The sequence below is a fragment of the Mesoplodon bidens genome (assembly GCF_964165515.1).
Source record: "Mesoplodon bidens genome assembly, chromosome: 11".
Lineage (NCBI taxonomy): Eukaryota > Metazoa > Chordata > Mammalia > Artiodactyla > Ziphiidae > Mesoplodon > Mesoplodon bidens.
Window position 1 is genome coordinate 68,508,741 of NC_138167.1, and position 248,495 is coordinate 68,757,235.

General features: G+C 49.3%; 4 protein-coding genes and 1 pseudogene across 13 annotated transcripts; 3 read left to right on the top strand and 2 right to left on the bottom strand.

Moving 5' to 3' along the window:
• The first annotated feature begins 4,972 nt into the window (after positions 1–4,972).
• LOC308625759 (cytokine receptor common subunit beta-like) lies at positions 4,973–15,415 on the top strand (annotated as a pseudogene). Its single transcript has 11 exons — positions 4,973–5,179; positions 5,262–5,430; positions 5,984–6,119; positions 6,281–6,438; positions 7,818–7,957; positions 8,926–9,088; positions 10,124–10,214; positions 10,435–10,492; positions 11,372–11,475; positions 12,138–13,025; positions 15,326–15,415. The product of its transcript is annotated as a cytokine receptor common subunit beta-like (transcript).
• Positions 15,416–16,396: 981 nt separating this feature from the next.
• LOC308625820 (cytokine receptor common subunit beta-like) lies at positions 16,397–40,957 on the bottom strand. 2 transcript variants are annotated; one of them, XM_081250344.1, is made up of 14 exons: positions 40,904–40,957; positions 33,750–33,999; positions 32,653–32,776; positions 30,645–30,835; positions 27,062–27,213; positions 26,811–26,979; positions 26,122–26,257; positions 25,803–25,960; positions 24,284–24,423; positions 23,153–23,315; positions 22,027–22,117; positions 21,749–21,806; positions 20,766–20,869; positions 16,397–20,105 (listed from the first exon to the last, which is right to left on the bottom strand). In XM_081250344.1, the coding sequence occupies exons 2-14, from the start codon at positions 33,823–33,825 to the stop codon at positions 18,977–18,979; spliced, it is 2,691 nt and encodes an 896-aa protein (XP_081106470.1). In that variant the 5' UTR covers positions 33,826–33,999; positions 40,904–40,957; the 3' UTR covers positions 16,397–18,976. The 2 variants fall into 2 exon arrangements, with proteins under 2 accessions (XP_081106470.1, XP_081106471.1); XM_081250345.1 differs by lacking the exons at positions 32,653–32,776; positions 33,750–33,999; positions 40,904–40,957 and having other exon boundaries at positions 27,062–27,208; positions 30,645–30,762.
• Positions 40,958–74,179: 33,222 nt separating this feature from the next.
• On the bottom strand, positions 74,180–93,328 carry NCF4 (neutrophil cytosolic factor 4). Of its 6 annotated transcripts, XM_081250376.1 has the most exons (11): positions 90,314–90,625; positions 89,757–89,846; positions 87,561–87,645; positions 86,984–87,137; positions 84,827–84,897; positions 81,713–81,840; positions 80,053–80,110; positions 79,282–79,380; positions 76,898–77,028; positions 76,553–76,618; positions 74,180–75,373 (listed from the first exon to the last, which is right to left on the bottom strand). In XM_081250376.1, the coding sequence occupies exons 2-11, from the start codon at positions 89,828–89,830 to the stop codon at positions 75,178–75,180; spliced, it is 1,062 nt and encodes a 353-aa protein (XP_081106502.1). In that variant the 5' UTR covers positions 89,831–89,846; positions 90,314–90,625; the 3' UTR covers positions 74,180–75,177. The 6 variants fall into 6 exon arrangements, with proteins under 6 accessions (XP_081106502.1, XP_081106505.1, XP_081106504.1 ...); XM_081250379.1 differs by lacking the exons at positions 89,757–89,846; positions 90,314–90,625 and adding an exon at positions 93,034–93,328; XM_081250378.1 differs by lacking the exon at positions 89,757–89,846.
• PVALB (parvalbumin) lies at positions 90,748–165,346 on the top strand. 2 transcript variants are annotated; one of them, XM_081250387.1, is made up of 6 exons: positions 90,748–92,275; positions 92,694–92,843; positions 148,299–148,375; positions 150,089–150,221; positions 151,511–151,620; positions 165,196–165,346. In XM_081250387.1, the coding sequence occupies exons 3-6, from the start codon at positions 148,315–148,317 to the stop codon at positions 165,222–165,224; spliced, it is 333 nt and encodes a 110-aa protein (XP_081106513.1). In that variant the 5' UTR covers positions 90,748–92,275; positions 92,694–92,843; positions 148,299–148,314; the 3' UTR covers positions 165,225–165,346. The 2 variants fall into 2 exon arrangements, with proteins under 2 accessions (XP_081106513.1, XP_081106514.1); XM_081250388.1 differs by lacking the exons at positions 90,748–92,275; positions 92,694–92,843 and adding an exon at positions 147,908–147,998.
• Positions 165,347–183,853: 18,507 nt separating this feature from the next.
• On the top strand, positions 183,854–203,071 carry IFT27 (intraflagellar transport 27). Of its 2 annotated transcripts, none has more exons than XM_081250384.1 (7): positions 183,854–184,269; positions 191,387–191,466; positions 191,794–191,853; positions 193,469–193,528; positions 195,514–195,631; positions 196,547–196,656; positions 202,849–203,071. In XM_081250384.1, the coding sequence occupies exons 1-7, from the start codon at positions 184,236–184,238 to the stop codon at positions 202,945–202,947; spliced, it is 561 nt and encodes a 186-aa protein (XP_081106510.1). In that variant the 5' UTR covers positions 183,854–184,235; the 3' UTR covers positions 202,948–203,071. The 2 variants fall into 2 exon arrangements, with proteins under 2 accessions (XP_081106510.1, XP_081106511.1); XM_081250385.1 differs by lacking the exon at positions 202,849–203,071 and adding an exon at positions 199,611–202,661.
• The last annotated feature ends 45,424 nt before the right edge of the window (positions 203,072–248,495 follow it).

Genomic DNA, 248,495 nt, shown 5'->3' on the forward strand with positions numbered 1-248,495 from the left:
ATAGCGGTTGAAGTTATGTCTGACGCTGACCTCCAGGTGGCAGCACTAAGCCGAGCCAAGCCTCAGCTCAGGCCGGGAAGGAAGAAGGGCGGGGCAGGAGGAGGACGTGGGTGACCTGAGAGCCACCAGGCATCTACCCTATTCCAGAAAGTTTGGAGATTTCCCAAAGCAACAGATCTTCCAAGGGTTTATCCATTCCATTCTTCTGTGCCTATATTTTCATCCAATTCATTTTTTCCTGTTTACTTTTTTTTTAATAAAGATATATTTTTAAATTAATTTATTTATTTAGGTTACGTTGGGTTTTCGTTGCTGCACACGGGCTTTCTTTAGTTGCCTCGAGCGGGGGCTACTCTTCATTGGGTGCGCGGGCTTTTCATTGCAGTGGCTTCTCTTGGTGCGGAACATGAGCTCTAGGCGCGTGGGCTTCAGTAGTTGTGGCGCACGGGCTTAGTTGCTCCGCGGCATGTGGGATCTTCCTGGACCAGGGCTCGAACCCGTGTCTCATGCATTGGCAGACAGATTCTTAACCACTGCACCACCAGGGAAGCCCTCCCATTCACTTTTAATATTTTTCTTTTTTGTTTCTTAAAATTTTCTGATTACAAATTCAACACATTTTATTATAGAAAATCACACGCAAAAGAAACTAAAAAGCATCCATAACTTGACACTTTTTTTTTTTTTGGCTGCGTTGCGAGGCATGCGAGATCTTACTTCCCCGACCAGGGATGGAACCTGTGCCCCTGCAATGGGAGCACGGAGTCTTAAACACTGGACCGCCAGGGAAGTCCTTGGCATATTTTTTTAAGTCTGTAAAAGAAAGTGACAGTATCTCCCCTCCCCCAATGACATACTCTGCCAGACATTTTTCTCTACTTAAACACAATTTCTTCTGTATACATGTAAACACACATACAAGTGTTTTATTCCACACCCCCCCCAAATACACTCATATTCTACACATATTCTCCAACTTACTTTTTCACTTAATATGACTTCGTCCTGTTTTCAAGTCATCATGTATAGATAGATCTGCCTCAGCTTTTAAACATTCAGAATCTAATATTCCTAAGTCTGGTTTTTGCATAAGTTAGGTGTGAAAAGGCCACCTACAAATCGGAGAAAATATTTGCAAACCATATATCTGATGAGGGGTTAGTATCTGAAATATATAAGGAAATCTTACAACTCAACAGCAAAAAAACAAATAGCCTGATTAAAAAGTGGACAAAGGAACTGAACAGACATTTTTCCAAAGAAGACATACAAATGGCCAACAAGTGCTCAACATCACTAATCATCAGAGAAATGCAAATCAAAACCACAGTGAGATATTACTTCACACCTGTCAGGATAACTTTTCTCAAAAGGACAAGAGCTAACAAGGGTTAATGAGGGTATGGGTTAAAGGAACCCCTTGTGCACTGTTGGTGAGAGTGTAAATTGCTGCAGCCACTGTGGAAAATAGTATGGAGTTTCCTCATATTAAAAGTAGAGGTACCGGGCTTCCCTGGTGGCGCAGTGGTTGAGAGTCTGCCTGCCGATGCAGGGGACACGGGCTCGTGCCCCGGTCCGGGAAGATCCCACATGCCGCGGAGCGGCTGGGCCTGTGAGCCATGGCCGCTGAGCCTGCGCGTCCGGAGCCTGTGTTCCGCAACAGGAGAGGCCACAACAGTGAGAGGCCCGCGTACCGCAAAAAAAAAAAAAAAAAAAAAAAAAATAGAGGTACCATATGATCTAGCAAGCCCACTTCTGGGTATATATCCAAAGGAAATGAAATCAGTATTTTGAAGAGATAATTGCCCTTCCACGTTCATTGTAGCATTATTCACAATAGCATAGATATGGAAACAACCCAAGCATCCATCAGTGGATTAATGGATAAAGAAAATGTAGTATATATACATAGTGAAATATTATTCAGCTATAAAAAGAAAGAAATCCTGCTATTTGTGGCAACATGGATGAATCTGGAGGATGTTATGCTAAGTGAAATAAACCAGACACAGAAAGACAAATAATGCATGATCTCACTTATATGTGGGACCTAAAAAGTAGGACTCATAGAAATGAAGAGTAGAGTAGTGGTTGCCAGGAACTGGGGGTGGGGGAAACGGGGAGAGGCTGGTCAAAGGGTACAAATTTTCAGTTTTAAGATGAATAGGTTCTGAGGTGTAATGTACAGCATGGTGACTGTAGTGACTAATACTTTATTGTATGCTTGAAACTTGCTAAGAGAGTAGATCTCAGAAAATGGTTACCATGTGAGCTGATGGATGGATTAATTCACTTGACTGTGGTGATCATTTCACAATGTATATGTATATTAAATCATCACATTGTGTGAGAAAAGCACACTGTACCACCTAAATATGTACAATGTTTATTTGTCAATCATACTTCAATAAAGCTGGGGGAAAATACTTTGGGGTGGTAAGATGTGGCAAAGCCTATTGAGGATGGGGAAGCCTCATTCCCATCAGTCATCCGGGGACACGGAGCTGCACCGCAGTGCAGATGTTCAGCTGCACGAGACAAAAATATCCAATGAGCATGTAGAGCGTCTGCTCAGAATGCTTCGTTGTTAGGACAAGTTCATAGCAGGACATAATTCGTGATGTGCAAGCTCTTGGCAACTGATCAAACGAGCTGGATCTTTCAGGTGTGATCTCCCCACTCCCTGCCACCTCTGTAGTGACACTAAGGGAAGGTGTAATTTACTGTTGGAGGATAGGAGAAACCAGATGCTTGACTGAGGGACTGTTAGCATCACCATAACACCTTCTTCTCTTTAGTCTCTTTGCTTCACTTTCTATCAAACAAACCACATGTTCCTAGAGACCTTTGGAAGTGTGATAATCCCTGCTTCAGTGGCGAGAGGAACACAAGCCTTCTTAAAAGACTCTGCAGTGGTTTTTCTTTGCAGACCAGGGACAATGGTGGGAGATGCCATCTTTGCAATGGATTCCCTGAATTCAGTGGGGCTTGATGGGATCCAGGTGTAGTGGAGCCTAGGAGGAGGTATTTGAAAGGTGGGTGTGCTTGGCATCATGGGAAGCAAAGCTGAAAGAGTCAAAGGATAGTATGACCTGAGAGGGCTTTAGCAGAAGTTAATTGGTCACGGGGTACTTAGGACTGATGTAGTGGGGCAGCCTATGAAAGTTTTAATCTGTACAAGTGAAAACACTCTTAATGGACAGAGATGTGATTTGAATCACCACACTAGGGAGCTTTACCCCCTCGTCCAGTTCCTAGAACTGGGCCGATTAAAAAAAAAAAAACTGTAAAAAAAATGTAAAAATCCATTTTCAGCTTCCAACAAGCCGTGGGCCAGATTTGTCCCTCGGGCCAAAATTTAACAATCCTTGCTCCAGACAATACTGGGGAGAGAGCATCACAGGTCAGATGAGTGAGGAAGCCAGGAGAGGTGAGTGTAAGTGTACCATGGAGGTGAGGTTTAAGGTGGGAGGTTGGAGTGAGCAGACCATGAAAAGAAGATGGAAGTGCAAATCAGAGGGAGTAGAAGGGATTCATTCATTAATTTGCTCCTTCACTGAGCACCTACATAGGCCAGGAGAGCATTGAAGTGCTCAGACAGTATCCCTGCCCCCACTGGGCTTACAATCTGATAACCAGAGAAGGCTTCCTGGTGGAGGAGACCAGACAACTTAGGGATGGGGCACCATAGTGCTTGGCCTTCTAGAGCATGCCCTAAGTCAGGATGTCAGTTCTAGGCCCCCAAAGCTTGGCAGTGAGTCAGGGAGGGGACAGATGTGTGTCTGATCTGCTCTGAAGCTACACGTGTGGAGATCTGGATATTTCACTTCCTCTGTCAGGTTCTCCATCTGTGAAATGAGCTTGTGGACTACATCTCTCAGGTTGGATGGAAAGGTTTTTTCATTGGTTTCCCAGTTGTTCAGTTAGGAGCAGCTTCCTAGGGCTCCAGGCTGACAAGGAGTCCCAATGCATGACAGGCTCAGGGGCTTGGAGTGCATGATTGATTAGTGATGCCTGCTGTGGCTGGGGCTGGGGCAGCGGTGCTCTGGATCTGCCATTCTGGGAGGAAAATTTTATGAGGCTCCAGTTCTGACACGTTCTATCATGCCCTGTCCCCTGTCTGGCATAGAATATTGACATCTCGTTTGTCCCTTACGGAATTTTTTGTGTTGGAAAGTCATCTCTCAGCATTCAGATATAGAAGCTTCAGGAAGTCTGCAGCCATGCCATTCATGGATGAATCTGCTCACGCAACCCTGTAGGTCCCAGCAGGTGTCTGCTTGCTGTTGGTGATGGAATGACTTCATGAAAAGTCTCTGAAGGTGGGCCTACATGTACTCATTCATTTATTCCGTCATTGATTCATTCACTTTGTCCCCATATGCAATGAACCACTTACCTCAGGCCCTCGGGAGAGGCAAGGGGGTCAAACCCCACCCCTGACATCCACAAGCTCCCAGACTACTTGAGGGGGCAGATGTGGAAGCATCTATATCTTCCAGGGTTGTAAGGATCATACAAAGGGCTATGGTGGGGCAGGAAAAGGAGCAAGAGATTCTGCCTGGGGGAGGGGTCCAAGAAGGTCCTATGGGAGGAGACATGTCTGCTGGGCACTGAGAAGTGCAGGATGACACTGGACACTGGAAATAAGAAAGTGTGGACCGGAGAGGGAGTAACATGAGGCACAGCGTCCTCTGCTGGGGAGGAGGCCACACAGACCTCCTCATGGGCAGTGTGGACAGAAGGAAGCTCCACTTGGAGTGTAACTGCCAGCACTTTGCATGGAGCTTATGTTCTGTGCGCCCAGCAATCTGCACATCTTCATTCACATACACATTGAATCCTCACAATTCAGCAGATGAAGGCCTGAGGCCCACAGAGGTGAGGGGTCTCTCCAAGGTCGCTCAGTCCGTGGTGGCAGTGCTTGGCCTGGAACCCAGGTCTGTCTACACATGGGCCATGCAGGCCCTGAACCTCCCACACAGTCGTCCAGCCCCTTAGGGACCCTTTCCTTCCTCTCCTTCCAGTACAGCCCCCCGCACCCAGGGACCTCAACATCAGTGCTGCCGGGGACGGTTTCCTGCTGTCCTGGAGCGTGGCCCATGGGGGTCCCCAGAGCCACTGGCTGTCCAGCCTGGAGTTTGAGGTGGTCTACAGGCGGCTTCAGGACTCCTGGGAGGTAGGGACCCCACCAGCTGTGCCCTGCGCCCACGGGGACCTGGCCCATCCGACCCTGCTCCAGCAGCCCCTCTCTCCCCCAGGACGCCCCCACCATCTACTCCAGCACCTCCCGGGCCATCCTGGGGCCAGAGCACCTCATGCCCAGCAGCACCTATGTGGCCCGAGTGCGCACCAGGCTGGCCCCGGGCTCGGGGCTCTCAGGACGGCCCAGCCAATGGAGCACAGAGGTTCGCTGGGCCTCCCCGCCAGGTAACAGAGGCGGAATTGGTACACTGCCCCTCTGTGGGAAGGGCAGCTCATTACAGCTCCTGGACAGAAGGCGTCCAGGGGTCCACACCATGGGATCCACGGAGGCTCTGAGCCATGTGTTCACAGTGACTTCCCTGGCCCACCCCGTCCCTACTGTGACTCTGCAGAGGCAGCGGCTGCATCTTACTCACTTCTGGGCCCCAGTTTGTTGCCCACTTGCTGTGGAGGAACAATTACAGTTTAATCACAACGGCATATGAGCATCTGTGTTTTCGTGAGCGCTGCGCCATACGCAGACATACCAACGTGATTGTGCTAAATTCCCAAACCCTGAGGCTGACATGCCCTCCCAGCTTTGCACAGGGGGGTGTGAAGGCTCACAGAATTCACTCTCTGACCTGTGTTTACACAGCTGGCCCTTCGGGCTGAGTTTAACCCCTGGCCTTTTTGGCCCCAATGCCCATAATCTCTCTGTGATGAGCCTCATGGTGGGCCCACTGAGGGCTAGGGAATGAATGAATGAGGACTGAATGAGGGGCTGTCTCCCTCCCAGGGAATGAGTCGCAGCCCCAGAACCTCCAGTGCTTCTTCGACGGGGCTGCCCTGCTCCGCTGCTCCTGGGAAGTGAGGTCCGAGGTGACCAGCTCGGTCTCCTTCACCCTCTTCTACAAGTCCGGCCCCAGTGCAAGGTGAGTGTCCCCTGCCTCTGTCCCCTCTGCTCCTCTAGGCCTAGCCCTCTCCTGGCCTCCTCCTGCCCCTGGGGGCCCAGCAGAAGCCACAGTTCATCTGGAGGTCTCGTCCCTTATGTGGCCCTGCCTCCCCCTGCCCTCGCCTGTGCCGTGATCCTCAGGGAGGAAGAATGTTCCCCAGTGCAGACGGAGGAGACCAGCAGCCCTTACGTCCGGCACTGCTGCCAGATTCCCGTGCCTGACCCCAGGAACCACGGCCAGTACATCGTCTCTGTTCGACCAAAGGAGGAGGAGAAACTTATAAAGAGCTCAGATAACAGTGAGTTTACCCCCAGCCTTCTGCAGGGAGAGTCTTGTGACAGCACTGCTTCCTTTGTGACCCGTATAAACTCAGGGTTCCTCGTGGCCCAGTTCATGTTTGTCACTTTCAGTGCAAAGTCCAGGGAGCAAATTGAACAAACGTGATTCCCATCGGTCCTGGAAGTTCTCAAGTAGCAATAATGCAACAATGACAATGGTAAATAACATGAAGGAAGATGCAATTGTTATTCTCAAGAATATCAATATTAAAACCTTTGACCTCATTCCTTTAACTCCATTTTCCCTTCCATCTTTGCAGCTGCTCTGAAGTTCCTACTGTTGCCCATGGCCTCTTGGTCCTCCCACCAAATTTTCCCTTTCTTTCCCTGATTTGATTTTTCTCTTTTAGGTTTCCAAAGTCCTCCCCTGACTGATGTTTTCAGTCTTCAAATAATTGATCTATGATTTACTTCTTCAGCTGGGGACTAGAGCATATGCAAATGGACTGTAATTCCTTACAGGTTAATTTTCCTGATTCCTGGTACATAGCAAGGACCTTCTGCAAAGGAATCTCCTGCATTGCTTCATCATGATCAAGTTCTTCTACCCAGTCTTTAGTGTGTGTCAGAGACAGCAGCCAATTTGTCCTAGTCACCTGGGTTTGAATCCACTACTTACTCTTTGGGATGCTCCAGGTTGCCATCTTTGTCTCTACCACTTGTTAGCTGCTGGTCCTTGGCAAGTTACCTGGTCATTCTGGGGCTCAGTTCTCTGTCTGACAAGTGGACAAACAGTGTATTTACTACATAGGGTTGTTGTTAGAATTGAGAGAAATAATTCATGTAGATTTAGCATTAATAATAATGCTTAGGGCTTCCCTGGTGGCGCAGTGGTTGAGAGTCTGCCTGCCGATGCAGGGGACACGGGTTCGTGCCCCGGTCCGGGAAGATCCCACATGCCGCGGAGCGGCTGGGCCCGTGAGCCATGGCCGCTGAGCCTGCATGTCCGGAGCCTGTGCTCCGCAACGGGAGAGGTCACAGCAGTGAGAGGCCTGCGTACCACCAAATAATAATAATAATAATAATAATGCTTAGAACACCGTTAGTACTCTAGATTAGAAAAAATTAATAGTAATTTTATTTCTACTTAAATACTAGGGATAACCCATACTTTTGGTCACTTCACTACAAAACAAGTGTATCTCAGCATCTCCCAAGAGAAGGGTGGCTCAGGTCAAAATAGATGACATGGTGAAGTGGGGCTGCAAAGACCCTGAGATGGTGAAACCTGGGGTCCTGGGGCAGTGGACAGAGCACCTGTGACCAGCATGGACCACAAGGGATGTTCCACTGGAGGAATGTCAGAAATGATGTTCTCTAAAACTTCCCCTCCCTCCAGTCCAGATGGCTCCTCCAACCCTCAACGTGACCAAGGGCAAAGACGGCTACATCCTGCACTGGAAAGAAGAAAAAATGAACTATGAACACATAGCTTGCATCTTCCAGGTCCAGTACAAGAAAGAAGCAGCCTCATGGGAGGTGAGGGCCTGTGCCCGAGGAGTGGCCTGGATGGGGGAAGGAGGAAGCAAGAAAGACCAGGGAGAGGGCCACCTGCCAGGTTCCTGGCTCCCAGCAGGTGCCCAGTCAGAGGGAGCCACTGGGACTTGGTGGTCATGCCCCTGTGCAGTCAGCAGGTCACTGTTCCTTCCCTTGGAGAAGGAACTGAGACTCACAGAGGTGATGTGAACTTGGCCAAAATGAACACGTGACCCGGAATCGCAAAGGATATGTAGACTTCAGGACGAGAGACAGCTGGAGGAAGGGTTTTCAAAAGTCATAAAGGGGGCATTTCTTCGCAAGAATCTCATCCAGAATGCAAATGTGCAGCTGCTAAGAGGAGAGCTGCTCCCTGCGAGGTGGGCAGGGCTCCAGCCTGGGACTCAGTATCGGGGCCCCACCCCCAGGTATCCATCAGGGCCTGTGGGCAGAGCCTGGGGCTCCACAGAGGCCAGTTCAGAAATCTCAGAACCAGCCCCAGACCTTCAGGCTGGAAATGGGGAAACTGAGGCCAGAAGGGGGTGTGTCAGTGGTGGAGGTGGAAGTGGTCCGTGGGCTCCTGAACATCTGTCTAAGGGTCCAGAGTCCAGTCATCCTGCACTACATCCTGGGAAGGCCATAATTAGGGTCCAGGCTGTCCCAAGAGGAGCTGGGAGGCTGAGGAGGGACATGGTGACTGACTCCTCAGGGTTTCTGGGCCTCGGTGTTCTCATATGTCACGGGGTGCATTGAAAGAGGTGCTGTCCCTGATCCTGTCTGGGTGCTGTCCCCCTGTGGGCACTGGAGTATGGTCCTCCGTGGTGGGAGTGATGCTGCCTGAGATCTGATGTGACTACAAGCTGGGGACTGGTGGGTAGCAGAAAATCTGGGGTGCTGGGGCGGGAGGGCTTCATAGCTGTGCCCACGTGCACCAGACCTCAGCACACCTGCTCACACACCTGCACCCACAGGAGACCAAGACAGAGGACTTCCAGAATGCCCACAGCATGTGCCTGCCACCTCTGGAGCCTGCCACCAGGTACCAGGCCAGAGTGAGAGTCAAACCTGACCCCCAAGGCTACAACGGGATCTGGAGCGAGTGGAGTGAGGGGAGCTCCTGGGACACCGAGTGGGGTATGTCCTCCCGGCCCCCACTCACCCCTCCCGGCACAGCCCCACTGGGCAGAGGACGGGGACGATATGGACATGAGATGTAACCCCACCCCAGGCTAGCATCCTTCCCTGCCAGGTGTCATTAGAGATGAGAAAGTGATACCTGGTGTTCAGCACGGACTGCAGGTGAGGTGTCGAGAGGGCAGAGGAGAGCGTGTCTCACCAACACGTCTCCCGAAGCCTGGACCTTAGCCCTCTATTAATATGGCCCATGCTTTCATTAGCTTTTGTGGCAGCTACTATCCAGGGACCACCCAGCCCGAGTTTTCTGTTACCATGAGGAACTACAGACTGGGGCCTGGGATTGGAAAGCTTTGGTCTGATTTCTCAACCTTCCCTCAATCTGCACTTGTTAATTTCATTTATCTGTCACCATCGCCATAGCGGCCACCAGGAGACAAGTATAGAACAAGGTCCGGGAGGTGGTGGCAGAGAGAGGAAAAAGTGTTGGCAGCCAGGTCCCCAGTCCCAGCCAGCTGTAGCAGGGAAAGAGCACGAGGAAGAGGACCCCAACCAAGCAGAAAGAAGGGCTGGGCCCCTGGACCTAAGGGAAGGAGACCAGGGGAGTCCTGGAGGTGCCCAGCCTCTGATGGGCTTGAGGCCAAGTGGAGAGTTGTGAGGGCCCCTGATGGGCCTTTGCACCTTCTGGTTCCTCCACCATCACCCCCTTCCCCATCTCGGCCTCTCCAGGCCACCCTGTTCTTGATGACCACCTTCTGTGCTGCCTCCTTCAGGAAGTGCCCTATGATTGCCTCTGGCTGCAGTCACTGCCCACCTACAGCAACACCTGCTACTGGACAGGATCTAACCCTCTGTGTCCTGCCAGCAATCCAGCACTGTGGGTGGCTCAGACAAATGCCCTCTTCTTCTTAGTCTGTTTCTGGCCTCTTCTTCCCCTCTACATGCCAAGGCAGCAACTTCACCTCATCTCCTGAGCCCCCAGCCCTTTCCCTCCCTAAAAGCTAATACTCCTGTTTCCTCCTGGCTGCCTGGAAGTGCTCCCCACGTGGGTCCTGGCGCTCACCCTGGTCATCAGCACCTTGATCCTGCTCGTGTCCCTGCGCTTCTGTGGCGTCTACGGGTATAGGTAAGGTGACTCCAAGATCGGGGAGGGAGATACCCAGGGCCCCAGATGATGCCAGGGACCCCACAGCTGACTTTCTCCAGTCTCTGCTCTGTAACTCACACCCTGTGGGGCCTTGGTCAAAGCTGCCCTCTCCCTGGGCTTTGCTTTCACCTTGGTACATGAGCACAAGGCAGCTGCCCTGAGGTCTTGGGCAGAGGTCACCTCCCTACTGTCTTTCCAGGCTGAACCAGAAGTGGGAAGAGAAAATCCCCAACCCCAGCAAGAGCCACCTGTTCCAGGTAGGGGCTGGCTGTGAGGGCGGTGAGGGCGGTGGGGCCGCTGGGCCCCTGAGCTCCTGCGCCCATGTCCCCACGCCCATGTCCTCCTCCCCTTCCGGTGGGCCTTGAGTAGGGGTGGTATGTGGCCAGGGCAGAGGCTGGAAAGCTCTAAGAGCTGGGACGGCCCCTGCAAGCCCAGCACTGTGATCCCCTGGGCCCCCCCGATGCACAAGGTACCCCGCCCGTGGGAACTCACGTGGAACAGCAGAGACGGTTGGCGTGGGGGTGCCAGGACCCAGGGGGCACAAGGAGAGCCTTAGTCACATCGGGGGCACCAGGGGGTGGTGGGAAGCAGCATGGCTTCCCCAGGACAGGGCAGCAGCGCTGAGCTCTGGAGGATGGAGGGTGGTGGCAGGTGGGAGAGGCCACTGCTGGCAGAAGGCGAGTGGAGGGTGGAGACAAGACTCCTTGGAGAAGGGACCTGAGGGGCGTGGGCGGTGAGTCTGGGGCGCAGCACGGGAGGCTGAGAGGACCCCGGCGAGGGCGCCGGCACGTGGGGGGCGGGAGCCCTTTGGTCAGGCAGGCAGGGCCAGACGGCCTTGGGAGGGTCTCACGGCCAGTGCGGAGGGGACTAGGGGCGAGCGTGGAGACAGGGACAGTGCAGGTGGGCGTCCTCGTGGGAACAGGCTGCCTGTCCTGGCTGCCCCAGGGCCCCGTCCAAGTCCCAGCCCCTCTCTGGCCTTGTGTTCCTGGGGGCAGGAGGGCGTGGTCGCTGCGGCCCATGCTGAGATGCCGCCAAGTCTGGGGGCTCCTGAGCCCTCGCCACCCTCAAGGCCCTCCCCGACCTCACCTCCTGGGGGGCCCCCACCCCACAGGCACAAACGCCCTCTCTCCCCGCAGAACGGGCGCACCGGGCTCCGGCTCCCACACGGCCCGCGCGACGTCGGCAGTGGGAGCCCCGCACACAGGGGGCTCTGGGGCGGCAGCTCCGCTCAGCTGGAGGGGTGAGTGTCGGAGAGGGATCCCAGGAGGTGGGCCCGTGGCTCCCGCCTGCACGTCGGGGGTCAGGGGAGGTGGCCTCGCCTGGGGCTCAACGGGAACAGGGCCTCGGAGGCTGGCTGCAGTAAAAAGCAAGAGGCGTCCCGGCTGGATGGCGGGAGGAGCTTTCCGATTCCCAGCCTAGGGAGGGTCGTGGCCAGAAGCCGGTGACTGGAGCAGACGACCTCCCCCGGCTCTGCTGCCCAGGGAGACGCCACGCTGCCTTGGTCCCACTGGGTGGCAGAGGATCTGAGAAACCTCATGGCCTCAGCACCTGAGCGGCCGGCTCACCACTAAGCCTCAGGTGGGGCAGGTGAAGGCCGAGGGCATGGCCGAGCCCAGGCTGGGCGCTGACGCTGCGTGCTGGCAAGGAGAGGGGGTGGGAGGGGCCTCAGCTGGCAGAGCGTGACCTTGAAGGAGAGCGCGGGGGCTGGAGGGGGATCCACAGGGACGCTGGAGGGGCGCCCGCTCTCCTGTTTCCGGCCGCCTCCCTCACCTCTCCCTGCTCTGCGTTTCCTGTGAGCTCTGGGTGGAGGCCGGCCTCCGTCCCCCACGCTGGCTCCCTGTGCGTGACCTGAGGCGCCTGTCCAGGGTGGTGCCAGTGTCCCTGCCCTTGTTCTCCGCACAGGGTGTCCCCTATAGACTTCGGGCACAGCGAGGTGTCACCTCTCACCACAGAGGACCCGAAAGATGCCTGTGACTCATCATCTGAGCCTGACATGACTCTGGTCACCTCGGACCTCCGCACGGAGCAGCCGCCCAAGCCCCCGCCAGAGCTGGCCACCCCCGCAGGCAGGACTGAGAGCCAGGCTTCTGGCTTTGATTTCAATGGCCCCTACCTGGGGCCGCCCGACAGCCGCTCCCTGCCTGACATCGTGGGCCAGAAGGGGCCCCTACAGACAGGCATGAGCAGGAAGCCGCAGCCCCCAGGGTCCCTGGAGTACCTGTGTCTGCCCACAGCGGGGCAGGTGCAGCTGGTCCCACTGGCCCAGGTGATGGGGCTGGGCAAAGCCAGGGATGCGGACCTGAGGTCCAGCCCAGGCACCGAGGGGAGCCCTTCCCTGGAGCCAGGGGCAGGCCCTGCCCCTCCTGAGCCTGGGGTGATGGTGGGTGGTCAAGGCCCGAAGGACAGGGCCCCCCCCAGGTCTGCCCACTGGCTCTCAGGGTCCTGAGGAAGGCACTGTGGCCACTGGTTACGTCACCACCGCAGCACTGACATTCACCCCACCCACAGGGGCCCCATCTCCTTCCCAGGCTCCCCCTCTGAACCTCCCCTCAGACCAGAACCCCTACTTCCGTCCTGGACTGGGTGATGGGCTCCCTGCATCCTCGGCCCTCTAAAGCCAGAGTTTGAGGGCTATGTGGATCTCCCTCCAAGTATGGACCAGTTTCCCTAGTCTCCTCTGGCCAGTCCTTGCCTCCTGTAGTCAACAGCCCTATCCTGATCCCTGGGGACCCCAGAGAGATGAGTGCCCAGCCTTCCCACCCGCCCAAGGGGCTCCTCATCCTGAAGCGTGTAGGTGACTCTTCTCTCCCCTCCAGCTTTGGAGTATGCCAGGTAACTCTCCAGGGCAAACTCCTGGAACTAAGTTACCATGGTCAAGATGCCCATGCCAGGCTGAGTGTGAGGGACAAAGTATAACTCAGATCTTCAAAGGGTGAAGCCACTGCAGCATCTAGCACCACTGAGGAGTGACAACATGCCTGGAGAGGTCTAGCTGCTTCCTCTGACTCAGCTGAGGCTCTGCATCTGCCTTTCATCCCCTGGCTTCTTCCCCAGAATTTTCCGTGTGTCCAGAAGAGACACTGTAGTAAAGAGCGGTGGTTCCCAAACTTTATCACACACTAGAATCAACTGCAGAGCTTGTTACAACAAAAGAGTTGTTCATTCAGTAGGTTTTGGGTGAGACCCCTAGGTTGTATTTCTCAGGAGTTCCCAGGTGATACTAATGCTGCTGGTCTGGGGATGGTACTTTGAGGACCTTGGTGTAGAAGCAAGGGCTCAAACAAGAGCTATACCTCTGCCCATTAGTGGGCAGAAATTGCTCACAATTAAGATTAATTATGAGCAATTAATCAAGGTTCTTCTTTGTTCCACTCTGTTACTGATTTTGAGTTTTATTGTATTGTGGCAGAAAATGTAGCCATGATACAATAAAGAATTCCTCCTCTCTGGAATTTCTTTAAACTTTCCTTGTGGCTAAGTAGATTGATTCTTCTATATCTATCTATCTATCTATCTATATATCTATCTATCTATCTACCTATCCATCATTCATCTATTTATCTATTCCCTAGGAATAAAAGAAAAAAGCAAGAAAAGATAATCTTTATTTATATATTATATACATATTGTATATTTTACAGTTACAAATATACTTATTCACCTATATAATCTCACTTATTAATTATTGTTTTATCTAAGTTATATCCAGAGGCAGTAGAGGGAAATAGCTCCGATTCTATAGTTAGATTGCCTGGGTTCAAACCCCAGCTCAGCAACTTACTACCTTTAGGCAAGTTCCCAACCCTCTCTGTGCCTCCGCTCCCTCATCTGTAAAATGGGATGATAATCATGCCCATCTCGCAAGGTGCCCAGGAGGATTAAGAGAGTAAAGTGCCTGGTATAAAATCAAATATTATCTAAGTGTCAGCTCTTAAATAACTTCTCTCATTCACTCACCCATATTTGTTGAGTGTCTACTCTGTGCCTTGTACCGGGCTAGTTCCTTGTATCCTTGTAAGTATATTTTATCTATGTGATCTGCCAAATACGAAGCAAGTATATCACATTTGCCAACTGAGATTTTAGTTTTATCAGATTCTCTTAAATTTATAAGGATGGTCTCTTAGGTTTTTCAATTGTGAGCAATGCTGTAAGGAACATCTTTGTGCAAACGTGAGCTGAGAACAGAGTTGCCAGATAAAGTACAGGGCACCCAGTTAAGTTTGAATTTCAGATCAACAACTTACACTATTTGTTGATGATCTGGAATTCAAATTTAACTGGATATCTGTATTTTTTATTTACTAAGTCTGGCAACCATTTAGGGGAAGTGGATGCTACACCATAGGCATAATCCCTCCCAGGCCACTAGAGTATCCTGGTGTCTCTCCCAAGGCTGTAAACAATGTTGAAAGGACCCAACCACCTCCCCTCTTGCTGGCTGTTGCATGGTCTTTATGGAAACCCAGGCTGTAGGTGTATGTATTTGCTTTGGCACCCATCAATTAGTCAACTTTCTTCATCCTCCACAGCCCTTAGTGGAATAGTTGAGTCACCCCAGTGGGGAGGAGGAGAAAGAGGGGCACGTTTCCAAAGTGTGCACAGCAACACACACTATGTCAGATCCTGAGCCCCGCGTGAAGCCTGTCATGAGTCAGATGGTGGCTGGGCCTCAGGGAGCTCTCAGTCTCAGTGAGACACAAAGATATAAGCAAGAAATTAACAGTATGGGCGATGAGGTCACCACGGCACAGGGCCCATGACGTTGCCCAAATCACCTGCATTTCAGCCCTTTGGCCACACCACCTCCCCTGGCTGCCCAACCTTGATTGAGTGAGTGAGTGGCGTGCAGGCCACTTTTGTCCAGCTGAGAAATGAATGTTTCAAAGCAATGGAAAGGTTTCCTTTGGGAGCAAATAATCTGTTGGGGCAATGACTCTGTGTAATAAATAATCGTTGAAAGATTCAGACACCGTTCAGCCTCCCAATCAGGAAAGGACCAGCAGCCCAGCTGCTGACAGCCTCCAGCATCGGCTCCTTGCTTTTTCTCAGGGCACCCCAGCTGATGACTGACACTGTGAGGGCCCTAGGACCTGGCCACTTCTGTCCATCGTGGGGCCCTTTTTGCTCCGGGGCTCCCCGTGGGCTGGCGGATGTTTATCCGGGTCTGGAAGCGCTGACAGTTCCTCCTGTTCAGCTCTGCTTCCTCCTTGTACTGTCATCCTCAGTATGTCCTTTGAATGTCTCCCTCCATCTCGGGAAGAGCTTCCTGGGGCCCTCAAGCCGTGACAACCCCTCAATGGTCCCTTGCCACATGCGTGCCTCTGGGCTGGGTTCTCCGGGGCATACAGGTGAGAGAGACGGGGTCCTACCTGCAAGGTCTCTCAGGACATCAGTGAGTGCGAACCCACACCCTTAATATTTAGCTCCCAAAGAAATAAAAACATTTTTTTCTGCTCACCTCTGGCTCCATCTGCCTCCACCACCAAACCTGCTCCGTTTATAATCTTTTCTGTCTTGCCAAGCAACATAGATCATCTTGCATTCAAGTGTGGATCTTCTGGTGAGAGACCTTGCTTTCGAGGGCAGGCTTTGAACCACAGGGCCAAGGTTCGAATCCGCCTCCGCCACCCACCAATTTGTTGACCTGGGGCAAGTTATATAACCTCTCTGTGCTGTAGTTTCCCCACTTACAAAAAGAGTGTCATAAAGGTAACGTTTGTCTCAGAGGGTTGTGATCCCCTAAATCAATGGAGCAGGGTCTGACAGGCATAACCTCTTACTAATTCTCATCTATTTTTACAGGGAATTCGTTCTCTTTCTTATTTCTCCACTCTCATTAGAGACCAAACACAGGATGCCCAGTTAGATTCAAATTTCAGATTACAACGAATACATTTTTTTAGAGTGAGTGTGTCTTTTATGCTTCTCTCCCCCAGCCTGTATTTCTCCTTTCCTCGCTCCCTCCTGGCTTGTCTTGGGAGCACCACCTGCTTCTCACTCTGTTACCCCTAGCATTTCTGTTCTGATCGAAACTGCTCGTAACTCACTGTAGTAGACCAAAGGCCCTTCTGTTGAACAGAATCCATCCTCCTTAGGGCAACTGTGCTTTCAAACAGCATCCCTGCCCATCTACCCAAGCACATATACACACCTTAATGTTTTATAATAAAAATATTTTATTGCAATTTTTTCCATAAACAATGCCCAAACATTTTGGAATTCATATCTTGGACTTCTTTCTAATGCATGTAGATCCACCTCATTCATTTTTTAAAAATTTATTTATTTTATTTTTATTTTTGGCTGTGTTGGGTCTTTGTTGCTGTGCACGGGCTTTCTCTATGCAGCGAGCGGGGGCTACTCTTAGTTGTGGTGCACTGGCTTCTTATTCAGTGACTTCTCTTGTTGCAGAGCACGGGCTCTAGGCGTGCAGTCTTCAGTAGTTGTGGCACATGGGCTCAGTAGTCGTGGCTCGCGGGCTCTAGAGCGCAGGCTCAGTAGTTGTGGCGCGCGGGCTTAGTTGCTCTGCGGCATGTGGGATCTTCCCGGACCAGGGCTCGAACCCGTGTCCCCTGCATTGGCAGGTGGATTCTTAACCACTGCACCACCAGGGAAGTCCCCCACCTCATTCATTCTGAACACAGGATTCCACCTTAGAATGGACTCAAATGTTGTGATTAATTTCACTATCAGTGAGGATTTAGATTGTTTATCATTTTCTTCAACCACAGACAATGCTGTAATGAACAGGGATTTGTGGACAAAAGGAACAAGAACATTTGCTCTGCCACCTATTAAAACATATTATAAAGCTAGAACAGTTAAAATGGTGGGGTGCCATGGAGAGGACAACTTAATAAAAAGGAAAGCCTAGAAACTGACTAAGTATACACATGGATTTTCTATATCATACATGTGAACTTTCAGATACATGGACGAAGAATGGGCAATTCAATCAATGATGCCAGAACACCCAGGCGACTCGTTTAGGGGAAACATAAAACTGGCTCTCCGTTTCACATGCATGTATTCCCAAATCACTATAACTTCACATGAAAAGCTTGAAACACAAAAATAACCAGAAAAAAATATAACTTTGGACAAATGCAATTTTGAAGTGGGGAAGGGCTTCATCAATTTGACACCCAAAGTGGAAGCGTGAAGAAGTTCACCCGTAGATCTATCTGATCACCCAGACGAGTCTACATTGAATACACCCAAAAGCGTCATGTACAAAATTAAGAGACAAACCACAAACGAGGAAGACAAATTTACACCATCTATGAAAGGCAGGAGCTAAATAGTTTTTAAAGCTTAATCAGAAAAAAAGTGGACCTCCAACACAACGAAGACCTTAACAGGCTTAGATCAGTAAAAAAAATTCAGACGCCCAAGAACTATGAAAATATGTGCAAACATGATAGTTCTCAAATAATGCAAATTAAAACAAGTTAATGCCATTTTTTTGCATATCAGAAAGGCAAAGATTTAAAAGAACCGTGATCCCCAGCGTAAGCCAAGCCATAGACCAAAAGCCCCTTGTACACGGCTGGTGGGCATGGGATTCATAAGGTCTTTCTGGAGGGAGGGCAACTGGGAGATTTGGACTATAAGCCCAAGTGTACATGCCCTTGGGTCATTTTCCTTTTTCCCTTGTTGAGCAGTTCTTTCCAACTTTTCTGCAGTCGATGTGGGTTCTGGACTCCCCTCCCCTCCTGAATTTCTCCATGCCCCACCAGCCTGGGGGTAGGAAGGAGGTCACTTCAACCAGGAGCTGGCGCTGTCCACTGCTCAGGTCAGTGGCCTCTACAAGATGCAGGGCCTGGGGTCCCCGAGGCTCCCCAGTCACCTCCGTGAGGCTAGCAGGGCTTCCTATGAGCTCAGAACAGTGCTTCTCACGCCATGCTCATTTCTTGGAGTGACAATGGAGGCTGGTGCTTTGCTACCATGTCTGGGGCTGCAGTGCCCAACAGAAGCATGCTGAGTCCAGGGCTGCTCTTCCAAGCCTGAAACCCCCAAGCCCTCACCCCATGCCTTCTGCCTCCTGCCTCAGGGCTGGAATCTCTTCCCCTCCCTGCACTGGGCCACACCACAGGGTATGGCATGTGGGATCTTTGTTCCCTGAGCAGAGATCGATCGAACCAGCGCCCCCTGCATTTGGAAGGGCGGAGTCTTAATCTCTGGACCGCCAGGGAAGTCCCCAGGCTGGAATCTTGTCGTGTGCATTCATGCCTGCCAGGGACAAACAGAAGTACTCCACGAAACCAGACACGTCAGCATCTGAATAGGCTCTGACTGAGACTTGGCATCTCAGAATAGGCTTAGCCCAGACCTCAAACTCACTCTAATGATAAATCAGTGGAAAGAGAAGACAATAGGAAAAGCAGGGAAACTGGGAAAAAAGGAAAATGGGGGCAAATGAAACGAGTATGTGTATAAAGCTCTAATAATTAAGAACCTAAAAGAAGTGAATTTGAAAGAACAGTGTGTGTGTGCACGCGTGCGCCTGTGTGGCAGAGAGGGAGGGAGAGAAAGAGGAGCTTGACCTTGCTGAAGGTCAAGGGAGGAGGTAGATTACTGACTTGTTTCTCTGGTCTCCACGTTACAACATGGAAACTTCTCCTTGGCTCTGCGGAAAGGACCATGGAAGGGACCAGGGGCTGGCAGGAGGGAAAGGCAGGGCAGGAGGAAAGGCAGACCCTCTCCTTCTATTCCCCTCCCTCAACATCTACAGGCTCTCAGCGCACCTCCCCAGGCCTGCTGACATCCCAAGGGGGCAGTGGCAAGTAATCCTGCTGCTTCAGGGCTTTGAAGAGCTGAATGGCCGGCACCTGGGGAATGGCCTGAGATGGGGGCTTCTTGGCCTGGAACACCTGGTTGAGGTCTCTGATCTCAGGACAGGGTCCTGGGGAGGTGGGCTTACTCTGGGGTGAGAGAGGGCCAGACCCTGGGCCAGGGAGGAAACAGTAGTCACCCACCTGCTGCAGGACAAGGAGCCCCTCAGGGGTTGGGGAGACTGAGAACACATCTGCCCGGGGCGGCCCTGGGCTCAGGTCAGGACTGTTGGCTGCAGGAGGGGCAGGGATGGCCAGAGGGGACTGGGGAAACTGGCCTGGGGTTGGAGGGAGCTCCACATAGCCCTCGAACTCTGGCTTCCGTGGGTCTAGGGATCCAGGGGGACCATCACCCAGTCCAGGACGGAAGTAGGGGTGCTGGTCTGAGGGGAGGCTCAGAGGGGGAGCCTGGGAAGGAGATGGGGACCGTGTGGGTGGGGTGAATGTCAGATCTGCAGTGGTGACGTAACCAGTGGCCACAGTGCCTTCCTCAGGACCCTGAGAGCCAGTGGGCAGACCTGGGGGGGCCCTGTCCTTCGGGCCTTGACCACCCACCATCACCCCAGGCTCAGGAGGGGCAGGGCCTGCCCCTGGCTCCAGGGAAGGGCTCCCCTCGGTGCCTGGGCTGGACCTCAGGTCCGCATCCCTGGCTTTGCCCAGCCCCATCACCTGGGCCAGTGGGACCAGCTGCACCTGCCCCGCTGTGGGCAGACACAGGTACTCCAGGGACCCTGGGGGCTGCGGCTTCCTGCTCATGCCTGTCTGTAGGGGCCCCTTCTGGCCCACGATGTCAGGCAGGGAGCGGCTGTCGGGCGGCCCCAGGTAGGGGCCATTGAAATCAAAGCCAGAAGCCTGGCTCTCAGTCCTGCCTGCGGGGGTGGCCAGCTCTGGCGGGGGCTTGGGCGGCTGCTCCGTGCGGAGGTCCGAGGTGACCAGAGTCATGTCAGGCTCAGATGATGAGTCACAGGCATCTTTCGGGTCCTCTGTGGTGAGAGGTGACACCTCGCTGTGCCCGAAGTCTATAGGGGACACCCTGTGTGGAGAACAAGGGCAGGGACACTGGCACCACCCTGGACAGGCGCCTCAGGTCACGCACAGGGAGCCAGCGTGGGGGACGGAGGCCGGCCTCCACCCAGAGCTCACAGGAAACGCAGAGCAGGGAGAGGTGAGAGAGGAGGCCGGAAACAGGAGAGCGGGCGCCCGTCCAGCGTCCCTGTGGATCCCCCTCCAGCCCCCGCGCTCTCCTTCAAGGTCACGCTCTGCCAGCTGAGGCCCCTCCCACCCCCTCTCCTTGCCAGCACGCAGCGTCAGCGCCCAGCCTGGGCTCGGCCATGCCCTCGGCCTTCACCTGCCCCACCTGAGGCTTAGTGGTGAGCCGGCCGCTCAGGTGCTGAGGCCATGAGGTTTCTCAGATCCTCTGCCACCCAGTGGGACCAAGGCAGCGTGGCGTCTCCCTGGGCAGCAGAGCCGGGGGAGGTCGTCTGCTCCAGTCACCGGCTTCTGGCCACGACCCTCCCTAGGCTGGGAATCGGAAAGCTCCTCCCGCCATCCAGCCGGGACGCCTCTTGCTTTAGTGCAGCCAGCCTCCGAGGCCCTGTTCCCGTTGAGCCCCAGGCGAGGCCACCTCCCCTGACCCCCGACGTGCAGGCGGGAGCCACGGGCCCACCTCCTGGGATCCCTCTCCGACACTCACCCCTCCAGCTGAGCGGAGCTGCCGCCCCAGAGCCCCCTGTGTGCGGGGCTCCCACTGCCGACGTCGCGCGGGCCGTGTGGGAGCCGGAGCCCGGTGCGCCCGTTCTGCGGGGAGAGAGGGCGTTTGTGCCTGTGGGGTGGGGGCCCCCCAGGAGGTGAGGTCGGGGAGGGCCTTGAGGGTGGCGAGGGCTCAGGAGCCCCCAGACTTGGCGGCATCTCAGCATGGGCCGCAGCGACCACGCCCTCCTGCCCCCAGGAACACAAGGCCAGAGAGGGGCTGGGACTTGGACGGGGCCCTGGGGCAGCCAGGACAGGCAGCCTGTTCCCACGAGGACGCCCACCTGCGCTGTCCCTGTCTCCACGCTCGCCCCTAGTCCCCTCCGCACTGGCCGTGAGACCCTCCCAAGGCCGTCTGGCCCTGCCTGCCTGACCAAAGGGCTCCCGCCCCCCACGTGCCGGCGCCCTCGCCGGGGTCCTCTCAGCCTCCCGTGCTGCGCCCCAGACTCACCGCCCACGCCCCTCAGGTCCCTTCTCCAAGGAGTCTTGTCTCCACCCTCCACTCGCCTTCTGCCAGCAGTGGCCTCTCCCACCTGCCACCACCCTCCATCCTCCAGAGCTCAGCGCTGCTGCCCTGTCCTGGGGAAGCCATGCTGCTTCCCACCACCCCCTGGTGCCCCCGATGTGACTAAGGCTCTCCTTGTGCCCCCTGGGTCCTGGCATCCCCACGCCAACCGTCTCTGCTGTTCCACGTGAGTTCCCACGGGCGGGGTACCTTGTGCATCGGGGGGGCCCAGGGGATCACAGTGCTGGGCTTGCAGGGGCCGTCCCAGCTCTTAGAGCTTTCCAGCCTCTGCCCTGGCCACATACCACCCCTACTCAAGGCCCACCGGAAGGGGAGGAGGACATGGGCGTGGGGACATGGGCGCAGGAGCTCAGGGGCCCAGCGGCCCCACCGCCCTCACCGCCCTCACAGCCAGCCCCTACCTGGAACAGGTGGCTCTTGCTGGGGTTGGGGATTTTCTCTTCCCACTTCTGGTTCAGCCTGGAAAGACAGTAGGGAGGTGACCTCTGCCCAAGACCTCAGGGCAGCTGCCTTGTGCTCATGTACCAAGGTGAAAGCAAAGCCCAGGGAGAGGGCAGCTTTGACCAAGGCCCCACAGGGTGTGAGTTACAGAGCAGAGACTGGAGAAAGTCAGCTGTGGGGTCCCTGGCATCATCTGGGGCCCTGGGTATCTCCCTCCCCGATCTTGGAGTCACCTTACCTATACCCGTAGACGCCACAGAAGCGCAGGGACACGAGCAGGATCAAGGTGCTGATGACCAGGGTGAGCGCCAGGACCCACGTGGGGAGCACTTCCAGGCAGCCAGGAGGAAACAGGAGTATTAGCTTTTAGGGAGGGAAAGGGCTGGGGGCTCAGGAGATGAGGTGAAGTTGCTGCCTTGGCATGTAGAGGGGAAGAAGAGGCCAGAAACAGACTAAGAAGAAGAGGGCATTTGTCTGAGCCACCCACAGTGCTGGATTGCTGGCAGGACACAGAGGGTTAGATCCTGTCCAGTAGCAGGTGTTGCTGTAGGTGGGCAGTGACTGCAGCCAGAGGCAATCATAGGGCACTTCCTGAAGGAGGCAGCACAGAAGGTGGTCATCAAGAACAGGGTGGCCTGGAGAGGCCGAGATGGGGAAGGGGGTGATGGTGGAGGAACCAGAAGGTGCAAAGGCCCATCAGGGGCCCTCACAACTCTCCACTTGGCCTCAAGCCCATCAGAGGCTGGGCACCTCCAGGACTCCCCTGGTCTCCTTCCCTTAGGTCCAGGGGCCCAGCCCTTCTTTCTGCTTGGTTGGGGTCCTCTTCCTCGTGCTCTTTCCCTGCTACAGCTGGCTGGGACTGGGGACCTGGCTGCCAACACTTTTTCCTCTCTCTGCCACCACCTCCCGGACCTTGTTCTATACTTGTCTCCTGGTGGCCGCTATGGCGATGGTGACAGATAAATGAAATTAACAAGTGCAGATTGAGGGAAGGTTGAGAAATCAGACCAAAGCTTTCCAATCCCAGGCCCCAGTCTGTAGTTCCTCATGGTAACAGAAAACTCGGGCTGGGTGGTCCCTGGATAGTAGCTGCCACAAAAGCTAATGAAAGCATGGGCCATATTAATAGAGGGCTAAGGTCCAGGCTTCGGGAGACGTGTTGGTGAGACACGCTCTCCTCTGCCCTCTCGACACCTCACCTGCAGTCCGTGCTGAACACCAGGTATCACTTTCTCATCTCTAATGACACCTGGCAGGGAAGGATGCTAGCCTGGGGTGGGGTTACATCTCATGTCCATATCGTCCCCGTCCTCTGCCCAGTGGGGCTGTGCCGGGAGGGGTGAGTGGGGGCCGGGAGGACATACCCCACTCGGTGTCCCAGGAGCTCCCCTCACTCCACTCGCTCCAGATCCCGTTGTAGCCTTGGGGGTCAGGTTTGACTCTCACTCTGGCCTGGTACCTGGTGGCAGGCTCCAGAGGTGGCAGGCACATGCTGTGGGCATTCTGGAAGTCCTCTGTCTTGGTCTCCTGTGGGTGCAGGTGTGTGAGCAGGTGTGCTGAGGTCTGGTGCACGTGGGCACAGCTATGAAGCCCTCCCGCCCCAGCACCCCAGATTTTCTGCTACCCACCAGTCCCCAGCTTGTAGTCACATCAGATCTCAGGCAGCATCACTCCCACCACGGAGGACCATACTCCAGTGCCCACAGGGGGACAGCACCCAGACAGGATCAGGGACAGCACCTCTTTCAATGCACCCCGTGACATATGAGAACACCGAGGCCCAGAAACCCTGAGGAGTCAGTCACCATGTCCCTCCTCAGCCTCCCAGCTCCTCTTGGGACAGCCTGGACCCTAATTATGGCCTTCCCAGGATGTAGTGCAGGATGACTGGACTCTGGACCCTTAGACAGATGTTCAGGAGCCCACGGACCACTTCCACCTCCACCACTGACACACCCCCTTCTGGCCTCAGTTTCCCCATTTCCAGCCTGAAGGTCTGGGGCTGGTTCTGAGATTTCTGAACTGGCCTCTGTGGAGCCCCAGGCTCTGCCCACAGGCCCTGATGGATACCTGGGGGTGGGGCCCCGATACTGAGTCCCAGGCTGGAGCCCTGCCCACCTCGCAGGGAGCAGCTCTCCTCTTAGCAGCTGCACATTTGCATTCTGGATGAGATTCTTGCGAAGAAATGCCCCCTTTATGACTTTTGAAAACCCTTCCTCCAGCTGTCTCTCGTCCTGAAGTCTACATATCCTTTGCGATTCCGGGTCACGTGTTCATTTTGGCCAAGTTCACATCACCTCTGTGAGTCTCAGTTCCTTCTCCAAGGGAAGGAACAGTGACCTGCTGACTGCACAGGGGCATGACCACCAAGTCCCAGTGGCTCCCTCTGACTGGGCACCTGCTGGGAGCCAGGAACCTGGCAGGTGGCCCTCTCCCTGGTCTTTCTTGCTTCCTCCTTCCCCCATCCAGGCCACTCCTCGGGCACAGGCCCTCACCTCCCATGAGGCTGCTTCTTTCTTGTACTGGACCTGGAAGATGCAAGCTATGTGTTCATAGTTCATTTTTTCTTCTTTCCAGTGCAGGATGTAGCCGTCTTTGCCCTTGGTCACGTTGAGGGTTGGAGGAGCCATCTGGACTGGAGGGAGGGGAAGTTTTAGAGAACATCATTTCTGACATTCCTCCAGTGGAACATCCCTTGTGGTCCATGCTGGTCACAGGTGCTCTGTCCACTGCCCCAGGACCCCAGGTTTCACCATCTCAGGGTCTTTGCAGCCCCACTTCACCATGTCATCTATTTTGACCTGAGCCGCCCTTCTCTTGGGAGATGCTGAGATACACTTGTTTTGTAGTGAAGTGACCAAAAGTATGGGTTATCCCTAGTATTTAAGTAGAAATACAATTACTATTAATTTTTTCTAATCTAGAGTACTAACGGTGTTCTAAGCATTATTATTATTATTATTATTATTTGGTGGTACGCAGGCCTCTCACTGCTGTGACCTCTCCCGTTGCGGAGCACAGGCTCCGGACATGCAGGCTCAGCGGCCATGGCTCACGGGCCCAGCCGCTCCGCGGCATGTGGGATCTTCCCGGACCGGGGCACGAACCCGTGTCCCCTGCATCGGCAGGCAGACTCTCAACCACTGCGCCACCAGGGAAGCCCTAAGCATTATTATTAATGCTAAATCTACATGAATTATTTCTCTCAATTCTAACAACAACCCTATGTAGTAAATACACTGTTTGTCCACTTGTCAGACAGAGAACTGAGCCCCAGAATGACCAGGTAACTTGCCAAGGACCAGCAGCTAACAAGTGGTAGAGACAAAGATGGCAACCTGGAGCATCCCAAAGAGTAAGTAGTGGATTCAAACCCAGGTGACTAGGACAAATTGGCTGCTGTCTCTGACACACACTAAAGACTGGGTAGAAGAACTTGATCATGATGAAGCAATGCAGGAGATTCCTTTGCAGAAGGTCCTTGCTATGTACCAGGAATCAGGAAAATTAACCTGTAAGGAATTACAGTCCATTTGCATATGCTCTAGTCCCCAGCTGAAGAAGTAAATCATAGATCAATTATTTGAAGACTGAAAACATCAGTCAGGGGAGGACTTTGGAAACCTAAAAGAGAAAAATCAAATCAGGGAAAGAAAGGGAAAATTTGGTGGGAGGACCAAGAGGCCATGGGCAACAGTAGGAACTTCAGAGCAGCTGCAAAGATGGAAGGGAAAATGGAGTTAAAGGAATGAGGTCAAAGGTTTTAATATTGATATTCTTGAGAATAACAATTGCATCTTCCTTCATGTTATTTACCATTGTCATTGTTGCATTATTGCTACTTGAGAACTTCCAGGACCGATGGGAATCACGTTTGTTCAATTTGCTCCCTGGACTTTGCACTGAAAGTGACAAACATGAACTGGGCCACGAGGAACCCTGAGTTTATACGGGTCACAAAGGAAGCAGTGCTGTCACAAGACTCTCCCTGCAGAAGGCTGGGGGTAAACTCACTGTTATCTGAGCTCTTTATAAGTTTCTCCTCCTCCTTTGGTCGAACAGAGACGATGTACTGGCCGTGGTTCCTGGGGTCAGGCACGGGAATCTGGCAGCAGTGCCGGACGTAAGGGCTGCTGGTCTCCTCCGTCTGCACTGGGGAACATTCTTCCTCCCTGAGGATCACGGCACAGGCGAGGGCAGGGGGAGGCAGGGCCACATAAGGGACGAGACCTCCAGATGAACTGTGGCTTCTGCTGGGCCCCCAGGGGCAGGAGGAGGCCAGGAGAGGGCTAGGCCTAGAGGAGCAGAGGGGACAGAGGCAGGGGACACTCACCTTGCACTGGGGCCGGACTTGTAGAAGAGGGTGAAGGAGACCGAGCTGGTCACCTCGGACCTCACTTCCCAGGAGCAGCGGAGCAGGGCAGCCCCGTCGAAGAAGCACTGGAGGTTCTGGGGCTGCGACTCATTCCCTGGGAGGGAGACAGCCCCTCATTCAGTCCTCATTCATTCATTCCCTAGCCCTCAGTGGGCCCACCATGAGGCTCATCACAGAGAGATTATGGGCATTGGGGCCAAAAAGGCCAGGGGTTAAACTCAGCCCGAAGGGCCAGCTGTGTAAACACAGGTCAGAGAGTGAATTCTGTGAGCCTTCACACCCCCCTGTGCAAAGCTGGGAGGGCATGTCAGCCTCAGGGTTTGGGAATTTAGCACAATCACGTTGGTATGTCTGCGTATGGCGCAGCGCTCACGAAAACACAGATGCTCATATGCCGTTGTGATTAAACTGTAATTGTTCCTCCACAGCAAGTGGGCAACAAACTGGGGCCCAGAAGTGAGTAAGATGCAGCCGCTGCCTCTGCAGAGTCACAGTAGGGACGGGGTGGGCCAGGGAAGTCACTGTGAACACATGGCTCAGAGCCTCCGTGGATCCCATGGTGTGGACCCCTGGACGCCTTCTGTCCGGGAGCTGTAATGAGCTGCCCTTCCCACAGAGGGGCAGTGTACCAATTCCGCCTCTGTTACCTGGCGGGGAGGCCCAGCGAACCTCTGTGCTCCATTGGCTGGGCCGTCCTGAGAGCCCCGAGCCCGGGGCCAGCCTGGTGCGCACTCGGGCCACATAGGTGCTGCTGGGCATGAGGTGCTCTGGCCCCAGGATGGCCCGGGAGGTGCTGGAGTAGATGGTGGGGGCGTCCTGGGGGAGAGAGGGGCTGCTGGAGCAGGGTCGGATGGGCCAGGTCCCCGTGGGCGCAGGGCACAGCTGGTGGGGTCCCTACCTCCCAGGAGTCCTGAAGCCGCCTGTAGACCACCTCAAACTCCAGGCTGGACAGCCAGTGGCTCTGGGGACCCCCATGGGCCACGCTCCAGGACAGCAGGAAACCGTCCCCGGCAGCACTGATGTTGAGGTCCCTGGGTGCGGGGGGCTGTACTGGAAGGAGAGGAAGGAAAGGGTCCCTAAGGGGCTGGACGACTGTGTGGGAGGTTCAGGGCCTGCATGGCCCATGTGTAGACAGACCTGGGTTCCAGGCCAAGCACTGCCACCACGGACTGAGCGACCTTGGAGAGACCCCTCACCTCTGTGGGCCTCAGGCCTTCATCTGCTGAATTGTGAGGATTCAATGTGTATGTGAATGAAGATGTGCAGATTGCTGGGCGCACAGAACATAAGCTCCATGCAAAGTGCTGGCAGTTACACTCCAAGTGGAGCTTCCTTCTGTCCACACTGCCCATGAGGAGGTCTGTGTGGCCTCCTCCCCAGCAGAGGACGCTGTGCCTCATGTTACTCCCTCTCCGGTCCACACTTTCTTATTTCCAGTGTCCAGTGTCATCCTGCACTTCTCAGTGCCCAGCAGACATGTCTCCTCCCATAGGACCTTCTTGGACCCCTCCCCCAGGCAGAATCTCTTGCTCTTTTTCCTGCCCCCCATAGACCTTTGTATGATCCTTATAGCCCTGGAGGATATAGATGCTTCCACATCTGTCCCCTCAAGTAGTCCGGGAGCTTGTGGATGTCAGGGGTGGGGTTCTGACCCCCTTGCCTCTCCCCTGGGCCTGAGATGAGTGGTTCATTCAATATGGGGACAAAGTGAATGGATCAATGAAGGAATAAATGAATGAGTACATGTAGGTCCACCTTCAGAGACTTTTCATGAAGTCATTGCATCACCAACAGCAAGCAGACACCTGCTGGGACCTACAGGATTGGGTGAGCAGATTCATCCATGAATGGCATGGCTGCAGACTTCCTGAAGCTTCTATATCTGAATGCTGAGAGATGACTTTCCAACACAAAAAATTCCGTAAGGGACAAACGAGATGTCAATATTCTATGCCAGACAGGGGACAGGGCATGATAGAGCGTGTCAGAGCTGGAGACTCAGAAAATCTTCAGCCCAGAATGGAAGATCCAGAGCACTGCTGCCCCAGCCCCAGCCACAGCAGGCATCACTAATCAATCATGTACTCCCAGCCCCTGAGCCTGTCATGCAGTGGGACTCCCTGTCAGCCTGGAGCCCTAGGAAGCTGCTCCTAACTGAACAGACTGGGAAACCAATGGAAAACCTATTCATCCAACCTGAGAGATGTAGTCCATGATCTCATTTCACAGATGGAGGTGACAGAGGAAGTGAAATATTCAGATCCCCACATGTGTAACCTCAGAGCAGATCAGATGCACATCTCTCCGTTTCCCAGCACCTCAAGGCCTCCCTGATTCATTGCCTAAATGGTTTGGGCTAAAACTGAACTTCCCACTCAACATATGCTCCAGCAGGCAAATGCCACACTGCCCTCGCCATTTCTAAGTGGTCCACATCTCAACCATGACACCTGTCATGACCCCATAAGCTTCACAGGGCCAGAGACACTGATGGCTTGTTCACTGCTTTCCTGTATGTGCAAGAGTTCTTTTGAAGAGCAGATTAATGAATGAGTTGCTTGTATAACCTAACTTTGATTTGTATCCCTCCAATTTCCCATCCCTTGGCCATACGGCAGTTGAATCCCTATCATTTCTCTCTGGGATGAGTACCTTAGGTCACATTCTGTTCTCCATCCTCCCACCACCTCTGGTCGCCTGCCATCTACACTGTACATCACCCACCTCTGACATCCTCACGCCCACATCTGATCATGACGTGCCCTTTCAGTGGCTCTCCATTGTCTAGATGTTGACCCCTAAACAACTCCTTTGCAGGACACAGTAGCCTCTCCAGGTCAGGCCCCTGCCTTCCCTGCCCTCCTTCTTACCACTGCCCAGTCCTCTTGAAGTTGATGCTTCTGAGACACAATTACTTGCGGTTTTCCCAACCTGCCTCGTCCTCCCGAGTCGCCCAGCCTTTGCACACACTCCTTGCTCTGCCAAGGATTCTCTTCCCACTCTCCTCCCTCCCGCCCTTCAGATCTCCCTGCAAAGCTCCCTGCTTGGGGAAGCCTGTCCTGACCTCCCAGGGACCCCTTGTCCACTGCCCCTAGGCACGTGGCACACACCCGCCTTCAGTAAGTGATCACACCCAACATCTGGTGTGTCCTGCCCTGTACGCTCTGAGCTCCACCGGGACGGGACTCCTTCTCATTCATCAGACACATGTTTTAAGACATTGTTTGGAGTTTTTCCCATCACAGCCTAACCCATCCCCTCCTCCAGGCAACAGCTCTGTGCTGCTGTGATGAACAGAGGCAGGAAGCAAAGGCTGGAGCCCCTTCCCCATCCGACACTTGCAAGGAGCAGCAGGTGGTCCAGGGTTTGGGATCCGGGACAATAAATTCAGACACTAGAATCTGAGTACCTAACCTCGGGCAAGTTCCTGCTCTCTCAGCCTGTTTCATCATCTGTGAAATGGGGTAAAAAGTAGTGCATGGGGCTTCCCTGGTGGCGCAGTGGTTGAGAGTCCGCCTGCCGATGCAGGGGACACGGGTTCGTGCCCCAGTCCGGGATGATCCCGCATGCTGCGGAGCGGCTGGGCCTGTGAGCCATGGCCGCTGAGCCTGCGCTTCCGGAGCCTGTGCTCCGCAGCGGGAGAGGCCACAACAGTGAGAGGCCCGCGTACTGCAAAAAAATAAAAAATAAAAAAGCAGTGCATGACACCACACATTATTGTAATGATTAAATAAGATCAAGTAGTGTTTCCTGTAGATTTCTTGCCATGTCAATACTAATTTTTAAAAATGACCCCATGTTTATTTCAGGATCATTCTAAGCACAAATGTAATTAAATTAATGTGATGAAAGTGCTGGTTATATTTCTGTCTGAGGTACAGTTCAATGAAGCCCGACTATTTATATAAAATGATCATCGACTCCCACCCAAGACCACTGACTTTCTTAGGCTCTGTGGACACGCAGCGCACACACTGGGGGCCGCGCAGCGGGGGCAGTGAGGGGATGACCTCCATCACCAACGTGCAGGGGGCACTTGGCAAGTCCAGCCCATCACTGTCATGATGGTTCATGGTGGCACTTTGGAAAAGTTACGTAATTGCTCTGGGTCTCAAATGCCTCATCTATTAAATGGGTTGTCTCAGATGTTCCATGAGACCAAATTGATGAAAGAATAAAGTTTGTATCTGACTAGGAAGGACTGTTCTTCTAGAGGGGAAGCCTCAGGTCTGGAAGGCAATAGCTTGGCAGGTGCTGGAGCATCTGGGAGGGGGTGGGTACCTTTGGCTGGGGCTCCTCACCTTGAACCTGCCCCAATGCCTCCATCTAAGGAGACCTTATCCTCTTCCCCCCAAAACCAAACCCAGCTCAAGCCGGTGTCTACACCCCTTGAAGGATCTCCCTCCCTGGCCCATCTCTTGCAGCCTGGACACCCCTGTCCACACAGGGGACCACCCTTGGCCAGGGCCCCCAGGCCTCACCATGCTGACTCAGAGTCACGGTGAGCTGGGCGCCCAGAGGCTGGTCCGGTCGGAATGAGAAGTAGTCATGGTCAGCAATGACAAAAACTTCATAGGGAATGACACATATTCTGGGCACACAGCTGGGACAATGGCCATCGAACCAGGGCATGCCATCACTGAGATCGCAGGACACTGGCTGTGGAAGGCCCCTGTTAGGAGAGGATGCAGGTTAGCCCAGAGAGAAGAAGAATCACTCATTCACAAACATTATTGAGTGGTTCCCATGTGTAAGGCTTTGTTTAGGATCAGGGGGCCTGGCAGGGAAACAAAACACACACAAATCCCTGTCAACAGAGCTGACATCCTAATGGAGACACACATGAAACAACTGAAGAAACTAGGTTGTGTGTCAAATGGAGAACACTGTGCATAGATAAGTCAAGAAGGAAAAAGGTATGAAGAGGCCAGAAGGGCTGGGTTGGGGATACAATTTGAAATAAGGGAGGCAGGAAAGGTCTCTTAGAAAAGGTGACATCTGAGCAGAAACTTGAAGGAGATGAGAGAGGACTCCATGCGGATTCTGAAAGGGGATTTCGGGGAAAGGGGATTTCATTTAAAGGGAACAGCAAGTGCAAAGGTCCTGGGGTAGGCACAGGTTTGGAGTGTTGTATAACTAGGCAGTTAACCAGTGTGCACAGAGTAGAGATGTAAGGGTGGGAGGTCTAGAAGCCTAGTTGTGGGGGGTGATGGGAGGCCAGTGCTCAAAAGGAATTTAAGGAAATTTGATTATTTTGATTTCACTGGAACTGGGGAAAATTCAGAGTTATGAGCAAAGGAGTGACATTTTGGCATGCTTTGAAAGGATTCCTCTGGCTCCTGGGCTGTGGATAGATTGGGTTGCAAGGGGTGGCAATATTGGAAGGGGAGGGACCAGTTAGGAGGCTTTTGGACTATCTCAGTGATAGGAAGTGTTTTGAACCATGGTGTTAGCCAGATTCACATTCTATTTGAAGATAACGTTGACAGCATTTGCTGATGGATTGAATGCTGTGGTGGAGAAGGAAAGGAGGGAAAGGCGACTGAAAAACAAAACAGTGGGGACTGTGGTGGCAGCGATGTCCTTGAGCAGCAAGCCCAGGTGGGACCCCGGCTGCAGCCTCAGACAGCCCTGGGACAGGGCAGATCCTGCAGGGCTGGGCCAGGAAGGCAGCAGACGTGTGAGGTGGGGGGCTAGGGGTCGGGGTGGGAGGATCTGTTGTCCCCGAACAGAAGGAAGTGGGTCACAGCTAAGGGTGGGAGGTGGGGTGGGGGCTGAGGACAGCGGACAAGGAAGACTGAGGCTCCCGGGAGGGCAGGAGAGAGAGCGGAAGGGCAGTGACGCGGTGGGGTGAGAGCGGCTCCTTCCCAGGGGTAGCCTCTAGGGGACACCCCAGACCCTGTGATGCCAGCTGTTTCATTATTTCTATTATGGTGAGTCAGACTCTCACCAAATCCCAGAATGGTGGAAGCACCTTCCCAAGTGGGGTAGGCCCCTGAGACCCTGTGAGGAGAGAGGAGAAACCGCCACTCTGGAGGTGGCAGGGCCCGGGGGGCACGTGGAGCCCAGCCATGCAGGCTGGACGCAGGACACTGGTCCCACTCAGGCCACTTCCCCACCATGTGGCCTGGGGGAGGGACCTCACCTCCACGGCCTCGGTTTCCTCATCTGTGAATTGGGCATCACATCCCTGCCCGCCTCACAGGGAGGATAAACCGAGATCCATTTCTGCCTGGTGATCTTGTTCAGTTGTGACAAAACAAGAGAAGATTATCACCATCACCATCATAACAACGATATTAACACAGGAGGCTCTTCCCCCAAACCTGATGTCAGACACCAACCCGCGGGCGTGGCAGGCCGCCTGATGGGGCGGCAGCTCCTGGGCAGGGGCCTCCCTGCCCCACCTCCCGTCCAGCCCCGACCCCGGCACAGTCCCCACAGCAGAGGCCCTTCCTGCCCTCCGGCCCCAGGCCCGGCCTCACTCACCTGTTCAGCCTGCGGTGGAGGGTCACGTTGACCAGCCGCTGGGCATCCTTGGTGTCCGCCCACCTGCAGACGATGCGGCTGGTGTAGTCGTTATGGCAGCGCAGGGTCTGCAGGGGGAAGGTCCCTGACAGGGGGAGGCAGAAAGGGGTCACACCTCTCCCCTCCAGGTGTCCCTTGTCACCGCCCCTCCCAGCCCTTCCTGGTGTGTGGCACTGGGGAGGCGTCTCCTAGAGTCCCGTAGAGGCTCCTGGAGGCCAGACAGAGGTCCCCAGGAGCCCTGGGCAGGGCTGGGGGCTCTGCAGCTGTGAGGGTGCCAGCCACGGACCCTCCTGTCCGCACAGAAACACATAGTCTAGTTGATTCACAGTATATGTCCTGAGCCCCCGCCTTGCCCTGCTCCTGGAACAGGGTCCCTTCCACCCCAGGGTGGGGACATGCATCAGGCGTATACCCTGCCCCTGGGTCCCTGGGTGCAAGCAGCCTGGGAGCAGAGGCACAAACCCACCCCTAAGGGGCAGTGTGGCAGGGCCTTACTCTGGGACGTCCCCACCCTGCTCTCGTGGTCAGCTGCTGGGAAAGGGAGCGTGGTCTCCAGGGTTATCAGGGGAGCCAAGTTCTCAGCGAGCCCTTGGGGAGGGGGCTTCACAGGCCTGAAGAGCCCGGGGAGCATCTCAGCAGGGCCTCCAGGCAGGAGAAGAGACCCCCAGGCTGAGGGGCCCCAGGAGCAAAGGTGCTGTGGTGGGAACTGGTTAAGGCCGTCTAGGTGCTGATGTCTGGGGGCGAGGGGGCGTCAGAGAAAGGACTGGAATGGCCAGCCAGGAGGTCAGAGGCCTCAAATGCCACAGTGAGAAATGTGGGCAGAGAAGCCACACAACCGGAGAGGGCCTTTACAGGAGGCCAGAGAAGAATGAGTGGGAATGTGGGAGGAGGGAAGAGGGGACACCAGGGATGACCAGGAGAGAAGAGAAATAGCAGGGGTTGTGGGGGGCAAGGAAGGAAGGGAGGGAAGCCTGGAGCATAGGGTCTGGAGCTTCCTCAGGGATGGGGCACAGCAGTGAGGAGGCGGAGGGAGAGGGGGAGGCAGCGATCGGGCTCACCTTGGGCCCCTGCCACACAGGGCCCCCAGCAGAGCAGCAGCAGGGCGAGGGGGTGCAGCCCCCGGGTCAGCGCCATCTCTGGAGTCAGCTCTGGAAGAGCAGGTGGTTTGCTCAGGTGGGTCCAGGTCTGGGTAGAGTCTGGACTCCTCACTGTTCTAGAATCTTGTTTTCCTCCACAGCTGGGGGCCAGGCCAGACCCATGTCCTCGCCTCTTGGGGATCCTCTCTCCAGGACCCTGCCTCTTCTAGGCCTGCGGAAGGAAGCGTCAGCCCTTGGGACTCGGCCCACGTGGTGGGGCGGACCCAGGAGTGGCTCCGATGCCGGGGCTCCAGCTCCCACTGCTGCCTCAGCCTAGCACCTGGGACAGTCCCTTCTCCTCAGCCTCAGCGCCTGGGACGTGACCGTGAGGGAGATGCAATTAGTAGCCTCTGAAGATGTGGGTTCCCGCTGGATCGCACATTGGGTACCCCGTGCACCGGTGTTAAGAAAAATCTAAGAGGGAGGCCTGGTATTTGATTTGTCCCCAGGTCCCCCTGGTACTGACACACATCTGCCTGGGGGAGTCACTGGGTGTTGGGAGTGCGATCCTCCTCTGGATGTGAGCACATGCACGCTCACACACACACGCTCACACACACACGCTCACACACACACTCACACACACACAGGGGCCTGGGACTCTCCCTGCCCTTTTCCATTTACCTCATTCCTCCCACACCACCCCCTGAAATGCCAGTTCCCTTTTCTCCGCAGAAGATTGGGGATTTCCATTTTTCATTTCATCCAGCCCTGGGAAGTACCAGGAGAGTAGAACAGAGAGGACTGTGACTCCTTTTCTGCCCATAAGGTTGCCTAAAACTTCACTCAAGCTGTACACATGCACACCAGAAGTTGTCTTCCTGGGAAAACACGGCCCTGGGCTCAGACAAACTGACTTTCAACACAGGCTGTGCCCCTTCTGTGCACTGGCTGACTCACCAATGCTCCCTGAACCTTGCTCCCTGCATCTGTAAAATAAGCACAACCCAACGTATCTCACATGGTGGTCATGAGGGGAACCAAATTCGATGATGTTTACAGGGTGGTTAGTCCAGGAAATGCTCAGGAAGGAAGAGTGGGTTTGTCTGGAGTTGGGGGACAGTACTGTCCACTTTAGATCCTTCAGGGGGCAATGCCATGGCAGGCTTGGGAGAGTCTGTGTGAGCTGGGGCAGCTTGCTCTGCCTACCTGTAACTTGCCTAAAAACTCAGAGCTTCTCTTTGTGTCTTAGCACAAATGTAAATACTGCACGTGTAAAGAGGTCAATTCATCTGAAAGTCATTTATAGGTTTAACACAATTCTAATAAAAAATTAACAAGATTTTTTTTTGTGGGAACTCAGAAGAAAAAAAATATATATGTGAGGACAGTTAATGAGATTTTTTAAAATAAGGAGTCTCATAGAAAACAAACTTATGGTTACCAAAGGGCAAGTGGGGGAGGGATAAATTGGGAGTATGGGATTAACAGATATACACTACCATATATAAAATAGATAAACAACAAGGATTTACTGTATAGCACAGGGAACTATATTCAATATCTTGTAATAAACTATAATGGAAAAGAATCAAAAGTAAAAAAATATAGATATATACATACATATGTGTCCCAAATCACTTTGCTCTATACCTGAAACCTACAAAATATTGTAAATCAACTGTACTTCAATAAAAATAATGAGTCTCCACCTAATGGTAAAATCTATTGCAAAGGTCTAAGTAAAGAAATGGGTTTTCACATACACACACACACACACACACACACGATAAATCAATGGACATACTGACCAGACAAAATCTGTTTCACCAGAGAATGTACTCTGTGATGAAGGAGGAACCACACATCAGTGTGAAGTGATGGAATAATAAAAAGTGTTGAGACAATTGAATAACAACATAAAACATATCAGCCTAAATCCCTACCTCACACCATTCTCCACATATCAGGTCAATGAAATGTATGTAGTTAAATCATATGAAACTTGCAAACCATAGAAGTGAATCTTTGAACTATTTAAGCTTCAAAGCGCTAGAAGAAATCAGAGAGACAAAGGCTGACAGAAGTGCATAAAAGTGAACTCTTCTGTATTTTATAAAAATAACTGAATCATAAAGCAGAGGACAAATTGCAAAATAAATGTGTTAGAAGTATGGAGAACAGGTGACTACCTTTACACTGTAAATAGTTCAAACAAATTAATGACATCAAAGAACACAAGTCTAAAAGACACATACATGCAGAGAATTCATATTAGTGGCTAACAATTATAAAATGCTTACCATCAGCCAGGCACTGTACTAAGGGCTTTACAGATGTTAATACATCAATGTGTAGGTTAAAATCTCCACTTTGTAACTGAGGAAACTGGTATAGGGTCCATGATCATACAGCTAGTAAGGAACAGGCTGACTTTGAAGCCCACAGCAGGTTGGCTTTAAAGTTTATGTTCTTAACCACTATGCCAATAGTGGTTGTATTTCCCAATCATTGGTATCATATGTGTCTATTCTGACATATACTGACCCAGTAGACACGTCTATAGACATGCACAGATACAGCAAAGACAACACAAAACTTTAAAACATCTTAATTATCATCCTCAGGGAAATTTGAGAAATCATAGGCATTTAAGAACAGACTGCTATGCAAAGAACAAATAAACAGAGTTCTTGGAATCTGAAGGTATGAGATCCATAAAAAACAAATGAACAAACAAAGAAACAAACACCACAACTCAATAATGGGCTAAATCACAGAATTAACACTATAAACTGTCATGTTACAAAGGTAGTTATTGAAGACAGCAAATAAGCAAGGAGATGGAAAGTCTTAGAGAAAAGTTGAGACCTAGAAAAGAAATCCAGGAGTTCCAACGTCTAGAAGCAGAAGACAGAGAGAATTGAGGGCAGGTATGGCAGACAGTGGCAGCTACCTAGCTGTCCCTTTCCTCCTTGGTAACAGAAGCTCAGGTTTTAGCTAGGTTTATTGCTGCACAAAATAAAAGATTATATTTCCTACACTCTGCTATTGCTAAGTGTGGTCATGTGACAAAATGTTGTCCAAGAAGATGTGAGTGGAATCTTTGGGTGTGTCTTCCAAGAAAGGCTGCTTAAAGGAAGTTGGCTCAGGTAAGAGGAATCCATTTTTGCCCTCCTGCTTTTTTTCTTTCCTCCAGTCTGCAATTTGGAAGTGATGGCTGGAGCTCCAGCAGCCATTTTGGATTATAAGGTTATCTTGAGAGTGGAAGTCATATGCAATAGAAAAAGAGGAACCTCAATCCCTCTTCTCGCTGTGGAACAACCATACAAGTCTGAGACTGCCTACCTCTGAACATCTTCTATGTGAGGGAAAAAATAAACTTATGCATTAGTATGCCACCGTTATTTGGGGATTTCCACGTGCAACCAAAGAGATACACTTGGAAACAGAAGAAAAATTCACAGGGCTTTAATGGAGACGATAATCAACTAAGTGAAAAGCAAGATCCATTTTTTTTAATAGCACCAAACTCAGTCACATGCTAATGAGCTTTCTGTCATCAAAGAGTAAAAGGGTAATCCTAGAAGCTTCCAGAAGGAAAAAGACAAGCAAACAAGTTATTTTCAATGAAAAAAGATCAGGTTGGCAAGATTCTGTCACAAGTGACCTGGAACTCTAAATAGATAGTAATGTCTTGAAAATACTAAGAGGAAAATATGTTTGAACATAGAATCTTAAAAAGTCAAGCTTATTTTGAAGTTCAAGGGCAAAACCCCACAACATTTTGGAAATGTAAGGACAATGAAAGCTTTTCAGATGTTTTCTAAGAAAATTAGTCTAGTGTGGATTTCAGAAAATATAAAAAGTCCAGGAAAGAAAGATAGCATGTGATACTGGAACCAGTGTTGAGAGAAGAAACCAATAAGTTATAGTTAAGTAAAGAAGAATAGTTACTGTATAAAGTGAAAATAAATAAATATGGCAACAATATTGAAGTAAAACTAAGATGATTTTAACATGGGAATTGGCTGTGAGGTTAGGGGTGAAAAGCAAAGGAGAACTGAAAGCTTGCTAAGGATCTTGTCTGGTTTTGGAGGAACGTATATATTCTAAGTAAGCCCAAATGCTGACGGAAAATATAAGTTAAATATGTGTGTTTAAAATGTAAGGGTTAAAAATCACTAAGAGTGAGGGGTAAACATGGGAGCAAGAGGATGACAGGGAGGGGCAAAGGAGAAGGAGGGAGAGGGAGAAAGAGGTGAGAAAAGCCAAAAGCTTTCTCACTCAAAATAAAATAAACATGTACACAAAAATTCCCAAACCTATGAAGAAATTTAATGATAAAAGTAAAAACTGGAAAAGGAAAAAAAAAATCAAAGCACAAATTCACTCCAGACAAAAACAATTTCATAGGACAATCTGACAAAGACTTTAAGAATGCATCAACTTTATTCATGATTAAAAGAAATAGATCAACAGATTAAAAGGAAAAAAAGGATAAGTTTATCTTGACAGCTGCTCCTAAATTTTTGGTAATACAAAAGCCATTTCTGATTAAACAAAGAAATAAACCTTGGCAAATGAGGAATTGAAGGGAACATTGGCATTTCTGGGTATGTACTAGAAACCTGCGGCAATATCAGCGTCAAAGGGAAATGTTAGTGCCCTCCCAGTTAAAGGGACAAAAAGGAGAAGGCTGCCTGCTGTTGTCATGACCACTATTTGGGGGTCAAGGGGTCAATCCTTCCCAAAATAATCCTTCCCTTAGTTTAGATTAAGACTAAATTAAGAGTAAATTAAGACTCCAAAAGGTTTTCAACTGGCTTAACAAACTGATTCTAGATTACAACAAATCAAAGATGAGAGACTTGCTCTATTAGCTAGAAAAATAATGAGTATAATAGTAGCCAGATGGAACAGAAAACAGTAAGGAAAATAACCAAGTAGGAAGTTGGGAAGTAATAATGGAATTTCAAATCACAGAGGAAAGCATGGGTTGCATACTCATAGTTAGTGATATTGAGACAATCAGCTGATCTTTTTTTAAAAGTTAGATTACTACTTTACATATTACCCACATCTCCAAATTCTAGATGGATTAAAGATTTAAAAGTCAAAACTAAAATGATAAAAGCATTAAAAATATTTCTTTAATCTTAGGGGTTGAATAAGACGCTGAATCCAGAAAGCATGAAATAAAAAATAAAGACAGATTTGACTTAAGATCCATGAACACATTTGCATACAATGCAAGATATCTTAAACATGTCAGATAAAAAAGACAAATGATAATCTGGAAGAATATATTTTCAATGTATATAAATAAATGGTTCATATACGTAATAAATGAAGCACTCCTAAAATTAATACATAAATACAATGAACCCATCAAGAAATGGAAAAAGGACATTTCCATGCACGTCATAAATGGAATCCAAATGGCCATTAAACATATGGAAGATACACAACTTCACCCATCATCAGGGAAAGGACATATCCAAGCAAGAACCATATAGTTTTCATCCATTACGTTGGACACAATTAAAAGATTGTTTCCCTAAAGAGAAATCAGCTTTTTTATGCACGACTGTGAGGTGTATGTTAGTTCAGCTACTTTGAGGATGGTTTGACAATATCTGTTACTATTTTAAACATGCAATCTCTTGCCCAGCAATTCTGCTTCTAGGAATCTGGGCTGCAGAAATACTTTCACAGGTGTGGAAAAATTGGAAATCATGTAAGGGTCTAGCAACATGGGATTGGGTAAATTGTGGGGTGTCTATACTAATAAATGCTATGTATCTCTTGGGGCTAATTTATGAGTTAAATCTCCATGTATTACTCTGGAACGTTGTCCAAAATGTAATATTAAGTGGAAAACTAAGTCATAGGACAATATGTATGTTATTATCTCATTTATGTACCCCCAATTTTTAACAAAGAAGATATCCATATATTTACTTGGTTAGTATTAAATACGTTCATTAAAGAACTCATGAAGTATCCTGTAGTATTAGTGGATATAGCACAACATAAGTAAAACTAATGAATGAAAAAAAGAGTGACCAAAAATTAATAGGAAAGATTTTACTCATTATAAAACAAGTAGAAAACAGGGAGGATGATAAGTAGAGAAAATTAGAATCTGTTAATACAAAAGTATAACAGCAGGGCCTTTGAAGACTTAACATCACACATTTGCAACTTGTCACTGGAGCCTGTCTGGCGAGTGTCCACAGGCTTGTACCCCCGTGGGGACCCACAGAAACACCTGCCCTCCCATCCACAGGGCAAGTGCATGCACCTGCACACTCCCGGATGCAGACACCCCCAGACGTCCCCCACTCAGCCAACACACTTCAGTACAGGGCATCCACATCTGGGCCCAAACCCAACTAAGCAACAGTGCGTCAGGGAGGAGTGCGACCGTAAAGAAAACATTCTTGGAGTGGGGAAGACAAGTCTCTAAGTAAGTAAGGGGCTGGGCGTCTTCTTATCTTCCAGGGTGAGCTTCTCAACCCGCACCAAGCTCTGGGCCTGGCCACAGCAAGGCTCCCGGCTTCATCTTCTGTCTCCCGGTATCTCTCCATCTTTGTGGATATCCACATATGCGTGTGCATATGCTCGCGCGCATGCGCGCACACACACACACACACACACTCTCTCTCTCTCTCTGAACCAGAATGTCAGGAGCTATCAGTGCTCCACCCATTCCAGACGTGAGACAGAGCCCAGGGAAGGATATTCTCACTGCCACCAACACCTTTGTGACAGCTTAGTGACAAAGCAAAGACAACGGCACACAGGGGTCTGACTCCCAGGACTGAGCTCTCCACTGCCCCAGGTATCTTCTCTGCTGCCAGGACAGTAGGATCCTCCAGTGAGGCCTGGACCCCCCAAAGCCCTTCATACAACACACAGGCAGGTCTGCCCTCACTGTCTCCTCGTCCACTGGCTGCCTAGGAGTCTGGGTTCAGGACTTCCCAAGAGACCAAGCCCTGACTTCCCAAGTCCTCAGAGCACACCTGTCCACTCAGCGCCCCCAGGTTCTCCCTGTCCTTTCCATCCCAGACTCCTATACTACCCCTGCTCCCCACTCTGCCCTTTAGCCTACCCCCAAAGCCGGGTCGTACCTCTTTGTGCTGGGACAGACGGACCTTCTGCTGGAGTCTCCAGGCGGCAGCCAGCCAGCTTCTCAGTCTTCCTACTTATGCTGACGTCATTAGGAAACAGAGAAGCTGAAAGAGGAAGCGGTGCTGGCCCTGGCCTCTTTCTGTACAAGTGACTCTTCAGGAGATTGCCCAGCTTCTTAGAATTGTGGACACCAAGATATCAATTTTTTTTTTTTGAGCCTTACTGACTTTGCAAACGTTGTTCCTTCTTCCAGAAGTACTTCTACCTTCTATCCTTGGTCTTCCTGTAAACTTCCACGCATCCTCTCTCAGCTCAATGCAAAGTTCCTCCATGCAGCCTTCCTTGACACCCCCAGGGGGATACAGGGGGAAGTGGCTGCAATACCCAGAGCAGGTGAGAGCCCAGAGCCACAGGGACCTGGACTGCCACCGCCACCTGCCCAGAGTGTGACCTTGTGCAAATTACCTGCATGTAACTTCACCAGGGCTCCGGACCCACCTCTGTGACTTACAGGCATCTGCAAACATTGAAGGGCCATTGAAATGTCACAGAGCAAGACCTTAGCTCAGAGCCTGGGGCACGATAACCCTAAGTGTTAGCTGCTATGATTTTGATTCCCCTGGGTTCCCTTTGCCTTGCACCTCCCTCCCCCACTGTCCCACAATCCTCGGGGCTCACAGTTCTCTTTCCCCAACACTGTCTTGTGGGGCTCCCTTTCTCTCCCCAGTACCCAGTTTGTGCCCTGGCACTGATGGGGCCCCTAGCGACTGTGTGTGGAACGGATGAATGAATGAATGAATGAACGAATGACTCCCTGAGCACAGCAGGGCCGGGGTTAAGGCCAAGTGAGTGTGGCATCCCCTTGGGCGCAAAATTTCAGGAGACACCCAAATACTCAGTAATCAAGATAATATTTTAATACAATATTTTAAAGCAATTTTTAAAATCCATGATGAACAAAATATAAAATTTTAAATGAAGACAGGCTTGGTGACAGTTCACGCTGAGCCATACTGGAGTCTGGCAGTAGGAAGAAGCAGTATCTTTTCTGCTGAGCAGAGACAGAGTGACAGGAGAGAAGAGAAATGAAGGAAGACGGTACAGGGCAGGGGTGGGGACCAGGGGCGGGGAGTGCCCAGAGCCTGTGGCCACTGGATTCCTGGCCTGATTGTTCTTTGCTTTTCTTCTGCCAGGAAAGGCCTGGCCAGGAAGTGCCTGGAATGCCCCACGGGGCAGAGGAAGCGTGGGCTGTGCTCCTCCGTTGTGGTCTGGGGGGTGGGAACCCCACCCAGAAGGGGCCACTCCAGGCCTGGTCACTAGTGGGAGGAGATAGGCCCTTCCAGAAATCGAGGTGGTGTGGGCTCACTGGACCGAGCTCTGTGACCCGGGATCAACACGCTCTGGGCTCTCCAGGTCTCCAGGGAGCATGAGGGGCTCCATCTTGTCACCTCGGGGAGGGCTTAACACCTCCCCACTCTGTTTCCCCCACCTAGAGAGGGCAACACACCCACACTGCTGAGAAGTCTGGCTCCCGGTTAAAAATCTGTGTGTGCTTTTCAGCCCTGACCACAGGCAAGCACCAAGATTTCCCTGGCTGCCCTCCGCCTCAGACTGGGTACACACAGTGCAGGGCCGGATCTGGGGGAGCTGAGGTCAAGGACTCAGGCGCCCTGGACGGTCATGCTCTTTTGCATCTTTGCATTCCTAGGCCTCTTAGATGAAGCCTTGGGTGGAGGCCTCCTTATGGGGAGAGGGGAGGAGACTTCCCCCTCTGACTCAGAACCCTGTGCTTTTCCACTCCAAGCCCTAGCCCTGCTCCTCCCCCAAACCCAAGGTCCATAACAGGGCTGGAGCCTTGTGTTCTGCCTCCGTCAACAATGAGAGCATCCATCTGACCCTATGGGGGACGGGGAGTCGGCTCTTTCTCCAGTTTTACAATCTTGCTTATACCATCTTATAGCATCTTACACCATCGCAGTAAGTGATGAAGGTTAACTCTCTCAGTCGGCTTGTCGTAATCAGCTCTCCGATACCCGGCAGCCCAGTTCCCTCTCCCCGCTCAGCTGAGTTCCCAACAAAGGTCGCACTCCTTCCTCAGTGGGCAAACGTGCCCCTCAGCCTTGGGGCTCCCTGTGTGATGAGGACTCACTGATGGGAATGTGGGACCAGGACCCAGCAGGGAGGTGGCCTGAGCATGGAACATCAGAGGTTAACAATGGTCCACTTCTAAAAATAAAGTTGCCAATAATATAAAAACCAACAAGCAACAACAACAAGAAGTTACGCAAAAATAAACCAAGAGAAGCTTAATTAGGTTGCTGAAACGTGGCTATGATGTGCGTGTGAGTTCCCAGAGGGCAGGATGGGGCATGTGGTTACTCAGCACTGTTCTGATGGGAGTGTGGAGGATGCCCGCCTCCCACCCAGTTCAAGGCAGGCTGGCTTTTCTCAACTCTGTGATTCTTTAATCAACTGCCATGAATGTCGTGGAGCCCAGCTCCTCTCTGGCTGGGACTTAAGAAGTTTTGCTTGTAGAATTAAAAAAAAAAATTCTCTACCGTATTTGCATTTTTGTTTGTTTTCATTTATTTATTTGTTTGTTTGTTTGTTTATGGCTGTGTTGGGTCTTTGTTGCTGAGCTGGGCTTTCTCTAGTTGCGGCGAGCGGGGCTACTCTTCGTTGTGGTGCGCCAGCTTCTCGTTGTGGTGGCTTCTTCTGTTGCAGAGCACGGACTCTAGATGCAACGGCTTCAGTAGTTGTGGCACTTGGGCTCAGTAGTGGCTCACGGGCCCTAGAGCGCAGGCTCTGTAGTTGTGGTGCACGGGCTTAGTTGCTCCACAACATGTAGGATCTTCCCAGACCAGGGCTTGAACCCACGTCCCCTGCACTGGCAGGCCGATTCTTAACCACTGCACCACCAGGGAAGTCCCTGAATTTAAAATATTTTAAAGTTCCATACTCTAAAATGCAGAAATCCTGAACGTACAGTTTTGGGATTATTAATAAATCTATACACTCTTATAACCATCAGTAGATCAAATGCAGGACATTCCCAGACCCCAGAAGGCTCCTTTGTGCCTCCACCCCGTCACTCTCTCTGAAAGATAACCATTGCTCTGATTTCTCTCACTGTAAATTAGTTGTATTTTTTTTCTTAATTGGAGTGAAATATACATAGCATAAAATTTGCCATTTTTACCATTTTGCACAGTTCAGTGGTATTAAGTGCATTCACATGGCTGGGCAACCATCACCACCATCCCTCTCCAGACCTTTTTCATCGTCCCGAATTGAAAGTCTGTCCCCATTAATCAATAACTCCCCATTCCTGCCTCCCCCTAGCCCCTGGCAACGCTCATTCTACTTTCTGTCTCTATGAAATTGACCATTCTTGGTACCTCATATAAGTGGAATCATACAATATTTATCCTTTTGTGACTGGCTTATTTCACTTACCATAATGTCTTCATGGTTCATCCACATTGTAGCATGTGTCAGAATTCCTTTTTTTTTAAGGCTGAATAATATTCCATAGTATGGATAGACTATGTTTTGTTTATCCAATCATCTGTCAATGGACATCTGGGTTGTTTCTACCTTTCAGATTATTGTGAATAATGTTGCTATGAACACTGATGCACGCATATTTTTTCAAGCCCCTGCTTTCACGTCTTTTGAGAATATTCCCAGAAGTGGAATTGATGAGCATATAGTACTTTTGTTTAAATGATTGAGGAGCTACCATTCTGAATTGTGCCTGTTTTTGAACTTCACTTGTGTGGGATCACTTTATACTTAGTTGCATCTTACTTGCTTCAATTAAACAAAGTGATAGGCAAAAGCTTTCTGACTCCAGACTCGTCCACAGCCTGCTCTGTTCTGCTTATTCATTCTAACTCGCTCATGCCATGGGTAACCCCTGACTCTCAAATTCTGGTCTTAAGACCACCTGCAACTTCTGAGGTGCTGTGAAGAATGTAGATATCAGACCTCCAGATAAAATGAGAGTGAAGCAAAATCACGGATTATATCTCCCAGATACTAATCAAAATGAACATGAAAATCAGACAGAAATGTACCAGTAGCAACCAGTCGAGGATGTGGAAGTGAACTTCTGCTCTCGATTTTATGACACAGAAGCAAGGAAATCTCGAGGAGGCCAGCAACCCAGCACAGGAAGCTCCTCTGACCCTTCAGTCCGAAGCAATACTGAGAAAGAGGGTGAATCAGCAAATCTGAACAGAAATGCCCTTCAAAGGGGAGAGGAGCTGGTCAAGGGGCAAAGTAGACACCCTGCAAAAATCTGGGGAATGGCCCCCAAGGCTCCTGCACACCACCTGCACAGGATCAAAAAAAATCAGGCCAGCCTCTGCTGCTCCACTGTGGCATTCCACAGTGAGTCAAGCAGCCATAGACAGCACAAGATCTATGAGTTCAGTTGGTGTGATGCTCTAGATACGATGAGGGTCCCTTTCACAACAAAACCCCTAGATCCTGGGTCCACTCAGTCTTTAAGTGCACTGCTGGACTCCTGAGGGGAGAAGGAATTCTCTAAGGCACCCCTTCTTTACAAACAAAAACCAAAACAATAACAAAAATCAACAAAAATAGTGAGCTGAAACCCGAGTATTAAGCAAACTGGAAATGTGGTGTCGAATTTGCGATCGGTGCAAATGCTGATTAACTGCTCTGACCATTTGGAATGGATGCCTTGGGCTCCCAACAACAGGGGAGACTGAACTCAAGATTCTCACCTTGGGGCTTCCCTGGTGGCGCAGTGGTTGAGAATCTGCCTGCTAATGCAGGGGACACAGGTTCGAGCCCTGGTCTGGGAGGATCCCACATGCCGCGGAGCAACTAGGCCTGTGAGCCACAACTACTGAGCCTGCGCGTCTGGAGCCTGTGCTCCGCAACAAGAGAGGCTGCAATAGTGAGAGGCCCGCGCACCGCGATGAAGAGTGGCCCCCGCTTGCCACACTAGAGAAAGCCCTCGCACAGAAACGAAGACCCAACACAGCAAAGATAAATATAATAAATTAATTAAAAAAAAAAAAAGATTCTCACCTTGAACTCAGAGCCCTGGAGGAGACCACAATCGATTCTAGGGTAGGATAGCCTCTGCCTCCTGGCGGGAACAAATGCAAATCTCTCTGGAGGAAAGCATTCTCAGTTTCCCATCTGTAAGCTCAGTACAATCAACAATCACCAAACTCACCAAAAGAAGCTGCAGAAACTAAGCAGAAACAACAACAATAGATATAGACCCCCCTAAGAAACAAAGACTTTGGAATAATCAGATACTGGACATAAAATACACGTGTAAGAAAGACAGAGATAAAATCTGTAGTCACACACTCTCTCTCCTAACTTCCCTCCCTCTCTCTTTTCTTCCTTTTTTCATTATCCTTATTTGCTCACCACTCACAGGTGGGCCCACCTCTGTGCTGGGCTGTTACCCTGCTCTGACATCCACTGTTACAGGGTAGAATTGGGCCCTTCAAAAAAGATATGTTGCTGTCTTAACCCCTAGTACTTCAGAATGTGACCTTCCTTGGAAATAGGGTCTTTACAGAAGTAATCAAGTGAAAATGAGGTCAATAGGGTGGACTCTCATCCAATATGACTGGCTTGCTTATAAAAGGGAAATGTGGACACAGAGATACGCACAGAGGGAAGATGTATAGACACACGGGGAGCAGAAGGCCATGTGACTGTAGTGATGCATCTCCAAACAAAGGAACATCAAGGATTGTCTGTCAGCCAACGCTGGAAATTTGGACGAGGCAAGGAAGCATTCTCCCCTAGAGACGTCTGAGTAAGTCTGCCCCACTGACACCTTGATTTTGGACTTCAAGTCTCCAGAACTGTGAGACAATAAATGTCTGTTGTTTTGAGCTACCCAGTTTTGGTACTCCGTTACTGCAGCCCTAAGAAAGGAATTCACCCTCCTTGCATGAGTCCTGGCTGCCTTCCCGCACTCATCAGGCCACCTAGTAACTCTGACTGAAAAGGAAGGAAGGGAGGGAGGGAGTCTGGAATCAGAATTTGAATACAGGCCCATCTGTTTCCAGAGGCCATGTTCTTAATTATTCCACTCTTTTTGTGCTCCAGTAGGAAAGCTAAGTAGTTGGAACAGAGATTGTGTGGCCTGTAAAGCCATATTTACTATCTGGTCCTTTATAAAAAAAAAACTTTGCCAGCCCCTGTTCTGTAGTAGATAGACAAAGTGCATCTGATGAGAGTATGAGGAATGGAGTGGTGACTACTGCCCAGAGAGGCAAGGGAAGGCTTCCAGGGGCAGTGACAACAGAGTGAAGGAGGATGTAAAATTTTGGCATTCATTCACATATCCATCCATTCAAATAGCACTGAGCACCTGCCATGTGCTAGGTATTGAAGATGAGTAAAAGCTGTTGCCTAGCCCCTTGGAGTTCATAGTCCAGGGAGAGTCATGGGCAAACCTCTCCCTCCTATGCACTGTGAGGACCTCCCACTCACAGTGGAAGCACGTGGAAACCGGAGATGCATCTCCTAAGAGATCAGAAAAGGCTCCACAGAGGAGGTGTCCGCAGAGCTAGATCTTGGAGTTTATGGAGGCTCTTGCCAGGCAGACTTCTTGGAGGTGAAGGCTTTTACTGATCATCTCTGGGGTCTGTCTACTCATTGACCTGGCTCACTTAGGAGGGCACCAAGCAGTCAAAAGGGCTTCCACATAGGACTGGGTCCACACCCGCACTTCCAGGCTCCCCGGCAATGAGTGGCACCCCAAGGTCAGAGCTAGTTAGAGGTTGAGTTGAGGCCAACACTATCTCTGATGACTTTGAGGAGAGTCAGGGATCCCAGGAGCAAATGTGAAATCCTGAATCTTCTATACCCTTTCCTCCCGCTGCACATGCCAGCTCCTGGGGCCTCGGGAAGAAAGATGACCAAGGAAAACTCAACATCGCCCCATCTCTTCACTAGGAAACTCAGTGAGAGGAGGAACCATAATGCTCCCGACCTTCTCCTGCCTCTGCCCTCCCCAATCCCTGCAGAATTTTCATTTTAGCATTGTCCACGGTCTACAGCAGTTGCTTGCATTTCTTTCTTCTTTGGAAGCCTGATAGCCAGTCAGGAGCAGGGACCATACCATTTATTTCTTACCATTTATTATTTATTCTGAAGCCAAGGATTGGTAGATACCCAACTAACGTCTATTGAATGGACTAGAATGTAGTTAAATCAAACAGAGGGGAGAGGATGGGATTGAATAAAATAAGAATGGTAAAGGCACCAAAAGAGGATCTCAGTAGGACATAGGTGGCCTCCCTACATCAATCTCAAAGGTCACAGGCTCTTCCAATCGTCCTTTTTTGGGTAAGTTCTAAATTCCCTTTGTGGGTTTTGACTGGGAATTTATCTACCATCATACTTTTAACAAAACATTTTATGGTATCTAAGTGACTTCCTTCTTCTTTCTTGAGCAACTGCAACCACCAAAACCTCAGTTCATTATCTCCTCAGTCCAGCCAGCCCCTGTCCTGAAGGTCTTTCCATAAACAATTTACATTCAGTACTTCTGACCCTCTTGCCTTCCCACCTGCTAATAGATCTGAATTTGTGTTGATTCTGCTCTGGCAAAAACTCAGCCCTCTGGAACTTTCTACCTGCCTCTCTGCCACACCCTAGTCAGGCCTTATTATGTCCCCAAGAGTTTCCCATCAGACAGTCCTGCCTTGCACCACTCTCAGTGCCAGCCCTTCCTCACAGGGCTGCCATGTTGTACAACTCCAGAAGGCACCATTCACTTGTGCTGTATGGGATTTGGAATGGTATGTCCTGAGACATTGCAACACTGTGACCCCAAGTGGTCACCAGAGTGATCTGTCCCCTCCTTGCTCAAAAAAAAGCATCAACCTCGGGATTTCCATTACCCAGGGCATTAACTTTGAGTCCATCGGAGTAATTTAAAACACTCCATGGATCTACCCTTCCAGACTTACATGTCACCACTTGCAACTTCCCCCCAACCAGACCGTCCTCTCTAAGTGTACTCTGAAACTCATCATTTCTGAGACCTTGAGTCATTATTTCCCACTTCTCTCTTCTGTGTTTTCAAACTGGTCCTCTAAGCCACAAACATAAACAGGCTGCTGCCAGCTTTAAAAACAACCCCCTCCTTTGCCCCAGCATTCCTCTCAATCACCATCCTTCTCCTCTTCATTCATTTAACCAATATTTTTGAACACCCACTGGGTGCCAACCCTTTATTCTAGGCGCTTAGGATATATCAGTGAACACAGCTGACAAGGGTCTCTGTCTTCGGGACCGTTTTGGCCTCACAAGGGAGAGACACACTCACCAAAGATCATAAGTTAGTGAAGGATAAAGGCACGTAATATTTTTGAAGGGAATAAATGCTACCATGGGAAAAATAGGTGGAGCAGGGTAAGGGGATTAGGTGGGTGAGGGAAGAGCAGTTTGCAGCATTAAATGGGATGGTCGGGTCCACCTCCTTGGGCAGAAGAGACACTTGCCACTTCTAAAAATCTTGTCTACAATCACCACCATCACTTCTCACCTCCCACTTACTCCTCAGCCCAGGGAAATCTGCTCCATAAACACTGTTTCTGACAAGGCCAGCAAGGCCCTCCACATTGCCAAGTCCATGGTCACCTCACTGTGGAAATAGAGCTTAGACACTGTTGAACACTCAGTACCCGATGCATGTTTGTGCCTTGGCCTTGGAACACTATGCTTTTCTATTTTCTTCTATTTCTCCTTCATCATCTCTTCTTTCTCTGCCCACCCTTTAAGTGATAGCGTTTCCAAGGCCCATCCATGCCCTCAGCTCTGCTCAAGCTGCTTTCCCAAGAAAGTTTCATCCATATAACATGCTGAGAAACCCAAATCTGTTTTATCCCTGAACCCTGGAGCAGTCTACAGGATCCTTTCTCCTTAGGAAAGGTGAAGCCCTTGCTCTCTTGCCAGAAACTTGCTCAGCATAACTAAGTTGCAGGAATCTGAAGGGTCCCTGGCAGATCAGGAAGAAGGCACTGGAGGATTTAGGTTAGAGCCCATGGTCTAAGGTAAGAGGAGTAATAGGAGAAGGATTGTGGTGGCTGCAGAGACCCTGTAAATATGGTCACAAGTGAAGCCCAAGTAGAGAGACCACCGGTGAGAACTCCTTGGGGTCTGAATGGCCATTTCCAGTGGTGTGTTCTGTTCCAACCCTGGAGTCATGGTAAAGGCAGTTTGCCTAGATTGCTGTGAACCCCAGCACAGGGTGTTAGAAGAGAGAACATCCTTCTCTGTCTTCCCTGAGTTTTTGCTTTCTGTGGTTTCCCTCCAGGCAGCCATAATGAAAGAGGGAGCAGGTGTGGCAGTGTGGATACGGAACCATGTGACTTATTACGATACCAACTTGACCAGAAAGAGCAATGGGACTGCTGAACCCCAAATGCCTCTCAGGCAGTAAGCTCTAGTTGACTGCTTGTAGAAGACACCATTTTTTTTGCCAAACCATGTTGACTTTCCACCTAGCTCCATAAGCCTCTGATTAGCAATCACCATGTTCGCAAGGAAATGAGCCAGAGACAACAAACAATAGATACCGACCCTCAAGAACCAAAGATATTGGAATAATCACATCTTGGATATGATATATTCTTGTCCCAAGTCCCAAGGAGGCAGAACTTGATTAGTCTGAGCTATGTATAGTAATTCTCCTCTTGCCAGAGATTGGCTTAAGGAAGAGGCCTGTGCACTCAATCCGGCCAAAGGGGCATGAAGGGTAACCTTGCCTTCCAAGGAAAGACATCGTTCCTACTTCCTGACATTGTCCTCTGCCTGTGACGTCTGGAGCCACGCCAGCCATCATCACCCACATTCTGAGCTGTTAGAGCAGAAGGAGGGAAAGCACATGGGTTCCTGATGAGGTCGAGACCCTGCACTGACTCACACGGTACTGTCCCCACTCCAGGCACCATGTCTTACTGCTCAGCTACTTTCAGTGGTTTTTTGGTTGCTTGCAGCTGAGGGGGCTCTCTTTGCTGCACCCTTTTCTATACTATATATTCTTCCCCCGCTCACGGCATCCTTCTCTGCTCCACAAACCCTCCCAGATCTTCCCCCAAAGTGATGCCAACCGAGTCCTTGTGACTCAAAGTGTGGTCCCTCGATCACCGGCAGCAGCATCACCTGGCATCTTATCAGAAAAGGAGAATCTCAAGCCTCACTGCAGATCCAGTGAACCAGAATCCATATTTTAACGATTCTCCAGGTGACGGGTAAGCACATCAAAGCTTGAGGAGTAAATAACGATTCCAGATGGTGCCTCACCTTGACTACTTGTCTCTTTCGTGCATATTTAACTTTTCTCGTTGTAATGCCGTTGTTACCAATGGCAGGGCAGACAGAGTGGAGCATGTGCAGGGTGGCCCTGAGTTCCTTGACTCTGCCAGGCTAGGCTGGAGCCCCTCAGGGCTCCAGGGCCCCTCACTCCTGAGGATAGAAGAACGTAAGCTGATCCTCAGTGATTGCTTGGTTTCTGGCCTGATTTTGGGTTTTTTTTCCACACAAGATCTGACTGCAGAGCAAAGGCATGACTTAAACTCCTTAACTTAAACCTGCCTAACTTACACCACTGAATTTACCTATTTAACTTGATGCTCTTCCTTGCTTTCTATCATAGGCAGCTCCATTTGATCAGGACCCCATGCATCCCCCTAACATTTTGGTATTTCGTGTCTGGTGCTCGGATGCAACCCCATCTGTGAGCCTCAGACCTCCAGCAACTCAGCCTCCCACACAGCCTTGTGCAAAGGTGCCGTGGGGCATGACTACAGGCCAGTGTCTACCCAAGGGACACCATTTTTTAAAACTCCCTTGTTTTGAAAATGTTTCCCTGAAATTCTGTGTGTATTACTTTGATATTCCTGAAGAGATTCTGGTATCTGAAGCTTTTCACGCATTCAGCTCTTTTGCATGAAGCCTGAGCTGATCAGTAATAAACATTGCCATGAAGTAGCAGCTATGATCATAATTTCCTTACAGTCTGAAAACAGCCAGAGGGAACTCCCAGGCGATCCAGTGGTCAGGACTCCGTGCTTCCACTGCAGGGGGCATGGGTTCAATTCCTGGTCGGGGAACTAAGATCCTGCATGCCTCAAGGTGTGGCCAGAAAATATAATAAACAAAATAAAACAAAACAAAATAACAGGAATTTTTGCTTCTGTACAGGCAGCCAAGAAGTTATGAGGAAGTAACTGTGTGTCTGCAAGGAATTGGGGGTATCTTTTCCTTGATCACTTAGTATGTCCAGCCGAGAAACTTTGACAGGACTGCACAAGATGGGCAGCATCATAGGCCCGCCATTCACTTTGATATGATCCCAGATATCCACTCTTTTCCATGCTTTCTTCCCCTGAAGGACAAAGCACTACGTTGCAAATTGGCTTTCCAAACCTTAGGACCCAGCATGGCCTCGTGACCGTGGCAGTGCTGTGTGGAGGCATGGACAGTGGTCCTGGGTTCCCACGTCTCCAGAGAAGAAACAAACTCTCTCTTCCCTCCAAGGAGAAATTGAATGAGGAGGTACGTAGACAGGTAGAAAGATATAAACTAGATGGACTTTTCCAAATTTTTCTGTGGGGATATACTACTTTTATAATCATCTAAAAATTACAGTAAAACTCAATTTTTAAACATCACCTCGGGTGGGAAGGAGATTGTTATGAGATCAAGTGAGAACCTTCACTGAATATAATTTTATAATTTTAATTTTTGATTGTATTACCTATTCAAAATATTTACCAAAAATATAAATTCTATTCATCCTTAAAGCTCATTTCAAACCCATTTCAAACTCATTCCATTTCTCCATGAAACTTTCCTTAATTCCCCACCCAGACAGATTTCCCCATCTTTAACTCTCACAGAAACATGGATTCTTTGTTTGTTTGGGTTTTTTTATTGAAGTATAGTTGATTCACAATGTTGTGTTAATTTCTGCTGTACAGCAAAGTGATTCAGTTATACCTATATATACATTCTTTTAAAAATTATTTTCCATTATGGTGTTTTACAGGATATTGAATATAGTTCCCTGTGCTATACAGTAGGACCTTGTTGTTTATCCATTCTATGTATAATGGTTTGCATCTGCTAACCCCAAACTCCCAATCCATCCCTCCCTCTTGGCAATCACAAGTCTGTTCTCTAAGGACATGGATTCCTTGAATAAGGTGTTGTCGGACCCTTGACATCTGCCCTACATTGTGCTCTACCTCAGACGTCTCAGACTTTGCAAAGTTACACACCGGTAAAGCCTCCCATCCCAGTTTTCCCCAAATTATTTTAGTGACCACCGTAGGGTTGCCAGTATTTGGGTGGAAGGGCGGTGCTAGGTACGGACATTTTCAAAAGCAACCACGGGTCAGTCAGTTCCCTTTTTGTTCAAGGCTGCTCGTGTAGCTTGCCATCAATTCCTGATTCTTACACTGGGGATGTTCATCTTTTTTCTAGTTCCCTTCCTGGAATGTTAGGTAAATAAAAGAAACTATGGAATTAAAAAAGTCAAAACCAGTCACCACACCACCTACCACTGTTGATTTTACTAGAGAAAGAATGTTTTTTGTTTGGGTTTTTTTTTTTTTCTTTTTTTTAAGGAAAGGATATAATCTCAGAATAAATAGTCATAAATTTTAAACACAATTGTTTTAATTTTCCCCATTACACTGCAGACAGGTGAAAGCTTGATCTGGGCCACAAATTTGGGAACAGTTTGTTTATTGCTCTTCCTGTGAGGGTATCTCTGCAGGTAAGTTTTGTTCTATCCCTGGATTCTAAGTTTCTCAAAGCTGCCTCATCTGGTAGAAACAGAGCTTGGGAGAGGCACACATTGCTTCTGCTTATTCCCACAGATGGGGCTTTGTCTCATGGCCACACTCAGCTGCAAGGGAAACTGGGAAACTCAGTCTTTATTCATGGCAACTATGTATGTTAGTTTCCTAGGGTTGTAGCTACAAATGAGCACAAACTTTGTGGCTTACAGTAACAGAAATCTTTTCTCTTTCAATTTCAGAGGCCAAAAGTCCAAAATTGTTGTGTAATAGGGCTGTGCTCCATCTGGAGGCTCTAGGGAGGATCCATCCTTGCCTCTTCCAGCTCCAGGCGTTCCATGGCTTGTGGCTGCAAAACTCCAATCTCGGCCTCTGTCTTCATATGGTCTTCCCTTCTCTCTGTGTCTATCCTCTGCCTTCTTCCTATAAAGACACTTGTCATTGGATTTAGTGGCCACTTGGATATTCCAGGATGGTCTCATCTCAAGATCTTTAACTTGATTACATTTGCAAAGACTCCTTTTCCAAATAAGGTCACAATCACATGTTTAGGGGGTTGGGATGCAGACATATCTTTTGGGGAACCCACTACACTCTGTATCCAGCACAAATGATTTTATTAGGAAAAGGGAAATACAGACACTGGGGAACAATGAGCAGTCTCTGCCCTCTGCAGGAGGATGGACATCCTCGGGAACCCATAGAGCCAAGCTTTGCAGAACTGGGAAAGTAGATGGGGACTTGCGTGGGGCCGAGAATTTGAGACAGCTCTAGGGACTGGTTACATTGTCAGCTGTTCAGCAGTAGCACCTGCCACCACTGTGACCACTCTCCTCTATTTCTGCCCCCTCCCTCCTGTCCCTGCTTGTTTGCACCCTCAGCCCGACTTCCTGTATTACTCTTGGCTCCCACGGGCTCTTCCATCTCAGGGTCTCTCTCACCTGCTTTCTCTCTCTATGTCCTAGGCTGGGATCCTGTTAGGCAGACTCTGAGATGGTGTTTAGCATTTATTAAGATGTGTCCTTGGGATCAAAACCTGTAAGAGGGAAGGAGAGGAACCAAGACTAGCAGCAGAAGTTGAGCTCTGCTGCTGGCCCAACCACAGCCTACACATGAGTCTATATTTATTCTAACCCTGGGCCACTTCTCTTTCCATACTAAGTAAATAGCCAAATGCTCTGCTCAGAAATGCCCATTGGGAGGATTTTTCATTTTTTCCAAGACCACTCCTCAATGGGACTGCAGTGCAACTGCCATGCCCTTTCTGCTGGTACCCTCCTGCGTCAGAGTGGGACTTTAGTCACTAGTGATGAACCTACACTGACACATCATTATCACCCTAAGTCCATGGTGTTGTACATTCTGGGTTTGGACAAATGTCTAAAGATGTGTATCCATCATTACAGTATCACACAGAGCGGCTGCACTGCCCGAAAAATCGTCTGTGCTCCTGATTCTTACATTGGGGATGTTCATCTTTTTTCTAGTTCCCTTCCTGGAATGTTAGGTAAATAAAAGGAACTATGGAATTAAAAAAGTCAAAACCAGTCACCACACCACCTACCACTGTTGATTTCACTAGAGAAAGAATTTTTTTTTTTAAGGAAAGGATATAATCTCAGAATAAATAGTCGTAAAATTTAAATACAATTGTTTTAATTTTCCCCATTACACTTCAGTACACTATTCATCCCTCTCCTAACCCCTGGCCATCACTGATCTTTTGACTGTCTCCATAGTTTTTCCTTTTCCAGTATGTCATATAGTTGGAATCACACAGTATGTAGCCTTTTCAGATCGGCTTCTTTCATTTAGTAATATGCATTTAAGTTTGTTCCGTGACTTTTCACATCTTGATAGCTCATTTTTTCTTTTAGTACTGAATGATACTCCATTGTCTGGATGTATCCCAGTTTACTTATTCATTCACTTACTGAAGAGCATCTTGATTGCTTTCAAGTTGTGGCAGCTCTAAATGAAGCTGCTATAAACATCTATATGCAGGTTTCTGTGTAAACGTAAGGTTTCAACTCCTTTGGAAGAAACGGCCAAACTGTCTCCCTAAGTGACTGTACCATTTTGCATTCCCATTAGCAATGAATAAACATTCTTACTGCTCCACACCTTCACCAGCATATGGTGTTGTCAGTGTTCTGGATTTTGGCCATTCTAATAAGTGTGTAATAACGTCTCACTGTTGTTGTTTTTTTTTTTTTTGCGGTACGCGGGGCCTCTCACTGTTGTGGCCTCTCCCTTTGCGGAGCACAGGCTCCGGACGCGCAGGCTCAGCGGCCATGGCTCACGGGCCCAGCCGCTCCACGGCGTGTGGGATCTTCCTGGACTGGGGCATGAACCCGTGTCCCCTGCATCGGCAGGCAGACTCTCAACCACTGCGCCACCAGGGAAGCCCGTCTCATTGTTTTTTTTAATTTGCATTTCCCCGATGACGTATTATTTGATGTCCGTATATCTTCTTTGATGAGGTGCCTGTTAAGGTCTGTGACCTATTTTTTAATCAGGTTGTTCATTTTCTTATTGTTGAGTTTGAAGGGTTCTTTGCGTATTTTGTATAATAGTCCTTTATCAGGTGTGTCTTTTGCAAATATTTTCTCCCACTCTGTGGCTTGTCTTTTCATCCTCTTGACATTGCCTTTCCCAGAGCAGGTGTTTTTTAATTTTCCAGCTTATCAATTTTTTCATTTATGGATTGTGCCTTTGGTGGCATCACCAAACCCAAGGTCATCTAGAATTTCTCCTGTGCTACCTTCCAGGAATTTTATAGTTTTGCATTTTATATTTAGGTCTATGATCTACTTTGAGTCAATTTTTGTGAAGGATGTAAGGTCTGTGTTTAGATTCAATTTGTGCAGCACCATTTGTGAAAAGACTATCTTTGCTCCATTGTATTGCATTTACTCCTTTGTCAGAGATCAATTGACTATATATCCGTGGATCTATTTCTACGCTCTCTATTCTGTTGCATTAATCTATTTGTCTGTTCTTTCAGCCATGCTGTGCTGTCTTGACTACTGTAGTTTTTACAGTGAGTTGAAGTTGGGTAGTGTTGATCCTCCAATTTGTTCTTCTCCTTCAATATTGTGCTGACTATTCTGGGTCTTTTGCTTCTCCATATTAGCTTTAGAATCCGTTTTTTGATATCCACAAAACAACTTCCTGGGATTTTGATTGGGATTGCATTGACTCTATAGATCAAGTTGGGAAGAATTGACATCTTGACAATATTGAGTCTTTCTATCCATGAACATCTCTCTGTTTACTTTGTTCTTTGATTTTATTAATCAGAGTTTTCCTCATATAGATCTTGTACATATTTTGTTAGATTTGTATCTAAGTATTTCATTTTGGGGGTGCTAATGTAAACAATATTGTGTTTTTAATTTCAAAGTCCACATTTTCATTGCTGATATACAGGAGAGTGATTGACTTTTGACTTTTGTATATTAACCTTGTATCTTGCAACCTTGTTGTAATTGCTTATTATTTTCAGGAGATTTTTTTTGGTCAGTTCTTTTGATTTTCTACATAGACGATAATGCCATTTGCGAACAAAGACAGTTTTATTTCTTCCTTCCCAAGCTGTATACCTTTTTATTTCCTTTTCTTGTCTTATTGCATAACTTAGAACTTCCAGTGCAATGTTGGAAAGAAGTAGTGAGAGGGTATATCCTTTCCTTGTACCTGATCTTAGTGGGAAAGCTTTGAATTTGTCACCATTAGTGTGATGTTAGTGGTAGGCTTTTGGTAGATATTCTTTATCAAGTTGAGGATCATCTTGAGCTTTTTAGGTTAGAGACTCTGTCATGGGGAGGAACATAGGAAATCAGCTGTCAGGCATAAGAGAGCCCTGGCTTTCAGAAACAAGGCTGGACCCAGAGGTGAGAACAGAGCCTCAAGGAGGGTTGGGGAACAGCTGTGACCCTGTTCATTCCTCCTTTTGTGGGTTAGGAATGGTTCTAGGGCTGAGGATGGATCTGAGCCTCCAGCTGGGGAGTGAGGAGGTTCAGCCTTGGGGAAAGGAGGAACTGGGACTATCTCTGAGACCACTGACCTGTGAGGTTAAAGACCATGCTCCAGGTGAGAATGCAGGGACCCCTGGGAGGCATCTTGGGGCGAGGCCTAGACAAACAGATCCTGTGAGTGTGACACAAGGCATGAAGCTGCCTCTGATCAAGGATATTCTGAAGGCAGAAGTCTGATGGAACAGTCAGGAGAGGTGGGTGTGGACTGCTGGGCTCAGAGATGGCAGCCTAGGCTGGGATCCTGCACAGCCTTGGGGAACATGGGGCACTGGCACTGGTTGAGGGAGCCAACAGAGAGATGGGAGGGAGTTCAAGGCTCACAGGGCCTCCTTTTCCCATCCTGGGGACCGCCATCCAACCCCACCATTGGCAGAGACCTGCCCAAGACTCAGGGAGTGCTTAGACTCTGTTCCTAGATTCAGACACATCTTCCCCAGGGCCCTGCATGAGATTCTGCTTCTCTCTAGACTGTGGTTTTAGTTTTATCTTTAGACTGCTCTCTCTGTTGCATAATTTGATTCTGTTGAATTGATGGTTTCTTGAGTATGACAGAGGAAATGGTAAGCATGTGTTTTGGGGTGATTAGCATGGGAATGGGGGAGCTGATGGGACACATGGGTTCTCTCACACCAGGCGGTCTCAGGCAAGGGGGGAGCTTTGGAGTTTGGTGGGAAGGCAGATGAGCAGAGCTGAGTAGATTCAGACCGCATGGGCTCATCAGCCCTGGGGTACAAGGCCATTAGGGCCTCTCCCATCTGCGTGCTGCCCCAAGGCCTGGCCCCCAGCTCTGATCCTTCCTTCCAGCCTGGCCGATGGGGTGGCTTTCCATGCAGTTGGTTCTCCTGTAGGCTTCAGAGATTCTCTGCATCACTGTCTTTCTTCAAGGGGCCACTCCCTCTGCAGCCTCCTTCTCCCTCAACACCCACTAGGGAAGGAGGCCTCAAAACTGCCATAAGGGCATTCCACATTCTTAGGATTTTGTTTCCCTACTGATTACAAGATAAAACTTGACAGGGGTAATAAATCTGGCTCATTGAGGGAAGTCACAAAGGTTCTGGAAATTCCATGGACATTCCTCTGCACAGAATTGTCAGTGGTGCTCAGTGATGTTATCTCGACTTTGATGGCCTTGCGGAAGGTCCCTTGTCCTTTTGTTTTTAGGAGGAGAAACCCCACCCAGCCTCAACGCTGCCTGAGAGAGGGCCCTGAGGAGGCCTTCATTCCCAACTTGGCCCTGAACTATCAAGAATGGAAGAGAGGTCAGCTGTCTGGTGGCCCCAAGCCAGCTGGAACTGGTTACCATCTTCCCCAAGAGACCATCAGGGCCAGGCCCAGCACATTGACTTTCTGATTCATCCCAGTCACTGCCAGAATTCCAGGCTCCCAAGGCTTCCCCTGTGACCCAGAAATTCATTCCCAAGTTCTCTGTATGCTTCCTAATTGGACCCCTTGTCTGATACCTCAGCCTTTCCAAACCCTACCTTGCACTCCTGGGAACTCCTGGTCTAGCAACAGCTCAGGCTCCTTTCTCTGACTGTTCCCTTAACTCCTGTTAAGTGTTGAATTGCAACACCCCCCCCCCATCCATATGCTGAAGTCCTAACCACCAGGACCTCAGAATGTGCCCTTATTTGGAGATAGAGTCTTTACAGAGGTAATCAAGTTCAAATGAGGCCATTAGGGGCCAAATGAGGTCAAAATGGATCCCTAAGGCAATAGAACTGGTATCCTCATAAAAAGAGGAAATTTGGAAACAGGCATGCATACAGAAAGAACAGTCTGTGAATATAAACGCTGCCATCTATAAGCCAAGGAGAGAGGCCAGGGACAGATCCTTCCTTCCAGTCCTTAGAAGGAAACAGCCCTACCAATAACTTGACTTTAGGCTTCTGGCCTCCAGAGCTAAGACAGATTTTGTTGGTTGAGCCACTCAGTCTATGCTACTGTGTTAAGGCAGTCCCAGAAAACTATGATACCCATCTAGCTCTGACTCAAGCCTGCCCTCCCCTGAGGACATTTGCTTCCTCTACAGCTCTCTCCAGCAGAGGATTTTTTCTCCCATTCCCGTCTTCTAAAATCCCCAGCTCATTTGAAGTTCACGGCATCAGACTCTACCCAGCTTCCTTCCATGTTGCTGGCATCTGCTGACGCTACAGTCGACCCCTCTCAATCACTGAGGGCTTGAGGACCTGGTTTGCTGTCTCCTTCCCTCCACTCCTTAGAGCATCATTTCCAAGATCCATTCCATCCAGTACCTCAGCCTCTTGGTCACTCATCACATGAGTGGCAGAGCTGTGGTTCAGAGCCTGTTTCTTTCTACAGTCCCACAGCCAACAGGTGAAGTACCTGGATTCTGGAGTCCATCTACCTGGGGTTGATTTCCGTCCCTGCCACCTAGAGCTGTGAGTCCTTGGGCACTGCCATCTTCTAAACTCTCTGTGTATCAATGTCTTTGTTTATAAAGTAAAGATAAGACTTGTGTCTTCTTTATGAAGCTGTTTTGAGGACTAAATTAGAACATTCAACTAAGAAACTATGTGGCACATAAAAAACTCATAATAAATGAGTAGTATTAGTATTAATATAGCCTGGAAATAAGAGCAGTCTAGTAGGTAGAACTTTGTATCCCAAGAGGATGACAGCAGTGAGAGGACAAGCTGAGGAATTGTTTACTTAATTACTTTATATGCTATATACTTTATATACTAGCTACTTTATATACTAATGGTAGAATCAGGTCTGGAATACAGACTTTCTAAGTCCCAGAAAACGACAATGCAATAAATAAAATTAATTTATATTTATTGTATAAGTCAAGGTCCGATCCAGAGACAGAAATTAGTCATATTTAACTTTGCTGTGTAGCAGAAACGAACACAACATCGTAAATCAAGTATACGTCGATAAAATAAACTCTATTTTTATTTATTTTTCTTACTTTTTAATTAATTAATTTTTTTTTTTTTTTTTTTTTTTGCGGTAGGCGGGCCTCTCACTGTTGTGGCCTCTCCCCTTGCAGAGCACAGGCTCCGGACGCGCAGGCTCAGCAGCCATGGCTCACGGGCCTAGCCGCTCTGCGGCATGTGGGATCTTCCCAGACCGGGGCACGAACCCGTGTCCCCTGCATCGGCAGGCGGACTCTCAACCACTACGCCACCAGGGAAGCCCTTTAATTAATTTTTATTGGAGTATAGTTGCTTTACAATGTTTAAAATAAATTAAAAAAAAGAAATTACACGATTTATTTGACCAGAGAGAATCTGACATACATAATTGTTAAGTATAAAGTTGTTAACTTGGTAACTAAAAAGTTAAAAAGAGAGAGTGAGCACTTTAACGTATCATGGAGGTAGCAACTGCAGACTGTAGCTACCAGCCCAAGTGCTGGGGGAAAAAAGGGAAGAGCTTGGAATTATAAAAACATAGAAATTGAGAGAAGGGACCCCATTCAGGTGACGCTCAGACCTCTGAAGAGGGGACGTTGTTCAGCTGGTGCCAGTGTCTTGGGAGGTGGGGGGCAGAGTTGCCCAATGAAGCCAGTCCTGCCAGTGCTGGAAAAACCACAAAATGGAGAGGAAAGAATTGCCACTGCTGGGGTGAGGTAGAGTTCCCTGAGTGAGGCTCATGAGACCAGCTAGGAGGCAGGAAGGGGCAAGTCCTTTCTTCCTCCTCCAGCCTCAAAGCATCTCTCTTGGGTCCCCGTTAACGGACACTAAGAGGGTACCAGCTGAAAAAGCAGAAATGTGGCTGGGGATTCCCAGGCTCAAAATGGCAACAAAGCAGAGAACGGAAGGACCGATTTGGAGCTGAGAGACAATAGCTTAATAACCAGCACAGGCAGGTTATCGATATGGGAGGAAAATAAGGAAATGTGTGTGGCAGGGTGGGTTGGGAAGGGGCTGGGTTGTCCAATCAAAAGATGAATTTCAGGGCTTCCCTGGTGACGCAGTGGTTGGGAGTCCACCTGCCGATGCAGGTGTCATGGGTTCACGCCCCGGTTTGGGAAGATCCCACATGCCACGGAGCGGCTGGGCCTGTGAACCATGGCCGCTGAGCCTGCGCGTCCGGAGCCTGTGCTCCGCAACGGGAGAGGCCACAACAGTGAGAGGCCCACGTACCGCAAAAAACAAACAAACAAAAAAAAACCAACACTGAATTCCTATGGCTAAGTTGATCAGGGAATCCCTTGTGTTTTTAATTTTTTAAAATTAAAAAAATTTTTATTTTATATTGGAGTAGAGTTGATGAACAATGTTGTGTTAGTTTCAGGTGTACAGCAAAGTGATTCAGTTATACATATACATGTATTTATTCTTTTTCAAATTCTTTTCCCATTTAGGTTATTACAGAGTATTGGGCAGAGTTCCCTGTGCTATATAGTAAGTCCTTGTTGGTTATCTATGCCCTTGTTTTTTTCTCAGAGCTGCTGAGTGACATTGGTCCAGAATTTAAAAAGCAAACATGCTAGACACAGAGCTGATCTCCATAGGAACAGAGATATTACAAATACCTAAGAAAAATATGAGCATACCAATTAACAATAATTCATAAAGGAAGAAATGCAAATACCCCCATAAATGTGAAAAAATGTTTAACCAAGAAGATGCAACTCCATACCATTTTCTCAATAAGAATGACAAAGATTGAATGGAATAGTAACATACAGTGTTTGCAAAAGTCGGTAAAAGAAGAGGAACTCAAATTCTCACGCACTATTGGTGAGAGTGTAAATTGTTTTAAACTTTCAATGGGGCTACTTGTTAATAAGTATCAATAGCTTTAAATCAAAATACTTATATCCCTTCACCCAGCTATTTCACTTCTGAGAATTTATTTGAAGGAGCTACTTAGAGAGAAGTGCATGGATCTGTACCAAGAAGTTCTTTGAAGTGCTTTTTATAGTAAAAAAAAAAGGAAAACACCTAAATATTAAATGAGAATATTAGGTCAATCAATTATGGTGCATACTCATCCATAAAAATATGTTCTCAATGTACTGTTAAGTGAAAATGCTGGTTGAAAAATAATACTTTTTGTCCTCAACTTATAAATCATGTATTTTTGCAAATATAAAACGAAATATAAATATAACAATATAAAAGGAAAAGACTGGAAGGGCATACATCAAAAAATGTCAAAAGTTTTTTTCTCTGGCTAGAACTATGGGTGATTTTTGTTTACTTCTTTTGCTTAGCTGTAGTTTCTAATTTTTCAACATGTTTTTTGTTTGTTTGTTTGTTTGTTTTAATTATTTATTTTTGGCTGCGCTGGGTCTTCGTTGCTGCACATGGGCTTTCTCTAGTTGCGGCGAGCGGAGGCTACCCTTCCTTGCAGTGCATGGGCTTCTCATTGCAGTGGATTCTCTTGTTGCAGAGCATGGGCTCTAGGCAGGTGGGCTACAGTGGCTGTGGCTCGAGGGCTCTAGAGCACAGGCTCAGTAGTTGTGGCGCACGGGCTCAGTTGCCCCGCGGCATGTGGGATCTTCCCGGACCAGGGCTCGAACCCATGTCCCCTGCATTGGCAGGCGGATTCTTAACCACTGTGCCACCAGGGAAGCCCTCAACATGTATTATTTATGAACAGGGCAGGAAAAGAGAAGCAAAAGCTTACTGGTCACTGAAACTGCTAATGTATCTAAAGACAGCTGGGCCCATCAGGAAGGAGGTGTAGAGCCCTTGGCAGGCAGACAGACAAGGGCAGCTGTGGAGTCCAAAGCCATTCAAGTCCTATTCAGAGGATGGGACCCTGGGGAAACTAAGGCACAGATCTCTCCTGTGAGATGAACACCATCAGCCATCACGCTAAATAATTAAACATGCTAATCATCCACTGATCTCCCCATTCCAGGCCTTGAGGATTAGAATTCATCCCCCCAGCATGGCTCGGAGAGAATATTGGATAGAGATTGCAAGTGTTTCATGTCTCTGCAATTATATTTCTTGCTGTAAATTGATAAGCCAAGGTGACGAGGAGGGGGAAGGGAGCATGGTCTGGCCTGGAGCTTCTGGCTCTCAGGGCCACTGCTCTCTGCCCTGACCCGTGAGGCTACCACTTGGGCTAGTTAATGGAAGACCTCGGGCCCCTAGGAAGCAGCGAGTTCCAGCCACTGCCTGGAGTTGTCATCAAAGACAAGTTTATTCCCCAAGGTAATGTAACCTCATCCTCTAAGCAAAAGAACAAATTCTCAGAACTCTAAGACAGAAAGAAACACTGGATCACAAAGGAGAAATGTTCTTCCCCTGGAGCCATTTGTTCCCCAGCTTGAGACTTGGGGCAAAACTCCTAACAGCCCCCTATATCTCCAATTCTTGAACTTCATGGGGTGTCACAAAGAGGGAAGGTGCTGATGGATGGTAAGCACTTAGATCAGTGTCAGGCACATAGTAAAAGTTCAATAAATGTTCATTGTGATCATTATTTCCCCAGTTTATTCCTGCTCCTACAACAGACCCATGTGCCACCAGAAGGGCCACCCGGCTTCTGGGTGTCTGCATGCAGAGATCAGGAAAAGTATTTGGAGGTAAGTTTATTCTCTGACACGCTACTGAAAGCCCAAGGGTCGAGATATTCTTTAAATTTCATGATCTTCAAATGCAACAACTCCAAGGACCAGTTGGAGGAAGCCCTTTTGCGATGTCATTCCCCACGAGAGCACATTTGGTGTGGATTTGAAGCCAGTAGCCTCATCTGCCTAACCAAGGAGATTCTGACACTAGACCAGAGGTAAAAATAAAATCTCGAACTTGTTCCCAACATGGCACAACTCAACGTTAGAGGAATTACAGTGAACCTCTCTCTAACCCCATCACGACGTCAAGAAACCCAGGAATGGTGCAGTCCTTGAGTTTGACGGGAGAAAATATGATGTTTCAAAAATTAAGGGAAAATATTGGAAGGAACTGAAGCATTCAAAGAATTGGATTCCAAAAATAAAGGCAGATGCTCTCGTGGTACGATCAGGAGTGTTTAAAAGAATGAGACAGACTGCCTGGGTCCAAATCCTACTGTCAGTCGGACTTCAAACAAGTTACTCAGTCTCTCCATACCTCTGCTTCCTCATTTCCAAACTGGGGATGCTATTTTCCTTTTTACACAGGACCACTTTGAAAGTTCAGTGGGATGATCCATGGAATGTGCTTAGAGCTGGCCCTGGACAGAAGTACGTGCTCAATATATGATCCTGGATGTTTGCTTTTGTTTTATTTTATTTTTTGTTTCTCTGTCTTTTTTCTTCCTTCCTGTTCTGTAGGTCACATTCTAGAATTTTCTCTAATTTAATTTTGATTTCTCTATACTGTTTTTGAGTGTATATCTTAGTACAGCCTTTTTAAAATTGAAGTATAGTTGATTTATAATGTTGTTTTAGTTTCTGGTGTATAGCAAAGTAATTCAGTTACATATATATATATATATATATATATATATATATATATATATATACACACACACATGTATATATATTCTTTTTCATATTCTTTTCCATTGTGGTTTATTACAGGATATTGAATATAGTTTCCTGTGCTATACAGTAGGACCTTGTTGTTTATCTATTTTATATACAGTAGTTTGTATCTGCTAGTCCGAAACTCCTAATTTATCTCTCCCCCACTCCCTTTCCCCTTTGGTAACCGTAAATTTATTTTCTATGTCTGTGAGTCTGTTTCTGTTTTATAAATAAGTTCATTTGCGTCATATTTTAGATTCCACATATAAGTGATATCAAATGGTATTTGTCTTTCTCTGTCTGATTTACTTCACTTAGTATGATAATCTCTAGGTCCATATCCTGGATGTTTTTGACTGGGAGCAAGTTTACCTTTTCCATACGGTCAGATTAATTAAGTCAAGCAAATCATTTGCTATTCCTCAAGTTTATTTTAATCTTTGAACCATTCACCTGATAGAAGTGGATGCTTTCAGTGCATAGAAAAAAATATTTTACTTATTTTTATTTACTTATTACCAAAAAAATTATATTTTTCCAAAAGAACTTTACTTCTCCCCTTTGGCAAGAGATCTCAACACTTTCCAGCTGTTGATATTTTCTGACTTGCAGACTTTCATTGACTTCCTTTACATCTTTCCTTAACTCTGCAGGACAGGTGCCAACAGCCTTGATGAGATATTCAGAGGAAAGTCTGGCTTCATCTGGCTTCATCCTCTGGCCACCCATTCACAGAAGGCTGGCAGCAGTGGACCCTACCAGATGACCTCTGCTTTCCCTGGGACAAGGGGGCAGGTAGCACCACTGATGGGCCATCACCAGGTATCTTTTGGCTTCAGGTTGCAGAAATGTTTTGTCCTCTTTCTACGACTTTGATCTCATCTGTCCCACGTTGGTTTGTTGTTTGGGAAGCCTCTGCCCCACCCGCCTCTTCCAAACACCACCCTGATCTTCAGAGGTTCTGTGACTCAGTCATGGGGATTCCAGGATTCCAACTGCCCAGGTTTCTGAGGTTATAAGACTTCAGCATCCACAGAGCTCATGTTCCTTCTCAAAGGCCCCAATTTCCAAACAGGAAGGACATAAGCCCCGACCAACATCACCAAACATCCCAATGGGTGTTATTTGGGTCCAAGTGTACACTGTTTAGTGTCAAATGGGTGAAAAGGTCAAACCAGCCTTACTGGAAACCTCCTGATGTATTCTGGACAGACATGAGAGGAAAAGGACATGGCTCATAAAAGTCCACTTAACAGTAATAACCACGTCTCCAGCACAGTGCTTGGATGTTTTTGTGTTTATAAGGGCATCTTTCTTCCTTGAGGGAATTGTCATAGGATGGGGTGGGTGGAGTGGGGTGGGGAAATATGATCAAAGTGTCTGCAATTCCCTCCAGACTCCAGCCAGCCTGCACCACACTCCATTCCCCGCTGGACCATGGGCCCCAGCTCAAATGCTCAGAGTTTGTGTTAAAGCTTAGTGACCTCTTTTTAGGTGGTCTTCTTTTTATTAAGTCTGCATTTTTTGGGTGGGTGCTGTATGCCAGGGAATGTACAAGATATATTTCTTTATTTTCACAAGCCCTATGACAAAGGGAGGTACTATTATCGTGAGCCCATTTTATACAGGAGGAAACTGAGTCTCTTACCCAAGTTACCCAGCTAGGAAGTGATGGAGACAGGACCCAAGTTTTCACTCACTGAGCCAGGCCCCTCCCCTGCTTTCACTCTCTTCACAGCCTCCCCCCCAGTTGGCAGCTGCTTCACTTTCCTCCCCCTCCCCCTCTGCCCTTCCCGGTTGGCCCCCCTTCCTTTCTTTTGTCCATTCCTTGTTGCTCCTAAGGACAAACTTCCAAACCAAGGCTATTGTGAGGGTTTACTGAACCAGCTTCTGGGGAAATGGAACATGAGCCAGAATTTCAAAGGAGGAAAGTCCCAAAGTTTACAGGTTGGGAAGAGGGTTCCGAGTCTCTTGCCACAACAGTGCTTACTTGGATTCCTGCCTTGGTCTTTCTTCTCCAAGGCCAGGCTCACCAATCCACAACCTCATCCCGGAAAACCCCATTCCTGTCACGTCCGTCAGCCAGAAGAGTCGAGAAAACATATTAAGGTCACATTCACGGACTGCAGCCTTGGGCACTGCAAAGAATAGAAGTCATTCCCTCTCAGAAAATCAGCATCCTCCAATTATTATAGAGACAGGAAATGTCAGCCCTCAGTCCTGCCATGCCCATTCTGGAGCCGGGAGAGAAAGAACTGATCAGTGCTACTTCATGTCCAAAAATGTACAAAATGACCCAAGGGAGGGATCCAATGCTCTCTTAGCATAAGAGATCAAATAATTAATTAACACAAAATGAACCCAAAGTTCTGAAGACTGGAGAATATGAATCTCCCATGGAAACTGACTTTTAAACTTTTTTTTTAATTGAAGTATAGTTGATTTACAATGTTGTGTGAGTTTCAGGTGTACAGCAAAGTTTCAGGTGAATATATATATTCTTTTTCAGATTTGTTTCCCTTAGAGGTTATTACAAAATATTGAGTATTGTTCCCTGTGCTATACAGTAGGTCCTTGTTGGTTCCCTATTTTATATATAGTAGTGTGTATTTGTTAATCCCAACCTCCCAATTTATCCCTCCCCCTCTTAAATTTTTAAGCTCTAGTATACCCTTAATGTCTTAGTGATACATAGAAAACAACATGTGTAACATGTATGTAAGCTACAAAGTATAACAAACAGCTGTCAACCTACCACTCACACCCTGAGTACTACAACACATTACCCATCATCTGTATCCAACTGCCTTCCTCCCCTATGTATTCCCTGCCTCCCTCCCGGAAGCAACTGCTATCCTGAATTTTGTGTTTGCTATTTTTTCTTCATAGTTTTTGAGCTTTATAAAAATAGAATCCTATTTTCTGAGACTTTTTTCATTCAGTTATGTTTCTAAGAATCATTTGTGTTGTTGTGTGTTTCACCATTGTGCTCTAATCAATGAATAAACCTACTATTCTCTGGACAAGAGTTTGGATGGATAACCTTTGTTGGGGGTTGTTGCAAAGAGAGCTGCCATCTCCTGGTCCCATGCAAGAGTTCATTCTTGGGTCATAAAATACACAAATGTTCAACTCTCCAAAATAATGGAAAACGGTTTTCCAAAGAAACTGAATTAATTTACATTCCTCTTATTATTTATGAGCATCTTTTCATATATTCATTCGCCCTTTATTTTCTCCTCCCTGGTGGAATACATATTCATGTTTGTTGCTCATTTTAAATATTATAGAATTGTTTGTATTTTTCTTTTCTAGATGTGGGAATTCTTTAATACTTTAGATACTAATCTTTTGTCATTTATATATCTTGCAAATATCTTTTAGTTTTTGGCTTATGTTTTCCCATGCATCTTTTGGTTTTTTTGTTTTTTTTGGGGGGGTTCGCGGGCCTCTCACTGTTGTGGCCTCTCCCGTTGCAGAGCACAGACTCCGGACGCACAGGCTCAGCAGCCATGGCTCACGGGCCTAGCTGCTCCGCGGCATGTGGGATCTTCCCGGACCGGGGCACGAACCCGTGTCCCCTGCATCAGCAGGCAGACTCTCAACCACTGTGCCACCAGGGAAGCCCCCCATGCATCTTTTGATGAACAGAACTTTGTATGTTTAACGTAGTCAAATCTATTAATATTTATTTTTGTTTTATTTAAGAATTTCTTCCCTACTCCAAGATTAGGTAGGTAGTATTCTATATATCTTCTCAAAGCATTGCTTTTCTTTCCTACAACCTAATATATCTAAAACTGCCTTTGGGAATTGTTTGACTTAGGGATTCAGTCTCACTTGTTTGGGGTTCCATACGGTTGAGCAATTTGCCCAAGTACCATTCTTTGATTTTCTTCCTCCTTTCCCCTACAGATCTGCAAAGCTACTTCTATCATATATCAAATACCATGTATGCATGGTATTCCTGGACTGTCTGTTTTGCTCCATTGCTAGATTGTCAATCCCTGTCCCAATATCACACCATTTTCTTTTCCATTGCTTTACACTAAGTCTTGCTCTCCAGAGGGCATGCCTCGTCACTTTATTTTCTTCAGGAGTACATTGACTATTCCAAGTCCTTTATTCTTCTCATATCAATTCTAGAATAAGTTTATGAAACTCTAAACAAAAAAACAAAACCAAAAAAATTATTGGAGTGTATTTTCTCATTGGATTAAACTCACGGATCCCTGTGGGTGAGTGGAGAGAACTGACATCACTGCAGACAGAGCCTGCTTCAGCATTTGTGAATGTTGATTTACCAGCAATATTCTAAACCTTGGCAATTATGTAAATGACATTCTTAAGACTGAACACTTTCAAGAGTGAAGGAGTCAGGCTCTGTGATTGTAGCAAGCACAGAGTCGGAGGAAAATATGTTTAACCTTGCTCAAAAATTCTTTGTACATAGGCTGTAATACACAAATCCCACTAGGGAGAAATAAAAACTGAAACACTGCTTTTCTTCTCTTTCTTTCTTTTTTTTTTTTTTAACATCTTTATTGGAGTATAATTGCTTTACAATGGTGTGGTACTTTCTGCTTTATAACAAAGTGAATCAGTTATACATATACATATGTTCCCATATCTCTTCCCTCTTGCGTTTCCCTCCCTCCCACCCTCCCTATCCCACCCCTCTAGCTGGTCACAAAGCACCGAGCTGATCTCCCTGTGCTATGCGGCTGCTTCCCACTAGCTATCTATTTTACGTTTGGTAGTGTATATATGTCCATGCCACTCTCACTTTGTCACAGCTTACCCTTCCCCCTCTCCATATCCTCAAGTCCATTCTCTAGTAGGTCTGTGTCTTTGTTCCCGTCTTACCCCTAGGTTCTTCATGACATATTTTTTTCTTAGATTCCACATATATGTGTTAATACGGTATTTGTCTTTCTCTTTCTGACTTACTTCACTCTGTATGACAGACTCTAGGTCTATCCACCTCACTACAAATAACTCAATTTCGTTTCTTTTTATGGCTGAGTAATATTCCATTGTATATATGTGCCACATCTTCTTTATCCATTCATCCGATGATGGACACTTAGGTTGCTTCCATCTCTTGGCTATTGTAAATAGAGCTGCAATGAACATTTTGGTACATGACTCTTTTTGAATTATGGTTTTCTCAGGGTATATGGCCAGTAGTGGGATTACTGGGTCATATGGTAGTTCTATTTGTAGTTTTTTAAGGAAACTCCATACTGTTCTCCATAGTGTCTGTACCAATTCACATTCCCACCAGCAGTGCAAGAGTGTTCCCTTTTCTCCACACCCTCTCCAGCATTTATTGTTTCTAGATTTTTTGATGATGGCCATTCTGACTGGTGTGAGATGATATCTCATTGTAGTTTTGATTTGCATTTCTCTAATGATTAATGATGTTGAGCATTCTTTCTTTTTTCTTTTTTTTTTTGCGGTACGCAGGCCTCTCACTGTTGTGGCCTCTCCCCTTGCGGAGCACAGGCTCCAGACACACAGGCCCAGTGGCCATGGCTCACAGGCCCAGCCGCTCTGCGGCATGTGGGATCTTCCTGGACCGGGGCACGAACCCGTGTCCCTTGCATCGGCAGGCAGACTCTCAAACACTGCGCCACCAGGGAAGCCCTGTTGAGCAGTCTTTCATGTGAAACACTGCTTTCCATTAGAAGGTCAGGAAGGGGGTGTGTATAGCATTTTTCCAGGAAGGATGATAACATCTCACCAGTGTTTTTGTTTGTTTGTTTGTTTGTTTTCCACCCATCCCTGCACTGAATATGCACCACTGGCACAAAGCAGTTGCTAATCGGTCAGAAGATATTTCTCTGGTTATCCATGCTGTCTGGTTTGTCTGGACAGCACTTTTTATTTGAACTGAAAAGAGGTTGGCTGCTGCTTCACATTTGCTTTCTAAAAGTCTCTTGCAAAATGTCTCTTCTGGCCCATGCTAACCTGGATCCATGCAGGGAAGGAAATTCTTGGAAATATAGTTCCAGCTTTGCTAAGTCAACACAAGTCCAAAAATTATGTTCACCTTTTTTTTTTATCATTTGTTCTTGCATCTCAGACTATCCCTCTAGGGCCATTTTCCTTCTTCTTGAAGCATGTACTTTAAAGATACTTTTAGTTCAGGTATCTTTCTTTTTTATTGAAGTATAGTTGATTTACAATGTTGTGTTAACTTCTGATATACAGGATCGTTCAGGTATCTCAATGGCAGAGTCTCAGTTTGTATCCATACTTGACTTCATTTCACCTTCATTACTGAAAGAGAGTTTTACTGAGCATAGAATTCTAGTTTGAAAGTTATTTTATCTCAAAAATCTGAAGGTACAATTATATTGGCTTTGGCTTCCATTGATGCTGTTGAAAAGTCTGCTTCTTATTCTAACTGTTATTATTTTGTAGTGATCGCCACTTTCTCTGACTGCTTTTAAGATCTTCCCTTGCACTTCCATGTTCTGTAGTTTTGAAATATTGTAGCCAGTTGTGACCGCTTTTAATTTATCCTGCTTATCCAGACATGCTTCTTGTATCCATAGGTTTAAGTTTTTCATCAGTTTTGAAATAGTGCATCTGCCATCTATTTAAATGTTGCCTCTTTGCCATTCTCTGTATTTTCCCTTTCTGAGATTCTGATTTTTTAAAAAATCTCATTCTATTGTTTCTATCTCTTAACTCCATTTTCATACTCTCCAACTACTTGTCTCTCTGTGTTATATTCTGGGTAATTTCTGATTTTATCTTTCAATTCACTAATTTTCTCATCACGTGTGTAATATATAATACTATCCAACTCATCCACTGGGTTTTCTGTTTCAACAGATGTACCCACACACATACTCCTATACATAGGTATATGTACAAGTTCAATATATATGCCATCTTTCTTTTGCAAATCTGCCTGGTCATTCGCTTTAGCTCATTCATTTTTATGATTTAATCCTTCATTTCTTTAAACATTTTAGTCACGCAGTTCAATAATCTGTAGACCCTGAGGGTCTAAAGCTATTATTTATTGTCACTGCCTATTGTCACTCACAGAGAGTCAGTGATCTTTGACTAGGAGCTTATTGCTTCATCTTTTCTTTTTTTAAATTTATTTATTTATTTGGCTGTGTTGGGCCTTCATTGCTGCACACGGGTTTTCCCTAGTTGTGGCGAGCAGAGGGTACTCTTTGTATGTGGTGCGTGGGCTTCTCATTGCGGTAGCTTCTCTTGTTGCGGAGCACAGGCTCTAGGCACTCGGGCTTCAGTAGTTGTGGCACATGGACTCAGTAGTTGTGGCTCGTGGGGTCTAGAGCACAGGCTCAGTAGTTGTGGCGCACGGGCTTAGTTGCTCTGCGGCATGTGGGATCTTCCCCGACCAGAGCTTGAACCCATATCCCCTGCATTGGCAGGCGGATTCTTAACCACTGCGCCACCAGGGAAGTCCCCATCTTTTTTTTTTAATTATTATTTACTTATATATTTATTTATTTTAGCTGTGCCAGGTCTTAATTGCAACACGCAGGATCTTTAGTCATGGTGCGCTGGATCCTCTGTAGTTGTGGTGTGGGGAATTCTTAGTTGCGGTATGCAGACTCTTAGTTGCGGCATGCATGCAGGATCTAGTTCCCTGACCAGGGATCGAACCCGGGCCCCCTGCATTGGGAGCGTGGAGTCTTACCCACTGGACCACCAGGGAAGTCCCCTTTTTGCTTCATGTTAACCTGAGTGAGTCTTGTTAGCCTCAACTGGGGACACTACTCCAGAGCGGGCTTTCTTCTGCTTCTGCTTGGAGAGGGGGACACCACTCTCTCAGGGTCACTTCAGCCCTTATCCCCAGACCTTGACCTAGTACAAGAGCCCCTGGTCCAGGTTCCCCATCTCACGGCCTCCCCTGGGACTCAGCATTCGAACAGCAGCACTGCCTTTGCATTCCAGAACAACCTCCCAGATGCTGTGGGCTCTGGCCCCAGCTCTCATCATGGGATTTTTTTTCAGTGGGGGTGGGTGGTGGGGTGGGAGGGTCATTGGAGAACCCCGCTACTTCTTATTGGGCTCATGATTCTTTGAAGAGTGTGTGCTATCTAGGGTCCCGATGCTTTGCAGCAGCAGGGTCCCTCAGTGAGTCTGGTCAGGCAACATGTTAGAAGTCAAACAATTGAATTTGCCAGTACATACTTTGCATGGTCTGTTTAATGATTCTTAAACAGATGTTTTCTAGTGCATTCTTACGGTTGAATTGTACTCCCCCAAAAGATATGAACCCCCAGTGACTCAGAATGTGACCTTACATGGAGATAGGGTCTGGACAGAGGTTATTAAGTCAAAATAAAATGATCAGGGTAGGCTGTAATCCAATATGACTGGTTTCCTTATAAAAAGGGGAAATTTGGACACAGAGACAGACACTCACAGAGGGAAGAAAAATGCAAAGACACACATGAAGATGGAGGATTAGAGTGAGGTGTCTACATGCTAAGGGATGGCAAAGAACACCAGAAAAGTACCAGCAGCTAAGAAGAGGCAAAGAAGGATTTCCCAACAGGCTTCATTGGAAGCATGGCCCTGCAGACACCTTGATTTCAGTCTTCTAGCCTCTAGAACTGTGAGACAATAAATTTCTGTTGTGAAAGCCATCAGTCTGTGGTTATTTATTTATTTATTTATTTATTTATTTATTTATTTATTTATTTTTGGCCTCACTGGGCGGCATGTGGGATCTTAGTTCCCCGACCAGGGATCGAACCTGTGACCCCTGCAGTGGAAGCATGGAGTCTTAACCACTGGACTACCAGGGAAGTCCCTGTGGTACTTTGTTATGGCGGCCCCAGCACACAGATGTAGGGGGCCATGATGGCCTGGAATAGCGCTTCTACAACACAGGGCTGTGGGGATGAGAGGCACTGGCAGCCTGCCCTTTCTGGGGCTGAAATGGCAAAAGACGGGGAGCTGAGGGGAGAGGGGTCCCCCATCTTCTTGGCTGCATCCACTCAGAATAGTGCATCCGGAGCAGAGTTTCCATCACATGGAGTAGGAGATGGGGAAGGGAGGGGAGCACACTGAGGCTCAAATGCCACAGACTCATTGTTCTTACTGAGATTTAGTAGGTTTTTCTAGAATAAACGCTTCTCCACTTCCTGTATGCCCTCAGAACAATTTCCAGAAACTTTCAATGGTTGGTTTTTAGTATTTTTCATCAGTTAAGTGGTTGTTTCACTGGGCAGGGGCATCCACCAAGCTCCTCCTGCAGCCATTCTGGAGGTGATAGCTATTGCCATTTTAGCTGCTTAGGAGAGAAAAAGCTTCAGCTCACAGAGGAAGATCCCGTCATTCTGCGTCCTCTTCCTCTCCAGTGGGGCCAGAGTCTTCCCTCCGCTCACCCCCTACTTACAATGGAGACCACCAACACCATGACCCAGGCCTCTGCCCCCTCTGCAGACCAGCAGGAATAAGAGGGCAGAGGAAGCCCTCGACCCTGGTCATGCAGAGGGCTTGGTGTTGGCCTGACCCAGAGGGCTCCCGGGGGACTATGACTTCCGTGAGGCAGGCGGCCACTCCTGGGAAAGGGCGTAAAAGGGAGTGACCAGAAGGGACGTGAGTGTTGCTGGGTTTCTCCACACATGGGGACAGGGCGAGGGAATGGGGCAGTTGGATTAGCGGTCCAAAGCCAGGGCCCCCTTCCGTATATAAATGACCCCTCAGTGATGCTCATTAATGGGTATTTTCCTCCCTCTCCTCTCTCTCTTCGAAAGACACTATCTTCCTCAGTCCAGCACTTTGAGATGAAATGGTTTATTTAATTCAGAGACCAAATGCAGAGATGGTACAAGCCAAGGCCAGTAGGTCCATCGGATTCAGAACCAGGAAGTGTGTCCCCTGCTCCCAGCCTTTCTTGGTCCTAATCCTCTCCAAGGGCTCTTTGCTAGGTGTCCCCTCACTGCCCCAGGGATGCCGCTGGCTCAGGGGACCGTGTTGTAGACCTTGTAGTTGTCCTCCTGGGTAATATGCAGCTTCCAGGGGAAGAGGTGCTTCTGGGAGGGGAGACCTTGGGTCCACCTCACCATGAGCCTCACATCCTCGTCTGATAGCAGACGAACCAGATCCCCCTCGGCGTCCTGATAATTGAGGGCGATGTCCTCCCTCTGGAACTCCCGCCTGGGTGGGAGAGATCAGGGTTCAGGAAAGGTCCAGGGGCCTTAGGCCTAAGCGTGGGGGCAGGGAGAGGGGACAGAGGGAGTTTTAGGGCCGGGATTGAAAAATCAGACGAGGTCAGAGCTGGACACCAGCCCTATCATCCGAGTGGTCCAACCTCCTACTATACAGATGGAGAAACTGAGACCTCCAGGGGACAACGGGACTTTCACAACAAATTAGTGGCACAGCTTGAAATGTCTTGTGCATAAATGTGCTGAAGACTTAAGAACTGTCATAGGGAAGGAGAATGGGTTTTGCCAGGCACAGAGTAGAGCAGAAAAAAAGCCCCTGCGACAGCCCCTGTGTGTGGCTATGGAGAAGAACCTTTTAAGGATTGGAACCGTCTGACCTGGGGTGCAGGTAGATGGGCGAAAAGCCATCCAATTTTCCATAGGTAATCTGACAAAATGCGTCAGAAGCCCTATCAGACTTGCAAACACCTTGATCCCCAAATCTCACTTCTAGAAAATCATCCTAAGGAAATAATCAGGCAAGTCACCAAATATGTGAATCCCAGCACTATTCACAGTAGTAAAAAAGTGGAAGATAACTTAAGCGGCCAACAAAAGGGGATGGCTACATTAGTTATGGTGCATCCACAGAATGCTGCTGTGTAGCCAATTAAATAATATTTAAGGGGAAGTGGGGTGCAGGTGGGGTATGCGCTGAAGAAATCTGAATGCATATCAGATAATGAGAGGAGTAAAATATGAGGGGATTTCACCTCTTTATGTTTTCTGTGATTTCTGACATTCTTTTAAAAAAATAATGAATAGATATTGCTTTTGCAGTCAGGAATATAACAATGCTATTTCCATTCTGTAAAATAACTGTTCATAACTCAGCTGGATCTTGGGAGGCGGTGGTTCCCTAAGGGTGGAGGGTCCAAGTCCAGGGTTTTGAACCTAGAGAGACTTTAGCAAATCCAGGCCCACAAACTGTAAGCCCCTTTACCTCTCTGCAGCCCCCCACTCATCTCTAATGTGGAAAGGTGATACCCACCCCTCAGGGCTGGGCTGTGGATAAAACAAGAAGGTGAAATAGAGGCAAACCGCCCAGCCCCTGAATGCACTGTTTCCCCTTCTGTTCTCTCCTCCAGCGTGTCTGACGCCCCCAGCGCCTCCCACCCCAGCCCCTCACCTCATGAGCTCCAGCAAGTCCTTGAAGAGTGGGGTGCTCTTGAGCTCTTCCTCCACTGCAATGTCCCTAAGGGGACAAGGGGCAGGGGTGAGGAGGCAGCAGGCTGGAGTGGGGAGAGGGGGACGAGGCAGGCCAGGTCATGCTGGACCTTGACATCCTGTGACCGCCTTTTGGTTTATCTGGAGGGCGCTGGGAGCCCCTGCGGGCTTTTACGTGTGTGTGTTTGGTGGGGGGACATGCGATCTGGTTTGGGTCTTAGAGCCCAGAGTGTGATATGGAGGTGGGGGAGGGGTGGGGAGGGGCAGGGAGGCTGGACAGGCCCCTCCCTCCCAGCAGGCCACTAACTTGATGGTGCTGATGGTGTCCTCATAGTAGTAGCAGCGTAGCCAGTTGGTGGGGTCATCCTCCTCTGGGAAGTCCTTGAGGATCTTCACAAAGGACACCGGGAAGATGCCTGTGGTTCCCCGGACAGTGCCCTGCGGGGCGGGGAGGGGGAGAAGGCACTGCCCTGCCGGTACCAGCAGAGGCATCAGGGCCATGCCCCTGGGACCCGCCCCTTTATAATGACAGGACAGGCGGAGGAGCTCTGGGTCCCCTTAGGCAGAGGGAGGAGAAAACGTGGGCAAGGTCACCAAGCTGTTCACCCCAAGGCGTCCTGTTAGAACAAGTTAAGACCCTGAATTTCTCTGGAAAGCTGCTTTCGCCTCATTCATTTATTCACTCAGTCATTCAGTCAAAGGCTTCTTGAGTGCCAGCTACGGAGCAGGCTCTGGGCACCCAGAAGAGATGAAAATCCCTGCCCTCCCTCCTGGAGCTTCCAGTGTGATGGAGGGCGACAGACAATGCACAGGTACACAGGTGAATCTCACGGGGACTCGGGTGGTGGTAGGCGTTCAGGAAGAAAGTTGCGGGGGGAGGGAGGAGGAGGGGTGGGGCCAATTCACTCATTTGTCCACGGATTCCATCTGCTCTAGACCAGACAGCCAGAAATCTCCCTCCAGTCAGGCCTCTCAAACTCCATCCAAGACCCAGCCGCTGCCTGTGCTTTGTCACCTGTTCTCAATCTTCGCAACACTATGGAAGATATATTGTCTCCGTCCCCTTTTACAGACGTATTAACTGAGGCTGAAGTACTACCCTCGCTCCTCCCCAGCCCTCCCTTCCATCTGAGGCCAGAAGTTGGCCAGCAGAGCGACTCATAGAACTTTCTAGAAAACAAGAAGTCAACAAACATTTCCTGTTTCTGGAGAATGACCCAGCAATACCCCTCAGCTGTAACAGCTTGTAGACTGCCTGAGACAGAGCTCCGGGACTGGCGTAAAATCAAAACCGCCAAGTTGCGAGACCAACGGTTGGTCCACACGCCTCTCCAGCCCCTGGATGCCAGGGACCCTCCCCTTCCCTCAATGATTCCAGGACCCCCAGGGGCTGGCCCCGCCTCCTGTGCCAGGACCTCCTTCACACCCCACCCCCCAGGAGCCCCGAGAAAAGAGAGTCTTTCATAACTATAGGACTTAATCCAAAAGGCTGGCACCAGGCCGGGGCCTCCCACCCAGTGACCCCCACCCCCCATCTCCAGTCGTGCTATGAACCCTTGTATGGATCATGCTTGCCGCGTGCAGGGACAAAGCACGGCCAAGATGCCACACACCCAGTCTCCCTATGGGCCAAGCCCTAAAACAGCTGCACCTCCTTCAACCCTTCCCGGAAACCTGTGAAGAAACAGCCACTGTTAGTTATCTCCATTTATGGGAAAGGAAACCACAGGGTTGGGTAAGTTTCCCAAAGTTGCAAAGATAGTTAAAAACAGAGCTAGGATGTCACACCAGACTCTGGAGCTCGTCTCCCTCATCACCTTCACTCGCTCCCTGCGTGGTGAGTAACGTTACCCCAGATTGCGGACAGTGCGTCTCAACTGGGCGTGATTCTGTCCCCCAGGGCCAGATGTCTGGGGACACATTTGATTGTTGCAGCTGGAGGAGTGCTACTGGCATCTAGTGGATGGAGGCCAAGGACGCCGCTATACACCCCGCAGTGCACAGGTCAGCCCCCCAACAGAGAACTGCCTGGCCCCAAATGCCAATAGTGAACAGGCTGAGATACCCTGTTATAGACCAAGAAATTCAACTCAGAAGGTTAACTGACTTGCCTAAAGCGACCGTTGGTTGGGGTCAGTACCAAAGGCAAGTGTAGGCTCAGAATCTGCTGCTCCAGCCACACACAGCTGTATTTCCTCAGGCTTCCCCGATCCACCTGCCCAGATCTCCAGGACTATCTTTGGACAGTATCTCTTCCATGGGGCCTTCTCAGATACCTCCCTGTTCTCTGATTCCCCTCACAGACTTGAAGTGACCTCACCTCCAACTTAACTTCCACCTCACCTCCAGCCTCACCTCCAACCTCACCTCCATCCTCACCTCCAACCTCACCTCCATCCTCACCTCCAACCTCAATTCCATCCTCACCTCCAACCTCACTTCCATCCTCACCTCCAACCTCACCTCCATCCTCACCTCCAAACTCACCTCCAACCTCACCTCCATCCTCACCTCCAAACTCACCTCCAACCTCACCTCCAAACTCACCTCCATCCTCACCTCCATCCTCACCTCCAACCTCACTTCCATCCTCACCTCCATCCTCACCTCCAAACTCACCTCCAAACTCACCTCCATCCTCACCTCCATCCTCACCTCCAACCTCACTTCCATCCTCACTTCCAACCTTACCTCCAGCCAGTCTTTATTGATCCGACTGAGAAGGAAGATCACATCTCCAACTTTGAAATTCAACTCCAGTTTGCTGTTCCCAGTGAAGTCAAACAGGGCCTGGGGAGAAGGTGGAGTAAGGAGGGAGGGAGGAAACATTCACTGAGTTCCTACTAAAGTGCTTTACATACTTCAGCGTCCCATTTAACAGATGAGGAAACTGAGGCTCAGGGAGTATAAGTGACTTGTCTGAGGCCACTCGATTTGTTAGCGGAGGAGCCGGGTTTAGAATCCATGTCTCCCTGACTCCAGAATGGTGCTCCTTCCAGGCCTGCCAGGATAAGCATGAGAGGGAAGGGGCCAAACTCCGTGGACTGGGCAACTCCCCATCCCCCAGGCCTCACTGGGGACTCCAATGCCCCCATAACCCCCAGGGCATTGACCACACTGGTTTTGAAATACCCATTTCTAAGGGTGCATCCCTGGGGAGCTGTGAGCTCCTTGAGGACAGGGCCTGGTCTGAGTCACCTCTGAAGCTTCAGTCCCCAAGGCAGGGCTGACCCAGAAGAGCTTGCTGAATGAATGACGGATGGATGGATTCCCCTTTGTCTCCGTGTGCTCCTCACATGCCCTCCCCTCAGCTGGCTGGGAGTCCTCAGGTGTCCAAGGCCACGGATGTGGGTCCTTCCACCCCCCCAATACCCAGCCCCATTCTGGGCACACAGCAGGCGCCAGCAGGACGGGCTCAGTGGCTGAAGGGTGGAGCCAGGCTGCTGCCCAGTGGTGAGGTACCTCCGCTCGTGGAGCTGCCATGCGGTCAAAGCTGGTGTCTTGTGGGGACGTGCTCTTTCTGTGGAGAGAGAAGAGGGGCTTGTCACCTCTCCTGCTTCTGTGCCCGGAGGAGACCCTCAGCAGAGGCAGGAAAGGCAGGGGAGGGAGAGGGTGTTAAGGATGCAGCTACAATTGCTCCTCTGGACCAGCACACTCCCCACAGCTTTCACTGCCCTGGAGGAGGGATTGCATCCCCTTCTGTGGACCAGGAGGCATAGGCTCAGATATACATTTGCTTAGTGCCATAGCTTGCCAACCCTTTCACATTACTCCCACACTCAACCCTAATTTTTCAGCTGAGGAAATGGGCTTCAAGAAGTGCTGAGCTGGGCTTCCCTGGTGGTGCAGTGGTTGAGAGTCCGCCTGCTGATGCAGGGGACGTGGGTTCGTGCCCCGGTCTGTGAAGATCCCACATGCCGCGGAGCGGCTGGGCCCGTGAGCCATGGCCGCTGAGCCTGCGCGTCCGGAGTCGGTGCTCCGCAGCGGGAGAGGCCACAACAGTGAGAGGCCCGCGTGCCCCCCTCCCCCAAAAAATAGAAGCGCTGAGCTCCACTCCAGGACACAGGGCTGCTGTGGGGCACAGCTGGAATTCAGAGCACACCTGCCTGGGTGCACAGGGGAGATGGCGAGGCACCACACAGAGAGGACACTCAGAGATCCTGGCCAGAGGGAGGAGGGAGGAGTTGTGTGGGAGGGCGGGGCTCAGGAGCCCTGTCCTGAAATTCTTAGCAGCAGCAACCTCTTGTTTGGAAGCCCAGCCCTATTTCAGTGGCTTGGATTTTTTTTAAATAAATTTATTTATTTATCTATTTTTGGCTGCATTGGGTCTTCGTTGCCGCACGGGCTTTCTTTAGTTGCGGCGAGCGGGGCCTACTCTTCGCTGTGGTGCGCGGGCTCCTTCTCATTGTGGTGACTTCTCTTGTTGTGGAGCACTGGCTCTAGGTGTGCACACAGGCTCAGTAGTTGTGGCGCATGGGCTTCATCGTTCCACAGTATGTGGGATCTCGAACCTGTGTCCCCTGCATTGACAGGCGGATTCTTAACCACTGTGCCACCAGGGAAGCTGCCCGGTGGCTTGGAGTTTTGAAGACTTTTTCCAGCTTAGGAGGGGCTAGAGGGAGCTGCCGGCCCTTTGGAATAAGGGAGTGAGCAGCACACCCCCTGGGGACCAGTGTGATACACCAGGAGCCACAGCCGGCCCCATGGAACTAAAACTAACCAGGGACAAGGCATCCCAGGAGATGCAGGGAGGAGCGTTTGCAGACAGAACGATTCCTCCTCCCTTCCCTACTCCCTACTCCCCCCAGGCACCCAAAGCCCTCGGACCATCCCCAGTGGTTGCTGAGGCACCAAGCTCTCCCCCATCAATGGCCCAGCCCCTGTCCTCCAGCCCCTACTGTCAAACACACTTTCTGTCCTCTAGGCCCTACGCTTGATTTTCCAAGCTCACCTAACAAGCCAAACCACCCTGGAGTGCTTAGGTATAGACCTGGTCTCTACTCCTTGCCTCTTTCAGGGAAAATAAGTGCCTTTGCAGCAGAGGCCTCTGGGACAGAGCGCCTGATTAGGAGCAAGTGGCCCAGGGCTCTAGCTGATGGGGGTGCAGGGACCGGTCACTTACACTTTCCGGGTGCGCGGGCGGAGCCGTCGGAGAGCCTGGGGCACCTGCTCTGCATCATAGGGCGACTGGTAGAAGAAGATCCGGACGTCCTCATCCATCAGCACCCAGATGGGCAGGCTGAGGAGGTGCTGCATTTGGGGGTGATGCAGGACAGGTGGGGTGGTCAGCAGAAAGCTCTCGACATCCCAGCCCAGCTGCTCCATCCCCGTCCCCCAAGCTGGGCCCGCCTCTCTCCACTAATGGTTCTCTGCCTGATAACAAGTAAGACATATTTTTAAATTTCAGTAGGCTGAGGGTAACACGTCACAAGATTTGCCCCTGGGTTCAAGGTCAGGAGGGGGCCAACTTGCTTGAGAACAGTTCATTTGGAAAAGACCCAAAGGCCTTCAGACATGACGATAATGGTGACGACAGGTAACGTGATGTGGTGGTGACTGTCCAGGCACTGCACTGAGTGCCCCACGGTGTGACCTCGCTCCATCTAACAATAACTTGGGAGGGAGGGTCAGAAAGGTGAAGGGACCTGCCCAGGGCCACACAGCCTAGCGAGTGACACCCAGAGCCATCTGCCACCAAGGCTCATCCCTTAGATCAAAACGAGACAATGCTGGGGGGAGTATTCCCCAAATAACCCAAATTAACAACAGTTAGTGGAATTACAGCCTAAAAAAATGCTTCCTGATACTTCATCTCATATCACAGTTGGGGAAACTGAGGCTCAGAGTGAGAAAGTGCCCGGGCCAGTGGGCAGAGCTAGGAGGTGGTGGGGTCGGGACTCTCAATCAGATGCTGGTTACACCCACCACAGTGCAACGACCCTCAGGCTGTGAGGATGCAGAACGCCCAGGACCTGCCAGGGTCATCCCCGCAAGCTGCCCACTGCATGGGTCCTCAGAAGCACTGTGATTGGCTTTGAGTGCTACAGCTCCAGAGGCACCCAGACCCCCTCAGAAAATTCCACGGGGTCAGCAGCACGGGGAGGGGTCGGGAACTCCCCTCAGAGGAACTGGGAACGCAGGGCCTGGAAAAGACACGGTTGTCCTATAGGGCGGGCAGGGGCCCAGCCCAGAGATGGGTTCAAGGGCAAAGAGAGAGCCAGGCGATGCCCGGGATAGCATCCCAGCTCTGCCGCCCATCTGGGTGACCTGGAGCAAGTGTGCCTCTGTATGTTCATTAATACAATGGTGGTGATTTTATTTCCCCCGTGGAATTGTGTAAAGATTAAATAAGTGAATACGTGCAGAACACTTAGAGCAGCATCGGGCATCTAGCAAGGGCCCTATCCAAGCTGGATATTATCATTGTTGCTGCTACTTTTATTACAATACAGCACAGTGGGTAAGAGCACAACCCTGGAGTCACAGAGATGTGGGTTCAAATCCCATCCTACCCACCTAACTGCTCTGTGACACTGAGTGAGTGACTCTACCTCTCTATGCCTCCATTTCCTCACTTTAAAATAGGGATAAGAGTATTGAACTCATAGGTTATTGAGGGAATTAAATAAGCCTATTTATTTGTCCAATAAATGTATATCAAGAGCCTCCTTGTTGCCAGTCAGAGCACTCCATATAGTTCTAGGCAATTGTCATTGTCACGTGAGCCCTATTCTTCATGAGCCCAGAGGTGAGACCGGTGGGTAGAAGTCACAGGGAGTCGGGCTTTTCTAATAGCTGTCCAACAATGGACGAGCAGTCTGGGTCAGGGGAGAGCGGTAGTGAGCTCCCCGTCTCTGAATGTTTCAAGCCCAGGGTGAGGTTACCATAGTACTGACTGACCTCTGAGCTTCGAGGAACCCACTCAGACACAGACAGGCAGAGATGAGATCCTTCAGGCTGCTGGTTGCCAAGACCAGGCGTGGATGGAAGAGCTTCAGATCCACAGCCCCTCCTCCCTCCTTCCAGCCCCGCTGGAGAGTGGAGCCGCCAGCTGCCCAGAAGGAGCAGCTGTCACAGCGCCCCCCTGGAGGGGAGATGCCTCCAGTACTGGAGCCCACGGGCTTTCCCACCCTACCTCTCCTCTGCCCATAGCCCAGGATTCCTGCAGCCACTGGGGAGGGCAGGTGGCCACCTCCTCCCTCCCCCACCCCCTTTATACTCCTGGGGCCCCCTCATTCCACTAGGAGTCATGCTGTCTCACATTCTGGAAGCGGGTTCACAGTTTACAAAGCACCTTCCTGTCCTTTTCTCAATAGATCCCAACATCACTCCCCTCCTGTGAGACAGGAGAGCTGGGGGCACGGCTCCATTTCATAGGTGAGAAAACCAAGTCCTAGACAGAATGAGCAAATAGCCCTAAATCATCCACTCAGTGTCAGAGCAAAGACCAGAGCACTTAGCTCGGTGCTCTTTTCCCGTAAGAGTAGAACAGGGAGGACTCACTGTCTGTGAGGATGCCTCTGGGCTATGAAGAGGGCTTCTCTCCCCAGTTTCCTAAGGGTGTCATCAAGCCAAGGTTTGCATGCCTCTAGTGATAGGGTGCTCACTACCTCATGAGGAAAACTATCCCTCTCTTGCCCAGCTCTAATTGGTGGAAGGTCTTTCCTGACCAGCCTGGCTCTCTGCCTTTAAGATGTTCCTTCCTCTGTGTTCTCGTCTTCTGAGGAGGTAGACAGTTTACAGGTTGGGGAATACACAAGGGCATCCATCTAAGGCCCATGGATGCAACTAAAATCCAGCCTGTGGCCTGTCCATACAAAGGTGCTATGTGAGAAAGCCGGGGCCTTGGTCCGCCGTGCCCTTGTTATACAGACCGTATCCCTTTATGGTTTCATGACCCACCTGTCTGTATTCCCCCTGGATAGCGGGGACCTTGGGGCAGGCACTGGATCCTATTCTCCTCTGTACCAGGACACCCAGCACAGCCATTAGATTTGTCAGTTCAAAGTGTGGCTCTCTGAACTTTCTCCACTGCTCCTGTCCCATCCCCGGAACCCTGAGAACACATCCTGCTTCTCTCCCTAGGCTTGGCCTTTAAGGATTGAAGATGGGGACCATCAGAGCAGAAGAGCCAGCCCTAGTTCCCAAAGCCATGCCCAGGGATAGTACCTGGGCCCCGCCCATCCTCAGCATCCTGGGCCCTCCCAGGGGCCACCTGGCCTGGCCCCTCTGTTACCTTCATATAGGCGTTGAGGGTGGGTATCCGCATCTCGGCAATCTCCTGTTTCACACCCACGTAGACTTTGGCTGAGGAAACACAAAGAGCTGTCCTGGGAATCTGACCCAAGAGTGTGGTCTCTGGGCCCGGAGTTGCCCACCCGGGCCAGGAACCCTCCACACTGGCTCAGCGCTTTTCCCTTTCCTCTTCCCACAGCGCTGCGGTGGCCACCATCCAACGTGCATTTTCTGAGTTGTACTATCACCAGCTGATATTTTTCTTGTTTTAATTGTTTATGTATTGCCTGTTCCTACACACACACACACACACACACACACACAAATTCTTCGCTCTGAGAGAACAGGATCTTTGCAATTCTCACAGTTGTGTTCTCATCACCCTGGCTGCACATTCGTGTCACCTGAGAAGCATTTAAAATCTCATTGCAGGGAGGGGATATGGGAACATATGTATATGTGTAACTGATTCACTTTGTTATAAAGCAGAAACTAACACACCATTGTTAAGCAATTATACTCCAGTAAAGATGTAAAAAAATAAAAATAAAATAAAATAAAATCTCATTGCATAGGACTCACCCCAGAACAATTAAATCAGAATCTCTGGGAGTGGGACTCGGGCATCAGGATTCTTTAAATCTCAAGGTACTTCCAATAGGTCACCAAGGTTAAGAACCATGGTGCAGAATAATGCCCAAATCAATAAATATTTGTGCAGTGGATGGGTGAATCATTCCTCACAAGCAAGGCAGAGTGTTTGTGGGGAAAGGGAAAGCGATGACGGCGGACCAAAGACAAATGTCCTCTCCAGGAGCCTCAGGTGGGGGTCCTGGGAGAACTGCCCACCCAGAGAGCCCCCCAGAAAGCGAATGTGAGACGGGTCTGCTTCCTGCTGCCTGTGAGACACACTGGTTGGTGTCTGGCGGTGTAAGGAAGGTAGCGTCTGAGGTCTGGGGTAGAGAGAGACATTGGGGAAGTAGTAGCAAGAAAAGGGCAGTTAAAATCACAGGCACAGGTCAGATTGCCTATGGGGGAGTGAGAAGACAAAACTGAGGATGACAGTACAGAGGATGCCCGCCTTCCAAGGAGCACCAAAGGAGGCAGAGATCTCTGAGGGCCCTCGGGGCTCAAGGAGGCTTGTGGCCAGAATGCCCACTTAGGGCACGTTTTTGTTTAAAGATGGAAGAGAACCGAGCCCTCCCGTGGTGAAGCTTGGCAGAGAATCAGAAGATAAAGGAGAAGGTGAGTCTACAGGGAATGCATGGGACAAGCTGTCAGGGAGGAGAGGTCAGCTGAGAGTAAGAGGGACCCCTCCTCCCTGCTGCTCAGAGATGGGGAGGGGGCGGGGCGGGGCCAGGGAATGGGTGAACCCCTGGGAGACAGTTTCCTCCCTGAGGCTGGACACTGGATGCAGGGAACCTCAGGCACTGGCTGAGGCAGAGAGGAAAGCAAGCTGGAGGCAGGGTTTGGAGCTTGAGGAAGGGAAGGTCAGGAAGTATCTTTGCTGTTTAGGGGAACAGTGCTTGGATGCAGCCTGCAGCATGTGCAGGGCACAGCCAAGACCACTCCGTGTACCCGAAACCCCCCTCTGGTGGCGTTTTCTCCTGCTGGGCTCATGCAGGCTGGCCTTGAGAAGCCAGAGGTTTGGGCCTGTCCAAGGTGAGGACTGAGCAGGGGAGGAAGGTCAGGAGACAAGGGGTGAGGGGACTGTCCAAAAGCAGAGGTGCACACCCACAGCGTCCCAGTAGAGCAGGGAAGGAGGGAGAGCCACGGGGAACTGGGGGGTTAGAGAGCAGTTCCCCCGCAGGGGACAGAGGGAGGGCTGGAAGATGGGTCTGTGTTTAACGTGGGAGACACGGGGATTCCTGTCTCGAAGAGGAGAGGCCCGGGCTGATGCGCTCCGAAGCTGGCGGTGGAGAGCTGAAGCAGGGCAGCCGTAACGGTCATCAGAGATCAGGAGGCCAAGGGCTATAAGTCCGGAGAGCTAGAGGTGGCAGCCCGTGGCTGGCAGGAGGGGGGCCGTGGACTAAATGAACGGTTTTCACTAAAATAGAACGGTTTGTGCTAAAATAGAAGCACCGAACAGCGCCCACAGAGCTGGGAGGAGAGGCTGGCGGGCGCCGCTCCATCCTGGGGCAGCCCGTTGGTGGCCTACCTGGGAGCGTGGGAAGGATGCAGGTGTAGGGGCTGGCCTTGCTCTCCGGCCCGAAGCGCTCCTCCAGCTTGCTCTGCAAGGCGTAGAACTGGCGGTAGCGGCGGTAGATGAGGTACTTAGACCCCCCTTTCGTCTTCACCTCGATGACAAAAACCTAAGGACAGAGGCCAGGGAGTGGGGCCTTGCAAGCCAGGGGGTGGGACCTCGCAAGCCAGGGGGTGGGGCCTCGTAGGCCAGGGGGTGGGGCATCTCAGGCCAGGGCCAGAGCAGGGGAGAGGTCCACAGGTCCTAGGGTTAGAGCAGAATTTCTCGACCTTGGTATCACATGTGAGGCCAGGTAATTTTTTGTCGTGGGGACTGTCCGGTGCACCGCACTGAGTGAAGCAGCATCCCCGGACTCCAGGCAGTAGACGCTCTGCCCCAAGTTGTGATAGTCAAACCTGTCTCAAGATATTTACTGCCAAGCGTCCCTTGGAGGGCAGAATCGCCCTGTTGAGAACCCCTGGGATAGAAGTGAAGAGAGAAGAGTGCTGGAGGTTCAGAGGTCAGAGGGTGAAGGTCCAGGGGTCTCTCTTACAAAGTGGCTGGTGAAGCCTTTCTTCTCCTCGATGTCGGCGATGTTGGCTGAGGTGGCAACGTCATCAGGAAGCTGGTTGAAGTCGCTGAGGGAGGCGGGATGAGAAGAAATCCTGGTTATCACCCTGCTGTGTTGGGTGGCCCCTGGGTGTGAGGCCCTGTGCAAAGTGAACCCGTGTACCTGCATTCCCCCGTTCAACACCCCTCTTGTGCCAGGCAGCAACACAGACCAGACCTTGACAGTGAAGGCATTTGGAATCGGAGCCATATATCAACAGCCATAGTAGAGTCCAGCAAATCGCTTTGGGGCTGCGTTATTCATCCGGGAACAGGGAATCAAGCACCCCTGCCTATCAGACCCTGTTCTAGGCCCTGGATCACAGGGGTAAACAAAGTCAACACACACCTCCCAGAGAGAATGGCTCATTATACCCAGGTTGGGAAAATCCTCACAGAGGAGGTGACATTGGAGCCAGGTCTAGAAGGCTGAATAAGAGTCCACCAGGTAGGACCGGGGAGGGGGAAGGGCCTTCCGGGTAGAAGGAACAGCACGTGCCAAGGGTCTGAGGCCCGAGGAGTGGTTCCAGGTCTAGTGTGGCTGGAGTCTGGTGTGATCAGAGACTGAATAGGCAGATGAGGCCCGGTTGAGGTGGGTCTCCGGTGCTGAGCTAAGGAGTTTTATAGGCAACAGGGAGCCATGTAAAGCTTCAGAAGAGAGTGAGAACACAATAGGACCCCGGCTTTAGGAAACCAGCTGGGGTAGCTGCATGGAGAGGAAAAGGAGGGCAGAGACTGAAGAGAGAGAGCACCACTGGGATGCCCTGAAGTGGTCTAGCTGAGAGCTGATGTGGCCCTGAGCCAGACAGTGGGGACAGGAGGAGAGGACAGACGCAAGGGACACCACCCTTGGCAGACACTGTTCCATTTTTGTGTTCCCTGCTTCTTCCTGCTAATGAAGCTCCAATTTTTTTCAGGGTGGCAATGCCTAGCCCCAAAGTGATAGATCACTATTGGTCTGAGCCAAATATACTAATCCCATTGCTGTTTCCCAGACCCCCTTGCAGTTAGGAGCAGCGGTATGAGCAGTTCTGGCCAATGAAACCTAAGAGGAAACCTAGAGGCTGTAGGAGCCTCTAGGAGAGTGTGCGCTTCAAGATCCAGAGGATTGGACAAGGCTAGCATGGTCTCCTCCCCTTTCCCCTTCTGCCTGCCTGGAAAGCAGGTGAGACATCTGGACCTGCAGCAGCCACATTGCATCTATGAGGCAAAAACATGAGACTGATCGCAGGAATCTCTGGAACGCTGGTCCTGAAGTCACTGAGCTGCAGAACCAGCTGTGGCCTACGTCTGGACTTCTCATTATGTGAAAACATGAACCCCTGTTTGTTTCAGCCACTATCAGTTCCTCTGTTCTCTGCAGCCTTATACGTATCTGACAGACACACTACTACTTTGTGAGTCATTCCAGAGTTATGACCAGCAGGGTTTGGAGACTGTTTGGACGTGGAAATGAAAGAAAGGGCAGTGTCAGGAGTGACACCCACATGTCACCCATATTCTGACCAGGATGGGTTGGGGGGGAGCCTGGTTGATGGGCTCAGTTTGGAGCATGCTAATCTGAGAGGTCCCTTGGGCACACAGGTCGAGGTCTGGCAAAAGGTGGTGTGTGGCTCTGGAGTTCAGCGGGGGTGGGGCTGAACCCCACTGGAGTGGGAGTGGTAAAAACCATCGGCCCTGTGACTGGTGGTTAAGACCCCCAGGGAAGAGCGATCACTGAGCAGAGGAGGGGGCTGAGAGGGACAGATGGAGGAAGAGGAAAGGGACCGCCAAGGAGATGGAGAAGGAACAGCTAGGGGGTCACTGAGTCCAGCCGATTGTGGACAGATGAGGAAATGAGAAGCAATCAGCAATCCTGTTACTGTTGCAGCGATTGGGAAACAGAGCGGAAGTGGGGGGCAGGGCTGCCCTGTCCGAGCCTCAGAGCTGGCTGGGACCTCAGTCGATATTGGTTTCAAAGTCTACACACCCAGTCCCAGCCCTTGCTGGTCCCTACGTGGCCTGGGCTGCTTGGGATCTCAGGCTACCTCATGACTCTGGAGGCTGGCGGGGAGGTGACTCAGGGTGCCAGAGAGCGGGAAGAGGAAATCCCCAGCACTCCCAGAGCAATTTGGTGGCAGCTGGCAACCTCCCCACTCACTTTCCACTCATGGTCCTGTGGTAACACCCATGGGAGAAACTTCCTCCTCCACTTTCTCCCCTGAGACTGTGCATTTCCTGGGTATTTCACCTGCAGTAGGATGGGGGTGGGGCAGGAAGAAACCCGAGAGGTAGAAATGGCCCTTTGCGGGGAATCAGGAGGGCTGGGTAATAGTAACTACAGCTAACGATCTCCTGAGCGCACGGAGCACCAGGTGCCCTTCTAAGACAGCTTCACTTTTTTCCAGACAAGGAAACTGGGGCACAGAGAGGTTAACGAACTTACCCAAGTAAGTAAGGAAGCTGGGATTTGGCTCCAGAATTTTGTTCCCAAACACTGCTGCACTGGCCCTGCTCTGAAAGCTCCCAGCAGCTTGCTGTGTGAACTCAGATAAACCCCAGCCCCTCCCGGCCTCAGTCACCCCATCCAGAATAAGCAACAGTCACCCCATACAGTTAGCACCTACTGTAGCTCAGACCCTGTTCTAAGAACATTAGGACATGGCCTCTGCCTTCCTGGGTCTCATAGTTGAGTGGAGGAGCTGGACAAATAATTACATAGTTTCAGTGGTCCTAGAAGCTGTGAAGGAAAAGCCCATGATGTTTCGAGCCGCAGCAGGAGCCTGGCCATTATTATATTCCTTCAACGAATTGGTAGTAGTGGGTAAAAAAGCTTGGCAAGCAGACAATTCTAAGATGAGGGTGACTTTTATCAGAGAGAGAGAATCAGGGGTCCTGTGTATGTAGGTGGACAAGGTGTGCTCAGATCGGGGATGGTCAGGGAGGGCTTCCTGGAAGAAGTGGCACCAGGTCAGGGGGAGAAGTAAAGAGGACCTGGCCCCAGGATGACAGGCAAGGGAAAGAGGGAGTGCAAAGACCCCAGCCATGCAAGAGGAGGCAAGTTATGAGGGACGAAGCCAGCGAGACAGGCAGCGCCTGCTCACGACGGGCCCTTGAGCCTCACCCTTTGGTGGTGGGGTGAGGAAGGAGTTTACGTCGGGAGACCTGTGTGTCATGGGGCGGGAGAGCACAGGTGAAAGATGAAGACCTGAATTCCCGCTCTGCCGTCACCAAGGTCAGCGGGCTTGGGGAGACTCCTCTCTGCACTCTGGCCTCTCCCCGACTCCAAAATGGGGACCATGGAAGTATTTACATCCCTGGAGGGTTCAGAGGTCACATCTGTAACAAGCACAGCTGGAGAATCCCCACGAGAGCAGGGACTCTGCTCACTGCTGCATCCCCAGGGCCCAGAACAGCCCCGGCACATAGTAGGTGCTCAGGGAGATGCAAGACCACTCCCTGTGTCTGTCTTTCAGGCCACATGGAAATAGCCCCTGCCAGGGGTTGGGTGCGGGGAGCTGAGCCTGGAAGTTGCTGCATCAGGGCGATGCCAGGGGTGCAACAAACCCGGCTGCAAGTCCCACTAGAATAGCTGCCCCCTAGACACCTCAGCCGGGACCCCTCTGAGCTGAAGTCAACTCAGGGCCCATAGATTCATATCGTTCATGAGAAGTCCATTTTGGGGGCCTGCACGGGAAGGGCTAAGGGGTAGAAAGGCCCTGAGGCGGCAGCTAGTTCAGGTTTTGTGCTGCCTGCACACAGTAGGTGCTCAAAACATGTCTGTGGGAAGCAAACTCCCTCCTCCCATGGCAGTCCTTTCCATCTTTAGACGTCTTGGGTTTTAGAAAGTCCTGCTGCCAGAAATCTACTGCCCTCCCATCCTCCGCTTTGGCCTCAAGCATCGGGGGCTCACTTTCAGACAGGCATCCAGGTGCAGGGAGGCTGAGAGACCCCAGGGCCTGGCTCTACAGCCCCATGAAGGAGGGGAGCAGGGCACCTTTCCTCCGTGGAGGGCCAAGGACATCTGCAAAGGGACGGGGAGTGGGAGGGAGGGGACACACTGTCCGGCTGGCCAGCTCTGGGCATCCTCTCTCTGACCCACGTGCTCTGAGAAATAGGAAGTGCCACCAGCCTCAAACAGCAGCTGTTTTCCGAAGGTTTGGGTTTGCGTGCCAGGCCCAGTCTCCAGTGAGGACTCGTGGGCTGGAGGGGCTGGGATCTGGTGGGAGAACCTCACCCCAGCCCCGAGCACCACCCTCTGTGGCTCTCAAAGGCCATTCTTGAACTACCCTCCAAGCATTTGCTTCGCTGCCTCTCCCGCCATACACACAAGCCTTCCTTCTGACGTTCTCGACCTTCGGGAATTCCATCCCGGGTTCCACTTCTAGCCACAGACTCCCCGACAGGCCCTCTGCTGCCCACTTCAGCCCAGAGCAGCCTGGCCCATCTCCGGTGACCCTCGGAGCCACCTCCACACTGTTACCACACTCTGATGTCACCTGCTGTTCTAATCCAGGAGGGCAGGAGCCAAGCCCTGTGTCCTCAGGTCCCCCCAGAGCTCGGAGCACAGGCCTGGCTACTGAGGAAACATTCGGAAAGTGCCTCCTGAGAAACGAGGCGAGGCCCTGACAAGGCTGTGCTCTGAGCCCCAGCCTTGCCATTCATTCCGTGTGACCCTGAGTAAGTACTTTATTCTCCTTGGGGCTTAGTTTTCTCACCCATACAGTGACAGGATTGGACCAGAAGGATCTAAGAACATTTTCCAGCTCAGTGGTCCATTCATTCCTTTATTCCTTCATTCATTCACTCACCAGCATTTACTGAGCACTTAGTCTGTCCTGGCATTGTTCAAATTCTGGGGATATAGCAGTGATCAAAAGAGATAAATACCTTATGGAACTTGCTTCTAATTGGGGAGCCAGTGGTAAAGAAAACCAACGAGTGAGTATAGACTATTATGCCTGTAATGTAAGGACTACACAGGAAAAGGAAACAGGGCAAGTGTTCAGAGGGGGCTATCAGGGAAAGCTTCTCAGAGGAGGCGATATTTGAGACAAGCCCTGGAAAAGAACCAGATTCTATGCCTCTGTCTGAACAGCCATTAATGAACAGTGTGGAGCAGCAAGGCCCAGCCTGGGCCCCAGGACAACTGAGTTCCCGTCCAGACTCTACCAGCCACTCCTGCGTGACCCTGGGAAAGCCACTCGCCCTCTCTGAGCCTCAGTGTCTTCAACCGTGCCTGAGGGAGGTGAGCCATGACTTGGAGTTTCCTTTAAACAGTTTTCAGAGTCTGCATTTCTGAGTATTTGGGTTCTGACTCAACTCCAGCCTCTCAACTTTCGGCGTTGATAAGGGGCTGCAGGAAGGCAGGCTTCCATCCCCCAAGGCCTGCCAGGAAGAGTGAGGAGGCCCCGGGAGGGCAGCGCCCCTGCACTCACCTCTCAGCCCGCAGCTGCTGGGCCACGGCCATGGCTGTCAGTGGTCCAGGGGAGGCGGTGGTGGAGGTTCTCTCCCAGCCAGGCCCAGGCTGAGTTTGCCCCTCACTTCCCTCCAGCCACCCTGCGTCTCGGCTGTGGTCCCAGGAGTCCTCAGGAGCCGCCTTTAGGGAGGCCCCAGCCTGGCTTCTCTCAACTCTAGAAGAGGCTCCTCCTCCAAAGCCCTCTGGGGCTGGCCTGTGACCCACACTTCCTCTTCTTCACCTCTCAGCTGTACCACAAGTGGGGAAGTGCGCACACGCTGACGCTGGGTATGCAGGAGTGCACTGATATGGGGGATGTCGGGGACTTCCTCGATGTCAGTTCTTGGGACCAGGCTTCAGTTGGGCATCAGAGACCCCCTCTCCATCAGAGATCGGGTCCCAGTGCTGGCTCAGCCACCATGGGGACTTATAATCTTGGGGAGTCACTTCACATCCACTGACTCATCAAATCCAACCTGCACCCCTTCACTGTTGAGACTTACCCAACCTATTCCCTAGGCCTGGAGTGCTGGCCTCCACCTTGCCTGCCTTCCCAAAGGCCCAGCTCAGAAGCCACCTCCTCCAGGAAGCCTCCCTGGTTCTCCCAATGAAGTTAGTGCTCACAGGTGCTTGTGTCATATTAAAGTGTGAAGGTTGGTTTATGCTTCCGTCTTCCCCTTTTCCTGGAGCTCTGGGCTGTACTTTCCTCATCCGTAGATCCCCGGGACTACATGGGCCTGCTGCCAATCCTCCCTACAGGGCTGTCAACCAGAGTGAGCTTCACATTACAAACTGATCACACCATTCTCTGCTTAAACTTTAACTGCTTCACCCTGCACTTAGGAGAAAGTCCAAACTTCTAGTCCTGTCTGCCTCCAAAGTTCTGAACACCCTACTGGCTTCCCCAGCCCCCTCTCCCGGGCTGTTTCCTTCCCACACTGGCCTCTAGTCCATTTCTAGAATGTTCCAAGATGTCTTCTCCTCTGGGCCTTTGTGCATGCTGTTCCCCTGCTGGAATGCTCTTCCCTTTCTCCTTTAGGGCTCGACTTGGAAGTCACCTCTTTAGGGAGACCTTCCCTGAACCCTCACACTAAATATGTCACACTCTCTCTGATGTTCTCTCCCAGATCCCTATACTTTTGCTTTAGAGCATTCAGAACTATTGTAACTTCATATTTGTTTGTGTATTTATATGTTTCACCACTGTCTTCCCAGCTAGCGCAGTGCCTAGCACATTGCAAGTGCTTACCCAATATTCAGGAAATGAACACAATGCTTCTAGTTGGTGATTTTGTGGCCCCTCTAACATGTCTGGCTATTGGATTCCGAGGGAGCTCACCCTAGAAGTTCACAGACACACTCAGGAACCCCCAACTGGTCACACACACACACACACACACACACACGCACTCATATTCACATTCATATAAACTCATGCATCACAGGTACAAAGTAGAAAGGCAGCAGGAAGAGGATATAGATGATGGGGAAACCGTGCCTTGTGCCATCACAGAATGGGCCCTTCTGACTCCCTCTTCCCCAAACCCATGCTGAATTAAGATCCCCCAGGACTGGGACAGGGTTCTGCGGGGACAAAGCCAGCTGTGTGGAGCCTGGAACCAGGATTTCCCACTGCAGTTCCTTTGTTATTTCCCAGACACACGGACTGGGAATACGAGCCATTCTCAGGATCCTGAGGGCTGTCTGGCTCCAAGGATGAAGGGCATCTGGGAGCCTCAAGCCCTTCCTCTGAACCTCGTCCCGCTGTACCCAGCCACCCCAAGGGACCTTCTGCCCCAAATAGAGTTCAGGGTGGAGGCAGAGCCCCACGGAGGAAATATGCTCTGGGCCCAGTACTACGGTCCTGACCCAGTGAGGATCTCCCTCCCTCTCTTCAGGGCCAAAGGCTCTTCTGAAACCAAGATCCTTTATGGACTCCTTGGGATGCAGGGACTGCTTTGGAGAAGGACAGAAGGGAAGACAAGAAAGGAGAAAAATGGAGAGAGATACCCAATCAACAGCTATTTACCAAGAAAGGCATTTAGAATATAGATATAAACTAACACGGCAGGGTGAGCACAAGTTGAAATTTCCCATCCTACTCCAGGCGTATAAAACCTGCTAGATAATATATTTTTAAGTATTTTAAACATAGAGAGTCCAGCTCAAAAGCAAGAAAGTCTAATTTTCAGATTTTAAGAGAGGGGAAATCTATACCAGTGAGAGGCACGCCACACCCAATGGGAAAGCCAAGGGTGGAAATGGGTTCATAGGGCTGAGATTTTAATGCCTAATCTGGGACTAGGTCCAGGCTCTAGGTCCTGCTCTGTTGACAGGAAGTCAAATATGCGCTCCCAGTGTGAAACTGAGTGTCAGAACCGATTAAAGAAATATAACGTCTCAGCTATCAGCCTGGGGTCACCGCAGGAACTGAGATACTCTCCCAGGCCATGGGTGGAATGAGAGCGACGTACACCAGATCAGAGCCTCAAGCCTGAAACATGCACTGATCTAACATCTAAGCTGCCCACATGGTATAGAATTCCCAAGCTGAAGCATTACTTCCCAAGCTGAAGCATCAAAAATACTTTGGAGTCCATGAGCCTGCAGAGCAATAACAAAACTGCCCTGTGGGCTCACAGACCAAAATTACAAATTGTGGAAAGAGCCTCTCCACTATGAAAGATAGCTTATAGACCGAACGTACAGAAGAATTCACACCCAAAGAGCCAGAAATAATACAAACGATGACTCCAACCCAGTCACTGGTGTCTCAGGGTTCCGCTCATCTGGAGGATGAAACAACTAAATGAGCAGTAACAGGACAGGGTTCCTTGTGGCAGATGTGGCCATTGTCTGTGAGTTCCAAGAGGTGCAAGCACTGAGCCGTGGCCGGGGTCCAGGAGGACATTGGCCTAGAGTTGGTCAGGAAGGATAGGAAGTGACAACGATTTTAGCCAGAAAGTATGACCCAGCACTGGCATGTGATTGTGTGTATCATCATACGTGTACAGTTAAAAACACGTATTGTGTATAAACATGTTTATAAACACGTACAAGTCTGTGTAGACGAGTGTGAGTGTGTTTATGCTGTGTCTATCCAAGCATGCGATGTGTATAGTAGTGACATTGTGAGTCTGAGAGGATATATTTATTTATTTATTTAAAATTTTTTTATTGCGGTTGATTTACAATGTTGTGTTAGTTTCTGGTATACAGCAAAGTGATTCCATTTTATATATATACATATACATTCTTTTTCAGATTCTTTTCCATTATAGGCTATTACAAGGCATTGAATATAGTTCCCTGTGCTATACAGTAGGACCTCGTTGTTTATCTGTTTTATATAGAGTAGTGCATATATGTTCATCCCAAGCTCCTAATTTACCCTCCCCTTCCCCTTTGGTAACCATAAGTTTGTTTCCTGTGTCTGTGAGTCTATTTCTGTTTTGGAAATAAGTTCAGTTGTACCATTTTTTTAGGTTCCACATATAAGTGATATCATATGATATTTGTCTTTCTTTGTCTGACTTACTTCACTTAGTATGATAATCTCTAGGTCCATCCATATTGTTGCAAATGGCATTATTTCATGCTTTTTATGGCTGAGTAATATTCCATCGTGTATATATCCCACATCTTCACTATCCGTTCATCTGTCAGTGGACATTTAGGTTGCTGCCATGTCTTGGCTATTGTAAATAATGCTGCTATGAACACTGGGGTGCATGTATCTTTTCAAGTTAGAGTTTCCATCTTTTCCGGATATATGCCCAGGAGTGGGATTGCTGGATCATATGGTAACTCTATTTTCAGTCATTTAGGGAACCTCCATACTGTCCTCCATAGTGGCTACAGAGAGGATATATTTAAATGCAGGAATCTAAGTGGGCACAAAATGACCACAAACATGAATACATTTATAGCATGTGAACCTGGGTGAGCTAATATGTCCTTTTTCATCCTTTCTTTACTCATCTGTAAAATGGGCTTACCGAATGGGGTTGTAGTAAGAATTAACAAGAAAAAAATGTGTGAAAAGTGCCTAGATGTGGGAATTTCTAAATCTTATTCAAAGTTTTCAATGTGTACATGTGTGTATGTGTGTGTGTGCGTACGTGTGTGTATGTGTGTGTGTATGTGTGTGTAGGGTAGAACAAGCCCTCAAATTCACCTTCCCAGGTTTCTCAAGGTCTTCCCTCCCCATCCCCGGCCCCCTCCACCCCCAGAAGCCTCCCGTGGCCCTGACTCAGCCGCTGGGCAGCTGCCTCTGCCTCGGTGGTAGGGAGGCGGGGACAAGGATGTCCAGGGAAGGGCCAGGGGCCTGCGGTGAGCCAGCTCTTTCCCTCCCCAACTCCTTCTCTCCCCTTTTTCTGTCGCTGCCTGTGGATCTGCTGAATATGGGTATTTTCCCTGGCTTCTCGTATACAGAACACTGCTGCTAATTTTATGCCGGAGCTCTGATACTGTGTAATTTGAAGCCAGACACTGTCAGCAGCGGGCTCCCTTCCTGCTGCTGCTGTAGTTCCCCGTGTCCCTCCACCTCTACCACTGGTCTTCTGCTGCTGCTACTGCTGTAGGAGGAGAACGAGGCAGAGGAATAGCCAGGAAGGGGAGCCAAACCCTTCACACATTCCAGCAAGCACATCTGTATCCAGCCTTTCTGGGTAGATACCAAGAAATGCCTGACGGGACCTCCTGCATCTCTGAGAACTGACTTGTGATAACCTCCCCCCCCCTCCCCCCACCACAGCCTGTGAGTAAAACTCACACACAAGTCATCCAGCTATCCGAATCGGTAGCTCCCAGTCCAGGCAGTAAAGCTCACATGTTTTATTCACAGAAGCACGCACGCTGGCCCTCCCTTCCCGCCAGGTTACTTTGAAGGTACACCCAAACCTAACAGCTCAGAAGTTTGAAGCAGAGAATCAGGAGGAAGGAAACTGCTAGGGGCAGTCGGAAGCAAATGACAGTAAAGTGACATTTTGACAGTGGCAAAGAGGATGGGATATGAAATATAAAGAGGCTCAAGGCAAATGCCAGGGGCCACCCAGAGAAAGGGCATTGCTGCATTATGAAGGTTTACTAATCATTCGTAACCACGTCTCCAAGGAAAGTTTCAATACACTCAGAACACACCTGAGGGATTGCCAGAGCCTGAATGAGGACTGGATCTAAATGTCACAAAATGCACAGCCTTTTTCAAACCTTAATCATTTGGGTGCTGTGGGTACGCGAGATAAAATGAGGAAACCTACTTCTGAGTAGCCATTTGTCAGGGCTAAGAGCTCCAGCTGCAGGAGAGGGGGCATGGTGATGGTCAGGGGCTGGGGAGGAGGTGCGCAGCTTCTGCAGGACCAGGAGGTGCTCCCAGAAGCTCATGATGGGAACGCAGTAAATGCCTGCTGCCCGAATCAGTGACTCTCTTAGGGAAGAGAAGGAAAATCTCAGATTAGACTGAACAAGATTCCTGGGGAATCCCTCATGCCCTGAATTCCCCAACCCTGACCCACATGTGTCTCTTTACAGTTTATGAGGGGAACTTCACTGGACCTCCTCCCAGAGCCATAAAGAGCCACCCTGGCAGGCCCTCAAGAGCAGTATTTGAAGACAGAGAGTGTGTGGGTGAGGCCAATTAAACAGCAAGCTCCCTGAAAGCAGAGCGCCCTGCCCTCCTCTGTGACGCACCAGCAGCAGAGCTGGGTCTGGAACTCAGGTGCCCTGGCTCTGGCACACACGAGCTCTGTGACCTCTCTGACCATCAGTTTCCTTGTTCATTTTTCTAAATAGAGATAATATTTGCTTCATAGGATTTTTGCCTTATTCATTTGTTCAAAATGTAGTGAGCACCTTCTACATCCCAGACACCTACTGTGTGCTAAGTTCCAGATGAAAGTCATTGTTCTTGTGATACATACCTTCTGGAAGTGTGTTAAATAAGGTGGTGAACGCCAAGTACTCAGTACAATGCCTGACCCATGGAAAGTGGGCAGTAAATCATTGATGTTAATGTTATTTTATTTTTTTATTTTTTTGCGGTACACGGGCCTCTCACTGTTGTGGCCCCTCCCGTTGTGGAGCACAGGCTCCGGACGCGCAGGCTCAGCGGCCATGGCTCACGGGCCCAGCCGCTCCGCGGCACGTGGGATCCTCCCGGACCGGGGGCACGAACCCGCGTCCCCTGCATCAGCAGGCAGACTCTCAACAACTGCGCCACCAGGGAAGCCCAATGCTATTATTGATGATCATTTCCTTAGTATGTCTTGGTCCCTTCTTGGTCTATCTCTCCCTGCACACCTTACTCCCCTGTGACTTAAAACTTATCACATCAAATTCTATTTTTTTCCGCATATATGTCATCCACTATCACTGCACTTGAGTTGTGGGAACGGCTCTGCACTTAATCAAAATATTTACGGAAATAGACCACCAGGGGGCGCTGCGACCCAGAAGCCCGGTTCCCACTCTGCCTCGCTACCTACAGGAAGAATGTCGTAAACCGCAAGAGAAGGACCGGTCCGACCAGAGGGTAAAATTGTGTGATAGCCTGGCAGAGCGCTGCCTGCTGGATCTCCCAGCCCTCTTCAGACGGCCTCATCAGTCAGAACCTGAGCAGGATTCATGAGAAGTTGCTCCCTGAGGCTTAAGGATCCTGAATCTCCTCTCCTTTGATCATAAGTATGAAAACGGCCAAGATGCTCTGAGTTTACTGTTTAACTAACCCTCCACCATAAAACTGCAGGAGTGAGGCTTCCCTGGTGGTGCAGTGGTTAAGAATCCGCCTGCCAATGCAGGGCACACCGGTTTGAGCCCCGGTCCGGGAGGATCCCACGTGACTCAGAGCGGCTGGGCCCGTGAGCCATGGCCGCTGAGCCTGCGCTCTAGAGCCCACGAGCCACAAGCACCTGTGCACCTAGAGCACGTGCTCCGCAGCAAGAGAAGCCACGGCGGTGAGAAGCCCGTGCACCCAGTGAAGAGTGGCGCCCACTCGCCGCCACTAGAGAAAGCCCACGTGCAGCAACGAAGACCCAACGCAGCCAAAAAAAAAAAAAAAAAAAAAAAAAATTGCAGGAGTATATGAGTTAGCACTTGCAAAGCCCTTACAACAGTGGCTGGCTCATAGCGCAGCTCAGTGCATGTTGGCTCTGATTATTGTTACTTAATCCTCACACCAACCCCCATAAAATAGGTCATATTTTTATCCCCATTCTGAAAATGAGGAAACCGAGGCTCTATGGGATTAGGAGACTGAACGAAAGTGACCCAGTGGGTGAGCGGCAAAGTAAGATTTTGACCTTAAGTCTGGCTGACTCCAAACCCACACTGTTAATAACTGTGCTATACTGGCCCATTCATTCATTTATTCATTCCACAAGCATTTAGCATCCACTCTTCACAGGTAGAAAGGATACAGAGATGAATCTGGCACAGGTGCTGCCTTCAGGGAGCTCACACTCCTGTTGAAGTACACATGTAAATATGCATGCATGCATACATACACACGTGCACATGCACGCACACGCATGCATATGCACAGGCATGCATGCACCTGCACACAGTTGCACATACACAGACGTGTGTGCACATGCACACATGGAGACATACATACACACACATGCATGCACGCCCACACATTAACACGTGCATACAGAACAAAGCACAATATGGGGAGAAACCAGGAGATACACGTTAAGAATCCAGGTTCCCTGATTCCATGCCCAATGCCGTCTTCAGCCCCCAGGGGGTTGCAAACACAAATGTCTCCAGGGACCTAGCAGGTGTCCTCAGTTTCAGATGGAGCCAGGGTGGAAAGGCAAGGGGGTGGGCAAGCTGTGGCTTAGGGTCTGCCTTCCATGCCATCACCTTCTGGCACAGAACTCCAAAAGACTCCAAGAATTCTAAATTTGAACCTGGCCTTCCAGCTCGCCATGAAGGTCTACTTGTCAAGGTAGAAGGGCAGAATTGTTTTATTTGTGGTTTGTTGGCCCGTTCTGCAGCCTTATGTATTTAGACATATGGTACGTGGACCTCCATTTGTCCTACCGCTCCAGTCCCCATAGTGTTGGGGTCAGTAAGTAGGGCAGAGGGACTCGTAGGCCACAGTAATCCTCTGGATTTCTTTCAAAGGGGAGAGAGAATCCATGAGAGTGTTTTAAAAAAAAGGGTGATGTAATCTGACTAACTTTTTTTAAAATTTATTTATTTATGGCTGCATTGGGTCTTCGTTGCTGCACGCGGGCTCTCTCCGGCTGTGGCGAGCGGGGGCCACTCTTCCTTGCGGTGCGCGGGCCTCTCATTGCAGTGGCCTCACGGGCTCTAGGCGCACAGGCTTCAGTTGTTGTGGCACATGGGCTCAAGAGTTATGGCTCGCAGGCTCTCGAGCGCAGGCTCAGTAGTTGTGGTGCATGGGCTTAGTTGCTCCACGGCATGTAGTATCTTCCCCGGATCAGGGCTCGAACCCGTGTCCCCTGCATTGGCAGGCAACTCCCAACCACTGCTCCACCAGGGAAGCTGTGATTAATGTTTAAATGATCCCTTTGTCTGCTACTTGGACGGTGGCCTTGTAAGTAAACAGACTATGTGCCCCCTTCTAACAGCATTGTTTTTAAGAATTGGCTTTATCGAGGTATAATTTGCATACGATAAAACTCACCAACTTAAAGTGTAATTCAATGGGTTTTGACAGTTATGTAACCACCACATCACAATATAGGAGATTTCCATTATTCCTAAAAGGTCCCCTAAAAGATCGTGCCCCTTTGCCATCAATCTCCTCCCTTCCCCACCCCAGGCCCCGGCAACCACTGATCTGTTTTCTATCATTCTATTTTGCCATTTCTCAAATTTCATACAAATGGAATTAATTATAGAGTATGTAGTCTTTTGTGTCTGGCTTTTTTCACGTGGTATAATTCATCAGAGTTGGTGTGTACATCAGTAATTTATTCTTTTTATCGCCAAGTAGCGGTCTATTGTATGAATATACCACAATTTGGTATCTATTCACAAGTTGATGGGCATCAGTGCTGTTTCCAAGTTTGGGGTTATTAAAACAAAGCCGCTACAAATATTCACGTACAAAGGCTTGTGTGGACATGAGTTTTCATCTCTCTTGGGTAAATATCTAAGAGTGAGATGCTGGGTCGTATGGTAGGTGCATATTTAACCTTCTAAGAAAACCATTTTAGAAAGTGGTTGCAGCATTTTGCATTCCCGGCAGCCAGCCAGCAGGAGGCATATATGTTCAACGTTCCAGATCCATGGTGGCTCAGAGACGGGGGCACCGGGTTTGTAAAGACCAGGGGTCTAAATGCATCCATAGCCTGTGGGCTAGTTATTATCTCCTCTTAGCTCCAAACCTAGGCTTCTGCGCTCGGCTTTCTTGAGCTGGGGTTGGGTCTCCAGACCACATTTCTGCTTTGCCAACTGATTCCCAGTAATTTCTGCCACTAGGGGGCACTAGAGGGAGGCCAGAAGGATGGAGAGTAGAAAGGCATTTATTCCTTTATATTCGTTCACTGTACCCAGCGGTGCTGCCCTGGAAGCCGTAGGTGGTCCCAGTAACAATCGATTCTAGTGTCTAGTTTTTCCCACATTCCCAGTATGAGGCTCACCTCACCCCCTCCTCAGCTATCTGAAGTTCTGAGTCCCAGCTCCCTGAGGTCTCTTCTCCAAGTTTCTAAGGCACCAGCAGTAGCTGGGCAAAAACACCCCCTCCATCATCTCCCTCCTCCAAGCTTCCAGGTTGTGACAACCCTACTTTCTTTCTCCTGTTCCCACGGTCGTAGGAAGCAGTTACTATCTAGTTACCTCAGTGTCCCCTTTTGCCTTGTCAGTCTTCTGAGATCTGTTCAACCAATCCCCTATATTAAATTCTCGCTGCTAAAATAATTTATCTGTTGTTTCCCCAACACCCAGCCCGCCTCGCAGGCCACAAGTCTACCTCCCAGCTAGAATGTCCTCAGGGAAGCAGGATGGTCAGGCAGGAGGAGCCTCGTGCAGGGAGCAGAAGGACGGGCCCTTGGACAACTCACCTACCCACACTGACCATCAGTGTCTTTATCTGTAAAAAGCACCGAGCTAGAGCCTGATCCAATTGAGGGCTCAATAAATATTTGAGGAAGGAATTGGGGGAAGGAGGCATTTTATATTAGTTATAGACGCCTGCTCAGTTTGGGCATGTTACAAATTTTATTCCAATATCTTACAGGGAATGCAAATTCCTCTCCCTCCTCACTCTGTACTTTTGTTCTTGACTACAGAATGTTCTAGAATCCATGTTCCCCTTCTTCCTTTGGTAATAAAGTCCAAAGGAAGTTGAGCTGGACTCATGTCCCCCTGGTAAAGGTACCATTTCCCAATCTACCTTGTAGCTACATGTGACCCTGTGACCAAGGGCTGGTCAGTGGGATGGGAGGGGAAGCTATGGGCACGACTTCTGGGCTGTGCCCTCAAAGGAAGAAGGCGTATCCTCCACTTCCCTCCTCCCCTTCCTGCTGGCTGGAGAGGCCCAGGGTAGCGAATGGTTGACCAACAAAGGCGAGGGAGCTTGGGTCTTTGACCAATGCTGCACAACTCACATTCAGCCTGTTCATGAGAAAGAAAGAAATCTCTATTGTGTTCAAGCCAATGATATTTTGACCTTCGTTCACAGCAGCTGAGCCTGTGTCCTACTTCATGCATTAGAGCAGTGCTGGCAAACGTGTCTTGTGAAAGGGCCAGGTAGTAAATATTTTAAGCTTTGCAGGGCGCCGTTCTCGGTCAGTCATACCTACTGGATTCTGCTGTCAGACCGTGAAAGCAGCCATAAACAATAAATAATTGAATGGGTATGGCTGGCGTCCAATACAACTTGATTTACAAAAATAGGCCACAGATGCGGCCCTTGGTCCGTACTTTGCAGATCCCTGCAGCAGACTTAAGAGCCAAGAGTCTCCCTGATAACAGCTCACAGAGACTCTCCTAAGAGCTGAGGAGAGCTCAGGCGGGGATGAGGCCGAGCAGCTGCCCAAGTGCTTGCCCTGCCCCCACCCAAGGTCGCCTCCTTCCTGGGGATCTACTTCTGTTTCTTGGTGCCACTATGACACCACTGCCTTTCATTAAAACTCTGCCCCAGGAAAGAAGGGTTCCTCTGACTGTGGTCTGTACAGCCTGGCGATGTTGGTAATTGATGTTTTTTTAAGGATTCCATTTATTTTTTCACATGTTTTTATTGAGGTAGAGTTGATTTATAATATTATATAAGTTTCAGGTGTACACATAGTGATCCGTGATTTTTAAAGGTTATCCTCCATTTATAGTTATTATAAATTATTGGCTATATTCCCTGTGCTGTACAATATACTTTTGTAGCTTATTTATTTTATACATAGTAGTTTGTACCTCTTCATACTCTATCCGTATCTTGTCCCTCCCCCTTCCCTCTAACTTGACTTTTTTTTTTTTTTTTTTGCTGTACGCGGGCCTCTCACTGTTGTGGCCTCTCCCGTTGCAGAGCACAGGCTCCAGACGCGCAGGCTCAACGGCCATGGCTCACGGGCCCAGCTGCTCCGTGGCATGTGGGATCCTCCCGGACTGGGGCACAAACCCGTGTTCCCCGCATCGGCAGGTGGACTCTCAACCACTGCGCCACCAGGGAGGCCCTAACTTGACTTTCTTGAAGGCACCAAAAGGGGAGCCTCCCTCGCCCAGGCTCTCCCTCCAGCCCCAGCACCCAGGACATGTTTTCCTCCTGTTTCCTGCCTTTTCTGTATCCTACAGATCAACTTGGCTTCTCTCCATGCCTTCTCCCCACTTTCCTCCCACTGCTGTGATTCTAGGGCTTTACCTCATCCTTTTAATTCTCTGCATCACTAAGCTGGTCAAAGACTTTCCCTGAAGGCTGGGCGGCCTCTCTCTCTAGCTCCTGGGAGTTGGGGGTCTCTATCAGATCGTCTTCTAGACTTTCCACCTCTTCCTACTGAGGATTATGTACCACGAGCACATTCAAGGACTGTGTCATATTCATCTATGAATCTCCAGTGTCCAAAGCAGGACCAACAGGAGTTGGTGGGAGAGAGGAGGTGAAGAAGGGGGCACAGCAGTTGAGGGGCTTGCAGCCGGCTGGGACTGAGCTTCCGGTCCCAGGAACTCTCCCCTCCCTGGGCCAGGCTGGGACCCTGGTGACCGAGGTAATGCACTTCCTCTGCCTCATGGCTCTGCCTTTTGTGTTAAAGGAAGCGCTTCCTCTCTCCTAACCCACAACGTGCAAGAGCTTCCCAGAGTGCCCCGTCGCCCCGGAAATGTACACAAAGGAATCGGACAGCTTTGCAACATGAGGTCCTAGAAATTCTGTAGCCACCCTTCCATCCTCTCCCCCTTTGACAATCTGCTCCCACCCCTGAGTGTCCGGGACCTCCTGCCAGAGTGGCCAGTGCTGCTCTCAGTGCATCCACCCCAGGCCTTACATAGGGCCCCTTCTCCAGCCTTGGCCTCTTCTGATGCCCACGAAGCAGCCTTGGTTCCCTGGCACCGCCTCCCCAGCATCTCCTCCTGGTCTGGGGGCTCCATTCCAGACTCCTCACCATCTGCTTCCTCAGCCCCCTTCTCACCCTTCACATTCTCTCTGGCTGTGGGTTCCATCCACTCCCCAGCCTCATTCCCCGCCTCTCCCAACTTCAGCCCACATTGCACGTTGGTCCCCGAGCATGTATACAGCTTCTCTGCTTGACCAACTCCCACTTCTCCTGAAAGACTCTCTGTACCATCTACAGGAAAGGTGTCGCAAGGATTAGAAAGGTGGTATCTCCTGGCACACAGTAGGTGCTTCAGATGAGGAGGTTAGGATTGTTTTTTGTAGGGGACTCTAGAGCCCCAGGGGTGCTGGCAACAAGCATGGTGACTGCTTTCATCAGATCCCAGCGTGGGCTTTACTTCATAATGACATTTGATGCTCTGACCACTCCAACCAGTGTAGTGGTGAGAGGAGAGGTCATCCTTTCCCCATTTCACTTAATAGCAGGATCTAGACCTTCTCCAGCTCCCAACCCTGATTCTTTCCAAGAGTCCACTTCTTCTAGAAAGAGGAGGAAGAGGGGCCTTATCTCTACTACTCTGCAACCATACCCTTCCACCCCTACCCCAGCCCCCTTGGGCCCTGCAAAGTCCCATGTGGGGCATGGGTCTGCCCCTCATTCCCCCAAACCACATTTACAGGCTTCCATGGAAGGGTGGAAGGTGTGGGCTTGATCAGAGGGGTGAGAGGCTCCTCGCTGGCTCTCTGTCTTGGGCCAGATGCATGGCCCACTGCAGCAATCTTCTCCCATATATGATCCTTCCTTTCCAACTCTCCTCCCTACCCAGTGGCTCTGACTGCACCTGTTTCTTCTTTTCATGGATGTGTCACCGTTTGAACAAGAGATGCAGACACTTATTTCACAACAAGGAAGAAGATTTTGAAGGATGCATTGGAGGTTAATGCACTGAGTCCTTGCATAGCTGAGAAGGGCTTCATTCCATCCTCATGCTTGATTGGGCTTAGCTGGATATAGACTTGTTTGTTGAAAATCATTTTCAACAGAATATCAAAGGCAGTTTTCCATTGTTTTGTAGCATCCTGTGTAGGTCTTAGGAAAAACAGAAATACCAACTCCATTCTTATTTTTGTTTCAATGTATTAAAACTTTTTTTAAATTTTGGAAGCTTTGGGGACCTTCTCTTTAACTCTGGTCTTCTGAGGTTACATGATGATGTTTGTGGTGTGGATTATTTCTTGTTCACTTTACTAGTTCCCAGTAAACCTTCTCAATCTGGAAACTCACGATCTTCAGTTTGTGGAAATTTTGTTTCTTTGATCATTTTCTTTGCTCTCTGTCTCTGTCTTTAATTCTTCTAAGTCAAATGTTAGACCACCTGAGTTGTTTTTCTAAGTCTGTTTTTCCCCCTCATATTTTCCATCTCCATTTCTTCCTGTTATACCCAAAAGATATTTCTGTGACTTATCTTCCGAAGTTGCTACTGAAATACTGATTTTGGCTACCTTATGTTAAATTTCAAGATCTCTCTCTTGTTCTCTGATTGTTCAGTATTTTCCTATTCTTGTTTTATGAATTGTATCCATCAGCTTTTGCTGTGTAACAAACAACCACAAAAATCTCAGTGGCACATAACAATAAGCAATTTTTTTTTCTTTGCGGTACGCGGGCCTCTCACTGTTGTGGCCTCTCCCGTTGTGGAGCACAGGCTCCGGACACACAGGCTCAGTGGCCATGGCTCACGGGCCCAGCCGCTGTGCGGCATGCGGGATCCTCCCGGACTGGGGCACGAACCCACGTCCCCTGCATTGTCAGGTGGACTCTCAACCACTGCGCCACCAGGGAAGCCCAATAAGCAATTTATTTTTGCTCATACATCTGTGGCTTGACTGGACTCATTCTGATCCAACGAATCATTCTTTTTTTTTTTTTTGCCACGCTACATGGCTTGTGGGATCTTAGTTCCTCAACCAGGGATCAAACCTGGGCCTCAGCAGTGAACGTGTGAAGTCCCAACCGCTGGACTTCCAGGGAATTCCCCAATGATTCGTTCTTGAGTCCAATCTAGTGGGACAGTGTTTCTTCCAGTTTCTTTTTCTTTTATCATTTTAGTTTGGTATCTCTGTTTCACATGGGTGGTTTTCCTCATTGTCTAATGCTCTTTGGTTATTCATTAGTATTTAAGACAAATGCACTAATAAGGCTGATCAGAAGCTCTGCAAGGGTGGGTAATGGCATGTGCATTGACAGGTGTCTATTTGGGTGTCGGGGCAGGGAGGCAGCTATGTTGTTGGGAACCCTCACAAAGATAGCATGTATAAGTCTGTTTCTCTAGTAAATTTTCCAGTATTTATCTTGCAGCTGACCTTCTATGATTGCAATGTAGGAGTAGGCAAGTGTGGACTGGGGGTGAGAGGGTAGGGAAGATGTTCTGACCATTCAGAATGTAAATTTCCAATTAATACAATTTTCAGCCCTGGGTCTTGTCCCTGTCCTCTCATGCTGGTGGCTTTGGTGTCCTGAGAGTCTCCCCTCCACCATCTCCAGAGAATAAATCTCCTGCAGGAGGCTCAAGAGTAAGCCCCTGCCTACTGGCTCTCAACTTGCCCCATCATCCCCTCCACCTGCGCCCCTAAAGTCCCGGTCCTTGTTGGGGTTCTGGAGGCTCACTCGTTTTCTTCTCACTGGAGTCCCCTTCTGTGCACTCTGGTTTCTGCTGACTTCTAAATATGTTACCATCATTCCAAACAAGTCCCTCTTCTAAAAGTGTGTTGCAATCTCTCATCTCTCAATGCACCCTTTCTATTCCCTTTGTCCTTATGGGATTATACTGTTTATATTTTTTCTCTATAATGACAGCTCGTGCTCAGGAGGGAGGAGAATCCAACACTGCTACCTTTTTTCTACAAAGTAGTTTGTTGCTTTTTGTGTTTATAAACATCTTTCATCCAGGCTTTGCCCAGGGGGCCTCTCTAGTAACAACACAAAAATGAATCAAGGTATTTTCCAGAACTAAGAAGTCATCAGCTGCTACCAACTCCTCCAGGAATGAAGCATAACAGGCATTTAAAAAATTGGCAATGCATATTTTTTTCGTTCATTTGCATTATTCCTCTCCTTCCATAGATGAGGAAACTGCAGTTTGGAGAGGGGAATGAATTGCCCAGGTCACAGAGCTGAGCTGGGACTTGAGTTCCACCCTTCTCATTTTAGAGTGCCTGCTGCTTCCCCTACACCACATGGCCTGGGGCCCAGAGCGCTCCTTGATGGAGAACACAGGTGCAGGGGCCACACACAGACCAGGGGCTTTACCTGGCTCATTCAGCACTGCCGGCTGCAATGGTCCCCGTTTATACACAAGGAAACTGAGACCATAGTGACCCACTCTACATCCTCAAAGGGCAGTTCCCCTCCATGAAGGGCTGACTTCAACGATTTTCTGATGCTTCTCTTACAGACATTTCTAACTTTGTCACAAATTCAAAGATGGTTTCCCGACAGACCTAGCTTAGGCATCCAACAAGCCTCGGGTGCCATGGAGACCATGAAGCAACAGAACCATAGGAGAGAGTTTTCCCTTTGGAGACTGTCATCTGCCCTGGCCCGAGGAGACCCAGAGGCCTGGAGAGGCTGAGTACCTGGTACAAGGTCACTCACTCCCATCAGTCCGAGAGCTCTCGATTCTCACCATATGAGAGAAAACACCCTTCATTCTTAAATGTGGTGACTAAACTGTGTCTCAAAAGCTAACCTAGGGCTTCCCTGGTGGCGCAGTGGTTGAGAGTCCGCCTGCCGATGCAGGGGACATGGGTTCGTGCCCCGGTCCGGGAGGATCCCACATGCTGCAGAGCGGCTGGGCCCGTGAGCCATGGCCACTGAGCCTGCGCATCCGGAGCCTGTGCTCCGCAACGGGAGAGGCCACAACAGTGAGAGGCCCGCGTACCGCAAAAAAAAAAAAAAAAAAAAAGCTAATCCAATTTGCAGACCTATTTGGATGGAGGTCTCAGGTGGTGAATCATTATTTTGCATGCCCCCCTGCTCTTTGTGTAGCATGTGCTGGGGAAGGGTGAGGGGAGCAGGCTGGGAGCTCCCTGGCCCCTATCCTGAGTGTGTGGCCCCAGGGCCGAGGGACTTTTAGGCTAAAGAACCAGGCCAGATGGATGTCCACAGTGCCCTGTGGGGAGGGAGGATTTCCAAGCCCTGTGGACAAACTCTGGGAAAAAAATGGGTCACCCTAATGCTGTACAATCTTCAAAATAAAAGTCTCCAAATAGTAATGGGCTGGAGGTGGCCACAGAGCAATTGGGCAAGGAAGCTGGGGAGAGGGGAGGAAACAGGGCCAGGGATGGGGAAGGAGCTTTCCAGAGAAGCAGGCACAGCTGTGCCACTGTCAAAATATTGATATGCTTCTACACCAGTCAGTTAAAAAGCACTGCCCCTTGGTGCCTGTGCACCGCCCCGCTTCCCAACACTCCCCCCGGACTTCTGGAGCCTCCTCACAATGCGGCAACTAAAGGGTTAACGCCTGGTATATCAGGTGGCCTCCAGGACACTGCTTTGGACCAGACAATTGTGGTGACAGATTTTGAAGAGGACCCCTGACAAAATAATGACATTAACTGACACGGATGCCACGCTGGCTTAGAGCATTCACTCTCTGCGTTGGACCAAGGAGCCTCTGCTGTGTGCCAGGCCCTGTGCTGGGCCCTGGGGAGTCAGGCAGGATGCAGGTGCAGCTCAAAGTCAAGTGAGGCTCAGAGACCTGGGAGTTGGTTCATTTGGCTGCAAATAGAGCAGAAGCGGAGAGCGAGGCGAGGCGAGGAGGAGAGGTCAGCAGGGGACAGACCAAGGAGGGCTTTAAAAGCCAAACGAAGGAGACTGAACTTTATCCAGCAGCCCAGGAACACCTGGGGAGGGAACTGAGCAGGGGAGGGGCCGGATGGGATTTGCGTTTTACCTGGAACATCAAGGAAGCCAAGGGAAAGGTGGGTGGGAACAGTGCAAGACGAGAAGCTGGAAGACTGGGCAGTAGACTGAGTCTGTATCTAGGGGAGGGTCTGAGCAGAAGGACAGACAGAAGGCAGGATCACAAGATCCCTGGCTGATTCCATACAGCCACACTGTGTATGGAGCAAGGTTCAATATCATCCCCATTTGAAAGGTTGGGAATATTGAGGCTGCAGAACAATAAAAGTAGCCCACCTATACTGAGTGCTTACTGTGTGCTCTAGCACTGCTCTAGAGGCTTTACACGTAAAGTACCAATAAGGTATCTATTCCTATGATTCCCATTTTACAGATGAGGAAACCAAGGCAAAGAGTCAGTAACTGGTTCAAGGTCATGCTGCTAGGAGGCAATGTGAGAAGAGGAGAAAACTCAGAAAGAGACTCATGCTGGCTTCGAAGAGACGTAAATTCATTCTGTGTGTCGTTAAAAGGAAATTCCAGGTAGGATAGAAGGAAATGCCAGCTCCATATAAAGCATTTTCTAACAGGCCAGGCTGCCTTGTGAAGCAGTAAGCTTTTGGTCAATGGCAGTCTGCTAGTGCAGAGAGGAGTCCCTGTAGGGTGAACCACCTGGAGCAGAGGGACATCCTAAGAGGGGGCTCTGGATCCAGATGAACTGGGTTCAAATCCTAGCATGCTACCTTCCAGCTGAGTGACTTTAGAAGGTCACTTAGCCTCATTGTGACTCAGTTTCATCATCTATAAAATGGGGCTAAGAGTAGTGTCTGTCTCCGAGGGTGGTTAAATGAGTTAATACATGAATTAACTCACCATTATCAGCACCCTCATCACCTGAAACCGAGCCCCTCTAAAACCAACTTCCCTTCCCGACTTTATGATTGCTGTCTCTACCCAAACCCTTTCTTGCTCCCTCTGACCTCAATCTTGTGCAAACTGAACACTAATCAACCGGAGTCAGATGACTAAAATTGCTGTTGTAGACATCATCATTAACATACAAACTCAGGTTGTTTGTCCAGGGAAAGATGGGTTAACAGGCCCTGAGCCATGGACCACCTGGCCAGAGAATCGTAAACTGGAGACATCCTGACTCCCAAGACTATGATTAAGAAATGTCAGAAGATGACGATTCATCCCAGCTTCTTTGTTCTTCCCCTTTAAAAATACCCCCAACTCAAAGACCAAGTTGGAGGGGATCTGAGACTTGTCTCCTACTCCTTTGCTTGGCGCCCTGCAATAAACCCTTACTTTGCTACAAACACGCGCTGTCACTGTTTGGCTTTCTGCATCTCGGGCACAAGAGCTCTTGCTTGGTATCAACACCCTAGTGTTGCAGGGTGGAAAATGGCACTGAGCCCAGGGAAGTAGGCCAAGAGCTAGTTAGTGAGGGACCCAAGAAAAGCAAGCTTTCTCTGGATTCTCTCGAGTGACAGGCTGCGAGCAGGATCCAAACACTGGGTGATGAGCTGAGCAAGACGTGCCTAAATTCATGTCCTCTTTGTGTGCACTTCTCAGCTGCTCTCCCTTAGGGTTCAGTGAAGTCTTCTGACAGTTTCAGGATGATTCTGCCTGAATTCCAAGGACAAATGTAGGAAGGAGTTTGTGTCCCTGGTTGTGTTGGAACATTAAGGGATCACAGCATCCCCTTCCCAGCCCTTGAGGCCAGAGTGAAGGTGATGACAGATCCAGACTCCAGGGAAGACCCTGTCCAATGCCTGTGAGGAAATTGCACTTTCTGTGCTCCACCTCCATCTCGTTATGCCTGCACTCTCCCTGTAAGGGTTGTAAAAGTAGAAAACCAAAACCAGGAGGAAGGAGACAGCTCAGTAAGTCATACGAGAAGATCTGTCTCATCTCGTCATTGTGAAGAGTTCTTTCTGATGCAAAAGGGACAAAAATGCAAAAAAGAGGGCTTCCCTGGTGACGCAGTGGTTGAGAGTCCGCCTGCCGATGCAGGGGACACGGGTTCATGCCCCAGCCCGGGAAGATCCCACATGCCGCGGAGCGGCTGGGCCCGTGAGCCATGGCCGCTGAGCCTGCGCGTCCGGAGCCTGTGCTTCGCAACGGGAGAGGCCACAACAGTGAGAGGCTCGCGTACCGCAAAAAAAAAAAATGCAAAAAAGGCAGCTTGATCCTCTTGCTCCCCCTCCTTCTTCTCCTTCCCCTTCTCTTCTTCTTCTTCTTCTTCTTCTTCTTCTTCTTCTTCTTCTTCTTCTTCTTCTTTTCCCAAGACTGGGGTCTAAAGAATGGTTATTGCCCCAAATCAAATCTACCTGGTGCCTCACCCAGGGTCCAGCCAAAAAGGAGAAAACACACCAGTTATTTTAATAGAGAGAATTTACTAGAGGGAATTGTTTAGACAGGTCTTACAACCTAGAGGTTCAGAGAAGGGACCCTGGAGAACTGAGATCTGAGCCACTGAGAAGGGACACTAGCCAGCTGGCTCTGGGATCTGAAGGAAATGCAGTAGGGCTAGTTTTGGGTGCTGGGAAAAACCGGAGATGGTAACAAGTGCTGACGCGGAGATGAAGGGCCATTGCTAGGGTGCAGATGTGAGGCCAGGTGATGCTCAGGAGAACGGCAAGCAGAAGGGAAAACCCACGGCCCTTCTGCCTCCACGAGCCAGCAGCCTCCCTCTAGCGCCCACTAGTGGCAGAGCCCTACACGAGGCAGCTGGCAACACAGCACTGGATTTGCAGAATCCCAGCCCCAGCACCACAGAGCGGGACATAGGAAAGGGTGGGTTTGGGCCTGAGATGATAGCTTAATAACCAGACTACCTTCGCCACTGGGGACTTGCAAAGAAATGGGCCACAGGCCTCGGAGCAACTCCCAAAGCACCATTTAGAGGGATAAAACTCTCTTAGAAATAAATTCTGATTTATCTAACATTTATTGATCACCTACTATGTGCCAAGCATGGTGCTGGGTGCTCTGGGGAGGCTTGGAACCAAAAAAAATCTTCAGGGTTGAATGCTCACATGCTGACTCTTTATCAAGAAAAATTACAAGGCAAAAGCTGGCTCTAGTAGGAGCTGCTGGACGAGTCACAACATTGACCTCCATTTTCTTGATCATCCAAGGCAGATGGAGTGATCACCTTACGTGTAGACCTTATGGCATAATTAGGAGAATTGCATGAGCTAAGAAAGGTAAAGTGCCCACACTCAGGAGCCTCAGATTGGCCTTCCTTTTTTCCCTCCTTTTCATTCACCTCATCTTGGTCCCTCCCCTGCTCCTGGCCTTCTTCTTTTCCTCTTCCACCACCACGACCACCACCACCACCATCATCATCACCATCACCACCCGCAACTGGCCCCTCTCACTTAGATGCTGCATGCATTATTTTATTTACTCCTCACAACCATCCTATAAAGTGAGTAATATTATTATCCATATCTTATAGACAAAGAGCCTGAGTCCCAAAGAAGTAAGATCATTTGCCCAAAGTCACAATACAAAATAGGAAGTATCCCTCCCCTTTTACAAATGAAACCAGTGAGGTCCAAAAAAATGAAACGACTTACCCAGAATCATCCCATAGCCTAACAAATGACAAAGCCATTCATACGCAATTTTCAGACTGCATGTCTGGAATCCGGCTTGCTGCAAACGAGTTGCAGGTTTTTCTATTTTGTCTTATATTATACATAATAGGGTTTTTTTCAAGTCAGAAAACATAGATGGGTTCTTCACCCTGTGATCCAGATTATACCCTGAAACATTTTTATAAATAAAAATAAATGATGCGTATGGTAAAAAAACAAAAACAAAACAAACCTCCACAGTGTATTTCATTGTACGGCTAAGCCATAGGTATCTCCCATTGATGGAAATTTAAATGGCTTATAGTTTATTTTTGCTGTCACCAAAACCTTCTGAAACAAACATTCCTTTGAGAGAACCATCGTAAGTATCCATAGGGTAACTACCTAACAGTGGAATTTCTGGATCAAGGGGCTTGTGCATTTTTAATTTGGATAGAAATCACCAAATTTCCCTCCTAAAAGGGAAATTTACATTTCCTCTCCTCATTGCCATTGCTGGATGGGATCATACTTTAAAGTTCTTGCCAATCTGATTTTTAAAAAAGTATTTCATTTTGATTTGTGTTTCCTTTATGGTTGATGAGACTGAGCAGAATTTAATACATTTATTAGCCATCTGTATTTCCTTCCTTTTTACCCTCCTGTTTGTGCTCAGGACCCTTTTTTCCTATCAGATTGTTCATCATTTTCTCATTGATTATGAGCTCTTTGTAAATCAGCACCAATCAGCTCCTTTTCTATTGTGCGTGTTGCAAATATTTTACTGTCCATTTTGTTGTTTGCTTTTTGATTGTGTGTGTGTGTGTATATATATATATATATATTTTTTTTTTTTTTGCCTTGCAGAAGTTCTACATTTTCCTCCAGTCACATTTTTCCATCCATTTATTTATGGTTTCTGGGCCACCCGGTGGTTTTAGATCTGTCCTCCTTGTCAGCGGGTTGCTCTGGGTTGCTCAGTGACTCAGTGACTGACTCCATCCCTGTGCTCACCCTCCACCACTCCTACGCAGAGATGCTCCCCCTGAGAAGATTCAGCAAATGCGGCCCCTTGGCCTGCTTTACTCTGGGAGGCCTCCTGCCTCCACTTTCACGGCGAACTTCGGGATGCATTGGCTTTGCTTCTCCCCTGATATCCAGCTCCTTTTAAGGAGCTGTGCATCTTATATGTTCCTTAATCCTCCAACTAAATTTACCAGCTCTTGCTTACAGCCAAGGCATCAGCTAAATTAAACTTTGGAGTTGTGAACACAGTGTGTCAGATGCACCCCAGTGAGGAGTGATGAGAGTAGCCACGCCCCATCTGACCTGAGGGCTGAGAGTCAAGCCCTGCCTCCTGGCATCTCCCTTCACTCAGAAATGCCATTGTGGTTGGGCTCCCCCCCACCTAGAGCATCCCTGGCCCAACCATGACCACATTCTGACCAATTTCAGATACTTAGACTCCACCTTTACTTTCACCTACGTTGGTGGCCCCAAATGATGGGCATGTGTAAAATATCTTGAGGAGGACCTTCAAGATGGAAGAGGAGTAAGATGTGGAAATCACCTTCCTCCCCACAAATACATCAAAAATACATATACATGTGGAACAACTCCTGTAGAACACCTACTGAACACTGGCATAAGACCTCAGACTTCCCAAAAGCTGTGTGGCTGACAAGGTCTTTGTGCTCCAGCCGGGTATCAGACCAGAGCCTCTAAGGTGGGAGAGCTGAGTTCAGGACTTTGGACCACCAGAGACTTCCTGGCGCTACGTAATATCAATCGGCAAGAGATCTCCCAGAGATCTCCGTCTCAACGCTAAGACCCAGCTACACTCAACGACTAACAAGCTCCAGTGCTGTACACCCCATGCCAAACAACTAGCAAGACAGGAACACAACCCCACCCATTAGCAGAGAGGCTGCCTAAAATCAGAATAAGGTCACAGACACTGCAAAACACACCACCGGACGTGGTCCTGCCCACCAGAAAGACAAGATCCAGCCTCATCCACCAGAACACAGGCACCAGTTCCCTCCACCAGGAAGCCTACACAAGCCATGAAACCAACCTTACCCACTGGGGGCAGACACCAAAAACAACGGAACTACAAACCTGCAGCCTGAGAAAAGGAGACCCCAAACACAGTAAGTTAAGCAAAATGAGAAGACAGAGGAATATGCAGCAGATGAAGGAGCAAAGTAAAAACCCACCAGACCTAACAAATGAAGAGGAAATAGGCAGTCTACTTGAAAAAGAATTCAGAGTAAAGGTAGTAAAGATGATCCAAAATCTTGGAAATAGAATGGAGAAAATACAAGAAACATTTAACAAGGACCTAGAAGAACTAAAGAGCAAACAAACAGTGATGAACAACACAATAAATGAAATTAAAAATTCTCTACAAGGAATCAATAGCAGAATAACTGAGGCAGAAGAACGGATAAGTGACCTGAAGATAAAATAGTGGAAATAACTACTGCAGAGCAGAATAAAGAAAAAAGAATAAAAAGAATTGAGGACAATCTCTGAGACATCCAGGACAACATTAAATGTACCAACATTCGAATTATAAGGGTCCCAGAAGAAGAAGAGAAAAAGAAAGGGACTGAGAAAATATTAGAAGAGATTATAGTTGAAAACTTCCCTAATATGGGAAAGGAAATAGTCAATCAAGTCCAGGAAACGCAGAGAGTCCCATACAGGATAAATCTAAAGAGAAACATGCCAAAACACATATTAATCAAACTATCAAAAATTAAATACAAAGAAAAAATATTAAAAGCAGCAAGGGAAAAGCAACAAATAACATACAAGGGAATCCCCATAAGGTTAACAGCTGATCCTTCAGCAGAAACTCTGCAAGCCAGAAGGGAATGGCAGGAAATATTTAAAGTGATGAAAGGGAAAAACCTACAACAAAGATTACTCTACCCAGCAAGGTTCTCATTCAGATTTGACAGAGAAATTAAAATCTTTACAGACAAGCAAAAGCTAAGAGAATTCAGAACCACAAAACCAGCTGTACAACAAATGCTAAATGAAGTTCTCTAGGCAGGAAACACAAAAGAAGGAAAAGATCTACAATAACAAACCCAAAACAATTAAGAGAATGGTAGTAAGAACATATATATCAATAATTACCTTAAGTGTAAATGGATTAAATGCTCAAACCAAAAGACATAGACTGGCTGAATGGATACAAAAACAAGACCCATATATGTGCTGTCTACAAGAGACCCACTTCAGACCTAGGGACACATACAGACTGAAAGTGAGGGGATGGAAAAAGATATTCCACGCAAATGGAAATCAAGAGAAAGCTGGAGTAGCAATTCTCATATCAGACAAAATAGACTTTAAAATAAAGACTATTACAAGAGACAAAGAGGACACTACATAATGATCAAGGGATCAATCCAAGAAGAAGATATAACAATTGTAAATATTTATGCACCCAACATAGGAGCACCTCAATACATAAGACAAATGTTAACAGCCATAAAAGGGAAAATCGACAGTAACACAATAACAGTAGGGGACTTTAACACCTCACTTTCACCAATGGACAGATCATCCAAAATGAAAATAAATAAGGAAATGCAAGCTTTAAATGATACATTAAACAAGATGGACTTAGTTGATATTTATGGGACATTCCATCCAAAAACAACAGGATACACTTTCGTCTCAAAAGTGCCCATGGAACATTCTCCAGGATAGATCATATCTTGGGTCACAAATCAAGCCTTGGTAAATTTAAGAAAATTGAAATCATATCAAGTATCTCTTCCAACCACAACACTATGAGGCTAGATATCAATTACAGGAAAAAAAACTGTAAAAAATACAAACACATGGAGGCTAAACAATACACTGCTTAATAACCAAGAGATCACTGAAGAAATCAGAGAGAAAATCAAAAATACCTAGAAGCAAATGACAGTGAAAACACAATGAAAGAAATAGAAAATATAAACACAACAATCACAAGCACTGAAATTGAAACTGTGATGAAAAGTCTTCCAACAAACAAAAGCCCAGGACCAGATGGCTTCACAGGTGAATTCTATCAAACAATTAGAGAAGAGCTAACACCCATCCTTCTCAAACTCTTCCAAAAAATTGCAGAGGAAGGAACACTCCCAAACTCATTCTATGAGGCCACCATCACCCTGATAGCAAAACCAGACAAAGATACAACAAAAAAAGAAAATTATAGACCAATATCACTGATGAATATAGATGCAAAAATCCTCAACAAAATACTAGCAAATAGAACCCAACAACACATTAAAAGGATCACACACCATGATCAAGTGGGATTTATCCCAGGGATGCAAGGATTCTTCAATATACACAAATCAATCAATGTGATACACCATATTAACAAATTGAAGAATAAAAACAATATGATCATCTCAATAGATGCAGAAAAAGCTTTTGACAAAATTCAACACCCATTTATGCTAAAAACTCTCCAGAAAGTGGGCATAGAGGGAACCTACCTCAACATAAAAAAGACCATATACGACAAACCCACAGCAAACAACATTCTCAATGGTGAAAAATTGAAACCATTTCCTCTAAGATCAGGAATAAGACAAGGATGTCGACTCTTACCTCTATTATTCAACATAGTTTTGGAAGTCCTAGCCATGGCAATCAGAGAAGAAAAAGAAATAAAAGGAATACAAATTGGAAAAGAAGAAGTAAAAGTGTCACTGTTTGCAGATGACATGATACTATACATAGAGAATCCTAAGGATGCCACGAGAAAACTACTAGAGCTAATCAATGAATTTGGTAAAGTTGGAGGATACAAAATTAACTTGCATTCCTATACAATAATGATGAAAAATCTGAAAGAGAAATTAAGGAAACACTCGCATTTACCATTGCAACAAAAACAATAAAATACCTAGGAATAAACCTACCTAGGGAGACAAAAGACCTGTATGCAGAAAACTACAAGACACTATGAAAGAAATTAAAGATGATACCAACAGATGGAGAGATACACCATGTTCTTGGATTAGAAGACTCAACATTGCGAAAATGGTTATACTACCCAAAGCAACCTACAGATTCAGTGCAATCCGTATCAAATTACCAATGGCATTTTTTATGGAACTAGAACAAAAAATCTTAAAATTTGTATGGAGACACAAAAAAGACCCCAAATAACCAAAGCAGGCTTGAGGGAAAAAAACAGAGCTGGAGGAATCTGACTCCCTGGCTTCAGACTATACTACAAAGCTACAGTAATCAAGAAAATATGGTACTGGAACAAAAACAGAAACATAGATCAATGGAACAAGATAGAAAGCCCAGAGGTAAAACCACGCACCTATGGTCAACTAATCTATGACAAAGGAGGCAAGGATATACAATGGAGAAAAGACAGTTTCTTCAACAAGTGGTGCTTGGAAAACTGGACAGCTACATATAAAAGAATGAAATTAGAACACTCCCTAACACCATACACAAAAATAAACTCAAAATGGATTTGAGACTTAAATGTAAGACAAGATACTATAAAACTCTTAGAGGAAAACACAGGCAGAACACTCTATGACATAAATCACAGCAAGATCCTTTTTGACCCACCTCCTAGAGAAATGGAAAAAAAAAATAAGTAAACAAATGGGACCTAATGAAACTTAAAAGCTTTTGCACAGCAAAGAAAACCATAAAAAAGATGAAAAGAAAATGGGAGAAAATATTTGCAAATGACAAAGGATTAACCTCCAAAATATACAAGCAGCTCATGCAACTCAATATTAAAAAAACAAACAATCCAGCCCAAAAATGGGCAGAAGACCTAAATAGACAGTTCTCCAAAGAAGATACACAGATTGCCAACAAACACATGAAAGGATGCTCAACATCACTAATCATCAGAGAAATGCAAATCAAAACTACAATGAGGTATCACCTCACACCAGTCAGGATGGCCATCATCAAAAATCTACAAACAATAAATGCTGGAGAGGGTGTGGAGAAAAGGGAACACTCTTGCACTGCTGGTGGGAATGTAAATTGATACAGCCACTATTGAGAACAGTATGCAGGTTCCTTAAAAAACTAAAAATAGAACTGCCATATGACCCAGCAATCCCACTTCTGGGCATATACCCTGAGAAAACCATAATTCAAAAAGAGTCATGTACCACAATGTTCATTGCAGCACTATTTACAATAGCCAGGACATGGAAGCAACCTAAGTGTCCATCGACAGATGAGTGGATAAAGAAGATGTGGCACATATATACAATGGAATATTATTCAGCCATAAAAAGAAACGAAATTGAGTTATTTGTAGTGAGGTGGATTGACCTAGAATCTGTCATACAGAGTGAAATAAGTCAGAAAGAGAAAAACAAATACCATATGCTAACACATATATATGGAATCTGAAAAAAAAAGGTTTTGAAGAACCTAGGGGCAGGACAGAAATAAAGTAGCAGACATAGAGAATGGAGTTGAGGACACAGGGAAGGGGGATGGTAAGCTGGGACGAAGTGAGAGAGTGGCATGGACATATGTACACTACCAAATGTAAAATAGACAGCTAGTGGGAAGCAACCGCATTACACAGGGAGATCAGCTCGGTGCTTTGTGACCACTTAGAGGAGTGGGATAGGGAGGGTGGGAGGGAGACGCAAGAGGGAGGGGATATGGGGATATATGTATTCGTATAGCTGATTCACTTTGTTATACAGCAGAAACTAACACAGCACTGTAAAGCAATTTTACTCCAATAAAGATGTTAAAATTTTTTTTCATTAAATATAAAAAAAAAAAGAAATGCTATTGTCCCGCCACCAGGACATCATTTATATTGAGTTACCTCCTCTCTCTCAAGGATCCATCCATTCATTCAATACATATTTATTGAGTGCTTCATTTTGCCAGGCATCAGTTCTGGGGAAACCTCTGAGGTTTTCTTTCTAGTGGAGGAAACAAATGATGGAGAAATGAATAGGCAATCCCCAGGCAAGCAGCCGAAGAACCTTGAAGAAACAAAAGCAAGTAAAGACAGAGGGAACTGGAAGGGAAGGTTGGATGCCACTGTAGACTTGGTGGCCGGGGATGGCCTCTGGCATGAAGCAACATTTGCGTAGAGACCCTGATGAAGCTCTAGAGAGTGCCATGAGGGTAGATATCTGGGGGAAGAAGGTTCCAGGAGGAGGGAGGAGCTAAGGTAAAGGCCCCAAGGTAAGAACCCACGTGGCATTGTGTCCCGAGACCAGCAGGGTCACCAGAGTCCCTGGAATACACAGTGAAGAAGGAAGGGCAGGGTGGGAGTTGAAGTCTGAGGGAGGGCAGGTGGAAGCACACAGAGCTTGCAGGTCATGGGTCCTGGGAAGGAGTTGGGATTTCCTTCCACATGTGATGGGGGTGTCATGGGAGGGGTGAGCATTGGGAGTCAAGGGATCTGATTTCCATCTTTACTGGATTTGGTTTACATTTCCCCTCTCTGGCAGCCTACATGATGGAAAGGCCAGACATGGATTCCCACTAAGTGAGGGCTGCCTGGTAGCTACATGTGAGCTCTAATGGCGGTGTTTCTGGTACCACCACCACTCTTGGGGATGTGCACGAGGCCCTTCCTGCTCTGGGCAGAGTCCCAGGCAGTGAGGTCCACCTGGCCCAAAGCAGCATCCTTCCCACCTGGAGGGAAGAGGCCCCTCCATCACTGGAGACTCAGGCCCAGCAAGTTTTATACATGGGCCCAGCTGTGATCCTGCATTCCGGTGCCAGGCACCAGCTGCTAAGCCTAGCCTCTGAGGATGGGGCGGGAGTGGCAGGAGGGGGCGACAGTCCTGCACAGACACCACAGCCTGGGTCTGGCCCTCGGTGTTGAAGGCTCCAGAGTTGAATTGACCAATGCAGCCAGAGCTGAGTCAAACGTGCAGCCCTGTGCCAGCTTGTTAGGCTCCTAGGAGGAACCGTTATAAAGCACCATAGCACACCTGGTGGACAGCAAGGCCTGGATAAATACGGCTCCCTCCCTGGCTCCCTCTCCAATTTTGGCCGGTGAGATGCATGGTCACCTCCAGGGGGGTGGCTGAGTTAGGAGTGTCAGGACCAGCCCAGGAGGAGCCCAACCACAGGCTCCTGACTTGATATCAACCACACACACACACACACACACACACACACACACACACACACACACACACACACACACACACATAGTGTCAGCTGCATATGAATAGGCTCCCTCATCTATTTTTGCAGAGCGAGGGCTCCCAGGCCCAAGAATGACCCCCATGATTCCATTGTTAAGCCCCAAATTCCACCATTAAATTCCACCTGGACCACCAAACTGCACATATGTAGCTATGGCCAAGAAAGACTCACTTAATTTTTTATAAAATTTTTATTGGAGTATAGTTGATTTACAATGTTGTGTTAGTTTCAGGTGTACAGCAAAGTGAATCAGTTATACATATACATATAGCCACTCTTTTTCAGATTCTTTTCCCATATAGGCCATCACAGAGTATTGAGTAGAGTTCCCTGTGCTATACAGCATGCTCTTATTAGTTATCTATTTTATATATAGTTGTGTGTATGTGTCAGTCCTAATCTCCCAATTTATCCCTCCCCCCATCCCCTGGTAAAGCCTCACTTAATTTGACTTCCATTGAACATATAGAGCAGGGTATGTCACTCAAAATGCCTCTTGGTTGTTCAGTATTCCAATAAATTGGAGGTAGAAATTTTATGCCAATCAAAGAAAAGATTGCCGTTTGGGGATAAATCATTAAAGCTTTATGTGTCTAGGTCCTACTATTGGAGCATCTGCAAATGTCATATGTGCAACTGCGGCTGAAAATAAACACAATCACGGCTTCTTTTTTAACATATTCTCTAATCTTCCTGCATAAATCTTCCTCCAGACCAAAATTAGCTTTACAAAGAGAAGAGAGCATTCCTCTACAATTTCCGCTGCAAGTTAATTCTTTTGGAGTTCCTGGGATGATGGCAAACAGAGAGAAAAGCTCTTAGGAGCTGAAATGATGGCTCAGCATTGTTGGGGCCTTTCGAATGTAATCCAAGGAAGAAGCTGGAAGGTAAAACATCCCTCGACGGAGGAGCCCATCATGTCAGCGGAATGTGCAGCAAGCCTGAGCAGATTAATTTCCTCCTGGCACAAAATATTCCTTCTGATCAGAAAGAAATTTGTTCAGAAGTAACTCCAGCAAAATACAGAACTGTTACAGGAGAGGTGCTGGATGACAAATCACAACTTTGATGGCAACAAAAAACAGAAAAAGTGAGCATCTCTGGATTCAACTTTGTCCTTCCCTGTCATCCTTCAAAGGCGAAATCTCCAACCCCACCCTCCCCTCCACTAGAGAACATAAAGTCTCTCATACCCTAGTATGAATTAGACTGTCTCTGATCAAGAAGGACAGGCAGCCAGATAAGCCTAGGGAGGAAAGAGAGCAAAATGATTAAGATGAAGACACAGGATCAAGAATTCAGCCTGGGGCTTCCCTGGTGGCGCAGTGGTTGAGAGTCCGCTTGCCGATGCAGGGGACATGGGTTCGTGCCCCGGTCCGGGAAGATCCCACATGCCACGGAGCGGCTGGGCCCGTGAGCGATGGCCGCTGAGCCTGCGTGTCCGGAGCCTGTGCTCCCCAACGGGAGAGGCCGCAGCAGTGAGAGGCCTGCGTACTGCAAAAAAAAAAAAAAAAGAATTCAGCCTGGCTCCTTGGCACTTTTCTGAACGTCCACCATCTTTTGCATCAGGAAACTGGAGTTCTCAAAGTGTGTCACATGGAACTCAAATCACATAAGATCCTCCAGTGGAAAAGTTTCCAGAATATTTAGAAAAACAGCATAACAACATACTATAGGCCTCTTTTTGCCCCCTTGGAGAGAAGGCCGCAATTAAAGAATCTTATTTACATTTTGTTTTTTCCACTGTGCATTTCTCAAGTTTATTTGGCCATCAAATGCTCTATTTGTCAAACACCTGAAACGGTGTGTTGAAATTTAAGTATTTCCATCTAATTTTTAGCTGAGAGTCCAAGACAAGAGCTGCCAACGGTTCCCACATACCAAAGGGAGATTCTAGATTGGAAAATTTCTCTTAAAGGGCCAGATATTAACTATTTTAGGCTTTGTGGCTCATACCTCATGAGCCAGTAAACAAATTATAACTCAGTAAAACTGGGAGAGGAGAGGTGGTCGGCTGGATTTGGGCTCTACTTTGCCAACCCCTGTATTAGATCCCTTATGCTGGTCTTGCAAAAATGAAAGGGTCAAAAAACCCTTGGCCTCTCCTCTACTGGAAGAGGGTTAAAGTTGGAGAGGCAGAGAAGTTGAAGGTTAAAGATTTTTCTTTAGAGGGATTTGTTGGAGGACGTGCCCCAACCCCAAGGGGTAATTGCTGGGGTACAGTTCAGTTACCTATCACTGTGGGAAAACCCATCTCAACCTTAATCTTCAATGATATATTATTTCTCATGATTCTTTGGGTTGGGTGGTTGGATAGTTCTCTTGCTGTGTGTGGTGTCATTTGAGGATTACTCACATGGCTACACTCAGCTGGGATTTAGGTGCAGCTGGGAGACAAAGGGAGTGTCACCCACAAGCCTGGGACATCAGGTGGAGTGGACTGGAGGGACTGGATCCTGGCTGGGACTCTCTCTCTCCATGTGGACTCTCATCGTTCAGTGGTTTAGCTCAAGCTCTGCTACAGGGTGGTTGGATCCTAAGAAAGCAAAGGTGGAAACTACAAGGCATCTTGAAGCCTAGGCTCAGAAACTCACACAATGTAACTTCTATCCATGCTGTTGGTCAAAGCAAGTCAGAAGGACATCCCAGAGTCAAGGGTTTGGAGAAACAGATTCCACATTTTGATGGGAGGAGTGACATGCCCTCGCAGGGTGAGATAGGGAAAAGATAACTTCAGTAGATGTTTCCATTAAAAAACAAGAGAGAAAACAAAAGGTGCACAGCCATCAACGGGCCATAGCAATTTGAAATCCAGAGAGGCACATGTCGCCAGTGGATTCAACATTTGTGTGGGTTCAAATCCCACTTCTGGTAATAACTCCTGTATCAGTTTTCTATTGCCGAGTTAGTGTTAAGCCCAACATTTAGTGTATTAAAATAACAACAACTGTTTGTTTGCTCACGATTCTGCAACTAGGCAAAGCTTGGTGGGAACGGCCCATCTCTGCTCCATGGGGTGTTGGCTAAGCTGCTTCAGATAAAGCAAGAGGATTCAAGATGGTTTTTCTAACACTCCTGGCACCACAAAGAGTGAGTGGAATGGCAGGGCTTCTCTCTCACCCTTTGTTGTCATTCATCCTCCAGGTCTTCTCTCTCTGACAGGGTGATCAGATGTCTTTATGTGATGGCTGGCTTTCTGCTGCATTGTGTCGGTCAAAGCCAAGTCACAGAGCAGCCCAGATTCAAAGAGGGGAATGTAGACTGCACTTCTTGATGAGAGAAGATGCAAAGAACTCGTGACTGTCCTTAATCCACTCTAGTCTGCTCTTTGGCCACAGATATCACGCATATAAGACACCCTTCTCCCTCCCGAGATCCCCAAAGTCTCGTTTCATTTTGCAATTAAGCTTAAGGTCCAGGATCTCATCATCTCCATCATACAGGCACCGATGAGGCTCCCTAGAGGCAGCTCCTCAAGTTCAGTTTCCTCTTGATTCAGAGACTCGTGAACAAAAAGACAAATTTTGTGCCCCCCACACCCAGTATACAAGGGTGAGACAGGGATGAGATCACCATCATAGATGCGACCATTCCAAAAGAGGAGGAAAGGGAAGCACGTAGCAGTCACTGGTCCATAGAAAATCTGGAAATCCAGCTGAGCACATGTTACCATTTTCCCCTCCTCTAGGACAGTAAAAGCTACTTCACTAGGGAGAAATTCCTTAATCCACTGTTCTTGGCTCTTGGTCTATCCTCTGGGCTCTTGGGTCCACCCTCTGAGTCGTCTTTCCTTTTCCATAAGAAATGGCCCATCATCTACAGCAGAGTAGCTTTCTTGACTTGCTTCCTAACTATAGAAAGTTGGGATCCCAAAGACCTCTTTTCAATATGAACAATCTCTCTTTCTTTGAGTCCAGGCTGATTATCCTTTCACCAATCACTCTCTTCAAAAACTTTGTAAGTTTCTCATGAATGTTATTGGGATTTACTCTGTGTCCCAAAAGACCCACCCATAATTCTTTCCAAAACAGATCTCTTTTTCCTTTGAGCATGGCAGGGTGTGTGGGAAAACTCCCTTAAGATTTTTGAAAACTTTGGTCTATCTGAGAGGGTCTATAAAGAAAAACCTTAAGTGTTTACAAACTCTTAAAAAAGATCTTACAGGGCTTCCCTGGTGGCGCAGTGGTTGAGAGTCCGCCTGCCGATGCAGGGGACACTGGTTCGTGCCCCGGTCCGGGAAGATCCCACATGCCGTGGAGCGGCTGGGCCCGTGACCCATGGCCACTGAGCCGGCGCGTCTGGAGCCTGTGCTCCGCAACGGGAGAGGCCACGACAGTATGAGGCCCGCGTACCGCAAAAAAAAAAAAAAAAAAAAAAAAGAGGTCTTACAGCCTTGATATGATCTTTATCCTGAGGCCATTATTTTACTGGCAGCATGCCTCTGTGTTTTATCTTTGCCCTGATACTATTTCTTACTTTGAGAATTTTTTGCTGACTGGAGAGGCTGTCCTGGGTCCTCTGTTGCCTTAAAATTCTACCTGAATGGGACTTGCCTGGTGGTGCAGTGGTTAAGAATCGCCTGCCAGCTCGATATCAGAAAAACAAGCAACCCAATCCAAAAGTGGGCAGAAGACCTAAATAGGCATTTCCCCAAAGAAGATATACAGATCGCCAACAAACACATGAAAAGATGCTCAACATCACTAATCATTAGAGAAATACAAATCAAAACTACAATGAGGTATCACCTCACACCAGTCAGAATGGCCGTCATCAAAAAATCTACAAACAATAAATGCTGGAGAGGGTGTGGAGAAAAGGGCACCCTCCTACACTGTTGGGGGTAATGTAAATTGATACAGTCACTATGGAGAACAGTATGCAGGTTCCTTAAAAAACTAAAAATAGAACTGCCATATGACCCAGCAATCCCACTTCTGGGCATATACCCTGAGAAAACCATAATTCAAAAAGAGTCATGTACCACAGTGTTCATTGCAGCACTATTTACAATAGCCAGGACATGGAAGCAACCTAAGTGTCCATCGACAGATGAATGGATAAAGATGTGGCACATATATACAATGGAATGTTACTCAGCCATAAAAAGAAACAAAATTGAGTTATTTGTAGTGAGGTGGATTGACCTAGAATCTGTCATACAGTGTGAAGTAAGTCAGAAAGAGAAAAACAAATACCATGTGCTAACGCATATATATGGCATATAAAAAAAAAAAAGGTTCTGATGAACCTAGGGGCAGGACAGGAATAAAGACAGAGACATAGAGAATGGAGTTGAGGACACAGGGAGGGGGAAGGGTAAGCTGGGACGAAGTGAGAGAGTGGCATGGACATATATACACTACCAAACGTAAAATAGACAGCTAGTGGGAAGCAGCCGCATGGCACAGGGAGATCAGCTCGGTGCTTTGTGGCCACCTAGAGGAGTGGGATAGGGAGGGTGGGAGGGAGACGCAGAGGGAGGGGATATGGGGATATACCTATGCATATAGCTGATTCACTTTGTTATACAGCAGAAAGTAACACAACATTGTAAAGCAATTATATTCCAGTAAAGATGTAAAAAAAAAAAAAAAAAAGAATCTGCCTGCCAATATAGAGGACACGAGTTCAAGGCCTGGTCCAGGAAGATCCCACATGCCATGGAGCAACTAAGCCCATGCACCACAACTACTGAGCCTGCGCTCTAGAGCCCGCAAGCCATAACTACTGAGCCCACGTGCCACAACTACTGAAACCTGCATGCCTAGAGCCTGTGCTCTGCAACAGGAGAAGCCACCGCAATGAGAAGCCTGCACACTGCAATGAAGAGTAGCCCCTGCTCGCCACAACTAGAGAAAAGCCCGCACGCAGCAACGAAAACCCAACACGGCCAAAAATAAATAAATAAAGTTAAAAACAATTTCACCTGAAAATTGAACAGTTCCTTCTTTAACTTAATTTTCTTTTGAAATACCTATTATATGTCAGTAAAAGAGGCTAGTTGTTGTTTCAACATTCTGCCTGAAAATCTCCTTAGAAGATCCATAAATTCATGAAGTACGTTTTCTATCATCTGCATTATTGGAGGTAACAGTGTTGCTAAAACTTCTGCTACTACATAAAGGGCTTCACCTTTCTCCAGCCTCTAGGAGAAACTTTCTCAGTGCTCTTATGGCCTCCGCTAACAATTTCCTCCCTACCCTTCTCTCCACCTGCCACCAAGTCCCAAGGCCAACGCCATGTCTTTTAGGTCTTGTTCCAGCTGCACCGACTTCTAGGTACCAAATTCTATTTCAGTTTTGTTTTTCTTTTTTCTTTTTTTTTTTGGCCATACTGTGTGGCATGTGGGATCTTAGTTCCCTGACCAAGGATTGAACCCGTGCCCCCTGTACTGGGAGCGCAGAGTCTTAACCAATGGACCGCCAGGGAAGTCCCCTGTTCCAGTTTTCTTTTGTCATGATTAGTGGATTAAAGCAACAGTGCATTATGTCTCATGATTCTGTGGGTCCACTGGGCTTTGCCGGGCAGTTCTCCTGCCACATGGTGTCAGCTGGGGTCACTCATGTGACTGCATTTGGCTGAAAGCTGGAGTGGTTGGAATGGTGGGGGTGCTGGCCAGGCCTCTCTCTTTTCATGTGGTTTCTCATCACTCAGAGATCTAGCCTGAGCTTCTGTACGTGGCAACTGGATCCCAAAAGAGCAAAGGTGGAAGCTGCACAGTACTTTGAGGTCCAAGCTCCAAACTTGCACAAATCACTCGTACCTTTTTGGTTGGTCAAAGGCAGTCACAAGGTCATCTCCACCCATCAAAAGAGCAGAGGAATAGACTCCACCTCTTGCTGAGGTCAATGGCATGTACATAGAGATGAGAGGAATTGCTGGTAGCCGTCCTTGCAGATTAATCCATCATGGAGTACTTGAGTAGATCCAAGCAGACCAATGGGAAAGGTTGACCCAAGTATTCTGTATACTCCCGGCCCCATGGATCATTGTCTGATGAAGTGGCCAGGGGCAGCAGAGTAAAGAACTCTGATTGACAGGTGACAATGCTCCCAGCTACATAAAGTCTAATGCTGTCTGGGGAGCTTATTTTCTGTAGACGTGGTCACACAAGAGAGCAAGTCGGGGGACTTCCTGGTGGCGCAGTGGTTAAGAATCCGCCCGCCAATGCAGGGGACACAGGTTCGAGCCCTGGCCCAGGAAGATCCCACATGCCGCAGAGCAACTAAGCCCGTGAGCCACAACTACTGAGCCTGTGCTCTAGAGCCCACGAGCCACAACTACTGAAGCCCGTGCGCCTACAGCCCGTGCTCTGCAACAAGAGAAGCCACCGCAATGAGAAGCCTGCGCACCGCAAGGAAGAGTAGCCCCACTAGCATAACTAGAGAAAGCCCATGCACAGCAACAAAAACCCAACGCAACCAAAAATAAATAAATAAATTAAAAAAAAAAAAAAAAAAAAAAAGAGAGCAAGTCGGCATAAGATGATCTTAGATCCTGCCCTTGCCTGCTGCCTGGAGGGGTGAAGAGACTTTGGCAGAAAACTGCTGGAGGGGTAGAGGTGGGTACCCAGGGATCAGGAGAGGAGTCCTCAGTGTCCTTTCTGAGAAGTGTCACCCACAAAGGAGGGAGAAGTCCCTAGCAGTGAGAGTCTCCAAAGAACCCACATAAGTGGCCTCCTGAAAGACTCAATTTTAAACATCTGACAAACCCAGAAAGAGCCTACACCACTTCCCAAGAGCGCCAGAGAGGTAAGAACTTCCCTGTCTCCTCACCATCAATTCTTAGCAAGCCAGGGGATGAATCATAAGAGTGAAATTCAGCGAACCAGGAAAAGTGGGCCCCATCCCCCTTTCCCACTGCAGGCTCCCCCTCTGGCAGCTAGATGTGGGGCGAAGCTTTATCTCTGAATAAAATCTGGAGTTTAAATCATTCAGTAAAACTGGACATGCTAGTTATTGAACTGATATCTACGGTGGCTACTGGCACGAGAGAGCTTTTCATTACCTAAGAGTGAGACAATTTCCTCCAGGACCAGAGTAGGAACAAGCCCCATAGCATTGGTGTGGGACAGGAGAGATGAAATTGCTTCTGGTTACACCTGCTCAGTCTCTGTGACAGCTGTAAATCTATTTCCATCCCAGAGGACACTGCTTGGGTAAGGCTCAGTGAATATTAGCAGGATGCCCTGGAGCCTCGTTAACGCTCGAATGGGGCCTGGTTCACACAGTGATGTACCTGTTCTCATTTCTGGCTTGATTTAAAAAATTCTACCCCATGCTGATAGGGATAGAGTAGGATCATTAAATAGTTAGTTTAAAAATCCCACCAGGGGATTAAAGACAGAAAGGGAATTTTAAGGGAGTTGGGGAGACTTTTGTAAGCTAATGACCACTCAAGAAAAGAATCTAGTAACCTAGCAACAATCTACTCTACCTTGAAGGAAGACCAGGCACATTCAAGCACCAGACACACTCAAGCCACCAATCCTGATAGTTAAAACACAAGACAATAGACATGAGTCTGAATCTTGTAACATGAAGTCACAGTGTTAACGGTCCTTGAAGAATTGCATTTCTGCATGTAGCTAGTACAGGAATATAGGTGAAAAGTGAAAAAAACTCGGGAAAGGGGATATTACACCAAAACCTGAGATGAATTACCATATTTTAGTATATATTATCACCCTTCTGCTACTATACATATGATGTAAATAGCACCATGACAGTCCCAGTTAGACCTTATAGAGTCAAAGGAGGAACTAAAGATGTAAGCCTTGACGTCTGCCCAAAAATGAGGAAGAAGGTGGTCTTCTCCCCTCCCCACTTTTTCTTTGATTATAAAAATGTAGCCCTCTTTGTTCTCGGGGCTGTGCTCCCTTGCCTGCCTGCTTGTATCTCTCACAAGCCTCCTGTGCTAATAAACTCACTCTTTGCCTATCACTTTGCCTCACACTGAATTCTTTCAGCATCAAGACAAAAGAACCTGAGCTTCAGTAAGTCCTGAGACCAGGTGAGAGGTTTCGATTAAAAGACAGTGGGTTCGAGTCCCCTCCTAAGTCAGGGATTGTGGGTTCAAGTCCCAATCTGAGGTGCAGCTGGGTTCGAGTCCCATCCGAAGGAGTATGGTTTCAACACCATTCCTGTGGACAAAATACCAGAACATCTCCCTGACCCTCCACGCCTGTGCTGCAACGTGGAGGCTCATAGCATGGGATTTGGGGTCAGAAAACCTAGATTCAAATCCTAATGCTGCCACTTACTATTCATGGGATCTAGAATAATTCACTTAATTTCCCTATAGTTCAGTTTTCTCATCCATGAAATGGGGATATTATGCCTCTCGCACACAGTTGCTATGAGGATTAAAGAGATAATGGGTACCAAGCATTTAGCTGGTGCAGGGGAAATTCTTGATGCATACTTGTGTGTACAGTGGGTTACCTCCTAATAATAATAAAAAGGGAGAAGCCTGCATCTGTTTGGAATTGTGGTTGCCCAGACACAGAATATCTCTTGAAAGGATCATAAGAAGCTAATAACATTGGTTGCCTTTGGAGAGGAAACTGGGTGCTTGGGACAGCAGAGAAGGAAGACTATACTGTTTAACTTTTGATACCTTCCAAATTTTGAAGCATGTAAATGTATTTACTATTTTTAAAGTAAATTTAAATTTAAAAAATTTCCAACATTCTATTATGAAAAATTTCAAATGTACAGAGAAATTGAAGGAATTCTACTGAATACCAGGTACCCACTGCAGAGAATTACTCTTAGCATTTTGCTAGACTAGCCTTATCTCATATATTTTAATTTTTTAAATAAAAATTAATCAATCCCTAAGGCCTAAGAAAGTCACTTTACTTTAAATTAGAGTCTTGATTTTCTCTCTGGAAAATGAGATGCGTGAAGTATTATCCCTGTTTTTCACTATACCAGGGCTAATCCGAGTGGTAGAGCTGTTGACCATCTTGCCCATAAAGCGTAAGCAACTGTTGGGGTGGCTCCCTGGTTTAAAACAGTTCCCTCTCCTTGAGAACAGCCCCCTGTCACGCATGAAGTTAGATGGGGCCACGTGACTAGCTTTGGCCAATGAAGTGTAACAGGAAGTAAGGCATGTCCTTCTAAGGGAAAGAACTTAAGAGCCAATGTGGTGTACTCCATGCCTGTGTTCACCTGATGTGCCAACCAATCAGAGGCCATGTTCCAGATGGTGCAGCCACAGGATTCTGAAATCTCCCTCAGCCTGGATTGTTGAGTTGCTACAAGGAGATCAGTTGCCCTGGAAAGTTGTCTGGACCCTCAGCAGTCCATATATCCTTTGGATTGAATTCCATCTGAAGTATGTTCAGTTCAAAAATACATTCTAAGGACAAACTATGCATAATGCTCTGGGTTTTGCACTCTGCAAACACTTTCCCTTGCTGTTCACTCAGTCATTCATTCATTGAAAGCAATGTTGATAGAAAGTCAAACGTATGCCACGTTCTGGGCTGGATCCCAGGGATATAGCAATGCATATGATACACTTGTTGCCCTCAGTGAGCTCACAATCTAATTTGGGCAGCAAACATGTAAACAATAACAACAACAATAAGAAAAAGAATAGCTGATACTTAGTGAACATTTTCTATGTGCCAGGCACTGTGCTAAGCAATTTACATGCACTATATTACTTAGTTCTAACAACAACCCTGTGAAGAAGTACATTAGTCAGTGCTTCAGTTATCTACTGCTGTGCAACAAGATACACCAAAACACAGTGGCTTAATACAACAATCATTTTATCATCAATCAAAATACTGTAATCTGAACAGGTCTAGATTGGGTGATTCATCAGGTCTCGCCTGTGATCACTCATATAGCTGCATTCAGCTGGAAGTTTGACAGGGGCCTGGACTCAGCTAGGACACTGGGAAGCTGAGCTTCTACCTCTCTGTGTGGCATCTGGACCTCTCCCTCTTCATGTGGCATCTCCAAAAGGTCTCTCCTGAACTTACAGGACAGCTCAGGCCTCCCAAGAGCACAGAAGCTGCCAGGCCTTCTTCAGACTTAGGCCCAAGAACTGGCACAACATCATTTCCATCCCGTTCCATTGATTAAAGCAACTTGCAAGCCCTGCCCATAGTCAAGAGGAGCTAACAACACAAGGGCATGAATACTAAAAAGCATGGTTCATCAGGAAGCACCAATCATAGTCAGAATTCTCTTTGGTGTAAGGTGTAAGCAAACTTGACACTTGCTAACTTAAGTTTAAAAGGAAAGGTGTGGGGAAGGATTTATTGGCTTTTGTAATTGGAAGCCCAGGAGTTTATCTATCTTCAGGAATGGCTGGATCAAGGGGCTCATATGATACAATCGATGTTTCATCTTTCTCTCCATTTCTTAGATAGATTCTTTCTATGTGGTGGGTAAGATAGCTGCCCACCTCTCTAGAACCACATTCTACTTGCTTAGCAATCCCTGAGTGAAGGGACAATCTCTTCCTATTTTCTTATAGAAAGTTCCAGACAGGTCTGGATTAGCTTGTTTGGAGCCACTTGCCTATCTTTAAGTCAATCCCTGTGACCAGGAGATGGAGCCCTCTTTTTGTCCAGGTCTGGAACACCTGCCCACCACTGTAGCCCTATCAAACCACATGGGATGGCTACTTTACTTTAAAATAGAAACAAAGGAAGAGAGAAAGAAAGGCTCTGTCATCAGAAAGTCACATGATGCTGGGAAGACAGGTGGTACGAGCATCCTCATTTTACAGGTCAAGAATCTGATGCTCAAAAATAGTGAAGGTATTTGCTCAAGTTTGCCCAAGTTCACAAAGCTAGAAGACGGTATAGCCAAGACAGAAAACTGGGTCTTGTGGATGCCAAAGCTCCTGTACTCAATGGCCAAATTATACAATAGTGTTTGCAAACAAACAACAATGAGACGGTGTGATGTGAGCAATGGTAAAGAACTGGCCATGGTTCGGAGATAATGGAGGAGAGCTGGGCAACGGTGGGGTGATGGGATGAGTCAGGGGAGGACTCCTCAGAGGAGGTGGTGCTTAAGCTGGGTCCTTAGGGAGGGTCACTCCAGGACAAGGGATCAGCATGTTCAAATGTGCCTCGGAACCTGCAAAATTTTGGAAGAGTGGAGGGATAAAGATTCCCAGCTGAGGGATAAGGATCTCTGGATTCAAGGATTTGTATGGTCTGAGAATTTATCTCTGAATCCAGCCTGGTTTATAAACTGAAAAAATAATACATCCATATCACAATCCGTCAAATGTATTTTAAAGTATTACTGAATTCACGGCAGCTTTTTTTGGTAGATGTTTTCTCAACTAATAGATACTAAAAGTAGAACTATTACCATGCTTGGTTCAGTAATTATTTTGACATTATAAAGGAGGTTTATACTGAAAAAGAGACATGGATTCTCAAATGCATGTTACAAAAGGGTCACTTCTAAAAATGAGGCAGAGGAGGGCAGCAGGACCTGCTCAAGGGTTTTCAATGTTATCCCAAAGCCAGGGGTGAGGTGTGGGCTGGAGGGTTTTAGGCAGTGGGATGGTCGATTCAGAGTGTGTGGAGGGTGGTTGGAGGGGCTGATTTTGCAGACAGAGGCGCGTATAGAGGCTGCTGCTGGTGAGTGTCAGGAGATTATAGGATGAAGAGCACAGGCTCTGGAGCCAGACTGCCTGGGTTCAAATCTCAGCTTTTTACTTATCTGCTGTGTGGCTTTGGGCAGCATACTTAGCCTCTCTGATGCCTTGGTTTTTCCATCTGTAAAATGGGAATGAAGATAGCTTTAGAGGATAGAGGAGCTGAAAAATGCAAAGTGGCTGGAATTACACCCAGGGTTAACACCATGTAGGACTATTATCACCTCTTATGTGTGTATATATTTATATGGATATTTACTACTATGGTCCAAGAAAGTCTTTGCAGTGGCCTGAACTGTAGGGCATAGAGAGCTGGTGAGGAAATAGTTGGAGGCATATACATATTTACATGTATCTACAGAGTTACACATATCTACTTCTATTTCAAATACCATATAGTTATATTGATATATCTATCTGTATTGTAACTGTATACTCTTTGAGGGCAGAAATATTTTCCTAGGTGTTTTGCTCCCCCTGCTAGGGACCCACTGACTGATTTCCCATCGTGGAGAGAAAGGTTCTGGGGTCTGTGGACCTGGAGAAGGACACAGAAGACTCCTTTCTTCAGCTCAGGATGGGCAGTCAGTCTGCGAACCTCTGAGGGAGCTTCACAGGAGACAGGTGAGGATGGAGCCAGGCTGGGATCTCTTGTTTCCTCAGAGCTCCAGAGTAAAGGAGAACGGGGAGCAGACCTGGAGAGCAGCCGTGGGATGAGTGACCGTGCTCTGGGGCAGTGTTGGCTCCTGGGACATTTCTGCCCCTCCGCACTCCCCCCTCAGCACTTCCTGGGCTCAGAGGGGACTGGGAAGTCCCATCATTGCCTTTACAGCTCACAGGCTTCCCTCCATGGGAAAAGGGGCAGCACACTTCCCCCATTAGCCGGAGGAGGAAATGGAGATCTGGAGAGGCAAGTGGTTCCACTCCACGTGAGAGAGAACTAAGGGAACAACCCTGCTGAGCCTGTGTGAACTGGGGCCTTACATGCAGCATCTCAGGAATCTGCTGAAGTGGGTGGATTGCACCCATTTGACAGGCGGTGAAACCAAGCTCAGGTGGTTAGAGCATTTCCTTGAGTTCTCAGGTAGCCTAGAATTTGCAATACCTTTCCTTCCATCATAATGATGGAAGGGAGGGAAGTGAGAGGAAGGAATTCAGGGATCAGCCCACGTGTTTGATTCGTCCTACTGACGTTTCTTTGTCATTTGTGGAGCTAAGACTTTAATTGAACTTTTGCCCTGGAGTTTAGAGTCCTTAGGGAGCTGCTTGCTGTAGCCTCCTCAGCCTGGAGAGTGGGGCCCCCCTCCCCCCTTCTCCAAGGTCACTTTACTATGGGACTTGACTTTCACTTGCCCTGGAGGATAGTCCTGGTCACGCTCCTCACCCCTCCCTCTCACCCTCCCAAAGTGGAGGGGCCTTAGCCCACATCTGTGGTCTGAGGGAATTCAAGTGGGGGCATCACTTCCTGCCTCTGGCCCTTAACTGCTCACCCCTCAGCCTGCAAGACCAGGTACCAGCTGTGCCAACAAGATTGGAGCTCTCCTAAAACTCTAATTTGAAAAGATGCATGCACCCCAATGTTCACAGCAGCACTATGAACAATAACCAAGACGTGGAAGCAACCTAAGTGTCCATCAACAGATGACTGGATAAAGAACATGTGATATATATATATATATACACACATACATACATACATATATACATACACACACAATGGACTATTACTCAGCCATAAAAAGAATGAAATAATGCCACTTGCAACAGTGTGGATGGACCTAGAGACTGTCATACTGAGTGAAGTAAGTCAGACAGAGATAGACAAACATCATATGATTTCACGTATATGTGGAATCTAAAATATGATACAAATGAACTTATTTACAAAACAGAAACAGACTCACAGACACAGAAAACAAACTTATGGTTACCAAAGGGGAAAGGGATGAGGGAGGGATAAATTAGGAGTTTGGGATTAACAGATACAAACTCCTATACATAAAATAGATAAACAACAAGGTCCCACTGTATTGTATGGGGAACTATATTCAATATCTTGTAATAAACTACAATGGACAAGATTTGAATTTCTCTAATAATTAGTGATGTTGAGCATCTTTTCATGTGCTTTTTAACCATCTGTATGTCTCCTTTGGAGAAATGTCTATTTAGATCAAAATGTCATTTTTTGATTGGGTTGTTTGTTTTTTTGATATTGAGCCGCATGAGCTGTTTGTATATTTTGGAGATCAATCCCTTGTTGGTTGCTTCACTTGCAAATATTTTCTCCCATTCTGAGGGTTTTCTTTTTGTTTTGTTTATGGTTTCCTTTGCTGTGAAAATGAATATGAAAAACAATATATATATACATATATATGTATATCTGAATCACTTTGATGTATACCAGAAACATACAACACAACATCGTAAATTAATTATACTTCAACTTTTTTTAAAAGCAAGAAAAAAGAAAGGATCTCTCCTCTCTTGCTTTTCTGAAAATCATTTTAAGAATTTGGGTAGGAATTTGGAGCTCCTGAAAGTTCACTGCTGAAGAATCTGTTCAGAACCCAGCAAAGAGTTGAGTATATCTCTATTTCTGGTGCAAGACATCATTCTTCCATCTCACAGTGATGCTACACAAGCAAGGCAACCTGGTGGTACATCTGCGCTTCTGCAGCTATTGAGTGCATGACCCATTCTTATGGCCACTCTCTGCATTAGGTCTTCCCGTTGGTGTGACACTCTAGGGAAGTCCTCTCATGAGTCCCATTTACACAACCAGAAATGGAGGCTCAGAGAGGGCGACTCTCTGGCGACATCACACAGGACGAGCTGGCAGCTCAAGCTAATACTATCCTTTCCTGTCCCCGGGCAATGGTAGCAGGCATCGCTGTCCCCAGACACTCACCCCCGGGACTCACCTCCTCGCTGCCCCACCTCGACCCTCCTGCACCACTGCAGCCCTCCCTCGTGGACACCAGGCTGCCCATCTTACGGTCCGTCTGGTTAGGGAGATAGTCTGACAATATTCGGAAAGGGCTGAAACTAAGGGAAAAGCAAAAGCAATACAATAATAATGGAGAAGGAGAAGGAGGTGGACAAGAAGAAGGAAAAGATAAGTCTCTCAGGGAATGAGATCATATAATCAAGACACCTTCGCACAGTCCTATAGGGAAAATACCATCTTCATTCTCCAGATGTGAAACTGATGTTCCTAAAGGTTAAGCAATTTGCCCCAGGGTCACACAGCTAATAAGTCGGCCAAGCCAGGCTTTGAAGCCAGGTCGATGTGGCACCAAGATCTACATGGTTTCCTTTCCACTCTGCCGCTAAAAGGTCCCTGCCCTCAACAGGCTCGTAGACAGGGTGGGAGCAGGCAAGTCAGTGGATAATTGCTCCACAGGAACTGTCCTCGTAAACGCAGGGAACATGAACATGGCGTGTAATCAGGGGGCAGAGGGGAGCAATCAAGGAGGGCTTCTGGAAAGCGGTGATGCCTGAATTAAGTCGTGAGGGATCAGTGGCAGGTGTCATGGGCCTGCAGGAGGGAGAGGGTGAGGAAACATCCAGAGAGGGAGCACAGTGTCAGGTCTGGCCATTCCTACAAGCCGTTGTTATGGTGGCCTAGGAAATCCTTCAAAGCAAAAGGAAGGCAGTGTCTCCTATGAGCGTGAACCACCATGACTACACCTGTGAAATCAGCTGTCGTGTGATATTTTGTCATCTGCAAATTCACTCAAAATCTTGTGAAAAACATGCTTTTGATGGAGGTGACAGTCACACAACAGAAAGCTACCCTTTTTAAAGTGAATCATTCGGTGGCATTTAATGCCGTCACAGTATTGTGCGACCACTACCTCTATCTAGCTCCCGAACCTCTTCATCAACCATAAAAAAATCCTTTATCCATCAAGCAGTTACTCTCTATGCTCACCTCTCCCAGCCCCTGGCCACCACCGACCCGCTTTCTGTCCCTATGGATTTTATTCTGGTTATCTCATATAAATGGAATTGTGCAGTATGTGACCTTTTGTAACTGGCTTCGTTCACTGAGCACGTTCTCAAGGTTTCATTTGATAATTTATGTCTTTTCCAGTTAAGGAGGGGAGAACAGAGCGTGGACCGTGGTCTAAATATGACCCAGCATCTCCAGCCCCTGCCTGGGCCCTCTCCCTCCACACCTCTTCTTGCTCTTCCCTTAGGCATGTCCGAGCCTCCTTCAGGAGCCAGAAGGCGATCCACAGGCCCGGGTGTGTGTCCTCACTCTGCTGTGTCCCTTGACGTGTTCCACTCCCTCTGAGCCTCAGGCTTCCCATCTGTAAAATGAGATGGTTGACGCAACAATGTCACACACTTATCACAACTGAACTTTACACTTTGAAGTGGTTAAGATGGTAGATGGTATGTATTTTTTATCACAGTTTTTAAAAAAGCAATACAAGGAAAGAACTTTAGAAATGAGATGGCTGAATTGATCAATTGATGGCTAAAGGTCACCCAATCCTATAGCACAATAAGACCAAGGACTCATGACTGAGAGTCATGGAAAAGAAAGGCTGGCCAAGGAGACAAAGGAAGGCAAGGAAAAGTCCAGTCAAGGAAGAGAGAGAGGGAGGGAAGGAGGAGGGGATATGGAGAGAGGGGGGATGGGGAGAGGGATGGGGGGGAGACAGTAAGAGAGGAGAGACTGGGGAGAGGAGGGAGAGGGGAGAGAAGGAAGGAGAAGGGAAGGAGAGGAACGGGGACGGGGAGAGAGGAGATGTACAGGGAGAAGGGGGGAGGGGAGAAGGAGGGCTGTCCTGCAGTCTTTCTCTGCCTTGCTTTGCCCATAGGTTTATTTCCAGATTCTCAGTTTTTGTCAATCACTGTCACTCTCCAAACTTCAGTCTGATCTCTAATACAATCTGTGGATTAGTCTACAGTACTGGAGCAAGATAGGAACCACTGGGTTTTCAAATAGATTCAGCTTCTGTGATTTACGATATCTTTTCAATAGAATTTGACCCAGAACCAGAATGAAAGCAATACAGAGCAGATAAGAAAAAGCGATGATTCAACCATGTCCTTAAAACACGTTGGTCATGTCACCAAGGGCTTTCCCTCTAGGGGCCAACATCAGGCCTCCCCCCATTGGCTGAAGGGACACCAAGACGTGTAGGAGGCACCAAATAGTCCAGATTTGCTTAGTCTGGTTGCAAATATCCAGTTCCCTGTTCCCCAAAGCACCCTCTCTTATCAGAATATGAACTGCAATTTTTGGCCTACAAGTGAGAGCCCGATGAATATGAGGCTTGAACCCCAAGGGAAGGCTGCAGTTCCTGAAAGACTAATTATACACCAGCAGGTGCCCCTGAAGTACAGGTGAATAAGTGGATTTAGATGGCTTTATAAGTAGCAATCCAAGAATGTTTTAGAGAACAGTGACTGTCCACACATAGCCAAAAATAAAAACATCAGTTTGATTTATTCTCCTTGGAGGCCCTCCTGGAGAAGCTGGATGCTGGTGTTTGTGCCTCAAGCTCCCAGCTGAAAAGGCAGCTGGAAACACAGAGAGAACAAGTGGAATATGGGGCCATTACCAAGGTAGTGATAGAGGTCAATGCAGGGGCTAGGAGTGGCATATGGTCAGGGGGGAGAAACCAAGGAGGCCTTCCAGTAAGTCGTGGCATCCAAGCTGAGTCACCAAGGGTGATTGGCAGGTGGATGGCCTGGCAGGAATGGGAAGACAAAAAAGCCTCCAGAAATGATAACAGTGGCTGTACTTGGGTAGCAATAGATATTGGTGACTCCCGCACCCTAGCCCCTCTATTTTCCATTGTTTCTATAAAGAGTATATATCGCTTTTATAATAAAAACATTTTTTAAGGAAGTAAAGGTAACCATTTCAAAAGACTTGGAGAGTTTTCATGAGAATGTGGCCCATGTCTTGGTGGTGGAAATGGAGACCCCTTCCCTCTTGTACCCCTTCCAGCAGCCTCTCTCTGTTGCTGGCGTAATAGTTTGCTGGGGCTGCCACAACAAAGGACCCCAGGCTGAGGGACTTAGACAACAGACATTCATCTCCTCACAGTCGTGGAGGCTACAAGTTCAAGATCAAGGTGTCAGCAGGGTTGTTCCTCTTGAGGCCTCTCTCTTTGGCTTGCAGATGGCCGTCTTCTCCCTGCGTCTTCACATGGTCTTCCCTCTGCGTGTCCGTGTCCCAATTTCCTTTTCCTATAAGAACAGCAGTCACAGTGGATTAGGGCCCACCCTAGTGTCCTCATGTTAGTTACCTCTATAAAGACCCTATCTCCAAAAACAGTCACAGTCTGAGGTCCTAGAGGTTAGGACTCCAACAGATGAATTTTCGGAGGACACAATTCAGTCCATAACACTGGGGTACAGATAAATAGTTCAAGATGAGTCTTTTGTTTGCCCCCATTGCTGTGGGAGAGTTCAGAACGTTAGTATTTACTTGATTTTTATGCAAGGATGCTTGATGCTGGAGAGGATGCATGTGGATTGTTAGAGCTCCTGGGCCCACCTGTGGGGAAGTACCAGGCACCACCGTCCATCCCAAGAGCCAGTTAAGAGCACACTGGATGGGAGTCCTGGAAAAACGCATGGAAATTTATCACCCATCTCCTGCGGGTGCTCCTGCATGCACGCATGAGTGTGTACACACACACACAAACCACATAAACAAACACACAAACGCACACATCACATACACACAGAAATACACAACCTCTTTCAATGATCATTCTAACTCTTTGTTATAGGATGTGGGTTGTTTTGGTGATGGGAGCCAGGACAGATGGAGGTAGAAGTGGATCGAGGAAGAGATGATAATGTGAGAAAAGCTGCTGCCTTTAGAACCTAGGATGGCTTTATCCGTCTGAGCTGGGCTCAAGACAGGGTGTTGTCTGCTCCCCTGATGTCAGCAGGTGTCTGGGAGCCAAGAGAGCCCTTAAACACTCTGCAGACCAACCTCTCTCTGCTTGTTCACACACATCCCCCAGCACAATCCGAGAAGGGAGAGTCCCAGGTACTGCCCGTTACCAATTTCTACCAGATTTTCCGACTTTCACAGTCATGACCTTGGGGTGTCCTGCTCCCCTTTATAACTCCAGCTTCACAGGAACCAAACCCTTCCCTGATTTTCTCTGAGCACCACTGAGATGGGATGGAATTTTCAAGGGAGGGACACAAACTCAGGTGGCCAAGAGCCCTAATCACCTGGGTTTACAGAGCCCCAACCCTGGCTTACTTGCCAGAGTCCTAGCTCCATCTAGGACCACCCTGGCTCTCAGAACCCACTCTCAGCCCCTTGTACCTTTCACATCCTCCACCTTTCCTTCTCCCTTGTCGGTAGCTCCTGACTTCCCCAGCAAGGACACTGAGTCCGGCCTCGGAGACCTTCCTGGGAAAACCAGGGGTGGCACTCCCTGGTTCCCCACGTTTCCATTCACAAAGCCACTCTGGGGTCCTCTCAGTGGGAGGACTGGGTCAAGGGTAAATTCCTCACAATGATAACGACCCTGATTATCATTTCTGTATCCTCCAAAGCCCTTACTCAGAGAGGGTCTCACTTAGTATTCAACACAGCTTCCTCTTCAGCTCCATTTTACAGATGAAGAAACTGAGGCCCAGAGAGGCGAAGCGACTGGCTCAAGGTCACACAGTGGGTAAGTGGCAGGGACCCAGAGCTGTCTATCTGCATGCCTTTAGCACCTTTGGGACTCTCTACCCCTTGGCCTCTTTCTCAGTGGTGAAATTGTACTTAAACACAAGTGAAAGGCAGGAGGGGAAACAAGGCCACAGGCTCAAGATCTGGCTCTCAGGAACGGGGCCAAGTTTCCTTCGAGTTAATACACATCATCTCACAGGGCTGACCTCATAAATATCATTAGATCCTGCAGCCTCCACCCAGCTTGCCAGGGCCCTGGACGTGAGGAACTCTGTATCCTGTTCCCAGCCACAGCATGTGGAAATAGTGTGAACTAATGAAATATCACCAGCAAAGCTAAAAGCTGAATGCTCATCTCCTGGCAGATGGCAGCTAGGAGACTGCTGACCCACACACACTGGTCTCTTTCCCTCCACCAACTGGGAGGCCAGAGCGGGCTTTAGGAAGAACACTGGACAAGGGTGGAGGCTGACAGACCAGGCTCTGGTCTCTGCATGCTGTGTGACCTTGGGCAAGTGACTTGACCTCTCTGAACTTAAGGTTTTTCATCTATAAAAAGAGGATAATGGGATCGATTTCAGTAATATATACATGGAAGTGTTCAGCTGAAGGCCAGACACAGTTTGGGGACCAAGGGGATGGAAGAGGCGAGGTCAGTGTGGGGATGTGACATCCATCTATCTACCCAGCCCACCTCATCCCTGTTCAGAGTAAGAAACACTGAAGCTAGGAGAAAATTTCACTGGGCACTACTGCTGCCTTTAAGTAGAGGCCCAAGGGGGTGGGAGTAGCTGCCTGTTAGGCCTCACAAGGATCAGGATGGGGCTGGAGATCTCAAGTTCAGAAAGGCCACTTTGGGCCCCAAAGTGAATCATTCTTGAGAAGTTCGCATGTATTCTGTCATCAAACTCACCAAGGACTTAGGGCTTAAACCGCCTTAGTGCCTGGCATGTTTGGGCATCCCCCGACCCCAGAGACTAGCTCAGTGAATAGTTCATGGCTTTGACCACCCAGAATCCCTTACCTCCTCCCCACACAGTTCCTATGGTGTAGACTTGAAGGTGCCTTGCATCCCAGGTCTGTGCAACCCTTGTAATTGATAGTGACCAGTTTAGGGGTGGTATATGACCAAACCAAGCTAATCACAGCCAGTGAAACTGAACTCTGGGAATTTTGATCAAGATCTTAGGGTAGTGGACTCCCTTTTCCCCACAGGACTTGGACCTGAAAGTTTATAGCACTGCAGGGGAGGGCAGTGCTGTAATCCTCAGGGGACAGCCAGTCTGAGAAGGTGGCCAATGCAGCACAAGACAATGCTGAGAAATAGAGAGAAACAGCATTCTCGTGGCAGTTGAGTTCTGGATCAAGCCATACCTGAACCTTCCTGGCCTTAACAGTCACATGAGTCAATAAATGCCCCTTTTGCCTTTTTTTGGCATAGAATTTTTCTTTCTGCTTTGTGACCTTAGGCAAGTCACCTAACCTCTCTGAGCCTTGTTCCCTCATTAGTAAAATCCCGAAGGCAGTGCCTACCTTGTAAGGAGTGTTACAAGGACAAAAGCATGATGCAGTGTGCACTGCATAGTACTCAACCAATGAGTGTGATTATTTCCCCAGATCCTAGCCAGGGATCTTCCTCTAGGGCTCGTCAAGATGCTGCATTTCCGCCCCCCAGAGCTCAGCTGTGCCTGTGACTTGACCTCCCTGATGACCACCAAAGCTCTGTGTCCAGCCCGACCTCTCTCCAGAGGTCAGAGCTCCTGGGCACGTCCACCAGAATGTCCTCCAGGCGTCCCAAGCCCAGCACAAGGTTCTGGCTGGTTCACTACTCTCTGTGTGACTTGGGTCTGTCACCTTGATCTTGGTTTCTCCACCTATAACACGAGAAGGTTGTAGTAGATCATTACAGAGGTTCTCCCAGCCCTAACATCCTAGGACTCTCACCTCTCATGTATCATCTCCCCAGCTTGACACCACTTCCTCCCCAGACTTACCACCTTCAAAAGCAGTGCGGCCATTCTCCAATGAACCCCAGGTTGAAAACTTAGAGTCAGCTTGGTCTTGTCCATCTTGTTAATCACAGCTCCCAAGTCTGGGAGAGTCTCCTCAGAGATGCTACCCTATCTCTACACCCCTCCCTGATGCCACTACCATCACCCTAGTCCAGATCCCTAGCCCTACACATCCGGTCCAGCACTGGCTTCCCCATCCAGTCCCCTCTCTGCTCCTTCCATCCTTGGAGCCAATCAGTGGTCAGTGAAGGACCGGTGCAGCTTCCCTCCCAACCCACCTCTGCATGGAGGCTGGGCGTCCTAATGTCACTGTCAGGAACTAGACTGCCCTATTGACAACGTCAGTGCCTGGAGATTCTTTTTAAGGCTGGGGACGAGAAGAGGAAGGTTTCATGGTGTTCATAGTAGATACTCAGTAAATATGTGTTAAATTCATTCATTCCCTCACGCTTTCCAAAACACACCCCTTGGATGGTCATCTCCAGTCCAAGACAGATCACCCCAGAGACCCGGTCTCATGAAAGCTGTGGCCACCCTCTTCACAAAAGAGCACTTGCACGTGACTTTGGGAATATAATTTCACAGGGTTCTTAGTCCCGCAGTCCATTATAGAGCCAAGTTTACCCCTGTTTGAGCTCATTTTACAGATGGAGAGACTGAGATGCCAAGAGAGGAAGGAATTTGTTAGAGGACATGCAGACCATGTGTTTCTGGGAGGCACTAGGTCATCTTATGAAAATGCTGGGTCCACTCGCAGCTCCGGGTCCATAGCTTTGAGTAGTCAATCACGGAACCCCTAACATCTCAGTTTCCTCACCCATGAAAGAGGGACCAGGCCTGCACTGCAAGGCTGTAGTTAGAAGATGGTGTAGGAACAGGAACCTAGCCCAGCCCCGTGCATGGAAGACAATTCCTGCTCCATCCTTCTGCTTGCTTATTCTCTTCCTTTCCTTGTAGACTTTTGGAGGCTGGAGATGTTACTGCCATCTCGAGTGGTCACAGAAGCCTTCATGGAAGAGGAGAGCCCTGCCTGAGCCTCAATTTTGGGTGCTGGAGGGAGTCAGGGACCAAGGGTTATTAATAGGCCTGGCTCGAGGGGCCCAGGGAGGGTGAATGTGATACAGACATCCAGCACCATGGCTGGGGAGTACCTGACACCAGAAGGGGAGGGGGCCGGGGGCAGAGGGGAGCGCCACGTCCCAAAATAGCCAGAGCAGAAGCTTATATAGGTGGCCGTCCTACCGCTAGGCTCACTTCCTGACGGGACCTCCCACTGGGCCTGCCCTTCAGTGCAGGTTCCAGCCCTCCACCGCCACCTGAGGTGAGTGGCAGCTACTGGGGTCGGAGGAGGATGGAGGTATGCAGCGGGGAGGAGGCCAGCTGGAAGGGACAGCCACACGTCCCCTGCCCCCAGTGACACAGGCTGGGGTGGGGGTGGACGCTGAGAGGCGGGCAGCTGTGGAGTGTAGGGCTGAGAGTACAGTCCCTGGGGTCTCCATCCTAACTCCTGGTGTGACCTGAAGCAAATCCCGCCCCCTGGCTAAGTCTCGGGTTCCCCACCTATAGAACGAGAGGGGTGGAGCCAGACATCTGTGGGTTCAGGTGAGGAGGCCCCTGCCTGGGCAGAGGAGGCAGGAGGAAGGGGTACGGAGGGCTGATGGGCTGACCTAATGACATCATCTGATGTTCTGGCTGGGTGGACTTCAGCCCAGAGAGGGTGTCAAGTTGATAGGAAGCTTCTGCAGCAGGGAAAGATGGAGGAAGGAGGGAGAAGGATGGGGCCTCTATCGACGTTCCAGTCTCTGCCACAGGGGTCAGTGTTTGGGGACTCTGCAGGAGCCGGTCTCTGGCTCAGACATGTGGGACTTGACTAGGCTGGGTCCTGAGCACTGGAGGAGCTCCATGGAGGGGGTCGCTGAACTTGAAGTTAGCACACCCGGGCCTCTCTGAGCCACTGCCTTGCTGTGTGTTTTTAGGCCATTCACTGACTCTCTCTGGCCTCAGTTTCCCCACTAGCATAGCATAAGGATCCTTCAGCTGGGGAAGCAGGTTCTCCAACCAGGTCCCTGGGGTGAGCTGAGCCTGGGGGTTGAAGGGATAACACGGAAGCCCAGCATCTCCAAGTTAACAGCCCAGCTGGGGGCAGGGGCAGCAGGGGCAGCTGAGGGGTCCGGGGAAGGCCTCACACTGCAAGAGATCGGGTTGGGAGCTGCAGCCTTGGCGCCTTGGAAGCCAGCTGGTGGGTTGTCTCCTGAAGGAGCTGACTCACAGGGAGGGGGCCAGCTGGAGCCAGCAGCATCCTAAGGTTTCCAGGAGGGGCAGCCGTCCAGGGCCGAGCTGAGGGAGACAGTGTTGACAGCAGCGAGTGCGAGGGAACTTGAGCTACACGGCAGCTGGGCTGCTCTGCCCGGCGCCCCCATCAAGGACCACCATCTCAGCCCACCCACACCTGCCCACACCTTAAGTTGGAGTCTCAACATCCTGCCACAAGGGACCTCCCATACCATCAACACAGCAGAGGGAGACTGAGGCCCAGAGATGGGGAAGGTCACGACCCAAGGTCACATGGGGACTTAGTGCAGCCCCAGATCTAGAACCCAGGCCTCCTGACTCCCTGTCCCGTGCTCTGCACACTTTCGAGACAGCTGGTTGCAGCCTGAATCCTTTGGAGACCGTGGGAAAGAATGCAACTGGTCACTGGCTGCATAAAGATTAGGAAGTGTCACATTTCCCAGAGATGAAGTTCAGGCCATAAAACCTGCTTCGGTTGTCTAGAAAGTGTAGTCTGAGGGTGCCACCCTCTCCCCAGGCATAGGCCTTCTGGTCTCCAAGTGGGGGGGAGGGTGTACAGAGACTCCAAGTAGCCTCTCCGCCCCCCCCACCAATCCCCGTTGGTTTATGGGGGCAGGAGTCTGGACCCGCACTATACTCCCCTTGGCTCAGGAGACCAGGAAAGCAAGTAGTTAGTGGGGATCTGAGAAGTGTTCTTTGAAAAGTCAGACTACGGGAAAAAAAAAATTCTGTTTCTGTGTGTGCTCCCCTGGCCAAATGTGGGATGGGGCACCCGCTGAGGGCCCTAGCAGCACCGGCCTATCCGTGCCACCCCGTCCGTCCAGTGGGTCAGGTTTCCAGACCTCAGCGCTCAGATTTTGCAACATAAATTTGCATCCAGGAGAGACAGAGCGGAGGCTGAGGTAGGAGTGGAGAGAGAATGGGAGCAGGGCCAAGGGGCCCACGAGGGTGTAAGCCTGGCCCCTGCCAGTCCGGTATCCTCCCGGAAGCGGCGGGACATCCTCGGAGGTGCGCTGATCCGAGACCCTGAGCCGCACCAGGCCGGCGCCTCCTGCGTGCCCTTGACGGCAGGAGAACCCTCCAGATCCGGCTGGGGACGCGGGCGCCCGGTAAATTCCAGAGGTTGCCCCTTCCCTTGGCGCCCTGGCCGCAGCCCCTGGGATCCCAAGGCCCCCCGGCGGGGCGGGACGGCAGCGGCAGGGCAACAGCTCGCCAGCCCGCCGGGCCGGCCCGCGCAGCTCGGCGGCGCGGCAGGACTGAGCTGCTCTGGCTGCGCGCAGAGCCCCGCGCCCCCTGGCTCTGCGCCAGGCCGGCGGGCGTGCGCCCAGCGCGCGGCACTGCAGCGCAGGTCATATGAGCAGAAACGATGAGAAAAGCACTTTTTAATCTTTTCGCACTTGCTCTGCCAGCTCAAACAGTTGCAGGATGTCGATGACAGACTTTCTCAACGCTGAGGACATCACGAAGGCAGTGGGAGCCTTTACCGGTGAGCAGCGCGCTTCCCTCCGCATCCCTCTCCCCTCATCCACCACCCTGGCCCCTGCACCCCGTGCGTCCCGCAGCCGGCCAGTCTTCCCCAGCGCTTCTCTGCCCACGCATCCCGCGGGGCGCTGGTGGAGCGTGGAAGGGGGTCTACGGCATTTCCCAAACTCTGCCCGGGGCCGGACTTGGCACAGGGAGCGGGCGGGGGAGGCCGTGCGCCCTGCCGGACAACCGAAACTCTCGGGCGCCAAAGGCCGGGTGGCCACGCTGCGAGGACCCAGGTCCCGGACCAAGGGCGAAGACAGGGGTGGAAAGCTGCACCTCTGGGTGCTTTTGGGCGCTCGGGGCTTCCTTTGCAAGGCACTTGGAGGGGGCTATAGGTGCGCATGCTTCTCTCCACGCGACCCCTTTCCAGACAGGCCTCTTTCCTGGCTCCCTGAATGTCCAAGACCCTTCTCCGGGGCTCAGAGCTCAGCCCCCCGCAACGGATCTGCGAGGGAGCGAGGTGACCTTCCCGTAGCTGGCGCTCCGCTCTGCTCAGCCCTGCGAGAAGCATCCTCCGCGCTTTCAACTTCCAGCCTCCTCGGGCACCGGGCACCGAGGGAGGGGAGCCGGCAGTCTCATGTCTCTGAGCTGCCCTGGACTTGAGCGCTTAGCTGCTTACCTTCCTTCTCCCTCCTGTCACCCAGATGGGGAAACTGAGGCAGGGTGAGGGCTAGAAACTTGCCCAAGATCACCTGGCAGGGCAGCAGAGGAATTAGCACGGGGGTCACCTCCGGATCTTGTCCCTGCCCACTCCACCCCTCCCCTACCTAGTGTCTGAGGTGGACAGAGCAGCTTTCCTCCCCTCCAGCCCAGGGAGGGAACAGTGAGTTTTCGCGGGATAGCCCCTACCCCGCCACTCCCGTCCCCCACACACACATAAGTTACTTGGTCTAAAGTTTCCTTTCTCAGGTGTCCTTAAAAAGGAGCTCGGGACATAGAAAATTGGAGGAGGGCTCCCATTTCCCTTCTCTTGGCAACCCCTCCCCTGGGCATGAAGAAACTCTGGGAAGCCACCCTCCCAGGGCACTGCGATAGCCCACCCACCTCTTGACCCATCTTGCTCCCTCGGAGAAGAAACCTAACTGGGAATTCTTGGGGAGCCTTCCAACACCCGCCCTCATTCCCACCAGAATGGATTTCTGCAGTAAAGCGGGGGCTTCTGGGTCATCCCCTTCCTCCTCCTACAGTGTGACCTTGAAAGAAACTTGTCCTCTCTGTGTTGATTTTCTATAGATTTCACACAATCTGTGACCAAGAAAAAGGTCGACCCTCCCTTCTCCCCTGCAGCATACACACATCATGTTCACACCGCCTCCAATTCCCCTGCCCACCCCAACTCAGCCGCCACCCAAAAGGCTTCATGGAAACCAGGAAGCCCCTCTGCCTTCAAATGCTACCCCCACCATTAGTGAAGGGTACAGTGGAGGGTGGGGTCTGGTTGGAGAGCCAGGGTGATGTGGGTGCAAGGCCACCTCTGCCACTGTGCGACCTTGGGCCAAGCCTCCTCACCTGGCCTGGGCTCCCTCAGCCCTCCCGTGGAGGGGTGCCTCTGCCATCCCACAGGACTGGCCCTGTGGAGGCGATCAAAATGCTGTGACACCCACATTCTCCCACCCTTCCCCAGGCCCCTTGTCTGTCCTCATTTTCACCCCCTCTCTCCAACCCCCAACAGCTGTCGACTCCTTCGACCACAAAAAGTTCTTCCAAATGGTCGGACTGAAGAAAAAGAGCCCGGATGAAGTGAAGAAGATATTCCACATCCTGGATAAAGATGAGAGCGGCTTCATCGAGGAGGAGGAGCTGGGGTAAACTGAGGCCTGCAGGGGCTGCCCAGCCTGCGGCTCTGGGAGAGGGGATGGGGGCTGGCGCTCTTGCTTTGGAGTTCCTGTCCAGCTGCCCGTCTCTCTGCACCCTTCACAGAAAATAACCATCCGTGCCTGATCGCTGTTGCTTCCAGAAAATAAAATCCTCAGCAGAAAGCGCAACTAATGAGATTAAACTATAGCCACTTAATATTGCTAATGGAATGATGCTACTTAATAATTGAATACAAACCAAGAGGCGGTTTTTCTCGTTGCCTAGCACCATAGGCAAGACAGAGAGCGCTCCCTTGAGAATTTCATTGATTTTTCATTCCTCTAAAAGGCAACTTCTACCATCCTGCAGACCCCTACCCTTCTGTACCAGCAGCTAGAACAGTTTCTGGGCAAGTCAGGGAGGCAGAACCAGCTTTGGGGGTTCAGGAGTCCTAGGAGCAAGACAGAGAAGGTTATGACGAGGAAAATGCAAGATGACATCTGCAAAAAAACCTCCCACCATCACCCTCTTGGCTACCTTGCCCATGTCTGCCAACCCTTCTGTGCTTTATGTAACACTCTGGCCAAGACTGCCTTGAATTTTGTCAGAAAGAGAAGGGAGAGGGTGTGGAGAGGGGCTTTTCAAGTAGGGACTTCCCCATCCATCCTGTCTTTCCCTGAAACCATCCCACAAGGGTAACCTTTGTCTAGAACCTTCTCCTCCACCCTCCCATGCCCAATGTGCACACACACGCATGCACACACGCAGATGCTGACTTCTACCTATCCTCCAGGCATCACCTTCTCCAGGAAGCCTCTCCTGACTCCTCCCCTCACCCCCAGGTGAATGGATGCATCCTTCAAGCACGGCTCTCCACTTCCCCATCATTGCATCCATCACACTGTGTGGTCTCTCCCAGAGTACATGGCCTCCTCCCTGTTTTTTCAAGTGGCTTCCTAAGATCATCTCTGTGCCCCCCGTTGCCAGCATGACCGTGTTACAGAGAAGACACTTTTGTGTTTATTGTGTTGGCAGAATAAATAAACAAATGTAGGTGCCCTGGCTGAAGTGAGGGCAACCCTTCGCAGAGGACAGCCTGTCCTTCCCTGCACGCTTACCCGCGAAGCATAGCCATGGTGGGGCTACCTGGCCCAGCACAACGGCACGCGTGCTCGCTGCTCACCCCGTCCCAGCCGCCTGCTTCCCCTGTGCAGACGCCAGCCCACCATCCACACGGTGCTCCTGCAAGGCGACCCTGGCCTGACTCCCTCCCCACTTTCTCCCTTTCCTCCTCCAGATCCATTCTGAAAGGCTTCTCCCCAGATGCCAGAGACCTATCTGCTGAAGAAATCAAGACACTGCTGGCTGCTGGAGACAAGGATGGGGATGGCAAGATTGGGGTCGATGGTGAGTAGCCATGACCTGGGCATGTGGTGGATCTCAGGATGTTTGGATGCTAAAAGCTCAGAGCTATGTCCCTCCACCATGGGAAGGGGAGAAGGGGGGGGTCCCCCACTCCCCAAGATTAGAAGAAAAAAGCCAATCCATTAGGTCTGAGAGATCTCTCATGTAAGCCAGGCAAAGAAAAAACTGGTATATTGTTTTCTAGATTTGAATAACCCAAAAGGAATAGATTCTTTTTTTTCTCCCTGCTGTGTAAGGAATCCAGGAGAATTTGGGATTTTTCCTGAACTTTGTCTGTACTTTTGCCTGAGTTCTGGTCCCAGCTTTGCCCCAACTGGCTATGTGACTTTGGGCAGTCTCTCTCCTGCTCTGGGCCTCAGTCTCCCATCTGTAACCCAAGGAAACGAGGCCAACTGATCCCCCAGGACCTACTGACTCTCACATTCTCAGATTCCAGGGATGGAAATTTGTTATCTCCTATCCTCCTCAGCATCTTGTCCTGGGTGTCCTGTAACTTAGCCTCAAAACCTGTTTCGGTTTCACCCAAATATACCATTTCAGAATTGCCTGAGAGCCAGGAAAAAACAGCCAGCCAGGGATGAGCTGGGAATTAGGAGAAGGAACATCTGGCCTGACCTTGCTTTTCAAGCTTTGCTTTCAGAACAGACGAGGGGCTGGCGGTCCACCATCCCACATCCTTCTCCATTCAGATCTAACCAGCATTCACATCCCAGCATCATTATCTTTCTTAGCATCACAACATCCTTGGGAATCATATCCATTTTGCAGATGGGCAAAGTGAGGTTGAAGGTTCTTGGCCTGTTCAAAGAGCTAGGACATATGTGGGGGAGCGGGGATTTAGAACCAGTTCTGAATATCTCGGTCCAATATTCTATGCCATATCAGTGCTGGTCCTCGTGACGATCCTTTCTGCAAATTTAAGAGAAAACTATGTGTAGGTGCTCGGCCTCTGGGCCCGTGCTGTCTGGGTTCAAATCCCAGCCCAGCCACTTGCTAGCTGTGTGATTTGGGGTGATTCAAGTAACCACTCTGGGCCTCAGTTTTCTCATCTCTGAACTGAGGATAACGACAGTTCTTATCTCATAGGATCGTCAGAGGATTACATTTGTTCATGTGTGACGTGTGTAGAACGGTGGCACAGAAGAATTGCTGTATACATGTTTGTTAACTACTTTTTTAACAGAGGCTAGGCTGTATTCATCCTTGTATCCCCAGTGGCTAGCCCATACCCAACCCAAAGCAGGCACTTAATAAATATCTGTAGCTTGAGTGTGAAGTCCAGCCCCCTATGCTCTGCTTGCTCTCTGCCCTTCACCCGCTGTGACCTTGACCATCACCTCTCCATACCTAGGTTCCAGCGTCTGACAAACGGGGTGCACAGTTTTATCCTAAGACCTGCTTGGGCTCGTTGTGAAAATTAAGCGGCTGCAGACACAGCATTGCCTTGGGAAATGTACAAGGAGTCTGAACGTGGGCATAGTTTATTAAATTTTTATGCCAGAAATGAGAATGGAGAAACTCTAGAAAGGTTAGATGCAATGAGCCGCCTGACCTCCTGATGCCAGCTGTACTTCTTGTGGCTGGGAAAGAGGGAGGTGGCTTTAAAGGAGGTGGAGCAGAGAGCGCTGGAGGGAAAAGCGTGGCTGGTCCAGGTGATTCCAGTGAGACGTGTGTCTCTCCCACACCCCCATCCTCACTAAGTCACTTATCGGACAGTTCCACCCCGAGCTCGGGTCCCCCCGAGACCCCAGCTCATGCCTTTGGACCTCCCTCCCGTTTTTATTTGCAGCCAATATGCTACAGCTCAGAAGCAACCTACACGGTGAAGGGAAACCAGGCCAGATCCTGGCCTGCTTCCCTGCCTCCCTAACTGCCCAACTCAGATCTTAAAGCACTAACTCAACTCTTCCATCAGACCCAACCGATACTTACTGAGTAGCAACCCCGTGCTGGGCAGTGGGGGAAGCAAAGTGGAATTAGACCCAACCCTCAGAGGCACCACTTCTTGGCCAGGTGCCCCTGAGCCCCGACTATAAAGCCCTCATCTATAAACTGGGCATCACAACACAACACATAGCTCACTGGGATTTTGTGAGGAGTCTGTGACACGATGTATGACAGTGTTAAGTGCAGTGCCCAGCGCACAGTAAGTGCTCAGTAAACAGCGGCTGCAACACTATTTCTATTCTACCTGCACGTTGTTTACAGCTCTATGATTTATACACAAACACACAGTAATACCAGGCGGAGGCCAGGAGGTGCAGACGAGATCTTCAGAGAGGGAGACAGTGGGCACTTGTGCAGATCTGGAGACCACGGGCAGGGCTGCCACAGGCCAGGAGGGCAGGTGGAGGGAGGTCCAGGCGGGGCCTTGGTATCAATCCACAAAGGCACTAAGGCTGGGAAGTTTAGGGCATGTTTAGAAAGCGGCAAGAAGGTAGGTTTGCTGAGGGTGGGAGGGGAGAGAGAATTATTACCAGGGTGAGTAACGTGTGCCCGGCCCGATGCTGGACTCTGCACCCACGTCACCTCATTTGACCTTAGGATGACAGAGGACATAGATGCAGATGCAGAAAGAGCAGCTCCAGTGCCCAAGGTGACATGGATTCAAACCCAGGTCTGTGTGCCAGCACAGTCCAGGCTCAGGCCAACCTGGTGAAAGTCTGGAAATCAGGGCAGAACAAAACAGGGGGGCAAGAGATGAAATGGGCAATGAGAACAGATCACCCGAGGCAGGGGGGCCCACACCTCATGCTTTTGAGGTGGGAAGATGCAGACACGCCCCCTCCCCGCTTCCCCCCCCAAGCACAGTACTTTATCCAGAGGGCGACAGGAAGGATGGGTGTGATGGTGCCTCATAAACAGCGGGATGGGAAGAAGAGCCCTTCGTGGGCCCAGAATTTTCTACGTTAGACTCTCTGCTTTGCTGCCCACTCCCTCTAAAGACCAAAGAGGCTGAGCCCTGTCCACCAGCTGGAGGATGCCTTCAACTCCCGGTAGGACTTGGGACAAGTCACAGAACTTCTCTGACCTTCAGGTGCCCGCTCTTTAAAATCAGGGGTCAGATCACTGGCTGATCACTGGGGTCCCTTCCAGCCCTGGGACTCTCCAGGTGCCCCAGTGCATACATCTCTAGACAGAGGACCAGGTTGGCATCTAGGCTCAGCTATGTGACCTTGAATAACGATAGCAATGACATCTAACTTCATGGAGTCCTCTGTGTGCCAGGCACTGTGCTTAGCATTTTACTCATTTAATCTTCCCAGCTTCTTTGAGGATACTATTACTATCCCCATTTTATAGATGAGGACACTGAGTCTCAGAGAGGCTAAGAGTTTGCCTAGGAAGAAACAAGGTCAAGATCTGAGTTCAGGTCTGTCCAGATCCAAAGCACATGCCCTGTGCTGCCTGCTTCATTCATTCATCCATTCATTCAAAGTCAAAGAGCCTCTTCTGGAGATGATTTTATTTATTGACTTATTGATTGCTTCTCTGTCTCTCCCACTGGGTTGGATGTCATGTCCACAAGGGCAGGAACTTTGTTTTGTTCAGCTCTGACCCCAGCACCTAGAATAGGGCCTGGCACATAGTAGGGGCACAAGGAAAGTTTGATGAATGAATGTGTCCAGTTCTGGGGATGCAATGATGAGGAAGTATGGTGTATAGGGAGAGGTCCACAGACTAAGAGTGGAGACCCACTTGGGCTGGGGCTTGCAGGTGCTAGGGGATTCTAGAACCAGGGATACTGCCTCCGTCTCTAACTGCTTGCCCTTCTGAAGGTGAGTGATATTTACCAGGTCCTTTAGGATCACAGGTTGATGGGAGTGGGTAGAAAGACAAAGTTCTCATAACAGCCCTTTGCTTTCCCACTTCTGGGCAGCTACTTCCAGGAAGCTCAAAGACTTTTATAGATGTGGTCGACTGATTCTCGATGGCCACCCTTGAAAGCCTGGTGTAGAGCTGGTAGAGGGGGGATTTAAAGCAGAAAAGGAGGGAGAAGGGGATCAAAGGTGGAAGGTGCCCCCAAACCCAGGGATCAGTAACAGGTGAGACTAGTAAGTAGCAGGTTCTCTCTCAAGTAACTGTCCTTCCCCATGGCGGGTCTCCAACAGCACCCGGCATCAGAATCACGGACGGCTTTTCACGACACAGATGGCTGGGCCCCATCCCCAGAGTTTCTGACTCCTTAAGTCCGGGGTGGGGCCCAAGCGTTTGCATTTCTACAAAGTTCCCATGTGGTGCTCATGGTCCGGGGACGACACTTTGAGAACCACTGCCTTATAATCATCCTAGAAAATAGATGCCATCCCTCTTCCAGTTTGTAGTTGAGGAAACTGAGGCACTGAGCAGTTAAGGAACATGCCCAGGGTCCCTCAGTAGCAGAGCCAAAATTGAGACTCAGAGGTCCTGGCAGGACCCTCTGCCACCCTGCATGTGTCCACAGCCTGGGTTCTCCGTACCCAATACCTGCCCGCATGGACCATGCAGGCTGCTGGGAATAGCGGGTACCATCCGTGTGGCACTTCCTTCCGTCCTCACAAGAGCATCACAAGACATGCCCTCACTGTACAGACAAGGAAACTGAGGCTCAGGGAAGTGGGGTGACTTGCCCAGGATCACACAGCTACTCAGCATTGGGGCGCTGCTTCAAACCTTGACATTCTCTGCCCCGCCATGCTGTCGACAGGAACTGCATACCCCGCATATACACATGCACACACGCAATCCTAGTTAGTTTTCCTGAAACCTGATCCCAGTGGCAGAGCCCGTTTCCTGTGCTTCAAGCCTGTTCCAACTCAAGAGCCTGTGGTTTGCTTTTGTTTCCGTGGCTGAAAAATTTAGTCATAATGATTGCCTGACCCTTGCAGTCGTTTCCGCATGCCTAAAGGCATTTGCTTTTTCTGCTTCCTTCTGGCAAAGATCTGTTCTCTTTCATCTTTAAGCAGCATGTTTAACGTGGGAGGCAGGAGGGAGGGAGTAAGCCCTTGGGCTGAAACTCCTGAAGTCAGGCAGAAAATACAACCTGTAGAGTGCTGCTACCAGCAGTGTGAATGGCCAAGGCTTCTCCTCTCTCTGGACATCCCTGTCCTCATCCCAAAGCAGGGTTAAAAATAACCACCTTCAAAGGTTGTTGCAAGAATTGTGAGTGTTCTGGAAATGGTTCATTTCCTCTTGTTTTGTGTGCTTTCTCTTGTAAGCTACCTCAAAACCCTTTGGAAATAGTGGAATACCCACTCTCAAAGGAAATGAAATGGAGTCTAAGATGGGAAGAAACTGAGAGGGATAAAAGGAGAGTCATGCCTGCCTCCCTGTAATTCCAGCCCTCCAGCCCCTATGGGGTTTGATTTCCAAGCAAGGCAGGATAGGCACATCGGGGCCAGCCCGCAGCCCTGATGGCAGAGCCCCAAGTCATGCAGTGTTTTGTCCTATTTCATTACATCCTCATCCCAGCCCAGTATGGTCTGGGGGACAGAGTCTTTGGTCCCCAGTGAGAGATGTGGAAAGTGAGGCCCAGCAGACGTGAAGTGCCAAAGTCACACAGCAAGCCCTTGGCCAAATGGAACCTAGGTCTCCTGAGTCTACCACTCCCTCCACCAGGCTGAGCTGGGACATTCAAGTTATAAATGGTTTCTGTACTTAGCAAGATGCTCGTTTTTATTCCCGTGTGGACTCTCCCTAACTCCCCACCTTATGCTGCACTAGATAAGATTTAGCCAAAGGAGGGAAAGCAGCACTCCTTATATAACTGCCCTCCTGAGAAAAGGAGCAGTAGTGAGGGCAGAAAGAAGACCCTCCTTCTCCATTTATCCCTCTCCTGCCTCTGGAGGTTACAGCATGATTCAAGAACCCAGGGCTGTTCAACTCCAAGCTCTGAGAAAGAGACACATCCTGCCACAAGCCAGGCCTGAGTTACAGTCTTCCTGGCTGAGTGACTCTCGGCCTCAGTTTCCCTGTAAGTAAAATGGGGATAAGACAGCTGGCAAGGATGAAATGGGGCAGCTCGCAGGGCGGTGCCTAGCACAGAGTGTGCCCCCAGGACTGTTTACCGGCTCCTTGCGGCCGTCCGGCTAGACCCCAAATGACCCAGCCTCCCTGTTCTCTGGGGTGGGAAGGTGATCCCTGTTTGCAATACCAATTTATAAGAAACCCAGCCTGGGAGCTATTTAGAAGTGAGGTGATAAAGCGGAGGCCGGTGTCTTCATCTTGGTCATCACGACAGAGGGGAGGAGAGAGTCTTCCAGGCGCTGACTCAAAGTTCATCTCATTTTCACCTCGGGCTATCAGCGGCGATGCTCTCACCTGTCAATAGCTTCTAATTTGGTCCAATTCCCACAGTGCCTGGAACGGGGACAGACCTCATTAGGCTAATTTCAGTTTCTTAAGGGAAAGGAGAGGAGTGAGTCCGCCCATCCTCTGACCCTTTCCCTGCTGCTCCCCAGCCCCAGCCCCACCCCTTGTCTCTTCCTGATTGAATGATGAAGATACCAGGGAGCTGGCCCCAGAGGCCTCAGGTGAGGCTTCTTTGGCAAAGGTAGAGTTGTACCTGCATTTTTATAGGAGGAAGGACTCTGGATCCCGCCCCCCTCTACCCAGGAACATTCTCCCTCACACCTCAACAGTAAGACTTGATTTAACTGTGCTCCCTCTGTGTGCCAGGCACCACTGTACCTCACTGTAGTCCTCACTGTTGCCGTATGAGGAGACACTCTCATTGTCCCCATTTTACAGACGTAGAAACTGAGGGGCAGAGACTGACTGTCCGTGGGCAGGCATGTTAGGGATGGAATCCTAACTCGGATGGGATAGACAGTGTCAGAAACTTGCTCTTTGGGCATCCCGTGTCCTCTGTCTGTTTACATCTTCCTGTCTTAGTTTTGGGATTTTTGTGGCTATTGTTGTTATTATTTCAAAGCTCCAGCCTGTGCCAGTTGTGCTGAGGATATCCAAGGAACTAACATTTATAAGCCATCTCCTATGTGCCAGGCATCTTTCTGTATTTTCTCATCTGGTCTTCCCAATAGCTGTGCACGTCGGCGTTATCATATCCATTTTACACATGAGAAAGTTGAAGCTCAGAGAGGTCAGGTGATGATCTAAGGCCACCCAGCCAGAAAGTGATGGAACAAGATTCAGATCCAACTCCAGGATTACTGCAACGTTGTCGGCAGGTGCCAGGCAGGACAGGAAATGGTGGGGGATGGCAAAAACAAGGCCAAGAAATAAAGGTTACAGTGCCATTGGTGGCATCCTCCCCCTGTGCTGGGCAGCATCCAGGCATTTCATGGACTTGGTTTTAAAGTGGCTGGAGCAGCAATCCCACTACTGGGCATATACCCTGAGAAAACCATAATTCAAAAAGAGTCATGTACCACAATGTTCATTGCAACTCTAGTTACAATAGCCAGGACATGGAAGCAACCCAAGTGTCCATCGACAGATGAATGGATAAAGAAGATGTGGCACATATATACAGTGGAATATTACTCAGCCATAAAAGGAAACAAAATTGAGATATTTGTAGTGAGGTGGATGGACCTAGAGTCTGTCATACAGAGTGAAGTAAGTCAGAAAGAGAAAAACGAATACCATATGCTAACACATATATATGGAATCTTAAAAAAAAAATCGTTCTGATGAACCTAGGGGCAGGACAGGAATAAAGACACAGATGTAGGGAATGGGCTTGAGGACATGGGGAGGGGGAAAGGTAAGCTGGGACAAAGTGAGAGAGTGGCATGGACATATACCCACTACCAAATGTAAAATAGATAGCTAGTGGGAAGCAGCCGCATAGCAAAGGGAAATCAGCTCGGTGCTTTGTGACCACCTAGAGGGGTGGGATAGGGAGGGTGGGAGGGAGACGCCAGAGGGAGGAGATATGGGGATATATGTATATATATAGCTGATTCACTTTGTTATAAAGCAGAAACTAACACACCATTGTAAAGCAATTAAACGTCAGTAAAGCTGTTAAAAATAAATAAATAAAGTGGCTGGAGCTAAAGAAGCATCTTGATAATAACAGCTACCAAATGCTGCATGCTGGCTATGGATCAGGCCAGCGACAAGGGATTTAGTGCTGGCTCCTTTGAACAACCCAAGGAGGCCCACTTTACAGATGAGGAAACAGGCACAGTCAGGGGAAGTATCTAGTCCCAGGTCACAGAAGCAAGAAATGGGAGTTGAGGGTTGACTCCCAGCTCCCTTGCTCCAAACTCCGGAGGAGAGCTAGAAAGGCATGTTCTAGACCCGAGGCTGCACAGATAAGAAAACAGAGACGTGGAAGTGTGAGGTGTCTTGTCCAGGGACACGAGTGAAGAGCAGAACCAAGACCAGAGCCCCATCCTCTGATGCCCATTCTGCATCCCGGCATCCTACCGCTAAATCACTTGACCTAGACTTTACAGGGTCTTTGTATGTTTGCTCATTTGTTTTTCTCTCAGGAGAGACCTGGATGTTTTAGAGGAGACTTTTTTTGATAGGAGGGCATTAGTTAATTGGCTGGTTCCCGAGCTCTGCCCCAAGAGGTGTACAAAAGGTACAAAAGAGGTGACTCCTGCCTTCAATTTGTCTCCAAAGTGCCCTGCTCCAGGTTCTGGGTGGACAAAATTAGAATCCTGTGTTCTCTTCAGAAAGCCAGGGCATGTACCACTGTGACACCTGGCTGCTTCACAGTGGATCTCAGGGTTCTGTTTTTAGAGGCTTTTGAAAACCCCACAGGTCCAAAACCTCTCCCATAGTCAGGCTCCAAAATGCCTGACCTGCCACTGCTGGAGAGTCCCTTGGTTGGTGTCCCTTGGTCCCCTTCATGCTGACTGTCCCAAATGCCATCTGGTGTGAAGGTGATGGTCAGGCTCTTTGCTGAGGTGCAGCCAAGAACCTGTAACTTCTAGGGAGAGGATTGGGGGGAGGGGGCAGGTAGATGGAAGTCAGGAAACGGTAAGGACCAACTTCCCCTCTTGCCAATCACTCCATGAGCTGATGTTGGTGGATGGACTCATGTCTCCTTTTTCCCAGGACAGAGCAACTCACTGCCCAAGGACAGGCTTTACTGGCTCTGGCTAGTTTTCCAGATCAAATGGCAGGTTAAAGCTGGAGAGAGTTCATGCTTCCACCCGATCTGGGATGCTAGCGCCATCAGGAATGGCCTCTCCACCTTGATGTAGGGGGTGTTCATGGGACCTCAGGCCAACTCCTGCTCCTGCCCCTTCTTTTCTGCGTGATCCTGCCACTTGACCTCTACAGGCCTCCACTTCCCCATCTATAGAATGGGAATCATCCCACTCACCTCCCGGGGCTGAATTATATGCAGTAAGTCGGTACTTTTTGAACCCTGAGAAGGACTCATGAGCCATGCCATCCATTCATCCATCTGTCCATCCATCTGTCCACCCATTTGACATTTGTTTATGGGCACCTGCTGGGGGCCAGGTGTGTTCTATTGCTAGGAGAGCAGTGAACAGCGCCCACTGCCCTCCTGGAGTTTATGTTCTGGTGGGGGGAAACTGACAAAAAGTAAGTACGTACATAAATAAGATCATTCTCAGAGAGTGCTAAGTACCATGAAGTAATAAAAAACGGCTAATATGACAGTCATGGGGGTGGTGATATTTGAGCTGACTCCTGTGTCACTCTAGACCTAGGTCAAGGTAGATCGGAAACCTCCAGGGTAAAGAGGGAAGTTTGAATCCCGTCCGCTGTGTGATCTTGGTCACGCTACTTGACTCTTGGGCCTCAGTTTCCCGATCTGTAAAACGCAGACAAAAGAGTCTCTCCCATGGAGGAAGTGATTCTTAAAAATAAGAATTTTTTAATTCTATAAAAATCGGCAATACTAATCAAAGTACTAACGATAAAAGACATCTCAAAAGAACCACGTGGCTTAGCGAGGTGCTGTAGGATCAGAGGAGCTCGTGACTGAGAAAGCGGATGCTTTGACACCTGGCCCGTGAGAGGCATTCTTAATGTTTCATGTTCGGGTTGCACTCCTGTCACTGTGATCATTCAGCCAGTGATTCTGAGGATTTTCAGGGCCAGCAGGAGAACCCTTCCCCTCTCCCACCTTGAGTTGATACCCAGGCCCCTACGTCCAGGCCACCTGCCTTTCCTGGCCTCAGGGACTACTTGGGGACAGGAGAGAGTGGTGTCCATTTCCCGGGTCAAGCACTAGAAAAATGAGGAGCCCTCCACCTGGCGGGGGTCAGTGGCAGGTCATTTCCATGATGATAGCACGTGTTGGTTTGGGTGGTTTTTGTTTTTTCACTTTGTAATTTTTAAATACTTCTAGCTCTGTTGACGGACAAGGTCTAACAATAGTACAGCGAGTCCCATATCCCCCTCGCCCGGCATCTCCTAATGCTAACGTTTTACATAACCATGTGCATTGAAGAAATTACACTGGGAGGTTCTTACAGTATGTGCTTCATACTAAGCCTGGGGAGGGTGGGACGTACCTCAGGGGAGTCCCAGATACCTCTTGTGGCCCTTTTTTTTTTTTAACATCTTTATTGGAGTATAATTGCTTTACAATGGTGTGTTAGTTTCTGCTTTAGAACAAAGTGAATCAGTTACACATGTACATCTGTTCCCATATCCCTTCCCTCTTGCGTCTCCCTCCCTCCCACCGTCCCTATCCCACCCCTCTAGGTGATCACAAACCACCAAGCTGATCTCCCTGTGCTATGCGGCTGCTTCCCACTAGCTAGCTATTTTACATTTGGTAGTGTATATATGTCCATGACACTCTCTCACTTTGTCACAGCTTACCCTTCCCCCTCCCCGTATCCTCAAGTCCATTCTCTAGTAGGTCTGTGTCTTTATTCCCGTCTTACCCCAGGTTCTTCATGACCTTTTTTTTTTTCTTAGATTCCTTACATATGTGTTAGCATACAGTATTTGTTTTTCTCTTTCTGACTTACTTCACTCTGTATGACAGACTCTAGGTCCATCCACCTCAGTACAAATAACTCAATTTCGTTTCTTTTTATGGCTGAGTAATATTCCATTGTATATATGTGCCACATCTTCTTTATCCATTCATCCGATGATGGACACTTAGGTTGCTTCCATGTCCTGGCGATTGTAAATAGAGCTGCAGTGAACGTTTTGGTACATGACTCTTCACATTCAGTTTTTCGTTTGTCTCTCACTAGGAATTGTTACCGCCCCCTTCCTTCACTGCACGGGCAGATAGGGGAGCAGATGCCCAGAGGAGGACTTTCCCAGCAAACAGGGCCAGGCTAGGCCTCGAAGCCTAGCTCTTGATCCCCACCTGTGCTGTCCCCACATCACAACACTGCATTTCCAGAGGCGATGGTGACTTACCTGATGCCCCCCAGTGTTTGGCAGGCTGGGGACCTGGCATCTCCAGGAGAGGGTGGCAAGCTCCTTCTGTCCTCCATTGTCCCCTGGAGAGAAAAACAACAGAGAAGACTCTCCTAAAATAAATCTTCCAAATAAAGGTCTCAGAAGACCTGGCTAGTGAGCAGCACCCCTTCTAACCAGCACACGAGGGCCCCACAGTTGAGAGGACATGGAAAGGGGTGCAGAGGGGTTCCCAATGCGGGCTGAGGCCTCCTGTGCACCAGCACTTCTCCTCTGACTGTCTCTGGATCAAGAAGCAAAGCCGACTTTCCTTCCTTTTACAGATGATGCTAGTGAGGTTCAGAGAGGCTAGGCGCCTTGTCTGAGGTCACACAGCCCGTCAGGGGAAGAGCCAGATTCGGGGGCCCAGGCCTCTTTAGCTGAGCTCGTCCTATCACACAAGAGGCCAGCCCAGCACGACTATTGGGTCTTTCCTAAATACACCCCATTGCATCCTGCCCTCTGAGCCTTGACCCCTCCATCTGCTTTCTCCTATGGGAATTCTGCATCTTCTTACAGACCTGTATCAGAAGCCACCTTTCCTCTGAAGGTTTTCCTGATCCCTTAAATAGAGGGCACCTCTTCTCCTGTGCATGCGAAGTCTCTGTACCTCTCCCGTCTTTTCACAAACACATATGGTCCCCTCGGTGTCAGCTGTGGAGCCAGGAGGTGGGATGGAGGAAACAAAGCCAGTGGGGGCTGCAGCCTTATGGTCCAATGGGGGAGGCAGATAGCAAGTGAATAAGCAAGAATATACTCAGAAGTATTTCGAGAGTGGTGAGTGCTGGGAATATAATAAATAATGATGAGAGCAAAGAGGATCGCAGTAGGGGTGGGTCACTGCTTGTGCCAGAGTGGTCAGAGAAGGCCCCTTGAGGGGTGACGTTTAAGCTGAGACCAGATAAGTGAGAAGGAGCTGGCTGTGAGGCAGCCTGGAAAGTGTACCAGGCAGTGAGAACGGCAGGTGCAAATATCCTGCGAATGCCCTCGGCGTGCTTGAGATTCAGAGAAAAGGCCAGCAGCACAGAGCATTTCCTGATATCATCTTCTTCCAGAAGCTCCTGGGGTGCAGGGACCATCTCCGGCTCCCCTGTGTCTCCCCTCACCTGGTTGGGACATCCCTTTGTCCATTTTTGTGGAGTTGGATTCAATAGAGGGACATCTGATCAACCCCTGATGCTGATACCAGTCTCTGACCTCCTTAATTAATATTAAGGCTAAGCAGAGCAGATGGACACTGCTGGGGAGATGGGGGGGGGACTCCTGTGGCTTGCAGGCAAGCCCACACGGAGGCACTTGGACCCCAGAGCTTGAATCCTCAGCCACTTACAACCTGGACACTCTGAAAAGTCACTTCTCCTCCCTGGGCCTCAGTCTTCCCCTCTGTAAAATGGGGATAATAACTCCCAGATCCCTGAGTGTTCGGGAAGATTAATGAGGAGACAGAGACCAGCTCTTTCTGAGCACCTGGACGCACTCACCCCTCTGAGCTGAGGTCACGGCTCCAGGGTCTGGCTCCGTCCCCCAGATGAGGAGGAACACACAGTGGTTCCTGGCTGCTCACTACAATCCCTTTCCCCGGACCTTCTAAATCAGAAAGTTCAGGGCAAGGGGACTCTATATCTTTTTAGATCCTGCTGGTGACCCTCATGGGCTAAGACAAGTGGCTGTGAAAGAGCTCAGGGTCCGAAGTCAGACACACCTGGGTCTGAAGCCTGGCTCTGCTTCTTACTAGCTGTGTGATGTCGTAGACATTGCTGGACTCTGAGCCTCATTTTCCTCATTTGTGGAAGGGGAATAATGATAAAATGCACAATATGGGATTTTTGTCAGAGTCAAATAAGACACTGTATATAAAGCACTTAGAAAAGGGACTGACATGATTAACATGCAGAAATCTATCATCACCACTATTATTATAGTTATTATTACTAATAATTTGTGGGTGACATGACATCGTGAAGCGAAAGATATGGTAGGCTCATCATTTCCCAACTCACTTCATTCATTCACTCATTCATTCATTCATTCATCCCCATGCTCACTTGCTCCATCACTTCAGTTTTCCCTTCTGCAGCAGATTCGAGAATCAAGAGAAAACACCAGTGGGGAGTGTGGGGGCCACAGTCAGGTCCTGGCCAGTCTCTGCTGCACAGACCACCTCTGACTCACCTCTGTCATTTTCTTTTGCAGAATTCTCTGCTCTGGTGGCTGAAAGCTGAGAGGCTCTGACTGCCCAGGTCTTGTCCTTCTCTGCCCCAAACACCCGATCTCAGCCCCACTTGCTGCCCTCCTGCCTTTCTGTTCAGTTTGTTTATGTTATTTTTACTACCCCCGTCCCTTGTGGCCCTTGAAGGACACCATTCTTCTGGAAAATGATGGAGAAACAATAAAGGCTGTAACCAATCAGATTCTGCTGCTTGAGAGGAACCAGACCTGGTGGGGTGTGGCTCCTGCCCGTGGCCTTCCAGGCACACCTGCACGGGGATGGGGCAGGATACAGACAGAAAAGATGAAATGGAAGGGAAATTTACTGAGCCCCTCCTTGGCCTTTGGCACGTGGGTTGCCCATTCATCCTTGAAACCACCCATAAGGTAGGTGATGAAACTCTGTTTTACAGGTGCAAAGACTGAGTCTTGGAGAAAGTGACGTGTCTAAGCCCACACAGCTGGGACTCGTGGATGGTTGGATGGATGGATGGATGGATGGACAGATGGATACTCATTAATACTCTTTTTGTTGCAAATGATAGAAACCCAACTCAAAGTAACTTAAGAAAAAAAGGAAGAGAAAACAAGGACTTGGTTATGTTCCTGAATAGTCCAGGGGTAGATCTTCAGGAACAGCTGGATCAAGGAACTTAAGTGATTTCATCAGGATTAAGTCCTTCTTTCCCCATCTCTGGGCACTGCTTTCCTTTGTGCTGGATTCATTATCAGGCAGGCTCTCCCTCCTGATGACAAGATTCCTCCAGCTGCTCAAGGTGTCTATTCAGAATATCAGTTAAAAAAAAAAAAAAGAGCTTCTCTTTTGCAATCAGTCCATCAGAAGGCCCCAAATTTAATCCTATTAATACCAGTAGCTCATGTTTCCTGAGCACTTACTCTGCACTGAGCCCTTTTACATGATTCCACCTATACAACAACCCTATGAAGTGGGGACTATTATTCTCTCCATTGTATAGATGAGGAAACTGAGGCACAGGAAGTTACACGTTCACCCAAGATCACATTGTGAGTAGGTGGTGGGACGAGGACCCCAACCCCGCAGCCACCTCCAGAGCCTGCATCCCTCCCTGGACCAGTCACAGCGACCTGAAGCATGGGAGCCCTGATTGGCCCATTCTGGAAGGTGCCCATCTATGGACACAGGCAGGGTCAGTGACACAGAAAGCTCAAGTCTGGAGAAGAGTAGGGGAGAGAGATCCCCGTGGAAATCAGAAGAGGGGAGGGAAGCTGGGTGGGCAAGCATGGCAGCGGCCCTGCAGGATGGCTTCTGCTCTTCTCCACAACAGCCTTGGGCTGGGAACTGGAGCAGTGTTCTCCCCTCCCGTGTCATGTTTCCAGACCCCATACCCAGTGGTGTCTCTTGACCTTCCCCTGGGCCCTGAGGTGTTGCCCTGGGTGGGGCCGTCAGGGAAGGTTCTCACTGAGGATGACCTGGGCAGGAAACCCATCAGCATCCAGGCTGAGAGGCAGGGATGGATGGGCCACCTTCCCAGCCGGACAGAGCCAGCACTCCCAGGCCTGGGAGGGGACTTGGGGCCAGAACCGGGAATTGGACCAAAGCAGTGGCAAGCCCCGGAGGGCTGCCCTGCCGGGGATCAGCCTGGCACTAGGCCTCGGGGGCTGAGAAGGCAGCAGGTGAGCCAGAGGTCAAGCGGCTGGAAGTGGGCCTGGGTGAGCCTGAGTGTGTGAGTACGTGTGAGCAAGAGACGGTGTGAGCTGGTGGGTGTGAGGGCACGTGTGTGCACACGCGCCTGTGACAGCAGTCAGGACCAGGGCCGACCTGGGTTTCCATATGAAGTCTAACGGGGCCCAGTTTTGGACTCTGAGGACGGGGCAGATGAAGAGGGGCCGCCCTACGCGTGGCCCATGTGGATTACAGGAGAGGGGCTGGGGAGCCGGAGCGTCTCCCACAGAAACCAGTACAGGGCCCCGCGAGAAGGACACGGGTCAGGAACAGTGACAGCTGCCGCTACCGCTGGTCTGGGGTGGCCTTCAGCGCCTCCCGCCCTGCACCCAAACGACAGCCCGCACACCATGATGCAGACCCGGCCCGGAGCAGCACGTGGTGCAATCACCAAACGCGTTTGTTTGACCTCATAGGGGACACGGGACATCGGCTCCAGGGCCCTGTTTTGGAAAGAATTTGCCTAGAGCCTGGGCAGGACAAGGTCGGGGTACCTTGCGGGGCGAGGGGAGCAGTGGTGCGGTCAGAGGAGGTGTCATGACAAGTGACACCCCGGTCATCAGTTGCCAAGTCCACCTCGTCCCTGGCGGCCATGGGCTTGGTAGGGGCACTATTCCACGGAGCCATGTGGCCTGAGTCTCACACTTGTGAAGAGCCTCCAATTAGCATTTTTGGCATCTCTTCCAGTGAGGTGATTCTGCCAGTCGCTGTTGGTAACTCAGGTTTGGCATTTTTATAAACGGGGCAGTTTACTGTATGCCCTGGCTTCAACCAGGCTCTGAGAGACGCTGGTGGGAGCTGCCCCGGCCACTGGACCATTGCAGCGGCCTCCTACCCAGTCTTCTGGTCTCATCTCCCGCTCCCCGATCCATTCTCCACCCAGAGCTGCCAAGGGCCCTTTCCAAAACAGACCAGGTCACATCATTCTGCTTGAAACTACCCAGTGGCTGCGCCTTCTATAGAATAAAATAAACCTATTTTATTGATAATTCTGTAATATATTTAAAATATATTTATAACAAAGTATTCTATAAATCATTTTATAAGATAAAAAGCCAAGCCCAGGGGCTTCCCTGGTGGCGCAGTGGTTGAGAGTCCGCCTGCCGATGCAGGGGACACGGGTTCTTGCCCCGGTCCGGGAAGATCCCACATGCTGCGGAGCGGCTAGGCCCGTGAGCCATGGCCGCTGAGCCTGTGCGTCCGGAGCCTGTGCTTCGCAACGGGAGAGGCCACAACAGTGAGAGGCCCACGTACCACCAAAAAAAAAAGAAACAAACAAAAGCCAAGCCCAGCCTTCCCTGCCCCCAGGGACGGCCTGACCTCTCTCTCCCCCACCCCATCCTCCATCTTTGCCTTCTCCCTCCAAGCTGGTCCCTCAGCCTAGACTATTCTACCCTTCCTGCCCTCCTCACCCCTCTTTCCCTGGCTCAGTCCTCTTCATCCTCAGGAAAGCCACCTGGACCATGCCCCCAGCTGGGGTCAGAGCCCCTAAACTCTCCCCATCACAGGTGAAAAGGAGGGGGAGTATGACCAGCTAATTCACAGCCATGTGTCCCAGAGATCGTAAGATGCCGAGGGCATGTCTGTGGGGTCCCCTGCTGGATCCCAGGGCCTGGCACACAAAAAGGTGGCATGACGCAGATGTGGCCACAGAGGCCCAACGTGGTCAGTGACTCACTCAAGGCCACACAGAAGTGCAGAGCAGAACGGGGACTTGAACTTGTCTCCTGCTTTCCCACCTTGCCTCGGTGCCTCATCCAAAGGGACCTTCTAACTCAGCAAGGAGGGAGGGGCACAGGGGAAGTCCTGCCTGCCCAGCATCCCCTGCTGTAGGCCGAGTGTCACCAGCCTCTGACCACCCAGCATCCATGGCCCCAACACCTCGTCACCCTCTGAGCCCCCTTCCTCATTTGTTCATCAGCTGAACGCGACTCCTTTTCTTCATTGTTATGCTCAGAGGAGCCTCACTCATTATCTCTGTCTCCCTTCTGTCTGGGACAGGCCGGGAGCAGGTAGGAGGGAGCTCGGGGCTGGGAGAGGAGCCGGCAAATGGGTTCCTGAGTGTCTTTTTTTTTTTTTTTTTTGTGGTACGCGGGCCTCTCACCATCGTGGCCTCTCCCATTGCGGAGCACAGGCTCCGGACGCGCAGGCTCAGCGGCCATGGCTCACGGGCCCAGCCGCTCCGCGGCATGTGGGATCTTCCCGGACCGGGACACGAACCCGTGTCCCCTGCATCGGCAGGCAGACTCCCAACCACTGCGCCACCAGGGAAGCCCTCCTGAGTGCCTTTTGATAAGAGCGGGAGCAGCCTGCACCTGGGCAGAGAGCTGAATGATGGACTGGATGCCCGAGAGAAGGGAAAGCATGCAGATGGTGGTGGGGTGGGGTGGGGGTAGTGAGGAAGGACCAGAGGTGGAGAAGGATGGATGGGGAGAGTTGGGGTTGGAGATGCTCTTCTCTTTCAGCCACGGACATGGAGAATATGACTGTGCCAGGCTCCAGCTCTGGGGTTGGACAGAGCCTCCGTCCACATCTGCCTCTTCCTCCTTTGAGCACTTAATATGCGCCAGACGTTTTGTATATAATATACCACCTCTTAATCCACACCATGACCCTCTAAGGAAGACAACAGGTGAAAAACACTAAGGTTCAGAGAGGTTAGGTAATTTGCCCAAACCACACAGCTAATAAAAATGAAAACAGAAAATGAAAATTGAAAACACTTATTCATCCATTCGACAAATGATTTTTGAATGATTACTTGTGCCCTGCACAGCTAAGCACTTTAGAAGCATTACCTTGTTAAGTCATCATAGCAACTGCGAGAACTCTTCCCAAAATGTTCAGTCTCTTGCTACCTTGTTAAATCAATCATCCACTGGATATTTATTGAGCACAGATGTCAGGCAGGTGGATCCAAAGAGGGTACCATGTCCTAGAGAAGCAGAGAAGTTTCCAGGTTGCTCTTTTTATTTTCTCCCTCCCGACCTGACCCAGTGTTCAGAACGCCACCTTGGGAAGGTGACATGCCGATGTCACCAGGTCCAATTTGTTCGTAAGTCCAACAAAGTTAGCCTAGGTACCCAGCTAATACAATAGGCTATATAGTACTGTACTGTAATAGGTTTATAATACTTTTCACACAAATAATACATAAAAAACAATCACAAAAACTAAGAAAACACTTAAAGTCTTACAGTACAGTACCTTGAAAAGTACAGTAGTGCCAGCTACATCACCTTTGCTTTTACGTTTGCTTCCAGACTTCCTGGGCTTGAAGTAAAGATACTGTCCTACTGTACTCTATATAATACTGTACAGTAAAGTACACAAAAGCACAACCACTTGTTGTCAGATGCACGCACCTGACAATGTATGCCAGACACATGAACTAACTTACATGACTGGACATTCGAATGCACATCTTTGAAAGTTCGAAGCATCTTTGAAAGTTCAAAACTTGAAGGTTCATATATAGGGGACTTACTGTGTCATATTATATTATATTATATTATACTATAATTTGCCTACTCATCATTATAGTTGCCTACTTTTCACTAATTCTCACCTCTTTCTTTCTATCACAATCCCATTTGGGGGCAGGACAGCAATGTACCCTGAGAAAAATACCTGACTTGGGGACACGGTTTTGGTCTATGACATATAAACAGGCATCCCTGGGTGAGGCTTGCAGGGAAGCTTCCGGAGAAGCAGATCCTCTTCATCTTTTGGCCTTTGCCTTCCTCCTTCACCCTGTCTAGGATGCAGCTTTGGTGTCCAAAGACAGAGCTGCGTTCTTACGACCATGGAGATTAAAGACGCAGCTGGTGCCATCAGAAATTTAGGAGTCTGGTCCCTCATGGCTCCTTGAAGCCATCGTACCAGCCTGGAAGCTGTCAACCTTGAGAGTGCTTGTGACAGGAAGAAAATAAACCCCTATTGGTTAAGTTGCTGTGGTTAGTACATGCAGCAAATATAACTCAAACCAATGCAATCATAATTAAAGAAAATTTGTAAAATGTAATGTAGTGGGTTGCACGTCCACTTGGAACCTCTGAATGTGACCTTATTTGGCCTAAAGGGCTTTGCAGATGTAATTCAGTTAAGGGTCTCAAGATGAGATCATCCTGGATTAGTGTGGGGGCCCTAAATCCAGTGACAGGTGTCATTATAAGAGACAGAAAAGGAGAAGGTACACAGGGAAGAGGCTGACGTGAGGACAGAGGCAGAGGATGGAGTCCTCTGCAGGCCCTGGTTGCAGCCAAGGACGCCAGCGGCCACCAGGAACTGGAAAAGGCAAGGAAGGATTCTCCCCTCAAGCCTTTGGAGGGAACATGGCCCTGCTGACACCGTGATGTCAGACTTCTGGCCTCCAGAACTATGAGAGAATAAATTCCTGCCATTTGAAGTCACCAAGTTCGTGGTCATTTGCTATGGCAGCCCCAGGACACTGATACATACAGAAAAGTAGGTGCCATAGAAAATGTGACACCTGGGCTTCCCTGGTGGTGCAGTGGTTGAGAGTCCGTCTGCCGATGCAGGGGACACGGGTTCGTGCCCTGGTTTGGGAAGATACCACATGCCGCGGAGCGGCTGGGCCCGTGAGCCATGGCCTCTGAGCCTGTGCGTCCAGAGCCTGTGCTCCGCAACGGGAGAGGCCACAGCAGTGAGAGGCCCGCGTACCGCAAAAAAAACAAAAAGAAAAGAAAATGTGACACCTAAGCTGGGCGTTTGAAGGATAAATAGAAGTTCATTGGTTAACAAAGAGGAGAAGGGCCTTCCAGAAGGACGGGAGGCAAACTATAATGATAATGGCAACAGTAGTGACCACTTCCTCTGCTGCATGCTTTGCGTCTCCTTTTCCTAATGAGTATTGTTATCCGATTTTAACAGATTGGGAGACTGAGGCAGAGACAGGTTAGAGGAGTGTGGGTGGGGGCAGTGGTCACAGCAGTTATTGCAGTGTCCTCGCCTCTCACCCTGAAGACCCGAGACTCGCTGTCCAAGGGGCTTTGGTTCCTGGCTGTGGACGTCCAGCCCCTGCACAGGGCAAGGCGGATGAGTGGAGGGTAACAGCTGTGCAGTTCCGACCAGTGCCGGATGGTGGGGTGGATAAGAACTCGCCAGCTCCCTCAGCTGAGCTGGGGTGACTCCAGGCATGCTCCACGCAGCGTCCCTGAGTCCCCAGGGGGCTGAGCTTCCCACAGCAGCCGTTGGCTCAGTGCTGTGCCCTCCTAGTTCCTCCTCCCTCCCTGTCTTGTGTCCCCACCCCCCGAGTGATACTTCTGGGAATCTGTTCACCATAAAACACCGTGCTCAAGTCCTTGGTCAGGGTCTGCTTCTGGGCAAACCCCAAACCAAAACAGTGTTGGAGTTGGGCTTCCCTGGTGGTGCAGTGGTTAAGAATCTGCCTGCCAATGCAGGGGACATGGGTTCAAGCCATGGTCCGGGAAGATCCCACATGCCGCGGAGCAACTAAGCCGTGAGCCAACTACTGTGCCTGCACTCCAGAGCCCACGAGCCACAACTACTGAAGCCCACATGCCTAGAGCCTATGCTCTGCAACAAGAGAAGCCACCGCAATGGGAAGCCTGCGCACCACAATGAAGAGTAGCCCCCTGCTCGCCACAACTAGAGAAAAGCCCGCACGCAGCAATGAAGACCCAACGCAGCCAAAATAAAACAGAAAAACAAAAACCATCCCTGGTTTACCTGACCCCAGAGCCCCAGCTCAGATCCACTACAGTCCTCTGCCCTATGGGATAGATAAATGATGTGTGTCCCATATTTAGGGACACAAAATAAAAAGTAGCTGGCTATCTGCCACCAAGAGCAGGATGCAGCAGGGGAGCAGCAGCCAAGGGACCAGCGTGGAAGCTGCTCTGATTGTGGAGGCCCTTGAACATTCTAGCATTTTCTGTATTCACTGCGGTCCCTGCAGTGCCGACTTGGATGTGCTCCAGCAAGAAGCCGGCCCCTCTCTTACCACTCCAGCTTCTCCAGGTCCCAGGCCACTTGTCACCCTCTCCTCTAAATCTCACACCTGTTAACTCTTGAGAAATGAGCGGAGGGCAGTCAGTCAGGCAGAGCGCTTCAGAGACTATTCTGGGTTGGCTGAGAGACTTGCAGGGTGAGCCAGTGTCAGATGAGAAATTGCTACGCCACAGTCTTGCAAAATTCAAAGCTTTTTGCTGGAGCGGAGGGTCAGTTATTGGAAGGCTTCCTGCATAATCATCACAAAAGGCCACCTTGTCAGCATCGCTGGAGAGATCATCACGGATGGTCTGCGCAGCAGGCCAGCACTTTCTTGGCTTTGGGAAAGATCCTTCAAGAAGGTGAATGACATAGAGGAAATGAGGGCCAATTCTTCTGCCACCATACACGGCTTCAGTGGGCCTTTATTTCCATCTAAAGGAAATTGCCTTCATTTTTGGGGGTTTCTTGCAAGGGAAGGTTCCTAGGCCCGGGAGAGGGCAGAAATACATTTAAGTTATTCATTCATTCACTAATAACAGCGAGTCCTAAAGTAGTAACAACTGCCGGTATTTGTTGGGTGTTTACTCTGTGGCTGCATCAAGTGGTTTACATTATCCTGTTTAATCCTCACAGCTCTCTGAGGTAGGTCATTGGTCCCATTTTACAGATGATGAAACAGAGGCTCAGCCAAGTTCATGAGCTCTCCCAAGGCCAGTAAGCAGTGGAGCTGGATTTGGAGAGAGAAGATGTGAATTCTAATTCCACTCTCCCTTCTCACTAGCCATGTGGGGTCAGACACGTATTTTAAATCATTTATTGAAGCCTCTGTTTCCTCCTCTGGAAAATGGATGCACTGACTGTTGAAGTTTGAGAGAACAGGGCAGAGCTTTGAGCTTTAAAGTGCCAGCCCTCTGAGGGACGACTCCACATGACTTGGTATCTATTCTTCATTTCAAATATCCCCAAACTGTTTTTTTCTTTCCTCATGAGATCTTAAAAATCTTTCCCAGCAAGCAAGACGTCAGAACTATCTTTGGGAAAACTGAGGGTCGTCTCACTGAGAGGTGAGACCAGAGCCATCTTTTTGTTCAGATCAGACTCTGAATCCAGATCTGTTGACTTAAAAGTCCATCCCCCTGTCACGCTGGCACCATCAGGCACATAGCCCCCGGGCAGGTTAAGTCAAGAGGTTCTGGGTGGCTCGTGTCCTGCCAGCTCCCTCTTCTAAAGCGAGGGATGCCTGTGTCTCCAGGCGATCATGCCTGTTTACAGTGACCAGAGGCTTGGCAGGTGGGCCTGGAGGCCACCCCGTAGGGCAACATGCTCACCAGCCCGTGTTTAGCCCTGTGGTTCCATCTAGAAAAGGCCCCTCGACTCTGCATTCTGAACGGCTGTCAGGTATTTCCAGTCTGTTCAAAGGCTGCCAGATGCCAACCCACGGATGCCACATTCGGGTGCTGACGACGTGTCCCCAGAATCCTTGGAGCAAGAGATCAGGAATCGACCTCGGAAGGGAGCCAATCATGGTAAGAGTGACAGCCCTTAACTTTGTCCAGCATTTTACAGTTTTCCAAGCATGTCTGAGGCAACAGGCAGAGTTAGTTTTGAGCCGCACAGGAACACCTTGAGAGCAAGGGGTGAGGAATCGTGACTCCAGGTCCAGCCACGCCATGTGGCCTGCGGTAGGAGTTAAGTCGTGGCCTGAGCACACTCGCCAGGGAGCGCCTGCAGGGCAGGCTGACAGCCCTGGGGGCCACCGTCTCGCTGCAGGGAGCAGAACCTCCACCAGTGCTTTGGAGAAAGACACTGGGGAGGCAGGTGGAGGGCCAGGAGAAGAGGTGTCACCAAGCAAGGCAGAGAGAGGGCCAGGAGGGAGGAGAGGCCTGCCAACCGGCAGAGGTGCCCTATCACAGACAGCGGCCATGGCTCTTGGCACAAGCCGGCCTGGATTCAAAGCCGGCCCCACTGTTTCAAGTGTATGATCCTAGGCACGCTGCTCCACTTCCCTGTGCCTCGGTTTTCTCATCCTCACCTCACATGGTACCATGAGGCTTGAGTGCTTATCGCGGGCCTGGTACATAGTAAGGGCACAGCGTCCCCCATTCCTGCAGACTTGGCATTGCAGTGGACCACTTGGCCATGAGTGACCTTTGAGGGGAGGTGTGGACAACACAGGGCTGAGGGATGGTCTCCTCTGGAGAGCTAGGAATGGCTTGAGCTTGTGTAGGCAGCATGGGGGGAGGCAGGTGGGGCGGAAGTGGGCAGAGGAAATAGAGGGCCCAGGAGCAAGAGGGTATAATTACCAGAGGGGACAGCAGGGGGCCCAAACCCAGGTGGAGGGACTGGCCACCTTCTCTCTCCAGGAGTCCAGAGGTAGATCAGGACATGGGCTGCCAGGTTGGAGGAAGGAGGGGGTACTGGAGTTGGGTCTCGAAATCTGCCTAGAATTGAAACAGGCAGTGGTGGATGGGAAGGGTACCCCTGAGCACAGCCCACACTCAGTCACAGAGATGGCCATCTCTGAGTGAAGACAACGTTCTTTAAACGTTTATTGTTTCCTAGAAGGCTTCCTGGGTTTGACTCCTAGCTCTGCTCCTGTGTGACCTCTGGCAAGTTGCTAAACCTCTCTGTGCCTCAGTTTCCTCACCTGGAAAATAGGGCTAATGATACTACCTACCTGTCAGGATTGTAAAGAAGAGATGAAACAATCTAAGGATGAGCCTGGCACCAGGGTCAACAACCATTGGCTGTTATTTTTAACTAGTATCACAAGAGGCGTGGTTCCAAAACTAGTGGTTAAGACAACGATTCCTCCAGAGATTCCTTCTAATATGTAAATACGCCCAGCAGGTTTGGCCCATATTTCTACAATTCTTGCTCTGCACCAGGCACTGGGGTCTGACACCTGCGCAAGAGACACAGCCCTTACTGTCAGGGCTTGCATGCAGCAGGTGAAAGTGAAACACAGCAGGACCCTATGGTCGTTGCCCCCCATGTCCTCCGCCTGCCTTTTGTCTGTGGAAAAACTGTAGCTAAAAAATAAGTTTAATCAGAGAAGTGAGAAAACGCAGAAACAAAGGAAAACAGTCAAAGGAGACCAAATAATAGTAGTTTAATCATTAAGCAAAGTCAAGGACCTTCAGTTTCTTCTCAAGGGCTATAGATAATATTCTGAGCCATATCCTGTGAGCTGTCTTATAGATACTGAAACTCCCACCAGATGGAAGAAGTTAACTACATGATGACCAGACTGTAGCCATGACACCAGCTGCCACAATTCCGAGAATTGGCCTCAGAGAAATGGGAATAAACTGACCCTGGCACGGAAGATTAACTGTACTTAAAACAATCAAGATGACTGTCAGAGCTGACTGCGCTGTTTCTGCATGTAGCCCCCTCCCTCCACCTATAAAAGCTCTTGCCCACTGGTTGTCAGTTGCGGGGGGGGGCATCGGCCTTTGGACAGGAGTCCGCCCTCCCCCTTTCCCCCAGCCCCTGGTTGGTGGCATCTGAAATAAAGCAACCTTTCCTTTCCACAAACCTTGCCTGTTTATTGGCTTTTGAGCTGCGAGCAGCTGGACCCCACTTTCAGTTACAAAAGAGATGTGCTGCAATCCCCACCGCCATGGAGTCTTGCTCTGTGCTTGCTCATTTAGTCATTGAATCCTCACCACAAAAGCCAGGACCAAGGATCTACTGCTCTCATTCCACTTGTCAGAAAGGTGTGGTGAGCTGCCCAAGGTCACCCAGGCACAGAGTGGCTGAGCTGGGATTTGAACCTCAGGAGTATGGCCTTAGAGCCCATGATTTAATCACCATGCTACAGGGCCAATAACTACAGACAATGGTCACCACTGTAATGGAATGTACAGGACACATGGAGCAAGTGATGTTTGAGCTGAGAAAAACACAGGAGGAGTAAACTAGGTTAGGAGGGGACAGCAGGGGGAGAGGTCCTGGGGCAGGAGAAGCAGGTCAAGTTTGCGGATGGAGAAAGCCAGCCTTCCCAGGGCACAGAAAGTGAGATGAAGCTGGAGATAGGCAGTGGCCTGCTCCCCAGGCTTGGCAGCTCTTTGGGGGAAGCAGACTTTACCCCCCAGGGCAGTAGGAAGCCTTTGAGGAGGTTGCAGTGGCAATACGACAAGATTTAGAAAACAACTTTCTGCGATTGAAGAGGACACTGCGATTAAAAAATAAAAGAGAACAAGGGGCCCTGTGGGTACTGACGTGGAACCTCTCCAAAGTATATGGTTAGACGGAAAAAAGCAAAGTGCAGAAGAGTGTGTGGCAGCTTCTATTTGTGGGGCAAAGGAGAAGAGAAAGGATAAGAAAGAACGTTCATGCATATTTGCTGCAATGTACATAAAATCTCTCTGAAAGGATGTATGAGGAACTGTTAAGAGTGGTAGCCCATGGGGATGGTGACTGCAGGCCTATGGTCAAGGGTGGGAGGAAACGTTTTCTGTGTACTCTTTTCCATCTTTAAAATTTTAAAGCTAGGGAAGAGACTGTCTGTTCAAATTTTTAAAATTTTAAATATGACCCTGGCTGCTGGGTAGAAAATGCAATGGAGCAGGTCAAGAGTGGACTCAGGGAAATTATGAGAGAATAAGACTCTGGACTGCTGAGGTTCTATGGTGGGGGCAGGATGGGGAACAAGGTAAGATGGCGCCTGAGCATAGGGTGCAGCTGCCTGGGGTGCTTTCTGGGAAGGGCATTGTGTCACTCAGATAAGGGGCAGGATGGGGTGCGGTGAACAGAAGGGGAAAGGAACCTAGAACAACAGGAACCAGTTTAACTTTGTCCCTAGCACAATTTGGCCTAGGTTCAGACTGACCCATCTGGAAATGGACAGACACGCTAAATGTAGAATGTTCTCCAAAAGCAACTCTTGGCTCCCGCAGGTAAACTACCATGGGCCGGTAAAGGAAACCTCGGGTGGCCCTGGAGGGATGATTTGCTCAACTTGAAATACCTGCAGCAGCGAAGTAAATCAAAACAGCGAGGCAGCCCCTGGCGCCTTCCTGCAGCAGCGGGCATTTTCCCGGCTGCTGCTGCCCCCTGCTGACAGAATTGGGATATCGCAGCCTCTGTGCAATTCCGAGGCCACAGCTCAGAGCTCCACTTTGCATTCTGGGCACACAGAAGGTGAGTCAGTCACATTTCCTCTGCCCTTTACCGAGATGGCCACCGCCGGGTACTGCATCAGCAGAGACATAAACCACCAGGCCCACGTGAACAGTGGAAAACTGAACAGCAAAGGTCAGTACCATGAGAAAGCAGTGTACCAGAAGGCAGCTGCGACACAGTGCATTATAGGAAATTGTAAAACAGACGCCACCGCTGCATTATAGATCCCCCTAGGGGGATTCATCAGCATCCCAATGGCTGTTAATAAGAGCGGGTGTTTACTGAATCTCATGACTTGTCAGGTGCCGGTCTAGAACCCTTATTGTCATGTGTTAACTCAGCTGATCCTCGGGGCACCCAGACGTGCAGCAATGAGGAAACTGAGCTTAACAGGCAAAGCAGGATTCCAGTGCAGAAAGGCTGAGTCCCAATCCTTTCAGCTTTCCATTTTAAAATCAATATTCCCTACCCATTGAGTTCATACATCAGTGGTCCTCATCCATGGTTAATTTTGCTCCCCCAGGGGACATCTGGCAATATCCGGAGGCATTTTGGGGTGTCACAACGAGGGACATGATTCTGGCATCTAATGGGTAGAGGCCAGAGATGCTGCCAACATCCTCTAACGCACAGGACGGCCCCTACACCCGAGAATTAGCCAGTCCAAAATGTCAACAGTACCAAGATGAAGAAACCCTGATCCAAATATATAAAATTCCTACAAATCTACTAGCCCTCTCTTTTGCACTGCCCTGTCACATGAGGGCATTCGAGCAAGTCTGCTTTAGCGTATGAAAGGTATTCTTCCTGAGGATTCAGGAATATTTATGCCGGATAACTCTCAAGAGGCCTTTCCCCACTAATTTCTCCTAAAGCCTCTATGTCCCCAGTGGGATTGTTTTGCATCCAACAGTCCTGCTAATACACTCTACAAGCATGGGGCTCTGAAGAGCAGCCCAGGCAGCGCAGAAACCTCTGGAACCATGGCAGAGGGACTCACACCCTGAAGTGGGCATGATCGGCCAGGGTACCGTGCGTGGAATACTGCAGGTGTCCCTGGCACCGAGCCGCAGCTCAGAGGCACACTGCTTGTCAGGGCTGTCAAAAAGCATTCAACCCCAGGATGATTGAACATTCCCTGGGAACGACTTGTCAGGAGCTGCCTCTCCGCCTCCTTCTCACCCAAAGCCCTCGCTTCCCAGTCAGCCCAAACAGCCTAGTCCTTGGCTTTGGGAAGCAGCGCTGTTAACCCCTCCTCCTCCACGAGCCCTCAGGTCTGGAAGTTCTGGAAGGTCTGGAGGCTCTACGGGTTGGGAGCTGGCTGTGCAGTGCGGGGGAGGTGGGGGTGTGGAAGACACAGGCATCAGGCTGCCCCCGTCCAAATGGCCATGGCACCCCTTCCACCAGTAAGCCTATTACCTGCACAAGAGTTGGTTCTAGAATTGGTGCTTGTTGGATGAATCAATGAATGACCAGAAGGGTAAACTCTAAGAGATTCATTCATTCATTCAAAAATATTTCCTGAGCATCTCGCCATGCTGGGTACTGTCCTAGATGCTGGGAGGACAAAAGAGACCAAGTCCCTGTTCCCATGAAACTTACCTTCTAGTGGAGGAAGACAGATACTAGATAAATAAACAAATTAATACGGAAAGTAATACCAGGTAGTGGTGGATACTATGAAGAAGGTAAAGTAAGACGAGGAGTTGAGTCTGACAGGTTGGGGGCGATTCTTTCAACTGGATGCTTCGGAGGGCCTCTCCAAGGAGATGACATTTGAACAAAGAGCTGAAGGTCGTGAGAAAGTTGTGCAGTCATGGTAAGAACAGTAAGTGCAAAGGCCCTGAAGCAGGAAGGGTCTTGGAGAGTTTAAGAAATAGTAAAGCAACCAGAGAAAGTGGATACAAGTGAGTCCTGGCAGGGACTTCCCTGGTGGTCCAGTGGTAAAGAATCACCTTCCATGCAGGGTACACGGGTTCAATCCCTCCTTATCGGGGAACTAAGATCCCACATGCCACAGGGCAGCCCGCGTGCCACAACTATTGAGCTGGTGAGCCTCAACTAGAAAGCCTGTGTGCCGCAAACTACAGAGCCCATGCGCTCTGGAGCCCGTGTGCCACAACTAGAGAAGAGAAAACCCACATGACACAACTAGAGAGAAACCCGAGTGCCACAACGAAGAGACCGCGTTCCGGATTGGAAGGATCCTGCATGCCTCAACAAAGACCCCATATGCAGCAACTAAGGCTCGACCCAGCCAAAAAAAAAAAAAAGGAAAATAAATAAATAAAATAACTAAATATTTTTTTGTTAAAAAAGTGGGTCCTGGCATGACCTAAGAGCAGTGGTTCCCAAACATGAGCATGCAGCTGAATCACCAGAAAAGCATATAAAAACACAGATCGTGAGTTCCACCCCCAGAGTTCAGTTGGTCTGGGTGGGACCTGGGAATGTGCATTTCTAACAGGTCACTGTGTGGTCCAGGGACCACAGAATAGAATGGTTTTTCTTAATGCAACTAGTCATTTCCTACTCAACCCTGACCACAAGCAGTCATAGATCATCACTGCTTGATGACCTGCCTCCCCACTGGGTTGGATGCTCCCTGAGAACAGCCACTAGGATGGTTCAGTCCCTGGTACTTAGTAAGTAGTACTCAAGAAAATCCTTGTTGAATGAATCCCTCAAAGAAGGTTCTAGGCCTTGCCTTACTTTCTTTTGCCATTCTGCTGTATATTTGGCTTCGAGCAAAGGCCTGGGTCAGACCCATCTCTTACAGTCTCCCATTCACACCTAAGACAAGAGAGTCACCTGCCATTCTCCAAATGCTCAACTCACTCTTACAACTCCACGCCTTTGCACATGCTGTTCCATCTGCCCAGGAAGTCCCTTCCCCTGTCTCTGCCTCATAAATTCCTACCCACTTTTCAAGGCTCTCCTTCCAGAATATCTTTCCCAACTCCCTCCACCTAACCAGGGTTAGGGGTGCTCCTTGGGGCCTTGTATCGATCCTTGTCAGAGGATTTGTTCACACATTTGTCTGTCTTTCTTGACAAAATGTCACAAACGGGCAGCCCCCAGAGTGAACCGGACAACAGAGGTATTCTACGCAGCTGCGGTGTTTTAAATGGAAGTTCGTTGCCAAAATTTGAGAGTCAGGGGAATCACACAAAAAATACAGATTTCTAAAAAAAAAAAAAAAAAAATACAGATTTCTGGCTCCTCTAGAAAATGCAGGGTCCTGCAGCACTGGGCCGGTATTTCCACGTGTCCATGATCTGCCAGAGCTGCCTGGGTCTCTGTCACCTTCACTTCGTGGCTCCAGCACCTAGCTCAGGACCTGGCCTAGTGTAGGCACTCAAGGAAAGCTTATTAATGAAACAGGAAAGATTATATCAAGCAATGGAAGAGAAACATCGGTTCCAAGATCAGGAGACCTGTGGCTGGTTCTGCTTCTAGCTGGCTTGTTGCACGAGCCTGGACTCTCTGTGGGCCTCGGTTTCCTTACCTGTGAAATGAAAGGAATGACAGTTTCTACTTCCTAGAGTCATTGCATCCAACAAGAGAGAGGACGTGAGGGGTTTAGTACATGCCTGGCATATCTAATGCTCAATCAGCAGGAGCTATTAGTGCAGCGAACTCAATAAATATTTACTCTCTAGGATGGGAAGAAGTGTGAGAGGATTAGAGGTAGGAGAGGTCCCTGTCAGGGGCAGGAGGTTGATACCTCCTTGAACTGCGTTCAATTGCCAGTTCTGCCCTTCACTAGCCTTGTGACCTTGGGCATTTGATTTCACCTCATTTGGGCCTCAGTCTCCCTGTTTATCAAACAGGGATGATGCAAGCCTCACAGGGGTTACTGTGACTATCAGATAAGCACGTGAATATTAAATCTTTAAAGCAATCAGAATGAGGCCAGCACTCAGTGTGTGCTCAGCAAACGCCAGGTCTGTTATAGCTGCTCAGGGAGGGGCGAGGCTAGAATTTCTCAAGGGCTCCCAAACTCTCTGATCACCTAAAACCCGGTGACAGTCATGCTGCTGTCGTTTCGTCATCAACGGTGTATAGAAGGCCCTTGGGATGGTGGAGTGAGGTGGTAGAATTCATCGTGTGGGGTTTGCCACCTCTCTGGGAAGATCCAAAATGCTCTGACAATGGGGCTGACCAAAATTGCACACAGGAGCAGCAAGGAAAGGGCCAGAGCAGATGTGGTGCCGAGGAGGACAGCCCTAGGAGGGAGGTGCGATTATTACCACCCCCACCCCTCACAGATGAGGAAACTGAGGCTCCCAGATCTCAGCATCTGAGCCCCATGGAGCTGCCTCAGGAGGGTGACTCACGCAAGAAGTCCTTTAAGGGATTAACAGGACAGCATGGAGGCGAAGGCAGGAAGACCAGGCAGAGGCTTCGTGACACAACGAGGCCTGGGGTGTCTGAAACAGACTTGCCCGATGTCTCCAAAGAAGACAAGTAGGTAAGGGAAATGCAGGAGACAGGTCTTAACCACACCACCAGGAATGACTGTCAAGGAAAGAAAATTCCAGACAACTCGCACTGTTTCACTCCCCATTCAAGGCTGAAGCATTCACAGCGATTTAAAGAGCGTGTGTGTGTTCATTGCCCTGCACAAGGCTGGTAGCCAAATGAAAGGCATGTAATGGCGAATCCTGGGGGCAGGCGTCTTCCCCTGAGGGGCTGCTCTTCCCTTTCAGCACCAGTCATCCCAGGGGAACCACCGAGAGTGAGAAGAGGGGTGCATGCATCTGGCCAACATGTGACAGTGATGATAAACCTGATCTGTCCAGATAAATCTCTTCTCATTCATCCATTCGTCACCGTTGAGCACCAGCTATGTCCCAGGCACCTACAGATGTTCTCTCTTCTAAGCCTCAGGACAACCCCAGAAGGTGGGTTCCACTAGCCCCTTTTAAAAATGAGGAAACAGGCTCAGGAGTGAGGCGACTTGCCCAGGTCAGGAAGACAGCAGTGACTGCAGACTAGGGTTCCTGACCACCAGCAAGAGGGGCCTCCCCGGAAAGTCCACAGATATATCCGGAGCCTCCCTGTGGGATGGGAAGTGTCCTGGAGGCTCGCTTTCATTCCGTATGTGGTATGTGATACATTGTCCATTTTACAAGACGGGCTGGACTCAGAGGAAAGTACAGCCTCCAATTCCTGAGTCCAATGGCTCCTCTACATCCCTCACTTGTCTTTGTTCCACAGATATCACTTTTAACACTTTCATATTTTACATTTTAAGGCGCATAATATCCCTGGGCTTTAAAAATCAGATTCCCCTGCGAGATTGATGCACCTTACGGCCGCGCTCCCCGGAATCTGGGACTTGGGGGAGCGACAAGAACCGCGGCGAAGTTAAACCAGCTCAAAGCTCCGCCTGGGCAACGGCACCTTGTCCACGGGGCAGGCGCCGCTCCAGCCTCCCGCGCTCCCGACCAGCCCACTTAGTGGGCGAACCCACCTCCAGAAGGGCAGGAGAATACGGCGAGTCCCCATTCCTCCCGAAGATGGCCAAGCCACTCTCTGGCCAATCAGGAAGCTTCTTTTATCACCGCTTCTGGATACACGATGTTGGAACTGCTTTTCCCTGAACTTTCAGGCTGTGCGGGGGCGGGAGGCGGAGATGATTGACATCTCCTACAACTATTAGTCAAGCGAGATAAGCTTGAAGAGCAGGTACTACTACGAATTATCCTGCGAGGAAATGTTGTTAGCCGCGCCCCCTCCTCCCACTGGTCTCCGTGAGCCTTCGGGGTGGGAGCTTTTGATGGCAGCCAATCGACGGTCAACGAGGAGGAGGACGACGATGAGGAGGCGGGGCAGGCGGGCTATGGTTTCCTGGAGAGCGCCTATGTCTCAGTGCTTGCGGCCGGAGGGTTGCTGGGTCACTATTCCCGGACCGCACTGCCAGGGGCTGGGCCGAGTACGAGAGCCGCATCGCCTCGCTGGCACCTTCCAGGCTGCCTTCTGAGGCCTTGAACTTGGCCCCATCTGGCGCTCCTGTGCGCCCCGCTGCGACCCTAGCGCCCGATATCCTCCCCGCGGGCTGTCCGGAGGGTCCAGGCCCCATTGTCCTTGTCCCCACCGCGGCCACAGGCCCCTTGAGCGCCAGCCCTCCCCACTCCCCTTCCTAGGCAGGGCACCAACGCCTCCAGCAGCCGCTCTTCTGTCTGGTCCGTGGAGGTGGTTGGTTACCATGGTGAAGCTGGCAGCCAAATGCATCCTGGCAGGTGAGTCTGAAAACTTGCGGGTGAATACAGTCTCCGGAGTCCAGAAACTTCATAAATTGTCGAGAGCTTTTGTTCATGTAAATTGTCTACCCTCTTTCCCTTTCTCTCTCGCAAAGACGAGTTAATGCAATTACTGATAGAGTAAATTTCATTAGGCGTGGAAGAATTATCTTCCAGAGCACATTTGTAGCTCCAGGTGGCTTCCTTCACTCCCTGTCATACTCTGAGACCACCGTCACCAATTAGAGCTGAACTCAGGAGGAGTAGACTTGTTAAGAAAATCAGGCTAAGCACACCATAAGTGCTTCAACTAAACCAGGTGCTGTACCCCAGAGTTAGGCATCAGTGACTTTGGTGGTCTTTACTTATGGGTTTTTTTTCCTGACCCCAATCTTATGCAAACAGGGATAGGAGACAGTAAGGTACAGTTGACCAGAGTTTGCAAAAAGCTATGTGTGTTGACTTTAAGATCCAAAGTTACAGTGCTGCCTCATGGTCAGGAGGACATAAATGTTGAATCCCCCAAAAGTGGGAATCTTTGTTTTGCTGACTGATACATCCCAAGCAGCCAGAACATATATGTAGAACATAGTAAGTACTCAATAAATATTTGTAGAATGAATGCCTATGTGGCATGCACATTTGTGGTGTTCCTGCTCATTTAGAAAAACATTTGCCTGGATTATGGACCTGGGACCACAGAGCACAGATGTACTTTCCTGAGTCCTTACTGCTTGTCAGGCACGTGCATTTCATTTAATTCTGTCACAGTAGGTAGCACCCTGGGGTAAGTGCCGGATTGCTCTGACTTTACCGAGGCACTGAGGTGAAGTTTCTTGCCCAAGGTCACCCCCTAGCGAAGGAAGGTCATAGGCAGAATTTCAACCCCGAGATCGGCCTAAAATTCCTAACTTCCTACCTCCAAAATTCTTAACTTGTGTTACTGTTGAAACCTGTGACCTTTCTGGGTTTATCTGACCAGTTCGGGAAAGAAGCAGTGAGAAATTATGCAGAGGAAAAAGAGATCCCTTTTTTTGATTCCTCTCTTCCAGACCGAAAAGGATGGTATTTTTAATGACTTTTCCAATTTGGAAATAAAAGAGTCACACAGAAAGTTGACTGACCATAGTCAATCAGATCATACTGAGCAAAAGAAATTAATGGTTCTCAAGAGCAGTCTCTAGTTTCCAGAGCACCAGTGGGGGCAGTATTGTGTAACAAAATTAATTCTGCTGATCTTCAGATTGGCTGTGTCCTCTTGGACAAAGCACTTCTCTGAACCTCAGTTTCCTCATGGATAAGGTGGGATCGTTTTTTTCTGAAGTTAGATTTTTTTTTCTAAATGGACCTCTCTCTCTGACTATTCTTTCTCCTATTTCTTTTTTAAATCAACTCCCATCACGAGGCTAACTTACTGAGCACCATCTATGTGTCAGCACTGTGCTAGACCCTCACCACGGGTCATCTCAACAACCCTGTGTGGTCAGGATTATTGTCATTCTCCTCTACAGATGGGGCAGCTGAGACCCAGAGAGGTTAGGACACTTGCCCTGGGTCACACAGCTGGGTTTGGCTGAGCTGGGATCTAGATTCAGGTGATCTGATTCCCAGGGCTTTGTTCTTAGCCCCACACTCTACCATCCACAGGCCTCAACTTGAGACTCCTTGCCCTTCTTTATACATACACCCTCAGGTACTAGTTTTACCCGATTTCATCCACTGCCTGGGAAGTCATTCCTGAACTCCAACCTAGCCCTCAATCTGAAGCCTCCTTTTGAGGCCTCAAGGGTATCTATCTCCTCTTGGAAGTTTTCAGGGGCCAAAAGACCTCAGCAGAGTGAATCACTGCACACAGCCCTACCTCCACCACCCATCAAAACCTCGTTCTTCACCCCACCCTCACCACACAGGCCCCCTCACTGGCCAACTCTTTATTTTATGTTATTTTTTAAAACAAACACCACATTTTAAAAAATATTTATTTAATTTATTGATTTGGTTGTGCCAGGTCTTAGTGGCAGCAGGTGTGCTCCTTAGTTGTGGTTTGTGGGCTCCTTAGTTGCGGCACGTGTGCTCCTTAGTTGTGGATCACCGGCTCCTTAGTTGTGGCATGCGAATTCTTGGTTGCGGCATGCATGTGGCATCTAGTTCCCTGACCAGGGATCGAACCCGGGCCCCCTGCATTGGGAGCGCAAGTCTTAACCGCTGCGCCACCAGGGAAGTCCCCCGACTGTTTAAAATGGAGTCAATCTGCCTTTTTTCTCTCACATAACTAGTCACCGAGGGACCTGATCATTCAAGTGCTTATTCAGTCCACATATTTACTGAGCACCTACTATGTGTTAGTTGCCACGCAAGGTGCACTGGGAGTACAAGGGTGAACCCGGCCAGCCCCCGCACTCAAGGAAGTGCTGAGTTGTGCATACTAGCTTATAACGCAAGAAACAGGAATCGAATGCCCTTTGATCCCAGAGAAATACCTCAAGGCACAGCTGCTAATTGTTCTGATTCAGATGGAGAGAAAAAAACACTTATCTATATTTTATATGCTTCCAAATCATATAAATATTACTTAATATATATCAGGCACTGTACATGTTAACTCATTAAATCCTCATAACAATTCTATGAGATAGAAGCTGTTATCCCCATCTTGCAGATGTGGCAACTGAGGCCCAGAGAGATTACTGACCCAAGGTCATACAGTTCATAAGCGACGGAGCTGTAGTCTGTGCCCTGAGTACCATGCTGTGCTTACTGCCTCTTGACATGGGATGATAAATCTGACTCCCTGGAGGGCTGCTCTGATGTCAAGTCTCATGCCACCAGCAGTGAGCTGCACTACCCACGCAGGTAAAGACAAAGGAGCGAGAAACGACCTTCAGAGGCTGGGCAGGAAGGCCATGTTGGAGCTTTGCCTGGCAGAGACTGGGCAGGATTAGGATTTGGATTAGGGTGACCTGAAAGGAGGTTATCTTCGAGGAATTTTCAGGGATCAAGAGAATAGGACTGTAGAGCCCAGATTTTGTGTAAGGGATAGTCAGAGACAGAGTTGGAAGGTGGGGAGGGGCGTACAGCGGAAAGAATCCTTTGACAGGCTCTGTGTGAGAGCGTCACCAGAGGAAAGCACTGTTTTATGAAGATCTGTCTGTTGATGCCAAGCTCAGGGTGAGTTAGAGCAGGGAGAAAAACAAAAAGAGAGGGCCAGTTGGGAAGTGTTTTCAGTCCAGACCTAGTCAAGAAAACAAAATACATTAGGCATTTCAACAGAGAGAGTTTAATATATGGAATTGGTTCAGCATGTGTCAGAGAACTGAAAAAGCCAGAAGACGACGTTGTGATGACACAATTGGTGGGTGGAGGTCAGGGTTGTCAGAAGCTTGAAGAAGAACCTCCCCCAACCCTGAGCTGGGATCCAGACCTCTGAGGAGGGGGCACTGCCTGGCTGGGGTGGTACCCAGTGTGTGATGCCAGCACATGCCACCCATCCCTAGGACCCATTGCCCACTGGCCAGGAGCTCAGCCCCATGCTTAGGGTGAGAAACCGCCAAACCAATGCCAGACCATCCTGAGGGTCTGTGTCTTGAGGCCACTCCTGGTACCAAGTGCTACATGAGGCAGGGTCCAGGCAAAAAGCTGAAACTACATAGGCATCTCGACAGTGAGGATTTAGTGTGGGGTGTTCATTAAACAGGTACTGGAGGACTGGAAAGACAAAAGGGGACAGTCAGGCAGCACAGAGAGTAACTGCAGGAAGGAGCCTCATCCCAGGGCTGCAGGACGAGAGGGAAGAGGGCAGGTCGTCAGAACCTCGAAGCGCAGAAGGGTGCTGGGCGCTGAGCTGCAGGTCTCTGAGAAGGGGACGCTGCCCACTGACGCTGGTGTCTCTGAGGTGGCACACTCAGGCTGGTCCAGAAGTGCAAAAACACGAAACAAAACACAGTTGGAGGCAGCGACTAACCTTTGCTGCTGGGTGAAGGCCATCACTAGGATGACACTAAGAGAAACAGCAAGCAAAGGGGAAGGAGCAAGTCCCGCCCCCCCGCCCACCCCCAGCCTTCCAGTCTTGCTCTTGAACTGACACTGGCAGAGCCTGACAGGAAATCCCTGGCCAAAGAGAAGCGTGTGCAGAGTCCCAGCTCCAGCATCACAAGGCAGAGCATGGATGGGTGGGTTTGGGGCTGAGACAGGAGCCCAGGTTGAAGTTGGAGGTAACTAGGGCAGTGTTGGTCATGACAACAAAGGAAGTGCGGGCTGGAGACACAGAGAATGAAGTAAGGAAGGAAGGGGAGGCTGACTGGACTTGGGAGGAAGGAGAAGGAGCCTTCAGAGGTGACTGGGGGTGAAGTCTGGGGACATCGAGAGTGGTGAAGAGAACAAGTCAGATAAATGGGCGAGGCTGCTCAGGACCCAGCCTGGCTGCAGGCACTGAGATCCGGTGAAGGCCTGACATTCCAGTGGAAACACCCACAGGGTGCTGGAAACACAACGCTTGTGAGAGGGATCCTGGCACGAGAAATGACAGTCAAGGTAACGAGAGTAAGTGGGACCGAGTAGATGGGAACAGAGGACCAAGGACAGGCCCACAGGGGTGTCCACATCTGGGAGGCAGGCAGAGCAGCAGGAGGACCAGGCCAGTGCGGGGTCACCGGGGCCAGAGGGCTGCTGGGGGCAGGGTGCTGCTTCAAGCCGATTCATCCTTCGGAGGCATTGGGGAGCGTGAGAACTGAGGAAAAACCACTGGACTGGGCGATTATGAGGTCGCAGGTGACCTTGCATCGTGCCTTCGCAGATGGCACCCTCTCCCTCAAGCAGTGCACCCACCCCCCGCCGTCACCCCTGGGCTCAGCCTCCTCCAGGGAAGTCCTCCCCGCTGATGAAACCCCTCATCAGCTTCTCTCCTCCCTGCACCCTCAGACGCCTCGATTCTCAACTTGTGCTCTTTGAATTTGCACTTGTCATTTTGTTGCCCTGCACATGTGTTGTATCAGTGGTCTCCCCGTCCTGGGCTCACTCGGGTCCCTCTTCAGCCGACACAGGAGGTTTTCCAGAAGTGTGGGTGACTCTAACTGACAGTCGGAAGCAAGTGTTATGAAATTAACCAGAACAGATCTGTGGGGAATTTCACAAGCGGGAAGGGCCAATTTCCAACCCGATTCAGAAGCAAAATTGAAGTCGGGAGGGTGGATGCAGTCATTGCACGAGATGTGCTCTGTTTGCCCTGAGATGGGTGGGTACCCAGTGAAAGTCCAGCCCATGGTCCCCCACCCCACCCCCGGTGTCCCGGAAGGCTGCGGGGATGAGGACCTGCAGGGGCAGTGTTAGAAATGGGTCAGAAGGGTCCCTGAGCTCTAGGAGAGGAGTGGGATCTGGCGGAGAGAGGGCGATGTTGGAATCCTAGGCAGGTTACCCAGCTCCTCTGAGCCTCAGTATCTTCATCTGTCAAATGAGGTTAATGATAGTCCCCGGCAGGGGGTGGAGGCTGGGACCTGGGAGCTGGGAAGGAGTGAATGAGATTGTATGAATGGCTCCACAACAGAGGCTCAACCCGTGTTGGTTCCCTTCTAAGAAGTGGTGGCAGGGGCTTCCCTGGTGGCGCAGTGGTTGAAGAGTCCGCCTGCCGATGCAGGGGACACTGGTTCGTGCCCCTGTCCGGGAAGATCCCACATGCCGCGGAGCGGCTGGGCCCATGAGCCATGGCCGCTGAGCCTGCGCGTCCGGAGCCTGTGCTCCGCAACGGGAGAGGCCACAACAGTGAGAGGCCCACGTACCGCAAAAAAAAAAAAAAGAAGAAGTGGTGGCAAACAGAAAAGCAAGACCTGACTAGCTCACTCAGACCTGGAGGAGTTAACGTGAAATGAAACGCCACAAGTCGGCAAATAATTGTCTCACAGGAGAAAATTATAGGTGGGAAAAGTCAAAACTGAGAAGTGAACAGAGCGGCTGGCTGTCGAGGAGTCAAATGAAGAGGCGAGTTGAAGCCACCTGTAAAACGGGGTGAAGGTGAGACGATTACATCAAGGGACGCAAGGCAGAAGGATGCGAGCGCGGTGATTTTGCTGAGGATCAAGGGGGCGAGAAAGCAGCAGACGGGTGTTCTGCCAGGGCGCTGGGTGACGGAGGGAGAATCAGCGTGAGATTCTCAAGGTGGAAAAGGTCTTGCAGATGAACACAGCGTGGTATCAAAGGAAGCCACTCAGAGCCACCGGTGGGGACGTGGGGAGGGTGCAGGAGAATTAAGGACGGGCACAGAGAGCGTCCAGCACCCTTGGGGGCCCGGGAGGAACTCCAGAATAAATTCCCCATGACCACCTTGTGAAAGGTCCAGGTCTCAGACACGAAACTGTGACATAGATCTTTAGTTTCCAGGTACCAGTTTATGGGGCTCTTCACTAACAAAGGAAAGCCGAGGAGATGGAGCCGGTGGGTATGAGACGGGCTTAGAGGAGCCAGTGGCTGTTGCCGATAGACTTAGAGGAGAGGCCCTGGGAAGGTGGGCCCGCAGTGGTCGCACATGGGTTACCAGGAGGTGGAGGTGGAAAATGTCACTTGGAAATGGGCTTCAGGATGGCAAATGTAGCCCCTGACGTTTTGTTTCTCCTAAATGTAGAAACCCACCCAACTCTCCCCCTCTCCCCCCCACCCCAGAAAAGTACGCAGGATTCTCAGGATGGACGCTGTAAACTCAAAGTGGTTCCGTTAGGGAGCTGAGCCTGTAAGTCTGTACCTGGTCACACTTCCTTACCTTCAAGACTTCAAAGTAATTTCAAGTTTGAAAGGGACAGGTTTTCCCCATTGGGTGTGTTTCAGTGGAAGAGTGTCAGTTCTATTTCCAGTGCTCAGAAGCCCTCCTTCAGCTCTGTTACCTTCTGGGTGGGTTTTTGTAGATGAAAGGATTAGCCCGGAAGAAAAGAGACTGGCCGTCATGGGTTTGGAAGATCGGTCTCAGGACCTGCTGCCCTGCCAGCGACCCCGGAGCAAGTTCCCATGAGAATCAAGCACCTTTTCCCTGAGAACTCATTGAGGTTTTCGGTTTCTAGACCAGCGTTCTGGAATGGGAGAACCTCCAGTCAGCTTAGGATGAAAGCGGTGTTTTTCTTTTACTCTGACCTCACAGGAGACCCAACAGTGGGCAAGACCGCCCTGGCCCAGATCTTCCGCAGTGACGGAGCCCATTTCCAGAAGAACTACACCCTGGTGAGATGTGGGCGTCGTAGGCCTGGCGGAGGCTTAAAGACAAGTGATCAGATAACCCTGGGGCAGTGACTTTCCAAATGTCCTTAAGAAGCCCTAAGAGGCCTGACCGTATGGCCATAAGCCACGGGGCACGGGGCAGTGTGTGGAGCAGACTGGCCGGTGGTCGGCTGGTCACCGTGTACAGCTCGCTCGTGGGCAGGGGGTTGGACGAGACTAGGGCCTCTCTGACTTCCACACCAGAAGTGAGTCCAGAGCACAGACACTTGAGCCGGGGACATGCGTCCCCTTGGGACCCCTGACATGCGTGTTCTCCCTTTGCCTCCACAGACAACAGGGGTGGATCTGGTGGTGAAGACGGTGCCAGTCCCTGACACAGGGGACAGTGTGGTGAGTGGTGCCCTCGCCCCAAGGGGCTCAGTGCTGCCCCAGCTGCGCCCGAGGGCTCCGTGGTCACTGTCATCCTCCCTGGGAGAGAGGCAGTGCTGTCACCTTGGGGACAGCGGTTCCCTCAGCTCTTGCCTTCCCAAGGGAAAGATTTCAGTCAAGAGACATAGAACGGTTTTACGTACTCAGAGTTTTATTAAGCAGAGTGAAAGTACACTCCCAAGAAAGAATGAGAGTGGGCTGTCTGGAAACCAGAAGCAGCCCGAAGTGGGGTAGGGCTGGGCTTTGTAGAGTGGTGGTCCCTCCTTGTGTCCTGCGTCATTTGACTGACAAGTTGATTGACAGCTTTAGGTTCCGTAACTTTTCTCCTAGCGGACAGGCGCTTTGCGCACGAGCACCCAAACCGCAATGCTATTGTATTACACATACGGCATAATGAACCCCAGGTTACCTTGAGGCACCTTTTAGGTCTTGGTGCACCTGCACCGACCTGTGCTGGTCGGTTTATCTTGCTTAGTTCTGATAAGGCTGGTGGTCCTTGACTAGAAGAGGGAGGATCTCTGGGTGGGTTCTGATCACTAGTGTCCAGGTTGGGGAGGGGAAGATGACCCCGTCCGGGATGGGGCGAGACCCACTCATGTCTGACTAACTACCTACAAGTGCCAGGACTTGGCCTAGACTTGTCTGAGCATTCAGGAACAGGCTGGGGGGAACACGGGAAGCATTGTATGGAAGGGATAAGGAAGAGGAAGTGAGGAAGACTGGGCTCTGGGTCTTACCCTCAGAACTTACCGAGTATTGAGGTTCCTAACCTGGGTCCCTCTGTGGGAAGCCTCGACCCTTGAAGTTGAATTGCAAGATGCTAGGTTTGCATGTGCTTTTCTGGAGAGAAGTCTTAAGAATTGCTAGATTCTTAAAGAGGTCCATGAGCAAAAAGTACCCCGGATACAGTGAGAAGGGATAAGATGAATGCACCAACAACCAGTGTGCAAAGCAAAGGAGGTCGCTGACCTTCAGACAGCGTGTGCCAGAGGCCAGAGCCAGCGGGAGATTAACGGGGCAATTAAGGGAGACTTCCTGGAATGGCAGCATTGGGGAGGGGCTCTCACCTGGGCCGGTGAGGGTTCGGACACGGGCAGGAAGGGTCGTCCTGCGCCCTCTGCTAGAATCACACCTCAGCCATCCAGAACCATGACAGACTGTCCTACTTTAAATGCCTTCCCCAGGCCTCCTCGGTGACCTCCTTTAAAAAGGATCGTTTTAAGATTTGAAAATCAATTTGGTTAACAAAGTGCAGAATGACCTTTTGGAAAACAGCGCACTTGTCAGCCTGTCTAGCATTCTGTTCTGCCAGGTGGGAAGTCAGCTTGTTCCCGGTATTTTTGCACTCGGGGTTAGGAGAGGTGAGATGCCGCCCAGAAAGAGCCAGTTGGGGTGGGAAACCATTGTACTTGAGCTCGTTCCTCCTCCCACCGTCTTCCTCGTGCCTTGGCCAAAAGACAAATGTGTGTGCACGTGTGCCTGCGTGTGTCACCCCGAAGGTGCGCTGGGAGTCCTATCGGGGATTTGCAGCCAGGGGTTTCCCCGTGTGTAGGCTTTCCTGTCTTTCTGATTCCAGGAACTCTTCATTCTTGACTCGGCCGGCAAGGAGCTGTTTTCTGAAATGCTGGATAAATTGGCAAGTAGCATTCAGTCTTTTTCCTAACAATCACCACCACCTCCTTCCAAAGGTTTGCCCCTTAACAATGCCCTCACAGAAATTTCACTTCACTACAGCCACCAGGAGAAGCTACCATGGCAACGTCCTGTAAGGGGCATTCCTCCCAGCCTTGGGGTTTGTGGCCCCTTGGCAGGTAGGAGCAGCTCTTGCATGTGATTCGTGATTGCTTCCCCCCAGCCCTGGAGTGGCTGGCTCCCAATGCCCCAGAGCTGTGCACCTCGGTCCTCGCAGCCCTCCACTCCGGGGCCTCCCTTCTCTGGAGCAACCCCCTCCTGGGGGTGTTCTTTCAGCCCTCCTCCACCTCCTGGGTCTGGAGCAAAGATTTCCTTCCCCGCTAGGGGGTGCCCTAGAGGCCCCACAGTGAGGCTCACCTTCCCAGCCCACCCCCTGGTCCCACCTAGGTTTGCTCTGGGACCTGCCCCTGCTGCCCCCAGCCTTCCTCTTAGGATCCAGCTTGCTGTACCTTCCAAGGTAACCGCTCCCCTAATGTGGGCCAGTGAGCTACTTAGAAGGTCTGAGATCTCCAGAGCCCTCCCCTGCCTTTCCGAGAACAGCTACATTTTAATAGAAACTGTTTGCTGCCACCCTTTTTTTTCACCTAAGAGAAATAGATCTAATGATGGTAATTTCACACAGGGCTGACCTCACGCATCAGTTCTTGGTGTTTTCCCACGCGGCTCCCATGTACACTGACTGGCGCTGCCCAGCAAAGGAGATGATGTGTCTGGACAAGTCAGGGTCACACGCTGCCCATGCTGGGTCCCCTCACTGGGGCCTGGAGGAGGGAGGTCTCTCCTGCATGTGCACAGGAGTGGTCAGTGTGACTCTAGCTAGAGCTCTGTAGTCTGTGGAGTGAAGGTGTGAAGGGATCATCAGTTTAGTCCAAGCTCCTCCCATCCTGGGCACCTCCAGGAGGGGAGCCAGTGTTGCCTCAGGGGCAGGAGGGTGAAGCCTCCAGAGCCAATTCTGGGCTGGCCTTCCAAGGACAGCTGGAGGGAAAAGGATTCTCCCTCACACCTTGGGAGGTGACACAACACCCCAGAGATGAGCCAGGCTCTAATTGTGCAGAATGGGGGTCCCCAGAGACCAGGGCATCGCCAAGAGTCACACGCACCAAGACTAACCTCACAGCCTAAGCAGGGCTGCCCCGCAGCCCCGTGCCAGGCAGCAGGATGGCCCAGGAGTCTGAGCAGCCCCTGAAGGCACCAGCCCCTGAGAGCATAGCCCTGGTTCTTAATTGGGGCAGCGAACCCTGTCCAGTTGCTGGTCTGGTTTGGATTAGGGCTGATACACTGCAGGAGAAGCAGAAAGTGCCCTTTGCCTTTTGAAAAGCCGGCCCTTATTAGGAAAATGTAAGCAAACCAGCTTCCAGTGAGTGGCTAATGAAAAAAGGATGCTCTTTCAGGCCTGCAAAGCAGAAAAGCATATCACCTTGCATAATAGTGGGCCCTCTATGAGAATGAGTAGAAGAATGAGTTAATGGAACCGGGGCAGGCAAAGCGTTTCTGGGTAGAGAAAAGCCTCAGCCCTGCCCTGGTGTTTAAAGCCTGTGTGACCTGGGCAAGTCAGTTACCCTCTTTGAACTCAGTTTCTTCAGCTACACAGTCGGGATCTTCAGACCAGCCCTGCAAAGTTGGGAGGTTTCACGATGATGCACAGAAAATGCCCAGCAGAGAGCCTGGCACGAATGCGAGCTATTGCCCTCGCCATCACCATCCCGGACCTAGGCCTTCCCCGCCACTTCGCCCAGCCTTCCCATTCATTCCTGTGGGTGTATCGCTTTCTTCTGTGGATGTGGCTTGGTTTTCTGATTCACATCCCCTTTAGAATTTTTCACTTCCCTCTGCCCACGTGTCCCTTCCCTTAGAAGGCCACATTTCCTCCCAGTCTAGAAGTCACTTTCGCTGTCAGTGACGTGTCCCCATCCTGTCCCCCTTGCACAGTGGGAGAGTCCCAACGTCTTGTGTCTCGTCTACGACGTGACCAACGAGCAGTCCTTCACCAACTGCAGCAAGTGGCTGGAGAAGGCTCGGTCACAGATTCCAGGCGCCACCCTCCCAGGTATGAGCTGCTGGCATCCGGGGTTTTCAGCAGCACCTCTGACCTTCAAGTTCAAGGGCACAAGGTCACTGCAGACATGGCTGTGGGTGCAGAAAAAGGGTGCCCTGGTCTCTGAGTGTGATGGTCTGGACCATACCCTGGCTCTGCCTCAGCAACCACGGAAACCTCAGTGAGTTGCCCCACCTCTGTGAGTCTGTAAAATGGGCCTGCTGACGCCCCCCCTGACACGGTTATGGGGTGACTCAAGATAATAAGGGGGAAGGTGCTGTGATAGGAATATGAGTTGTTATTTCCGGAAAGCTAACCCCAGGGAAGCAGTCCTCATTTTCTCCTGTATGTGGGGCACCAGTAAACATGCAGGGCCCGTTTTCACTTCTGAATGCTCTCAATCAGTTTATTTTTCATCCCTATGTGAGATCAACAAATTCTCCTCATTAGAGACCAGGGAAAGCGATCTCCAGAGACAGGCTCAAAAATTAGCCGCAGCGGATGCAGCTGGCAACAGAACCAAATTACCCCTGAGTGCCTGACGCTGAGCCCAGCCCTCAGATTAGTGTTAATGAGCATTTTGAAAGTTTGCTCCATGAGCTAGGAATGATCGCAAATGCTCACATCAGTTTGGTCCTTGCCTTCACGGTTTGCAGCCATAGGGAGAGGAGGCGGACAGGTACCCAGGAGGTCTAGCAGAGGGGCTGAGCGAAAGCTGCAGGTGCAAAGCGCCGGCCTCCCGCTCTGCTGCGGCCCTCTGGGGCCCGTGCAGGGTCTCTGGTCATGCTCATCACCTCGGATCAGGGAGCCCCTCTCAGATGAGGTTTTACACACCTCAGAATTAGGCTGCTTGCTCTTTTATCTCTCCAGCTGTCCTCCCAGACGGCCACGGTTAAATGCGATGCTCCGATTGTTTCTCTCGAGTAGGTGTACTGGTGGGGAACAAGACAGACCTGGCCAGCAGGCGAGTGGTGGAGTCGGCCCAGACCCGGGCATGGGCACTGGGCCAAGGCCTGGAATGCTTTGAAACATCCGTGGTAAGTATTTCCGCCTGCACCGTAGCCAAGTCTGGAGCAGACCTCGGCTGGAAGCGGTTTTTCACATGACCTCACATGCATCGAGTTGTTAGTCCACCATATGCAGAGCCTAATTTGGAGCTGATGTTTACATCCTTAGCCCAAGATCTCTTCTCAGTATAGCAAGAGTCACTCGTGTGTTACAAACAAGCAGATCAGCCAGCCAGCCAGCCAGCCCTGGGAAAAGCTGGATCTCAATTAGTAAGAAACACAAGTGTATTGTGTTCAGTTACTGTGACACTTGATGTTGGCATGAGACATCTTGGGTAACAGTGTTGTTGGCACATTATTTCATAGACTCTCAAAATCAGCCCCATGATCCAGGAGCTGGCCCCCATTCCCCACTTTGTGTTGGGGTGAAGTGACTGGCCCATGCGTCACGTTGACTCATGAAGGGGTGAGCTAGGACTAGGATCCCTGACTTCTGGTTCCCGTGCTCCCTGCCCCCACCTTGCCACAGCCCCGGGGTGACACCAGGCCATAGAGTGTCCTCTGGTTTATTCAGCAAGAACCTTGGGAAGGGGGACGGTCAGAGGGATTTGTTCCCGGCCCCTTCAGTACCTGATAACCATGATTTGGGCATGTTCACGGTATGTGGGAAGCTCCCTCCCATGTGGGGAGTTCTGAGGTCCCAGCCTCCCTGCAGCCAGCGTGCAGGCACGTGACCCAGGCTACACCAATCAGAAACACTCGTGTGCTACTGTGGAAGGGGATCAAGTGAAGACACCCCCCTGCAGGAGCCGCCCAGAAACACCCACTTCAGAGCCAGCAGGGACCAAGGTGCCAGCCGCAGTGCCCCTCCCTGGGGTTGCTGGGGAAACTTGCCATGTCTGGCACAGCCTGAAACATCCCTGGTGGTAACTTGGACTTCATTCCTGGCCTTGTGGCCTCTGGCCCCGACTGATTCCTTGGTCCTCCCAGAGAGTCAGCGCGCTAGTTAATAAATAGCCCTGAGGTCGTTTTCTACTCAAATGCTCCTTAAGCTACAGGCACTCTTGTTGTTGCATCTATGAAATTTGGCCAATGCTGCTATTCAGTTGCTATATGGATGTGAATTTCTTAAACCCCCTCAAAACGGCATGCTTCCTTAGGGAAAGGAGCAAGTGCAGGCAGGTGCTCTGACCTCCAACGGTGAATTGCAGGACTAGCTGTGGGCCGCTCGGTGTGTTACTTAACCTGTTGGTGCCCCAGGTTCTTCACCTATAAAGTGGGGATTAGTAAAATATATCCCTCATTGAGTAATAAATATGAGAATTAAGTCAGATGGTGAATATAAAAACACTTAGCCCGAAGTCTGAGGCATAGGAAATGCTCAGTCAATGTTAGCTTTTTAAAATATGAACATTCCCTCTAGTCATCTCATTTATGCTATTATTACTCACTAAATCCTTGTATTGCTAGATTGTGCAGAGATAAATGTCAGTTTTGCCTCTGGTCCAATGATCACAAATGCTAAATTAGTGGAGTTCCAATTAGCAGGCTTTTACTATATAAAAGATGGGGTTGCCCATCTTGTATGCAGGACGCCTTTGAGCAAAGCAGTAAGCTGTACCACCCACAGCAAACAGTATCTTCCTATTCCCCCCTCCTCCATTCACATTTATGAAGTTGCCTCCTTACCCCAATATCCCACGTTCCCTGGAGCTCTTGATGGAACTCAGAAATTAACCCCCACTCCCAACACTTCCATCCCCAAAGGCCACTGGGCTGCATGCTTAAACTCTGGTCAGGTGCTTGCCACTACACGATTGAAACGGGAGGGTATAAATGACGTCTGACGAGGCTGCAGTTAAGCGCTTGGTATTAACTGTGCAAGTTAACTAGTCCCCCACTGAGTTGATGCCAACAAAAGCACCACCGGCAGCTCGGTTAAGAAAGCTGTAATTAAAAAGGAGATATAACCAAATGCTATTTGAGACGCAGCCAAGTCTTGACACCAAGCCCATCTCCTCCTTTCTTTCTAAATGCAGCCATAATTGTCCTGCAGACCTAAAGGAGATACCTACATGGCCATTTGACTTTCTTTTTTCTTTATAATCCCATCCCCAGAACATACTCATTTTAAAACTGGAGGTTTTGTACCCTTTGACCACTTTCACCCGTTTCTCCCACCCCCGTCCCCACCGCCCCTGACAACCACCAGTCTACTCTCTGTTTCTGAGTTTGTTTTTTGTTAGATTCCACACATAAGTGAGAACATAACAATATTTATCTTTCTCGGCTGGCTTATTTCACTTAACATAATACACTCAAGGTTCATCCACGTTGTCACAAGTAGCAGGATTTCCATCTTTTTTATGGCTGAATAGTATTCATGTGTGTGTGTGTGTGTGTGTGTGTACCACATTGTCTTTATCCATTCATTCTTCAGTGTACACTTAGGTTGTTTCCATGTCTTGACTACTGTCATGACTAGTCTCTTGGCAGTGAAGATGGGGATGCAGCTATCTCCAAGGAAGTGATTTCGTTTCCTTTGGTTACATACTCAGAAGTGGGATTGCTGGATCATATGGCAGCTCTATTTTTAATTTTTGAGGAACCTCCATACTGTTTTCCATAGTGGCTGCACCAATGTTCATACCCACCAACAGTGCACAAGGGTTCCCTTTTCTCCACATCCTTACCAACACTTACCTCTTGTCTTTTTGATGATAGCTATCCTCACAGGTGTGAGGTGATATCTCATTATGGTTGGTTTGCATTTCCCTGATGGTTAATAATTATGGGTACCTCTTCATGTACTTGTTGGCCGTTCGAATATCTTCTTTGTAAAAATATCTGTTATTCGTCCTTTGCCCGTTTTTTAATCAGAGTATTTGTGTTTTTGCTGTTGAGTTGCACAAATTCCTTGTATATTTTGGATATCAATCCCTTATCAGATGTGTGGTTTGCAAATATTTTCTCTCATTCTGCAGGTTGCCTTTTCATTTTGTTGATGGTTTCCTTTGCTGTGCAGAAGCTTTCTGGTTGGTGTAGTCCCACTTATTGATTTATGCTTTTGTTGTCATATTCATAAAATTATTGCCAAAACCACTGACAAGGATCTTTTTCCCAATGTTTTCTTCTAGGAGTTTTTTTGGTTTCAGGTCTTAAGTTCAAGTGTTTAATCCATTTTGAGTTAATTTCTGGGAGGTGTAAAATAGGGATCCAGTTTCATCCTTTTGCATGTGAATATCCAGTTTTCCCAGCACCATTTATTGAAGAGATTATCTTTTCTCCATTGAGTATTCCTGACTCTACTGTCAAATATTAGATGACCATATATGTGGGGCAATTATTTCTGGGCTCTCAATTCTGTTCCATTGGGCTTTGTGTCTGTTTTTATGCCAGGACCGTATTGTTTTGATTATTATAGCTTTGTAATAGGGTTTGAAATCAGGAAATGTGATGCCTCCAACTTTGTTCTTTTTCAGGATTTCTTTGGCTATTCGAGGTCTTTGTGGTTTCTCTTTGACTTTCTAACACCCCTCAATATTTGGCATTTTCACACCAAAAAATTTAAAAGCATTTCTTTAAACAGCAGTTAAAAGTTTAAAATGCATTGTTTATTACTGTAAGAAGTTGGACAGTATTAAATAAAAGCGAGTTCAGGAAAGATCCACAGGGATGGCTTCCCTTGCAGGAAGGTGAGGGGAAGGGAACTGATGTTTGTTGAGCACCTACTGTGTGCTAAGTGTCTTGCACACATTATCTATTTAGGCTTCCAACAGTCCTGCTGCTATCCGTATCTTACTGATGACAAACAGACTCAGAAAGACTGTGTTGCTTTCCCTGGTTGCCCAGCTAACGAGCAGTGGAACCAGAACTAGAACACAGGCCAGCCTGTCCAGCTTGATAACCTTCTAGAAGGGGCTCTGGCCTCCCACAGAGCCTACTTTGGGAGTCTCAGGGGCAGAATTCTAGGCCAGATTAAGCACTAGTCTGAGCCTGCTCTAAAAGATTCTTCACGCAAAGCAGACCTACTCTACAGCTGTCAAACTATGTCAGCAAGATTATGATTCATCATTTAACAAAAGGGTTCCTATCATTGGCAAGCCTTCCTAATGCATTTGGAAAATGGTTCTGTTTACATCTGCTATTTCAGGAGCACTCCGTGTGTATAAAGAGACTTGCCTCCATTGAATTCCCTACTTTTTATGTTGCGTTCTCCGAAGATCTGGCTTTCAAGAGCTTTCAGATTCAGTTAGAAATCCTTGTGCATGTGCTTTGCAGGCCTCATTCTCTTCCCATTCAATGCTTAACTATACTTGCAACCGACGTAACGTTTGCTATTTGACTTTGGCATAGCCTAGGACGTTATGCTCTGTACAGTCAAAAGTGTCTTGCAAATATAACTGAGTTATTCTTCTTATGTCCGGCTGAAGAGTGACAGCCTTCCGGTCCTTGGCAGTCATGAGTTGAGTATAGACGCTCGTCTGGGCCACCAGCTGTCTTCTCATTTCTCAGCACCCTCTCAGCACTCAGAACCTCTGGTTCTGCTCTTGGTGACTTGTCTCCTCCACTTTTGGGACAGGAAGTCCGGTAACTTTCTGCAGGAACTGGTTTCCTTTTGCGCGCTTCTGTCACCCCAGCTGGCAGAGTGAAAAGGCTGCTCTTCTCAAATTTGGGGCATCTGAATTCTAGACTGGGCTCTGCGTAAACCAGCTGGGCCACTGCACCCCTGGGCCCCAGACTGCTGTCTATAAAACAAAGGCACTGAGCTTGATGACTTCGTTCCATCCTTTGGTTTGGAAATCCTTCCGTTTTGTTGGGGATATTTCATTACCTCTTATCAAGGCTGCACTTTTGCCCCCAGCTACGGATTGTTTGAAAACAGGTTCTTGTGCATTCATAGTTTGAGCTACTGTCTTGAAAGTAGTGGGTGCTTTCTTCTGCCAACTTATTTCTTTAAAAAAATTTTAAATACCCATGGATGCACACAGAGAGAGTGAGAAACGATAGCTAAGTGGAGAGGGTACCATTTTCTTTCTCCCAGAGCCTGTCAGGCTCACCCTATAGGGCTGATTCTTCCTACCAGATGAAGAAAATCTAGGGCAAGTTCCAGAACTTTTCTGATCTCTCTCAGATAATAAAAAAAATCCTTTGGTCACGTTTAGTCACAAAATTATTCATTATTTCACTTATTAAAATGCCCAGTCCTGAGTGACTGTCAAAATTCGTAAAGTCAGCTTCGCCTCCTGAGCCTGCTGTGGGAAGCAGGGCCAGGCTGCTGCATCTGTGTTTCTGGACCTGTGCTTCCGCACCAGCTCACTTCTGTTGGGACCTGCTGTGGCCCCTCTGGACTTGCCAGGTGTCAGAGATGCCCTCCCTGCCCCCAGCAGGGGTGCTGTCTCCCCTGCGGCTTCCACCTCACAGGTGGCACCTCCTCACCTTTCCTGCAATCTCAATTCCGGGCCGCCCATTCTTGTTGGGACCCATCACCCTCCTGGAGGCTGTCCCCGCAGAGTCCCTTTAATACAGCTCCAGGCTGGGCCTCCGCTGGGCCCGCTGCCGGTCCAGGGAAGCATTGCTGCAGCCCCAGTTTGACAGAGGAGGCGTTGCGGGCCATCCCCAGTCTGCCCTCTCCTGCTTGGCCATCCAGACAGCCAACCCCAGCCTCACCTTGATGCTTCCCAGGCCCGGGTCCAGCACTGGCCTAGGTCCCCGGGCTGCAGGCTTCCTCTTGGGACCCTCCCACTGACCTCAGGATGAGGGAGAAGCACCCGCATCCTGGGGTAAATGCCACAGCACTCCCTGACCTCCATCCTGTCTGGTCCTCCCTCCAGAGTGTGGAGGTCCTTGCCATCTGTTGTTTTGCTTTGACCTTTGGAGCCTCAGTCAAAACTAAGCAAGAAAGAGTCTCATTTTAACATCCCGTCACACACAGAGCAAGAGTGGCTAAAAGTACAGGCTCTGCAGGAACAGGTCTAGGTTCAGACCCAGCTCCATCACGGGCAAGTGTGTGGCTTTCGGCACGTGACCTCAACCTCTCCACGTCTCAGTTTCCTTCTTGTAAAATGGGAGGAATGGTAGTAGCTGCCCCGAGTGGTGGGGGTGGTGGGAAGAAGTTGGGGCAGAGGGCGGAGCACCTGGCAGGAGGGAAGAGTGGGCGATGCCAGCTCTCTGTGACAGTCCTAAAACCAACCAACCGACGTCTTCAATTTGTCTCTCCAGAAGGAGATGGAAAACTACAAAGCCCCCTTCCACTACTTGGCCAAGCAGTTTCACCACCTGTACCAGGAGAAGCTGGAGGTTTTCCAGGCGCTGGTGTGAGGGGCTGGCTGGACCATTCCCCACGATGCAACCTGGCCGCGGGCTCCGTCTCCTCGGGAGATGGGAGAAGATAGAGTTGCCTGGGTCCTTCCAATCTATCGTGACAGCTTTAAATAAAATGAGAAAAATGGAGAAGCAGCAGCTCATTCCGTTCTTGGTCGGGGCAGCCCTGGTGCCATTTTACACTTTGGCTGCTGCTTCCAGAGCAGCCTCCAGTGGTGGGAGCTGGTGCTTGTGACAGTGGGTGTCCTGCCCTCCCCGAAGGACCTCCCCGCAAGAGCCCACCCCACAACTTGACGTAGTTGAGGTGCTCAGCTTGGAATCTGCCACATGGCCAGGGGGCTGATGGCCCTCTCCTTATTCTAGCAGATTCGACTTTGCTGCCTGTCCCGCTGTCCACCTTGCTCCTTAGCCAGAGCTCCCTGGTGATGACTACTGTCCCTTTGCAAAACAGTGCCCTCTGCCGGCTGCCCTGGGTACCTCTTCTTGATAAAGACCCAGCCCCTCCCAGCTGCCGGGAACCCTGAACTTGGCACCCAGGGAGCCGAGAATGAGGCCACTTTCCTTTAATGACCCTCCTCTCAGCAAGCCGGGAAGCAGTCATAATTCTTTGCACTGAGCTTGACTGTTTTCCATCCTGTCTCTGCTGCCAGATTAATCTTCCTAAAACACCACTTTCATCATTTCACTCCCCTGATTAAAGACCCATGGAAGTTGCTCATTGCCCCCTAACCTCAGGGCTGCGGGCCAAGGTCTGGCACTGAAGCTTGCCTCTGACTGTCACCCTCACCTGGGGGTCCAGTTTCTTTCAGCTCCAGGGCCCCAGAGGGTCATCACCCTCTCTCAGTCCCCCTCTTGGTGGGAGCTGGGGTGCTGTGCAGGATGCTGGCTTTGGCGGTAGGCAGATTCTGGGTCTGTCCCAGTGATAGCAGTCATAATGGAAATTAACTCTGGTTGCTGTTTATGACCTGCCATGTCTCTACATGAGCTGAGCACATTACACATATCAGCTAATTTAATCCTTACAACGTGGAGTCTTGCTGCCCCACTCTTACAAATGAGGAACCAGAGTCAGAATCATAGACGCCAGAGCCCGGCCCACAGCTGCCGCCCCCCTGTGTCCACCTGAGCTTGGCCGGGAGGAGGAGGAGGTGATGGCTCGGTTGCCCCTTGAGGTCACTGTGAGAAGTGAGATAACATGAAGGGCATCGGCCACGTATCGACCACCTCGGGCCCCTCCCATCCCCCCCTTCCTGTCACTTCTCAACACAAACTCACCGTAGCCACAGCCATCTTCCCAGTGAGTCATTTCTTTCAGAAGATAGGGGCCTGCAATTCGCCGGGCATTTTCCTGGGCACTGGTCACATCAAGCTGTGGGTCTCTTGGCCCGTGTTCCGGAAGGGAAGATCTACAATAAACAACCAAGGAGACACGGAGGCCCCAGAATTGGTTACTGGGACCCATAGCTGTGGCCAAAGAGATGCTAAGAAACCCACTTCCTAAAGAGATCACAAAAGGCTGGGGCCACCTTCCCCGGGGCAGCCTGGAGGTGCCCCGCCCCTCCACTCCTTGCTCTTTGCTGTTTATATAAGAAAATCGAGTGGTCAAGAGGAGGAGGGAGTGAGGGTGGACAGTGTTGGTGGATGGGTACCACTCCCTCTCCGGCCCCACCCCCAGAACCAGGCACTGGAGACCCCAGGAGAATCCTCCTAAGAAGAGACAGAGGACACTGCCGAGAAGAGGAGGCTGGCACCTTGCTCCCCAGCTGCATGCTCGCAGAGCTGCAGGAGCCTGGTGCCAACTGCAGGGACAGGGTGGTGAGGGCGTCCTTGGGGGAGCTTGGCACGCATCCCCTAGCCTTGTGCCTGGCTCCCTCCAGGGGGATCGGGGAGGGGGGGATGCAGAAGCCTGTGCCACCAGCAGGGGGAGCAGGTGCTCCCACCTCCGCTGCTCATGGCCCCCAGGGGGCTCACGTGGGGACCCACACAGAGGGTGGGACGCTGAGGGCAAAGTGTCAGTCCCTGTTCTGGGAAATGGGGACTTGGAGAATAAAACAAAAATCCCTACCCTCAGGGTGCTTACATTCTAGTGGGGTGAGAAAGAAGTTCACTTAGGGAAATCCGGCAGTCTGATGGATGGTAACAGAGCAGGGCGTGCAGAGGGTGTGCCAGGGAGGGGGTAGCGGTATGAAATAGGGAGGTTAGAAAAGATCCCCCTGAGAAGGGGACAGTTCAGCAAGATCTGAGAGGGCAGAGTGGCCCCTCTCGGTGTGGTTGATTCATAGGCCCCTCTGAAGTGGAAAGCCCGCCTTCCACTTTCTTTACCTGGCGGCTGGCACTGGGTCTGAGCTGTATGTATGGACTTTGGGGGGATCTGGAGATGGATGGGACTCAGTGCCTGCCCTAGAATCACCTACAAGCCATAGAAGAGAAAGATGAGCCAACACTTCACTTCTAAACCCCAGTGGAACCCCAAAAGCGTAGGCACCAGGGTCCCCCACTGCTGTGGACGAGCACAGGAGCTGAGCGCTTCTCCTGCTGTCTTTGGGACATTCCCTGTCCTCCACGGTTTCCTTCTTCTGCGAGGAATGGGCTGAGGCAGGGGCCTGGCCTCTTTCTGTTCACTCCCTGCCTCTGTGAAGCCGACCCTTCTGCGGTACCTTTTGCTGCCTGCTGGCATCACTTGGGTTCACCGACCAAGAGGGCAGAGAAGCCTGGGTGAGTGGGAGTGTGGGAACACAGCGGGACCCATTGTGTTTTGGAGTGGTCGCTTAGAAATATAGACCCCAGTTCCAACATGGGCCCTCAGGCACTTTCCAGGCCGAGTTCTTTGTTGGGGTGCCGCCCTGGAAGAGTTCCCCATTCAGGTGTGGATGGCATGTGAGGCAGCCCCAGGGGCGTGTCCTGGGCCCAGTGGTTCACCCTGACACTGTTTTTGCCATGAGCACCAGCCCTTAGTTTTCCATGACTAAGGAAAACTCTCCTCTTCTGTGAGGAGACTCAGAGAGCAGGAGGCTACCTGCTGTAGCTAAAATACATGCATTCTGGTGCTAAAATGTGTATTTTAAAATGGCATATTGCAAATTAAAAATTTCCTGTCCCAAACTGGGATGGCAGTCAGAGCAGATTCAGTGGAGCCCAGGATGGGAGCTGAGAATCGTGCTAACCCAGATCTCTTGGAGGAGTTTTTGGTTTTGAGAGAAGCTTTTGGTTTTGCACCTGCCAGTCCCATCCCTGGGTCCATCTCGGTGCAGGGACCCTGCTGCATATCGGGATGGCTGAGGCTGTGCCCTCAAGGAACTCAAGTCTCACAGGCAAGAGGGGTTTCCAGGGACCTCGCAGGGAAACACCCAGTGTCAACCAGGGAAAAGCATTCCAGACAAAGGGAACCACACGTGCAAAGGCCCTGAGGCATGAAGCAGGGTCCCCCTTGAGGAACTGTGTGTGAAGCACTGGGTGAGGAGTGAGGGGTACCCAGCTGGTGAGAGGTTGGAGAGAAGGCAAAACAAGAGCATGGAGGTTTTGGTACATAGACCAGAGAAGTTGGACTTTTTCCAGAAGGAAATAGGAAGCTTTAAGGGTTTTAACAGAGGTGACTCACCTGGATTTCTGCTTTAGAAAGATCAGCCTAGGGGAAAATCAGTGGAGGCAGTGGGAGAGGAGGTGCTTGGAGATTAAGGAGACCAGTTCAGAGACGTCCCAGTATTCTGGCCGAGAGCTGATGGGGAAGATGTGGAGACAAGGTTTCACCCATCTCCAGCATTAACAAAAACTTTGTATTTTCAGCCCAATTTAGAATTGTTTTCTCCCCCACCCCACCCTTTTTCTCAGAACACCAACTGATTTTTTTTAACACTTTATCCTTTTTTTACTTTAGAGACAGAGAAAACACAGAGAGAGGGACTTCTTTGGGTTGCAAACTGTTAGTGATGGAGCCAGGATTAAGAACTTCGGCTTGCCAGGCCTCGGCGGATTTTATGATATTTATGTATACAATGCCCGCTCACTCTTTTGCTCTGCCAATAAACAGAGCTGATCAATATGAAGAGGACAGCAACGAAGAGCTCGTTTCCATCCTAAAAAGGCAAGAGGACTGGGAAGATTCATTAGGAGAAAATATCGAACAGCCAGTGTCTGAGTTTTACCTGCGATGTGACGGGGGAGAAAGTGCATTTTTGCGGAAGCCATTATGTAACTGTCCTAGGGACAGAGGGGCTGACTCCAGAATGGAGCATGGTGGCAAGCAACCAGGAGAGCAAAGACAGTGTCGGTTCCTAGCAGGCAGGAACCACATCGGATACTCCTTATTGGTCCTCTAGAAGCAACTGGGGTTTAGTGGAAAAAGCAATGGTTTCATGTCAGAAGAATGGAATTAGAATTGCTGCTGTGTGTCTGTAGGCAAGGCACTCACCCTCTCTGATGGCCAGCACCAGCTTCCCTATTATCAAATGGGGATGACAGCATACCTATTACCGTGTGTAGATTAAGATGTGTAAAACCTCCTTCTACAAAGCCTGGTATATTAAAAAATCCAGCTGGGCTTCCCTGGTGGCGCAGTGGTTGAGAGTCCGCCTGCCGATGCAGGGGACATGGGTTCGTGCCCCGGTCCGGGAAGATCCCGCATGCCGCAGAGCGGCTGGGCCTGTGAGCCATGGCCGCTGAGCCTACGTGTCCAGAGCCTGTGCTCTGCAACGGGAGAGGCCACAACAGTGAGAGGCCCGCGTACCACAAAAAAATAAAAAATCCAGCTGATTTCCAAATTTTCTTTACTGGCTTTTTTATGAGCATAAAAGTAATGTATGGTTATTGCCAAAATAAGGTCAGAAACTATTACAAAATATAAAGAAGAAAATGGAAATTACTCAACTCCTTCCGTCCAGAAATAGCCACCATTAACATTCTGGTGTGTGCACTTCCGTCCTTTTTCCTCTGCATATAAAAATACATACATATTTTTTTAAACCAGAAATGTGATAATGCCATATATGCTGCTTGAAATGTTTCTCCTTTCGCTTAAAAATATCTTGCGGACATCATTTCAGACCAAAAAATACAGTTTTATGTGATCATTTTATTTCTTTTTAAATCATGAAAATTTTAAACATACACAAAAATAAAGAGAACAGTATAATAGATGCTCCTTTACCCATCAGCCAGATTCAGAACTTGTAAGATTTCGCCTCCCTTGCTTCATCTTCTTCCCCCTTCCATTATTATTGTTGTTATAACAGTTTAAACCAAATACTAACCCTCTTGCAGTGTGCCTCTAAACCAATCTCAAGGTCATTATCACACCTGACAAAATTAACAGTAATTCCTTAAGAGTACCAAATGCCCAGTCAGGATTCAAATTTCTCCAGTGAGCTCCAAAAGGTTCTTTTCCAGTTGGTTTATCACATGATCCTTTTTAATGACCCCCTGTGGATGGATACCAGCTTTGCAAGTTGTCACTCATGAAAAGCACGGAGGGCAACATCTTTTTGCACATATTCGCGGACCCCTGTCCAATTATTTCTACAGGACAAATTCCTAGAAGGGGACTTTCCAGGTCAAAGCCTATGCACTTTTTTTTTAAGGCTTTTAATAGCATTTGACAAATTGCCCTCCAGAGAAATTGTACCAATTTACACTCCCACCAGCAGGGACTGGCACCCTGGACAGCTTTGGGTTGTTAAGGAAAGGAAATTAAGAGGAGAGAAAGCAGGTGGGGAGGAAAAAGGGAAAGGAAGAGAGGCCTGGAGGGAGAGGATGCAGAGAGCTCCTCGGAGCTCTCGGTGGCCCGCAGGGACCAGCCCTCCCGCGCCTGAGAGCAGCTCAGAGAACCCAGTGTCCCAGCCCACTGGTGACTGCACCAGATTAAGTCCTAAAGCAATGATTCAGTCGAGACGGAGAATAAAGCTAGAGCAAAGACTCTTCAATCCATCCTAATTAGGAGCTGCCTTTCCAGAGAAATCAGGAATAGGCTGCCACGGCTGAAGGTGGAAAAAAAAAAAAAAAAAGAAAAAGGAAAAAAAAGCAAAGCTACAGCCCAGCTGTGCTTGAAGCTTGTCTGTTTTCCGAAAATCCCAAGAAAGAGCTCCATCCATTGTGCACACAATCCAGGGACCCTGTACTGAAGGTTATAGAATTCAACTTGAGCCAAGGAGTTCCATCCCCAAAGGGTGTGCTGGGCAGGGGGCACTTTCTGTTCTTGCCCTTGCTAAGGGCAGGGGGAGGAGGGCAAGGAAGTAGTAGGCACTTACCTTGTTTCTCCTTCATTTTTGCTGTAGCTTAAAACCTACAATCTATTTCAGGTTTGAGAAGAGGAACTAAAATTAAGATACATTTGAGGCCTGGCTCTACATGCAAATATGGAGACCAGGCGGGTTCTAGTTCTTGCAGCCTGGGTTTACAGTGGAGTTTTGCTCGGTACGTGGAGGTCATGAGGCTTTGCTTGCCTTTGACTCTCCCCCTCCCGTTTGCACTATGCTCTTCCCATGGCCAGTACAAGCACTCAGAGAAGGACTCGTCCAAGGGTCAGCATTAGCCAAGCTTCAGTGACAAAGCCATTCCAACTGTAAGCACTGAGCATCCTAACATAAGGACTGCAGTGAGTTCAGGGTCCAGAACTTCCTCGGATGCTGTATCATTTGTAAGATGGTATTTAAATTAAGAGCATGCAGGATCCAAGTCATGGTGGATTCTTGCTGATATCGAAGGATGTTTTCAAGCAAAGATCAAGAAACAGCTTCCCCAACAACATATCGGCAATTCACATACATCTCAATTTTATTTTGTGTGCCCACTCTTTGAAGCGGATGTTTTGCCCCCAACTTCACATGAATGTGACATGATCTCCTGGCTGGCGGGAGTCAAGTCTTGAACCTGCCTTCCTTCCACTCAGGTCTCTTTCCATGACCTTGGGCTGCCTTCTCGGCATCTGTGAGCCTTTTTTGTCCCCTCAAGGGTGCTGGGGCTCTGGAGCCAAGAGGAGAGCCTGGTGGGGAGACAGCCCTGTGAGCCCCGCTTGGTGCCAGGATGCCCCCAGTCCCCTTCAAGCCCGTTTCCTCTCACTCAACCTCCACACAACAAACCAGGAGGCTGAGGCAACGTTCCAATTTCACAGTCGAGGTTACCACAGGCCTGTGACCTTGGTTCTGAATGCAGATTTCCAGGAATGCCTACAGCTGCTTTCGGGGATCTGTGAATCTCAGGATACATCTTGGGGAAGCTTGGGTCCCTCCTATCATGCTTCCTTCAGCTGTTCTAACAGCTCCCTCTTCTAACAAGCAGAGGTGGTAACAACTCCAAGAAGCAGAGTGTGCAGCCGTGTGCCTGCACACGGCATTCTAGGCTCTGGGTTCAGGTGTCCACTCAGGCACTTTGTCACAGAGTGACCCTGGGCAAGTCACTTCACTGCTCCAGGCCCTGGAACATCACCTCCCCTTGGATGGTTGCTAAGGATTCACAATATGGTGGTACTTACAAAACGCTCAGCCCATGTTGGAACAGTACCTGTTCAGGCTTTACTATTATTGTTGCTGTGTGGTCCCCACCATGGGTAATCCTGGGATGAAGAAGTTGAGTCTGCTGCCCCCCGACCCTTCATCCAAAGGAGCTCTGGGACTGGGAGGCCTGGGTCCCCTATGCGTGAACCCTGGGAAATGGCCGGCCATGGCCCAGAGAAGACTGGAGAGAGACTGGACCAGGGTGGAGGGTGCTAGGAGACCTGAGTTCAAGTCCACCTCTTCCCTGCACTGGACTTTGCCCCTGGGGCATATGTGATGACAAGGTTGGACTAATGATCCCTAAGAGGATTCGCTGTTCTAACTTCGTTGGTTCTCCATGCCCAGCAGGCAGGCGAGAAGGGCTTAACAACCGCTCTGGGCACAGAGCTGATGCATCTCAATCAGCCCTGGCCTTCTGAGTACCAACCAGGTGCCAGGCCTTGCTCTCGGTGCAGGGTCTTCAAGGCTGAACAGGAGATGTTAGGCCCCTCTCCTTGCCCCATACAGTCTAGTGGGGGAGAGAGGCCATAGCACGTTTATAAACACGTATGTAACCGAGTTGTAAAAGCTGCTTAAAGGAAAAGACCAGCGCCCTCTGAACAAAACTACAAAGGAGGCCTATTTTAGGTTGGGGAGAAGGTTGTCCAGCAAAAGCCTCTCCGCCAAAATATGAAGGAATATGAAGGGGTAGGAGCTGGGCGTGAAACAGGGAAATTGTGTGTCAGCCAGAGGGAGCAGCATGTTCAAAGGTCCTGAGGCAGAGAGGAGCAGCAGCCCCAATCCCCTAGCACATCTCAGCAGAGCTTACTTCTCGGCCCTCACTCTCCCAGGGTTTCCACATGGGGGGGACCCTCACCCCCGAGAGAATCGAAGACACCAGATATGGAACAGATGCTCAGATATGGGCCTTGAGCTAAGGTGGTGGTACCCACTCTTTCCTTTATGGCATGTGCAGCCCTGGGGCTCCACACAGGACTGACCCAGCACCAGGCCCATGCACAGGCTGCAAAATCAGGCCTGAGGGAGGACTCTGCTGAGCCTCAGAAGTGAGAGACAGAGAGAACCACATGGAGCAGGGGAGACTCCGAGACCCCCAGACTCTAACTGGGCAGGGTGGGGAGGCACCTGCATCAGCCCAAAACTCCCACTGCATAGATGGGAAGATAAGACAGGCTCAAGTTGCTCCAGCGCACAGCCCAGGCAGCTCACGCACCATGCTGCCCTCCCTTCCCTCCCACCCTCCCTGTGAGAGGGCAGGGCATGCGCATTTGAGGACCAAGGAAATCAAGGCCCAGGGAGGTGAAATGACTTGTCCCAGCCCCACAGCCAGCCAGGGGGGAAGGCAGAGGAGCCCCCAGCCAGCACCTCCTCTGTGCCTGGCATCTCACACCCTTCACCTCTCTTAATCCTCAAAACCACCTTTCCAGGGGGGTGTGGTTTGGCTCATTTTACAGGTGAGGAAAGTGAGGTTCAGAGAGATAAAGCCAGTGACTCAAGTTCAGCCAGAAAGTGGAACCCACATAGAACCTGTGCTCTTTTTGTCACCAAGAAGCAGCCCCGGTAGGCAAGCAGGTACCCAGGAAGGACACTGTGGCTAGGAAAGTTTGAGGACAGGCCGGCAGGGAAGCAGCTGTCCTGGAGAACTTGCAAGGAAAACCCACATAATAAACACTGTGAGCTCTGGGAGCTGGGGAAAGGCCCCCCAGGAAGGGCAGAGGTAGAGGGGATGAAGTGTTGGAGAGGGGCGGGTAAGAGACCAAGGTCACACTTACTGAGGCCCGGGCGCACAGTAAGGTCTCAGCAAACCTGAGTTCCCTTGACTGCCCCAAGGGAGGTCCGGCTGCCACCACAAGCCACCCACTGAGGGTCATGCACTCCCTGAGGCATCTGTAGGGTGGCCCACACCCCGCCCCGCACCCCGCACTCTCCTGCCACCCTCCCACCCTCCAGTCCTGCGTCAGCTGCCCCAGAGCCCTTGGGATCCACGTCTTCTACACCCGGGACTGCTGGGCATCTGGGCCATGTCTCATCACACCTCACCATGCTGCGCAGTCCTGGGCAGCCAAGCTTGTCGGCTTCTCCAGGACAGCAGCAACGGCAGCGGAGCCCAGCGGAGGCAGAGACAGACAAGATGGGACCGGCAGACCCTCCTGACCCCATTCAGACAACGCTCATTTCCAAGACCATCTGCTCAGCCAGGCGCAGGCCACGCAGGGCACTGGGGCAGAAAGAGCCGGCACCAGGCTGGCCATGTGCTGGCCTCCGGGGCCTGCCCAGTCAGAAGGCCCAGCTGGCCTTTCCTCTGCAGCTGCCAGCACTGGCCAGCCTGTAGGGGCGCCAGGCTCCAGCTCAGACCCTCCTGACAGAGGTGCCGGGGGTGGGAGGCAAGGAAGGACTCTGTGACCTAAGAGGGTGGGACAGGGGCCTGGGGAGGGGTGGAGCTGAGGCACCAAGTGTGTGTCCCCCCCGTGAGAGATGAACACTGCAGGCTGGGTGCAGGGAACAGAGTCCCTCTGATGCCCAGATACTCCCTGGCCTTCAGGGTGACCCCAGAGCTCCAGAGACCGATGAGTGCCCCCCGAATGACTGCCAGAACCCCCACCCCTCCCCTTTCATCGGCTCGAGCCCCTCTAATCCTGGTTTGCCTCAGTCACCATGGTGACACTGTCCCGGCATCAATCAGAACATGTCACCCCATCTGCATAAAGCCCTTCAGAGGCCTCCTATGTCCCTAAGTTAATGACCCAAATCCTTGTCCTGGCCTGCACACTCATCTCAACTTGTCCCATCTTGTCCCATCTCAGACACACACACACACACACACACCACTGTTGGTGTTTTAGTTTCAAAGACCTTTTTTCAATTCTATGTTTGCAACTCTTCCGTGCCTTAGTTTCTTCACCTGTTAAATGGGGTACTTAATAGTGTCTTAGTTTTGGCTACTCCAAAAACAGCCCTGGAGACAAGTGTTCAGGAGCAAATAGTTATTTTCGAGGTGACCTCAGAAGCACAGTGTGGGGAGGGGGAGTGAGACAGGGTGGGAGAAAATCTGAGGAGGTGCACACTGATGGCGGTACCCCTGCGGCATGGGGCATCCAATCACCTGGGGCTTCTGAGAGGCAGTGTCAAGCTGCCTCAGAGTCGCCCACTAATGGGGAGGAAGCCGGGATATTTATCCTCCAATTCCCATCAGTTATTGGCGAAGGCAGTCCTGGGAAGTGTAGACTCTCTGGTACCTCCAGCCAACAGAAGCTGCCAGCAAATATGAGAACTGTCCTTAGAGGACCCCTGGGGTGGGCAGAAGGAATACAGGCAGGGCATTCATGGCTTCTGCGATTGGGAATATCTCTCTCATAGCGTTGTACAAATTAACTGACATAATACTTATAAAGTGCTTAATACAGTGTCTGGCACATAGTAGGTACTCAGTCTGAGCTATAATAATATTAATGTCATTATTGTTGTTGTCACGACTGACATAAAACTCTCTCTGACCTCAGGGCCTTTGTCCATGCTGTTCCCCGTGCCTAACACACTCTTCTCTGCTCATCCTCCCTCCACTTGATTAACACCTGCCTTGCTTCAAGTCTCAGCCCAAATGTCACCTCCTCAGGGAAGCCCTCCCTGACCACTGGATTAGATCGGGTTCTCCCTTAGATGTGCTCAGAGCACCTACTCTGCCCCTTTCTTTCAGGGGGTTTAATTATTGTTGTCACTTTAAATTTATTTGCACGACTGTTTACGATTCTCTGATTCTCTGCTCATTGCTGGTCTCTCCCGTTGGACTGCAGGCTCCCTGAGGACACAGGCTGGGTCTGTTTCGTTCACAGAGACAACCCCAGGGCCTAGCACAGGGTTCCTGCACAAGAGATGCCCGCAAACAAACTGGTGGAGTAGAGAGAGGAATCTGAGTGGGGAAACAGGCACAGAATGAGTAAAACACAATGATGTCAGAGCCAGATCAGAGGTATTTACGAAGAGCTCTGGGAGTGTGCACAAAAGACAGATTCATTCCTTTCTTCAGTAACTGTCTCTAGAACACCTATTCTGTGCTGAGCACGGGGCAGGTGGTGCTAAAGAAAACAGGCACTGTCCCGGCCCTCTGGGATCTTCCCATCCCATGGGGGTAGGGGGCATTCGTGCAGGTAGCAAAGCGGAGTAGGAAAGGTGTGGAGGGACAAGGCTGTGTGCTAAGCCAATCCTGCTTCATCTTCCTCCTGAGCACCAGAAAGACTACATTTCCCAGTTTCCTTGCAGCTCGGTGGGGTCATGTGACTAGCTGTCACCAGTGGAATGTGGGAGGAAGTGAGGTGCAGCACTTCCAGGCCTGGCCCGTAGAAACCTCCCTCCAGATCTTCCACACTCCCTTCATAGGCCTACAGAGCCCTAGAGCAAGGGTCAGCAAATGTTTCTGTGAAGGCCAGAGGGCAAACATTTTAAGTTTTGTGGGCCGTCCAGTCTTATGGCAGCTATGTAGCTAGTGGACGTGGCTGTGTCCCAACAAAACTTTATTTACAAAAACAAGTCCTCGTCTGCCAGCCTGTCTCAGAGGATGTCTTAGCCACTGGACAGAGGAACTGAACTCCCCCATAGCTGTGTGGAACAGAGCTCACCTATGTCACCCCAGCCAACTTTGACTCAACTGTGCTCTGAGTGAAAAATAAACTCGTGTGTGTTAACCACTGTGGTGTTGGGTGTATTTGTAACAGATAGCAAATACTAACGAACATGGAAGGCTTCACAGAGGAGGTGGCACTCATCTTTGTCTTTGACACGGGAGTAAGGCACTCTCCAGGCTGGCAAGATGAGGAAGGGCACTCTTAGGGAAGACAGGACCCCTGTGAGCCAACTCATTGAAGAGTGGAGTGTGGAGGATATCACAGGGCTTGTGCTGCAAAAGGGACATAAAAAGTGGTCCCAAGGGAATTCCCTGGTGGTCCAGTAGTTAGGACTCCGTGCTTTCACTGCCAAGGGCCCGGGTTAAATCCCTGGTCAGCGAACTAAGATCCCAGAAGCCACACAGCGCAGCCAAAATAAAATAAAATAAGAACTTCTCTTGAAAGAAAGAAAGAAAGAAAGAAAGAAAGAAAGAAAGAAAGAAAGAAAGAAAGAAAGAAAGAAAGAAAGAAAGGAAAGAAGGAAGGAAGGAAGGAAGGAAGGAAGGAAGGAAGGAAGAAAGAAAGAAAGAAAGAAAGAAAGAAAGAAAGAAAGAAAAAAAAAGAAAGAAAGAAAGAAAGAAAGAAAGAAAAGCGGTCCCAAGGGACTGAGAAGGAGGAACTGGATGTTTGGAGATAAAGCTAAGGGGAGAGGGATAGAAAGCAACCACACTCTTGGAGGCTTGCTGTTCCCTCCACACTGTGTGTTTCCCCCATTTCTGTGCCTTTGTTCATGTGGTGCCCCTGCCTCACACGCCCTTCCTTCTCCCACCTGCTTTGACCCCACCCTTCCTTTAGAACTTAATGAAGTCCCTGGGTGCCCCAGTGTTCAAAGCGGCAACAGAGTTTCTCAACAAGAGTGCAGGCTTTTAGAACAGAGAGTCCTGGGTACAAATCCTGCCTCTGTCAATAAGAGAAGCCAAAGAACAGACTGTTCAATATAGAGGAGCCAGGACTTTCTGGGTTTGAAAACTTTTCTCATTCCCAATCTATCCACATGACAAATAATTCTCAAGGGAAGAAATGACACCCAGGCAAAGATTAAAGCCACCATCAGGAAAACGGTGTAAACATGAATCCAAGGTGTGACTATGAAGTCTTTTTTAAGACCTGAGAAAAATTTCGAGTGCCTCATAGACCCTCTCAAACCCACAAAGTCCTTCTGAGGATCTTAACAGCATATGCTCTAGACCCTTTCTGTTAAATAATCGAAATTTGAAGAATCTCAAGGGCAGCCTTGCCAGGAGCCCAAAGTAAAAAAGAAATTTGTAGGTGTGCCTTTTGTCAAATGGAATGAATTACAAATTGTTTCATAGGAAACCCACAAAACTTTGAAAGGAATTGTTTGGGCTATGAATGAGTGGGACAGAGAGAGCACCAAATGAAAAGAGAGCTCTTTAGACCCTCAAATCTCTATGGGTAGGAGGCAGGCTAAGAAAATTTCTCAGCTGCAGACCCTGGTCATTTCTTAAGGAAATACAAGAACGTCTCAGAGAAAAGAAGCAAGAACCTAGAGGGCAGCGTCAAGAGCCACAAGAATCATTCTCAGGTAGGTGGACTGAGCACTAATCAAGGAACTGGCAACATGTTCCCAGATGGATTTCAGAATTGCTATGGTCCAGTGACTGCTGTGTGCCTCCTGCATCCCTTCTTTTAGTGGGAGTGTCTATGATGGTTGTCCCATGCCTGTGTCACCTTTGTTTGCTGGCTGTGGGGCAGAGGGCAGAGAACTTGTTTCTTTAGCTCACAGATCTTCCTATTGAGAGGAGTGGTGCTCAAGGATTTGTACCCAAGGAATTCCACCTAAGGAGACATGTCCCTACGTGCGCCTGATTTAGATGACAAGGTCTTGGGAGAGGAGAATAAATATTTTTTGCTTGTGGAGGTATGTATCCGTTTGCTATAGGGCTGCCACAACAAAGTCACAGACTGAGGGGCTTAAACAACAGAAATTTGCTTCCTCACAGTTCTGGAGGCTAGAAGTCCAAGATCAAGATCTTCCAAGGGCCATGAGGGAAGGATCTGTTCCTGGCCTCTCTCCTTGGCTTATGGATAGCAGTCTTGTCACTGTATGTCTTCACATTGTCTTCCTTCTGTATGGGTCTGTGTCCAAATTTCCTGTTCTTATAAGGACACCAGTCAAGTCCTATTGGATTAAGGCCCACCCTAGTGACCTCATTTCAACATAATCATATCTTTAGAGACCTCATCTCCAAATAGTTACATTCTGATGTACTGGGTGTTAGGATTTCAACATATGAATTTTCCAGGTGGGGTGACACAGTTCAACATAACAGCGAGGAATGTGAGTTGTTATGAATCATTCTGGCCAGAGGGTACATGACGGCACATTGTATTTTCCAAAGATCCTCCCACATGATCTTCCTACAGGTGATCAGCCAACTCCCCTACCAAGAGGTGGGGGTCTGTGTCCCCTCCCCCTAAACCTGGACGGACTTTTGTGACTGCCTTAGAATATAACACTATTGCCAATAGAGTACAACATGAGTGACACTATGTGACTTCTGAAGGTAGGTTATTAAAGGCAAAACAACTTCTTAGAACCCAGTCACCATGCTGTGAGGAAGCCCAAGCCACATGGAGAGGCCAAGTACAGGCATGCTGGCTGCCAGCTCCAGGTGAGGTCCCAGCCTCCAGCCATAAGAGAGAGGAGGCCTTCCGAAGGACTCCAGCCGCAACCCAGCCACCGTTTAACTGTGACCCCATGAGACCCCAGGCGGTAACTACAAAGCCAAGCCCAGTCACCCCCAGAACCATGACAGATAATAATAATAATTAATGATTGTTTTTGTTTGATACACATCCCCCCACTAGATGCGGGGTGGTTTTTAATGCAGCAAAAATAACTGATGCAACTGGGGGTGAATATAAGAATCAGGGCAGGGCTTCCCTGGTGGCACAGTGGTTAAGAATCCGCCTGCCAATGCAGGCGACACGGGTTCGAGCCCTCGTCCGGGAAGATCCCACATGCCATGGAGCAACTGAACCTGTGCACCACAACTGCTGAGCCCTGTGCTACAACTACTGAGGCCCACACGCCTAGAGCCCACGCTCCACAACAAGAGAAGCCACTGCAGTGAGAAGCCCATGCACTGCAACGAAGAGTAGCCCCTGCTCACCGCAACTGGAGAGAGTCCGTGCGCAGCAGCAGAGACCCAATGCAGCCAAAAATAAATTAAATAGGGCTTCCCTGGTGGCGCAGTGGTTGAGAGTCCGCCTGCCGATGCAGGGGACACGGGTTCGCGCCCTGATCCCGGAAGATCCCACGTGCCGCGGAGCGGCTGGGCCCGCGAGCCATGGCCGCGGAGCCTGTGTGTCCGGAGCCTGTGCTCCACAACGGGAGAGGCCACAGCAGTGAGAGGCCCGCGTACAGCAAAAAAAAAAAAATAAATTAATTAATTAATTAATTAATTAAATAAATTTATTTTAGAAAAAGAAAAAAAAGAATCAGGGCAATAAAGAAGGGAAGAGGCAAAGATGGGAGGAAGGAAGAGGGAGAAAGAAGGAACTAGAAGTGCCATAGGGCAGGGATTTTTTGGGCCTCTTTCACGGAAGAGGCCTGGCACAAGCTAGGTGCTCAGTTAATACTCGTCAACTAAATAAACGAAGGAGAAACTTCCCTGGTGGTCCAGCGGTTAAGACTCTGAACTCCCAATGGAGGGGACCCAGGTTCAATCCCTGGTCAGGGAACTAGATCCCACATGCCGCAACTAAAGATCCCACATGCAGCAACGAAGATCCTGCGTGCTGCAACTAAGACCTGGCATAGCCAAATAAATAAATTAAACAAATAAATTTTTTTAATAATAATAAATGAAGGAAAGGGAGAGAGAAGGACCATAACTCTGAGTGAGCTGTGTTTTTTTATGCACATTTGGAGACAAACTCCAGGATGGACCCAGGAGAGACTATAAATTCCCAGACAGAGCCCTTGGCTGCACAAGATCCAATGTGTGAAGGTTGAAGAAGAGAGAAATCAAGCCCATAGTTGTGACCTGGGGCTCAGAGGGCAGATTGCACTTGGGCAACCAGCCATAGGACTCCCTGGACTGATGACTTCGGGCAGGATGGGGCAGGCGTGGAGTCTGGGAAAGACCCCGTGGAGGAGCCAGACTCTGTGGGCTGGACATGCCTGGGCTGGGCTCCAGCCCTGCCCAGCTCTCAGAGGCTGGTCCACAGCATCGCCCAGATCTTAGAGGCTGGTCTACTCACTCTGCCTAAAGACCCCAACTGCCCCGGACCTGCTTGAACTTGCTTCCTGTCTTGTTGACCAGCCCTTCCTCCCCAACTCTCTAGCCTTGAGGTTTTGTATACTCTTGTTCTGTTTCATGTTCTCTATTTCCAACAAACAGCCAATCCTATCTTGCCGGTGGTCTATTTCATCCACTTCTCATTTCTTTGTCCCTTTCATCCTATTCTTCCTCTTCCAACAACTTTCTTCCAGGACTCTGTCTCTTCTCTATTCCATCCACTTACTGTTCTTTCTAGGACTTTCCTTTTGTTCTTTTTAACATTTTAGTCCCTCTAACCCTGTGATCACCCTTGAATCTCTTTTGCTAATTTGCCTTCTCCGCCCCCCGTTTTGGCCCCTTTCTCGCCCATCCCTCCACCCTCGCCTTTCAGATGCGTGAGCATCTGCCTCACTCTCTCCCTGTCCCAGCTCCTCCCTGCATTTTCTCCTCTTTCTTCTCTTCCTCAAACTGGGTTGTGAATACCATCTGCCTCGGAGCAGGACACGCTGTAAAGCCGAGGTTCCCGGAGGGCCAGGTTGTGATCATTTTATTTTTACCACGTCCTTGGATAGATCGAGGTGTTTCTGCAGGGTGGGGTCGCATGCTGGTGGGAGGGGACCAAGACAGCGAATAGCACTTGAGATTAATATAGGTCACTTGCTGAGCAGTGTCCCGGGGAGAGGAGAACCTCGTCATCTGGGGCCGGCTCTGCAGAGGTGGCCGCAGCGCCGTCTCCAGGAAGATGCAAGGAGGGCCTCCTCCGATGGCTGGCGGGCGAAGGAGCCAGCCTGATCTCACAGCAAACACAGAGAACCCTTGTGCCCAGCTCTGCTGCTGTGTTCTTGGGCTAACTACTTAACTTCTTTGGTCCTCAGCATCCTCGTCTGAAAAAATAGAACTATCACCCCCAGAGCCATCAGGGACATTTGTAAAATGCGGAAGAAGCAACATTTTATTTATAACTTTACTGTACCAGGTACTTCCATACCTTACCACATCTAACTTCCCAGCCTAAGAGGCAGCCCAAGTGACTCTCATTTTATAGATGATGAAATCAAGGTTTAAATGTCCTGAGGGCTGAGCTACATGAGATTAGAGATCTGAAAAGAGCTCTAGAACTACTCCTGGTTGACAACTGCATGATTCCGTCTCCTTGGCTCTTTCCAGCACAGGACTGGAACGGGCAGTTTCGGGCATCTTGGGGAAACGGCAGGAAACATCTTCATTTGTTTAACTGAAACTGTCGAGTGCCCATTGTGTGCCCGGCACCGAGCAGGGGGACAGGGCTATGATGGTGGGCAGAGCAGACAAGATGCCTGTCCTCACGCAGTCTCTGGAGAGACTTCCAGAAAAACCAAACCACATACACAAGTAAAAACACTATGACAGATTATACAGGGTTAAGGAAACATACGGAGTGCTGCAAGAGAGAAAAATCAGGGGACCTAATTTAGAGAGAAGGCAGAAAGAATCATCCCTGAGAAAGTTTCTGTTGCAGTCAGAAGGAGGAGCTGGTGTTGCCCAGGTGACGAGCATAAGAAAAGTACCTTCCAGGTTGAGGGGTGAGCATGTGCAAAGCCCCAGGGGCAGGAAAGAGCATAGTATGGTGAAAGAATTGAAACATGGCCAGGGAGCTGAAGAGAGAGAGAGCTAAAGGCAGGGGCAGTGACGAGAGGTGGGCCCTGGGGCAACAGGAAAGGCCACGTCACAGAGGGTACTGGGGATGTATGTGGGCCTAGCTAAAGGTTTTAAGCAAGGACTTGACATGAACTGATTTCTGTTTCAAAAAAATTCCTCTGGCTGCTGTGCAGAGAAGACGCTGCAGAGGAAGGAGTGAGAGCAAAAAAGAGAAGATCCCCAAGAAACATCTAAGCAGGAGATGACAGCAGCTTAAATAGAGAAAATACTCAGACCTTTACAGTTTGTAAATCTCTTTCACTTGCCCCTGGGGGAGCAGCATTATTGTGCCCATTCGACAGATGAGAAAACCGAGTCTCCGAGAGGTTAAAACGGTTCGTACAACATGACTCATCTAGTGAGTGCTGGACTGTGGATTGTAGGCCCAGGTATTCCCATGCCGTCCACACCCCTTTCCTTTCTATCGAAGAGTTAAATGTGTGCCAAGTGAGAGTTCAAAAATCAGCTGTTGGGCCTTTGCAATGGGCAGTCTCTGGGCACCCTCCTTGTTATTTTCATATGTTAAGCTTCCTAAGTCTCCCTAAATCTTGGTTTAGCCTGTGAGATAGGGATGATGACCTGCCCTTTCTTCCAGGGCTCTTTTGAGAATTCAGTGATAATGGATGTAAAGGACTTAGGAGAAGGTCTAGCACACAGTAGGTGCTCAATCAATGTCAGATTGTCAGATCTCCTTTCCTTTGAAGAGGACGGAGGGTCCAGCCTGCCTGGCTTCGAGAGCCGGTGACACATGCCCACCGTCATGCCACTGACCCTGGGTGATGGATTTGACAATCAGCCATGCCGCACGCCCAGCACAGGCTCTGAGCACCGGCGGGAAGGCTGAGTCAGTCCTCTGGGTGAGTCCCCACGCTCTGGCCATGAATTTATAGAGGAGGAGCCAGTCCTACAGCTGCCCTCCGGCCAGGATGTCCCTGCGCAGTCCCCAGCAGCAAGCCACCCATGGCTGGTTCCAGATCCCATCTCCTCCTAACCACACGCCCAACTCCTGGGTTCAGCCAACTGCCAGGTCTTTCCCAGGCCCAAGAAATGTGAGCAGCATATGAGAACAGGAAGCCCGTCCCTGCCCACAGGGGACTTGCTCATCAGGACGCGATGAGTCCACGCTTCTACAGAGCCTCGCCACAGAGTCTGCGGGGACAGGCTGGGTCAGGGGCTCGGAGCCTCCTGACTCGCCCTGTGCTCTACCTCACGTTCCTCGTCCATGACACCTCCCTCTCTCCCCACCCCCGCCCCTGCCCAGAGGCACATCCTCCCCTCCCCGCCTGGAACAAAGAGCCAGGGTCAGTGACAGCCAAGTGGAAAGAGCCTGTGTCCCTGGGTGACCAGAGGGAGCAGAGCCCCCTCCCCCTCCTCGCTGCTGAATGGACTCTATGCAGTAAAGCAAGTAACACACACTCTCTGCGCTAAGCCACTGAGGTGTGGGGGTTTATCCGTTTCTAGAATTACCCCCAGCAAATCCCACTAGCAACTGCAGTCAAAGGAATAGAGAGCTGCTCAGGGAAAGTGGGTAGGTGAGCAGAGAGGGGGTCAGGGAGGGGCTCCTGGGGAGCACAGATGTTTACGGGATGCGCAGAGGATGAGCCATCTGCAAGGGAGGCTGGGATGGAGAAAGCGAGAGGGAGAAGGAAACCTCCAGAGGGTGGTAGCACGTAAGCTGAGAGAAGCAAGGGGTTCTAGAATAGAAGAGACATCAAAAGGTCCCGTGCTACCCAGAGCGCCAGTGATGGAGGTCTGAAAGCCGTCCAGTGGAGTTGGTGACCTAGAGGTAGCTGCTGTCCTGGCTGAGAGCAGCTTAGTGGAAGGATGAGGAAGTGAGTCTGCACGGAGACAATCGTTGAAAGCCTGGCTTGAAAGTGGTAGCCGCAGAGGGAGATAGAGTGGCAGGGAGCTTGGGGGTGCTCTTGTTAAGGGCTTGGGGGTGCTCTTGTTAAGACTGGGGCACGTTTACACACCAGCGAGGAAGAGGCAGTTGTGGGAAGGGGACGTGTCGTTTGAGGTGCAGGCTTTGTTTTTGCCATATCTGTGCCTTTCATCTCAGGCTGCCTCAAATCCTACTTGAAAGCAGAGTATAAATAAATGATCGAATAATAAGACATTGTTCATCCCCTGACAGCTGGTGACCTTGAAGGGTCTTCAGAGCTGTTTTTGTCCTCTCCTGGCTTGTGTCAGATTTGCTCCATCGTCCGCAGTAAACAAACACTGACCAGGCTGCTGCCACGTGCCAGGCCCTGGGCCAGAGACACAGGACCAGAGCCCAGCCTCCACCCTCAAGGAGCACACGGTCTGATGGTGCAATGGACATGACCTCAGGAGACAGCACGACTCCCGCACTGAGAAATGCACTCGAGGTACAGAAGTCATTTGGAGGGAGGAAGGAGTCTCTCAGGACTTAGGAGGGCGGGAGGGCAATAAAGGACCTCAGGGAAGAGGTAACACCTAACCAGGACTTTGAATGACACCCAGGAGTCCACGGGGCAGAAAGAGGCACTGCATGTGCAAAGGCCCTGAGGTGTGGCAGAGCAGGAGCCTACAAGGACTTTGACCTTGGAGGAGCCTAAAAGTGAAAACCAGAGCAGATGAGATGAGCCTGGAAGTGGGGGCAGGGACCAGGTCATCAACCTTCCCTGCAGAATCACTTTGTTTCCTGGGGATTTTAACAATATCTTGTCCAGTAGAATGAACTTATGCTCTCCAGTCCCCAGTTTTAGGGAGAAAGTTGAGGATCAGAGGAAAACTACAGGGATTCATCATAGAGGGTCCATTCTGAGTCAAGCTCTCTTCCAGAAGCTTGTGGGCGAGTAAAACAGGCAAAGAACTTCACCCCTGAGGAGCTGACATGCTGGTCTCAGGAGTCAGACAATACATGGCAATCTTAACTCACCTTAAGTAAATTGTGTAAGATGTCAGAAGGTGATCCTTGCAATGAAACCAAGAAAAAGTAGGACAGGGTGAGTGGGACTGAGATTTGAGGGTGTGGGATGTGGGTGGTGCGATCTTCGTGTGGCCAGGGAGGAAGGGGTTGTCCAGCAGAGATGCAAAAGAGGTGAGGGGTGAGCTACGTGTGTATCTGGGGCAAGAAAAACCAGCCAGTGCAAAGGCCTTAAGGCAGGAATGTGCCTAGTATGCTGGGGGACAGCAAAGGGACCCGTCTGGCTGAGCAGAGAGGACAGCGGGGGGACTATGAGATAGGAGGCCAGGTCAGTGGCCCTGGAGGCCACTTCAAACCTTTGATTTTCCCCAGAGTGAAATTGGGAGTCACCACCCAGGCTCAGGCAGAGAGATGACACAGTCTGACTTATGTCTTCAAAGGATCATTCCAGCTACTGTGTTGGGGACAGATGGAGGTAGAGCCAGGATGGAAACAGGAAGATCAGTTAGGAAGCTAAAAGGATGATCCAAGCAGGAGAGGATGGTGGTTCAACCAGGGTGAAAGCAGAGAGAAGTGATCGATTCTGAATATAGGATTTCCTAATGGACTCGATGCGGAGTCTAAGAGAGATTGGAGCCAGCGATGACTCCAGGGCTTATGGATGGAGCACAAGAAGGCTGGAGACACCAGGAATCAGGTGGAGGGAGCTGCAGGAGAGGCAGGGTTGCGGATGGAGGAGACCTGGGGTTAGGATGTGTGGAGTTTGAGGTGTCTGCCAGATATCCCAGTGGCGAGGAGAAGCCTGTGGGAGGGAAGAGTCCAGAGTACAGGAGGGAGCTCCAACTGGACGTAGCATCACCCATGGATAGAGGGCATTGGTGAGGGTAACACCATTTGTCCCCAGAGGATCCAGACGTAGTCCAGGGAGGAGGTGAGGTCCCCATTAGTATCTCAGAGTCAGGATAAGTTTTTACAAGGAGCAGAATCAAAACTGTATTAATAGGAAGAGTGTGTATATTTCTCATGTAGATCAAACTGTTGTCTCTGGAAGGATCAAATACTTCTGTGTTTGCCTTGAAGAAAATCAGAAGAAGCCAGGCACAGTCACTGTTGAAGGAGAGACCCTGGGTGGAAACCAAGCACCTTCCACGTCTCCCCAGCAACATCCCTCAGCCTCAACTTACTCATCCAAATTATGGGTGTACGTGTCCTCTTAGGAGTTCCGGGAAGAGTAACTGTGACAACCTATGTTGCTGTTACTTCTATGACTAGGGTTGTCCTTACACTCATAAAGGCACATAGTAGGTGCACAGAACAATCACGAGTGTCGCTCTTAATAACCACGCTGGTGATGATTTGGTGAGGAGGAGAATGGTGAGTCTGGCCCCTCCCGGCTGAGGCCCCGCCTGCCTATTCGTGAGGGCCCAGAGAACTGGGGGACAAGATGGTCGGCCCCTACCCTAAGGCCCCTGGAACACAGCAGCAGGGATGGCTTCCCACCAACACGCCCACCCAACAACCACCTGAGCCCACTGCCACGCCATAACACGGTCCATTAGTGCCAGCTGCGGTGAGTGGCCATCTGATGTGACACGAGCATCTGCCTGGTAGGAACTGAACCAAGATTTGTCAGTTCAGGCCTCGGGAGGCTCTGCAACAGCCCTGAGGCCTGGGAGGGCCAGGTGTGGCCACACACCCTGCTTGGATCCCGGATGTGAACCAGAGCCCAAGAGGAGAACAGTAATAATAACGGCAACGGTCATTCACTGAGTGCCAGCCTGCACCAGGCCCCGTGTCCTGAGTGCTTTATAAGCCAGAACTCACTGAGACACAGAAAATAGAGGGGTCCCATCAGGCAAAGAGCAAAACCCCCCAACACCACCACGCTTAGGGTACCAGACAGGATTATGGAAGCCAACTGCGGCTGACTGCAGCAAATCAAATGAGGAGTCCTGCTGTATTTAAAATGGGTAACCAACAAGGACCTACTGTACAGCACAAGGAACTCTGCTCAATATTCTATAACAACCTAAATGGGAAAAGAATCTGAAACAGAATAGATACATGTATATGTATAACTGAATCCCTTTGCTGTACATCTGAAACTAACACAACATTGTTCATCAACTACACTCCAATATAAAATAAAAAGGTTTTAGTAAGTCAGAAAGAGAAAGACAAATACTGTATGCTAACACATATATATGGAATCTAAGAAGAGAAAAAAAAGGTCATGAAGAACCTAGGGGTAAGACGGGAATAAAGACACAGACCTACTAGAGAATGGACTTGAGGATATGGGGAGGGGGAAGGGTAAGCTGTGACAAAGTGAGAGTGGCATGGACATATATACACTACCAAACGTAAAATAGCTAGCTAGTGGGAAGCAGCCGCATAGCACAGGGAGATAGCTCGGTGCTTTGTGACCAGCTAGAGGGGTGGGATAGGGAGGGTGGGAGGGAGGGAGACGCAAGAGGGAGGAGATATGGGAACAGATGTATATGTATAACTGATTCACTTTGTTCTGAAGCAGAAACTAACACACCATTGTAAAGCAATTATACTCCAATAAAGATGTTAACAAAATAAGAATAAAACGTTTTTAAAAATGCGAGTGGAGGAGATTTAGTGGAAAGACGTTGGCTACTTCACTGAACTGTTAGGTGAACTAGGGTCTGGAAAAGGGCAGGAACTGCAAAGGTTCCATGACCCGGAGGCCTGAGCCACTTAACAGCTCATCAGACCGGTGCCGGAGTGAAGAGGCGCCAGCCCCTCTTTATCATTTGCCTGTTGCTTTTTGAGGGGGGTTGGGGGGTGTCTGTCCCTGCATTTCTCTGTTCTAGACTCAAGGCCTGGACAGAGGGTCCCACAGAGTTGAGTTTGGGTCGTGTATCTAAGGGGGTGTCAGGGGCAGCTGAATTGACAGTGCCCCCAAGACTGCACCCAACGGGGAAGAGGTAAGTGCCCCCAAAGAAATCAGGGTGCTGTGACCAGAGACTGCGGAATCGATTCTGTGTGGCCCCAAATAAACCATACCTACCACTTCTGGGCTTCGAAGACAGGCGGAGGCGGACCTGGATGCAAATATTGCTTCTGCCACACGCTGCCCATGCCGGTTTGGGCAAGCCATTTCATGTCTGAGCCTTGGTCTCCTCGCCTGTAAAATGGGGATAATAAACCCACCGTGAGGGACGTGAGAAGCATCGACAGATAATGCTTATCAAGTACCTGACAGTACCTGGTGCGGTCTGGGTGCTCAGTAAACGGGACTGCATGTAACAGATGCCACGAGTCTAGGGCTCCCCAACCCACATGCCCTCCCTCCAATGGGCTCCAAACGAACATTGTGACTAACTTCTACAGGGCCATCTCAAAGAAGGTCTGATTCTTGGAGTCCTCAGACTTCCCATTATCCCAGGGGCGGGAGACACCAAGCTGACAGGGCAGCATTTCCCAGCGAGAACTGCAGGGAAGAAGTCTGGGGATGGAGTGAAGAGTGCAAGTATAGCTGCCTCTCTACAAGACCAGGAGTGCCTGAAACGTCCTCATCTGCCCGCCTCCCCAGGCATGTCTTCTCCTCTGACTGTTCTGAGCCACTGAAACTGCAACGCATCCCGTGCCTCCAGGTTTGACAACCTCCGACTGTATGGAGAAAGTGACAGAGGAGATGGCAGGGCAGAGCAGAGGGTGCCCACAGCTTGGTGTGGCAAAGACTCGTGGGCATCCAGTGGCTTGAACGGACATCAGAGTAGGTGGCAAGGATTAAGTCAACGTGCTAGCCCATTCCCAAGATCAAGGGCCCTGGGAGTCAGAGCTCTGAGACGGACTCCTACTTTCCAGGGAGAACCGAGAAAAAGAGGGAGAGTCTGAGTCTGAGATACGTCCGACCAGCACCTGCTCTCTAGAGAGCCTGCCCTTGGGTACCAGCCTCACAGCTACTGTGTATAGGACAGAAATACAGGTAAAACCATGGTTGGGGGTGTGTAGCAAACTCACCATCTCTGACACAGGGCTGTCTGCAGAGGGAGCAGTAGGTCTGAGCCACCCAGGTGGGCAAAGCCCACTCACCAGATGCAATCACAGGACAAGGCAACTTTCTCCTGGACCTGACTCCAGATGATGCACACATGCACATGCGCACACGCACATGAACACACACATGCACAGTCATGCACACACACACGTACACACACATGCAACCCCAGGGGGGGCACCGAGTTTCATATGAGATTGACAATTTAAAATGAACAGGATTGAGTCTTACTAACCAAAATGAAATTGTTCTTTTTAATAAAAGAGAGATTGGAAAGTTACGGAATCGGCCTGAGGTGTCCTGAAGGAAGCCAGCAAGAAAGATGAAGCTCAGTAGAGCAGAGTGGGAGCAGTTATTAGAAAAAAAATACAACTTTTTCAGTTTACCTGGCAAACTGAGGCTCCTCACACAAAGCGGCTTTACTAATTACTATCATCGCCCCATTTCAGGCTGGGAAAGTTTCTTGCCATGCTGCCAGTACACAGAGGAAGCCTCCCTTAATTTGGGGAACTGATGTGTAAACCAAAATATTGGCGATTGGGAGGCTTTCTCACTGCAGCAAAGTATGTTTACAGAAAAGTTCACCTGTCTGAAGGTCTAAAGAAATTTTATAACCAAGTTTCAATGCAGGGGACCCAGGTTCGATCCCTGGTCAGGGAACTAGAACCCACATGCATGTTGCAACTAAGAGTTCACAAGCCGCAACTATGGAGCCCGTGAGCCGCAACTACAGAGCCCTGGAGTGGCAACTAAGACCTGGTGCAATGAAAGAAAGAAAGAGAGAGAGAAAGAAAGAAAAGAAAGAGAGAAAGGGAGAAAGGGAGAAAGGGAGAAAGAGAGAAAGAGAGAAAGAAAGAAAGAGAGAAAGAAAGAAAGAAAGAAAGAAAAAGAAAGAGAGAAAGAAAGAAAGAAAGAAAAAGAAAGAGAAAGAAAGAAAGAAAGAAAGAAAGAAAGAAAGAAAGAAAGAAAGAAAGAAAGAAAGAAAGAAAGGAAGGAAGGAAGAGAAACTTACAGGTGTTTTTATTTTGTGATCCCCCATTTTGTGCCTGGCTCCTACCAGCTGTTTAGACACCCTGCTCTGGAGACCCCTGTGATAACAAATACTCCCACTTCATGATGAATGTCAGCAGTATTGCTCTAACAGCCTCACTGGGATCTGAGCTCAGATCTGTCTGCCCTGAGCCTAGGAGCGCTCCTCACCTCCCTGGTCCAGCTCTGGATGCTAACAGGCTGGCTGAGGTCTCCATTAGCACGACCTTCATCTCTCTGGAAGGGACTATGCTGGAAGGATGTGCCACTCAGGCATTTCCTCTGATTACTGCAGGATGAGCCTTCCCCATTCACTGATCCTCCTGACCATGAATCAAAGCTCGTCTTTTTTTTTCCCTCTGCTATCAGCCTTGAGTTTCCGATTTCACCATTAGCTCATTGAACGGTAGCAGCATTCCCGAACCTCATTCAGGAAGACACCATCTTCTGCAGGACACAGAGGGAGAGCAAAGAGGCAGAGCCCAGGGGACTGAGGTGGAGTCAGAATCAGACCACTCCCCCCGGGGCCACCCCAGAGGCCGGGCCCACTTGTGACTGGCTCAGCCTCCGTGTCCTCATCTGTGTCGAGGGTCAGCATCCCTAAACCCCAGCAGACACTTCATGCTGTATACACTGTAAAGAACTAGAGGGGTGTGAGGGAGAGATGTGTACTGCGTAGAATAAAGGGCTTTGTACGCTGTGAAATGCTACACCTGTGCCAACCATTAGTGCTTCTGCAAACCCCAGGGAGCTACTGCGTTGTACCTTTCATGATGTCAAGAAAATGTCCCCAAGTGTGGACCTGGCCTATGAGGGTGAGAGAGAGGGGTGATATAACTATTCCAATTTTGAGATCAAAGACACCGGGGAGTGTCTTTGGGGTACCTTGTATCCCCAGTTGTTAGAGTTGTTATTAAATGAGGTAATAATGATGATTATGATTACCATTTGCCCTGCTAAATGCTATATATGCTTTCTCTCATTCTATCCCTGCAACAACACCACTCTGAAGGAAATGGCACAGTCCCCTCCATTTGACAGATGGGCAAGCTGAGACCTGGTGAGTGATGCAACTTTGCCAAGGTCACACCACTAGGGCATGGTGATCCCAGACTCAGATCGGCCTGCTTACACCAAGGAAGCCCCCTTAACCTCTGGCTGGTGTGGGGGGAACAGCCCAGAGAATGTGGCTTCTCTACGTTTCCTGCATGGGGGGACAGTGTATGGCTCAAGCAAAGGACATGAGTTTCGGAATCCTGACTCTGCTTTCCCTGGAGGTGGGCTTCAGACCAGGAACGGGGCTACGGCAGCCAGCAAGGCAGGGAGATGCCCACAACAGATGGTGGCAGCAGGATGGAGAGGAAAATGTGTATTCAGGAGACATTAAGGAAGCCCCAGATGTTTCAACAAAAAGAGTCCTGTGGTCACATGACACTGACACCCACATTCTACATCCCTCTCTTGGAGATCTTCAGAGCAAAAAGTCCTGCAGCCCTTGGAGCCTGTCCAGTGGCCTTTAATGCAGCTTCTCGAACTTGATTTGCCACAGAACCCTCCTGCTGTCATTTTCATTTTGACACCCTGGTTAACATCTGGTTCCATAGAATTCACTATGAGGAAGCGAAATATGGGAATAGACTGAGCAGAGTGAATACGTGGCTCCCTAGCACATGCCTGGCACATGGTAAGTGCTTATATAAATGTTTGTTGCAGGACTTCCCTGGTGGTCCAGTGGTTAGGACTCCGCGCTTCCACTGCAGGGGACGTGGATTCGATCCCTGGTCAGGAGATCCCACATGCCTTGCAGCATGACCAAAAAAAAAAAAATTTTTTTAAATGTTTGTTGGATGGACCAATGAGCACAGAGGAAGTCAGTGGCCACCTGCTGCTAAGGTCCAGGGCCTGATGAGAGGCTTTCTGCCACCTCCTCCCTCCTCCCCTCCAGACCTTTTTCACCATGGCATTCATGGTGATGCCATTAGAAGTCTGAATGTGAGAGCTAGAAAGCCATTTTTGCTCCTGGGGTCTATGTTCTGAGAAATGGGGAAACAGAAACCCAGAAGGACCAGTGATTTGGCCAGAGTCGCAGGGCAGAGCCTACCTGGTTACTCTCCCACTGAAATTCACTGTGATTTTCACTTCTAGGAATCTACCCTAAGACAAAACCAGGAACCATTTATGCACGAAGATGTTCACCTCAGTGTTATTTATAATCATTTAAAATAGAGACATCCTTAATGCCAACAATAGGGAAATTAATCATATTTTTTCCCAACCAGACATAGATTTGAGGTCATTAATCTGCTTTCTGCTTTTGGAAGACTCCTTGCCATTTTAAACCTCTACATCTCTGCCTAACACCCCCTTCCTTTCATCTCTATTAAGCTCCTACCCGCCCTGGCAGTCTAGTGGTTAAGACTCTGTGCTTCCACGACAGGGGGCACCAGTTTGATCCCTGATTGGGGAACTAAGATCTCCACATGCTGCATGGCACGGCCAGAAAAAAAAAAAAAAAAAAACACCTCAGCTTAAAATTACCCACGAAGATGAACAATTTATCTTTATATGCCTAGCACCTAGCTCAGACCTGGCAGACAGCACCACTCACTCAATTATCTATTGAATGAAGAAAGGAACCATCTAGTGAAGCAAAGACAAATATATAGGTCTCTTGACTCTCTATCTAGAGTTGTTTATTCCTTCTGGCTTTTTTGCCTAACACGCAAAACCAAAAGACAAATTCTAATGTCTAAATTTATAGTTTGGCACGACCTTTCACCAAATCTTTGGCCAATCTACCATCTTTTCAGAGCAACTTCCCCTAGCATACTCTCCTTTGAGCCCTGTAGCCTTGTTAAAGCCGTGACCTATGTGGTCCAGGCCACAAAGAGGTGTTAGAGTCAAAGAATCAACCCAACAACCAAAAGCTCAAGAGGACTTAAGCGCCTTGATTATGTTTCTCAAACACTATAAAGGGACACATCACCTGCAGGGATAGTTCATAAAATCCACCTTTCCATTCCCATCTGCCTCCCTCATCCCCCCTGAAGTTCCTCCAACATGCTTTCCTCCAACACCAGGAAAAATTCCCTCAGAGCCCCCAGCAGACAGCTCCTTGTCCATTTCCCTCTCCGCCTTTCTTGTTGTAGGTGAAGGCTACACCACAAATGTGCTTGTATCACCAGTCATTTTTCAAGGGAAACTCTGTGCTTGGGTCCATTTTATCTACAGAATCCATTGAACTTGACATTGTCAGATACCTACAAATACAAACTAGGAGGGGCCATGCAAAATATTAAGCACACACAACATGAGTTTGATGCAAGCAGTTACCACCAGCTACGCCTTTGAGAATCTGCACTGTGGATGCTCCTCTGACATTTGGACCTTTGGGCCATGGGTAAATTCAACTTATCAGAGGTCATCAATGCCTGGTCCACCCTGGTCCCCAGAAAACACACATTTTTCTGTCTACACTGGCTGTCAGAAGTCACTAACCACTTGCTTCCTCTGCTCCCGGTTGATTTGGCATTTTATAAGCAGCACAGATCAATTGGAAAAGTGAATTTTCCCCAGTTAGTGACTAATAATAAGATAATAATGTTATAACCATCCAAAAAAGTGTGTAGGAGTTGGAGAAAATGTGGCAAGAGCAAAAAAAAATTGAATCAAGTTATGCAAAAATATATCAAAAATGGGTGACTTTGGGACAAGGCAAAGAGCGGTTAATTTGCCTTTGGAATTAAATTATTCCTCTGTTATAGATGAACTTAGCACGGCAAAATGTGGGAAAATGTATTTAAATGATCATTGAGCTAATAAATCCAATAAATCATTTTGATCTCACTGAGATATCTTAGTTCTTTTGTTTGAACCTGTAAACATTGTTTTACTACCATCTGCAGTAAGATCTGGTTGGCCACTTTGCTTATACGGCCCTTGTCTTCATCGGGTGGGCTCCAGCCCCACCAACCTATTTTGATCTCAGTCTTTGCATTTGCCAGTCCCTCTGCTTGAACACCTGGCCCAGATCTCCACGCAGCCTCCCCATCTTCATCCTCACTGAAGGAGGTGCCCACCCCCTTTATCCTCAGTCCCACCTTCTCCCACTAACAGTCTTTCTCTCTCCTACAATCCTATTTTATATCTTCCATAGCCCTTCCTGATGTATGAAATAATGACATCTGTGTGTGTGTGTGTATCTTTATTGCCCCAGATCAGAGCCCACTTCCCACCCTGTCTCTCTCTCTCTGCATTGTGAGGCCACAGTGAAAAGGCGGCTGTCTCCAAGACAGGGTTCTCACCAAGAACCAAATCTGCCAGCACCTTGATCTTTAACTTCCCAGCCTCCTGAATTTGTGAGAAATAAATGTCTGTTGTTTAAGCCACCTAGTTCATGGTATTTTGCTATAGCAGCTCAAGCTGATCTAAGACAGGGCTATTTTGAGGATTGGATGAATTAATAGATGTAAGGCAATTAGAACAATGCCTAAAACAATAAGTTCTGAATGCCTTTTTAAAACTTTTTATTATGGAATATTTCAAATATAAATAAAAATAGAGAGAATAGTATAATAAATCCTTATTAAACCATCACTGAGCTTCTATAATTATCAATTCACAGCCAAGCTTGTTTCATCTATATTTCCATCCTTTTCTCCCACCCCTAGCTTATTTAGAAACAAACTCTAGACTTTATATAATTTTCACTGTAAATATTTCAGTATTATCTCTAAAAGACAGAGACTCTTTATTTTAAGCATAACCACAAAATCATGATCACAATGAAAAATAATGAACATAATACCATTGTCACACCTTTAAAATCAAGTTTGTCTTGGCTTTGGCCACCACTATATCCCCAAACCTAAAATAAGGTCTAGTATACAATAGGTGTTCAAGAAATAGGCATTGAATACAGGAATGACTTACCTCTTTGCTTCAAGGGTCTCAAATATGACAACCTTCCAGTGTCTCAATATCTCTGAAGCTTTCTCTATTTAGTTATACTTGTCCACTCTGTACACATTTTCATGTTAACTACTCTTGGTCTGAATATTACTATTCGATACCTCTTCTAGTCCTGGCGGAAGAGAGATAGGACACATTAGGGAAGGAAAAGAACAGCAACAACATTCAACAAATATCCCCTTTCTCCAGTTGAATGTTTGACTCCATGTAAGTTGCTGAGATCCAGTGGTTACTAAGACACCACTGAATAAAATAATTTCAAAGTTTGTGTAGAAGAATGAAGACACAGCAATAACCAGATCGTACTGGGGAAGAACTTGGCTTATTAGAGATCAGAACATATTAAGGCCTCTATAATCAAATCCAAATGCTGCTGGCAAGGAAGCAATACACACATCAGTGGAACAGAACAGCGAGATCAGAACTAGATCAACATAGCCGTGAGAATCCAATATGTGGCAGAGATGGCATTTCAGTGCAGTTGAAAAAGGAGTAATGGCTTAATCAATGAAACTTACACAACAGCTAGCTTTTATAAGAAAGTTGAAACCTGATTTTACATTATATACATAAATAAACCCCAGATGGATTAAAGAGTTAACAGCCAAATAATAATAATAATAAATATCTTGAAAGAAAATGCAAAGATGACAAGAGCAGTCTCGAGCATTAAAAAAAGAAGAAAATCATATTTAAAAAGAAAGACATTTTACTCCACAAAATTACTTTCATGGCAACAGACGTCATTCACAAAGTCAACATAAAAACAAAAAATTTGATTATGATGTTATTTGCAACACAGATGTCAAAGAAAAGGTTAATATCTATCAAATGCAAAGAGCTCTTACAAATTAATACGAATTGAATGAAGAGGATTGGAGTCAAGCAAAGGATAAGATTAGGCAGGACATGGTGCAAATCCAAATGGCCAAAGGATACAAGGAAAGTGCACAAGCTCACTAGTTGTAGAGGAACTTGAAATTAAAGTAACTATGAGATTTAATTTTATCCCCATCAAACTGGCAAAAACTAGAAATAATACTAACATCTATTGCTGGAGTAGATGTGGGGAAATAGTAGACTCATGAATTGTTGGAGAAAAATGTGACTCGTTACAGCATTTTTGGAAAGCCAACTGGCAACATGGACTGAAATTTAAAAATACATATACCCTTCAACTGAGCAATCCCACTCCTGGGGATATAATCCGTCAAAATAAAAATGCCATTGGAAAGGATGTATGTACAAGGATGTTTATTGCAGCACTGTTATAGTGGAAGGGGGCAGGGGTAGGACCGAGAAATAAAGTGAATGCCTGTCGTAGAAAGCTGGATGAAGAAATGACAGTGATTATTCACTATGAAATATTATGCTGCCATTAAAAGAATGAATTAGAGCTATTGCAGCTGACTCAGAGAGAATCCCATGAGTGTTGCTGTTTGAAGAATAAAGCAAAATGAAGAAAGGGTGCCTCATAGATTTCCGCTTTGCAAAACAATGACCAACCCCATCCTGTGAATGTGCATATGGGTAGATGCAGGTGTGTGTTTACATGCGAATGTTATCTGCATGTGTATTTTATTTACAATTATATGAACGTGTAGAAATACACAGATTGTTAACATGGGGATGAAGGAGATGGGAGAGTGATCTATGCAGTGAGGAGGGAGACAAGCAAAAGAGAAAAAAAGAAGGTCTGGGGACTTCCCTGGCAGTCCAGTGGTTAAGACGTCACCTTCCAATGCAGGGGGTATGGGTTCGATCCTGGTTGGGAGCTAAGATCCCACATGCCTTGTGGCCAAAAAACCAAAACATAAAACAGAAGCAATATTGTAACAAATTCAATAAAGGTTTTAAAAATGGTCCACATCAAAAAAAAATCTTAAAAAAAAAAGAAGGTCTGAAAGAGAACTCGTATGTACTGCTTTATCTCAGTTATGCCCTTTTGCAGATTATCTCCAGGTAGATCTATGTAGAAACACAGAGGAAAACATGGGAGAATGGATGGCACACAGAGGGCATGGCTTGTCCAGAGAAAGAAGGGGAGTGTGGCTGGAACGGTGTGTATGTGGGTATGGGAGAGTAGGACAGAGGAGTGGGGGAGGGTGAAACAATGGGTGAGATTGGAGGACCCACGGCCACGTGTCACAGACCGCGTGTAGATTCCGGTACAGGTTCTAAGCAGGGAGATGCTACGACCTCATACCTTTCCTGAGTATCTATGTACCATACAGTCCTTGGTGCTCGATATAAATTAACCCATACTCTACTGAGGGCATCAATATTAGTTTTCCCATTTCCCAGATGAAGAAATTGAGGCTCCGGGGGCGAAGCACCTTCCCAGGGTCTCTGGGACTCTAACCCAGTCTTCTCACTCCAGACTCCACATTCTTTCCACTAACCATTCAGTTTGGCTTCCACAGCTAAATATAATCCCCTTAGTGGAGGGGGCGGGCCTAGGTGTGAGCCCCGAAGCCCCCCGTGGGAACAGAAAGAAGACAAGAGCTCAGCAGATATCTATTTGTCACTGAGTCTCAAGCAGAAGGGAGCAGGCAGCTGACCCACAGAGACTCTCCCCACTCTGGGGTCCTGATTACCTACTGGATGAGGCTGTGCAGGCAGGCAGAGCTGTGTGTAAACTGTGAACCTGCTGTTTGCTGACTGTTTGGCTTGGCATGTTTAACCTCCCTGAGCCCCAGTTTCCCCAAGGTTTCTGCAGCATTAAAGGAGAAAGGGCCCTGGCACGTGATAGGCGATCAGCAAATATGGGACTCTAGAGCATGAGAGCCTCAGGGCTGGAATTGACTTTGTCCCTTATGAGCTGTGTAGCCTGGGGCAGAGTGCTTAACCTCTCTGTGCCTTGGGTTCTCCATCTGTGAAATGAGAGCCATGGCAGAACTTCCCTGGCTGGGAGGATTACCTGAGTTCAGACGATGTGAAAGTTACCTGCAAACGTCACGGGGAGTGGGTGGCCAACAGGAGTCCCGTCATTAAAGAAAATATTATGGGGCTTCCCTGGTGGCGCTGTGGTTGGGAATCTGCCTGCCAATGCAGGGGACACGGGTTTGAGCCCTGGTCCGGAAAGATGCCACATGCTGCGGAGCAACTAGGCCCATGAGCCACAACTACTGAGCCTGCACGTCTGGAGCCTGTGCTCCACAACAAGAGGGGCAGCGATAGTGAGAAGCCCGCGCACCGCGATGAAGAGTGGCCCCCGCTCGCCGCAACTAGAGAAAGCTCACGTGCAGCAACGAAGACCCAACACAGCAAAAATAAATAAATTAATTAATAAACTCCTACACCCAACATCTTGTTTAAAAAAAAGAAAATATGATGACTTTTTCTCCTCTTCCCTCTCATTCCGCTCACCCCAGCCCATTTATCAATGAACGTGTATCGAGGGCCTGTTCTGTGCCAAACTCTGGGCAAGATGCAAAGGACACAATGAGGACTACGAGGGACAAGGACCCAGCCTCTCAGAACTCAGGGCTTATCAGGAAAGACACGAAACAACATTTGAGGCACAGGAGGGTGAGGCCCAAGGAAGGAGGTTGAGGGAGCCCAGTTAGGGCACCAAGCCTGGCTGGGTCTGGGGGCAGGGCTCCACCCAGGCCTTCGGAAGCCCCACATCCACCTGGGAGACAGTGAATTCCAAGCAGGCCCTTGGGGCAGGCTGACCGGCTGGTGCCCAGTGAGTTACTAGGCTTGGATCATAGACAGCCCACAAAAGTGCAAGAGACTCCAACTGCCCCTGAGGGGGTATTCAGGCACCCACGGGTTGTTGAAGAGGAACCTGTTTTAGGGGAGGAGGAACTTGGCACCCTGCAGAACCCCCCAGGGGTCAGTAGACAGGGTCATTGTCCACCCTCATCAGGCCTGGCCAAAGCAGGGCACGGTGCTGGGTCCCATCCTGCAGGTGCTCAGAACCTGGCTACCCTCCCCACCCACCACGGAGCCCCTTCAGCTGTTTTGACCACTTCCATAAGGAGCCGGGTCAGCCACATTTATGGAATTGGTGGTGTACTTAGCAGAACATATTAACAAATCACTTGTAATGAAAACTTAGGAGAGGAGAGACTCCTCCACCCAACTCAGTCCTCATGACTTCGACAGCCCCATGAAGCCACCATGACGCCCATTTTACAGATGAGTAAATGGAGGCACGGAGAGGTCAGTAACCTGTCCCAAGCTCACATAGCTTGGGAGGGAGGTGTGGAGCCAGGATTGCTAGAGCCCCTGGCCCCATGGTCAGCCTGTCTGTTCTTCCCACATTCTGGTCTTTGGGTCTATACCTCCATATGATGCCAACAGTTCCTTCACTTGCATCCCAGGCCTAGAGAAGGAACTCTGCCAGGCTCAGAACACTTTGCTATTGAGCCACCCTCAGGTACGACTAATGCCCCTTTAAGCCTGCAGGGTAGGGAAGGCTGGATCCTGAAAGCCAGGATGGTGAGCTTTGGGACTGCTATTCAATTGAAGAGGCAAAGATCACTTCCTCCAGGAAGTCTTCCCTGCCTTCCCTGTCCATACTGTGCTCCTGTCACACCATGGCCCTCCCTCTATCACTCCCCATTCAGTCTTTGGTTCCTGCCAATAGCAGACTTGGTTTTGTTCATCTTCGTATCCATCGCACAGAGCTTGGCACACAGTAGGTACTGTGCCTGGTGCAAGGTCCTCCCTGACCTGCCCCACCTCCCTTTCCAGCCTGATCTCTGCCAGTTCCTCCGGGCACGTTGGCAAAACAGAATTACCTGTAGCTCCCAGAAGTGCACTGTGGTTGCAATTAAACAATCAATTGTGTAATCAATGACTTGATGTCTGCCTCCCGTGCATGTGTGATCCTGGTGGCACCGGTTTTGTTCACCGATGTGCCTTGACACATAATAGGTGCTCAACAAACTTTTGCTGAGTGAATGTTCACATCCCCTATCTTTGCATCTACTGTTCCCTCTGCCTAGAAAACCCTTCCTGGTCTTCTCTGCTCCTTGTCTTCTGATTCTCCTTTAAGACCCAGCTCAGCTCTCACCACCTCCTGGAAGCCCTTGCTGAATACCCGGAGGGTATTCCCTGCCCTCCTTCCACTTGCAGACCTCTCTCCACTCTGATGATTGCTTCTGAGCAACATCTTTTTCATTTTGCAGTTTAGTCAAAGCACATAACAGTCAGTAGGAGCTCAACATGTCGCTAATAATTATTTAGGGCTTACTATGGAGGAGGCACTGCAAATGCTTTTTATTTCATTTCATTATCAGAACAGCATCTCAAGGCAAGCATGCTTCCCCATTTTCCAGACAGGCCGGCTGAGGATTGGGAATGTTTGCTCACTTGCCCGAAGCCACACTGCTAGGAGGCAGCAGAAGTGGCACCTGATCCCCTGTGGCCCAACCCTGCCACCTCAGCAATGCCTCCTTCTCCCTCTGCCTGAAATCCACATGGAGAGGAGTGCCTTCCCTTTTCTTTCCTACTGGTCACCTCCCCAGGCTCCACATTGCCCAAAACCTCTGAAACGTCCCCTATTCCTCTCAGAAACCTCCAGCATCCTCTTCTGAAGATACTGTCAACAACCCTGTGCAGAGCTCCAGGCCAGCTCTCCCAGGATGTCCCAACCAGATGGTCCCCATTTCCTTCCTGCTCTTGCCTGCTTGAGCTTCCATGTTGCTCCCTACTGATCCGGAGATTTTTACTGTGCAGTCCACACATATTTGGTGAGCACCTACTATGTGCCAGACCCCATGTGAGAGGCAGGGAATATAATGCAACACAACCAAGCCCCTACCCTTACACTATAAATAAGAAAATAGGGCTTCCCTGGTGGCGCAGTGGTTGAGGGTCCGCCTGCCGATGCAGGGGACATGGGTTCATGCCCCAGTCTGGGAAGATCCCACATACCACGGAGCAGCTGGGCCCGTGAGCCATGGCTGCTGAGCCTGCGCGTCCGGAGCCTGTGCTCTGCAACGGGAGAGGCCACAGCGGTGAGAGGCCCGTGTACCGCAAAAAAATTAAAAAATAAATAAATAAATACATATGTGAGGTGAGAGGTGCTGCAAAGGGTTAAGGAGAGAAATTATACAGGTAAAGAATGAGGATGATGGAAGAGGGGCAGGTGGGTTTTTATTCAGGTGGTCAGTTGAGCAGACTGCTGCGGGAATAAAGGATTGAACCAGCTGCCAGAAGATGAGCATCCCAGGCAGAGGAAGTGTTATGCAAAGGCGCTGGGGTAGGCGTGAGGGCCATGGGATCCAGAATAGGAGTCTGACTGCAGGAGACGAAGGTAAGAAGGGAGAGCATGGAAGAGGAGAAGCTAAGAGGTGGCTGAGCCTGGTCAAGTAGGACATTCAAGACCCATTCTCTGTCCCCTCCCAAACTTACTCACCCAAGTGCACTACCTTCCTCTCACTTTCTCCATCCCCCGTTGGATTCCTTCTCCCCTAAAAGTGACTGGAAATCACCTTTTCTCCCTGCCCTTTAACATTCTGTTTCTTGCTTCTCCTCTGCATCTTTATGTGACCGCTGTATTTTACTCTATTACTTTATCATCAATTTTCTATCATAATTTCCTTTGCTGTAGCTCAGTTCCTGGTGAAATCCCACACCAACCCCAGAGGTGGGAGGTGGGGGGGAAGAAGCATCGGACTGATTCAGAGCTCAGACCGGGGGTAGAAGTCCCAGTGGGAAGCTACCTCTCTGTGGGAATTCTTGTCACGGGCACCTCTATGCATGGATTTTCAGCTTCCGGTTCTCACCAGGCTCAGAACTAACCATGCAGCCGTGCTCCACTCTCCCAGCCCCTCCAGCAGCAGACACCGGGGGCTCCCTGAGGCTTCCTCGGCTGCTCTCAGCTCTGCAAGGAGTAAAACCTGCCTGCCGTCTCCTAGAATCTCCTTTCCTCCCCATCCCAGAGCCTGACATCCCCATCAGGGCATCTCTGCAGCAGATGCCCCAGTGTGGGGCTGAACAGCAAGGCGGGCTGGAAGCTTCTGGTGATCCACAGCAGGCTAGATGTGCGGACGAGAGAACAGAGCAGGCCCAGGAGGGGCAGCGGGGGGGAACCAGGCCAGTGCTGGCCTCCCAGGTCCGACTCTGGTACTGCCTTATCTCTTGTCTGCTCCCGGTCCTCTCATAATATCTTGGGGCACCTTCACCTTTCCCAACCACACCCCCACCTGCCAAGCTCCAGGGGCTTTTAGACACCTGCTCCTACTATTTTCCAAATGCTTATATCTTGTTTAATCCCCACAACCCTAACCTTATTCATTCATTCAAAAACCATTCACTGAGCACCTACAGTATTCCAAGCACTTTCCAGGCATCGGGGATACTGCAATGGACGAGTATCATTCGAGTATCACACATGTGCTCTAACATCCCGGGGGAAGTGGGAGGCTGGGGACAGACTTCAGATAATAAATAAGAGAATGTCAAGTTGCAACAAGCACGGTGATGAAAACAAAACAGGTCAATGTCATATAGAGTGACATTTTAAATTGTGTGACCAGCAATACCCCTCTGGGGGTGATATTTCAGCTAAGACTTGAATGATGTGCTTGGGGACCAGCCTTCAGGGCAGACAGCATCCAACAGAGGGGGCAGCAAGTGCAAAGGACTTAACTTCAGGTGGGAACAATCGAGACACCTATCACCCCATTTACAGATGAGGAATCTCAGGGGGATAAATCCCAGCCCAAGGTCACACAGGGAGTAAGCAGCAGAGCTGGGATTCAAACCCAGGTCCATCTGACTCCACGGCCTGTTCTCTTCCCGCTTCATTGCTCCTGCCAGGCAAGGACGGTGATGCCAATGGATGGCTCGTTACCCCACGCACAGCAGTTTCTCTGGATTCAGCCCCAGCCTCCCTGTCCATCCCCATCAGTCATTCCAGCCTCCTTGAGATTCCTCATCGTACTTCAGGTCTCTGCATTTGCACGTGCTGTTGCCCTGCTTGCAATGCCCTCCTCTCTTCCTTGACCAGTTGTGAGCTTTTCTCCTGGCCTTTGAGGGTGAGCTTGTCACCAAAGCCTTCTGGGACACTGCAAGACAGAAATAAATGTTTCTTGCCCTGGGCTTTCACAGCACATGTCTTCATTTTGTTCATTTATTCCTCAGATGTGTACTATGGACCCACTATGTACCAGCCATTAAACAGAAATTCCAAACCCAGAGAGAAGTACCACAAAAGGAGAAGGGGAGTTGTAGGAGCACACAGAAGGGAATGCCAGACACCCCAGATCTTCCTGGGCCTGGGTCGCAGTGCCTTGGAATTAGCTGTCTGCTTGACGATCTCCCTGATTTGGGTATTTTCATCTCATCTGCCTCCCTAGCACCTTAGCCCATTGCCTGGCACAGAGCAGGCATGCATTTGGATTTTTATATCCACCAAGTAGTTTGTTTGTACAGAGTGCCTGCTCTGTGCTAGGCACTAAGTGTTGGAAATATGAGAACACAGCAGACCAAAATCCCTGCCTTCGTGAGGCTTCATTATAGCGAGCATAGAATGTAATTGAATGAATGACTGCCATTCTCGATTAATTCATTCACGTGCTGAGAAGACATAGAACGGGAGCAGGGAGTGAAGAGGCAGCAGCGTGGAACAAAACTGTGCACGTGGCCAAAGCAGAATTGTCAGTTTCCCCCGCTCCCCACAGCCCACTCATGCTCCAACCTGCTTCTTCCTCAGAGCGACATATCTCAGCCATGGACACCAATATTCATCAGTTTTCACCCCAATACCCCAAATCTCTCAATTTCTTTCCGTCCCCATTGCCACATACTGGTCTAGCCCACCATTGTCTCTCGCTTGCATCCCAGCCATAGCTGCCTTACTGTCTCCATGCCTCCAGGTTTGCTTCTCACACTTCCTATCCCCCGGTCTCCTCCGGGTGGCTTCTTATGCTTCAGCCTCCCTTCCATGGCCTCCAGGCTCTTAGCCTAAAACATTCCCCATCATTTTTTTTTTTTTTTGCGGTACGCGGGCCTCTCACTGTTGTGGCCTCTCCCGTTGTGAAGCACAGGCTCCGTATGCGCAGGCTCAGCGGTCATGGCTCACAGGCCTAGCCACTCCGCGGCATATGGGATCTTCCCAGACTGGGGCACGAACCCGTGTCCCCTGCATCGGCAGGAGGACTCTCAACCACTGCACCACCAGGGAAGCCCAATTTTTCTTTTTTATATTTATTTATTATTCATTTTCCTTTTTTTTTTTGGCTGCATCAGGTCTTAGTTGTGGCACACGGGATCTTTCGTTGTGGTGAGCAGTCTCTTCATTGTGGCGCTCGGGCTTCTCTCTAGTTGTGGCGTGTTTTTTTTTTTTTTTTTGGTTTTGGGGTTTTTTTTTTTTTTTTTCTCTCTCTCTCTCTCTAGTTGTGCCACATGGGCTCTGTAGTTTGTGGCACGTTGCCTCTCTCATTGAGGCGCGCGAGCTCAGTAGTTGTGGCACGCGGGTTTAGTTACCCTGCAGCATGTGGGATCTTAGTTCCCTGACTAGGGATCGAATCCCTGTCCCCTGCACTGGAAGATGGATTCTTTACCACTGGACCACCAGGGAAGTCCCCCCCTCATTATCTTTAAATTGCTTAGCATCTTTTCTCTAAAACTGGCCAATCCTCTTTTCCCTCCTGCGCACACTTCTGCACCTTTGCACAGGCTGTTCCCTCAGTCTGGAATGCCCTTCCTCTCCTCAGCTCCCCTCCACCCTCCCACCCCCATCTTAGCTTAGCTGAATCTGAGTTAATCTCAGTTTAAATGTCCTGTCCTCCAGGAGGATGTCCCTCACACCCTAGGTTGAGTTTAGTCTCCCTGATCCATGGCCCTACAGCATCCCTCACCTAACATTCTCCTCACTTTAATGTGGCTCTTCCTCACCTGTCTCCTCCTTCTGCTTGTCTTCAGGTCCTTGGAGGAAGGGACCACGTTTGTCCTACTCAACATCCCCGGGAAATCTACTATGTGTACCTGACACACAGTAGGTGCTTGATTTGTTGAACGAATAGATGAACAAATGAATAAACTATGAAACTTGGATCTAGTAGAACTTGAAGCAATGCAAAATGTTCAAATCTCTGCTGTTCCGCCTAACTTGATATATGACCTTGGGACTTGATTTATGACCTCTCTGACCCTCTGTTTCCTCACCTATAGGATAAGATAGTAATATGCATTTTCAGTGTTGTTGGAATGGTAAGCATAAGAACCTGTGTGACATTTTGTATGGAAACACAAAAGACCCCGAATAGCCAAAGCAATATTTTTTTTTTTTTTTTTTTTTTCTTTTTGCGGTATGCGGGCCTCTCACTGTTGTGGCCTCTCCCGTTGAGGAGCACAGGCTCCGGACGCGCAGGCCCAGCGGCCATGGCTCACGGGCCCAGCCGCTCCGCGGCATATGGGATCCTCCCAGACCGGGGCACGAACCCGTATCCCCTGCATCGGCAGGCGGACTCTCAACCACTGCGCCACCAGGGAGGCCCGCCAAAGCAATATTGAGAAAGGAAAATGGAGCAGGAGGAATCAGGCTCTCTGACTTCAGACTATACTACAAAGCTACAGTAATCAAGACAGTATGGTACCGGCACAAAAACAGAAATATAGATCAATGGAACAGTATAGAAAGCCCAGAGATAAACCCATGCACATATGGTCACCTTATCTTTGATAAAGGAGGCAAGAATATACAGTGGAGAAAAGACAGCCTCTTCAATAAGTGGTGCTGGGAAAACTGGACAGCTACATGTAAAAGAATGAAATTAGAACACTCCCTAAGACCATACACAAAAATAAACTCAAAATGGATTAAAGACCTAAATGTAAGGCCAGACACTGTAAAGCTCTTAGAGGAAAACATAGGCAGAACACTCTATAACATAAATCACAGCAAGATCCTTTTTGACCCACCTCCTAGAGAAATGGAAATAAAAACAAAAATAAACAAATGGGACCTAATGAAACTTAAAAGCTTTTGCATAGCAAAGGAAACCATAAACAAGACCAAAAGACAACCCTCAGAATGGGAGAAAATATTTGCAAATGAAGGAACTGACAAAGGATTAATCTCCAAAATTTACAAGCAGCTCATGCAGCTCAATATCAAAAAAATAAACAACCCAATCCAAAAATGGGCAGAAGACCTAAATAGACATTTCTCCAAAGAAGATATACAGATCGCCAACAAACACATGAAAGAATGCTCAACATCATTAATCATTAGAGAAATGCAAATCAAAACTACAATGAGATATCATCTCACACTGGTCAGAATGGCTATCATCAAAAAATCTACAAACAGTAAATGCTGGAGAGGGTGTGGAGAAAAGGGAACCCTCTCGCACTGTTGGTGGGAATGTAAATTGATACAGCCACTATGGAGAACAGTATGCAGGTTCCTTAAAAAACTAAAAATAGAACTACCATATGACCCAGCAATCCCACTACAGGGCACATACCCTGAGAAAACCATAACTCAAAAAGAGTCATGTACCAAAATGTTCATTGCAGCTCTATTTACAATAGCCAGGACATGGAAGCAACCTAAGTGTCCAACAAGAGATGAATGGATAAAAAGATGTGGCACATATATATAATGGAATATTACTCAGCCATAAAAAGAAACAAAATTGAATTATTTGTAGTGAAGTGGATGGACATAGAGTCTGTCATACAAAATGAAGTAAGTCAGAAAGAGTAAAACAAATACCGTATGCTAACACATATATATGGAATCTAAAAAAAAAAATTGTCATGAAGAACCTAGGGGTAAGACAGGAATAAAGACACAGACCTACTAGAGAATGGCCTTGAGGATATGGGGAGGGAGAAGGGTAAGCTGTGACAAAGTGAGAGAGTGGCATGGACATATATACACTACCAAATGTAAAATAGCTAGCTAGTGGGAAGCAGCCGCATAGCACAGGGAGATCAGCTCGGTGCTTTGTGACCACCTAGAGGGGTGGGATAGGGAGGGTGGGAGGGAGGGAGACGCAAAAGGGAAGAGATATGGGGACATATGTATATGTGTAACTGATTCACTTTGTTATAAAGCAGAAACTAACATGCCATTGTAAAACAATTATACTCCAATAAAGATGTTTTTTAAAAAAAAAAGAATCTGTGTGAAAATATGTGGAACCTAGAAGTTACTCCCTTAAATCCTTGCCAAATCTGTGGATGAGAAGCAAATAGCATTGGTGTAAAGTAATATCCTTATTCAGAAAGTTTATATCTTGGGTCAAGGCACAGAGGTTAAGACCTAGGGCTGTTTGCTGGGCTTCTGGGCTAGAGCTCTGCCACTCACTCTCTGTCACTCACAGCCTTAGGCTAGATATTTACACCATTATGTGACTCAGGTTCCTCATCTGTAAAATGGTTCCTCCCTCATAGGACTGTTGTGGGACTCAGCCTAGATCAGTGCCTGGCATGTTAGCTATTGTCATGGTTATTTACACATAACACTGACAACCACACTGCAAGGCTTCTGCCAGTGGCCCTCCTGACAGATGAAGAGAGATTTCCAGAGAGGTTAAGTGACTGCCCAAGGTCATACAGTGAGGAAATGGCAGCCTTGTGCTTCAAGGCCAGGTCTGCTGCGCCCAAATCCCATGTTATTTCCACTCTATCAAAGAAAGAGCTCAAAATAGGCCTGTGGCATTTCAGCTAATTTCCTCTAAGCCCTTACCAAGTCACCAACTGCAGGCTCACAAAGCTGCTCCCCTAAGAGCATCCATTCAGCAGCTGCTAAGTATGTGTGCCTGGTGGATCCAAAGCATCTAATGTGGTTTGCACCAAGCCAGGTCTTCCCAGGTAGCCTTGCCGGGTCTGCAGAAGGGACCGCAGGAGTAGAGCTAGGTTGGGGAGGGGGAAGGGGAGAGGTACACGAGCTAGATGGAAGAAGAGGCTGGAAACCAATCTGGATGTAAATGGGGGAAGGAGAAATGAGAGGCAAGCCACATTTACTGAGTGCCTACTACGTGCCAGGTACACCATTTAAAACTCACTAGAATCACTCAGCCTTTATTTATCAAGTATCTATTATGTATCAAGCCCTGCACTAGCTCCCAAAGATACAACGGTGAACAAGACACAGCTATTGACCTCAAAAGGCTTGCAGGTCAGTGAGGAGCTGACACAGGCACAAAATAAAGTGCTACAAATGGGATGGTAGAATCTGAGCAGGGTGGCAGCTGTGAAAAGCAGGGAGTAACTGGGAACAACTTCAGAAAGGGGGAGGCAGTACTATGTGCTCATTTTACATGTGGTGAAACTGAGGCTCTAGGAAGCCGACTTGTTTGAATCCTGCAGTTACCAAGTAGCACAGAGGCAAGCTGTGCCCCCAGGCCTGTTCTGTCTCCAGAAGTGTCTGTTCTCTCCACACCATCAACCTAAAGCTCTTACGTGCCCCCGCACCCACTTTCCTTTACTCAATGATTATCTGGCTAGAAGATTAATCAAATGCTGCTAAAGCTGCAGCCACTGTCAGTGGCTAAGATGTTAGCTGCTTCTGCAGTCAAACAGAAGCTTTTGAGCCTCTGTTAGTGATTCTGTTAGAGCAAAAGATTCAGGGGTTGGTGTGAAAGGGATGGGGGGCTAAGAAGGAGGGTTCTATCTCCAGTCTGAAGGGAGTTCTTGAACAGGTCAAAGGCAACCAAGGTGACAGGGGTAAGTGAGAGCAAGCTTCTCAGGCTCACGTGACTGCGCCCAAACCTCTCTCCACTCCCCCCAAAAGGCCCGTTTAAGAAGGCTTCCTGCTTGCCCCTCACTTTTTTCTCAAGGAAGGGAGCCAAGAAAATCACTCCTCTGAACCCCTGGCTGAATTTGCTAGGCTCCCTGCTGAGTGAGATCAGCATATCACTGCCTCTCTCATCCCAATTCCCATCCCCATCCTCAAAGGACGAGAAACCAAACAGGAGAAATCCTCAGTCCGCAAAAGTAGCTCTTACTGTATATACCCTAAAGGTACCTTAGCAGAGGTTGCTGTAATCTTGGTCTCGTTCTCCGGACACCAGGACCCTCTCCAAGGTGCGATTACCCCTCACTGGAGTGCTTCCTTTCTGAGAAGGGAAAAGAGAGCGAGAGAAGGAAGTTTCATGGAGGATGGAGAAACAGGTAGTTTTTCTACATCAAAAAAAAAAAAAAAAAAAGTATTGGCCATAGCTTCAGACCAACTCTGAGCTAAGGGAAAGACGTTAGGCAATACCAAAGAAAGTCTGTTCTGAATTCAGTCACCTTTTATATACTCTTCGATAATCACCAGATCACTAAGAAATTGTCAAGCAAATTATCTCCAGACAAAAACGGAAGAAGAAAGAAGAAAGTATAGAGTAGTTGAGCTATGAAATTGAAACATCTCTAACCCCCAGCTGACCCATCAGACTCACACCTCTCTCTAGGCTCCTCCCCCCACCCAAAATTAAAAACAGTGCACCTACATCATGCCTCACGTGCTCTCTCTCACCTAACTAGGAAACTGATCAGAGAGAAATATAATCAGTAGCAGCAGGAATCTGATGGGATTCTTTTTCCAGGGGTTACATTAAGGAAAAGTTGCACAGATAGAAACAAGAGGTGACG

Excerpts from the sequence above, each read along its gene's own strand:
- LOC308625820 (XM_081250344.1), bottom strand. The coding sequence starts at position 33,825 with ATGGCGCTGACCCGGGGGCTGCACCCCCTCGCCCTGCTGCTGCTCTGC. Across the intron at positions 30,836-32,652 it reads CTCCACCGCAGGCTGAACAG|GGGCCTTCCACAGCCAGTGT; the intron begins GTGAGTGAGGCC and ends CTCTCCTAACAG. Across the intron at positions 26,980-27,061 it reads GGCTTCAGGACTCCTGGGAG|GACGCCCCCACCATCTACTC; the intron begins GTAGGGACCCCA and ends TCTCTCCCCCAG.
- NCF4 (XM_081250375.1), bottom strand. The coding sequence starts at position 87,827 with ATGGCTCCGATTCCAAATGCCTTCACTGTCAAGGTCTGGTCTGTGTTG. Across the intron at positions 87,138-87,560 it reads AAGGCTTCACCAGCCACTTT|GTTTTTGTCATCGAGGTGAA; the intron begins GTAAGAGAGACC and ends CTCTGTCCTTAG. Across the intron at positions 76,619-76,897 it reads GACACCATCAGCACCATCAA|GGACATTGCAGTGGAGGAAG; the intron begins GTTAGTGGCCTG and ends TTGTCCCCTTAG.
- PVALB (XM_081250387.1), top strand. The coding sequence starts at position 148,315 with ATGTCGATGACAGACTTTCTCAACGCTGAGGACATCACGAAGGCAGTG. Across the intron at positions 150,222-151,510 it reads ATCGAGGAGGAGGAGCTGGG|ATCCATTCTGAAAGGCTTCT; the intron begins GTAAACTGAGGC and ends TTCCTCCTCCAG. Across the intron at positions 151,621-165,195 it reads TGGCAAGATTGGGGTCGATG|AATTCTCTGCTCTGGTGGCT; the intron begins GTGAGTAGCCAT and ends TTTCTTTTGCAG.
- IFT27 (XM_081250384.1), top strand. The coding sequence starts at position 184,236 with ATGGTGAAGCTGGCAGCCAAATGCATCCTGGCAG. Across the intron at positions 195,632-196,546 it reads TCCAGGCGCCACCCTCCCAG|GTGTACTGGTGGGGAACAAG; the intron begins GTATGAGCTGCT and ends TCTCTCGAGTAG. Across the intron at positions 196,657-202,848 it reads AATGCTTTGAAACATCCGTG|AAGGAGATGGAAAACTACAA; the intron begins GTAAGTATTTCC and ends TTGTCTCTCCAG.